General features: G+C 47.9%; 3 protein-coding genes across 11 annotated transcripts; 1 reads left to right on the top strand and 2 right to left on the bottom strand.

Annotated features, from left to right (window-relative positions):
* Positions 1 to 61263: 61263 nt before the first annotated feature.
* Tox2 (TOX high mobility group box family member 2) lies at positions 61264 to 196987 on the top strand. Of its 9 annotated transcripts, none has more exons than XM_036183765.1 (9): positions 61264 to 61451; positions 108336 to 108401; positions 138511 to 138756; positions 177902 to 178141; positions 181101 to 181328; positions 183577 to 183657; positions 184407 to 184799; positions 185533 to 185660; positions 196689 to 196987. In XM_036183765.1, exons 1-9 carry the CDS (start codon positions 61353 to 61355, stop codon positions 196774 to 196776), a joined length of 1569 nt encoding a protein of 522 aa, XP_036039658.1. In that variant the 5' UTR covers positions 61264 to 61352; the 3' UTR covers positions 196777 to 196987. The 9 variants fall into 9 exon arrangements, with proteins under 9 accessions (XP_036039658.1, XP_036039661.1, XP_036039659.1 ...); XM_036183766.1 differs by lacking the exon at positions 196689 to 196987 and adding an exon at positions 187339 to 187908 and having other exon boundaries at positions 61269 to 61451; XM_036183767.1 differs by lacking the exon at positions 196689 to 196987 and adding an exon at positions 187140 to 187908 and having other exon boundaries at positions 61270 to 61451.
* A 7085-nt stretch (positions 196988 to 204072) lies between these two features.
* Jph2 (junctophilin 2) lies at positions 204073 to 265044 on the bottom strand. Its single transcript, XM_036185278.1, has 6 exons — positions 264666 to 265044; positions 242860 to 243631; positions 208909 to 209027; positions 206134 to 206849; positions 205463 to 205557; positions 204073 to 204727 (listed from the first exon to the last, which is right to left on the bottom strand). Exons 1-5 carry the CDS (start codon positions 265042 to 265044, stop codon positions 205477 to 205479), a joined length of 2067 nt encoding a protein of 688 aa, XP_036041171.1. The 3' UTR covers positions 204073 to 204727; positions 205463 to 205476.
* Positions 265045 to 272310: 7266 nt separating this feature from the next.
* On the bottom strand, positions 272311 to 286023 carry Oser1 (oxidative stress responsive serine rich 1). Its single transcript, XM_036186596.1, has 4 exons — positions 285895 to 286023; positions 282090 to 282206; positions 277909 to 278022; positions 272311 to 273573 (listed from the first exon to the last, which is right to left on the bottom strand). The coding sequence occupies exons 2-4, from the start codon at positions 282164 to 282166 to the stop codon at positions 272892 to 272894; spliced, it is 873 nt and encodes a 290-aa protein (XP_036042489.1). The 5' UTR covers positions 282167 to 282206; positions 285895 to 286023; the 3' UTR covers positions 272311 to 272891.
* Positions 286024 to 288358: the final 2335 nt, after the last annotated feature.

The following is a 288358-nucleotide window of genomic DNA, read 5'->3' as shown; positions in this document are numbered from 1 at the left end:
TTAATTTTGTTGGTATCCATAGCTTTTTTTCTCCTGTGGAAACAAAAGCAAAACCCCTTGTTGTTATATTTTTAAAGTCCCTTGTAGTGGATAGGCATCCCAGCATTGGCCTGGAAGTTCCAACCCCCACTGAGGCTTCGGTAATGGTCACACCCACAAGGCGGGGCAGAGGAGGAAGCGGAAGACGAAGGATCGGAAAAAACTCTGCTCGGCCCTAGGTCTGGCTTGCTTTCTGTATCCTAGACTTGACTCACCATGGCTTCTTCATCTTCACGTCAGCCTCTCAAATGTGAAAATCCAATTCTATGTAGGTGGGTTTCCCCAGGCAGTCTCTGGGGTGGCTCTCAGTAAAGTCCAGTAGGCAGTTGTGCCTGGGTACCTCTCTCTGGCCCTCTCTCTCTCTCTGTGTGAGGGTCTTAAAATGGAGCCCAAGCTGCACTGGTGCTCATGAGCCTTCCTTGGAGAATTCAGTCCTGCTTCAGCCTCTGCATGTGGGGGTTTCAGGAGTGTGTCCCCATGCTGGCTTAGGGCCCTCACCCCGTTCCCTCCTCATCCTCCTTCTCCTCCCTCCTGTGATATAACCCCCTGTCTTTTAGGGCTCCTTGCCCTCTGATACGACTGGGGTTGCTCAGGGCCCCACCCCAACCTTTGCCTGCAATGGCTCTGCTTGGGCAGTCTTCCATTCCAAACAGTTCACCTTCTATATCTGATACCTGGATGGGAAGGTGGACCTCAGACTTATTTGCAAATACTCTTTGCTGATGTGACACAGACTGAGGTCACATGGCCATCCACTGGGCCCTAATCAAGCAATTGCTGTTCCTCTAACAGAGAGGGCCACATGAGCCCCAGAGGGAAGAAGACCCCAACTGGGACCGAAGCAGAGATTGGGGTACCATGCTGCAAGTCTAGTGGTTAGGATTCGGCGCTCTCACCGCCGCGGCCCGGGTTCGATTCCCGGTCAGGGAACCAAGGATCGGAAAGGACTCGCGCTCTTGGTTCCGGGACGCGGGACGTGAGAGGTGGACCGAGCAGAGTTCTTTCCGATCCTTCGTCTTCCGCTTCCTCCTCTGCCCCGCCTTGTGGGTGTGACCATTACCGAAGCCTCAGTGGGGGTTGGAACTTCCAGGCCAATGCTGGGATGCCTATCCACTACAGTCCCTTGTTGAAATTGGTTGTAATGTATATGTCGTATATGGCTCGGGGTGTGTGTCATCTGCTGGCTTCTCCTGGATGATAACAGGATAAGCCATTGTATGAGAGCCATTTGGAGATGTTACAACCTGTATGGTCTTGCCCTTCTGCTTATTAGGTCCCTTGTCATGTTTATTGAGAGTTTCCTCCAGGGCTTGTAAACGAGCTCCTAGGGTCTGTTCCAGGGAGTAAACCTCCTCTCTTGTAAGGGATTCCAGATTTTTCATGGAATAATGGAAGTTTTTATGTTCTTCTGAAACATATGATTCCATGGACCTTATCTTATCAAGTAATGATAATTTTTTTTCCTTATATAGTGTCTGAGTAGCTACAACTTCACTCTGGAGAGTTAGTGTTCTATCCATTAAATACTGATATTTATTATCAATAAAAGCAATTTTGGGTACAAGCTTGTTTTGTAAATTCTGGTTAGCAGGTTCCAGAGAGAGAATCTTTTTATGTAAGTCCTGGTCAGCAGATTCCATAGACAGAATCTTTTTCTGTAAGCCTTCATTGGTAACTTTTAAAACCTGCAATTCCTGGTTAGCAGATTCCAGAAAAAGAATCTTTTTCTGTAAGTCTTCATTGCTATCTTTTAAAACCTGTAAATCTTGGTTAGCAGATTCCAGAAAGAGAATCTTTTTATGTAAGTCCTGGTCAGCAGATTCCATAGACAGAATCTTTTTCTGTAAGCCTTCACTGCTAACTTTTAAAGCCTGTATCAGTCCCAATAATGACTCATCTTTGTTCTTACTATTAAACCAGTGTTTGAACACTGTGTGAATTATTACAATGAATGTCAAAATGGTACAAGCCAGATATGTCTTAGGGAGGTCGTATATTTCCAGGAAAATGTCATTCATCATACAGGCAAAAAGGTTTTTAAAGTCTTGTGAGGTAATGTTGTCAGCCATATTACAAGAATTACTCAAAATTTGTTAGTCAGTTTTAAGGTGTAAAATTATCAAGTACTTTTACTTGAAAGAAGCTTACCTTTCCATGGTTTTGGGGGGTGCAGTAGCACTTTTCAGCCAGCAGGAGGTGTTGGTATAGCTCCAAAACAAGTCCTGCTAGCGACCTTGGCTGGCGGCAGCTGAAGGCAGGAGCCAAGATGGCGGGGAGCCGGCACTCAGGGAGGAGTGGGAACGCCTCACTCAGTGGTTTTCGCTGGTCTAGGGGCTAAGCTAGGGAACTGAGAGCGGACTAGCTGTTCCCTTTTTTGGGAATGGGAGTGTGTAGGCGTCCCCTGGTTAAATGGAACTTTGCAGGCGGGTTTAGGTGCCCGCCACCCGGGAGGAGGCTGAGGGAGGGAGCCGCCTGGGCCTTTGGAATTTGCCCCACGTTGGGCGCCAGATATTGGTGAAATTATAAAGGCCACTCCACGTAGTTAAAAGGGAGGTTTATTTTGTGGGGTAACTTACAAATGAAGGGGTAGGTTGCAGGGTCTGGCAAAGGTATAGGGCAGTCCGGCGGTGTTCTCTGGAGAACTCTGCTCGGTCTACCTCCAGCGTCCAGCGTCCCGGAACCAAGAGAGCCACCTCCTCCTGCTCCTCGGTCTTCCACTCCCTCCTCTGCCCCACCTTGTGGGCGTGATCATTACTGAAGCCTCAGTGGGGGTTGGAACTTCCAGGCCAAGGCTGGGATGGCTATCCACTACATACACCTGCATACCATCACTCAAATCTAGATACAGCAGATTTCCAGCTTTATCCAGGAAGAGTATAGAATCTTCCTAGATCTCCACGTCTCCCTCCCCATCCAGGCTCTGCCTTTGCTGCAGAAAGCTGCTGTGTACACTTATGCAGCTGTGAATGGCCTTGATTGTGGATGAGCCTCGTGTGCGGGGAATCATACACATGCCCTCTCGCTCACCTGATCTTTCTGTTGTCTTACCTTTGGAACAGCAGAGTGCTTTTGAGACACACCCCAGTGCTGATGGACATTTGGGGAGGCACAGCCCTGTCAGGACTGTTGTGGTTGGAGCTGTCGGATAGATTCTTGGGCCGCCTTCTCTGGAGACGTTCCGTGCTTTGGTTTGGAGAGCTCGCGGGTGGGGGGGTTGGGGGGGACTTTCACCTCCTCTCTTCAGCTCTCGCTCCTGAAGACTTTCTAAAAATACCTGTATTCACTCTTCCTGCAAATGGATGAGGAAAGAATAAAAGCCTTTAAGATGAGCAGAGGAAAAAGCTCTTGCTTGGAGCTGAACATTTTGTGCATCAGCAAATCTCAGCTCAGGCCCCTGGATAGTTCTCAAAGTGCCCACTTGCCTCTGTCTAGCTCCCTGTGTCCATTTCGTCCCTCCTCACTGGTCTGATGAGCCCCTCCATTCTGTACCCTGTGACCACCCCCAGCCCCTTCACCATGCTGTGGCAAGAGAGGCCTTGGAGAAACAGTAGCTGAGCCCCAACTGGTCATCCACCATTAAGGCCCTACAAATCTTGCTTCTCTCTTAGAAGAAACCTCTAAACCCTCACTGTGGATCTGCCCACCTGCCCACCTCATCTGCCACACCCCCAAACCCTCACTGTGGGTCTGCCCACCTCACCCTCCACACCCCCAAACCCTCACTGTGGGTCTGCCCACCTCACCCTCCACACCCCTAAACCCTCACTATGGGTCTGTCCACTTCATCCTCCACACCCCAGACTCTTTCCAACTCTAGTCTCTGTGCCAACTTTACTCTGCCAGGAAAGTCTGTGTGGCACACCCTGGTTCTTTAGGATTATTCAGTTGTCCCTCTGTGGAGGCCTTCCCCAACCACAGTCCCTCACCCCTCTCCTCTTCCCCTCCCCCTCTCCTCTTCCCCTCCCCCCTCTCCTCTTCCCCTCTCCCTCCCCACCAGGCTGCTTCTGTCCTTATGGGTATGGCTTTTCTGAACATTTCAGATAAGTGGTATTGTAAAATGTGTGGATTTGTCTCTGACTTGCTCCTCTGCCTCCTTCCATCCTTTATCCTTTATTCCTTCCATCTATCTATCTGTCTGTCTATTTATCCTATCGTTTCTCAGGGGGCAGGGCTAGGACTGGAACCTGTGGCCTTGCACATGCTCTGCAAGGGCCCCACCACCAAATTCCATCCTCGGTGCTCTGCCTGGCTACTTTCATGTGCCAAAATGCTTTCAGAGTCCACCTGAGGCACAGCACACTAGTGCCCATTTTTTTCTGTGGTTGGTAGTGTTCCCTTGTGCACCTGCACCACACTCCACTCATTAACAAATAGCTCTACTCTGTGACTCTCGTGAGCTTGCTGCTTTGGGTATTTTCATGTTTGTTTTCAATTCTCTCGGCTGTGTACATAGGATGAAACTACTTAGGCTCACAGCAGTTCTATGTTTAGCTTTTTGAGCAACTGCCAAAGTGCCTTCCAAAGCAGCTGCACAATTCTACATTCTGACCACCAATATATGTGTTCCCATTGCCACATCCTTGTCAATACGTATTATTCTCCCTGTTGTTTTTAGCCACTTCAGTAGGTGAAGCCATTTCTCACTGAGGTACTGGTTGTATGTGCCCATAAAGGCCGGAGGAAGGCTCCGGCTCCTCTGTAGCTGGAGTTAGAGGTGGTTGTGAACTCCTGGTATAGAACTTAGGTCTTCTGGAAGATCAGTACCTGCTTCTAACTGCTTTGATGTTGTTTTTAAGAAACTGTTTTCTAGTTCAAAGTCACCCAGACTTTTGCCTAACTTTCTTCTAAGAGCTTTAATCCACAGCTTGCATCTGTTTCAAATTAGTTTTGTCCACATAGAAAAGTAGGGGTGTAGCATCATCCTTTTGTTGGTGGGTATCAAATGACCTTAGCTTCTGAAAGATGATTTTCAGGCCAGTAGGATGGCTCAGGACGGGAAGGCTCTTGCTACCAAGCCTGAGCACCTGAGATGGATACACAGGACCCATGTGATGAAAAAGAGAATCGACTCCTACTAGTTGGTTGTCCTTTGATTTCCAAATGTGCATTGTGACTTCCCTCCCTCCCTCCCTCCCTCTCTCTCTCTCTCTCTCTCTCTCTCTCTCTCTCTCTCTCTCTCTCTCTCACACACACACACACACACACACACACACACACACACACACACAAATGCACGCATGCATGTATACATACAACAAGCATCCCAGCACTGATATTGGGTGGCTCATAACCATCTATAACTCCAGTTCCAGGGGATCTGATGCCCTATTCAGGTGTACACACACACACACACACACACACACACACACAATTGTAAATAAATAAATGAAGACATCTTAAAGGTTGGTCTTGTGGTAACTTTACAGGGATCAGCAGATAGGTCAGGTCATGACAGTTCTCTAAGAACAGAACCTCATGAACACACCAGTCTGCTCCAGCTCTTCCAGTGTCCTGCTCTTCTCGAAACTCAGCTTTTTAAAAGATAACTATAAGGACTGGGGAGGTGGCTCAGTTGCAAGCAGGAGGACCTGAGTTCAAATCCCCCAGCATCCACATAAAAAGCCAGACATGGAGGCGAGAGCACCTGTAACTCCAGCTCTCAGTGTCAGAGAGGGCAACAGAGACAGGCGGATCCATGGAGCACTATGGCCAGCCAAACTTGCTAAGTAGCAAGCTTCAGGTTCAGTGAGAGACCCTGTCTCAAACAAGCAAACAAACAAACAACACAAAGGAACAGTGGAGGGAGAAACTCATTGACTTCTGGACTCCATATCCACATATGCATACATATCTGCACAGTCATGTACACTGTACACAGGAATGCACACATGAATATGTATACACACACACACAGGCTCACACATGTGCACACATACCTGCACAGACATGAACATGTACACACACACACACACACACACACACACACACACGTTGCATGCCACAGCAAGTCTGTGGAGATCAGAGGACAATTCTCAGGTGTTGATTGTCTCTTTTTACCATGTGGCTTCTGTAGACTGAACTCGGGTAACTCACTGGGCCAAAAAGACGGCCCCGACTTACTGTCTCTAGTTCCCCTCAAGCTGGTGTGTGTGCACAGGATTTAGGGAGCATGTCCCCTCTCCCACTCACTGTTTTGATGAAGAGAAAGCGCTGGCCCTTTAGTGCCAACCCTCCAGATATATCCTTTATATCTGGAGTCTGGGCAGCGAGAGTAGAGCGCAAAAGGAAGTGTCCTGAGCTGTGCAGCCAGGCTCTGCCCGGCCTGTTTGGGTAAGAGCAGCTTGGGATCAATTATGGATGAGGCACTGTGAGGGAGGAGGAAGTGGGCTGTTGTCTACTTTGAAAAATTAATGGGAGCTGATTAATACGGAGCACGGACCCTTCTTCAGCACAGAGAAGCTGCTGTCTCTTCAGGAGCTGCGGTGGGGGATAGCACCCCGCATGTCTGTGTTCTGTGGGGCTCCACTCCAGACTTCTCTGGAAGAATCTGCTCCGCTGACCCACAAGGATGCTGAAGCCCATCACATCTGAGCAGCCCAGACAGGGATAAAAGGGAGAATAGCCACCTATGACTATTTTTAATTTTTAATTTAAAACTTTTAACATGGAAAATTGAATCATTTATGCAAGTTGATATATAAATATAATGTAATTTTTCATTGAAAATATTTTTTTTTCCTTGAGACAAAGTCTCATGCAAACCAGGCTGGCCTCAGATTTGCTATTTATCCGAGTCTAGCTTTGACTGCCTCATCCCCCTGAGTGCTGAGACTGTAGGCATGCACCATCACATCCAACTTTGGATCACTTCTTTGTGCAAGAGTTAAGAACTCTCCAGTCTGGGCCCAGCCCTGGCTATGGAGATCGATAGCTGAGAGACCCAGGTGGCTGGGGATTTGCATGATGTGACTTGAGATGAGGTGGTGACATCTCTGGTTGCTGCAGGATCATGACATTCATCCAAGAGCCAGTTCCCAGTCCATCTAGTTCTGACTTCCTGTCAAGAAACCCTCAGAAATACTTCATCCAGTCACCTGGCCTTTCTTGCATGTTTCCAGGGCCGGAGAACTCACTACCACAGCAACAGGCAACCCATAGTGGGAGCCTCCTTTGCTTGGAAGCTCTGTTAAACTGAATGACACTGGGGAGGCTCCTGCTGACAAGGGCTCAGGCTGCAGTGAGATCTCTGGGACCCGGTTGCTGTGGTTAAGCCCAGTCCCTCCATTCCCAGTAGGTAGGGCTGTTCCGGGTTTCTCTCTGTGTATATGTATATGTGGTATATGTTTGTGGATGTGTGTGCTTATATGCAAGCAGATAATTCCCCCATCTGTGTGTGTGTGTGTGTGCACATGCGCGCACTTGTGGAGGTCATAGGTCAACATCAGGAGTCTTCTTCGGTTGCTCTCCACTTTGGTTTCTATGGTAGGGTCTCACACTGATCCTGGAACTTGCTAATTTGACTAGAATGGCCAACCTGTGATCCCCAGGGACCTTCCTGTCTCCTCTTTGTCAATGCTGGCTTTTTACACGGGGTGCTGGGGAACCAAACTCAGGTCTTCATGATTGTGTGGCAAGCATTTTACCACCTGAGCCATCTCCCCAGAACTGCTTCCTTTTGACATACCATTCTAAGTTTTTTGACCTTCTGGGGATCAAATCTATGACCTTGCCCATGTTAGGCAAGTACTTTACTGCCGAGTCCATACTACACAAGTACTCTACTACCGAGCTCATACAATTAAGTACTCTCCTACTGAGCCAATGCTAGGTAACTAACTACTCTACTGCTGATCCACATGCCAATTTTCAGATTTTTTTTCTAACATGGCCCTTCTCTCTAGGGACATGCTTCAAGGCCTTGGAGAAACTGAGGTCTTATTCAAGTGTGAATGTCTGTGGTGGTATTGTGTTCCCCAAAATATTGTGCACCCTAATAAACTTATCTGGGGTCAGAGAACAGAACAGCCACTAGATATAGAGTCCAGAAAATGGTGGCACACACACTTTAATCCTAGCATTCCAGAGGCAGAGATACTTCTGGATCTCTGTGAGTTCAAGGCCTCACTGGAAACAGCTAGGTATGGTAACAAGAGCCTTTAATCCCAGGAAGTGATTGTGAGAAGCAGAAAGGTATTTAAGGTGTTAGGATGAGGAACTAGAGCCTGGTTAAGCTTTTAGGCTTTTGAGCAGCACAGTTCAGCTGAGATTCATTCTGGATGAGGACTCAGAGGCTTCCAGTCTGAGGAAACAGGATCAGCTGAGGAACTGGCGAGGTGAGGAAGCTGTGGCTTGTTCTGCTTCTCTGATCTTCCAGCATTCACCCCAATACCTGGCTTCAGGTTTGATTTTATTAAGAAGACCCTTTAGGGATTCAAACATCACCATCTCTTGTGGAGCTCACTTCAGCTTCCCAGCTGGCTGGCTCCCTCTGAAGTGCCCCTTTGGATCTGGCTTTTTCCACAGAGCCTGACCCCAGCACCCACCTCCAAAGCAGTCCTGGATCCACAGGCTGTTGCAGTCGGGTTATTATGCTGGATCCTCCCATTCTATGATATCAACCTATCTGACACAGGCTGCTACTGTCCTCTGACTTTATGAAGAATTTGACACTGTGCAATCCTTTAGGCTTTGTCTCATGTCTCAGTCAACTTTCAAATAGAGGGGCCTCATGACAGGAAGAGCATGAAAGGAAGAGGTAGGACCCTTCCCCTCAACCTCAGCTGGGTGATTGGGGGCAGCTGGGGCTCAGGCAGTCTTTTTGGTTTGGAGATGACTAATCTGGCTCTGGCCTGAGAATAATTCCAGGCTGGCTGGCTGGACGGGCTGTTTCCATGGCAACGGTTGTTATTGGTAACTGAATAAGCATCTCGGAGAACAGCTCTAGAGTTGATGGTTTTCCCTTCTTGTTGGAATTGAGAGGAGCCAGGCTTGTGCTGCCAATCCTCAGCATGGACTCGCTGCTGTAGTGTGATGTCTGGCAAGCTGAAGGCACCTTCATTTCCCCTCTCAATTCTGCCTCCACAGAAGGAGGCACAGACTAACTTGCTCTCTACTTTCTGGTGTCTTCAGAGATGCTGAGGAACATGGTCAGGAACAGCCAGCTAGCGAGTCCCAGAACTTGAACCCTGACTTGTCTGATCCTGGATTGCTTGCCGTATTGCTGTCCTTTGCCCCTGAGCACACACAGGAGCCTTGTCACACACTGGTGACACCATCAGCCTGCCTAATTATGTGTGGGGACAGTTAGCATCCCGCAGTGACTCCCAGGCAGAGGCAATGCTAGAAATGGTCAGTCAGGGAGACTTCCTCAGATGCTGTGGCCCCATAATCATCAGGAAAGCAAGGGTTCAGAGAGCTTCCGAGGCCTACCAACCAGGTACTGTTTCAAACTCCTTGTGGGCCCTCTGCATGCTCCCTCCCAGGGAACTGACCTGTGTGCTAGAGTGGAATCCAGACTATGCCTGCAGAATGCTCTGGCCATGGTGCTTCCTCCCTCCCTCCGTCTCCCCATCCAATTTCCCTCCCTCCCCCCTCCCTTCCTCCCTCCCTCCCTCCTTCCTTTACTCCTTCCCTCTTTCCCTCCCTTTCTCCCTCCCTCCTTTATTCCTTCCCTCTTCCTTCCCTCCTTCCCTTCCTCCCTCCCTCCCTCCCTCCCTTCCTCCTTCCCTCCTTCCCTCCCTCCCTCCCTTTCTCCCTCCCTCCTTCCCTCCCTTCCTCCTTCCCTCCCTTTCTATCTCCCTCCCTCCCTTCCTCCCTCCCTCCCTCCCTCCTTCCCTCCCTCCCTCCTTCCCTCCCTTTCTATCTTCCTCCCTCCCTCCTTCCCTCCCTCCCTCCTTCCCTCCCTTTCTATCTTCCTCCCTCCCTCCTTCCCTCCCTTTCTATCTTCCTCCCTCCCTCCTTCCCTCCCTTTCTATCTCCCTCCCTCCCTCCCTCCCTCCCTCTCTCCCTCCCTCCCTCCTTCCCTCCCTCCCTCCCTCCCTCCCTCCCTCATCTTCCTTTTCTTCTTCCCTCTCCTCTTGCTCTGCAAGATCACCTCGGTCCGTTTCCCTGGTTGCTTTCCCTGTCTCAGACCCGTTCCCTTATTAAGCTTTCCTTGGGTGACCCTTGCTGAATGCTGATGCTTCTGCTAAGTTCAGAAGCCATGCTGCTGGCTTTGGAGTGTCGCTGCAGAAAGATGACACTTCAGCCCTTGAAAGTCCTGTGACAGAAACAAAGAAGCTATGTGGTGGTGGCTGGCCACCTACGTTCAACGTGTAGTGCCCTTCTTAGGATGGGCAGTCATCTGGACCTCTCTCAGTGGTCTCTAGTGGACCTCTGATGGTGAAACTGTGGACCTCCATGTGAAACTGCCTGTCCTGGGCTCAGGGACGCCATGGGGTTCTCCTGTCTTTTGGCTGCTCCTTCATGTCCCTGTTTTGTTTCCTCCTCTCCTTGCCTGCGATTGTTGGGGTGTCTCAAAGTTTGATCCCAAGTGACAGCGTCCACTGCACCTTGCTTCCATTCCCACCTACTCTGTAGCAACTCAGGGAACTTGCCAGCTCATGCCTCTGCTCCCGGCTGTGGACCTGTGTCACTTGGGACCATGCCTCTGCACCTGGATGACCCCAAGGTGTCTAGAGCCCATTTATAATTAAACACAGCTCTTCCTCATGACTCCACAGACTCCTGTGTTCAAGCATTGCTCCTCAGTGCAGTGCTAGTAGGTGTGAAGGGACCTTTACAAGCCTGGCCTGCTGGGAGGTCTTTAAATCTCTGTAGGCATTGACTTGAAGGGGATCATGGGACTCTGGCCCTGCTCTTTGTCTCTCATATTGGCCCTGGGTTCAGTGGTTTTGCACCACCACATTAATGATGGTGATTTGCTCTACTGTAGACCGCAGGGCAATGGGACCAACTGATCATGGCCTGGAGCTCTCAAAACTGAGAGTGGAAATTACCTGGTGTTTGGTTATAATGACAGAAAGCTGACTCACCAAAACTCTCCCCATTCTCTCTCCTTTCCACCTCAGGGCAGAGCAGCCTTCACAGTGGGCTCATCTTCACACTTCCTCTTACTCACCCCTACATCCTCGCCAATACCTGCCAGTTCTCTCCTGAAAGGCCTTCAATCTTCCCAAATGCTCACCTCTTCACACCCATTGCCTTAATCAGCAAACAATTGGGTGTTTGCCTGGAATGGCCATACGCCTTTCAAGGTTTCCTTGCCTCCATTCTGCCCACGACTGTCGCTACTTTAGTTAGAATGTTTTTAAAATCCAAAAGAAACCCATCTACTCTCCTGCTTGCCACCTCTCACATCCCCCTACTCCCACAGGAAAGGACTGTGGTGGTTTTCAGATATGTCCATTGCTTTGAATTAGACAGTAACTATTTCAATTCTGGTAGCAGGGCAGCAGTGACCCCATGTGACACCTGGGTGACACCTGGGGCTGAGTCAGCCAAGCTTTCCCTTGGTTTCACTTCTCACAAGGTTTTCCTGACTAAACTCCCTCTTGTTCCTGCTGATCACATGTAAGGGGGGGCCCTGGCTGTGTGGGTTTCCAATGTGGTAGTATCTAGATAGAAGCAGAGTCTTTTTGGGTAAGGGGTGTAGTGTGAGGGTAGGCGCCCTTGGTGGGTAGGGATCACCAGTCCCCTCTGTTTTTATACAGGTGTTGAATAGGTGCCCCATTAAAGTCTGCCTACCTCTGTGGGTCTATATGTAACAGCAGCTGAAGGTCAGCAGGGCCCTCCCAGATGTAAAACAGGGGGCTCTGTAATCCAGAGAAACACTGGAGAAAGGGATGTGATTGAAAAGTTAAATTAACAGATGACAACCTCCACACATTCAATCCCTAACCCCCTTAAAAGGATCTTTAGGCATCTAATTGACACATTTCAAGAGACACACTGACTAGTTAGACATCAATTGACACCCTTATTAAATATCAATTAACACATTCCCTAACTTGATATTTAATTAGCTTACCGGAGCTGTTCTTTTAAGAGCCAATTAAATGCCTGGAATATTCTTACATGCTGATTCCTCTGCTAAGCAGTCATCCATGAATCTATGTCACAAGTCTTTCTGAGCAGGTTTCCAAATACACGCCAGAACCAACAGAAGTTTAAGATCAATCACAACACTTACAACAAAACCATCTTCTCACCCATGCTTAAGAATAAAAGGTACAAACAGTTCTTGGACTGTGGCTAACTCTATTTCCTGACTGTAGAAACTGTTAAGTCAAACAATCCAGACCTCCTTCCAGGCAGAGTTGTGATTCACTAATTGTGTTGAAATGCATATAAACTAAAATGCACAGTAGAGGACACCATGGGGTCACTGGGACAGAGCCTAGAAACTGATTATGATGGCCCATGGGTCATGGCTAAATGAAGTGGGGTAATTCATCAAAGAGGAACCTTACACAGGAGTGCATTGTTTTCTGTTGTCCAAGGTATCTTGTGGACTAGCCTAGATGAACTTCAGACCATAGGTAAGGCTATTCTGTGGATACTGTAGGGTTCATAATGATAAATAATTTTGACTTCCTAAAGCCTCAGGCATGGGGAGCAGTTACTGGGGGTGGACAGTTCCTTGTCACCAAAAGGATGAAAACTCAAAGACTGGGCCACTCCCCTGAGGAACAGACTCAGGCTCACAGAAGATTCATGCCTAGGGCTTGTGTTGTAGAATATTTGTATGCTGTGTGAAGAGATATTGCTGTGACTGTGAATGAGTCAGACATAGAGAATGGGAGAGAGGTAAAAGCCATGTGGTAAAACAGATTAATAAAAATATGGGTTAATTGAAGTTATAAGAGTTAGTGGGACAAGCCTAAGCAAATGGCCAAGCTTTCATAATTAATAAATCTCCATGTCGATATTTGTGAGCTGGCGGCTAATGGAAAGGCTTGCTACAGGCTTTCACTCACTCTTTCTTCTGACTGGAAGGTTTTGCTATGTCCTCATCCACTGTGGGGTTTCACCATTGCCATCACACCTCAGAGAAGACTCCCTCAATCACTTACTCCTCAGGGTAAGGTCCATTATACCCCACCCACTAGGCTCAGATTTGGAGAGCCAGTGAAGCCCTTCCTAGAATTAGTCTCAATGATTTGGAATTACTTAGTTACTTTTTGGATGCCTGTATTCCTCAAAAGACTGTAGACACAGGAGGTTAGAGGGCAAGCTCCATGCTCTATGTCTGTGGCTCTGGCTCATAGCACATAGTGTGTCTTGGATTAACAGATGAATGGATAGAACAGATGAATGAGAGACTAGATAGATGGATGAATGGGTAGATAATTGAGTGGTGGATGAATGAGTAAATGGATGAATTGGATGGTTGAAGGACAGATGGTGTTTTAGATTCTCAGGAGAAACAGGACCAATAAAGTGAATATATATTAAAGAAGTTTTATGAGACTGGCTGACATGCTGTGGTCTGGGTAGTCCAACAATGACTGCCTCACATTTAAGAGGCCAAGAACCAGAAAAACTGCTCAGTGCATAGACTGGGTTCTAAGCTGTGTGAATCTTCCACTGAAGGCTTGGAGGATTCCTGGAGAACCCTGGTCTTCAGTCCTTGTTGGAAACCTGAAGAAGCTGGGTTCTGGTAACTGTGAAGGAATCCAGCGGTGGTGGTAATGACCGGGCAGATTTGCCAACAACAGTGAAGGCAAGCAAGACAACTTCCTTCTTTTCCAGACTGTTACCCGGGCTGCCCACAATTGGTGCAGATTTTCCCACTTGTATTTGTTTGTTTGATTTATTTGAGACAGGTCTCACCTTGTACCCCTGGCTGGTCTAGAACTTGCTATGTAGAGAAGGCTGGCCTCAAATTCACAGAGGCCTGCCTGCCTCAACCTCTTGAGTGCTGGAATTGAAGGCGTGAACCACCAGGCCTGACTCTTCCCACTTTTCAACCCAGTCAAGGAATTCCTCACAGGTGTGTCCAGCAGATTGCCCTTCAGTTGATTCCAGATCCAGTCAAGTTGGAAACCAAGATTAACCACTGCAGATGGACAGACAGACAGAAAGATGGAGATATGTGATGGATGGATAGAGAGATGACAGATGAGAGAAATGGTGGGCTAGATGGCTCACATGCAGATGCTGGGCAGAGCACGGAGCTGTTTCTTCTCCGGTGTCTGAGGACAGGGCTATGAATGCTCCTCAGGGAGTCACAGTCCTAAATGATTAGGAGCTAAACATGAGAGCAGCACTTAAATGTTTAACACCAGAATCAGCTATATAAACCTTGATGAAGAGGAACCCTAAGGGGTGAGAGAAGTTCACTTGAATGTACCCTTTCAGCACATGATTAGTCAATGGAAAGGGACTTTTTGTATACAAATGTACTCTGAAGGGTCCTCAGTCGATGTCAGAGGATCATAGCCAGCTTTCTTTGGACTAAGGTCCAAAGTCCTCTGAGACAGACTTCGAAACTTTATTAACATGTGGATTCTGGCCCCCATCCCAGACCCTCTGCATAAGAACCTGAGAAATGAAACCCAGGATGGGACATTTCTGAATTCTCTTGTTGAAAACCATCTAACAGACACTAAGGGATGATAAACCTGAGGCCAGGCAAGTAGCAACACCACAGCAGAGCTCAGACTAGAGTGCAGTCTGCTTTCTGCAGGACCAGCAGCACAGCCCTGAGGACATATGCTGGAGAAGAGGCTTTGGGGTTAAAATACCCACAGTGCTCCCAATCCTAACCTATATTTAACAGTCCTAATTTTGTATGAATAGTGTCCATTAAATAATTAATGTTCCTGAAAATAGTAAGGGCTCTTTTATGCCTTTTTATTCCTGGAACATCAAACCCATTCAGATCATAATTAATTAAGACTCTTGATGTCCCCAAGAGGTAAACCAGACACCTGCAGAAACTTGGTAATTGGTTCTGAATCCTGAGATGGTCTGCATTTCAGAGTCTGCATGGTTCCAGGACTGCTGTGGCAGTGGGAAGGGGGCACAGCAGGAGAGATCACAGGCATAGGTCCCCACGATTGCTGGCACCAGCCACGTGCCACCCACGTGCACACTACTCTTTCCATTATCACAGCTCTGCCACCTGACCTTGAGGGGGGATAGAATTTTCTCCCTGTACATGTGGGGAAACATTGCTGGCTCATGGTAGCTCAGACCCCCAGCTGTCCCTTCAGACCTGAACCAACTGTGGTAGACCCTTGACATAATACTCCTCGTGTTCCCATCCACTGTGGTCAGGATGATTCCTAGGCTTATTTTATGAGAAAGAGTCTCACTATATAACCTAGGCTGCTCTGAAACCAGTGATAACCTTGCTTCACCTCCCAAGGGCTGAAGTTCTAGGTGTGTGTCACTACTTACAGCTCTGGATTGCTTTAAAAACACATTTTTCTTGTGCTTTGTTCAGTCCTTAACCAATGTGGCTGACGTGTTGGAGCCAGTTTGGCTGGGGTGTGCCAGGAAGGGATCGGGGGGTCTGCTGACCCGGCATCTGAGGTATGACTGAGGCCAAACTCCAGAGGTTTCCTCAAGGTCTCCAGTTGCTATAGGGTTTTTTGGTTTTGGATTTTTTGCTAACAGGGACTATGGGGGCTCAGCCCCTTATAGTCCCCTCCCAGGGTCTGAGAAGAATCTGCAACCAGCTGATAATTAATCTTTGATGAAAAGAAATGAATCCATGTACACGAAACTCCTTAGTCTGTACACTTTATTATTCTGTGTCGGTTCTCTCTCTACAAGCTTATACTCTGCTCTCATTTTTAGCTCCTTTCTTGCCCAATTTCTCCTTACATTTATCTGTTGTCCCCTCCAGGTTCTATTTTAATTCCTTCATCCAGTTCTGTCCCTTCTAGGTTCTCATCCATCTAGTTCTTTCCCATATCAGCTCCTCTCCCATCTCCTTCTCTCTCATCTTGTTCTTCCCCATCTGGCTCTTCCTCATCTTCCATCTCGTTCCTCTAGTCCTCTCTTCTAGCCCTTCAGTCTAGTTCTTCCCCATCTCAGTTTGTTCCTCTCAAGTTCTTACCCATCTAGTTCCTCCATTCTCTTTTCTCTTCTCTGTCTTCCAGTGTCCTGGAAGTCCCGGTATATACACTTACAAGCAGTATTCCCTTGGCAGTGCAAAGCCAGGCTTCTAGGGTCAAATGGAGGGGTGATAAGAATCACACAGAGGGGCAATAACCATTAATTATCATTTTGCAACCCCAAAGGGAAGTGACTAATGGGGAAATGAATTAAGTAAAGGCTAAATTCAGGTAATAACTAAGAAGAGGGATCTTATGTCCTCAACTATAATCTTAAACATGATTAAAAATAAAACTGCCTTCTTTTTTCCTGTGGCTCCTATCTGTCCAAGCTATCTGTGGTTTCTCAGCGGGGGGGGGGGGGGGAGGTATGCTCAGTCGCTAGGCAACCTGTGCACAGCTAGATGCCTCTGGTGATAGTTAAAGGGAGATCTGGAACTAGAGGAAAGATTTGGGAAAGGTGGTAGTTAAGCTTAATTGGCACATCTGCCAGGCCTTCTCAAACAGGTCTGGACACTTAAGTATGTTCTTAGAGAGTACAGAGGTATCTCTGATAAGGTACTTTCCTCAGTCTGGGGATGGACCTGGCCGGATGCTGCCAGTGAGGATAATTACAGGGAGGCTTGAACTGGGGTTCTGGTTGTGCATAGCTGTCAGCACACAAGGTTATCTAAATATTCGTAGAAGTGGTTAGGTGAGGAGTTAGAGGTCTATAAAGTTAGTAAGGCTATAAGAAAGGACTGTCCCGAGCTAAATTGTGTAAAACTACTACTTAAGGTTCACCTGACCTAGGCAGTGTCTCCTTGTGGAATTTATCTTAAATCAGGAGACTTGTTATTACTGTTAGTTCTTGAGAGTGGCTAAGAGAGATATCTGATTCCAGAGAAAGTCTTTCCTGAGGCTGTTCTCCAAATACCTGGAATGTCCAGAGAGTAATCAGTCCACACTGTTAGCCCTTCTTAGGGAAAAGTCAATTGGGAAAACTATGAAGGTACACATGATTTTCATAACAGAATACAACTGATATATAACAAGCCAAGTAACACCAAAAGATCCTTGGAATTTGGCTTCCTCTGAAGGAATTCCTTGATCCCTCCAGGTAGTGACTTTGCCATAACCAGCTGAGTTCTTATGATATATTCCAGCGGCCTGCAGCATTTTGCTGTTATTTTTATTTTGAATTATGTTTTATCTCCCCCCCCCCCCGTGTGTGTGTGTGTGTGTGTGTGTGTGTGTGTGTGTGTCCGCCATGCTGCACATATAGAGGTCAAAGGACAATTTTCACAGTCCTCTCCTTCTACCACATGGGTCCCAGGGTTCAAACTGTGGTCATCACCCTTGGTGGCAATTTCCTTTACCCACCGAGACATCTTTCTGGCCCCTATTATTTTGTTTTGTCTTAATATGGAGCCTGGCTGCTCTAGCACCTGTGATCCTCCTGCCTCAGCATGCTGAGCACTAGGATTACATTGTGTGCTGTGTACCACCACACCTGGCAGTGAGCCTATTTAATGCTATTTAGAAGTAAATATCCTTCACATCCCTCAAGGCCTTCAGGACAATCCTCTCAACTACCCCTGTCATTTGTTAATTCAACAAATATTCACTGAGCACCTACTATGTGCATGTGGGGTCTAAAGCACTGGAACCTTGTCACTGACAAAGACAATCAGAAACAGGTTCATCAGTGAGTGGCCTCCTGTCACTCCTGTGATGTGACCCCAGGTTTTTTTGGTAGGACTCTTTAGGCAAGGGTGGCCAGTTAAGGCTCTGGGGGTGGGGTGACATCTAGGCTGTTTGAATGTGAGAAAGGCATGTACTAAGGTCCGGAGGGGAGAAAGGCTTGCTGTGCACATGGACCTGAAGGCCTGTGTTCATGGTTGAGTGTGGAGAGAGCGTGGGGTACTAGCGCCAAAGGGAGGCCAGCCAGCTGAAGCTAGGAGATCATAGCCTAAGGGAAAGACATGAGTTCCACTGGCAGGTGAGAAAGGCAGGGTTGGGGGTGAGGCTGCTCCAGGGCCTGAGGTGAGTGTGTATTCACTACCAACATGTTAGCTACTTTTGTATGTCTGTGACAAAATGTCCCAATAAAACTAAGAAGGAAGGAAACGTTTCTTTTGGTTTATGGTTTCAGAGGGCTCCATCTGTCACGGGAGGGAGGGTTTGGTAGACCCGCTCACATGGTGGCAGGAAGTAGATAAGGAGACAGGAAATCGCTAGAGCTAGTTTACCCCAGCAGCCCACCCCGATTACCCCCTTTCTCAAGCTGGACCCCACCTTCTAAGTTTACAGGGCCTCGACACTGAGCTGGTATATGTCTTCAGATCAACAGACTCTTAAAGGTTACGTTTCAAAGTTTGCATATCACAGGGATGCTTTTTATTCTGTGCCTTAAAAAGGAGCTATGTGATTAACTTATTTTGAATTAATCATCTAACACATCCCAGAGTTTGTTGACAAACACCAGTGAAAGACTCTGATCTGGAGAAGGGAACACATGGGGAAATGTGGATTGGCATTCAGTGTTCACCACCGAAGCCGAGAAAGCCTGCATCTGGTGCTTGACATCAGGGACTTTTGTGTGTTTTATGCCTAAAATAGAGTCTTTGGTTTATTGATTAATTGTGAGGGCTCGCTCCAACTCAACCTTAGATAGGAGCCCACCAGCTGGTGTTGGATTGAAAGGTTTGTTTAAGGAGCGCACCGTGAGGCAAGTGGCCCTTGGCTCCTCCCGCAGGTGAAATGCCAGGCTGTGTCATGTCCCTCGCTATCTCTTCTCTTGCAGTCAGGTTTTGAGGGGCTAGGGAATCGGGAATGCTTTCTAAGGACTCTGATTAGAGGGCTCCAACAAAAGGCAGGCACAGTGAGTCATCCTTCCAGCGGGGCTCATTAGCACATGCTCCCATGTCCCAGTGCTCAGGTTCCTGTCCTCAACCAGCACTGTGCTGCAGGTGTAAATGAAGCAGGGAACAGGTACAGATTGGAGCACGCTGAGCTGTCACAGTCACTGCCCTACAAACAATGGCAGAATCACAGCCACAACAAGGGCTGTTCTGTGGTCTAGAAAGAGCCAGTGTCAGCTGTGGTGAGAGTGAGGATGACGGCCACAGAGAAGCGCAAGTGCCAGGTGTGCATGAGAGTTGGCCCAGAGGGAGGGCTTTGCACGTAAACTGCTGTGTGGCCACGAGCTAACTGCTGGGTGTGATGGCATATAGTTAGAGTGCCAGGAAGGCAGAGACAGGAGGATCTCTGGGTTTGCTGGCCAGCGAGCCTAGCCTAACCGGACACACACACACACACACACACACACACACACACACACACACACAGAGTTTATCACCACCACCATCACTATTGTCATGGCAAGTTATGGAAACTGAGGAAACAGCTTTGTGGTGAACTTTGAGGGAAGACAGGCAGTTAGGGAGAGCATCCATCACACGGCTTCTTCCTCTAAGCTTGGCTGTGGCAGCTGCCCCTCTGCTGTTGAGTGTGTTGGCAGAGCAGAAAGCAGTCTTCACCCATGCACACATCTCTGCACCTTGTTTTCCTTATTAAGACTAGAACCTGCAGGCCGCAGGTTCTTGTGATCCAGCAAGATGACAAAGTAAGGAGCTATATGGGGGATCAGGCAGACCTGAGTGTAGGGCCATTTCTTCTTCCCACTTCGTCCTGTCTGCAACATGCCCTAACATGTACATCCATGTGCATGCAACATACATGTACGCATTCCTGTCAATGTCATGCCCCAACACATATGTACTTACAAAGATTCCTGCTTTTTTGATGAGCACTCTTAATTTAATGTTTACTTTTTCTTCAAGTAAGCTAAGCTGTTGGGGGCCTACCCAATTTGACTCTTGGACTGACAGCTGTCAGGTCCCTCACTTGTACCTGGCTGCCTTAAGCAAGAAGCTGTCGCCAACTTAGACGTGCTTCTGTTGATGGCTGAGTAGGCGGTTACGCTTTGAACGAACGCTTCATGGACACACTGAGAAGATGCCTCCTCGGTACCCTGTGGGACACAGCTGCCTCAGCTGCTGGTGAAGTCACAGCAGCTGCTTTGGGAGACTTGGCTCCCTTCGGTCATGACTGCTCTAGGCAAGTCTAGCCTGGAGATCTGGATAATGCCGGCTGGCCCATCATGTCACACTGGCAGTCTGGAAGCAGGGAGAGACTAGAAAACGGAGCCAGGATATAAGACTTCAAAGACTGCCTATGAGTAACATATTTCCTCTGGCAGAGCTCTGTTTTCTAATTTTTAAAGGAGAATTATTTTACTTTTAATTATATATAAATGTGTGTGTGGGAGGGTTGAGTATATCCACATGTGAGTGCAGGCGTGGCAGAGGTCAGAAGTGGGCATCAGATCCCCTGGAGCTAGAGTCCCAGGCAGTTGTGAGCAGTTCCACATGGGTGCTGGTAACCAAACTTGGGTCCTCTGCAAGAGCAGTGCCTGCTGTTAACTGCGGAAGGCTCCTCTTTCTAAAGTTTCCATACTCTTCTGAAAGAGAGCCATGGCTAGGGACTGGATATTCAAGTGTGTGAGCCTCTGAGGGGTATTTCACTTTTAAACCACAAGGTCAAGGACTTTGATGGATGCACACATAAGGCTTGTGATTGGTAGAATCAGAAGCTGTGTGCATGTCGGCTGTGATCAGTGGGATTAGAACCTGTGCCCCAGAATGCCTCATTCCTCTTCCCGCTACTGGGGTTAGTCTGGAAGCATCTTTCCTATGTAGAACCCCCATGCTGTAACATTAGGTCCAATAAACTTGAAGAATCTAGAATCATCAGGACATGAATGGGTACACCTGTGAGGGGTTATCTAGAATGGGCCCCTGGGTACACCTGTGAGGGGTTATCTAGAATGGCCCTCTGGGTACACCTGTGAGGGGTTATCTAGAATGGCCCTCTGGGTACACCTGTGAGGGGTTATCTAGAATGGGCCCCTGGGTACACCTGTGAGGGGTTATCTGGATTAAGGCTACAGGCTGGGAATGTCTGTGAGGGATTATCTTGATTACTTTAATTGCTGTGGAAAGGCCCATCTTAATTCTGAGTGGGGCCATTTTCTGGACAGGGGATCCTGGACTGTCTGAAGTAGAGAAAGCAAGCTGAACACACATTCTTCTCTTTCTGCTTTCTGACTGTGGACATCATAAGGCCAGATGTCTCAAGCTCCCTGTGTGACTTCCTCACCACAAGGGACCCAGTTGTCATAGCTACCTTTCTGTTGCTGTGATAACCACCCCAACCAAGCAACACATACAAGAAAGTGTTGAATTTGGGGCTCACAGTTTCAGAGGGTCTGAGACCAAGACCATCAGAGGAAAGATGGCAGCAGGCAGCAGGCATGGTGCTGGAGCCGGAGCTGAGAGCTCACAGCTTCATCTACAAGCATGAAGCAGAGAGAGCTAACTGGGAACAAGGTGAGTCTTTTGAAACTTCAAAAGCCCAGTGACACATCTCCTCCAACAAGGCCACACCTCCTAATCCTTCCCAAACATCTCTGTGGGCCATTCTCTCTCAAACTACCATGGCAGCCCTGAGGTCTACACTAGGAGACAGCTGAAGAATCCCAAAGAGAAGACAGGACAGTGGTGGAGTGAGGATTGTAAGCCCTAGGCACTGGGGGAGTCTAAAGAGTCCCCATGGGCTGAAGCACCACAGTCCTGACATCAACACTCCTAACCCTCTGAAGCCCTCAGTGGAGTTGCCAGGTGTTGGCACTCAGTCCAGAAGAATAAACCCCTGCCTGAGCAGCCTGGGCAGAAACGGCAGCTGTGAACGCTGGAGCTGCCAGTCTCTAGTTCTCAAGGCTTAGAGCTAGAAGCATCTGGGTCTGGAAGCTCAGCTTGTCAGTCACTGGAACCCCAGGGCCATCAACACGAAGGGGCTTCCTTCCCCTTTGCCCACCTGTGATTCCTATCTGGGCAGAACGGAAAGACCTTCCAGCTAACCATCTGTGAGACACGAGAAACTCCAGCTCGGACAGTGTCTAGGGCAGAGTTTGGTGTTTATTGAAGCCAGATGCTAACCACAAAGCAGAACTTTACAACCTCAGTAGCTCTATTAAAAAAAAAAATGCAAGGAAATGTGAAATGAATTTTAGCATCACATTCTATTTATTGCAACACGTTTAAAATATTAACATTTCAGCACGCACTCAAAGTAGAAATGTATTAATGAGATCTTTTCTGCTTTTGTATTTTGAGTGTCTTAGAAATGTCCTGTGCATTTTATCCCGGTGCTCCCCACAGTTCAAGTGTTCAGACACGAGTGGTCATCGCATTTGACACCACAGCTGGGGAATGTGGGGTCCAAACCTGGATTTAATGGGGAACTAAGATCCAGTGACATGATGGGGGAGGGAGAGTGCATCCTATTGACAATGGTTGGCCTCTCCCCCATCACTTAGGTATGTGAGGTGTGTAGGTCCTTGCGATCTGCAGAGTGGCCCCAGGTAGTCTCCTAGAAGAGGTCCAGCTCAGTCATTCAGGCAGGGATGGCTGTACAGATTCTAACCTAGTCTAAGAGTGTCCATGAGCATCACCGGGCTCATGGCAGGGAGTGTTGACAATCGATCGCTTTTCTTCCATCCCACATAGTTGGCTGAAATCACTCAGAAGCCACGGCAGGCTGAGATGGGGGTAACATTCCGTTTCCCTAGGGAATACAGGAGAGGCGGACATGGTAATGGGGTCAGTGAATTCTTTCTGCCTGATTCTGGCATCAGTTGCTGAGGTCGGAATTTGCTGGCAGTGGGCAGATGACTCAGATCCCACCCCGCCTCAGCTGTGACAGCTTCCTGCTAATCAGCTGCCACCATCTTCTCTTCAAGGCTAATGATGAGGTAATGAGTCTGCTAGAAAAATGGGTCAGAGGCCCATTAACTCGAGCTCACCTGTAGCTGAAAGCCTGCTTCACCAGAATAGGGAAGAGCTGGAAGGTGGGACCCTTTGAGAAATGGGTTGGAAGACCCAGCCATACAATTCTGGAGAGTCTGGGGTTTAGGGGTGAATCCTGAGTGCCCCCCAACTTCCTCGTACCCTATCTCTTGCTCTGCTGCCAGGTGGATAGGACCCCAGATGTTGCTTGTATAGTTGTTGGTGCACTAGATATGACTTCATTTAATTTTCTCAGCATGATGGAAGCTGTGCTGCTCCATTTTACAGATAAGGACACTGAGGCTTGGCAAGGACAAGGAGCCCACTCAGAGGGCTTCTTATATTTGCATCTTGCAGACTGTAGCCCCTTTGTAAAGGTGGTTGTCACTATCCCCTCCAGCTTTTATTTGCATGGGTAGGAGTCAGGTTGAGGGGTTAGAGGTCACGTCATTTAAAATGTCATACATACTGCTGGGCAGTCACTTCTCTGACGGTGGCAAATCCCTTTCCCTCTCTTCATAGATAGATACAACTGTGGTCCAGGGCTGGATAGGAGGTAAAGGGATACTTAGGAGGAGCTGAGGTGTTCTGTTTTGCACACAAGAATTCTGGGGCTGAAGACATACATAAAAACAGCACATCTGAGTAACAGAGTAGGTGACATTCTTTCTCACACAACCCAACTTTGTTCCCATTTTGCTCCCTGGCCTCACTGCATCTCTAGACAGGAGGGGATGCTCAGGTAAGACCAGTCAGTGTCCCCGTAAGTTGTTCACCTTGATCCAGACCTGTAACATCATTCCCATTTTACAGATAGGGGAACTAAAACTCAGGGTTGTGCCAGGATCATCTGAACTCCACAGAAGTGGACAGAGATCTGGAGGTCCATTATCTCTGAGGTCTCCTGGGGCATGTAATTCAGGCAGGCTATGTGCTCACAGAAGAGCAACCTGGCCAGGAAGCTTGGGATTCTGGGATGCTACTAACTGACTTCCTGGCTCCCGGACCATCAGGCCAATTATGGCATCTGTGAAATCTACATTGGTCAGAGGTTGCAAAAGCAAATGCCCACAAGGGATCCAGGAAGCAAAATATAGACATGGCCTCTTTCTAGAGATGACATGTTGTGAACAGCAGGGCCTGTCCCAGCTAAGGATCGACTGATGTCAGGTGTAGTGGTTATGTCTGGTGTCATCGTGAGCACAGCCCCACATATAACTTCAGGGAGGAATGTTTATCTTGGCTCCTGTTTTCAGAGGGTGCAGTCCATCATGACAGAGCAAGTATGGTGGAGAAGCTTGCTTCATGGCAGCAGGATTGTGTGCAGGAGCCAAGGGAGGGAGACATGGATGGAGGAAGGGAGGAAGAAGAAGAAGAAAAGGGAGAAGAGGAGGAGGGGAAGAGGGAAAAGAAAGAAAAGAGAGATCCAGAGAAAGAGGCAGAAAGACGCAGACGCGCGGTGATGTATTGTGTACCCTAATAAAGCTTGCCTGAGGACCAGAGGACAGAGCAGCCACCAGATCAAACATAGAGGCCAGGCAGTGGGGGCACACACATTTAATCCTAGCACTTGGGAGGCAGAGATCCATCTGGATCTCTGTAAGTTCAAGGCCACACTAGGCTACATGAGATTGACTCAGTCTAGCAGAGAAAACAGAGCCAGGCAGTGGTGGCACACACCTTTAATCCCAGCACTTGAGATCTCATGCTTTTGCTTGGGAAGCACACACAATTTTAATTCCAGGAAGTAATATGGCAGGGTGGAAAAAGGTATATAAGGTGCGAGGAGATAGAAACTAAAGGCTCTTTTTGGCGAGGCCTTTCAGGTGAGGACTCAGAGGCTTTCAGTCTGAGAATTCATGGAAACAGAATTGGCTGAGGAGTTGGTGAGGTGAGGTTGGCTGTGGCTTGCTCTGCTTCTCTGATCTTTCAGCTTTTAACCTAATATCTGGGACAGTTTTTTTTTTTAATTAATAAGATCATTGAGCATTTGAACAACACACATGTGTACACACACACACACACACACACACACACACACACACACACAGAAACACAGAGAGACAGAGAGACAGGGAGAATGAGACAGACAGACAGACAGACAGACAGAAGGGGCTGTGTATCACCCTCGGAGGGCCACCCCTAGAGATCTGCTTCCACCAGCCCAGGCCCTGCCTTCTAAAGCCCCAGCCCCCACAGTTAGTGCCTCCAGCTGGGAACAAGCATTCAAAACATGAGCATTCGGGCCGATCTCAGATCCAAACCCGACATCAGAGCCAGATCCCAGGAGCAGAGGCAGAGGCGGCATTGGCAGTAGTTCCCAGGAGAACGTGGACATCCAGATTTCCATGTAGAAGGTGTCAGATGGTAGAGGTTGGGATGAGGAGTTTTTAGACCTCCCTGGACTCTGGATCTTTCGCAGTCTTCAAGATCAAAGATTCCTGTCTGAGCTCAGGACTTCTTCTATGAGAAAAATCTGTTGAATTCTTTTTCTTTTTCTTTTCTTTATTATAATTTATAGTGTGTGAGGTATGTGTGTGATTGTGGAAATGTGTTCAATAACATGTATGAAGGTCATAGGATAGTTTTAGGAGTTGATTCTCTCCTTCCACTTTGTTTGGTATACAGACTTACATGTTGACAAAACACCCATACACATAAAACAAACAAAATAAATAAATAAAAGTTAAAAAATCTGGGCTGAGTGGCTTGTACCTGTTATCCCAGTGCTGGGAAGATACAGACAGGTGGATCCCAGGGCATGCCGGCCGTCAGCCTGGCCAATCAGTGAGCTCCAGGCTCAGTGAGACACTCTGTCCCAAAAGATAAGGTGAAGAGTGACTGGGGAAGACGAGGTAGGTCATTACTTAGGTTTATACACACACACAAATACACACATGCATGAATACACAATGCATACTCATGCATGAAAACACATATGCATATACAAACACAAGCACACAGATATTAAAAACGGTTTGACTGAGTAATTGATCTTCGTGCTTATTAACATACCAAGCAACAGGCTAGGAGCAGGTCAGATTCATCTCAGTGATGAGTGATGAGTGTGTGCACGATCTCTTTGGAGTGCCAGCGGTGACCATTCTGTCCTGTTCTGGGGTGTGAAAACATCTAGTCTCCTGTGGTGATGAAATCAAGGGCCCGCTGGTGGGAGCACTGTAGACATCCGCAGCGAAGGGTGTGATTGGCAGTTAGACATTGGTGAAGCGACAGTGGGTTCTTTCCTCCTTCAAGTTCACCAGCCTCTCCTGTAAGGTGAATGCAGTGGATGAGTTAGGGGTGAGCCAGGAAGCGGGTAACCCCTGGGGTTTCGGAGCAAAGAGAGGTGCTGATGACCTGCTATCCTCTGTGATTAGGACGGGGCATTTCTAGCTGATCCTTAACCCAGGCCTTGGCTGTAGAAAATGAAAATTGTGAGGACTGCCCTCTCCCCAACGCACTGGAGAGTCACCAAACATCCTTTCTCAGGGAGACCAAATATAAACAGTGAGGGATTATCTTGAGAACAAGATGTTTGTTTGCTTTTTAAAATTGCAGACACGGCAAAGTGCTGAGGCCCACAACAGCAATTAATAATAATTTTGGTCCATTTCTTGGGGGATGAAACTTCAGCTCAGTATTAAAGACCTATCTTTTCCTTGTTTCGTGTGTTCGGGTAACTTCATGTCATTATTTATTTCACCTTGAGTCATAGGAATTTGTATGACTTTATCCCCTAGGATCTAGGAGCAATATATGCTTAATGTAAAAAATAGCAAATTGTCCAGAAAGAACTGTCGGTAAGGAAAGAGCCTGTGAGTCTGTTGCTCCCAAGTACACGCTGACATGCATAATCACCCACATTCTTCTTCTCTAAAGGACATTTGGTGAAAACCATTCTACAGGGTCTAGGCATGTGGCTCAGTTGATAGAGCACTTGCCTAGCAGGTATGAGGTCCCAGGTTCAGTTCCCAGCACTGCAAAAACCAGGTGTGGTGCTGCATGCCGGTAATCCCAGGAGGATCCAGCATTCAAGGTCATTGTCACTATATAGCGAGTTTAAGGACAGCTTGGGAAACAAGAGATCCTGTCTCAAAAAAAAAAAAAAAAAAAAAAAATCATTCCTCTGCTTGCACCTTTCACTTAAGATGGCAAAACTATTGTGCACAAGTCTGCATCATCTGCAACTAAGATTTGCATTTCAGGAAGAGCGGTGCTGGGCTACACTAATCCTCATGCACCTAATACCTTGCAATAATTTATACATAGTCAAATACTGCTGATCAAATAAATGCATATGTGAATTTGTTTTCAAAAATGTGCCATAAGCACCCTTGTAGAGTCCCTGAACAACACACCCTGTTTCTGGGTGGTTCAGAGCAGAACTGTGAAGGATTTTTCAATGGACATTTGGTTGTTTCCAGTGTTCCAATCTCAGTTTTGTTTTAGACCAATCAGCTTAATTTTCCTTTGTCTCACACATTTTTAAGCCCCAAATACGATATATTTTGAATGGCAATTGTCATGTTGTCCTTTATATCAAATTTAATCTCTCAGCAAAAAAGATCTTCTCCATTCTTTCACTAACATTGAATATTTTATTTGTTCATTTGGCCGACTTAAGCACACTTTAGTCAACAAAAATCAAATCCATTTGAAATACGTCAATGGAGCTTCTACAATTCTTTCTACCAACATTTCTGACAAGATGTACACCTTTGGGATATTTTATTTTATTTGTATGTGTTGTGTGCATTTGTATGTAATGTATGCATGTGAACATGCAGGTGCACCCTCCCATGTGTACACATGTGAACATGTGGGCACATCCTCCTCTGTGTATGTCTGTGAACATATGAGTGCATCCTCCCATGTGTACACACGTGAACGTGCGGGTGCACCCTCCTGTGTGTGTGCCTGGAACATGAGAGTACATCCTCCCATATATATACATGTGAACATGTGGGCACACCCTCCCACATGTATGCATGTGAATGTGCAGGTGCACCCTCTCATGTGCACACATGTGAACATGCAGGTGCACCCTCCAATGTGCATACATGTGAACATGCAGGTGTACCCTCTAATATGCACACATGTGAAAATGCAGATGCACCTTATATATACTGCAGAGGCCAGAACAGGATGTCAGGTATCTTCCTCTACCCCTCTTTGCCTTAGTGCCTTGAAGTGGGATCTCTAGCTGAACTGGAAGCTTGCCATTTTGGGTAGGCTGACTGGCCAACTCTTGGGATCTGCCTGTCTCTGATAACCTCCCTGCATGCTCCCCAATGCTGGAGTTTTAGGCACATGTAGCCACACTGGGCTTTTTTTTTTTTTTTTTTTAATGGGGATTGAATTCAGGGTCTTAAGCTTGCAGAATAAGCATTTTTGTCAACCAAGCCACCTCTCCAGACTTGTGGGAGATATTTTAAAAGATAGTGTGCCCTAAAATAATTTCAATCTTACAGAAAAGTTTCTAGAATAAAAAGAACTTCCATATATCTCATATTTCCAGTTGTTAACCTTTCTCATCCCTCTGCCCAATTCCATGATTCCCTTTCTGAATCTTTTGAGGGGAAACTGCAGACATAAGACGCCAGCCCCATCAGCTCTACACACAGCTCTGTACATTTCCTCAAACAAAGCCCATTCTCCACAGAAACACCACACCTCCCTCCAAACCAGACCAACATCCACACAGGCATCTCAACTGGGCGTTTTCTTCCTCACGTACAGAAACGTCCTGGAGGATGCACATGGTGTGACTTGCACATTCTCACATTGGGAATTTTCTCCACTGTCTTGTGAATCCTCCACTGTCTTGACAGTGTGGGTCTCCCATTCTCAAGCGTGGCCCTCTGCCCAGGTCTCTCTGATGCTTCCTTCCACCCAGATCCACGCTGCACTTCCTGGATGCCATGGCCATGGGTCCTGTGAGCTCCTTCAGGCATTGTCTCAGGAGGCACGGGATGGTGGCCCACCTTGCCTGGAGGTGTTAGCCCTGGTGATGGTGGCCATGCTGTTGTCTGCCTGCCTTCCCCACCTTAGACTCTCTGTTTCCCTTTTGTGATCAACACATTGTTGCAGGCAGGTGCCCGGAGATGATGCCGACTTTCTGTCCTGGTTAAGCCTCCTCCAGGGATGCTCTTGCACATGAGCCATTTTTGAGATTGTGCCAAATGCTGACTCCTTGTTTCTGTCATTCCTTCTATCTGTTGTTTACTAGTCTACTGCACAGCAAAGCGTTTCGTGTGTGTGTGTGTGTGTGTGTGTGTGTGTGTGTGTTTGTGTGTGTATGTGTGTGTGTGTTTGTTTGTGTGTGTATGTGTGTGTGTTGTGTGTGTATGTGTGTGTGTATGTGTGTGTATATGTGTGTGTGTATGTGTGTGTGTGTGTGTGTGTGCACGCAGGTGTACATGTATGTCAGTGGGAGTTCATGCAGCATGCCTACTTTATCGGTTTGATGCACACGACTCCTAGATTTGACCATTCCAGAACACAGTGGCCCCGTGTCCTGACAGAACTCGTCATATTTTCCAGCCATTGTCTCATCTTGTGTTTTCTGCCTTAGCCTTGGAATCAGCCATTCCTTTGAGGAAACTTAGTTTATTTTCATAATATTTAAAACTAAGATCTGGGCACCTAGTCTGCTCGTCAGAGCTGAGGGATTAGCACATCTAGGCTTATGTGTGCCCACAGACATGTGCTTACATATAGCCATCCATAAACTATCTCTGTGTTGATTGACATGTAGAACTCTAGTACACACCAATGTCTCCTATACTGATCCAGAAGCTCAAATTATTAATCAGTTCACCTCACTTTTGCTAGTAAATCTCTTCTCAGGCCCATGGACCTGCGAGTATGAATAGTTTACTTTTTGAATCTTCCATTTAACATTTTTGGAATAATATTTTGATGGAAACTAAAAGTGCAGCAAATAAACCTCAGATGAGGAGAAATATTGTGAGATAAATTTGTTTATTATTTTGGAGATAGAGTCTCACTCTGTAGTTCAGGTTGTCATTATTTCTGTGGCAATCCTCCTGCCTCAGCCTCCTAAGTGCTGAGATTACAAACGTGAGACACCACACTCCACTGAGATTCTTTAGTAATTGGTGGCAAACTTGTATCGCTTCATGTGGGTTCTTATTTCAGTGGCCTCATCACATAGTTCATACACTGTTTTCTAAGTAGTTAGCCATTTTCTTATTGTATGGAAACAATCTTTGTTGTATGCTGTCATTGTCTTTAATTTTGACTATACTATTTGTTACCATTTTAGTATCTGCTTAGCATGTCTAAGGCCCTGAGTTCAACTTCCAGCAATGCCTCCCCAAACTCACACAATAAAATAAAACATTTTTAGAGTTTTATAATTCTACCTTTTAAAAGATTTGTTTTTATTTTATATGTATGAGCATTTTGTCTGCATATATGTCTGAGCAGGACGTGGGTGCCTGCCACCTGTAGAGCTCGGAAGAGGAAATTGGCTCCCCTGGAAATGGAGTTACAGATGGTTTGGGGCTGCTCTGTGAGTTCTGGGACTTGAACCTGGGTCCTCTGGAAGAGCATTCTGTGTCCTTAACTGTGTATCCATCTCTCTAATTCCATTTCAGGTAATTTAAAAAAGAACCTCTCAGAATAATTTGCTCATTTGATTTCACATTTCAGAAGTGGCTGTAATGAATATTTGGGGTGCATTTGTGAATCACGCCTTCCTGGGCTTTGTCTCATTTAATTGTCTGACAGCTCACTGAAACAGGTGTTATTATGCCCATTTGCTCATGGCTGTCACTCTTCTGTGGCGGGTGAGATGCTGTGGACCAGATCTGTTGACTCTAAATTCTGTATCCTTTCCCACTGTACCACATTCTCTTTCAACAAATGAAATAATAACCTCCTTGTATGCCAGAGAGTGTGTTTGTCAAGAAAATTGGATTCTACAAGACACTTCTTGCCATATCTACTCTACCTAAGGGCATAGTTAATTGAACTTAATTGTAACAACTACCCAGGGTCTTTAAATTTTATGATTATTTTTTCTCATCTCACTGTTAAAGAACTGAAAAAAAAAACCTCAACAGCATTAAAAGCAGGTGCTATTAGAAGTGTAATTATGAACAAACAGGGTTCCCTCCCCTGCTTGCTGCAAATGGAAAAAAAAAAAAAATCTAACGAAACTGTCACCTGCTCATGGTTTGAGTTTTCAGCCTGTTTTCACCCTTTCCTTTCCCACTGTGGGGTGAGACCGCTTCATTCGAGACATACAGAGGAAATAAGGCAATGATTCGAGCTCAGCTATGTGACCAATAGCAAGGTGACCAACTTCTCTGGGCTTCCCCTCCCTCGGCAGAGAATGAAAAGAATAGAGTTGTAGACTTTCCTTGTTCTCCAGCTTTCAAGTTCAGGAAATCAAGATCTGGGAACGGATCCCAGACTGTAGCTCAGACCTAGGCTTTGTTCTATGGTTAGGTGGCGCTGGGCAAGTTACTTCCTTTCTCAGTTTGTCCAAAGAACTTTGTTAAGTAAACTTAGGTTTTATCCCTATGCTGGGAACTGTGGGAGGGAAGCTGAAATGCCAAGCTGAGCCTTCCATGGTGGAACTCTGGGGAAAGGTTAGGTTTGTAGAAATTGTTTTATTGTCAATAATTTTCTGAGATATCCCTTCCCATACAGCTTCTAGGAGATTCCCAATGAACATTGTTAGAAACAGAAACATATGCCTTTTAGCATCTTTTAGGCTTGATATAAAATGGAAATCACACACATAAACAACATGCCTCAGTGTACAGTATTGGGTAACTTTAGTCCAAAGGAGATATTACTATGAATACCAGCAGGGTTGTAAGAATACTGTGGGGTGGGGACGGCCTTCGGCCCCTTTGCTGATGACCCTCATGTGAGCATGGCTCTTCAGGCTGAACATTTGCCTTCTGTGACCCCTTGCCCTAGTTCTCATGCCCAGTGTCCTTGCTTCCCTTGCATTGAGGGCCCATACAAGACTGAGAAAAGTCTAAAGCATGGTGAGACTCACCTTCAGAGAGTGTCCTAATTTGCTTTCTGTCGCTGTAAGAAAAGCCATGACTAAAGGCATCTTGTGGAAGAAAGGGTTTATTTCACATCACACTTCCAGGTCACACTCCACTACTCAGGGAAGTGAGAGCAGAGAATCAAGGAGGAAGAGCAGAAAGCACAAGGAGCGCCGCTTAGTTGCTCTCTCTCTCTCTCTCTCTCTCTCTCTCTCTCTCTCTCTTTCTCTCTCTCTCTCTCCTCTCTCTCTCTTTCTCTCTCTCTCTCTCTCTGTCTGTCTTTCTGTCTCTCCATCTCTGTCTATCTCTGTCTGTCTCTGTCTCTCTTTCTCTCTCAACTTTCTTATACATTCCAGACAAACATGGCTAGAGATGGTATTCCTCGAAGTGAGCTGGACTCTCCTTACATCAATTAGCCATCAGGATGAGCCCCACAGACCAAACTGATCTAAGCAATTCTTCAATTGAGATTTCTTCTTCTCAAGTGATTCTTAGTTGTGTCAAGTTGACAGTCACAACTAAGCAGGACAATGCACACTTTTCAGTTTGACAGACAAACACATCACCATTAAACCTTTCCTTTCTTGTTTGCCCCCAAGACGTTATCTATCATGACGTTAATATATGATATGACATTAATATCATGATATAAAATACAGTGCGACTTTAAAAGCCCCACACTCTTTAAAAATTCCAACATCTAAAAGCTTCAATGTATCTTTAAAAGTCCAGCTCACTCAACTGTGAGTTTATGTCAAAGCAAAAACAAACTATGGACTTCTTATTCCAAAAGGGAAGAACCAGGGCATAGGAGCATTAAAGCATAATCACATTAAAGCAAACCCCCCAATCTAGCAGTGTAAAAAGCTCAATATCTGATATCTGAGACTCACTATTATTGCTCCCAAAGGCTTAGCATTTCCACTTCCTCAGATCTACCATTCACACACAGTATGTCTCGTAGGCTCAGGCTGGTTCCACTCCATACCTGCTGCTGCCCTTGGTGGATATAACAGGGACCTGGCATCCCCAAATAACCCGAAGTCCCTCCTGCAAATGAGGCTGCACGTTCACTAATGGCCTCTCTTCAGGGACTCCAGCCCTGTCACGTGATACCAAGCCTCAGCTGCTCTCCATGCAGCTTTCATGCACTAAAAGAAGCGCAGCATGGACGATGCTCACACATCACCAAGTCAGGTGTCAGCTTGAGAGGCACCTTTGTCCAGCTCCTGGACCACCGCTTCTCTGTGCCGAGAAACTACTTCCCAGACCATTTCACTTCAGCGGTGCTGATCTCTTTTTAATCACACCTGGTTCTTCAGCCCCAGATGACCAGTGTCCATTGCTCTAGTGATACATGGGTTTCACTTTCACAGTTCGTAACCCAAAATACCACACAAAAGACCCTGACCGAGTCTTTGCTTCCTCTGAAACTTCACAAGCCAAGCTTCCATTTTCTGTGTTTCTCTCGGTATTTTATCTTTCAAGCTCCTCCTAGAACAGCCCACAAAGTGCTGAGCACCAAACTGCCTTTTCAGCCCAAAGTCCCAAAAGATTTTCATGATGCTCCCACCAAAACAACTTGGTCAGGCTCATTCCAACTGGGACCCCACTCCTGGTTCCAGTTTCTCTTCTAGTTTGCATACCGTCGCTGTCATCAACACCACAACCAAAAGCGACTTGGAGTAAAAAGTGTTTCCTTCAGCTTACACTTCCAGGGCATAGCATATCACTGAGGGAAATCAGAGAGTAAGCCTGTAAGCAGTTCCTTCATGATTCTCCTTCAGTGCCTGCTTGTGACATCTCTTAGTGATAGACAGTGCCCCAGAAGGATAAGCTGAAATAAACCCTTGCCTTCCCCAAGCTGCTTTGGATTGTTGTGTTTATCACAGCAACAGAAAGCAGGTACTAACTCACCAGCAGTAACTCCTTTTCCCATGATGCTCCTTGTCTCCACAATGGCACCCAGGACACCAACACTCCACAAATTCTGATCCACCCATCTTCCTCAGTGTCTCCATTCCATTCTGCCTGGTCCTGGCTCTACCCCACAAATGGTCCAACACACTTTAGCATGTCCCTGAACCTCTCCTGGACTCAGTTTCCCCAGGAAGAAAGAAATAGAAGGGTCAGAAAGTTAAAATGAAGCAAATATTGCCTGGGCCTCTTGTCTTGGATTTAAGGATATGTCAGGATCAGGAATTCCACATCAACCATTTGGGGTTAGCTCCAATTCTGTTTTTCAACAACAATTCTCAGTGTTCTTGGTAGAGGGGCATATCCCCGTTCTGAGTGCGTCTTCAGCTCTAAAATGGGTACCACTCTTCAGAGGATGGAGGGAGACCACAGCCTCTTTCTTACAAAGCAAGTGACCCATGTTAGCCAGCGAGCTTTCCTCCCTTCCTTCCTCCTTCCCTCCTCACCTTGTCCAGTGCTCCCCACCCAGCTGTATTTTTCCACCCTGGCAGCTGCTCCTCCTCCACACATGCACATTGTTTGGGAATCCAGGCTGCAAGGTGCGAGCTGAGGGCTGCAAACCCATCAGCTCCCCCAGCTTCCCTCGCTGGCCTACAAATGTCACGTTCATCCAAATAACAATTTCAGGGTAAGCTTCTTCTCTGATTTGTTGGTGCCTCTGAAAAATTAAATGGAGAGAACATTGAGGTGCCAAAGAACACAATGAGCTCATCACAGGAGCAGTCAGCTCTTTCCCATCCCCCAGCTCTCTTAAACGAGACTCTGCACAATCCTTGTTCTTTCTCCCACAGCAGAGGTGGTCCCTCCTGCTTTGAGGACCTGGGAAACCTGCAGCCACCAGATTTAGGGAGAGCCTCAAGTGTGGCCCAGAGTCTATGGTCTCTGTCTGGTCTTCACTTCTGTTGGAACCAGGTGCCACAAGAGAGGCTGAGGACTGACCAGGCAGTGTCTCACTTGATTGCTCTCTTTCGAGGGCCTAAAGAGACAGCTCAGCCAGCAAAGCATCTGGTGGGCAAGTGTGAGGACCAGGGTTCATTACCCAGCCTTCATATAAAAAGCTGGGTGTGGTAGTGCACACCAGCAATCCCAGGGCTAGGGAGACAGAGATAGGGTATCCCTGAGGCTTACTGGCTAGACTCTATTTCAAAATATAGGTGGACACCTCCAGATGGATACTCAAGGCTGACCTCAAGCCTCCACATACATACACATGCATGTACACATACCTGCACACCCACTGTCACATATGAACACACACTCACAATCAACTGGACTATAATTTCTAAGTGACAGTTCAACAAACCTTAGCCAAGTCCACATTCGTAGAGTGACCACCACAAAAAAGGTGAAGAAGCATTTCCAGGTGCCTCTCCCGGGATGATTTATCTTTCCATTCAGAAACATGCCAGCCACCCAGAAAAACAGAAAGTGACATTAGAAAATAACACTGACAAGATGGAGCAAATGTCACAGTTTGGCTGTGTTTTCGTTGGTCGGTCCTCATCATTCTCCTCCCCTCACTTCCTTCTCATTCTGAGGAAACAGAGTAAGAGTCCTTTGAAGGGATGAAACGTAATGGGTACAGTTGGAGCAGCCTTCATCCCAGTCCCTGAAGGTAGCCACCACCATGTGTGAAAGGAAGCATGCCCTCCCTTCCCCCATATTTGAAGACTTACTGCATTCTGTATGGTTGGGACTAGAGTGCAGTGATGCTGGGCAGGTTCTGGACATTTGCATAAAATAATGCACAGACTGTGCGTCTCTTTGCAAAATAGCTTTAGTCAATGTGCACTTTTTTTCCCCCAAGACAGGCTTTCTCTGTAGCTTTGGAGGCTGTCCTGGAACTCACTTTGTAGATCAGGCTGGCCTCGAACTCACAGAGATCCACCTGCCTCTGCCTCCCGAGTGCTGGGATTACAGGCGTGCACCACCACCGCCCCGCTCAATGTGCACTTTTAAGATTGATTCACCTTCTTACAAGTGGATACAGTTCATTTACCTTCAGATACCATCCTAAAGTAAGGATGTTTTAACATGTTCTTATCCACTCTCTTGTTGAGAAGTATTTCCATTGTTTCCTTTCCTTGCTATGGCCTGAACACAAACTGCCCCCATCCAAGCGGTGGTGCTATTTTTGGAGAGTATGGAAACTTTAGGAAGTGAGGTCTTAACAGGTCATTAGGAGTGTGCCTTTAAAGGGGATGCCAGAGATTGGAGAGATGACTCAGCAGTTAAGAGCATTTACACTCTTCAGAGGACCCTAGTTCAGTTCCCAGCATCCATATTGGTGCCTTACAACTGCCTGGAACTCCAACTCCAAGGAGACCTGACTCTTCACATGTCTGCATGTACATGCACATACTCACCCGCGTGTGTGCACACGCGTGCACGCGCACGCACACACACATGCACGCATGCATGGAGGTAAAAATTCTACATCTTTTTTTGAAAAGAATGCAAAGGTTATACAAATCCCTGGTTCCTTCCTTCCTTCCTTCTTCTCTGCTTCACATTCACTGTGAAATGAGGAAGCTTCCCTGCTGCCTGCTCCCACCACCACAATGTTTTGACCGAGTGCAGGGGACAAAGCATGCATAGGCTAGACCCTCTGAACCCACGAACAACACAAAACATCCTTCCTGAAGTTACTCTTTCTAGTCACAGTGATAAACACGCTAGCTAGTGCATGTCTAGTGCTGAATAGCCTTGACTTCCACAAAATATAGCAGAGGGCAGACTGCTCCAGGATGGTAACTAACAGCGAGGCCACAAAACCACAGGATGTGCACATCTCCATCTTCACTAGGTGATACTGTTCTAGGATTTCACCTTTCCCCGTCTTTTTGCTTATGTCTCTTTTTTTGTTTGTTTGTTTTTACATCTTTGGATGGGATTTTTATTTGCCTCTGACTAGCATGGCACAATGTTCAGAGTTGCCTGCTTGACTCAATCTAGAATCTGCTAGAAAGAGAGCCCGAGGGACTGTCCCCACCAGGTTGGCCTGTGGGCGTGTCTGTAAGGGATTGCCTTACTTAAGTTAATTTATATGGGAAGCCCACAGTGGGTGGCACCACTCCCTGCAAAGGGATGGGGTAGAGTGATGGTGTCCTGAACTGTATAAGAGTAGAGAAACAGAGCTGAGCAACTGAGCATGCATGCATTCTTTCTGCTCTTGACTGCGGGTGTGATGTAACCAGCTACCTCAAGCTCTTGCCCCTGTGCCTTCCACAAGGTGATGGACTGTAGTGTGGCATTGCAGTAAAAATAGCTTCTTTCTCCTCTAAGTTGCCCTTGCCACCCCTCAGGCTATTTTACAGCAACAGAAATGAAACTCTAACATTTGAAGAGACCTCCTTGGGTATCCCCACACTTCTGCCCTTGAGTCTTGTAGCTTTGCAGCCTTCATAGTAGAATTTACTAGAACCCAGAAAGTGTATACGTGTTCAGATGACTTAGAGGAAGACTTAGAAACCTACCAAACCTGTAGAACTGTTGGGCAAGAGACTTTAACTTTTTAATAAAATCCTCTTTTTAAAAATGTGTAAACATTGGGGCTGGAGAGATGATGGCTCAGTGGTTGAGAGCTCTGGCTGCTCTTCCAGAGGACTCAAGTTCAATTCCCAGCATCCACATGGCAGCTCACAACTGTCTGTAACTCTATTCCAGAACTTCCAACCCCCTCACACAGATATACATGCAGGCAAGACACCAATGAACACAAAATAAAAATAAATTATATATTTTTTTAAAAATGGGCAAGCATACTGTAAGTGACTAAATTACCAGGTAAAAAGATACTTGACCTTGGCAAATCCAATGAATGCAAATTAAAACAACACTCAGATGTTATCCCTTGCGTATCGCACTAGAAAAAAAATTACAATTTTGTAATACCTGTTACAGTAAAGGTGTCAAGAAAGATGCACTATTTCAAGAAACACTTACAAAGAAAACTAGAAGGCAAGCTTACATGCCTTAAATGCTAATTCAATGGCTATTTTCAACCCAGATTGAAACAGACTGAGTGATGTTTGTTAGTCTGTTTTGTTTTCATAGCAGAAATGGTTTATATACTTTTTAGAATACTTACAGGCAAATTCAAGATCAGGGTTTGTTTTGCACTAGGATTATCTTCAGTGTTTTCATACTGTTATGTTTTGCCCAAAATTCTGATTTCTCTACCACTTTATCAGAAACTAGACTCAACTGCTGTGGAATAATCCTTTTGTACACTATAAAGATTCGTCACTCAAATTGATTTAATAAAACACTGATTGACCAGTAGCCAGGAAGGAAGTATAGGTGGGGCAACCAAACTAAGGATGATGGGAAGGAGAAGGGCAGAGTCAGGAGTCACCAGCCAGATGGAGAATGAGTTAGACACACAAAATGGGATAGAGGTAAAGGCCATAAGCCTTGGGGCAGTATAGGAATTAATAGAAATGGGTTAAGTTGTAAGAGTGAGTTAGTAACAAGCCTGAGCTATTGACTGAGCAGTTATAATTCATATTCAGCCTCTGAGTTGGTTATTTGGGATCAAGCAGTCGGGACAAGAAATGTCGATTTACACTCAACCAAATATATCAACACTTTAAAATAAGTATGCAGTGCTCAAGAGCTTTGAGGTGCTGCTGTGGAGACCTTGCACTCTGTGTTGATGGCTCTAGTCCTCAGACTCCACTCTGGAGAAACCACAGAAATGGGAGGAACTGGGGATTTCAGGGACCAAAAGCTTTTATGACCCCCTGAGAGCAGTTTGGAGTTGGAGTGTGTGTTTGTCTATCTGTCTATGTGTCTGTCTGTGTGTACCTGTATATGAACACTCAGGTAAGCTAGAGGATAAAGGCTAGGTAAACTCAAGGCATTGGTGGGAAGGTGAGAGAGATGATTTTCAACCCTGCTATACATTAAATGTCAGCTTTAGAAGTTTTAAAAAAATATTTGTAGCCAATGACATGAGGGAGAAAGTCCTCCCTTCTGGAACATTCGTGCTGAAATGCTAGATGCTTGCAACATACTCTTTTGTTTGTTTGCTCTATTTTGAGAGAGTTTCACAGTGTAGTCCAGGTTAGATGGAAACTCATTATGTAGCTCAGGCTGGCCCACTGTCCCAAACAATGGGGCTAGAGGTATGTGCTGTCACACCTGGCTGCAATTTACTTTCAAATGTTTTAGGGAAAGAACATAATTTATAATTTACGTAATGGTGTGTGTGTGTGTGCTAACAAGTGTAATTTTTGATGAATCTAGGGAGAGCTCATTGCACTATTTCAAATTGTGCTTGTGGATTCCTCTCTTTCTTTTCTCCCCAAATCCAAAACTGAGTAGATCAGCACCCTAGGCCTCCCAGGCAATCTGATTTATTTTGGTGATGGAAGTTTTACACATGATTGCAGCAGAATCAGGTGGAAACCCACTGTGTTGATGGGAAGTTTTTGAAAGTTTTGCCTTTACCACTTCTTCTAACATGCCTTGGTATGGTGTGGTCTCTGGCTTCCCACTTGACCACAGAACTTGGGTACAGTAGCCCAGATCTCCACTGTCAGTAGGCTGCCCAAATGTGTTGAAATGGGAGTCAGACTACAGCAAGGCATTTCTGAAGTGGCAGCATGAGAGAGGAGCTGACTGTTGTTCTGTGGCATGCCAGCTCCTCTACCTCCATGCCCATTCCTCTACTTTACTGACATCAGACTGAAGGGATTCAGGCACAGCCTGGACCCTGGAGTCCTTCACCAGACCAGCTGATGCTCATGGAAACATAAACTCACAGGTCAAAATGCCTAGACACCAGAACGGAATGTCACTTATGTGGAAAGACAATAAGTAGAAGACATCCCTTTAGAGGCAAATTGTTAAGAAATGGATCTGGAATTTGAGACAGACATGTAAATGATGAGTGAAATAAGAATAATTTTAAACATATAAAGAAAAATGGGAAGTCATTGAAAAGGCCAAGTGGAAATGTTAGTTATGAGAAGTGTAATAGTTAAAGTATGTAAGACATGGATTGCTAGCAGAAAGGAAACAGCTAAAGGACAGATTAATGAAATGGAAGATCAGGTTAAGGAATTCTCCCAAGAGGCCACAGGAAATGATGAAAAGGAAGAAAAATTCATTAATGTTTTGAAATATGAAAGATAGAAGTTGAAGTTGCAATATTTAAAAAATAAGATCAAGATGGACGAAGTAATGCTCAGTTGTAATCCCAGGAGACTGAGACAGGAGGATTGCTAGTCTGAGACCAATTTGGACCACACACTGAGGTTGTCTCCAAATCAGAATGAAACCTTATAAGAAACAGATAAAGAAACAGTGAAGATTCAACTTTCAACAATTAAAGGCTGGAGTCCCTGGTTTGAAAAGGAATGTTACCTACAAATTAAAGGAGACCTACACCAACATTAAGGGCAGAACAGACAAATTCTAAATGGTTTTTGGATAGGAAGTAGATTGCCAACAACAATAACCACAATATTAAGATGTCTCTACAAGTAACATGGAAAATAGAAGAGACCTATATGGATATTGTCAAGTAATATAGGTAAATAAAGGTAAATAAACTTGAGTATGGATCAGTTTAAAACTTATTATTATTATTGTTGTTGTTGTTTTGATGTGTGCCCACTTGCCACAGTGCATGTGTAGAGGTTAGAGGACAACTTTGCAGAGTCAGTTCTCTCCTATTTTCTTATAGGTTCTGAAGGTCAAACCGTTATAAGTATAAAAGTTGAGACATATTCTAATATAACATTAATTACAACACATGCAAATGAATTAAAGTCACTAGTAAAAGACACAAATGTCTCAGTTTAAAATTTTTGTTTGCCTTGCCTTTAGTTTGAGATAACCTCTCACAAAGAGTAAATTGCTTTGTGGCCTTGGCCATCTTCAAATTCATAATCTTCCTGTCTCAGCTTGCTGGACATTGGCCTAGCTTCAGATTAAAATTTTAGAGGGAGACAGTAACACAATTTTAAGGTAAGACACAGAAAGGCAGAGAACCTTATAAAAATCAAAGACTAGATTCCAGGCAAATATCAAAAGATATCTAAGCTGGGTAGTTGTGGTGATACATTGTGTATCAAATAAAGCTTGCCTGAAGATCAGAGAACATAATAAGACACTAGATTAAACATAGATTCCAGGCAGTGGTGGCACACACCTTTAATCCTAGCACTCAGGAGACAGAGATTCATCTGGATCTCTTTGAGTTCAAAGCCACCCTGGACTACATGAGATTGATTCAGTCTAGGAGAGAAACAGAGCCAGGCAGTGGTGGCACACACCTTTAATCCCAGTACTTGGGAATCACACACCTTTTATCCCAGCATTTGAGATCTCATGCCTTTGCTTGGGAAACACACACACACACACACACACACACACACACACACACACACACACGCCTTTAATCCCAGGAAGTGATGCCTGGGTGAAGAAAGTTATATAAGGCACAAGGACACAGGAACTAAAGGCTTTAGGGATTGTTCAGCTGGAGGCCTATGGGCTGGAGCTCTTTGAAGCTGAGGAGTTGGTGAGGTAAGAGGTGGTGGCTGTGGTTTGCTCTGCTTCTCTGATCTTTCAGCTTTCACACCAATATCAGGCTCCAGGCTTTTTATTAAAAGACCATTTAGCAATTCATGTTGTAGCATACAGCAAGGTACCATTTAGTGTGAAACTCAGTAAACACATTAGTGCAGTGACAACAGGGACAGCTGCAGAAAATGTCACCAACATAGACATATGTGCATTTAAAAACACACACTAAATACGTATGAGGCAATAACAGGGATACAGAGGGAGGGTCATAATTCCTTATTTGTGCTTGAATCTTTATTACATTCCTCTATTATTATATCAATGAGGTAGTCTAAAAAGATCCAAAATATTTTTTAAATACATCATTGCTCCCAATGTCCTCAAATTTTATACTTCAGCCTGGGCCTGTGTTTATCACAGGACCCTGTGCCTGCTTTGTTGATTCCTATCCTTTGGTACAGGTTTTAGCATTGTTTTATGGCTGGTAGACTATTCTCTCTGGAACTCCTTTTCTTTGGGTGGCTTCTAATGGATGGGTTTTCTACTTATCTTCTCTTGCCTGGATTCTAGATCCTTGTCTTTTTAATCCACTTTCTGGGAGATTTCCTCTTCTATATTTTCCAAGCCAGCTGCCAACTTTTAAAAAATTCCTCCTATCATATTTTTAACTTGAAGAGTACTTTCTTCTCAGATCTCAGAATATTGCTTTTCTTAAAATAGAACCCTGTTCTTATTCAGTGTTTGCAATACTTCCTCCCTCTGAGGAAACGAACACATTAAAAAAGAGAGTGCCTTCCCTAAGCATATCTGTTCTCTGAACATGCCTGGGTCAGCCCTAAATGCCAGTGTAAAACATACACAGCCTAGATGTATCACTCCACAGTTGTCTAGATTAGAAATTCAGTGATTACAGCTACGGATGAATGGTAATCACTGAGTTGGAAGGACATTTGCTTCTGGAATTTCTAGAGATTTCATTTCTTACTTTTTCTAGCTTTTAGAGGCTGCCTGCATTCCTGATCTCATCACCCCTTATCTCTGTCACCAAGGCCAACAATGCAACTCTGTCTCTTCTCTGGTTGTCCCACCTCTCCAGAGCATAGCAAAGGGAGGGGTCATGGGTAGATTGGGTCATATTGCACAATTCATCTCAAAGGCAACTCATGAATGACTTGTGTTTGTAGGCATAAGCCCATGAAAGTGCCACGTGTCATTACACACTGGATTTTGGGATTAGGGCACAGACAGTTGTGAAGGGGCACTATTCTATCCGCCATACACACCTTTGTTTTGTTCTGCTGTTCTCTAGTCTTCATGTGAGAGGTTATCCTCAAATCCCAGGTCATTTTGAGTCAGCTGCATGTATCAGAGAAGGTTCTTAGAAGCCCTGCACACAAGCAGGAAGACAGTCACCTGTGTTATTGGAGGTGCAAGGACTGGCCTTTTTTTCATGTACCCCACCCCACATCTGAAGCTTAGGATCTTGCCTGGGAATGAGAGATCCCCTGAAGACTTTTATAACCTTCTGCCCAGAGAAGAAGATCTGACTGCCAAGAAGGTACAAACTGGATGGGAAAGAAACATGGACATCTAAAGACCCATAATGTTTACCCAGCATTCTCGGGTCTATCGACTATGCCTGCTGTCCTTTGTGCAGAGACCAAACATTCTGTCTTCTACAAGGCTGTGAAAACTTGGAGTGGAAGGGAGGGGACAACTATTTCTTAAACAGATCTTCAGTCAATCCTTGAACGTTTAGTCAAATCTTCATGATTCCCAGAGATACTGGATTGCAAAGAACAAGACAGCTGAGGATCTTTTTTTTTTTTTTTTTTTTTTTTTTAGCTGAGGATCGAACCCAGGGCCTTGTGCTTGCTAGGCAAGCTCTCTACCACTGAGCTAAATCCCCAACCCCAGCTGAGGATCTTTAGTGCAAACTATCCTCCTTCAGGTTAAAACTCAATTCCCTTCGTTCTCCCCAATCCTTACTTGTCTCCATTTCCATTTGAGGAACCTGAGATGTGTTCCTGTTTGAATCTATATTTTGACTCTCAGACATTTTAATCTCAATAAGCCATTATGTCAGGTCATGTTTTTGGTTGTTTAATTTGTCCTGATAGTGAATGTGCTTGGTTTCCACAGACAACCATTTCCTGTATTGATTTGAAAGTGAGCTTGAACAGGCTTGTTTACAAAGGCACCTGACACTTGCAATTGAGAAGTGATACCTTCAGCAATAATTACTAAATCTGTGTCAAATGTCTTTGCCTTCCTCCTTCACTGGCTCTGTCAGCTGGCATCTCTAATCACCGCAAAGCAGCATCAATTGAGGCCACTTTGGGCTGATGTTTATTCGTCAAAGAAGACTTTTGTTTGAAATAAAGAAACTGAGAGTGCATTTCCATACTATGAAAGATTATTTCAAGGATATTCTTTCTGAAAATTCTGGAGATATGTAATGCTTGGAGTGAATTCCGTAATGGTTAATTTTCATTGTCCATTTTCTCTATGATCGTCTGCACTCTGGGTACCACACTTAAGTCTGATAGCCATGGGCTTTAAGTGCTATGATTTATTTATTTATTATTTATTATTTTTGCATATGTGCATGGTGTGTATGTTTGTATGAGTGTGGTTTTGCATGTGTGAGGGTGCACATTAATGTTGTATACATGTGGATCTGAAGATGATTCGGGAGTTTTTCTTGATCACTCCCCACTTTGTTTATCGAGGCAGGGTCTCTCTCTGGACCCAGAGCTAGCCAACTCCAGTCAATCTAGCTAGCCAACTTGCCCTGAGGATCTTCGGCCTCTGCCTTCTGAGCCCTAGGATTACAGGGAGCTGCCACACCTTCCCAGTTTTTAAATTGGTTCTGGGGATATGAACCCCAGTTCTCATGTTTCCTATCACTCTTACCATGGATAAGGTACTAACCTACTAATCACTCTCTCTCTCCATCCCTCTCCCCCCTCTTGCTCTGTTGCTCTCTCAAAAGCCTTAAAACTAATCTCCCTTCATTCACCCTTGATCCTATACAGCCCATTCTCTTCACAGCATTAGCTATAAGGATCCTTTTTAAAACCTAAATTCTTCACTCAAATCCTTCCAACAGGTTCCTTCCTATGTAGGATAAAATCCAAAGTCCTCATGTGGCCTGCCTGAAACATTGTCCTTCAGTCTTTAGTGGGTATTTCAGTCATCGAGGGATTTGCTAAACATGTATCCCAAGCCCACAAGTGTAGGTGGAGTTTTCCTGTCCTGACAATCTGCTCCCAAATAACCAGCAGCCACTTCCCAAATAACTGTCTCAGAGACTTAATATAAATTATAAACGCTTAGTCAATAGCTTAGGCTTGTTACTACCTAATTCTTATATTTAAATTAACCCATATTTCTTATCTATGCTTTGCCACAAGGCTCATGGCTTGTTACCTCATTTTCTACACATCCCGCTTCCTGGGCAACTGGCTGGCATCTCCAGACTCTGTCCTTCTTCCTCCCAGCAGTCTCCTAGTCTGGGTCTCCTGCCTAACCTTATTCTGTTCAGTCATTGGCCAGTTAGCTTTTTTTTTTTTATTAAACCAATCATAGAGACAAATCTTCACAGTGTACAGAGGGCTTATTCCACAGCACACAAGTCAGGCCAGGTGACTTCCAATGCTGCTGGCCCCAACTGACTTTCAGTAGCAGCGACATTAGAACTAGTCACCATCTGGCGCTGCCTCTCACCCAGCTCATGCCACCCCTTCTGGCTTCTCTTTCCTTGGAAAGGCTGAGCACACTCTTTTCACAGAGCACTGCCACATGTGTCTTTCTATCCCTCTGGCTGTCCTCAGGACTGTCTCCATCATTTCATTTCCATGTCTCATCAGATGTCATAGTTCCAACCTTAATCTCCCACCATGCACAGCCATCTCATGAGGGTGTGTTTGGTGTAACTTACACATTTTATTTTTATCTTATTCTTGCTTTTCTGTTTGTACTCCCACTGGAATATAGGCTTAATGAAGGCAGAAACCCTTCTGTCCACACTTCCTCCTCAGCGCTCTATGATCCATCACATTTTGTTAAATACCGGATGGACACATGCTCTTTAGTAGGGTGGACCATGTGTTTGACTCTCTGCCTCCTCTCTTGTAACTTCCATTTCTTTCCCGATGCCTCCCTGACATCTTCTCAACACTGACAGTTGGATGTACTCGTACTTCACTTCAGTGCTTTGTTAATTCCGGCTCTGTTGAAAATCTGCAACTACTTTATTCATTTTTTTTTTCTGGAGACAGGGTTTCTCTGTGTAGCTTTGCACTTTTCCTGGATCTCGCTCTGTAGACCAGGCTGGCCTCGAACTCACAGAGATCTGCCTGGCTCTGCCTCCCAAGTGCTGGGATTAAAGGCATGCACCACAACTGACCAGCTACTTTATTCATTTTTAATATTAGTTTTTTGCAATACAATTTCAATAATTATCATTTCTTCTTTAATCTCATGTTTCATAGGTTTCATAATTTTTTTCAGACTTGGAACTTAAAGTATTCTTTCAGTAAATTTGTTTTTTTTCCAGATGATGATGATGATGATAATGATGAAGATAATAATGGTGATGATGATGATGATGATGTGGGGTGGGGTGGGGGTGAGGCAGAAGTGTTGAAGTTGTGCCAATAGCTATGCAGGGCCCCAAAGCAAAGGATGGGAGGGTTGTTAGTCAGGAGCAATATTGTTATTCTTTTAATGGGAAATCTCTGCCCAGTCATTACTGGCTAAGGTAACCAAGCAGAGATTCCAGAGATGACATGGAACAAGAATTACAAACCCTATGACATACTGTGGCTCCCGTGTACCATCCAAATGTCACGTGTGGGGAACTTAATCCCCAAGTTTATGTGCTAATGGCATTTAAGGGAAATGATTAGAGTCAGATGAGACCATGATGGAGCCCTGACAGAATTAGAAAAAGGGCAGGGACCTGGCCTATCATGAGGACACAGCATGAAGCTGTCCCCAGATGCCACAACGTGCTCCCGGTGCCCAGCTCCAGAACTGGAAGAGAGAAACCTTTGTTTTTTATAAACTACCCAATTTCCCTTCTGTTGCCGTGATAAACACTTTGACCAAAAGCAATTAACTGAGAAAAGGCTTTGTTTGGCTTCGGCTTCCAGTACACAGTCTTTCATTAAAGGACATCAAACATGACCCAAGTTCATTTCCTGGGACCATATGGAAGAAGAAGAGAACAGTCACCTGCAATTTGACCACTGTGGCATCCATTCCCCCAATAAATAAATGTAAGAAAAATAATTTAAAACTGAAATGTTCATGTTCAGATCACAGATACCACCATGAGGGTGGACTGTAGGAGCGAGAGGGTCGGATCAGCTGATACAGTGCTTTCTAGGTGACCAGGAGATCTGAGTCAGAACCCCAGCAACCATGTGAAAACACAGTACACGCTTGTCACCTCACTGCTGAGAGTGGAGAGGGAAGACAGGAGACCCAGGGGTCTCCTAGCCAACCCAACAAGCTGATACAGGCAGCAAGTTCCAGGTCCAGTAAGAGAAAAAAGATGAACATGACAAAGGAATAGATCAATGTTGACCTCTGGCCTCATATGTGCATGCATGGGGGCACATACGCATTTATACACCACACACACACACACACACACACACACAGAGAGAGAGAATTAAAAGATAAGGTGGAAATGTACAGAGTGGGAGAAAATATATCTGATAAGGAACTTGTAACTAGAATATATAACTAGGCCTCAGTCCAACTTCAGGTGATGGATATTGATATTCATTTTAATATTGATATAGGTTTACAGAGAGGTAGAAATGTCAGCCCCCAATCCTCCCTGTCACTCTGTGTGTCCTTTGAGAGTTCAGATTTTGCTCTTTCCACTCCAGATTTCTCTTCCTGCTTTCTCATTTCCCATCAGATCTGAGACTTGGTGTGGCCAGGGATGTGCTCCTGCAGGTCAATGGCTATGGGGTCAAATTAATGTCAGAGAATGGATTGATTAACCTGCAAGGTTCAAGCAACATGAGCAGGGCATTGAGAACCTTCCAAACAGAGTGAGGACTTAGGAAATGTCCCTTGCAGCTGCTGGGCATCTGCTGGCTTCTATGTGCACTAGGCAGTCTCTGACTCAACAGCTAAACACACACACACCTTGTTTTCACACACACCGGCCAAATCAAATCCAAGAGCCCAGATTTACATTTTTCAAGCATCTGGGTAATTCTAGTGTGACCCACACAGGAATCTCTGGGCTGCCTCTTATGAGTTAACAGTTCTTCCTCCTCACACTCTCCAGCAGTTCAGCCTGGGGAAAGTTAGAACCAGAGAGGCAGATGAGCCCCTTAGGTTCTCATGCTAACAGTCACAAAGACCTCACAATCAGAGAAGACACAGTGTCCTATAATTAGAGTCCCCGGCCTGTTCCTGGGGCTCACTTGTTCTATAACAATGGCCTTGCTCAGCCCTGGACCACCAGCCCAACTCCGCTCAGCCCCTCCACATTCCAATCTCCTGAGAGAAGACTCTCCAGTTCTCACAGCTTTAACCCTCTCCTGCCAAGACCCCAAGGGCTGGTGCTCAGGCCAGGAGGTTCAGGATCAGAGGCTGGGGAGCCAGAAAGAAGTCGGAACAGACTTTGGGAGTGACTGGCTATTTGGGGCAGCCTGCACTTTGCACTTCAGTTTGTTAGGACCTAACGGAGCATAATTGATGGGGCCAGGCACAGCCATCCCCCTGGGGATCCTGGGTGGACCAAGGTTTGAGAGGCACTGAACAATCAATCCTTCCTTCCTTCACAGAGTTGGCTGGAAGGGCAGAGGGCTTCTTCCTGAGCATATCTGTCCCTCAGCCCACCACAGTAGCTTCCTGCCTCATGAGTGATCCAGTCCCAGGAGGTGGTGACGAGAATTTACATGGCATTCTAAAGCCCACGTCAGATAGATCCCTGCTGACCACCCCACCCCACTTTCTAAATCTTAATGGCAGCTTCCGCACAATGGGAACTCAGTTCTGAATATTCCCAGGATTCTTTGGAGATACCTGGGGCCCTGCTCCTGCTCTCACACTCACACCTTTGCACTGTAACCCGCCACCCTGATACCTGCCACACAGCACCTGAGTGAGGCCCCTGGGCCTGGCGCTGGCCTGCTACAGCCAAACGTTACTGTAACAGAGTAACAGAGTCCTTCCCCTGAATGCGGTACCTTCTCCGTGTTGGCCCACTTCTCATAGACTATTCCATTTCCCTGCCTCATTTTCCTCGGCAGTTTTCATTAGCACTTGTAAAGCACGGTTTCTGTTTTGTTGGTGCTGGGCCTTCTGTCTAAAATGGTGCTAAATGTGTGAACACACCACACACACACACACACACACACACACACACACTAACAGACACATCTGTGCACACACATTTACACTCTTTCACATTGCTGCCTGAGTGAAGGAAATCTCCCCAACATCTGATCATTATTTTTGCGTTTTGCAGACCTGGAAATGAAGGGGCAGAGATTCCTTCCTCAAGGTCACAATTCAGCAAAAGTGAGTGTTGAACCCAGGACTGAACTACTCCTGGGGTCGCTCTGCCAAGGGCAGGAGAGGCCACTTTCTGAAGTCTACTGAGTTCTTGCTAGATGTTGCTGCTGCATTTGTGTTACAGATTGTCACAGGTCAACATGGAGGCCCCACTTTTCAACTTTTTTTTTTTTTAAACAGAGTCTCACTGTGCTACCCAAGCTGGCTTCAATTTTCCAGGCTCAGGTGATCCCCTGTTTCTGACTCCTGAATAACTGCTGATATGTTCAGCCTGATTTTAAGGCCAGAGGTCATCGTAACCAATGTCTTCAGAAGTCAGGAGGAGGAAATGGGAGATTGGTGCAGGATTGGCCTGAGGAGAAAGAAGAAACAGGAATGTGTGGTGTCCTGAGGGTCAAGAGCTCTTCAATGACATTTCCAGAAAAAAGACCACAGATTGGTCTTTATGAAGAAATAAGGGATCTCCACACAAAATGTCTTAGTCAGGGTTTCTATTGTTATGATAAAATGCTGTGACCAAAAGCAGTTTGGGGAGGAGAGGGCTTATTTGAGTTTACACTTTCATGTCAGAGTCCATCATTGAAGGAAGTCAGGGCAGGAACTTGGAGGATGAAATTAAAACATCCATACTACTTAGGAAGAAAAAAAAAGATTTCAACTATAGGTGAGCAAGTTAAATTGAAGCAAAGACCATGGAGGGGTGCTGCTTGCCAGCTTGCTCTCATAGCTTGCTCAGCTGCATTTCTTATAAAACCCAGGACCACCTGCCAAGAGGTAGCCCCACCTACCTCCCACATCAATCATTAATCAAGAAAATGGCGGACTTACAGGTTACTTACAGGCCAGTCTTAGGCCTTTTCTCAGTTGAGAGCTCCTCTTCCCAAATAACTCTAGCTTGTGTCAAGTTGAAAACACACACACACACACACACACACACACACAGAGAGAGAGAGAGAGAGAGAGAGAGAGAGAGAGAGAGAGAGAGAGAGAGGTCAGATTTTGCCAAACAGCCACATCCTAAATGGGAAGATGTAGTGTAGTGAGGGTACGCAGTCCCCTGCCACGCTGGGGACTCTGTCCATGCTAAGCAATGTCCTCCCACTGAGCTACAGTACAGTCTGAAGTAAGAACAGTCTGTGTGGATCTGTGGGAACTTAACAACTTGATTATGAATCTGAAAGAATGGGGAAGAAAGAACAGAACAGAGTTGCCTGAAACATGACCTTGAGTGACCTTTGCCTGACCTACTTAGATGGTTATGTGGTATAGGAAGAGTAAACAAATGAAAGGGGTGGGGGATGGGCGCTAGGCGAGGCCCGTCCTGAGTCCTGACCCGGCGCTGGTGAAAGTGGAGCATACATCTGGGGAGGAAACAAAAGTTGATCACTAATTTGTATTCAGAATTTAAATGGGCTAGCCATTTGAATTTAAAAAAAGGGGGAGCTACTTTATCTTCCCCCCCAATAAACTTCAAATAGATCAAAGATGAAAAGAAAACAAGCAATCCATACGATGTAGAAGAAACAAAGGAGAATATTTCAACAATCTCCAGAAAAACAAAAGGAAAAGATTGACAGATCACACTGCATAAAAAGGGAAAACTTCTATACGGAAAAGAAGCCATGAAGTTAAAAGATCCATACTACTTTGGAAGAAAAAAGGATTTCAAATACATATGAGCAGATTAATGGCACTGACATTAATTTTGGATTTGGAGGTTGGAATAAAAGTCGAGGGCTAATTAAAAGACACAAGTGTCCTCTGACCTCCACATGCGTGCCGTGACAAACCTCTGACACACAAAATAAATAAATATGGTATAATTAAAAAAAGAAAGAACCTAGATTCTGTCCTCCTCTCTAGCTATCTACCCTGCAAGTGTTAACCTCCTTCTAACCCTCCCCTGACTAGGTCAGTCTTGCTTCCTAAGTACTAAGCATGGAGTCCCCCATATATCTCCCCTACTCACACCCCCAACACACATTCCCCACTGTACGTGCATGTGCACACACACACACACACACACACACACACACACACACACAAACACACAAACACACCACACAATACCCATCTATTCAGATGGTCTTCCTTGGGCAGCACACACACACACACACACACACACACACACACACCACAATCCCCATCTATTCAGATGGTCATCTGTGGACCTGCTTTCCCGTTCTGGCACAAGCAGGAATAACCAGACTGGAGAAGCTACTGGAGCCCTTCCTTTCCACCTACACTGGGCTTCTGATCTGGAAGGAAGGGCCAGGACTAATGAACAGGAGGAGGAAGTGGGGAGTCCAGTTAGGGGGTGGAGCTGAGAGCAGCAGCAGGTGTGTGGGGACTGGAGGAAATGGGGGTGGCAGCCACAGAGAGTTAGAGTACAGAGTGGGAGGAGCAGCTAAGCAGAGCTGGGACACCCGGAGGGATACTTACTTCTAGATGCTCCCAATTGCCAAATACGAGGTGAGTTCTCTTTGCTACAGGAAGGGTGCCTCAGGCCCTGGAGACAGCTCAGTGGGGGAAAGGTACTTGCTGCAAACCTGATGACCTTATTTCAACCCCAGCATGCAGATTAGAGAACTGGTTTCAGCAAGTTATCCTTGGATCTCCATGCGTTGACACACATATGCTTATGTGGGTACACAATGAAAAACGTGCCAGCAAAAGGAAGTGCCCCTCATGTCTTTATTTTCAAGATATCATGTGACACACAAAGCCCATCGTGAGACGTCATTTCTTGTCCGTTTCGTTCATTTATTAATAACAGTGACTTTCTGGCAATTCATTCTGAGCTCATCACTTGCTCTCGGCACCGGGGATCCTGTTCTAGCCACGTGTGTTCGTGGGTTTTACCACAATGGGAGAAAAGCTTGGATTTAGAACAGAAAACCACAAATAACAGGCTTCTCTGCCAACTCTAATCTGCTGCCTTTCTAAGAGGTCACAGGAACCCAGGGTGTGGGTTTCTTAGATTTATGGAGCCCCATGTGGGCCAGGCACTGTGCCAAACATCAGTAACAGGAGCCTGATCACTGCCATGCCTTTATTAATTTAATATAAGACCCAAACATGGGGCCACGGAGCATCCAAAATGAAACTGCCTTTGGATCAACCTAGCCTATTTCAAAGCTGTTGAAATCTACTGCCGTTTTGGAATTTTATTTTTATTTTTGGTACTCAGCAAAACAATAACAAAAACCACAAAGGGGTCAGGGTGGAGTCTTACTATAAATGTGGCTATTAAATCTACTGCAACTTTGTAGAAATTCCAGTGAGTGAGTGTGTGTGTGTGTGTGTTTGTGTGTGCAGAGAGGGTTGCGGGAGGGAAGGAAGGAGATGGAGAGTTTTTCTGGTCCTAGCTTCTGAACAAGTGAAAATGTAAGGAGCAGAGATGATAAACATTTAAAACAATGTTAACAAATCTACACTTAGTTACAGAGTTGCTGAGCAATAAACGAAGCATTCCTGACCCAGGCTGGCCAACTTGGTTGAGCCCCAAGCCTAGAGAATAATGGTCCCTCCTCCAAGAAGTCATTGAAAGAAAGCCAGAAGTCTAGCCTGATGCCCACATCATATGCTCTCTCTGTGTGCTTGAGAACAAGCCTGTGCTGGGCCATGCTGTCGGTCTTCCCAGAGGATACAGAAGTCTCCGTGCATTCCGGAGAACTAGTTTCCACGTCCAGGACTAGATGAGCTAGCTCTGGACTAAGGAACAAACATGCCTTGAGGGCTAGGCCTGAGTGCTCCCTTTGAAGGAAATTAGATGAAATGAAGAGAATGGTTTCAGTCAGAGTGCTTGATAAGATAAACTGAATCCATTCCCGGAGATGCATTCATTCATGATGCAAAGGCTCAATGTGCCAGGCGCTGGACTGGCCCTTAGCTGCAGTGCATGGGTTCAGCATTATTTCTGACTATGCCAGAGATGGCTGTCTTAGCTTCTACTACCTCACTAGATCAGAGAGGGGAACTTGTAGGTGAGCGTGATGATGGAGCAAAGGGCAAAGGGCTCCTCTTGCCTCATTCTGCAGGCAGTAGGCATGGAAGCCCATGGTTCTGGGAGTGGAACAGAGGGTACAGGCTGTAGCTAAGACCTGGGGCTATTCTTCACCTGTTAATTTGAAGAACCTAAGACCAGAAGTCAGGATGCTGGCCTCCCAGACTTGTGTTCATGAGGCTATATATACCTGCTTGCCCTGGGTTTCAACCATGAAGATAGGGGTGGGGACTGGACCAAGGCTAGATGAAATATGAGCTCTCAGATCTTGTTCAGGAAGTCTGTCTTTAGCAAAACCCCTTTGGTGTTGGGTCCCGAGGCTACTGAGATCCAGCTGCAGCCAAGACCCATTTTCACGGTAGGGCCAGCCTGCTTGTTAAAACTGAAACTGTTTTCTCACTCGTGGCTGCTAGACCATCCATTTTTAATAAGAACCTTTAGGAGATTTGATTAAGATTGGGGTCCTCATGCCTCTTCCAGAGAGACCTCACAATGGGTGTTTTTCTTTTCGAAAGCACGAGTGGGCCTTTTGAGGTGTGGGGGGGGTTGTATGGCAAGTAACACAAAGAGAAAGAGAGGGGGGAAAGAAAGAAAAAGAAAAGCAACTTTGGTTCAAAGAGGCCAATCATAGGGGAAAGTCTCCCCACGGAAGGCTGTCAACAGCTGAGGCACCACCAGGCCAGTGGCTGGCCTGTTCAGACAGGGGGGACCGGAGCTCCTTTGTTAGAATGGGCTGAATAGGATGTCCCTGCACCCAGACCTGGCCTCCCGGCTAACAAAGGGCCTCTTTGTCACCCTGGGCAAAGAGTGCGGCTGAGGTTGCCACAGCAACTCGGGGACACAGACTTAATGTGTGAGTGACATTTCAGATGGGAAGCAGGCATTCAAAAATTCAAATTTCTTTATGTAGAGTGGCCTCCTTCTCCGGGTGTTTTAAAGGGGCTACTGAGCAAACAGAAGCAGAAATAAGGCAACACATAACACACCAGCCAAGACGAACACGGAACATTGCATCTTCTTGCTGTATTCTCCTTTCCAAACAAGAAAATTGAGTGAAAGTTTTGTTGCAGACATCGTTGGGGGCCTTGGTGACCTGTTGGTTTCCTTATCCAAAGGGTAACTAGACACCATTAAAGTGAATTTGAAAAGCACATCGTGTAGAGTTCCAGCCTGTGGACACAGGATATGCTTTCACTCTCTCACTGCCAGACTACCAGTTAGTATCCTCCTTAATGGCTAAGAGGTGGAATGGAAGATGGTGTGCTCATCCAAGCAGTGACTAGACAAGGGTACCCAATGTAACTAGTTCCAGTTAACATAGACTCTAGAGGTGCTGGACAATGCAATAAGAAAAGATAAAGACTAATTACAATGTGTGGCTTGCTTGGAAGCTGCTAAGATTAGTTCTAAAATGTTCTCACTAAAAAACAAGTGCTCCAAAGGTAAGATAGATATAACATACATATCCTGTACATTACAAATATGTACAAACATATATGTATATATCTGTTTTATAGGGGAAAACAAAGACAAAGGGAAGAAATAATTAGAAAAGAGAGAAGAGCCGCTATTTTCTTTCTTCTTTCTTTCTGAGGTTACCATATTTCATATAGAAAATAAGAGAGAAATGGCAGGAAAAAGGACTAGAATGCATAGAGCTTGGAAAGTTTCCTGGATACGAGGCAATCACCCAACACTTCAATAATATTCTTCTATATTAATATAGATAGACAAATTAAAAGATATTTATGTTTTGAACATTTCAAGCCCCGAGTTCATTTAATAATGAGACATGGTTTTGTCTGAAACACGGACAATTTTCTTTCTCTCTTGAGCTGAAATGTATAAGATTAGATACACAGTGAGTCCTTGGGCTCCATGAGGAAGCCTAGAAGTCAACTCAACTAGTCACACTTCCTAGGACACCATGAACTAGGTAAGTTGGACACTCTGTGCTTCGGTTCTGCATTTGAAGATGTAATGGAAGTAGTGCTTACTTCCTGGGGTGATTGACAAGATTGACAGAGGACGTGGCCCACAGTGCTCCTCAGAGTGCCTGGCACAGTTCTTTTAGCTGTCAATTCTGCCTTGTATTTCTCTATAATATGTGGTCATTTCTAATGATTTTTTTAGTGTGGTTCATTTACATTTAGCTTTGCTGATTTCTCTCCCACTAGTCAGGTATTAACACCTGATGTTGCAGGAGTGAAAGCCGAGGCTCCCAGAGGCTCAGAGGCTTGGCTGAAGTCAAACAGGGAGCTGAGATGAGATCAGGATTTGAACCCAGCACTCCAGTGTCTTTGTCTTGTACTGGGCCAAGGAAGTGACCTTGTGCTGAAGTCTCTGCCACATTCATTTGATCTTTTGCCTAGTAGACATAGTTGGCAGGAGCTGCAGGCTGGTTTGGCCACTTGTCAGAAATAAGGAACAGATTGAAGTGTTGTTGGCCCACTGACGGGAGTACAGTAGCCAGGTTCTAGCAATGCCCAACTGCTGCCCTCAGACAATTAATACCCACTTCTAGTAAGTTCCTGAGGGGATGTGTGTTTATGCATGGGCACAGAGTGAAGTGTGGAAGGAAAGCAGAGTTCTACTTCCTGGTTGCACAGACCTGAGCTCTGTGGTAGACCCTGCTGATCCTAACCCTGTCTCTATGACCACTACATCAGCATTCCAGCGTGCCACCCAACCTCTGCCTGTTGAGTCCTGCATCCGTTTACCCACAGGACATCTCTGCTGCAAGTTCTTCACATCTAATTGCCAGGACAAACTGCCTGGGAAAGAATTTTGTCTCAGCATGGCTTAATCCTAGCTGTTAGGGCTCGCTAAGTGAAGACCCCAGCTCCTTGACCCTTGGATGAGATAACTCTGCAGTATATTTGTGCTGCCCTGCATTCCAGAATCCCTGGATGGAGCTCAGTCCCATTATCCACAGCAATGCACCTTCTCTTGACAGTTACTCTTTCCTGGCTCGCCTCTTCATTCCTCCATCTGTGTGTCCTAGGTCACCTCAGTCAGCTCCTGGCACTGGAATCTGTGGTTCAGATGATTCTTATCTCTTGGCATTTGGAAGACTTCCCATAGGACAGGTGAACCTTTCTGATGGAGCCCCATTTTCTGATGCCCAGGTCGGCATATGTCCCACCATACTTATGTTGGGGTTAGACTTTATGTATGTTATGTTTGCTCCTGGGAAGAAAGATGGGACAAGTGCTCACATGTGACTTCGTTTACTGCCTTCTGTCTCCTGGAATTTGTACGAAGCAGGAGTTGTGTGTGTGTGTGTGGGTGTGTGTCCTCAAAGGCTCTATCCCAAGGTAGGAACCAATTATCTCTGCTGTGTCAGCCCCTGTATTAACTACAGTCACCAAAATGGGGGAACCACTGTCCCTCTGCCAGAGAAACTCATAAGGCACAAGGCTTGTCATGTTTTGGCAAAGTGGGCGCTGTTGGCTCTGTGTAAAAACAGTTCCTAGAACAGTTGAAGCCTTGAGTTAGCACCTCAGAATCTTCACCCAGCAAGCAAGTTAAACTGGGTCATAAAAAATGAGTGAAGTTTTGCTACTGTTTTTATGGACGAAGGAAAAGAGAACAGTAGGAGGGACAAGGAGGAGGAGAATTGTGGGAAGTGGAAGGCTGGGTGGAGAGACACCGACAGCCTCTGCCATGACAAGAAAGATGTAAGGTACTGGTAAGCCACGAGCCATGTGGCAAAGTATAGATTAATAGAAATGGGCTAAATATAAGAGTAAGAGCTAGACAATGGTAGGCCTGAGCTAATGGCCAAGCAGTTTAAATAATATAAATGTCTGTGTGTTTATTTTATATGTGGGTTGTGGGCCCGCGGGGGCTTGGTTACACCTGGAGAGAAGATCTCCAGCTACAGAACAGGGTTAAATAAACCCCCTCCCACCTCCACTACATGCCGCCTTTTTAAGACAGGCTCTCAATATACAGCTCTGGCTGTCCTAGAATTCACTGTGTAGACCAGGCTGGCTTCAAATCCACAGGGATCCACTTGCCTGCCTCTGTCTCCTAAGTACTGGGATTAAAGGCGTGTGCCACCAAATCCAGCTAAGTAACCAGTCTCTTCAAGCTCCCCAGAAGCGATACATATCACTTTGATTTATGTCCCCTTAGGTATAGTGAGTCACGTGGTCATACTCGAATTCAAAAGGGAAGAAAGGTGCAATCCTACCACGTGCCCGAAAGCAGGAAGATTCTGTGGCGTACCTTAAGCCTTCTACAGTTGAGTGAACAGATCCCCTGACACTGTTGCTTTTTCAGATGTCGGCCATTTTGAAGGAAAGTCCTAACATTCCCTGGGTGAAGGAGATTTGGGTGGGGTAGGACCCATTGCCATTTGGGATCCCATGGGTATTAGCCATGTCTATTGTTTTCTGTAATCTGATGCTTTGACAATGGGGTTCTCGCAAACCCTGAGGGGACAGTCCCTTTCTAGGATTAGCCAATCCCTACCCCCAACAGAATGGGGTTTGCCGGTGAGCATACTTTTCAAAAGAAAACTGACAATCTGGAGTCGTTGCTTCCAACCTCCCCTTTCATTGGTTACCTGTACTCTGGGTCTTTACTTGCCTGCTCAAATTACCCAGGGGCCAGGTACCAGCCAACCAGGAACCGTCTCCATTCCCAGACCCACTGACAGTATTCAAACCAGTCAAGCTGTAGAAGCTATGATAGAAGTCCTTATGGAAAGTTCTACTCTCTTCTTCTGCCCCAACTGACACTCCTGCTTCCCTGAAGGTCCACCATGTATCCCCCAACACAGTGTGCCCCCATCTCAGGAACTATTTTAGGTTCTCCTCTTTTAATAACAACCCCCTCCTACTGCCACGACCATGTCTGGATAATAATAAAAGCATACTCAAGCACATCTGCATGTTGACTGTTAGCTACTTATGGCCAAAGAAGCCAAAAGCTGGAAGATGCATAAGCAGACTCCCCCAGCCGGGAGCTGTTGCAGGCAAGGAAGAGCCCAGCGGCTCTGCTCTGAACCAGCAGGTCCGTTCTCTCTCAGCTTCCCATTGAGAAAGAGAGGAGGGCTCAAGGCCCACTCCTGTCCCAAAGCCAACAGACATGGCTGTAATGAGGCACCAGAATAAGATAAAGCCAAGCTCTGGGATCTGTATGTCTTCCCTGGTGGCTGTCACAGCCGACTTCTATGTGTGCTCCTGGTATCCTTCTTCTCAGGGAAGGGCTGACAGTGGTGGCAGCGGCTGCTGGCAGGCTCCAGAGAACCCCATGGCAGTTTCACTCACATGAGCCTGCAGTCCGTGGTGGGCTTTGCTGACAGCTTTGGTTTGAGTTGGTGAGACCAAGACTGCAGAAGTATGGGCAGTGGGAAATGTGACAGGGAGACTTGGACTCTATGATCAGCCCTGGGGTGTTCTGCATTCCTTGATGACCTCATATAGTGCTTTTCACTCCTGAACTCAAAAGGCTTTGTCAAGATCCTCTGTCTGTCTGTCTGTCTGTCTGTCTGTCTCTCTCTCTCTCTCTCTCTCACACACACACACACACACACACACACACACACACTCACTCACTCACTCTCACTCTAGAGGTATCCATAAAACACAAAGCAAAGCAAAATGAGAAGACACAAGCCCAGCAGGCACACAGTTCATAATGAGTATTGACATTCCTCTGTGCTCAGAAGGAAGGCAAGGCTGGCTGCTGGCAGCTCCTCTCAAACGTTCTATTACTGATACTGGCCAGTGAGACAAGGCAAGAAAAAGCAACAAAATGTACGGGGTTGAAAGTTAAGAGCAAACTTTCATTTTTACAGATGAGACAGGAAATAGCTCTATGGTTTTTAAAAGCCAAAGAATCTGTGAACAAATGATTAGAAAATAAATGAGTTTGGCAATGTTAGTTATAAGGACATTATGTAAAACTTTATTTCTAGTATATTCCAGGTCTGTATGGTTGAGAAACAACCTCAAAGTTTTGTAGCTTAAAACAATAGCAAGCATTTATTACCTGTCATGGCAACTGAATATTTTATTTATTTATTTTTGAGACAAAGTCTTCCCAAGTGGCCTTGGTGGGCCTAGAACTTGCCACGTAGATGAGACCGGCCTTGAACTCATGAAGATCCCACCTGTCTCTTTGTCCCAAGTAGTTCACATTTTGGATCAGAGGAAAACTCAACCGTGACTTTTCAGGGCTTCTTTTGTAGTTCCAGACCTCTTACTCAATGGCTTACAGCTCCAGGCACTGAAGCCCCCAAAGAAGAAGCCACACCGGTGGGACTGGGTTAGCTTTTATGCACTAGCCTCAGAAGGCACTCTCTTTACTAAGAACCATTCAATAAGACCAGGCTTTTTCAAGAGGGAGGGTATTAGACTACTCCTCCTCCTTGGGAGGAGTGTCAAAGGATTTATGGAGTTGTTAGAAAGTCTTGACCATCGTACTAGCAACAAACAAAATAAATAATCAATAATAGCATAAAACAATAACAACCACAACAAAAACCCAGTTGTAAATCTAATAAAAGATGAGCCAGGTTTTTACATACAAAACGTTGCTGAGAGAACTTGTAAAGAAACCTTCAACAAGTGGATATACCATGTTCATGGATAAAAATAATTCACATAGAAAATACCCACTTCATTCAAATTGACATAAAGATTTAATATGGGAACAATGAAAATCCCAGCTGATTTTTATTAAAGTCCGAAGGTTGATAGCCAAGGAAGTCTTAAAAACATAAAGAGTAGGTGGGCTTATTCTGTGGGATATTAAGATGTGTTACAAAGCTGGAGTAATCCAGTGAGCTAATGGCACAAGGAGAGAAAAGTAAACAGAACAGAGACCACAGAAGCAAGCCATGTGCATGTGAAATACTTGATTTACGATAAAGTAACATGAAGAAGTAGAGTGTGTGTGTGTGTGTGTGTGTGTGTGTGTGTGTGTGTGTGTGTGTTTCTTTCTGTGAATATTGCCAGGCTAATGGGGGAGGGAAAAAAAAAAAGAAACGGAGAGAGAGGCCAGTGGGAAATTCCTTTTTGATAAGACTGAGCCTGGTATTTCCAGAAACAATGACTGAAGTTTGTTTAGAAGCGCTTTCCTTTCTGGGCTTATATTTCCTCGGTTGTTCTCGCACCTTCACTGAAAGACCAGTTCCCACACTCATCTCGCCATGTCTAGATTCCATGGTTACAGAGGTTCTTGCTCCTGGCCAGAAGCAGCCAAATCCAAGCCACGGTTGAGAGCTGTTAGTTCCATGCTGTCCTCTGTGTGGGCAAGAGGCTCAAGCTGTTTTCTCCAGTTGTCCTTTCCAGACAGACCCAGGAACTGGATGGGGGTTGGGGACGAATGGAAGTAAATGAGAACACCCTGACAGTTCTTGCAGCCAGCAAGTGTCTGAGGAATGAATTTTGGTGCTTTGACAGAGAGCAAGGGAGGCAGATACACACTGCTTCTCTGGTGTCCAGAAGGCCTTGGATAATGTCCAACTGTACTAGGCTTATGAGCTTTCCGGTCCTTACACTAAAGTGGGTGGGGACTTTCCAGTGTCTCTATCCAAGTGCTTTCAATTCTGGATGCTCTCCATTACTGATGCTGCAAGTCCCTGCCTCGATTTCCCTCATATATAAAATTAACATTTATGCACTTTGGTCCCCTGTCTCTTTCTGAGTAACTCAGATCAGCTTGAGGTGTGTGTGTGTGTGTGTGTGTGTGTGTGTGTGTGTGTGTGTGTTGGGGGCGGGCGGGGAGACTATTCTAAGATCCGTGTGAACCAAGGGGGCCCAGTTCCACAGGTAAGACAGCATCCATCTCCAGCTGAGTGTTGCTACCACCACTTCCTACGGCCGGGTGGGGAACTGACACTGCCCCCAAAATTTAGGGCGGGCAATGTCCGGTTTCTGGACAGGTGTGGCCTAGGGGCTTTTCTCTTTCCTCTCGCTCTTGGTGACAAAAGGCGGGACAGGAAAGGTCCACTTGGAACGGCAAGTCACATTAGGGGTCGAGGGCTGGGCGGGGACCCGGGGGACTGCCCAACCCAGGCGAGTTCCAGGGCCCCCTTGCCCTCGGCGGCGCCCGAGGCCGGAACAATAGCGCTCGCGGGCGGGGCGGGAGAGGGCGTGGCGGGAGGGCGTAGCTCCCCTCCGGGCGCCGCCCCCGGCCCGCCCCCCGCGCTTGCACACCGGCTCGCCTAGTGCTCCCACCGCCGCCCGCCCAGGCACTGCCCGCGGGAGCCGCCGCCGCCGCCGCGCCCGCCATGGACGTCCGCCTGTATCCCTCGGCGCCCGCGGTAGGTGCGCGGCCCGGGGCCGAGCCGGCCGGCCTGGCGCACCTGGACTACTACCACTGCGGCAAGGTAGGCGGCAAGGAGGCAGGGGCCGAGTGTCCCGGGCTCGAGTGTGGGGCAGGAGTCACCTCGCGGCTGCGGACGCGGCCACTTTGGGGGGCTCACTCGGGGGGACACGCACACAAGAGCCCCGTCGATGGGCACGTGCCGCTCACACCGCTACCCTCGCGGTCACACACACACACACACACTCCGAGTTGTAGATCACAGGCAGAAGTCAGCCCGACAGCCACCCGCACGACGACACGGTGACACACTCACCCACACTTCGCATTCATTCACGAGCCGACGCGCAGCGACTCTCTGTCACCCAGCCAGGCGGCACCACACACAGCCTTCACCGTCCCACGTAAGTCACCGTGCCAGTCATCTGTCGTCAACCACACTCAGCCTCTCGCCCACGTACACGGCTACACTAACACACACACACAAGTCACTTCACCTATCCGCACACACAACGCTGCTGCACATGTTCCTATCCGCTGTCACAGCCAGTGACAAACCGGGGACAGTCACACAAAGAAGTAGCTCCGACAGTCCCAGCTCACACTCACAATGACCCACGAGTACACACGGTCACACAGATCCATCCCCTGGACGAGAAGCCTCAGCTACAAATCGCCCTGACGACCACGCAGTCATAGCCGGGCACACCCAGGGACAGTCACAGGCTCCAGCACCCTTCACTCCCCGCCCCCACCCCTCGGTCGTCCATACTCGCGCGTCGGGGTTTTAACTTGTCGGTGCAGTGCACTAATTGGGCCGTTTACTAATTGGCCGTCATTTCCCCACGGCGCCTCGGATTCTATGATGGTGGCGTCCAATCAAGACCTGTCCGTTCTCCGATCGGGGAGCTAGCGTCCCTTCAGGCTTGGGCTGCAGCAAGGAGGCACCTCTAGTCCCCCCATTTTTCCGAGATCTCTGTCCCCAACGCCAGCCAAGTCCCCGTACCGCGGCGCCGTCTGGAGGCTGTGCGGGGATCCTGGGACCTAAGGCGTCGGACCTCAGCTCCTCTTCGAGCCCATCGGGCAGGGGCAGGGGCCGAGCTGCCGGAGTCCTCTTCCCTCGCAGCGAAGGGAACTTTGAAACTTAGTTAGAAAGCCAGACGGTCGGTCGGTGCGTCCCCAGGTCTGTGCGTCGGTCCGGGTCAGGTTGGAGCCGAGCGCGGCTTTTCGTCACTCGGAGCCCGGATTGAGCAGCGCGCGTGGGTCTCCGGGCGGTCGGGGCGCAGACGCGCGGGCTCTGCGGTGCTGCGTGGTGAGTGCGCGTCGGATGGCACGATCCGCGTCCTTCTGGGGTCTGTCCCCTTCCCCACAGGCTATCTGCCCAGCTCCTGGCTGCGGGGGTGCTCCCGGGATACTGAGGGAGCAGAGCGTCCGGCGCGATCGCTGGGCCTCCCAGGCTGGGCCTCTGCAAGTGCGTCCTCAGGCCCTAAGGGAGCGGCTGCCGCCAAGAGCCCTCTGCAGTTCACCCTGGCCCGGGCGACTCGGGCTGCGCAGGCCGGGGGCGTCCCGGGGCGGAGGAGGGCGGCACGCATCTCTCGGAGGGGAGAGCAGATTATCTTTTGTGCGCTGATCCGCAAAGTTGGAAGCCTGAGAGGGGGGATGGTGCCTTAGAGAGAAGGCGGGTTCTGGAGCCGCTTCCACTGTGGTGGTGGGAAAATAGATTAAAAACAGCAAGTGGAGTTTTACAAGGAACTGAAGGATGGGCAGAGGGTCATCTGCCCTTGGCTTTGTTACGTTTAAAATACCAAATGGGCAAGCAGGGTTCACCTTCTGGTTTGGAGACCGTGGTGGAGACTAGGCATTTGTGTCTTAAAGTCCCGGTACCCAGGCTGGGGCGGAGGTAGAGATTAGCTGGAAGAGGTCTTTTGGAGGTGAGGTATCTGCAAACCCCACCAAAGTGGGGACAGACTGTCTCCCACTGCCGTCTTTGGGAAGCAGGACTCCCCCTCCATCCTACCCCCTCCCCCCACCCCGCGTATTTTTTTTTTTTTTTTTTTTTTTTTTTTTTTTTTTTTTTTTTTTTTTTTTTTTAATTCGGAAGCTCTAGAAAGCTCTGACTCAGCACCAGAACCTCTGAGGTCGCAACCCGCAGGGGAGGCCTCAGAAGTGGAAAGTGGAGATTTTGGTTTTTATCTGTGCTCTAGGACCCTGACCCATAGCTGGAGAAGTTTTGAGCATTTGGCGTGGGACAAGCTACCAGAATGCTTGAAAGGAAGGTGTGCTGATGTGCTTAGATGTGAGATCTGCTGTTCGGACCTTCATGCTGGGGTGATGGAGCACCTGGCTCAGCTTGAACCAGAGTCTTGTTGGCAGATTCCTCAGTGGGCTGTGGCCTTCTGTGGTGGTTCAATGTGACCACGAATCCCATTTTTTTCAGACTCCAGAAACTGATGGTGAAAGGCTGTGGAAAAGAAATTGTCCAAGCTTCAGGCTTCCTTACAGCAGCTCACTATCAGAGTTGAAGAGTAAACTGAGATCTAAGGTGTGGTAATAGCCACACTGGGGCGGTGAGTCCATGTTAGGAGGTGGTGTTAGGGGTTGCAGAGCCAGGACACAGCCCACACACTGGGGACTCCGTTGTTGGGGCCAGGACAAGAGGCTTGTCTCTCAAGCATTTGCCCAAACGATGTCAGACAACCGTGGGGCAGTTGACCTGGAAGGGCCCTTGGCGACGGTCCCCTTGGTGACCATCCCCTTGGTGACTGTCCCCTTAGCAATCCTCTGCATAGAGATTCCTAGCCCCTTTAAATCTAAAGTCATGAGCACTAGCTGTTCTTTTGGTGGTTTTTTTTTTTGTTGTTGTTTGTTTGAGAAAACACACAATAATGAAAAGCCTTGGTGGCTTTATTTTGGCTTCAAAACACTTGAGTAATTTATTAATCATGGTAATATTAGAAAAATCACTTACCAGATATAAAGGAAGCATGTTACTTTTAAAAATGTAGTGACAGTGCTTGGTAAGCACAGGGACTCCTGGCCTCTGGCATGGAGGATCTGGGATCTCGTGAAGGGATCTATTGATCTTCTCTTTGCTTCATATAGGAGAAAACGAGTCATGGAGAAGTATACCCTTGGGTTACTAAGCAGGTGAAAGGCACAATTGATGTTGAATCTAAGTTTCTTAATTCACAGCAGGACAGTCGTCTGGCCTCCGTGTGAGACTCTATTATGGTTTGGGGGCTAGGGACCTGTGATTTCCATTCACAGAGACTTGAATCCCTTTAATTCAGATTTTGGAAGGCATTACCAGGCAGGGAGCTCCCAGCTCAGCTAGGCAGATTGGTGCCAATTAGCCACTGGGACAGGGTGAGCCTAGCTTTGTAGCTCCATATGTGGCTTTGTGAACTAGAGGAAATGATTTCTAGCTCCTTAAAAAAGTTTAAAATATATGTATTTATGTATGTGTGTGGGAGTCAGAGGAGACTCTCTCCTTCTACTGTGTGCGTGTCCCAGCAGTCAAAGTTAAGTTATTAGGTATGGCAACAGGTGCCTTTACCAACTTTGCCACCTCTGGGCTCTCTAAATCTTTGTTTTTACTGAGTCTGACTTAATTTAATAAACTGTAAATGAGATTGACAGATATAAACACCCAGGTACCCACTAATCTGGTCTAGGTAGATAATATTTCCATCACCCTAGAAAGCTCCGTTCGTGCCCTTCCCAGTCAGCACCCCACCCACTGTCCCAGGGATGGCTTCTTTCCTGATTTCTAGTCCACGCAGTTTGTTTCGGTTTAATTCAGGACTATTAACTCCATGTAAGCCCCAGAATTTCATTTGCAAAGAGGAATTCTGAGTATGGCTTCTTTTTTGCTCAGCTTGTCTTTCAGATTCTTTGCAGTATGTGTGTGTGTGTGTGTGTGTGTGTGTGTGTGTGTGTGTGTGTGTTCCACTTTGTTGTTGAGTGGTATTGCTTTCTGTAAATACAGCACACTTGATTACTTCATTCACCTGATGATGGACATTTGGGTTCACTTTCAGTCTGGGGAAATTGTAAATAAAGCTGAGGCAAATGTTCTTTTACAAGTCTCTTTGTGGGGAGAGCAAATTACTTAATATCACGGAGCCTAAGTACCCTCTTTAAAGTTTTTTCTTTAAGATTTATTTATTTTTGTTTTATGTGCATGGGTATTTTGCCTACATGTATGTATATGTAGGATGAGCATGCAATGCCCCTGGAGGCCAGAAGAGGGCCTCAGATCCCCTTTGGAACGGGTGTCACAGATGGTTCTGAGTCACCCTGTGGGTGTTAGGAATCAAACCTGGGTCCTTGAGAAGAGCAGTCATGCGCCAGCCCCACCCTCTGGAACATTGCCTACTTCTGAGATTCAGGATACAGGAGTGAGGGATGCAGGCTAGGACAGTTGTTGGCACAAACCAGGTATTGATTAGTTGATGGTGTTATCGACCCCCTGTCATCTATTCCAGTAAAAAGTTTAACCTCTCTGTTCCAAGCATCCTTTATCTCCGTTTGATACCCCCTAAAAGCCGACCTGGGTGCCACTCTCTTGGAGCACTCTGTGGCCAGCAATCTTGTCTCTTTCTCCAGCCTCTCCCAATGACTAGTATTAGATGGGATGTGGCATGTTCTATCATCTGTCATTTAATCAACAAATATTTATTGATCACTGCTTTGTGCTAGAACTTTGCTAGGTAACCAGTGCTATGACAATGAACAAAACAAGCCCAAATTGTTGCTCTCAAAGCTTAGCTATCTATCTATGGATAAAATATAAAGTAGTATGATCAATAGGTCTCTGGATATGAGGTAAGAAAGAGGGTTAAGGTGAGCCAAGGAGGTGGAGGCAGAGGTTGACACTGAGTGTTGTCATAGAGTTAGTTGTTATCAGCATTACACAAACCTAACCTGAGAAGAAGGAATCTCAGTTGAGGAACTGAGTCTACAGGATTGGCCAGTGGGCATATCTACTGGGCATTGTTTTGATTGCTGGTTGACTTGGGAGGGCCCAGCCCACTGTGGAAGGTGCCATCCCTGAGCAGGTGAATCTGGGCTGTGTATAACAAGCTGAGCAAGTCAGTTCCTGACTCCAGATTCCTGCCTCGACTTTCCTCAGTGATGGACTGCAACCTGTAAGCTAAATAAACTCTTCCCTCCTCAAGTTGTTTTTGATCATGGTGTTTACCATAGCAACAGAAAATAAACCAGAACAGATATCTTCCCTTATATATTTTTAAGACCAGTGTCTCACTGAACCTGGAACTCAACATTTTGGCTAGAGTCTTGTAGAGTCTACTGGTCTTCACCCCGACAGCACAGGATTATAAACGTGTGCCTCCACACCTGACTTTTACTGGGTTCTGGGGATCCAAACCTGGGCTATCAGCTCAGTCCCTGTTTTGTGATTTTAAGGTGAGAGGTTGATGACAGACTCTTGAAATTTTGAAAATGTATGTATATAATGAGAATCACTTGGTAAGTTTTTTCAAAGTTTTATTTATGTGTACAACTGGACATGTGTATGCACACATGTGTACAGATGCCTGTGGAGGCCAAGAGAGGGTGTTGGATCATTTGGAGCCAGAGTTGCAGGCAGTTGTGAGCGTGTGGGTGGTGGAAAGCGAATTCTGGCTCTCTGCAAGATCAGCTAGATCTTAACCACAGAGACAGACTCCAGCCTCTGATGGGTAAGTTTTTAAAAGCAGATTCCTGGGCCACACTTTCAGGGATTTCAACTCATTTGGTCCTGGGGAATGGACCCTTGGAATTTGCACAACTAGTGAGGTCCCATGTGATGCTATAGCTGGTTACATGTTAAAGGCCACAGTTTATGTAGTGGTGGCTTGGTTGTTTGTGTAGTTTTGTGTGGGCTCCTGGAAGGCAGGAACCATGCCCAGGACTTGGCACAGTGCCTTCTTATAATGGCTCAGTAAGTAAGTGGTGGTGGGTGAGTTATTTTGCTTTCCACCCACACAATTCTGGGCACAGCATCATGTAAGGATGGGAACGAGGAAAGCGTGATTACTGAATGACCAGAGGCCACGTTTGACAAAATCCATGAAGTGGAGGTAGCTCTTACTGCCTATCCTGGATTTGGGGTATCTGAGGACTTTACAGCATCTGTGGGGGTGAGATTTGCACAATTTCCTTCTGCAGGGGGCAGGGGCTGGTCCTGTGGGAGGAGCCCTGGGGTGGCTGGAATTAAGGGGCTCTGCCAGGAGGCCAGCATCTCTGCAGGAAGCTCTTTACTTTCATCTAGTCCTGCATCCTCCTGCCCAGAGGGTCCTCCCAGGATCACGCTTTTGTATGTGAGGAACAGCCGCCCAGGCCCACCACTGCTCCCTCCAGTCTCCTCAGAGACTTTGAACATGTCATTAGCTTTCCCTGGCTTTCTGCTTCCCTGTGCACTAAGGAGAAGTGACCATCACCCTTTCACGACAGTGTGGTGTGCAAATACAATGAAATGAAAGGCCCACCAGGGTGTGAGGGTGTGTGTGTGTGTGTGTGTGTGTGTGTGTGTGTGTGTGTGTGTGTATGTGTTACTTTTTGAAGAGTGAATAAGCCTACTTTGCATTGCTATAACAAATACCTGAAGCAGGCTGACTTTATAAGAGAGAGTTTATCACGAGTTTCAGGCTAGCCTCAGCTACATAAAGAAACTGTCTCACTGGGCAGTGGTGGCACACACCTTTAATCCCAGTACTCAGAAGGCAGAGCCAGGCAGATCTCTGTAAGTTTGAGGCCAGCCTGGTCTACAGAGCCAGATCCAGGACAAGCACCAGAAACTACACAGAGAAACCCTGTCTCAAAAAAACAAAAACAAAAACAAAAAGGAAAGAAAGAAAGAGAAAAAGGAAAGAAAGGAGGTAATTTAGCCTGTAGCTTGGAGGCCGAGAGTCGAGAGAACTCAGCATGGGCCTCCTGAACACTGCCTCTCGGCTGCCTCACCTAGTGGCAAAGACACTAATGGCAGGAACAGGTGTGGAAAACAATGATTGAATCTGTTTCAAACCAGAACCATCGAGTTGGGAGAGGCAGGGTTTGCGGCTGTAAAAACATCCCCGTCCTAGAGACCAGCTTCTCAGCTAGTGAGCAACTCCCACTGGGCCTTTTGAAGGGGTCTTGAGATGTTGTCCCTGTGTCAAGGGAGGACTCTTGTGTTCCCAGAGTGGGCCTGGTAGATAAGTGCTCAGAAGACTTCTGCTCACCGCCTGAGTGAACGCGTGAATGCAGGGCTGCCCGGTTGTTACTATGCTGGAGGAGCTCAGCCTCTGCTTGCCTCAAAATCTGAAGATTGTGGGAGTGCCTGGCATCTAGGGCAGGGCAGGGGCCAAGAGTCTTTGAGTGATGGGGTCCAGAGCTGTCCCTGAGCCAGCCCAGAGGGCAGTGCCTAGTGGGCAGAGCAGCCAGCAGTGATGGAGCACCCGGGTCTGGGCACACTGCACAGGTTCTCACAGACGCTCTGGCATGTGGCTGCCTGTAATTTCTTTGGGTTATCTCTTTGCTTCCTTGGTTTCTTAGAGTCCCAGGACTGATGTTCAGTGTGGGTTGGCTGTGGAATGCAGCAGACCCGGGATAACATATTGCCTCAAGCATCAGGAACACAGGTAAGTTATTCAGAGGTCTAGTCTCTTCTCTATCTAATGGCAAATCAGCAACTAACATCGGAGGGTTGGAGATCACAGTACTCACTACAGCAAGACATGCTTTCATTTCCATGCACTAGAACAGAGCACCAGAGTTCAAACATTAAGAGTCAGCTCTTGTGCCCTGTGAAGGGAGGAGTCTGGCTTTCCTAAGCACTCATGCCCTTCTTTAGGTGTTCGGGAAAACAAGGGGATGCTTAGAACATTTATCGGCTTGGGCTGGTGACCTGGGCACACAGTTTAGCTGCTCTAGGCCTTTTTTTTTTTTTTTTTTTTGGATGCACAAGGGCTGTGGTATGAGGTGTTCAACCCCAAGATGTATCACCTTGAAACAGACACTGATGCCACCCATCCCCGAGCTGAAGTGTCAGGTCTGGGCTCACTTGCTGCTTCACCAGGAACAACTCTCCAGTAGGGACAGCTGTAGCTCCAGAGCTGGATGGCTGTCATCATTCCCATCTCTGACCAACTTCTTCCTCTGCCCACGTATGTGTCCCTCTCCTTCTGGGTGTCCTTGATGTCCCCAATCTTCCCTCAACATAAACCCTCCCTGGGTATCTCTCCAGTTCGGATTATGTTTTCATGAAACCTAAGTAAAACCCAAGGTGAAGGGAACCCCCTCAGAACCTATTGAGGAGGCTCCCTGACTGTCTAGGTCCAAGCTATGTACCCCAGGCCTATGAGACATCCCCATATCCAGAAAGACGTTCTCTTCTCAAGGCTCTAGGTTAGAACTGAGTGGTCTAGTTCTCTGACCAGCAAGATTGGTGCCACCCTCTTGTCAAAACTGCTAGCTGCCCGGTTGCCTCTTAGGTTTACTATCTCAGAAATTTGAGATAGAGCCCGGTGGCCTGGATACCTGTACTCTCCCACCACTGAGCCAGGCCAGCGTTTGAGACACAGAGTGCTCCTGGCAAGCGTGTGGGGCCACATACAGGCTGTTGAACTTTCTCTTCAGCAGAAGACCAAGAAGCCATCTTGGAGACCAGTGTGAATTTGGGAAAGTGAAGCCTCTGTCCCTCTATACCTACCCCCACTCCAAACCACACAGGCAGAATTGTAGCCTGTAGGTGTCCTTGTTTCCCATGGTGGACAGATCTCTCAAGGTGCTTTTCCCTCCTCCTGGAACACCCTCCCACCTCTGTATGTGCCCCTCCCACAGCTCCCCTCCCTTTTAAGACTCAGCTGTGTGACATCTTCCCTAAGGTCAAGCACGGTCACTGCCCCTGGTGATTTTATATGTGCTTGTTAGTCTATATTTTGAGTCAGTAGATCGCAGACCCACAGCCTTCTATCTGGTAAACACAAACTTTCTTGTTGAGTGGCTGAGGATCAAGGATTGGGCTGAATTCTCAACACCAAGCACACAGTAGACACTATAAAAACCCATCGTGTAGCTGAGAAACCCGGCAATAGGCACCATAAAACCACGATCTTCCCGCTCACTCCAGAAGGCATCAGAAATCCCAATTGCACCGTAGCAAGTTTTAAGCATCAAGGTAATTGATCAAAATTTATCACCCTGTGTTACACAACATCTTCTCTCTAAGATATAAAATTACCATTTACCATGACTCATTAAGTTAATAATTACCGACCATATGTTTTTATTGCTTCTCCCAAGCTGAGGTGATAAATCACCCTGTAGGTTTGGGTCTGTGTAAATACAATGACTGCCAACTGTGCAGATACGGGCTTTACCGACAGGAAACATGGGACTGAAGTACTGGGCTGAAAACAGCCCCGCCATCCTGCCAGGCCCTGCAATGATGTCTTTGAGTCTGCAGGTCAAAGCTTCTCTACCAGGGCAGTTTGTCATAGCTTGTGGGGAGGGGGTTCTTCTGCCATCTACCAAGTGGGGGCCAGGGATACACAGGAAAACCTCCATCACAGTGTATGATTGGGTCCAACTTGTGCTGTGGCAGGGAAATGATGTTCTAGACCAGCAGTGCCTTCCACCATGCCTGTTATTTTCATCTGTGGTGACTCCTACCATGTATGCTGTTTCCATCTGAGCTTCACGCAAAAACGTAAGCTAGTGCTGTTCTTCAGCTGTAGGTTGGGGCCACGTCAGTGATCAAAGCCTTTGGGCAATGCATAGTTCTCTTCATTTGCCCTGTTTCCAGCCTCAGCTGACTCTCTGGGGACTTTACAGGGTTTGGTTAAGAGAGCTTTTCCAGGGACTGTGGGTTGGGGTGCACGTTCCTTAGGGCTCCCAGGCTGTGTTGTCAGTCTGTCCTTCAGCTTCTTTATTTCCAGTGGTATCTCAAAGTTTCTGATTGCCCTCTGGGCTCTTATGGACCAATTGCATTCTCCCCTATACAGATCTGTATCTGAACTGTGAATATATATGCATTAGTAGGTATAGATAGTTATCTCTACTGTGTCTATGATAGACTGAGGTAGGTAGCTTTTTATTTTTGTCATTCTGTTGGGATTTAGAAGCAAGGGGAGAAGGTAAAAGTATGTTTGCCAGCTGCCTGAAGCACCTAGTTCCTGCAGAGTGAGTTTTCTTTGAAATTTTGTGGTATTTCTGTGGGGGAAAGTTCGGTAGAAATAAGCACAAATCATTTACCGACACATTACCATTTGTAGGCGGGGAACTGACCCAAATAGCTGAAGTACCACAGGTGGTCGAGAAACTGGGGTTTGGTCTTGTCTCTGTGGGTGGCCTCCACATGAAGCTCCCTCCTGAGAGGTGTATGCATGTGTGTTCCTGTTCGTGTGTATGTGTATGTGCATGCAAGTGTGTGTGCAGCCACACTATGTGCATGCATCAGTGTGCACACATGCAGGGGGACCTGTGTGCTGCTTTTTTTTCCTGTTGTAGAACTTTCTCTTTTAGGGGTCTAGTAGCTCCAGATGGGCCTCCTGCCTTACTTAGGTCTCAACTTCAGGCCTCATTTGCCAATAGGTCGCTTCCACATTACAGCTAATTAAAGCGTGCTTATCTCGAAGTTGGGCCTCATTTTCAGAATGATTTAGAACCTTGTTGGAAATGAATCTGATTCCATAGTTAACCCCAGGTCAATCTCATGCATAAATTTCATTGTTGCACCGTGCTGTGTTGAGGATGGACCTGGACTTTCCTGAGAGGAAGGTAGACCCTGGGCTTCAGGGCTTGCTTGTTTATTCTGCAAATATTTGCTGATAGCTCCATGGGTGATTTCAGGAGTCCCCCTCCACCCCCCACGCTTTCTCTGTTTGCTGTACCCACCTGACAGTTAAGTTAACTTTTAATGTGAAGCCAGGTGGTAGATCACACGTGACTGTGAGTCTGATGAAGTACTTGGGTTTGTATACTGGGACTTAGATGCTGGGTAACCTTGAACCTTCTTCTCAGCCTCCTGAACCCCATTTTCCTAATACTATACTCTCACCTCATGTTGGTGTCCAGATCTCTGGGAGATCAGAGCAGTTGTTTTCTAGCTCATTCCTGCTGCTTGGGGCTGCTCAGGTCAGATGCCCCTTGGGAGAGCAGCGAGTATCACCTCTGTCCAGGAGTTTACATCTTCAATAGAGAATGTGAGAAGCCTGCTTTTCACTGGAGCTCCCCCAGGAAGCCTCTTGAAGTCAATGACACATTCAGACCTAACTCACAAGACTAACCCAGGTGAGGCACTTGGCACTGGTGTCCTGGAGGCATTTGTAAGGGGAGCCACAGCTTGCTCCTCTCCGCGGGAGGCATTCTTGTAGCTGTCTGTCCCTTTGGGGTTCCAGAGATAGTGGGACCAGAAAACCTTCTCTGTGCTGTCCTCTCCTCTGGATTTTAGTCTGGGCAGAACAGGGACAAGTGCATCGTGGCAGGTGGTTTGAGAGCCACCTTGCCCTCATAGCCTGCTCTCCACAGCAGCCACGTCTCTTTAGCTGTCAGGGTCCCCACAAGGGGCATAGCACTACAAATGTCACTGTGCTCAGGAAGTCCCACACTATGGCTACTCTATTAGATGTGTGTCATCTGTAGGTAGTTTCTCCTTGACTGGGTGCTAGTCAGCAGCCAGGGGCATTTTTTACTGTAGAGCACACTGACTGAGCATGTGCCAGTAACATTTTGCCCCCAGCAGGTTTGCACCCAGTTCCCAGGATGGGATTTTCTTGCAGCAGGGGGTGGAGTGGTTGATCTTAAACTGTATTTGCTGTCTCATTCATCCAGGGTGGGGTGTGTGTGTGTGTGTGTGTGTGTGTGTGTGTGTGTGTGTAAGCATGTGCATTCAAGAGCATGTATATATGCATATGTATGTAGTTTACAGATACATATGGGTGTGTGGAAGCCAGAGAATGGCATTGGGTGTCTTCCTCAATTGTTCTCCACCTTATCTTTTGAGACAGGGTCTCTCATTGAACCTGGGTCTAGACAAGCTGTCCAAAAAGTCTTGGGGATCCCCCACTCTGTCTCCCGCTCCCCTGTGCTGGGATTACAGGCACACCCAGCTCTTTATATGGTGCTGGGGATCAAACTCAGGTCCACATGCATGGCGGGTGCTTAACCACTGAACCTCAGTCTCCTTTGGAGGGATAAATGAAAGTCCTCAGGATGTGCTGCACATTTTCTGGTTGAGCTCTGTAAGACATACATACATGCACAAAACACATACCCATGAACATACCACACACACATGAATAACACATACACATGAACAAGCATATGCACAAATATACCACACTCATGAGAACCCAGCATACATACATGAACAGCACATACACATGAACACATACCACGCACATATTCACATATTTGTGTACATACATTGATCAAGAAATATGCTTTATCATACTCTCCTGGAGTCATGCCTGGATGGCACACTTGGTAAGAGCTGTGCACTTCTTACTTTTTCCTCATCCATTCACTCCACCGTCCAAACACCGCATCCAGTCCACTGTGTCCACGGCTTTGTGGCAGGTGCAGGTACAGACGGATGAGTCACTTGTGGCCCCTACCCTGTAGGAGCTTCTGTCTTATTGGATATATGACAAGAGTGATTTCAAATGTGCATGCTAAGTTATAATACACTAGGTATGATAACTCAGGATACCATGCGATCACCAGGCCAGGCCATAGACAGATCAGCTTCTCAGACAAGAGGATGTGTGCCTACTCCTGCAAGTGACCAGAGCCTGGGTGGTCACTCCAGGTAGAAGGAAGCAGATGTAAAGGCTGTGAAGGCACAGAGGTGATGGATATAGGCCATGGCGGGGGTGGGGGGGAGCATTTGGAAAGCTATTCATTATTTCCAGGCCTCAGTTTCCCCATCTCCAAAATGGAAGTAGCCGTGTTTGTCTGTTTATGAATTCAATAAGGTAAGAACTCGTGTTTAAGCACCTGGCAGCGTTAACTCGAGTTCCCTTTCCAAATCTCGCTGCAGATGCCCAAGTGCTAGACTGATTTTAAACAAGGTAAGAACCGAATAATAGTCTCAGCATTGTCGTCACACTTCTGGAAGTCACTTTCTGCCCTTTCAGATGGAGACTTAGACAGTGGTGAAAGGCCCTGGGTCCTGTCTTCCAGGATCAGGGTGGCTGTCCTGGAACTCACTATGTAGACCAAGCTGGTCTTGAACTCACAGAGGTCTGCCTGCCTTGATGTTAACAATAAGCCACCATTGTACGGGTCCAGGTGTCTCTAGGATGGTTTTCTGTAGTTAGAGTTTTTTTGTCTGGCCCAGTCAGGACAAATCTCTCTTACCCGTCAGTCCCACAGTCAGTCAGACCCAACTAAAAAGGGAGACACCGCCAGCCGCCGCCATGAAAAGCAACATGTAAAGACATTGGTAAGCCACAAGCCATGTGGCAAAGTATAGACTAACAGAAATGGGTTAATTTAAGATAAAAAAGGTAGATAACAAGCAGCCTGTCATGGCCATACAGTTTGTAAACAATATAAGTCTCTATATGTTTTCTTAGTTGGGTCTGACCGACTGTGGGACTGACGGGTAAGAGAGATTTGTCCTGACTGGGCCAGACAAAAAAACTCTAACTACAGTTTTCTCTCTGGCACCCTGCTTTGTCTTCTACCCATTCACCCCATCGCTCATCTCCTGTTTTTCTGGCTGCCTCCTGCTTTCCAGCCCAGGACCTTCAGCTCTCAAAGCAGTTTAGAGACATTTTCTGTCTAGTGACTGAGTGTTGCATGCTGGGAAGGCTATGGAGCCTTTGTGGAAATCTTTCCTCTGCAGAATCAGATCCATCTATTCTGTGTGCAGAAATGAGTTAGGGCTCAGAGCCACACAACCCCAAAGTGTGTCCTCTTAGAGCTCTGTTTAAACCTCCCTGTGCAGCATCCTCACAGGGTCTAGACACGACCTGCTTTTCAAACCTCACTCCCAGCTACTTTGCATTGAGGCCCAGGCTCCAGGCTCCGTTCTGGGGACACAGTCAGCTCTGCTATTGCCTTCTTTTCATCCCTGCTGAGTGCCTGGCTGTTCTACACCACTGTGCCTGCTGACCTCGCCTGGCATGTTCCAACCTGCATCCTCTTATGGAGATTGGCATTGTCCCCACCCTTCAATCTCAGCTCTAGCCTCTTATTGTACTCTGGTTCCTGACATGGTCACCCTCTTCTCCATCCTGGCCTCTAGTACTTTCCTTTGCTTGACTGTTTCCCTCCGGAGAGTAAATTGTAAGGACCAGTGATTTGGCTCGTGTGTACAGAAACATCTAGCACCTGCACTGTTGTTTGCTACTTAATAAGTGCTCAGTGATATGCTGTGGAAGGAAGAAAGGAGGGAACGAGGCAGATGTTTTCTAGAACTATCCCTATAATGCATCCAGGCTGTGTTTCACCCTCTCTGGGCCTTCCTTACCTCCTTGCCAGGAGAAGCTATGCCTAGAACTCACAAGTATCAACGACAAGTACTGATCTCCTGGCCGTGTCCCACCAGGGACATCTCCAGCTGAGCCAGGGGGAAAGTAGGAATGCCAGTCAGATGGATTTAAGGTAGAAATCCTTGGGTTTAAGGTGGAAATCCTTGGCCTCTGGCTTTGAATTTATGCTTGGCCTCTAAGGCAAGGACCATCAGACCCAGACCCATCTCCCTGTCAAGGTGACCTTGGCTTTGCCAGGAGGGACAAACCCCTCCTTGTTGCTTGGACTGGAGAATCTGGGGCATAGTCAGCCTGGCCTTCAGAGATAAGGATATTTCTCTCTGGTGTGGAAACATTTCTGGTGAGCAAGCAATACTTGTGGGTGGTCTCTGTCCTGAAAAGATGGTCCCCCCTCTTTATTAAACTGTGAATCATGAACATGATATTTTCTACCTAAAATCCTAGCCCACTGAAGATTCCAGAACACTGTTCATGTTGGCCCTTTGCCTTTTTAGGATTCAGTGCTGCCCCATCCTGGTCTATCAGAGATGTCCTGTTCTTGTTTTTCCCTCTGGAAACAGTGTGTCATTTACCGTGTCACTGTATCTATCAGTGGACTCTGTCCCTCCCTTCCCACCCCTCTTGAGTAACAGCTTCATAGAGGACTCTGAAGGAGCTGTCTGTGTCAGTTGATAGAATGTCTAGCACTATAAAGTCTTAGACTCCATGCCCAGCACCATATAAACCAGCTGAGGTGGTGCATACTTTGAGTCCCAGAACTTGGGGTGTGGAAGCAGGAGGGTCAAAAGTTCATGGTTATCCTAGGCTAAACAGTGAGTTTGATGCCAGCCTGGGCTACATGAGACTGTCTTTAAAAAAAAAATAGAAGAGTGTGTGGCATATTTACAGCTCCTGATTTTTGTTAGCATGTTATTTTTCTGTGTGTATGCCATGTATGCACGTGTGTGGGCATGTGGATTGTCTGTCCTCACCTTCCACTTTGTTTGATACTGGATCTTTGTGTTGCTTGCTACTGCTGGCCCACAGACTTCTAGGGATTCTCTTATCTGTCTTCCCTCTCACACCCTAGGAGCACAGGAGTTGCAGACACACACTACTGTGCCCACCTTTACATAGATTCTGGGGACTCAAACTCAGGTCTTTTGGCTTGCTCAGCAAGCATTTATATATATGGAGCCATCTCCCCAGCCCCTGGCATGCTATTTCCAAAAGGGTTGACTATATTCACCAGCAGCAGAGGAAAGTGCCCATTTTATTGTGCCCTCTGCACACAGCTCATTATCTTCTGACAAACCTTCAATTGTGCAGACACCTCCTGCCTGGTCTGCCTAACATGCAGACCCCAGGTCTTTGTGGTGTGGAATTATACAGATTTCAGTGAAAGAGCTAGGTTTGCCATTGTGGTCTGATCTGTTTTTTTTTTTTTTTTTTTTTTTTTTTTTTAATGCCTGGGGTAATATCCTCAATCAGAGGGCAAATAGAAGCAGGGAAAATCGGTAATAAAAAATGAATTAGGGTGATTAGCAAAGGTGAGTGCTTCCCTCCTCAGGCGACAGGCAGAGTTGACGGAGCTTTGCAAGGTGGCTCCTGTCCAAACACACAGCTGGATTACTGCAACCTCTAGGCCGGCCCTGGGGTCTGTTCCGCACATAGGAGTCTGGTATTGCATTTAGTTTGCAAAGGTCACGGGTACCCCTCGGAGGGGGATCAACCCCTGGTGGGTTGGATTGGGGTCTCCAAAGAGGGGTTACTTTCCCTTTCCCCCATTTTCATTTCAAGCCAAGATGAGGACCTCTTCCCTTGGAGCAGACTCCTGTGGGCCTGGTCTCTTCAAAAGGCTTTAATTGACTAATGCAAACATCCGGTCTCCACAGCACTGTGGGTTTCCTGAGAGCCAGGGTGCTTGGTGTCCTCAAATGGGACTTTGGTGGGACTGTGCCTCAAGGATTATGCATTGAATTTTAGAAGACACCAGCACTAGCTGGGCTAGTTCCTCTATGGCTGAAAAGAGGCAGAGTTTTGGGGAGTGAGGAAGGTGTACAGGAAAGACGTGAAACTTTCATCTGGGTAGTGGTGGGATTTGCATCCACACAGGGTAAGAGGAACCCTGAACATCACACAGCAGGCTGATCTTACATCAGCTCACGGTTCCCTACAGTGGGATGATGGTGATGAGCCCCACGGTGGAGAGCCTATTAAAATGCAGGTTCTGAGGCAGCAGGTGGGGTGGGGCAGCCTAGGACTCTGCATTGCTAAGGTCTGGAGCAGCTGGTCTCAAGCTCACTGACCCTTCAACCCTTTAACACAGTTCCTCATGTTGTGGTGACCCCAACGATAAGATGACTTCCATTGCTACTTCATAACTCTAATTTTGCTGCTGTTATGAATTGTAATATACACGTCTGATGTGCAAGATATCTGATATGTGACTTCAAAGGGATCTCAACCCACCGGTTGAGAACTGCTGGTCTGGAGGCTGCTGGAGGTGTGTGTGTGTGTGAAATGTTGTAATTCCTGGAATCAGAGTCCAACCCAGGAGCTCTGGGAGATGCCACTGATGAGGAGAGCTCTCAGGAGAAGGGGTGTGGCCTCAGTTTGAGCCATACTTTGGCTTGGTCCTCCTGTGCTCTGGATCTGCTCTGGATTGGCCAGTGTCCACATCACTAGTGCTGAGATTACAGGTATGCACCACCATGTGCTCAGCTTTTTGTGTGGGTGCTTAGGTTTGAACTCAGGTTTTCATGGCTGCACACACTTGACATTCACTGACCTTTGCTATTTCCCAAGCCCCTCTACTAATGGGTTTTGCTCAGATATGCAGAGCTTTTCGTCCATGTAAAGGATCAGTTGAACCAATAGGAAACGAGGCTGGAGAACCTGTTTACCTGGACAGTACAAGCCAGGGCTGCAAGGGGCTGGCGCCCTGGAACTGAGTTGCAGGGCAGTGAGGCTGAGTGTGGTTAGAGTTCCATCTGGAGAAATGATAGGCTCTGGCCTTGAAGACAAGTGGGCCTCGTCCATGCTTTTAAATGGGAACAGTGGGTGTTGAGTCCCTTTCGTTATTTCCTTTGCAAGAGAACTGATTGGCCGTAAATCAAGAGGGTCTTTTGAGGATGCACACCAGCATGAGGAGGACCAGATATAGGACAAGGATGAGGGGGCCAACAAAGGGTGATGGTGAGTGCCTGCAGTGTGTGGTGCACCTGAGGTATAGGCTTTGGAGGAGAGTCATCCAGGACTCAGCAGCCACAGTATCCCTGTGGGCCTGGGCTCTAGACAGAGCCCCAGAAGCTCAAAGGGGTTTCAGTCACTTCCCCCACGTGTACTCTGTTCAATGGAAGCTCACAGCTTCTCAGCTCTTACAGGTGCTGACAGAGACATCACAATATTGTGAAATTAGACGCTCGAAGCTGACTTCATTACCAGCTTACCTGGCGACGTAGCAGCCGCCTTAGCACGACAGTTGGGTGTGACAGAGCTAAAATTGAACTTGGCAATTACCGTTCCTGCGAGGTTCTCAGTGCTCTGAAAAGAAGGTTCCATGGAAATCAGCCTTAGTAATCACAGGGTTTAAAATTAGTTCGTTACTATTAAGGGTGCACCGTCAGCAGAGGAGGCTTCGTGTGGCAAGGGACAGGGGCGGGGCCAGGTTTGGGCAGCCTGAGGTACTGTGGACACACCTGCTCTGGTGCGTTCCTTCTCAATTAGTTCCAGTGTTGATGCTCAGGGCCGCTGTAGTCTCTTGCCTGAACTGTCCCTTCTCCTGCCTCTGCTTCCTCAGCCCTGGTGTTTTCTTTAAACCTTCAAGGGGCTTTCCTGAGTCTCTCCATGGGACATGATCCAGGGAGAGCTCCATTCTGGATTCCTGATCAGAGGAAAAAGCCATGAGACATGGTTGAAGGTTCCTTACTCTTCTATGGGATTTCTTTTCTGAAGCTCTGTCTCTTTGTCTCTGTCTGTCTCTGTCTCTGTCTCTGTCTCTGTCTCTGTCTCTCTCTCTCTCTGTGTGTGTGTGTGTGTGTGTGTGTGTGTGTGTGTGTGTTCTGGGGAATCCCAGTCTAACTCAGGTCCTCATGTTTGCAAAGTAAACAGTTTAGTGACTGAGCCATCTCCCCAGTGCCTTTCCTGAAGTTTTTGTGGATTGTCTCATCATGTCCCGATTTCTGTAGATGAAAACAGTGCAGGGCCCAGGTATGCTCATAGTGGGTCATGGGAAATCTCTGCAGAGTGGCCTGGCTGCATGCTGGATCCTTGTGAAAGGGGAGACAGAAATTCAAATCTGTGATGGGCCTCATCTTCCTCACCTGTACAAGACAGAGACTTGCGCGGTGCAGGTGTCAGGGTGAGCCTCGTGGGGGCTGTCATTCTTAAGTGGTATTTACAAACCACCTATTTTGTACCAGGCACCAGACCAGACTCTTCCCATGGGTAATACCTGCACACTAACCCCAGGAAGGGGTGATTATTCCTGTCTTCACATTAGGGAATGAAGGCTCAGAGAGGTTTCTGAACAAGGAAGTGTAGGGCCAAAAATTCGAACCCAGGAGAACTGGCCCCCGCACCAGGCCATGGTCCCCTCCCCTTACTGTGGAAATGAACCCCACCACCACCACCACACTCCCCCACACACTTACACATTGTAAGATGTCGCTAGGGTTCTAGAGAGGAAGGCAGATATGGAAATGTCTTCCCAGCAGGCCACAGCCCCTCCACAGGAAGCTGAGTCATCTCTCTCTGTGACTCTGTTTTGAACCATTACCATGCAGCAGCCTAGTAATCTGAAAACCAAGTGTCTAAAACAAAAACGCTTGGGGCCTGCAGGTGTGAGGCACCTCCTGGTTCCATGCCAGCTGCTCCTCTAGCCAGCCCTGGGTGCCTTGGCCATGTTTTCAATGCTATGAGAGCAATGGACCTGGAATGGAGTTGACCCACACTGACAAAGTGCACCTTGTCAGGGAAGCCTCAGCATCCAGCCTGCTGTGGTAGGAGGATACCCTCCCCAACCATGTCCGGCCCTGTTGCTGGCACATTCGAGGTGTGTAAATCATGGCTGGGAAGCTCACTATCATCTTTGCACTGTGTGGAACTGTACCCAGAATCCTGCCTCCCAGCAAGCGTGGTAGAACCCAGTCCAGAGACCTCATCATGGCCTCAGCCCTGCAGAATGATGCCATTCCCTGCAGATGGAGTGTCAGGAGGGAATTTTAAGACTGGGAGAAGAGTGTAGCAAGAACTTCCCGGAATTATCCCAGGCCAACTCACCTCAGCCTCTTCAAATACATCCACTTTCTTTAACCATATTGTCCCGGGCAGTTAGACCTAAGATTTCTTTTGTTTACAATCCTGCAAAAGCAACCAGGTTTGGTGGCCCCTGTCTATAAGGGAAGCAGGTAGGAGAATTGTGAGTTTGAGGCCAGCCTGGGCTACAAAGTGAGGCTCTGTCTCAATACAAACCAATACCTAAACCAAAACAAAACAGAGCAAGTGATGTAAAAGCAGTATGTGCTGAGAGGCTGGGGACCCATCCTAATGACTACTTTCAGCCCAGCAGCCAATCTGTCACCTGAGATACTCGACCCTAGTGCCTGGAAGTGTACTGAACTGTTGAAGGCAGCCTGGGCTAAGCTGTGGCATCTGCAGTAGGGTTTTGATTTAGGATATTTTCAGTTTACTGTGGACTTAGCAAGATGTATTTCTGTAAGTCAAGCCTGTGTACCCCGACTCTGCTCCTTGTTCAAATCCCTCCGAGTGTGCATGCATGTATGTGCATGTGTACTTAGAGGACAACTTGAGTGTTGTTCCCAGGTGCTATCCACTTTTTTTTTTTTTTTAGACAGGATCTCTCATTAGCCTGAAGCTCACTGATTAGACTAATCTAATTGGCCGATGAGCCCCAGGGATCTGCTTGTCTCTGCTTCTCCAGTGAGGGGGATGGAACTTTTTACCATGTAGGCCTGCACCCAGTTGTGCCAGGCAGTTTCTAGGGATTGAATTCACATACTCATGCTTTCTTAGCACACTCGTCACCAGCTAAGCTGTCTCCAGAGCCCTGTATCCCATCTTGAATGACAGCTGAAGCCCTCATTCCCTGGATTACCCCAAGGCCTTAGTTTGAGGAGTCGAGATTTTGTACCTACATGTGTGAGCAAGAATGCCTTGGAGGGTGGAGACAGGATCCTGTTCACTTTCTGCCTCAGCCTGGGAATGCTGATCTCCACAGCACGGTGGGTGGACAGAGAGAGCAGAAGAGGTATTGAGTGGCCCAGTGATGACTGCTGAAGAATGATGGCTGACTTTTACCCTCACCCTTTCACTGTGACAGTTACACATCACACTTAGCAGAGCCTGGCTGCTGAAGAGCAAGTTCACTGCTATTTGGTAAGAAACATGTGCTCCTTTCCACTTCAACAAATGCTGTTTATTTTTTCCTGACTGCATAACATTTTACTGAACGGAAAGCCATGCTTTAAAAAACTCATCCTGTATCTGAGGACTACGCGATCATTTCCATCTTATTATAAATAATGATACAATGACTATCCTAATTCACATGAACTTGGGCCTGGACAGTTCTTCACCACCTCAAGTTTATGTAAATATTTGTGGATGGCTTCTTTTTTATTTTTCATATGTATGGGTGTTTTGGCTGTGTGTACGTCTGCACCATGCATGTGCAGTGCCCATGGAGGCCAGAAGAGGGCACCAAATTGCCTGGAACTAGAGTTAAAGATGATTGTGAGCCACTGTGGAGGTGCTGGGACTAGAACCTGGGTCCTCTGGAAGAGCAGCCAGTGCTCTTAACCACTGAGCCATCTCTCCAGCCCCAACAAATAGTTTCTTGTACCGTTAAGCCTTAATATGCTTTAACACGCTCAGTGCATCTATGCAATTTTTATTGGTCTTTATATCGTAGTACAAATTTCTCACCTCCTTTTCCTTCAGATGGGCCCCATGTGCTTGGCTTTGACCTTAGAGGGATGGTTGTGTGTTCTCGGTTTTGAGTGCTTGCTAGGTATCAGGCCTTGTCTAGGAGCCGGACCTACAGGTGACTAAGACAGATAGTCCCAAGCAGCTTGGAGATCAGAGTCACGTGGGGGAAGACAGTCAGTAAATACAGAAATGTAACTGCCAGAATTAAGGAAGCGTGCTATGGGAGTGCAGCTCCGTGCTGGAGAGAGCAGAGCGGCTCCCTCAGGAAGGAGGTTCTCGGAGTGGATTTGGAAGGGTGGGCAGGGCTGGGGAAGAGCATTGTGGCCAAGGGAACAGCAGGAGAGAGGTGCAAAGTCACAGAAGCTGGACCCTGCTCATCCCTTCTCCCTGCAGCTCCCTCCTGCTCACTCTGGACGCTGGCCCCTGTATCACCTGGCTCTGCTGTGCCCTGGCCCTTGTCTGTCACTTAGCTGATGGTTGTTACCAGTGTCGTGGATCCCCATTGCTCTTCTTTCTCGGGCCTGGGAACATAGCTCTGACAGCACTGTTGCTGCTGAACTGCTGTGCCCCCCAAACAGCCCACCGGTGTTAACAGCACCAAGCACACTTCATGGCACCTAGTAAATACCACTCTCCCCCATTCTATAGGTAGAGAAACTGAGGCCCAGGGAAGTCGGCTGTCCCAGGCAGCAGAGCTAGAATTCAAACCCAGCTCCCTTCTAGAGTCCATATTCTTCATGGAGCCCTAATTGAGCTGTGTTTACATGAAAGCTAATGAGATTAGGAGGCAGTCCAGAGGGCCTACCCCCATCCAAGCCTCATTTCGGTGTAATGGGTAACACTGGCCCCTTGGCCTCACTTCAGCAAGGATGATTAACCAGGGAGATTTCCATGTTTGTATTTTGTTACATATGTAACAATTGCCTGTGCAAAAGAAAAAAAAAAAGACAGAAGCAGCATCTGAGTCCTTTCCTCCTGCTCTGCGGGTAACCACAGCTAACAGCCTGTACTCTGACAAATGTCAATTCAAGTGCAAGTTCCTCCACCCTGACGAGTGCATGCACACATGTACACATGCCACACACATAAACATGCACACACCCGCAAACACACATGTGCACACACACCTGCCCATACAGAGTTCGTATTTTTTATAAAAACAGGACCATGCCCTTCACTTTCTCTCTCAACCAGTTCCAAATTGGCACCCGCAGACAAGCCCGTTCACCCTAGTCCATAGAAGGATGTGTCTCGTGTATTCAACCAGCTCTGGCTTCAGACGTTCATCCTGTCTCAGGTTTGCGTAATGAGCATCCTCCGGCATGCCTGTGTGTGGGATGCAGGTATTGCCACAGCGTGGATGCTCAGGAGTCTAATTGCTGAATGAAAGGTGTGCAGATTTTGCACCTTGACAGGTGCTGCCAATTTGCCTTCTGAAGGGCCTTCCGGTGCAGCGACTTCTCCCAAGCAGCACGCCTCTGAAGCCAGGGCTGCCTGCTCTTCTGCTCCCGGAGCCCTGGCGTGGTGCTCCAAACATGTGGGCCCAAATTGGGATAGAAGATGGATCTGGATCAAAGAGGTTAAATAACAGGTTTTTCCGTTTCACCTTGTAGGACCGGGATGGGGGGCGGGGGTGCCGGGCCTCCAGCCAATAGAGGACCAAGAGTCGTCGGGAGGGCTTATAAAGCTGCTATTTCTGGCATTTTTTTTTCTCTTTCTCTGCTGATTATGCAGCAGCATCTCGCAGAGGCTGTCACGGGCGCGTTCTCTCGCTGCCTGGGCTTCTGTGGAATGAGGCTCAGGCTCCTTCTCTCAAGACCCTGGTGCATTGCAGGTGCGTGTCTCTGCAGAAGGTAAGCAGCGCTGTCCGCTGCTTCAGGGGTAGAGGTGCTCAGGCAGGCTCTGTAGGGTCAAGATGGGTGATGCTGGATCCTGGGTGGGGCCAGGCAGGAACTGGTGCCTGCCACGTTCTGCAGTGAGTTGCTGTGCAGGGTCCAGGGGCCTGGCGATGACTCTTCCTCTCTGATAAGAAATTCTGCGGGCAGCTGGCATTGGCTCTGCTGAATAGGATTAGCCATGAGTCTTGATGCCCAGGACACTCAGGGAGCATTCGCTCCTTCATGTATTCCTTCATGCATTCATACATATATTTATGTATTTATTCATCTTGCGTTCAGCTCACATATAGCCGGCCTAGCCAGATGTAGGTGTTTGTTGGGGTTGGGGGGGGACTGGATTGGGAAGGGGTCTTGCTGACTTGGACAAGAAACAGTGAGAGTGGTGGTGACGTCCCCGTGCCATGTAAGGACCTAGAAGACACTGCGCTGGGAGGTAGGAGGGGATTTTCTGAGAAAGGGATGTGGTGCAGCTAAACATGGTACCAGGAATCAGATTTTGGAGATGGAGACACAATCAAAATTCTCCCCTCATTTAGTAAAGGCCACCTTTCCTCTTGTCAAGAAAGGGTCTAGGAAACCAGCCCCTGGGATCTCCATGGCCTCCCTTTCGGAGAAGAGAAGCGGTGATGAGGAAAGGGATCCATCACGGCCCCCAGGGTGAATGCACAATGTAGCAGGTGAAAGAGGCTCCTATCAGTGGCATTTCCCAGCAGCCCCTAGGGAGGAGGCTGTGGGGGGGGGGGGGGGGTGCTCATTGCTATTAACAGTGCTATACCTAGATCATAGGCCTGATCCTTCTGGCACTCTCATTTCCACGGTCATTGTTGGGGATCTGGTTTCATGCATGTGCATCCTAGAAATGGAAGGTGACAGCTCAGGCCCATGTCCCCTCATGTGGAACATTAGGGGAGCATAGAGAGACCAGGAATCGGCATCCCTCATGCCTCCTGAGAGCATCCTTCCTAATCCCCATAGAGTCACCAAGAATTTTCTGAGACACTGGGCCCGGCACTGCCTGGGGAAGGTTGCACAGCCAGCTGGCCAGGGCAGGAATAGCCATGGGTGTCTGCCAAGCAATGGGGCCTGGGTTAGTGACCACATTCAAATCCTAGCTCCAACTTAAGTAGTCTGTGACATGGCATGGGCTCCTCAAGCAGCCTGAGTCTCAGTGTCCACACCTGCAAAATGGGCATTGGCATTTTCCCTGTGATGGTATGTCCATATATGTGTGCTGCAGATAGCCATGCACACATTGCTCATACTTGGCCCAGCAGCTATAAGGGCCTCCATCCATGTTGGAGGGATGGATGGTCCAGGATGACTCAGCTGGGGAAGAGGCCAGGGTGCCTGGTCAGGCACGTGCTCTGGTGCATGTACATATGACCAGAGAGTCTCTTTGTGTGTCTAGAGTGTCTATTGTGTTCTGTGTGGGGCTGGCTGAGAGAAATTGCTCTGGTCATCCCCATAGCTTCCCCTATGGGGAAGGGAGGGCACTATGAGACTTGTTGCCCCCTGGAACCAGCATTGGCCCTTCGCTGAACTCTTCTTACACAGCTTTCTGAAGACTGGTAGGCAACCTAATGTTGGGATCTTATAGGGACAGGCAACCAAGTCACCAGCTGCTGGTTGTCACCTGTGTGTTGGGAGTCTGGGCTGGATATAGAAAATGGCATAGGAAGCAAGAGTGTTCAGTCCATGCAGACTTCCTGTCAGGAACAGAAACTGAGCATAGATCTAGGACCTGGCTTGGAACAGGTCTCCTTTCCATGGGATCACTGTGTGACCTCAGGCAGGTCACTTTGCCTCTCTGATCCTACAGAATGCCAGGTTAAGAGGATGACAAGGGACAAGAGATGCAGAGCCTAGTGTGGTGCTTTATGAATAGAAATGCCACCACTTCCTAGGGAAGGGACCCAGGGAGCTTTGCACAGGGCTCAATGTCCGTTGCAGACTGGCATTGAGGCTGGCTCCCTCTTATATGAAGAAGGAAGGTGGCCGGAGCATGGATTCTAGCCTTTATGTCATCCCCAGGTGAGCTCCTCAGAGAAATAATCCCAGCAGCTCCCACCAACTGCTCCTGTTTGCCACACTGGCAGTCACTGGTGTGAGGGTATTGTTCGGGTGGGCTTGCTACTAGAGATTAACTTCCTGTCTGAGACCCATAGGGTCCCCAGTGCCCTTCTCAGCTGCCTTCTTTAGGGACCAACCTATCATTACTGAGATCAGGTACTGAGGTGGGGTACCATTGGAGGAGGCAGCTCAGGCCCAGCTGTGGCTGCCTCTGTGACCCCACAGGGGCCTGAAAAAAAAAAAAAATCACAGGTGGATGGATTCCTGCCTCTCTTGGGCACTGGGAGGCATTTTCTAGGGAGGCCACCATATTTTCTAGCTAGGAGATCCATGCCACTCCCTTACCTCTGAGGAGCCCCTGAGGCCGCTCATGAAGGGTATGAGCATGGACTGTGAGCCAACACCCTATAGGGCTCATCCTGGAGGAGACAAGGCTAGGGGCAGCCCTCTCTTGATTCACCCCTACTATGCCCTCCATCTCACCCATCGTAGTGACTATCACTGCCCGCTGGAAACTTGGGCACAGACCTGGACACAGCATGACCCATTTTCTACCCTGCTGTAGCCCACATGTCCATGTTGCTGGCTGTCCCTTCAAAGCTCCATCATCTGCTGCCTGGGTGACTTCAGGAGCCTCCTGTCCTGTACTTTCCCATTAGAATCTGCCCTCCCTGCAGCCAGCTCAGTGAACTGCTTAATGTGTCCGTCCCTCCCATGGACTCTTGGCAGCTGCCAGCTGCCCCTCCACACCACGGTGTCTACCTCAAAACCTCACCTGCCTGCCTGGGCCTCATCCGCTTCCACACTCATGGGTTTCTGCCTCCTCCAGGATCCTGTCTGACGGTCCCTATCCTCCTTCCCCAGCCAGGCTGCTCTGCCTCCTACTTCTTAAATCTTCAGGCTCCTGTGTCCGTGGTAGGTTTCCTTTAGACCTCCAACTCCCGCTAATCTGCAGAGCTGACCAGGACATCAAGGCTTTGCCAAAGCCTTCTCTGATTGTCCCTCTGTGCAAGTTGTAGTTCCCCAAGGATCACTGTGGGGCTCTGGAGGACCTCATCCATGGCTAATGCACATTTATTTTCCTACCTGCTGTACGTTTCTGCTTAGGATGCACTCACATAGGCAGGGCATGCAAAGAATGCCCTGCAATAGTAAGTCAGGCCCCATAGACAGACCCCTTGAAAATCACTAGTCTGTGGTTGATGTGGCTGTGTGGCCTCACCTCTCTGAGCTTACAGTGTCATGAGGATCAATAAGATGTCATGTCTCTTCTGCTTGCTGGGCCTAATTATTCCCCTAGGACACTTGGAACATCCCAATGACCCTTTCCATTTGCTCCAAGCAGAGAAAACTTGAAGAGGGGTCAGGCACATTAGCCCTCAGTGTCCCACACAGAAGCATGTGCCAAAGGACCCTAAACAGGGGCAAAAATAGCAGCCACCAGGGTACCCTGTGATGCGGAAGCCACAGAGGAAGCCGCAGGCCAGGCGGATGCCAGCTGCCTCGAGGGGATGAGGTTCCTCGGATGTGCTAGCGAAGCATCCTCATGCCTGCCCTTGCCTGCTCCTTCAACCACAGCATCAGATAAGCCTGTGGACAGCTGTTGGCTTCCTCCCTGGGGAGGGTAATCGCAGTGCCATCTGTGGGCGTGCTTTGCCTCCTATCATCTTTCTGGCCTCTACCCGCTTCCCCTGCCTTTTCTGCCCACCGTGACGTCCCTTTGCTGACCAAAGCGACACTTGCCCACTCCCATGTGAAGGCCTTGTTCTGGCTGCTGAGCAGCGTGGATGCCCTAGGCTGCTACCATCTTGGCTTCCTCCCACCCCTCCAACCACCGTCCATCTTTCTGTAACTTCATCCTAAAAGTCCAGTTTGACTGGCTTAAATGGAATTCTCCTGATCCCCTCACTTGCTCACTGCCTTCCTTCTGTGTGTACAGCCTTCCAATGTGTTGTGTGAGCCACTTGTCATTTCTGAGGATGATGGATGGTTTCCCCAGCCCAGGACAGTAAGCCCCAGTGGCCTTTGTTCACTACTAATCCCTAGATGCTCATATATTCTTTCAGTTCATGGACACACATGGGTATGAAGAACCATGGGGAGAGGCCCAAGCTGGGTCTGGTGTGTTTTCAGGGGCTTTAGGACTGAGGGCTGGACTCATTGTCTTTGGGGACTCTGGCATCAGGATTTTATTAGCCTTGAACAGAAGTCCCTGATGCCCCTGAAGTGACAGATGTCTGGGTCCGGAGACGGTTCTGGAATCTACATGGTACCTTGCAAGAATTGTGACCCTTAGAGTTGTGAGTTTGGCTTTGTCCACTTGCTTTTGAGAGAGGGTCTTGCTATGTAGTCCAGGTTGACTTCAAACTCTCCATTCTCCTGCCTCAGCCCTCCATGTGCTGGAATCACAGGAGTAACACTGTGCCCGACCCATGGGTTTGGTTTTGGGACCACACTACTCTGGTTCAAATCCCAGCTCTCCCACTTCTAGCTGTGTGACAGTCACCTCTACCTCTGCATGTCAGTTTTCGTGCCTGTTCAGTGAGCAATGATTCTGACCTTGATTAATTTGCAGGATTATGTATCAGCTCTGTGAAGTCCTTGCCTTGTAGTAGATGGTCAGTAAGAGGCAGTTTGTTAAACTCAGAGTGTCTTAGGCTGAGTTATGCCTTAGTAACAGAGCCCCCAAACCTTAGTCATTTATCACAAGGATAATTTATTGATATTTTTGGTGTTTCATTCACCCCCATTTCCTCTTTGATCACACCCACTCCTTCGTCTCAATGAGTAGTATGGTATATTTTTGCATCTCCCACATGTCCATGGCAATCAGCAGAGAAGCAGGTCTTGGGTTCTGCTCCACAGTCACTCAGAGTGAAGGTTAGTCTCATCTCCCTTGAGAGTCCTGCAGCTCCTGCAGAGCCAGCCTGGAGTTCCCATGTTTGCTGTTCTGCAAATCCACAAGAAGAGACCATTTTTTTCTGCTTCTAGACCATTGGTCTAAACCAGCACCATCATAACGGGAACCTAAACCCAGGGTCCCCATGCTGAAGGGAGAGGAAAGAAAGACACTGAAGCGCCATGACAACATCTGTCATGGTGGGCACATCCTGCCTGGCTGTCTCCGGTCAGAGGCACAGTTAATCCGCAGCCCAAGGGAACTTTCCCAGTGCTGCTGGCTGAAAATGTACACCCTTGTTACTTCCATGTCCTAATCTTCGAAGCCTGTCACCTTTTGGCAAGGGGGTCTTTGCAGATATAATAAGGATCTTAAGTTGAGGGGATTGTCCTGGCTTTCCTGGTGGCCCACAGTCATTTTAGGTAGCTCCTAAGAGGGATGCAGCAGGAGTCTGAGACAGTAGGTGACGCTAGGTGAGCCAATGTGCTTTGGAGGCAAAGAAAGGGGTCACAGGACAGGGAACATCAAAAGCTGAGGGTACAAGAAACGTGTTTTCCCCTGGACCCTCTGGAGTTGCCTGCCCTGCCCTGGTCTGAAGCCCTAAGAGACGAACTTGGGACTGTTGGCATTCAGAACTATGAGAGAATAGTTTGTATGTTGTTACTTACTTTGTTTTGCTTTGGTCCGTTGGTGGTTTGGCTGGGCATAGAACTCAGGCCTTGTACATGCCAGGCAAGCACCCCACCTCTGAGCCCCAGCCAGTCTGTGTGGTTTTGCACTACTCAGTTTATCGTGATTTGTCTGGGCAGCTATGGAAGTACTAGCAAAACCCAATGCCCAGAAGCCTCCATCTGCTCTGACCGAACAGACCCACCCTGTGCTCTCTCTCATAGTGTGCTGGGATTACAGGCGTGCGCCACCACTGCCCGGCTTCTCATAGTGTTCTATGTCCCCTGCTCTGCCTGGTATTTCAGCCTCTTGGGGGAATACATGAGGGTATGGGGAAAGATGGCAGCCAGATCACGGTCAGAGCCCAGGTCAGTCACTTAGAGACTGTGAGCAGGTTTTTCTGTATCTCAGTCTCCAGCTGTACAGTGAGCATTCGGGCGGATGGTCCCCTACAAGGGGCTGGGAGCAGCAAGGGACAAACGCAAATAGAATGGTACTTAGGTTCAGCTCAAAACTCCTTTATGGGAAACCTCAGACGGGCAGAGGGAGCAATGAGCCTCTGTGCTCAAACCTTATTCTGTAAATATGCTGCCAGCTCCTTTGGACCTCAAACCCGGCCTGGCTGCTTCAAGACTGCGAACGTAATACCAACTCGCCTGTGTAAATACTCACCTCCAGATTTGTGAATGTAAATGCATTTGGCTGCATGTGCCACCCTCTTGCCATAGCTCTTCTGGAAGCCAACCAAGCGAATTCTGAATTCTGGAATGGCATGAGTTCTGGCTGGCACAGGGCCCCGTGTCCTGCTCCTCTCCAGCCCTGCAGGGCCCGGAGCCTCACCTGTTTCTTAGCTTCCCAGTGGCCCACATCCTCTCTGTCATTTGGGGCTAAGTTGGGTTCTGCTGGTTCAGGGCAGAGGTTAAAACCTAGGGCAGGAAGAGCCCACACATGCAAACATTACTGCTATGAATTGAAAAGGAAAATGTCCTTTTATTTTGAATTGTCAGAAAAAGAAATGAAAAGGAAGTGTGACCAAAGAAAGGAAATTAGGGTTTGCCACCAGCATGAGTCACCCCCTTTATGTCTTCTGAGTGGGTCTTTGCCCTGATTCATTCACCCCTGAGCCTCTCAGCTCTGTGAAATACTGGGGCCATGGTGATTTTATTCTGGCTACAGACTTCCTGTTCTAGTCATCAGTGTGTGCTTCTCCTTTGGGGTCATGGTTCTACTGTTCCATTTGCTGCTGCTGCTGCTGCTGCTGCTGATGATGATGGTGGTGGTGGTGGTGGTGGTGGTGGTGGTGGTGGTGTGTGTGTGTGTGTGTGTGTGTGTGTGTGTGGTCAGTCAGTGGTCCAGATTTCAAGTGTCCTCTTCAAATGCTCCCCATCTTATCTTTTGAGACAGGGTCTCTCACTGAACTAGCATTTACCAGTTTGGAAAAACTGGCCAGGGAGCTCTAGAGATCTGCCTGTATTCACTTCAGCAGAACCGGGTTTACAGACATGTGCTGCCATGCCCAGCTTTTTATGTGGGTTCTGGGGATGAAACTCAGGTCCTTATGCTTGTAAGCACGTTACTGAGCAGCTGGGCCATCTTCCCAGCCTCTGCTTAGTGATGCCTTATCCTGGGTTTCTTCTGTGTGCAAACCAGATGCAGAATCTTGTCCTGGCCCCACCCCAGGACCATGGCTACTTCTTCAGCTCTTTCATAGACAGGCTCATCTCCTCCCCAGACCATTCACAGCTACTGTTTGAACCATGGCTCAAGTTTTGGCCCTCTGCGTCCATTCCCTAGTTGTAGCCCTGCTGTCTGTCCTTCTCGCCCAGCTTTTCTGTCTCCATGTCTCTTCTGCTCTCCTGCTGCTGCTCTCCAATCCTAAATGGGCCCTTCTTTCCAGCTCCCAGACCTGGGGACAGCTTATCCCCCCCCCCCCCCCTCACCTGGCTCATTCGGCTTACAGCTCCCTCCTCTCCAGTCTTTCTGCATGACCCCAGGGAGCCTGCCACTCACCCTGCTCTCAACTCCCGCTCCTGCCCCCATCATTGGACCATAAGCTTCAGGAGGACAAAGGTTGCCCCGTACCTCACAGATACTGGGTGTCCTCGAGGCAGTCAGGCAGTGTGAGGAGGGAATGGCTTCTGATATAGGCAAGAGTCTTGGGTACTTTCCTCGTCACCGAAAGATATTTGTGTGTACTGTAAAATATGCTAGCTCCACAATTGCTGGTTTGGGTCATGTGCGCTTCTCCATTGCCGTGGAATCGAGCATACATTCCCCCATGCATTTATTTCTTGGAATGTTGCCTCTCAGTGACTTTCCTGTTTAAATCTCATGTCTTTTTGTCTCACAGCATCTTGCTTTCTGTCGAAGTTGACGGAGCCATTTCTACATCGTATATATTAACTGTCTCGTCGTTGGTGCTGATATTTTCTTAGTCTGATGTCCTTTTCATTTCAGTTTTATTACGTTTCCTTCCACAGAAGATATTAATGCGTGTATATTTGAACCTGTCAATCTCTTCCTCCATGATTGCTTCAAGGGCTGAGGAAGTCGCCGTGCCTCTGCGGATCTGATAAACACTGTGTTCTCTCCTCTGATTGTTTCCCTCCAGCGTGGCTTCGTGTACTTAACTCTTACCCTTTCTGCAGTGCTTGAGGCTGGGGACTTGCTGTGGTTATCTACTTCAACGTTCCCAAACAGGACGAGCCTGTTGTCTTGTATTTATTAAATAATTGGTCTTGATCTCTTTGTTTCCAAAAGGAAAGACTAAATAACGTAGTTGTTATGAGCGTGACTTTGGCAGAGTTATGAGTTGGCTTGCCACTGTCCAGTTGTGTGACCCTGCAGCCTGCAGATGGCACTGCACTTGTCCTCTCCTCTGTAGACTGGGATGTTGCCATCCCCCCCACCCAGGCTGTCACAAAGGTCAAATGATCCTGTTGTACAAAGGCTGTCCCATGGATCCTGGTGCAGAGGGTTTGGTGTTCCCTTAACTGATTGGGGCTAACTTTCCAAATTTGCTCTTCTGTTTTATTGTTCCAAAGTCCTTATTTTGGGGCTGGGAAATGGCTCAGTTGACAAAGTGCTTAAGTGCTCACCCTGAAATCATGAGGACCTGAGTTCAGATCCCTATCACTCATGTTAAAAAAAAAAAAATTAGATGTGTTGGTACACACCTGTAACCCCAGCACTGAGGAGACTGGGACATGGGTCCCTGGGGCTTGCTGGCTACCTAGCTGAGACATGGCTTCAGTGAGAGTCTCTGTCTCAAAGTCAAGGTAGAAAGCAACTAAGAAAGGTACCCACCATTAGCATTCACCCTTACCGTCCCCCCACATGTTCTCTTTTCAGTCTTTCAAGATTTATTTTATTTTATGTGTATGAGAGTGTTGCCTATATGAACATATGTGCATCACATGTGTGCCGGTGCCTGAAGAGGTCAGAAAATGGCATTGGATCCACACATGTTCTCATTTTGGGTCACTGCCACCTTGCTTTGCTAGCTGCTCTGCGGAATGTCTCACCCTTTCACTAAAGCAAGCTCCCTGTCACTGTTCTGTGAACATTGTTGCAAGCTTTCCTCACGATTTTCTTTGGTGCTTGTTCATCCCATCTCTGCCATTCTGCACTGGAAACAACCTCGGTGACTTGGAGACAGTTAATCATCCCCTAACACACACACACACACACACACACACACACAAAGTTTCTTACCCTACCCCCAAGTGGTCTGTCTGCCTTTGGCTCACTCCGTCTCTCTGTGTGACAGGTGTATGTCGCTTGCATTTGTGTGACCAGTCACCTTCATAATGCCTCCTTGTTTCTGAGGGTCAGGATGTCCTGTGAGCCCTGGGCTTCCCTGGAGATCTGTTCCATATTTCAGGTCCCATCTTAGAGTGGCACCTGGCTTACAATGCCACAAGTGCTCAAGTCAAGGCTTGGAAAAGGCCTTTGAGCTCTGATAGCAACTGGGCCATATCTAGAACATTCTGGAGGCACACAGGCTCAGGGGATTCAACAGTGTGGTGGTGGTAACTCCTGATATGATATTGCCAGTAGCTGAGGGACCACCTACCACCTTGTCCTTGGTTTCCCTAGTGGAATGCAGAGAAGTTTGGAGTGTGACTAGCCTTGACACCTTGTGATTTGTCTTAAGCAAGGTGGCACAGTTGTGGAGAGAGATTAGAGTAACTCCCAGGTATAGGCTGTGCTATAGAGGACAGTTTACATCTCTGTTTTCTGAGGGAGTAAAAGCCCGTTAAGACAGCCCCTACCCACACTGCTTCCTTGGGCTCCAGGAGAGAGCTGAGATCTTGGGCATCAGGGTTCAGTGGGCAAGAACAGAGGGGTGCCCCTCAGCCTGGAAAGTTATCTGTTTAGGGCTTTGTATTAAGCTGCTCACTGCCAGGTGTATCCCCCCTCCCCCGTTTTGTTTCCATCGGTTTGCTTGTGGCTGGGTCTCACTATGTAACCCTGGCTGTCCTTGAACTCAGCATCCTCTTGCCTCAGGCTTCCCAGTGCCAGGACTGCAGCTGCATGCTGCTGTACCTGCTTCCATCCCTACTTTGCAGAGGAGGAATCTGAGGTTGAGAGAGCCTAGATCCTTGCTCATAGCTGCACAGCAGCCAAGGGCAGAGACTGGACTTGAACCCTGGTCTGCAGGCTTCGAGAGATGCAGCTGGTACCCTCCCCACCCACTGGCAGTCCAAAGACAGACTGTGTGTGACACAGCGCTTACATATCCACCAGCAATGTTTACAAACATGCTCTCTGTGGGTGCTGCATGGAGGGGAGTAAGCCTGGCATCTTGTCTTTGTTGGCTTTGGGGTTAGACGCACAAGTGGCAGGTTCAGGTGACCTAGAAAAGCCTTTCTAGGTCAAATTACAATTTCAAAGGACTTTCTCTCTCCCTCTCTCTCCTTTTAAAACCACACCACGGTCCAAACACTGAGCATTGTCATTGACATATTTCCCATCCGACAATGCCAGCCCTTTGTGGCATGATTAAGGGGCTTGTTTTTGCAGCACTGGGTAGAAAATATCTTCCAGATGATCTGCTGCTCATTGTTTCAGCCCCCCCCCCCCCCCATCCCCACAGTGTCCCACCCTACACAGGGCTCTTGTGGCTTTTAGTTAATTGTCTCTGGCAAGAGTCTGTTCTGGGACTTGTTCCCAACCGCACAGAAGATGGATCATTGTCAGGCACAAATATTGGCAGTTCTTGGCAGCCAAGGGCTGTAGGCTGCTAACCACAGCCTGTCTCCAGGGAAGGACAGGCAAGAGCGCAAAAGGGCCTTAGCCTGGTCGTTGGCGCATGGGCTCCCAGTTCAAACCATGTATCTCCTGTGGTTTGTTGTTGTTGTTGTTATTGTTGTTGTTGGTTTTTTTGGCTGTGTGGTCTTGGGTAAGCCGCTTCACCTCATTGGACCCTAGTCTCTCCCCTGTCGAACAGCAGCCTGGATCATGGTAACTTACCTTATGAGTTTCAGAGGATCCAAGGAGGTAATGGGGGCACGTCAATGAGGCAAGCTCTACGTCGTTGTTGTGCAAGTTACTTAATGTGAGGGTGTGATCCGTCCAGTTCTCCAGGCCTCAGACCCTCTTCCTACCTGCTCCTGGTACCTCACAGTCCAGCATCAATCACCCTGGCGATGGCTTCCGGTGAAAAAGGAAGTCTAGATCTGATGGCTCGCCCATTTGTGAACACAGCATTTGGCTCCCTGCTCTGATTTGGGACATTTCCTCAGGGGCATCTCGGCTCCAGAGTTCCCTTGGGACAGGCTGCACATGCTCCACTATTCGTCCTCCTGGCTCCCCTGCAGCTCTCCCCAGTGAGCCTCCTCAGACACAGACAAAGACTTGTCTGTAGCCACTGGCTGAGCTGGTGACTCCCTTTCTTCCTTGGAGGAAGTTACCCGATAGTTTGCCTTATAAATGTCCCCGGCATGTGGGGAGTTGGCGTGGGGCAGCCAGTCCAGCCTAGGCGTGGCTTCTGGAGGTGACATCGTAGAAGATGCCTAGGGACCAGCTGTGTGGACAGGGATGAGAAGGGAGCTGCTGCAGAGATTCAGTCCCGGTATGCAGAGAGCTGGGTGCATGCTGGAGCCTGAGCAGCCCTATAGCAGAAGAGAGCTATGGACGTGTTTGTTCATAGTGTGAGCCCAGGCTAGATGGTTGTTGGTCTTGTCAGGGCAGACTGTCAAGTGCTTTGAGTACGACTTCAAGGATGTTGCTTCTTAGTGGACGTGGTGGTGGGTGGTACATGCCTATAGTCCCAGCACTTGGAATGTTGAGGCAGAAGGACTGCCATGAGTTCAAGGCCAGCATGGGCTGTATCACCAGACCCTGTCTAGAAACCAAGAAACAAGAAAACCTTGGAGTCTTCCTCGGTGGAAGGTGGGATTTGGCTGAAAGTGGTGTGAGTAGTCATATCGGGGGTCTGGAGTAAAGGGTAGGGATGGTGCCGGAGAACAAGGGTACCAGCTGCACTGTGGGGGTTGGGAGACTCTAGCTTCCCCTCTCCCCATCCTCAGAGAGGCTCACGGGCATTGCTTGGATGGTATGAATACAGCTGGGAGCAGCTGAGCACACATATGTTAGGATTCCCATGGAGGAACCAGGTGGAAGGCCACCAAGCCACAAGCCCAATCTGATGGGTTCCCAGCCCTGCCCCTTGGGCAACCTCATCTGGCCACACCCTGACCTACTTCCCAACCTTGGCCCCCTGCAGCCACAGCCAGGCCAGCAGCCCCCTTGGCACCATTCCCCCTCACAGCGGCCAAATGAAAATGTTTGTTGAAAACAACATGTGCATAATTAAAGCTTAATGAGCGCTTGTCTGTTTGGAATGTGCAATTAGATTTATAATCGGGGACGGGAGCGAGCTCCAAATGGCTTTAAATGGAGCTGAGAGAGAGGATAATTTTTGCCATAAATCTGTGGTAATGTACTTGATATGTGAGTTACCAAGGCGGCACCAGGCCACCATGCTATACCCGTTGGGCAGCTGCAGCTGAATAAGGTGCTGCGGTGGGACCCACCAGTGGCTTTGAAGGAGGGGGCTTCTCTGGGTTAGATATGGAGTGCCCACCTGCAGGCTGAGAGATCTGTAACTGAGCCAACTGTGGGAGGCGGGAGCCTCTGCTGTGTCTACTGCTCTGGCCCCAGGATGACTTGGCCAGGCAAGACTCTGCAGGCAAAATCACCCCATCCTGTAAAATGGCAGCAAGGCAGAGCCCTGGATTGCAGCATGGTCCTCGACTTTGTTTCCTGCTGCATCCTAGAACTCAGAGCACATCATAAGGCTTCAGTTCACATTTGTTGAATGAATGAGTGACTCTTGCCTTGTACAGGTCTCTCTCTGTGAGCCTCAGTTTCCCCATATTGGCACAGAGAATTGGATTCGGTTACTGCTGATGCTGACAGTCTCCTCTGTCGGTAGCTCTGGGTCTGGAGCGGATGACGGATGGGCATGGTCAAGTAGGAAAGGAATGCAAATGGAACTGGGTTGTAACTTAGTGGCAAAGCATGTGGGCAGTGTTGGGCGGCCCTGGGTTCCATTCCCAATGCTAGGAAAGAAGACACAAATCAGGTTAAGATAAACCACAGAATATGATTTTTGAGTATCTTTGTAGTCACATAAAAGGAAGTGAAAAGAGATGGGCAAAGTTAACTTTAATGGTATCTTCTGGTTGACCCAGGTCAGCTAAAGGATTGTTTCTATGTGTAATTAATATAACAATATTGATGAAGTATTGGAGATTCTTTCTCTCCTTATGGCTTTGAGATCCAGTGTATATTTAATACTCAAACACGTTGGTGTGGACAAACCACATTTCTAGGATGCTGGTGAACAGTGCCAGGTAGGAGTGCCAGGTGTCCCCATGTATGAGGTGGAGGTGGGGTCCACTTTCCAAAGGAGGCTGGCACCTGGCAGCACTCATCGGCCATTACCATGGTGACCGTAGCCATCACACTACCTCTTGATGGTTTTTATTGACTAAAACAAATGTCTTCCCAACTTCTGTGGGCAGTGGGAAGAAGGGTCCTCCAGTGGCCCAGAGCTGTGGACTTTCCCACGAGGCCATTCCCAGACCCTTGTTCCCAGGCTATAGCCAAGCTTTGCCTCTCCTTATACATCAAGCAAACTCTAGGCAGAGGGTGATGAGGTCCACCTGCTTTGGTCCACATAGCTTGCATGAAGTGGAGGTGGGAAACCAGTATGACTTTTTTTTTTCATTTTTTTAATAGCATGTATTAATGATACATAATAATGAGTTACAATATGACATTTTCATAAATGTACATGTTCCCTCCCCATTACTCTTTCATAGCCTCCTTCCACACCTGTAAACCCCTTCCTCTTTCCCCTCTACTTCCATGCCTTTTTTCCTTTCTGGTGAACTGATTAGTTTAATTGGGGTCACTTACAGGAATGTGGGAATTTACCAGGGGCCACACTACTGAAGAATGTGAGCTTTTGGGGGTCCTGCACCAGCCTAGACGTCAGACTCAGCCTGGGTATCATGGCTGTGTAATGTTAAGCAAAACCCCTGATCTCTCTGGGCCCCAGACAGAGCGTTGGATTTCCAGGGTGGATACCATAAGCACGAACACCCAGCACTGTGCCCCCAGAGCAGAGACACCCATCAGGAGACAGATATCATTGGAGGGGAATCAACGATTGTATTTAAGAAGCAAAACATAAGTTATTATGGAGGGAAAAAAAATCACCTCCTAGCCAGACTTTTGTATAGGTTTTATGTCAGGTTGTATGCTTGTAGGCAGACATGTTTAAAACCTCAGAACTTGGAGGCCCCTCTACAGAGTTCAACCATGCTGTTTAGCTAGAGGTGGCGGATAGCTCTCTCTGAACTGCAAAACAAGGTTCCAAACACTTTTCATGATTTTCCCTGTTTAATCCCAGTGGTCGTCACACCCATTTTTCAGATGAGGAACACGAGACACAGCCGTCAGTTAGAAGTAAACATCACATGTGGGTGGAGAATGCAGCCTGCCCAGCATGTGAACTCTGGCAGCCTGGCAGCTGTGCCTGGATAAACTGTAATTGTGCTTCTTCATGTGTTGGTGGGTCTGGATTTGCTCAAGCCTCAGGGTTCCCTTAGTTAGGCCAATTCTGATCCTCGTCTGTCTGCAGAGGTCTTTCTCCCCATGTGTCTCCTGAGACTTCCGTGTGAAACCACGCTCTCAGCAGAGCCCAGATCACAGCTGCCACGCTCTTGTCACTGTCTATTGAGCTCAACCTCGGCTGTGCAGACTGAGCCTTGTCACAGGCTGCATCAAGCCTGGCGGGAGCAGCAAGCGGCTTTGATCATTTCTCTTCAGATCACCACAGGCACGTCGCCTGGTGCCTTGCAACTGGTTGGGCAGAGGGCTGTGCATCCTTTATCTTTGACCCGTGTCTCTGTGCAGAGCAGAGGATCAGCAGTTTCTTCACAGTTGCTGCTTTGGTACCCGGGGTCAAGGCCAGGTTTAAAAGCACTGGCTGGTTCTGGGCAAGCTCCCAACTACCCTGAATCTCATCTTGTTCATCTCTACAGTGGGACTGGTCATAGCAGCTTTGCGATTTCTTAGGGGGTTCTAACAAGATGCCTAGGCGTAACTCTGGGTCTGGAAATGTGTTCACTGGCACACACTCACACAACCTAGATGTCATGTTCCTGATCTTTGCCTTGTCATTTCCTATCATGACCCCTGCCTCAGCACCTCTATTGAAAAGCCCTCCTCCCTTCTTCTCTTCCTCTGCTAACCTAGTCCTGGCCCCTGTCACAGGTGTCAAAGAATACACCATTGCTTAAGTGTGCAATGAGAATGTTCTCTTCTTTGCTACAAGTCAAGCTGAGGCTGGTATTTGTATGGCTTGGGGAAGCATGGGGGCCGAGACTAAGATACTCAGGAAGAGGACGTGTTTGGTCTGGCAACATGACCCTGTTGTATCCATGAGGCTGTTGAAGTAGGGCTGTTATTGGCCATTTGGCTTTCAGAGGCTAGCCAATGCAGGTTGGGATGGGCTGTCAACTGGTCTGTGGTCATCTGTTATGGCTTAGAGCTGGGGCTAGAAAACAGCCTGTCTGTCATCTGCAAAGCTGGAGCAAGGTGGGAGGTGAAGAGGCATCACTTATCCACTGGACTGGTGGCTTAAGGCAAGGCCGTGCCTGATCACCACCAGCCACCTGATATCTAGAGCACTGTCTGCACATGGCAGGCAAACCATGATTTCCAGTTTCTTGTGCCAGGGGGATTGTCAGCTCCTAGCACTTGGGGGCTGTTCAGAAGCACGTAGGAGGGACTCGTTGTTGGGACCTGATACAACAATGGCCTGGCTGGGCTCACTTGGCTTCAACCACTTAAATCAGATTTTAGACTAGGACCAAGAGCAGAGGAAGGGTGGTTGTAGGAGCATGGGGTCAAAGAGAAGAGGCTGACCATGAACTGGAGGGAAGTGCTGAGCCTCTCCAGATGGAAGAAAAGGAACCAGAATGGGCGAGACGTAAATATGTAGGGAAGGTTGGGAGAGTCAGGGACATGCCTGATGGCCTCAGTTTTTCAGTGACATGGGAGACAAGGTCATCAGTGAGATGAGAGGATTGGGACTGGTAAAAGGATATGAGTGAGCATACAATTACAAGTAATTAAGCAACTGTCAGAAATAATTAACATTTTAAAACACTGTATTACTGTATTACAGATAGCAACTGCTATTGGATATCTGATAACACATATCATAATTGTCTTGAGGTAGGAATAATAGCTTTTTTTAGTGTGTGCATGTGCCCATGCATGCTTAAATACATGTGGGCACACATATTTGTATGGGTGCACAGGCACATGTGTGTGTGTGTGTGTGTGTGTGTGTGTGTGTGTGTGTGTGTGTGCATTTGGAGTCTTCCTCCATTGCTCTCCATCTTATCATTTGAGGCAGGGTCTTTTGAGCCCAGAGCTCACCAACTTGGCCAGTCTCACTAGCCAGCTTTCTCTGGAGATCCCTTGACTCCACCTTCCAAACACTGGAATTATGGGTGGGCCTCCTCACCAGCTCAGTATTTATGGCATTTAAATTGGTCCTGTGGATCTGACCTCTGGTCCTTACACTCTCACGAAAAGTGCCTCATCCTCTTGGATCTCCCCAGTCCCTCGATGCTGTTTTATAGGTTAGGGAAATGAGAGCAAGAGACATGAGGTCCAAGGTCACCCAGCTGGTACACAGAAGGAGCGACACTCAGATTCCAACATCCATGCTATCACCAAAGCATTCACAGCCCGACACTGATCTTACTGGGATGGAGACTATCAGGTTGGACTCAAAAGCGTGAACTTTTAGTGCAACACCATAGGGTGATACATAGCCAGATCCTCTTAAAATAAAAACAAAAACAAAAACAAAAACAGAGCTCAGAAAGAGCTGGGATCCAGGGAGCAGAGAAATGACGAAGAGGGTGTTCTGGGCTTGTGATGAGGTAAGAGCAAGGAGACAGACAGCAGAGGTCCCACAGCATCCAGAACAGTGTGTTACAAGGCTCAGGGCTATTGTAGAGACCAAGCAGGGCTTGGTCTGAGGCATAAAGGGATTGCCTGATGATGTCATGGCAATGGAGGAGCTGAGCAGAAAGCTTTGTGGGTGATCAGACTCGGGACCAGAAGTTCAGAGTCACCTAGGGATATTGAGTCAGGCCTGTGTGGCAGTAACATCTGTCATGATTAGAGAGTGCTGGAAAAAGAGTCAGCCCAGGCCCATATGTCAGTGGTGGAGGTGTTTTACCAGAATTAAGTATGGGCCAAATGGGAATGTGGCCAGGGAGAAACTGTCAATTGGAATTCGGGGTGACTTGGCTAGAGATGTAGAGTACCTGAGAGGTGGTGACATCCTGCGACTGTGAACACACAGTCTTGTTCAGGGACAGTATGGAGTGGGGCAGAAATACCAGACTCACTTGCCAACCCTCTGCTAATTTACTTGTGCAGTTATCCATTTCCTCCCAGGCCCCACCCACCTACCCATGCACCCCAGACTCTCACACCCACCACCCAGTGGTTGATCTTATCTGCCTTCCAATCTTTTTCTCATACACCTGTCTTTTCACACTCAGCCATTTTATCTCATCCACTCGTTCATCCATGCCTCCCTCTTTTTTTTTAACATAATTTTTTATTGATTCTTTGGGAATTTCACAGCATGCACCCCAATCCCACTCATTTTCCCAGTCCTTCCATATCTACCCTCCACCCTTGTAACCTCCCCCACAAAAGAAAATTTTTTTAAATTAAATTTAAATTTAAAAAGCAAGAAAGAAAAATCTTGCCAACCCCTCTGGGCAATGACTTGCTCCTCCATCAGTCACAGCCTTCTCTCATAGGAGTCACAGCTAGTGTGTCTCCAGTTCTGCCGTGCATGTACCACCCTGCTCCTCTGCCTTTCTCTCTTCTCCATCACATATCTATTCGTCATAGTGGTATTGGAAACTGTGGTGTGTCACACAGTATACCCTTTTGCTCAAACAGCATTATCTGCAAATGTTCATTGCAATGACGGCCTCTGGCTTCTGCTACACCATTGATTCTGGACCATCCCTGAAAGTCCTTTTCGATATCCTGCTGTTGCCCAGAGTCATGGAGATCCTGAGGCTGTGGTTTTGTAGGGCCAGCCTCTACATGTGCTCTAACAGCTCATAGATGGGGTGGACCAACACAAGGCCCTGGATCTAGGCTCTGCCAGGCCGTCCCACCCCAGAGGGGTGAGGCCAGCTCTCCCACACCCACACCATGGGAATGGGACCAGCTCTCCCGTGTCCACATCACTGCTGATGCTGCAGGTCAACAAAGGGTGTGGCCAGCTCTCCTGCAGCCAGCGTGGGGCAGAGCCAGCTCAGACAGGGGTAGGACATCAACAGAGCCTCAGATGGCAGCCCAGACCACAGACATCAACACAGACCCTGGCTGTAATAGGACCACAGACCCAGACATGGCCCTTGGCCACAGTCCAGGCAGGCCCAGACATCGCCATGGACTCAGGTGGCTGTGCAGGCTCCTCATACTGGCCTGCTCCTCACCACTGTGTCTCCAGTCTCACCTCTCTCCATAGCATGTGGAATGCTCTGCTTCTCTTCCTCTACCATCTCTCCACCCCATACTCTATCTTTCTCAACTCTCCATCACATATTTGCATCACAGTAGTGCATGCTGGGGTGGGTGCTTGAGTGTCTCCCAGCCACCCAGGGCCTCTGGGGCCAGAGTGGGGTTCCATGTCTCCCTCTTGACTCAACCATCCCATCCATAAATCCCAGCCTCATCTACCCATCCATTCATCACACAAGGATCAATGAATGAACAGGCATCTCTTCATTCCTTCACCTCACTAATTAACCATCTCATCAACAATTAATAGGTAAATATTAATTGTATGTTGAAATCATATTATAAATATACAAGGATAAATAGAATGCATCATTAAAATGAGTTTCCCCTGTTCTTAAATTGCAACTACTAGAAAAATGTAAATTACATACTTGGCTCATATTTATGACTTGCATTTTATTTCTATTGGACAGTGAGAATTTATACTATCCACCATCCATCTACGTATCCTCCATGTATCCACTTATCAACCCATAATTCATCTATCTACCCATCTAGCCATCAACCCATCATTCTCCTGACAATCATTCATTCATTGGTCCTTGTATTAACTGATCAATTAATTGATGCATCTATTATCTATCTATCCATATATCTATGTATTAATACATTCATCCATCTATTCATCATTCTTTGGTTTCTGCCTCTATCTGTCTATCCATTCACAATCCATCCATCCACATATACATAGGTACATCATTCATTCATTTATCCCTTTTCTATTTAGCCATCCATCCATCCACCCACCCATCCATCCATCCATCATCATTATCTGTCATCCATCAGTCCCTGCCTCAACTGATCCATCATTTATCAGCCCTATATCTACTGACCCACCTGCCTATCCCTTATCCATCCCTCATTTATTGGTACCTGCATCAATCTGCCTATTGTTTTTCCTCCTTCTTTCCCACTTCCTGTGTGTCTCCATCTCATAACATGTATCTGTGAGAGATAGATAGTTTTATCTCTCATGAATCAGAGACTGTAGGTCAGAAGAACGGGGAAACCAAGGCTTCTATGTAAAGAACTTGCCTACAGTGGGACAGATGGAGCTAGGCTCTGTCTCTGTCAGATCAGGGCTCCTCATTTTTCACTTAGGCTGCTTATTAGTTAGGTATCTTTTAAGATTTAAAAAAAAAAAAAAAAAAAAACACTCCTTGGGGGAACATGACGAACTTAGGTTGGGCAGTGGCTGTTGGAATAGAGGCCTTGGAGCTTCTGTCCCTGAGGCGACCACACAGTGTGGAGAGAGACAGGCCCTTTAGAAGCCTCTGTGAGCCTATCCCTGGTGGCTGACATGAAAGGGTTATCCCTACACATTCGCTATTTGCAAAAAATGTGGGTTCTTTCAGATTCCAAAACTCATTTCCATGACAAAACTCTTGGGGAGAGAAGATGAAGGCCTGGCTTTTGCAGAACAATCTTCCAGCTGTAATGAGGGCTGAAGATGGCAGTGGGAAAGGAATTATAATTAGAATATGAAATAGGGAAAATTAATCTATTCCAGGCAATGGGAAGAGGATGTCCTGACGTTTCATAGCAATTCTTAGGCTGTTGACCCCCTGTGTTTCTTCTGCACGTTTTAAAGTACACAGAAGGTTGTGTAGTGTGAAAAAATGACTTTTGGCAGAGGGATGGATAAATTGTGAGATGTACACAGGATTTCCACCCATATGTCATCATTTAATCTGTCTCTCTGGGAACACGAAATGTGTGTTTGCGTTCACACTTACGTGAATCCCAGCAAACAGTTGCAGGTGTGTGTGTCTTTCTACATCTGCCCCCTCCTTTCCTGTGTGTGTTCTGGGGATTGTGTGCCAGTTTTCACAGTCTGATAATGTGCCCTGTACTTGTGCTGTGTGCACACTGGTTGTGTCATTTATGGATACAAGGTTTGTGGAACTAAGTTGTACATGACATGGATCCACACAAACCTGAGCTTGTGATATATGGGGTGCTCACACTCTCTGTTTACCTTAGCATGTCTTGGGTAGTGGTGCGTGAGTGTTTTCCATAGGGTCTGAGTATACGTGGAGGAAGGTGGCCCTGCTCTGTCTAGGGAAGGGTAGCTCTGTGACCCTTTCCTTAGCTTACTTGTCCTTTTTCCTTGAAGAGTCCTCCATGAGGAGGGGAGCAAGGGAGAAACCTCAGGCCTTTGTTTCTGGAGGCCAATGAGGTGGAAGCTGCCAAGCCCTTAGGGACCATCTACCTCACTTTGTAGATCCAAGTTCTCTGCCTAATATGGCTTTGACAAAGTGTGCAGACAGCTGATCTCCCTCTGCCCTAGCCTCAGTTCACAGCTGTTAAGCCCAGCATACTTCAGGACACTGTGCGGGGCACCCAAGACTCCCCAAATTGAGGCACACCAAGACTCTACAGCAACAGTCTGCCAACGAAGTCCCTCCTCTAAGCCAAAGCAAGCTTCACTCTAGCATGTGACAGCTCTTTCTTAGACATTGCTTGAACTGATGGATGTGTGAATGAATGAATGAGCCTATTTGTAAGATTCTCTGATGACCTCATAGGAGTCCACTGCCCCACCCCTCAGCTGCCCCAAAACCTCTTGCAAAACTCCAAGAGGGCTTCCTGTCCAAATCCATAGTCCACTGCTCACTCTGAGTGACTCTTCTCTCTCCTGAGTCTCCAACACACTTATGGAGCATCTGTTGAACATTGACGACATGGACGGATCTAGAAAAGCCTTGGTCTCTGCTTACAGGGAGCTTGCAGCATGACTGGGAAGAAACTTGGCAAAGCAAACAAAGGTACTTATGTGGTCTCTTCCCTATTGAGCAGCTCCCCCTCTCTGTGTTCCCTTGGTTTTTAATGGGGGAAGGAATGCTGTCTTCAGTGGACATTGGAATCCTCCATAGAAAGCATGTCACTCAGAGCCAGGTAGAGACTGTTCATTCATCACATTTTTTTTTTTTTTGTTTTTGGTCACTTGCCCATTGTATATGAAAAAGATGGACTTTTTCCTTCCTGTTAGCTGTCTTCTAGCCAGCGTTTAATAATTGCTGGCCATTACACAGGGTTTAGGGGGACATCTTCCAGTCTGTTTTCTTGTTATATATTGTTATGTATTACTAACTTACACCATCCTGTCTAGTTGCTATTGCTTTAGAAAATGTCTCAGCTCCCTGGTTAAGCTTCTCCCCCATGCAGAGCATGAAGTCCTGGATCCCTGGGAACATGGGGTGTGGTAGGAGGATGCAGTCTGAGCAGCAAACACAGTAGTAGATGTTGGAGAGCGATAGAGAAGTGATAGGTTATGGCACCGAGAGGAGGTGGTAGCAGGGGAGACTGGCTCGCTGGGCCCACAGGGGTGGGGCCGGCCTCCCGGCAGGTTGATAAACACATGTCTAAGGGAAGGGCTTGGGCAGACATCTACATGGCTGACGGAGTGTAGAGCTCTACATCCTGAGTCAGCACAATTGTACTCACGCTAATCCGTCATAGAGAAACTCTTGTGCAGCGACTAACGCAGCCATGGTGAAATGCAAAAGAGAGAAAGTTCATTGGGCCACAAGTTCAGCTAAGTTGTCTATGCCGCCTTCTTCCTGTGGAACTCTGGGGACTGGCAAAAGCAATTATGTTTTGATATAGATCGCATTCCAAGATGTGTTTCCATCAGAAAGATGAGTCACAAAACAGTACACAGACTGTTATAATTTGGAGGACGAAGTAACTATAAACATGTAGCCTTTGGCGGATATAACCCTGCAGATTCTTGTCTCTGGCCCAGTGGAGGCCATCTTGCTCAGAAGGTTATGCCTCCTTGTGTCAAGGGCAGGCCACAGCATTGGTTGGTTGTTGTAGACTGTGAAAGGCCATTGTCCCTTGCCTCATGCCAAGACTGACCCTATGTGTGTGCGTATAGTTCATGCCTCAGAACCACCTTGGAATGAAGTGAGTGTCCTCATTTAGCTCCAGCCAATCAGTGTCCATAAATGGTTAGCCTCCTGCCCCTCCCCTCGCCCGCCTGCCAATCATTTGCTCAGAAGTGCATGCCTCAGTCTCAACCTCTGCCTCTGGGGGACTCTAAAATGATGCCACTCTCCAGGAAAAGGGGCTCCCTGGAATTGAGTGAAACCTGATAGGTAGTGGCATGTGGCAAAGCTGCTCTAAACTGTCCTATGAAGAGAGGACCACCATCCTATCCCCATTTGGCAGACGAGGAACTTCAGAAGTTGGGACACCAGCTGAAGCTCATACATCAGTAGCTGCTGATGGGGTCCGTGTTTCTTCCCCTGCACCTGTTCCCCCGTGATGGGCAGTTCTTCCCAAATCCAGGAGTGGCAGATTCTCTAACACATTGTGTTTCCTCATAAGTTTCCACCACAGTCCTCACACCTATGGCCATGTGGCTAAAAGCAGACAGAGGTGGGGACAAAGCCACGTAAGGTAGAAAGATGTAGTGGGCATCTCTGAGGCAGGCTGTCAGTGACTCCAAGGCAATGCACTTCAAATCCCTTCCCTGGCACATGGAACTCTGGCTTTAGCTGATTGCCTCGGTCATTTTGGCCAGAAGAGTCATTTGTATACTTGTGGAGGCGGGTAGCTCAGGGCCTGACGAGGCAGCCTGCTGTGTCGGTAGACAAAGCCCCAACAGCAGAAGGCACTCACGGCCTGTCTTTGTCCTCTGTGTGATTGATGGTCCTGACCGGGGCCTTCAAGGGCCATAGAACAGGACAGGGGCCAGTGGACCTGCTGGAATGGGGCCGTAGGCATCCTGGGCCATACACTGCTTTCTCTAAGCACAATTGCTTACCTCCTCAGGGCACAAGTCCTGTCTCCCTCTAGGGACATTTTAATGAGAGACACTTTTGTCTTTGTTCTAGTCTGATGGTGACAGTACCTACGTGGGGATGAGTGACGGGAATCCAGAGCTCCTGCCAACCAGCCAGGTGAGTGCCCCTCCTCCCCAGGGGGTCTGAGCCTTGGGCTGGTGGAGCCAAGCAGCTGCTGGTGTTGAGGTAGGAGGCTACAGTCGCCAGAGCTGTAGGACATGGCCTGATGCTCTTCTCTCAGTGTTCAAATGATCAGTTGAGTCCTTCTGAGGGGCAGTCAAAGCAGGACTGCAGTGTTGCTCTGAATGACGTCCTTGAATACCATTGGCATACAGTGAGCATCACCGAGACCTTAACACTCCAAATGTTTTGCCCACATTTCCTGAGTGAGGGACAGATATTTCACAATAGTGGTTTTAGGTGTCCCATGCTCTCGGCCACTGCCCTTCTCCTACATAACATCTCTAGGGACATATGGACTGTGCGTGTGTGTGTACACATAGGCAAACAGCTTCTACCCATCACACAGAATCAGTTGTCTGAGGCCACTGAGGAGACTTACGGATGCGGCATAAAGGGCAGAGGGCAGGTTTCCTGAAAAGTCATCCCTGATGATCCAGACCTCTGGAGCCATAGGCGGAATCAGGTTCTCAATAGAAAGTTAGTGTTTCTCAGCTGTGAGCATCTGCACTATGGACTGCGACCAGGGAGGGGGTCCTTGCTGCTGTCTGTGACAATATGGAGAATGGCATTCTGAGGCAGGAGAGTCTGTAAGATGGCAGAAGCTAAAAATGTTGGGTGGAGCCAAGGAGTTTCCCAGCTACTAAGAACTTTAGGGAGCTGGAGGACAATCCTGGACCTGCTCCTGACGTCTACTGAAGTTGGCTGGCCTCTCAGTCATCATGATTGGTTCACATTCTCGGGCTGGGGAAAACAAAAGCCTATTAATTCATGGGCATAATGTACCTTATTCTGTGACAGGTCCCATGGGGTCATAAATAAGATGTGAGTCTGTGGTCAATGGAAAGCTCTCCTAACAAAGAACATAACACAGTTCAAGTAGCATGGATGCTGATACTGGGGTGCCACACCTACCCCTTCTCTGGCCTGCCCCATGTGAGCACTGTGTTGCCAAAGCTGCCTTTATGTTGCTATCCTATGTGCTGCAGGAATGGTGAGCGATAATTCCAAGGCCTGGAGATGTCACACTGCAATGCCTGGTTGTCCAGAATCAGCTTAGAAACGTGGTCATCCTAGATGACCAGGGCTTACTCTGGACCTCTGAGTCACACCCAAGTCCCCAAGAGCGTGCTGTGCTCTGACTTCAAAACCTACCTATCACCTCCTCAGAGGGCTGTTTGTGGACTCACGTTCCAATCTGGGACCAGGAGTGTCCATCATGACACCAGTTTGTTTTAATTCCTGGCTTTTTGTTACTGTCTGTGGTCATCTACCATATGTGTGTGATGACTTAGCTTTTGTCTGTTTCTATTGAAGACTGTGACCTCCATGGCAGAAAGATAGAGTCCCATAACCGCTGTGTACTCCATGAGGCTGCTGCTGTCACTCAGAAAGTGCTCCAGGAACACTGGTGGAATGTGCGAAGGTGGCCTTTTCCATCTGTCTTTTGAGTCCCACCTTCCCTAACAGGAGAACAGGATAGTCGGACTTCTCAAGAAGTCTTCTAGATCTTTTTTGCTGTCATCAGATGGTCTGCCTAACTTAAAAGAAGACATTAGGAGCTGGGTGTAGTAATGCACACCTGGATTCCCAGTGCTTGGGAGGCTGAGGCAGGAAGATAGTAAGTCTGAGACCTGTCTTGGCTACCTAGTGCATATACCTAGTAGAGCAATACTCGTCTAATAATAACAATCATAGTAATAATAATAATTAGAATTCTGTAAGATTAAGTCCAGCCAGTTGCACAAGTCAAATTTAATAGCAGCAACTTTGCAAATGCAGCCTAGACTTCTCATAGTATACTAATTTTTTTTTTTTTTTTGCTGCAAAACAAGTACTTCACAACAGTGGCTAAAACTGCAAACGTGTAGGTAGTCTGTGGTTGTATTGGTTGGCAGCTTGGCTGGGCTCAGCTGAGAGGCTTTTCCCGAGCCGGCATCAGTAAGATCTGGAAAAGCTTCCTGCTGGCTGATGTGGCAGTCGCTTCCCCTCCCCCAGACAGCCAGTCCGAGGCTGTTCACAAAGTGGGGGACATGTTTCCCAGAGCAGCAAGTCCGTCCAGCTCCATCCATTGGTCAAAGCCAGACACAGGGCAAGTGCACATTTGAGCAGTGGGAAATAGATGCTGGCTCTTGAACAGAGGAACTGTAAAATACTGGAGACTTCTTGCAAATGGCCACATGAGAAACAGAGGATATGGAGTTCCTACTGACCTTGCTGATGAATTAACTCAGGCTCTTCTAGCACACGATGGCTCAGAGGGAGTCTACCGGCCTCTGGTCTTTAATGGCAAAAAATGGCCAGGTATTCTCTGTTTTCCCAAGAGTCTGTATTTGAACACACACACACACACACACACACACACACACACACACACACACACACACAGAGCCATTTTACAGAGTGTTGTCTTATCAACTGCAGGAATTGTGTTGTCCCAGTCACTATAGGGCCCATATGAGCACGGAGAAAATGAAGGTCTCAGAGGCCAGATGTTATATTTCTTGTAGGTCCATTTACATCCCAGGTTCACCCAAGCGGCAAGGCTCATTGGGCACCTTATGATTCAAAGGACTTGGATCTGAGCAGGATCCAATTTCTAGCAAGCACTAGCTTCTAGGATGTTCCAAGCAGCCGCTTTAGGAGTCAACCTGATAGAGATCAATTCTCTCCCGGATGAGAGCAGACTCAGAGCTGCTGGGATCTGTATGTCCAGGTTGCATGATCCAGGAAGAAGGGAGTCTACCTGGGAAGGGCTTGAGCTCCCACAGACCTGGACTCACATTCCTAGCTCTTCTGTGCCTGGTATGAGCCAGATGTCTTTCGGCAAATGATGGCAGCTTCCCACTAACAGGAGAAGTGACACCCGCCTCTTGGGGTCCTGGGAGAGGTAAATGGGGCAGGACTGAAGGGTCTGTTGGCACCACGTCAGAGTCTTTTCAACCGCCTAAGGCACCCAGGTCCAGCTTCTGTGAGTTTTGACTGCTAACTTACCTAGAGAATGGCCTCTGACAAATGGAAACCAGGTCCTGGGAGGACGTGGGACAATCAGAAAGCCAAACTCATTTTTTCCAAAGGACCATTTGCTCTACAGATCCTCCATGTAGCCCCCATGGAGGATGCATCCTGCCCTCTTTTCTTATTCCCTGCATTCCTTGTTCCTCCCTGCAGTGAGTCTCCTTAGAGGAAGTCTCATCTCAAGCTTACTTTGAGGGAATCTAAACTAAGAGCCTGTGTAAAACACCAGTGTTCAGAGAAACCATTGATGACTTATTTCTATTGTTTTATTCCCATAAATAATGTTCTGGTTACACAAGATGAGCATCTGGTCACCTCCATGTCCATACAAACACTGCTTCCTCTATGGGAATCCCCTAGACATTTTCCCAACACATGTCTGTCCTTCCAGGTACCGCAAATGTTAGTGTCTCACGACGCCTTCCTGGCTGTGGGTGGTTTTCCAATTTTATGGCTGTAAATAAGATCTATATGAAAGTTGTCAGGATTTTTCCTAAGAACGTGTGCGCATGTGTGTGTGTGTGTGTGTGTGTGAGAGAGAGAGAGAGAGAGAGAGAGAGAGAGAGAGAGAGAGAGAGAGGTGGGAAGGAGGAAGGGGAAAATGGATTGAGATGGATGACATGAGGTTTGCCAAATCTCCCAAGGGAGGGTCTGGTTTAGGCAGGTGAAGGATCCTAGATTAGAGCAGAGGCAGAGGAGATGGGGGACAAGTGGATGATCTGAGATGTGATTTTGGAAATCAGACTAGCAGATTTTGAAGATGACAGATGTAGAGAAAGAAGGGAGGAAAGAGACAAGGGACCGCTCTGTCACCACTTCCAGCTCCAATCCCTGGTCAAAGGCTCCATCAAGGCTGCACCATCTGACGTGGGGAAGAGCAGCTTGATGGGATCAGACGTGGACATTCGACATTCGAGAGGCTCATTTAAATGGAGACCTCCAAGTAGTCTGAGTCTGGAGCCATCACATAAACTGAATTCTCAGCCCAGGGATCAAGCTCTGGGGGTAAACAAAACTTAGGAAAAGCAAGATAAATAGGGAGAGCAGATTACTGAATGACGACCCCACCCCTTTAAAAAATGGAGACTTTCTGTGTCCTTCCATGGAGCCTTAAAAGCCATAGGCAGAGTATTTCAAGGTGGAAGGGAGGGTTAGGGAAAGATGGTGTCAGATCCACAGTCCCTTTCCTGTCCAGAATGATAAAATTAAAACCAGGCATAGCAGCACAGAACTCTGGAGGTAGAGGCAAGAGGATCACAAGTTCAAAGTCACCTTCAGCAACATAGCAAGTTCAATGTCAGCCTAGGCTACACAAAAATGTCCCCAAAATTTAAAGGCAAATTTTAAATCAATTAAAGATTTAAATGGATTGAGGGAAATCGTAAGTAAACCAATAAAACCACCTGAATGTGCTCTGCTGTTTGGAGCAGGAAGACACTTCCACTGGAAGCTTCAGAAGTAAAAGATTTAAAAACTAGGACCACAAACTAACACAAAATGACTTTTGTAATACAAGAACACCAGAGTGAAGATGCAGGTGGGGAACTGGGCAAGAATACTTGCAGCTCACAACACAGATGAAGGACCAGCTTCCTTAATATATGAAGACTTACAAGAAACCAATTCAAAACCTCAGTGGAGAGAAGAGAAGGAGATCCGAGCCAGTAGTTTACCGGAAAGGAAATGCAGAAAGGAAACGCAGAAAGGAAACGCAGAAAGGAAACATTAAAGTTATCATTTTCACCTATCAGGCTGACAACAAATCCCAAGGCTTGATGGATGACACATTCCCTCAGAGTTCTTGAAGGAAAACATTTTACACATTGTTGCAGGGCATACACACCAGTCCTTGTAGCTGTGTATTGGAAGCCTCCTTCCAGTAGGGGGCAGTGTAGGATGCCCAGAAAGGGAAACAGGAAGAAACTATCTTGAGTTTTGGCCTCATTCAGTTCCTTTTGCCTATATTGTTGTCTTGCTGAGCCTCAGTTTCCCCATTAATAATCAGGAAAAGGTGTTGAGTTTGCAACCCCCCCCCCAAACACACACACAAATGGACTAGAGAAATGGCTCAGCAGTTATGAGGACTTATTGCTCTTGCAGAAGACCGCTGGTTCAAGTCCCAGTACCCACAGGGTGGCTCACAATCATCTGTAACTCCAGTTCCAGGCTCTGATGTCCTTGCCTTCTTATGACAAGGGCAACAAGCATGCATGTGGTGTAAAGACATGCATAAAGGCAAAATATTCACACACACAAAATCATTTTTTAAAAATTGATGGTGATAATATTTAACATTTGCTATGCACTTCCCTGGGCTTAGACATTGGAGTCAAAGATCTCCTTTACTCCACACACAACCTTTGTTCCTTAGGCACAGTTCTCCTCCATCTAACAGGTGAGAAAGAGCCTAGGTGGTTGAGGTTTCATGAAGCAAAACCATTTCCTGGTAAACACATGGATAAACAGGAGACCCTCCCAGCAGGGTTGAAAGCCAGGGCTCTCCACTTAGTCACTCTGGCTTCCAAGTCTGTGTACATTGTAAAGGGCAAAGATGACATGGCTTTTATTGCTTTAATTAAAACTGGGGTGAAGACTTGCAATTCAGATTCAAATAAAATTGTGTTTCGCCTGCTGTGGTGCAGAGAAGGCTAAGGCAGCGATTACGCCCGAGATTACAAACAATCAAAGAAAAAAGGCCTTTTGCAACCATTTCCTGTCAAAGCCACAAACATCACACTTTAAAAATAATTATGGCTATGTTATTGGAACATGATTCATGAATTCTGAATAAATATGAGGGGCTCAGAAGGAAAAGGCTTCCAGACTATAGATTTGCTTCGGATCTGATGAAATTTAATGTCATTTCCCAGCTGGAGAGTAAAATGCAGGGAAGGAATAGAGCCCCACCCTACGTACAGGGAGAAAATGGAGTGTATGTCACGGGGAGCTGATGTGCACACATCTTTCTGAAGCACAGGCTCAGAAAAATGCATGACTCTCTGGGATTCGTTGAAGAAAACTGCTGAGAGAGAGAGAGAGAGAAAGAGAGAGAGAGAGAGAGAGAGAGAGAGAGAGAGAGAGAAAGAGAGAGAGAGAGAGAGAGAGAGAGCTGCTCCTTACATCTCTCCCGTCTTCAGTTTGCATTCGAATGGCTAAAGATGCATTGATTTTAAAGCTCTAGGTCCCTGCCTGTGAGATATTTGGGTAGAAGACATCAGAGGATGGGTTTAGGGCAGGAACTTGTGCTGTATTCACCGTGGCTCCCAGTCATAAAGATATTTCTCACCCGCTGCAGTCAGTGTTTACAGTCTATAGCTTGTTTCCTTCCAACTATTATGAGCGAAATTGAACCCAGGCAACATTCACTCTTTCAAAATGTGATGGGAAAGTGGAGGATGGGGGGAATATGGGAGGGGGAGTTAGGGAGGGGCTGGCAGTGGGTTAGAAATGTAATTTCAAGAGTTTTCATAAAAATGGAGCCCTCCTCTTCTCCCAGCCCATCTCAAAATTACCATTCCCTTGAGGGCCTAGCTTTTCCTGGGGGAGAGTCAAAGACTCTCTGGTTTGACACACCTGTTCATTGCTGTGTGTGAGCTTACCTCATGAGCAAGAGAAACATGGCGACATGTAGGGACCACCTAGAATAGCATTGGGCTCTTAGCTTCTGGAGGGTCAGGAGCCTGAGTCTGGCCTCCATGTGGCCTCTCTCACGCTGTTCCCTAGGGCAGGTCGTTAGCCCTCTCTGGGCCCTAATCTTCAACATCTGGAATTGGGCACTGATAGACATCCCTGAGGAACCTTCCAGGTTATCTCTCGTCACCTGGAGATTTTCCTCCTCTACCACTTGTCCAGAAATGCTCAGGAGGGACAATGTCTGTCCACAAGGCTAGTGAGTGTCCTTCTCTACTTGACCAATTCAGAAGGGACCCGGAGATGAGGTCAGTCACATTGAGACTATTGTCAATCAACCAAGGCTCCAATAAGGACATTTTGTTGGTGAGATGGACTTATCATGGTGCCAACAGGAAAACTGTGGTTTTGGACAAATTAACCAGCTTTCCCAAGACACCACTACATCTTTGGAAGTCCCTCAGCGGGGTGTGGCAAGAGTAAATAAGATGCGTTGATACCCACCCAGAGAGTATATTCCAGCATCTGGCGTACGGCAAGCAGTGATTAGTGGAAAGTGTTAGTAAAGGTTCCTATGCCCGTGGACGGAAAAACTGAGGTTGCACCTGCCTCTGCCCCAAATGTGGCCAGCTCAGGAGTGAGATGCAGCATCAGAAAGATGAGCCAAGGGAATCTAATCAGCTCGCTTAGTCAGTGAAAATCAGATTAGGGGAGGCATTGAAATCAGAAGGATTCTAGTGAAACTATCTTGTTTGCAAATGTGCCAAGAAAGTGCCTAGGAAAATCACAGAACTAGTAAAAGATCTTTTCTGGTCCCTTGGAGAGAAGCAGTCTTTCCCCAGCCAGCAAGCCCTGCCATGTGAGTGCCTGGTCTGCCCAGGTCTCTGGCTCACAACTCACAAGGGCCTTTGACAGCTGCTCTGCCTTTCACACTCTCTAAGCTTGAGGCTCAAACGGGAAGAAAGGTCCAGGAGTGGACTTGTGCCTCAGCTAGGCCTGGCATTTCCCCACTGGCGATTCCTCAGGAAGGTGGAGTCTGATCTGCAGTCTAGCCCTTGCTCCCCGAGGCTTCCCTATTCTGCCCTTGTGATATTGACCAGATTCCTGACCTCCCTTAGTCTCACTTTCCACCTCTATAAAATGTAAGTGTCAATACCAGCTTTTAGAGGAGTTAAGAGACCCACGAAGCAATGCAGGGTAACTGACTTTCATGTGCCGGTCTGAGCCCTCTCCTTGGATAAAGCTGATTTACAATTTAGAAGCAAGAAGCAGTGGAGGAGGTAGGAGAAAGTTTGTTCCATTTTCTACAGATGTTTTCGCTAGGACTGGGGCACAGCCACGATGAAGAGGTTGAAGCTTATGTTTGGGGTAAACAGAAGATCGACTTAGAGACTCTCAAGCCAGGATAGTGCCTCGGGCTGCAGAAATGCATCTTTTTGATCATGTCAGAGTCTATGCTTGTAAACACCTAGGGGCATCTGGATTGATGAAGAGAAGGCGGCTCATAGGACTGGAGAATTGGGGACCTAGGGAGCTAGGGAAATGGGGTGTGAGTCCTATAGAGGAGGTTAGACCAAGCTGGGAAGGATGGGGGTGCCTCCTAAACAGGGAAGGGTGAAACAGGAAGCCTGAGAGGTGGGTCTACTTTACACCACGAGATGGGCTTGTCCCATAAGAAAATATACCATGAAGTACCTGGAGAGGCTCAGGGGGTTAGACTTGATTCTGTGTTACTCTCAACTCTCCACTGTGTGGAGACCAAGGTAGGCTGCGGCTAGTGGTCACATTTGTGTCTTGAGTGGTCACTGAGTTTTATCTTGCTGACACCCCCATTAAGCAGTTACCTGAGGGGGGCAATAGAGGCATAACCAGGAAAGGCTGAGGAGCCATTTTAAAGTTGATGAAATACTGCTCCCCAAATGGAGAAAGAGCAGAAAGCCCCATATTAACAGGAATCTGGAGGACCTGGCATGCTCATCCAGTGCTGTGTCAATTGGTACAACCACTTTAGAAAACTATTTCTCAGTATCAGTAGCTGAGCCTATAGCCTCGTGGCCAGGAGTTCAGCTGTGCATCCATAAGTTCACCAAAAGACGCGTCAAGAAGCATCCATAGCAGCACTTTTTAAATAAGAGCATAAAGTTGGTTAGACTCGGTGGCATGGCCTGAAATCCCAGCTACTTAAGTGGCTCAGGCAGGAGGATTGAAAGTTCAAGGCCAGTCCGGGCAATTTAAAGAGGAGATGGGGCTGAGAAGGACAAAGGTGTCGTTGTCAGTGGCCGCCACTCAGGAAGTGGGAGAAGCAAGGGACAATGAGGAAGTTGCTTTGTGCCATGAAGTGACTCTTCCAAAATACCCTCCAAGAAAATGTGACTGAAGGTCCTGTCCTCTCAAAACCAGAAGTGAAGAAAGGGCGGAGGAATGCTGCATAGAGACAGAGCGTCTAGCTCGCAGGAGACCCTGGGCTCAGTCCCAAGCAGTGCAGAGAAACAAACAAACATTAAGAAGCACAAAGCTGGCAACAATCCAAACATCTATCAAGGGTAGACTGGATGAAAGACGGGATTAATCTTGCCCGGGGCCTACTGTACAGCAACGGCAATGAATGGCTAAGGTAATGTGCAATAATTCGGATGACTCACAAACACATCGAGCCAAAGGAGCCAGGTAGCAAAACAGGTCACCCTGTCTGATGCCACTGACACAGATCACATGAACTTATCCAGGGTGATGGAAAGGGGAACTCTGGTTCCCCTGAGAGCAGTGGTTCTCAGCCTTTCTCGCTGTCATCCTTTAATACGGTTCCTCATGTTGTGGTGACCCCAAGCATAAAATTATTCCATTGCTACTTCATAACTGTGATTTTGTTACTGTTATGAATAGTAATATAAAAATTTTTGGAGATAGAGGTTTGCCCAAGGGGTCGAAACCCACAGGTTGAGAACTCCTGCCTTTGAGGTAAGGACAGAGGGGCTTTGAAGGTCTGAGGCAGGGATGGCATGAGGTTTTCTTTCTTTCCTTGAGCTGATTATACATATACATGCACTCTGTGAAGTTTTCTTGAGCTGTTTGCTGGTGATTTCTTCACTTTTCTGTTGGTCTTCTGCGTGTCAATAAAAAGGAAATACACAATAAAGACATTGTATTCGTATAGGTGTCTCTTTTAGATGGGGGCATTTATATGATTTTACTAGATGGTATGTTAGTAAATACACCAAATGACATTTTCTTGATTAGCAAGTGAAACACTGGGTAGCATTCTTCTTGGGTTCTCCTGAGAGCCTCATTTTCAATCATTTATCTTTCGGATGTTCCCATGGTCCTGTCCACAAGGGTGCCAGGGATGGCTGGTGGTAAAGAACACATTGCTGTGTTGTTCTGTCATGGGTTTTTGTTCAAGGTGTTTGCCTTTGTAGTGTGTGTGTGTGTGTGTGTGTGTGTGTGTGTGTGTGTGTGTGTGTGTGTGTGTGTGTGTGTGTGTGTGTGTGTGTGTGTGTGTGTGTGAATGTGTGTGTTTATCTGTGTGTGAGGGGGCATGTGAGTGTCATGGTGCATTTGTGGAGATCAGAGGATACCCTTTGTCTTTCCATGTTTTTTCACCTTGTGTGAGACAGACAGGGTCTCTTTGCCGCTGTGTAAACCAGGCTCACCAGCCTTCAAGCCTTTGCAGTTTCTGCTTCCCATCTCCCTAAGAGCACTTGCTGGGATGACAGGTAGACATGTGTGCATTCACATGGGGTCTAGGGATCCAAACGCAAGTTGTCAGACTTGTGTGGCAGGAGCTTTTACCCATAGAGCCATTTCCACAGCCTTGACTGTCCGATCTGGTTTTCCACACTTGGTCACATGTCCCTGTGATTAGGCACAGAATCGGCTTGTGATGTACGTTTTTGGGGGGTCATTCGTATGGAATGTCCACAGAGGGGGTCACACACTGCTTTCCTACCATCAGGTGTCAGTGAAGTTCACTTTGCAATCATGGTCTTCCAGAAGAGAGGAACATGTGGATTTAAGACATGGTAAAGCTATTTGTGGTAGGAAAGGAACGATTCAGTGTAGCTCTCTTCAGTAGTACCCAGCTCACAGCCACACCACCAAGGTGCTTCAGGGTCCTTATCAAGAGGTGCGGAAAGAGATGCTTCGAAGAGAAAGTGCCCTTCAAGACGAGTTTCATTCAGGTGTCTCTGTGTGTAGAGCCTGGCCATGACTGGGAAGGGAAAGGCCAGGCTTGGTCATTTATGTCTTGGACAGTATGTTCCCAGCAGGAGCCAGGCTGGACTCGCCTTGTGCTGTTTGCTTAACTTCCTGGTAGGGAAAATTTCCTTTAGCCGCTGACAGACTGTGAGGTCTGACCTGGCCCCAGCAATGGCTTGCCCCAGGGAATCAGACACATGGGCTTCCCCAGATCTGCTTGGCAGTGAGGGCTGTGGCCTGTCTACCTCATGAACAGAGTTTTAGGGAGTGTTCAGATCACAGATGTCTCTAAGTTTGTACATGCGCCCGTGATGGGGTTTGGTGATGATATGATACTATAGACCTGGGAGATCTGGCTGATAGGATGTTTGAAATTTTCTGTGGAAGTTTCTCCAGGCCAGGTATTCTCTCTCTCTCTCTCTCTCTCTCTCTCTCTCTCTCTCTCTCTCTCTCTCTCTCTCTCTCACACACACACACACACACACACACACACACACACACACACACCTGCATACAGACTGATTCAACTGCTTCCACCTCCCAAGTGCTAGGATTGCAGGTATGCACTGCCACACCCAACTTAGTTCTAAGTTGCAGTGATTTATTCTGTGACTCCAAGAAAGTGTCTCTTCCTTTGTGACACCAAGGACTCTCCAGCCAGGATGTGACAGAGCTAGACTTTGAACCATTGTCTATGTACAGCAAAGTCAATGCTGTTGATGCCTTTGGCCATGGTGCCCAAGTGTCCTGGACAAGCAGCATCATGGAGCCTGTCAGCTCCACCCACCTCTGGAGTCAGGGTGCATTGCAAGGCCTCTGTTGTGTGTGCAGTACAGACCAAAAAGCATGGTGTGGGGAGCACTGCCTGCCTAATGTGTTAGGAGGTAGAGCGCCTGTGCTTAGGGGTGTCTAGGCTGGGTTGGAACAGGCCCACACTACAGAGCAGTCAAAAATAGAAGAGAAGGAGCTGCATGTGAAGACACAACATAGAAACACAGGAGCAGGACTGGAGAAATGGCTCAGGGGTTAAGAGCATGGGTTGTTCTTCCAGAGGACCTGGGTTCAATTCCCAACACTCACATGGCAGCTCACAACTATCTGTAACTCCAGTTCCAGGGGATTCAACACACTCACATAGACATGCAGGCAAAAACACCAATGCACATAAAAATAAATAAATCTTAAAACACACACACACAGGAGCATACATGAGGAAGCCCAAGTCCTCTGTTTATAAAGAGGCAGAACTACATGGTCATGGAGAATACAAACTCTAGACTAATGTGGGCAATTAAATGAGACCTTGTCTCAAGATACAAAAGGAAAAAGGGGGCTGCAACTATGGCCAGCTGGCCAGCTGGTAGAGCACTTGCCAAGTGTCAGGCGTAAGGCCCTGGGTTCAACCACCAGTACCACACACTCTCATCTCACAAACAGACCTGAGGAGATGGCTCAGTGGTTGACATACAAGTAAGACGACCAGAGTTTAAGTCCCTAGAACCCACATAAAGGCTGGGTGGGCATGGTGTCCTATCTATAATAACAGCCCCAAAAGGTGGAACCTGGAGATCCCCAAAGCAAGCTGCCTAGTGAAACAAGTCATATTGGTGAGCTCTGGTTTTGATTGAGAGACCCTGGCTCACTGAATAAGGTGAAAAAATGGATTAAAGATGATTCACTGGCACCACACAGGGATGCTCCTGTGCACATGTGAATGCAGATACATGTGTGTGTGCACACACAGAGATGCAAAAGAAAAATATGTTAAACAGAATTTAAAAGAGGATGCAAGTTCACACGCCAGACTCTCATTTTTAAAGCCAACACAAATCTCTCCCTGGCAGATGAGGATTTGGGAGTGGCTTAGCTGGATGCCTCTGACTCAAGGTCTCTCGAGAAGTTTAATATGGCAGTTGGGACTGTAGGCTAGTGAGGGGGTGCTGCTTAAGGGAGAATCATCTCCAAATCCCTTTGATGGCCGTTCCCACAGCAGGTTCCCCCAACCTAGACTGTCAGGTGGGTCCCTGGCTTCGTCTGTTTGCCTTTGGATCCAGTTTCTCACCTCAGGGTCGCTCTGCCTATGCAATGGCTAAGATGACAGCACCTGGGCACATGGGCAATAACATTCTCAGATGAAACTCACACAGAGCAAGGTCCCCCTGCACACACGGTAAATGCTGTATAAATGCTTACTGTGACCATCATATTTTGAATGAAGATGTAGAAAATTAGGGTGAGCCGGGCAGTGGTGGTGCACACCTTTAATCCCAGAACTCGGGAGGCAGAGGCAGGTGGATCTCTGAGTTCAAGGCCAGCCTGGTCTACAGAGTGAGTTCCAGGACAGCCATGGTTACACAGAGAAACCCTGTCTAGAAAAAAGCAAACAAAAAGAAAAGTAGGACAAACCTGGGGGCTGAGTCACCTCTTCAGTAGTAACTCGACAGGTCCCAGCACCAGGCTCAGGGTGGATACTCAGTACATCTCAAGGGAGTGGATGAGCTTCAGACTACAATCCCATAGAGAGAACCACATAGCAGGAGCATGGGGTCCAGACTACGGGAGGAACAGGCCTTTATTCATTCTGTTCAGAGTAGACCTGGTGTGCTGCTCACAATCTGGCAAAGCAAAGGAGTGTTGTGAGAGCCCTGTCAATGAGCAAGCATCACCTGGGCAGGAGTGGGAAGAGGGGACAGGCTAGTGGCCTGAGCAGAGGAGCCGCCGGCACATCCAGGGGTACACCTTGTCGGGGGCCCTGTGGCTGGTGTCAGGGGTGGTGATGTTGTCTGGTCTAAGCACTCTCAATGCTAAGACAGTGCTGGGGTCTTGTAGAGTCTAAGCAGTCCTGAGATAAACTGGAGTTTGCATCTGTCCTGCTCGGCCTCTCTCAGGTATATGCAAAGGCTATGCTCTGAGAACTCCTACAGCTTTGTTCAGCTGCTGGCTCCGCACATATTTTTTTTTTTTTTTTTAAGGATAAAGCTACTTCTGTGGTTTCCAAAAGGCAGGGAAGGAAAAGAGGAAAAAAAAAAAAAACAAACCTGCGAAGAGACATAAAAGACATTTTTCCAGAAGCTATTTTAGCACAGAAAGGACCAGAAAGCACACTCATCAGTTTAAAAATGCTTTCAAAAGCAGCTCTGCCCAGGTCTGCCTGCCTACCTGCAAACCAGGCCCAGGGGCAGTCTGTGTTTAAAACCCCTGGCCAGTTCCCTCTTTTTACCTGAGTGTTTGAGGCCCAGAGAGGCAGTGACTTGGCCAAGGTCACACAGCCTGTTGGGACCACAGTTGTGACTCAATACTTCATGAAAAAATGATGTCTAAGATGACCAGGGACAAGAGGACTCCCAGCCCACCACATCCCCAGGGTCCAAATTAGAATTCCCTGCAGCTACTCTCAGGGAAAAGCTGTTTCTGAGCTTGGCTGGCTTCTGAGAACCTGTTCAGAAGGGAGCACAGAGCTGGGCCCGCAAGTGCGGGTCACCAGTCCTCATTCATACATGCCTCCATTCAAAGACATGCTGATGCTGGGCAGGCTGCCACACACCTTTAATCTTACCTGGCACTCGGGAGGCAGAGGCAGGCAGATCTCTGTGAGTTCAAGGCTAACCTGATCTACATAATGAGTTCAGGCCAGCCAGAGCTAAGTAGTGAGACCCTGTCTCAGCAAAACAAAAGCAGGCTGATTAAGTGCCTACGGTGTGGTGGGACAGTGGAGCAGTTGCTGAGATGTAGCCCTGAGCAAAGCCCTCAGGCACTCCTTCCTCACTCAGTCAGTCAACCACAGCCAGCCTGGAGCACACAGTGGCTAACAAGAGACATCTCTTTAAAAAGGTGGAAGACAGAGATTGACACCTGAGGCTGTCCTCTGATCCACACACAGCACACACAAGACCTTCTGTGCAGTGAAGGGTTTTGTAGGAGGTGGAGATAGAAGACCAGTTCACTTGGGGTTTGTAGGTAAATCTATTGTTCGGGCTGCTAGATGGGGCATAGACAGAAAGGAACAAGGGTAGAAGGTAGAAGGCCATTGAGGAGGTGATTAGAGATGTCTGGGAAAATGCTGAACCAGGGGGTCACCCGGCAGATGGATCATAGTGGGAGGGCTTGAGATAAAGTGACGTGTAGAGCCAGCAGGACTTTGAAGCTCATTGGAGTATCAGGAGGGGAAGGAGAGGGAGGGAGGGACTGAGGCTCACCCTCGGGTTTCTGTGGTGAGCCATCAAGTAGAGGAACAGTGAGAGAGGAAAAGGAGATGGGAAGGACCTCAGTTGTGAATCTGTTGGCTTTCCTGATTGCTTAGGACACGGGTCAGGAAAGCATGACCTGTGGGGCAGATCCAGCCCTCCATTTGCCTTCTGTAAACAAAGTTCTATTGGAACACAGCCCCACTCATTACTTTCAATATCATCTATGGCTGTTTCCATGCTACAATAACAACGCTGAATAGTTGTTTCAAATATTTATTAGCGGGACCTTTGCAGAGAAAGTTTATTGAGCCTTCATCTAGTACGCCCAAGGAAAAGTGCCAAGAGATAGGTGAATATATGGTTATAAAAAGTGTTATTCAAACAGATAGGAGCTGGAGAGATGGTTCAGCAGTGAGGAGCACTGGCCGCCCTGCCAGAGAACCCAGGTTCAGTTCCCAGCTCCCAAAATTGTCTGTAATTCTAGTTCCAGAGAATCTAATGCCCTCTTCTGATCTCCACAGGCACCGAACACATGTGGTGCACATAAGTACGTACAAGCAGAACAGTTCACAAATTTCAAGTATTATTTAAACAAACAAATGAACAAAGGAATTCTCTCCCTATCCATGGCAGTGAGAGTCCTTCTCTGCAGAATGGTGGCTTCCTCTTCAGACTGCTATGCCAAATTCCCATGCTGGGGCCCCCAGATTACCCGAGCCATCTGAGTTCCCCTAGGACTAGGTCTTCCTAACAAAGAAAGCCCTAAACCTAACCAACAGCCACCCATCTTTCCAGAGCCCTTGGTAAAACACCCGGGAAGCCCTGTGAACCTTTGAGTCTAATAATTTCTTGAGCCAGAACTCAAGGTATTATCACACTCATTCCCATATACAGCATCACTAAGCAAAGCTCAAGTCTCATATCTGTCTGTGCCAACCCAAGCACATCAGGGCCAGGGACAGTCGTGAATCATCTGAGGCTGGCAATATCTGAGAGTGTTGGACATACTCCTCTGGATGGCCCTGCCAAACTCTGAGTGAGGTTCTGCCAGTGAACAAAGGGTTAACAGATGCCATGTCCCTCCCCCACATCATACAGAGTCCGTATTTGATTTGCATAGTACAGCTTTCCTGCTCTCATTTGGTTAATGTATAATACAGGCTTTGCTTTTTATTTTTTTTATCAAGAAGCATTTTGAGTGCAGGAAGGCAGCAGGCCAGCCAGCAGGCATAATTGCCCCGACTCTGTATCTGATGTGCTTGTAAGACGCGGATCAGAGAGATTCTATTAAGTACCTCTGAGGTGGGTGACACAGGGGTATTATCTTGACTTGGGCATTATGGACATAGACAAGCTTGACAAAACCATGTTTCATTCCCTGCAGAATTTTTAAAACCCCTGCAGGCACAATAAGATGGTTAAGGGTTGGGATATCTACTCTAGTTGATGGAGTTTGGATAAGCTAACATTTTCCTTGTTGGGAAAACAGATCTGGGCAATGGTGAATTGGGCTACAGTCCTTCAGCTGAGATGCACCCCCTAGGGTGCAGGGTTTTCTTGGTAAAGTGGTGGGTGGCAGGTGGTCACATAACCTAATGTCCCATCCAGGACACATTTAGAAAGAAAGAGAACAGCATTAAAGGTTACTCTGTTGCCTGGGTTAGCTTTACCTCTCAACTTGACACAGCCTAGAGTCGCCTAAGAAGGAAATCTCAGTTAAGGATGGCCCAGATCAGATTGGTCCATGGACATGTCTGTAGAGAAGTGCCTTCATTGTTAATTGATGTTGAAAGGTCCAGCTCACTGTAGAAGGTCCCATTCCCTGAACAGGTGGTCCTGGGCTGTTTAAGCAAGTTAAGCTGAACCTGAACCTGAGTGAGCCAACAAACAGTATCCCTATATGGTTTCTGCTTCAAGTTCCTGCTTAAGTTCTTGTCTTGACTTCCCTCCATGATGGGTTGTAACTTGCAAGCTGAAATAAACTCTTCTTTTCCCCTAAGATGCTTTGTTTGATGTGTCTCACACTGCAACAGAAAAGAAACTAAAAGATATGTGTACCTGAAGTCAGCGTCCCACAGAGATCCCTGCACATCAGTATCACCAGGACCCAGTTTGCAATAGCCAAGATGTTGATTCAGTCTAGGTGTTCATCAGCAGATGAATGGGTGTACAGTGTTTCATTCAGCAGTCCTGTCTTCACTGACCCCAGCGCAGGGTCGCATAGCCACGCCCAGCATTTTACAAGGGTGCTGTGGGCCCAAACTCGGGCACTCATGTTTGTGCAGCGACCACCTCAGACACTGAGCCGTAGCTCCAGCCCCTTGTTGATTTGTTGTTAGTTTCTCTCAGGAAACTAACTCTGTCTTTTATTTCTTATCTAAGATGTGTTTTCTTTTTTATTTCATTTTTCTTTCATCTATTGACAGTTGCTTTATTTAGTTTTTTTTTCTTCTGTTTTTCCCTTCTTCAATTCAGTGTTGAATCCATTTGTTTTGCCTTTTTTACCTTCTAATACAGTGGTTAAGTAAACGGTATCAATTTCCCATAGTTCACTTCTCAGATTTCATTAAGGAAATGGTTTTATAATTTCAGTCAAAAGAGGGGGTTGGATCCCTAGAAACCAATGGTTAGAGATGGTTGTGACCTAGAAACCTAACCTGAGTCTTCTGTAAGATCAGCAAGTGCTCTTAACCACTGAGCCCTCTTTCCATTCCCTTAACTCATTTCTTTCTGGTCGACTTGTCCAAGAGACATATTAAAGTGTCTCACTTGTTTATGGTTTTAGCCAGGGTTTTTGTTGTTGTTATTTACTTGTGTTGTTTGATTAAATGGGGTCTGTCATAACCCAGGCTAGCCTGGAATTCACAATGCTCCTGCCTCAGCCTTCTGAGTGCTAGGATTTTAAATGTGTGTCATCAATGCCGGTTCGGTTTTATACTTTCAATGGCTTTTAACACTTTACACTCCTTTAGTTGATCCATGTTCATAAAAGCTTATGTCTGTCACTTCTTCATAGACTATATCATTGCTCAGCAGAAGTATTCCTCCAGGTCTCTTTAATATGCTTCACTCTGAATTTGTCTTAATTTGCTATTAATTTTGTCACATTACTTTTTATTTGCCTGATAACATCTGTTTATTTTTAACTGTTCCTGCCATTTTATTTGGGGCATGCCTGTTATAAACGTTATCTGCTAGACTCATTTGTTTGAAATCAGAATATCGAGTTTTATCTCTCAAGAAGTCAGTTGGGTTTCTGAGGACTCTGTGGCTGCTCTTCACTGTCCAGCTGCCATTCCTAAGAAGGTTCTTTCTGAGCACCATCGTATTTAATTCTTGGACCTTTTCAGACTGTAGTTTAATCAAGTTCTCTCTCTCTCTCTCTCTCTCTCTCTCTCTCTCTCTCTCTCTCTCTCTCTCTTTTTGTTCCTTCAGTGGTATGAACTTTCTGCTTTCCCTTAAAATTATAAAATATAGTTAATAAATGAACTTGGCAAAGTGTCAAGGTATAAAATAAGTATGGGAATATCAATTATGTTTCTATAAACCAACAATAAACAGCTCAAAAAAAGAGACTAAGAAGAACTCTCCTCAGGCAACAGCACCAGAATAAAAAGACGAGAAGAAATAACTTTAACCAAGTGAAAGATTCATAAACAGGGAGTTATAAAACACCACTGAAAGGCGCTAAAGGCATGTACAGTGAAGGGGACGCTGCCCTGTGAGTGGCCACTGGAAGATATCATGGATGCCCAAGACGCCTACCTGTTCAATGCAGGTCCTGTCAGACGTCCACTGACCCTCGCTTCTAGCTCACTTTTCTGTCACTGTGATAAACACCAGCACCAAAAGCAACTCGGGGAAGAAGGGGGTTATTTGGCGCACACTTTCAGATTACAATCTAAAACCAGGGTGGGATTCCCGCAGGAACTGAAGTAGAAAATGTGGAGTGCTGTTTGCCAGCTTACTCCCTCTGGCTCATGCTTAGCTTGCTTTCTCATAGAACCCAGAATCACCTGCCTAGGGGTGACACTGCTCACAGTGGGCTGGTTCTTTCCACATCAGTCACCAAGACAACCCACCACAGACATCTGGGTAATCCCTCAGCTGAGACCCCTCTTCCTGAGTGACTGTTGATTGTGTCATGGTGATGATAAAACTAACCAGGACACTTTTATTTCAGAAATGAAAAAAATCTGAAAATTCATGTGGCATTTCAAAGACTCACAGTGGCAAATTTCTCTAAGCACAAGTAACATGATCTTTGGATAAGAACATGTCGATCAATGGAATAAACTTCATAGTCCAAGGTTCAACTCATATATCCATGGGTTATTGAGTTTTGGCAGAGGTGCCTGGACCATTTATAAGGAAAGAACAGTCTCTTCACCAAATGACATTGGAACAAGTGAGCATTCACATGCAAAATAATGCCACACTCAATGATGCAACTATCAGGGCTGTGAATTTCTGAATATGACATCAGAACTATGGACAACAAGAAAGGGATAGGTTTTACATCATCAAAAATTAAATTGGAATGACTGTATTTCAGTGCTCTGTCCCAACCTAAAACAGGGACAAAGGGCTGGGAAAGACATTTCTTTAAAGATTCAGATAGCCAAGAAACACATGCAAAGATAGTCAATGTCATTAGTCTTTAGGAAAACACAAATTAAAGCCACAAGAAGTTGTTACTTCATACCACTAAGATGGTTATCACAAAACTATTAAAAATCTTGGTGCTGTAGCTGTGGGGACATTGAAACTTTCACATGTTGTTAGCAGAACTATAAAAATGTGCAGGCACCGTGGAAAAGTCCTTGGACTATTTCTTAAATGTCAAACAGAATTACCACATGACCTAGCAATTCCACTCCTACATATATATGTACATGTGAAAAAAATCTGAAAAATATACTCAAACAGTGTTATAAAGACACTTATTCATGGCTATCTGTTGTTTGAATCTGAGATGGTCTTTTAATAAAAAAACTCAGAGCCAGATATCAGGGTAAAAGCTGAAAGACCAGAGAAGCAGAACAGCCAGCCACTAATTCTTACCTCTACGAAATATTCAGTCTAAAGAGAGTGAGTTCCAGCCAGGCAGTGGTGACACAGGCCTTTAATCCCAGCATTTGGGAGGCAGAGCCAGATGGATATCTGTGAGTTCAAGGCCAGCCTGGTCTACAGAGCAAGATCCAGGACAGGCACCAAAACTACACGGAGAAACCCTGTCTCGAAGAAAAAAAAAGAGAGAGAGAGAGAGCTCCTATTTCCTCATGCCTTATATACCTTTCTCTGCCCTGCCACATTACTTCCTGGGATTAAAGGAGTGTGTGCTTCCCAAGCAAAGGCATGAGCTCTCAAGTGCTGGGATTAAAGGTGTGTGCCACTACTGCCTGACCTCTATGTCTAATCTAGTGGCTAGCTCTGTCCTCTGATCCTCTGGCAAGCTTTATTAGGGTACACAATGTATCACCACAGCTACCCAACTCACAGTAGCCAAAGATAGAAAGAGATTTAATGCCTATCAGTGGATTAATAAACAAATTGTAGCAAATCCATATAGTAGAATATTTTATAACCACGAAAAGAAAAAGGCTCTGATATGCATTATAAATCTCAAAACACTTCTTTGCTAAATGAACATTATCCTAAGTAGAATGTAGGTGAACTTCAAAGACATAATAATGCAAAGTAAAAGAAGCCAGATTCTATTTACTTAAAAACAGCCAGAATAGGTAAATTCTTAGAGGTGGAGTGAAAATAGGTGAACACCAATGGTTGAGGGGTCAAGGGAAGCAGGGAGAGAATGCCTATAGGAATGGAATCTTATTTTGAGGTGATAAAAACATTTAAGAACCAGATAGAGCAGGCATTGTACCACATTGTGAACGTACCTGTGACTGCTGAACATTATCTGGTGCCTCAATAAATTTTAGACATTGTAACAAATATATTTAAACTTCAACTTTCCTTGCAGTCTAAATGATGCCTTGATGTCAATGACCCCTTCCATAAAGTATGGATTACTCCTGTGGGTCTGACTTAATCTAAAGCTACACTTCCATCTCAGCAACCCTTACTGGATAGCCATCAAGTTAGACTGACAGACTGGGCAACCATCAAGTTTGATTGACAGACTGGACAGCCATCAAGTTAGATTGACAGACATTGTGGTGGTTTTCAGCCTGATGCTGTGTCTAGTATCTCTTGGGTTCATGTTTCATCCTGAGGCTCTCACTTTGAGGACCTTTCCATAAAGGTTGGCTTAAGACAGTGCTTCAGAACTTGTCATTTCATTTTATGGTGAGGCCTGAGCTTAGTCTAAGAATTTGGTGGAATTATTAGCTGATTGCTGATAGGCTTCGGATTTAGTCCCTCCTCTGGTAGCTTCGGCACAGCCAGAAGCTGTCCTTCATGCCCTCCACACCTCCAGCCTGTGGTACTTTAAGTCCAGGCTCCTGAGAGTTTTCTGTTCATGACCCATTGCACTTAAGAACATTTCCCATAATCCCAGTTATATATGTATATAAAATGTGTTGTACAAATCAAAGTTACTGATAGTAAATCACTAAGCAATTTATTTAAACAATCTATTTAATAGTATCATTTATTAAAGACAAAGGAAAATTTGCATACTAATGAGATGGGTGAGTGTATTTATTTTTACATGAAGAATTGGATCCTGACTAAATGGTTGATACTGCAGGATACAGACCATCTTCAGTGTTTGTTGGAGTGGATGGTTGTTTTGAGGAGCATACACTTCACATAAACGCAAAGTACACAACAGCAGAAATATATTTAGGGCTATTTCAGAAGTTGTTGGGAACTAATACATGGAAGATGTACTTGAAGAGGATGTTGGGACCTCACCCCTTTCCTTGGTCTCTGTTTCTTGGCCACCATGAAGTTAGAACTGTCCCTTTACCAAGCATTCTCCACGATGAGCCCTCACCACCAGCCCAAAGCAACAAGGCCCAGTGAACATGAACTGAAATCAACCAAAATATAATCTTGCCTTCTTAAAAGGAAAAAAGGAAGAAGAGAAATTGTTGGAAATTCTTCCCTAATTCCAAGCCAAATTCATTGAACATTTTTTTTTTAATTTAAGTGAGTAACTCAAATAGTAAATTTTTAAAATCAAACTTTCCAACACAATATAATCCAAAGTATACTAGTTTGATGCTTACATGCTGAGGAACTAGGGTGGAAAAACACTAACATTCTTGTTTTCCAGAAACGGTCATGTTTCTGTGGGAGCAGAAGACTGTAGAATAAGAATGTCATAATTCAAAGCACACAGTAGTCCTGGATTTGGTCTGGGGTGCTTTAAGCAGACTTCATTGGTGTTGCTGGTTTGCAAACAGTACAAAGTGCACGGGTTGTGTGCTCAGAACCAAGGCTGCAGTGAAGTCATGCAATGCAACACAGGTACCAGCTGCTGGGAGCGTCTAAGATCTGTCATGCGTTTGATTCCGAGTTCAGTTTTGGTTTTGTGTGGTCAGAGTCCTTTTACTGTTGTCGAGTGTTTTATAGATAAACCTTTGTGACCCACAATTTAAAAATCTAGGCTTTGGGGCTGGGGGTCTAGGTCAGTTGATAGAATGTTTGCTGGGTGTGCCTGAATCTCTGGGTTCCACTCCCAGTCCTACATAAACATGACCTGTTTATGTAGGAGCACATCTATAATCCCAGCACACTGGGAAATGGAGGTAGGAGGATCAGAAGTCCAATGTTACCCTTAGCTATATGGTAAAGTCAAGAATACATGAGATTCTTATAAAATAAAACAAAATATATGCTAGGCTTCAAGACCCCTCCTCCCAGGGATTCCAGGGGTGATCTGCTCTCCTCTGACCTTATAGCCAGCCCCAGGTCACTCAAATGGGCCCACACTCTACCTTCCCTTGATCTGGGACATGAAAAATACATCTGATGCTGTTTTTTTGTGTGTACCAGATCTCCTGGGACTCTTTGGCACCTTGATGCCCGCTCTCTGGATTTTCATATGGCCCCCATAGTGAGAGGCAGAGCAGGCATGGTAAGGGGCAGATCTCTTGCACAGCAGGACCTGGAATTGGGTCTGCAAGAGGCGTTTGACCCTGTGTGGGGAATGAGTCGGACTCACCAGGCTCAAGTCAGACAGACTCTGGCTACAAGATACCTTCTTTAAGCTCTGCGCTCTGCCCTCCCTGTCTGAAAACAAAGGCTGTAGTCACATCTTTTCAGAACAGTCATGTTTAAAGGGAGAGTGTATGGAAATGCCAGGAACTGAGACAGGCCCACAGTGGGGACTCGGTGTAGATTAGCCCCAGGATAGGCAGGTTTGTGCTCAGGCACTGGGGATCTGACTACACCCTGAGGAGACAAATGTCTGTTTGCATGCTTATTTTTAAGTGTGCTAATTTCTCCTCCAGAGGAATTGTCATGATTGTGTTATTTCAATATTTTGATACAACACATGCTTAGTTTTCTAAAAGACTTCTGGTTGATTGGGTGTGTTCCAGAGCCTTGGGGTTTTGGCTTGGATTTAAAAGAATGGACTTTTGTGGTCATTTGGCATTCTTTGGCATCCTGCCCTGTGTCAGTACCTGTTCTGGATGCTGGAGGACAGGAAGGAAGTAGCATTCAGTAGTACAAGACACAGATAGCCAAGGGACAGCAGTCTGCTGGGAGGGACCGATACGGAAACACCTGGGTGAGGCTTGAACCTAGAGTCTGAGGTGAACCATTCTGTGAGTTCATTCACTACATTGTAACCAAGTTTTTTCTAGGTGCCAATCACTGTACTAGGTACTGAGAACAAAAGAGATTTAACTCCAGCATTCATGGAGCCTGGGGCTTTGGGGGAGGAACATACACGCTGAAGGTGAAGCCGAGCCACAAACAGCTGTAGGAGGTGTTGAGTACTATGTGAGACTTGCAAAAGTGCCATGGTGTGGGCCTTGGAGGTGTCTTTCCAGAGGATGGGCTGGACAGTTGAGAAGGAGTCTCAGAGGAGGTGAGTCTGAACAGAAAGGCAGGCAGGGGGACTTTGCATTCTGGAATGATGTGATACCCGTGGTTGGTTCTATCTAGACACTTGGCCCTCATCCCGTCTTGGTGGGGAGGCCAAAGACAAGCACCAGTTCACAGGACATGGACCTGTGGCACAGACGTTAAGGATACACCAGTGAGACTGCTGAACCAGTGATCAGCTGACACCTGTTCTGTGTCCTTGGAAAGGTCCCTTAAGGCACTGGCATTCTGCCAAGGGCAGCAAGGGTGGCAGCCCTAAGCCGGCAACAGCCAGGCCCATGGGAGGACTTACAGAGTCACGTTTGAGACTAAGGTCTAGAAACCAAAGACAGTGCTAACAATGGAAAAGATATTGGACCAGCCTAGATGGCGGGTAAGGAAAGTGTGGTATGGGCAGAGTTACTCAGCCATGAAGAATGAAGTGATGTCATCCACAGGGAAAAGATAGGAACTGGAGCATCTTGTGTTAAATATCCAGAGTCAGACAGATAGCCCTTATTTTCTCTCATATATGAAATTTAAATTTAATTATACATACATGTGCATATATATGTAACATGGTGGTAGAAGCAGGGGCTAAACTGGGAGAGGAAAGGAACCAGAAAGGTCCAATGACAGAGACAGCCGACCCGAGCTAGTGGGAGCTCACAGACTCTGGACTGACAGCTGGGGAGCCTGCATGGGGCTGAACTAGGCCCTCGGAATGTGGGTGACAGTTGTGTGGCTTGGTCTGTTTGTGGGGCTCCTGGCAGTGGTACCAGGACTGGCTCTTTGGAGCCCATTCTCTATGGAGGGATACCTAGCTCAGCCTTGATGCAGGGGGTAGGGGCTTGGTTCTGCCTCACTTGATATGCCAGCCTGTGTTGACTCCCCAAGGGAGGCCTTACTCTCTCTGAGAAGTGGATGGGGGGGGGGGGGAAAATGGGGGAGGGGAGTGGGAGGAGGAGAGGGAATGTGGTTGGTATGTAAAATGGAAAAAATTTAAATAAAAAAAAGAAATATGCAATGATACATCTCTGTGCCAATGTCATAACTGAACGGTGATTTTGTGCAGTAAAATGTTAGCAACAGTGATAGAGACGGGGCAGCTGTCAGAGCATCTGCAGTGTGAGTGACTCAGTGGGATGATTTCCTCTCTCTTTTTATTTATTCTTTGTGTCTTTCACATCATGTCTCCCGATCCCACTTATCTCCCACCCCAAAATAAAATAAAATTTAAGAGAAAAAGAGGGGGGGCAGGAAGGAAGAAAGGAAGGAAGGAAGGAAGGAAGGAAGGAAGGAAGGAAGGAAGAAGGAAGAAGGAAGAAGGAAGAAAGGAAGGGAAAATCTCCTATGACACAGTGAATCACACAGTGAACTCCTTTATCCATGCATTTTTGCATGCAGGCATTTATTGAAAAGAATCATTGGTCTGGTTCAAGGCCTCTGGTCTCTGCTGCACTATTGGCACTGGGCCCTTACTGGATTCTTCCTGGGCATCCCATTGGGCCCTGTGTCTTAGAGATCCTGTAGCCCTGAGTCCACAGGACTGCCCCCTCTCCCCTGTGTAGCATGAATCTTAACAGGTCTTATTAATAAAAACAAACCTGGGGCCAGGTATTGGGGTGAATGCTGAATGATCAGAGAAGTAGAACAAGCCACAGCCTCACCTGCCAATTCCTCAGCTGATCCTGTTTCTTCAGAGTGGAAGCCTCTCAGTCCTCATCTGAATGGCTCTCAGCTGAACTGCTGCTCAAAAGCCTAAAAGCTTAACCAGCCAAAAGTTTCTAGTTTCTTCACGCCTTATATACCTTTTTGCTTTCTGCTGTCACTTCCTGGGATTAAAAGCTCACTCCTCTGGATTAAAGGTGTGTGTCACCATGCCTGGCTGTTTCCAGTGTGGCCTTGAACTCACAGAGATCCTGGTGGATCTCTGCCTCTGGAATGCTAGGAATAAAGGTGTATGTGCCATCATTTCCTGGCCTCTATATCTAGTGGCTGTTCTGTTCTCTGACCCCAGATAAGTTTATTAGGGTGCACAATATTTTGGGGAACACAATACCACCACACCCCTGTGCTCCAGCAGATCTTAGATGGGATAGATGTAGCCCTGGGTCCACAGGACTGCCCCCTCCCCTGTGCTCCAGCAGATCTTAGATGGGGCGGATGTTGGGGTGGGCCAATAGATAACCCTGGTTCTGGGTAGTTGCAGGGTTGGTCAGCTCACTAGCTCTCCCTTGGTCACCAGGATGGGCTCTCCAACATTGCTCTGGCTAGTTTACCCCTTACAGTGATGAGCAAGGGGCAGGGTCAGTTCTCCTGCTTTCACATCCTCAGGCTTCCCACATCTACACCTTCAGGGCCAGCTCTACTGTGTTGCCCAGGTGAAGTATAGGGGCCACTCTCCTGAGTGCTGCAGCTGATGGGGACCAAGGACATCTCTCCCACCTGCCTCAGGCATTGATGGGGGGGTATCTCTTCCTCACCCATGTCACAAGACTGATGAGTAATGGGGAAAGCTCTCCCATGGGCACAGTTTCGGAGCTGGCTCACCCACACCTCTACCAACAAAGTCAGCTCTACCTTGCTTCCCAGGTGAGATACAAAGCCTGCTCTCCTGAGTGTTGCAGCTGGTGGGGGGCAGGGACAGCTCTCATGCTCTCATGACCTCAGGGCCAGCTGTCCCATCTGCCTCAAGTGTTGATTGGCAGCATGGGAGGAGGGCATCTCTCCTGCGACCAAGCTGCCACAAGACAGATGAGTAATGGGGATAGCACTCCCATAGCCACAACTTAGGGGCTGACTCACCCATACCTCCACCAACAGGGTTGGCTTTATTGTGCTGCCCAGATGAGGTGCAGGGCCTGTTCTCCCAAGTGCTGCAGATGGTGAGGGGCTGGGTCAGGCCCTCCACCTGCTGAAGGTGGTGAGGAGTGAGGGGAAGAGGGAATCTCTCCCTCATCTATACCACCCCATGGCATACGAGAGGGGTTGTAACCTGCTCTCCCATTGTCATGACCTCAGGGCCAGTTTGCCCATGCCCATGTGAACAGGGTCAGCTCTATTGTGCAGCCCAGGGGAGGCATAGGATCCTCTCCCCTGAGTGCAGCCGGTGAGGACCAGTTCTCCTTTGCATTAGTCAGTGAGGGGTGGGGCCAACTCTGTACAGCCCTATCCCCTCTGCCTTTGGTGGTATCAGCAGCATGGACATCTACAGAGACCGCAGCTGCATCAGAGCCTTAACTCAGCCATGGGCCCCAGCAGAAGCCCAGGCCCAGACATCACCATAGCCCTGGGTGTCAGTGAAGCCACCCACCTCAGCCCGCTCCTCACATCTCTTTCACCTCTTCAGAAATCCCTCTGTCCACAGGACATGAACCATTTTGTCTCTCTCTCTCCCTTATCACTCCATACACTTGCCCACCATAGTAGTGCCCGTCTGCCGGTCACCACAAGGTGCCGCCAAGTAGGCCTGTGTTTTCTTCTTGGAGCCTGGGGCAAAACTCCCCAGACCTGAGTGAGGGCGTGGGACAGGATGTTTCTCTTTAGACATCATTCTGGTTACAGGGGGGAGTAGAGGGATAAGAGAGGGCTGTGGAGGACCAGGAGGAGGTTGTCATCACTGTCCACTGGTGGGAAGAGAGGTGGTAGTGGACTACGTAGGGTTTGAAGGTATTTGGGAGTAGTTTTGTTGGAGTTGGGAGGTGAATGAGAGGGAGTGTCAGGTTTGTGGATGGACAGTGACATCATCTAGTGCAGTCAGAGAACTAGGTGCAAGGTAGAGGAAGGGATTGTTGAGATGTCCAGCTGTGGTGCTCGGCAACCAAAATTGGAGGATGAATGTGACATCTAGAGGATTTTGAACACCTGGTTCTTGAGGCCATTCTGGAAGGGAGTGTAAGGGAGAAGGAGAGGAGACCCAGGGTTAACCAGGACATACTCCAACTGGAGAAGAAAGCTAAGGGAAGCCAGCAGGTAGGCGTGGCCCCCTCTTCCAGACCAGACCAGTTTGTCCACCTGTGTGGTAACTCCACAATAGCCCTACAGAGGGAGCCAGTGAGCAAGAGGCGATGTTAGCGTCTCTGGCTGTAAAGAGGAACATGCCATGTGTCCCTGCTCTGTCATAGCTCTATCCAGACCTCCCTAAACTCATGGCTTCATCATCAGTCCATGTGAGCAGCACAGCGCTAGACTTCGGGGGATGGCTGGCTGATGAATCTGCATGCTAGATTCACAGAGCAATACAAACAACAAACCATGTCCTTCCTCCCTCTGGGGATAGAGCCCAGGACCTCACAAGTGCTGAGCAAGCACTCTGCCTCTGAGCCACCTCTTCAGTCCCACGTGCTCCTGTGACTCAGGCCTTTCTTTCCTTCTCTGCACATACACGGTATGAAGGTTTTCTCCTACCCACTAATACCTTTGGTATTCTTCACTGCTTCTGGAATACCCTCAACTACCACCTCGTCTGGTATTCCTCTGGCCCATTAAAACAGAGTCCATGAGACATCTGCCTTCGTGTCCGTGACTTCTCTTTGTCTGTCTCTGGCGGACCATGGGTAGTTTCTTCAGCTCTGTCTTCCAGTTCACATAGCTGTCATCTGTTGGGTCTAATATCCAGAGCATGACGAGGGAAGACCGACTCCCCAGGCTGATAACGACACCAGGCATGGGCAGTATCGGACAGGGAGACTGAAGCTAATCCCGCACATGAACCTGATTCGAAGGTCCTAACCAGCCAAGTCCAACACTGCAAAACTGAGTGGCAGATCAGGGCCAAGCAGGGTTTGTTCTAGGGATGCAGGATGTTCAACATTCCTATGACCCCAGCACTCAGGGGGCTAAGAGTTCAAGGCCAGCATGGGCTACAGAGTAAACCGTTTCTCGATTTAAAAAAAAAAAAAGAAAGAAAGAAAGAAAGAAAGAAAGAAAGAAAGAAAGAAAAGGATGGAGGAAAGAAGTGAGATAAAAAGAAAAAAGGCAAATTTGTTATGATATTAACTACATGAAAATGAGAAGGGAAGCTGAGCCCTTTAGCAGATTAGGGGGGAAATAATTAGATAAAATTAAAATAAAAAATCCGAGGCCACCAAGATGGCTCAGAGGTTAAAGGCACTTGCCACCAAGTCTGACCTGAGACTGATACCCAGAACCCACACAGTGGAAAGACCCCAACAAAGTTGTCTTCTGACCTCCACATGTGCACCATGGTACACACACACACACACATACACACACACACACACACACACACACACACACACACACATTCAAATAAATATAATTGAAAATTTAAAACCCATGCACAATTTTTAAAATTTCACTCACAGTGACCAATGGGAGTCCCTCCACCTACTGAAGCATACTCAGAACCTGTGTCACAAAGTCAGGGCCCAGAGTATATGCTCATCATGATCTACGGTGAAACCTGAGACAGTTACGACAAGAAGAAAGCTAAATGTGGCGCTCACTGTGTCTACTAGCCTTGTCTTGGGCCTGTTCAATGGGGTGTGAAAATGACACCATGAGACTGGCCTAGAGGGGACGCTAACTGCTAGTCTGCACCGACATCTGTACCCCTCACCAAGATAAGGACCAAGAGAGGGCTGGGGATGCCTAGGAGACTCTTACTGCCTGAAACTCCAGTCCCCAGCTCCTCTGCTAACTTACATGACCATTCCCCTTGGGACCAAGTCCTCCGCTGTAAAGCGGGTGGCTGAGGGAGGGTGGTTCTCAGGTGGCCGTGGGCTGGATCTGCTGGGCAATCAGGAACAGGTTCAGGGGAACCCTCTCCCTAGGAGTCCAGACTCTTGTTTGCAGACTCTCAGTGGAAGATTCAGGGAGCAGTGGAGCAGGAGTCTGAGTCAGGAGGTCACTAGGCCTTCTGCCTTGTACTGGGGTCATCTCTTTGCCAAGGGCACTGTTCCCATTGCTGCTGTTACTGATGCTATGGAATATGTTCTGTGGTTTTGAGGCGCTGACCCCGCCCCCTGCCCCTCTGATGTTTTCAGACCTACAACAGCCAGAGCGAGAGCAATGAAGACTATGAGATTCCTCCTATAACGCCTCCCAACCTCCCTGAGCCATCCCTCCTGCACCTGGGGGACCACGAAGCCGGCTACCACTCGCTGTGTCACGGCCTTGCGCCCAACGGTCTGCTCCCTGCCTACTCATACCAAGCTATGGATCTCCCAGCCATCATGGTGTCCAACATGCTGGCCCAGGATAGCCACCTGCTGTCTGGCCAGCTGCCAACGGTGAGTCCATCTCCCATGTGGGCCCCATAGCTCCAGCCAGGAGGGCTTGAGAGGAGCAAGTGGCAGGGCTGAACTGAGGAGCCCTGATCCTGTGCATGATCTGAGTTCCACTGGTTGATTTGGGGGGACACTGCAGAGTATGGGGGTGGCATGGAGGAAAATGTTATTTCTGCAGCTCTGTTTGTGGCCACTTGGGACTGAGTTTTATTGGTTGTTGATAGTGTAACCTCAGTTTTATTTCTAGCAGATTTATTAAGATATATGCTTGCCATCAAGTCACACACACTGAGTGGGTAACTGTACAATCCATTTGAAAATGTTTTCATCCCCCTTCACTGGAAGAGGCTTCAGTCTTATTAGGAATGTCAGTAGTCACCTTATGGTACCACTCCCAGCTGTTGTGCTCAACCCTTGGCCCAAGACAACCTCCCTTCCGTTCCCTTATTTTGCTTTGTTTTGTTTTGAGACACTCTATAGTCCTAGCTAGCTGGCAACTCACTATGTCTCCCAGGCTGGCCCACTGGCTGTTTCCTGAGTCCTGGGATTGCAGGTGTGTACCACCACACCCACTTACCACAGGTTACCTTCTGCCTCGCCTGTTGGCCTGCTGTGGGTGTTTCACATAAGGAGCCAGGGAGGAGGGTGACCGAGAGTAGGTGAACCACAGCAGGCAGACAGAGGCAGGGAAGGATGCTTCAGGATACAGACAGCAAAGGGAAGAGGCAAGGGGCTAGTGAGCTGGTGCCGCCATCAGCAAGGGGTTCCCTTTGCTATGGGGCTGGAGAGTGAGAACTTGCAGCCAGGAGAGGTGAAAGAACTCAGGGGAGCCTGCAGTCAGGTCCTGAATCCCATGCTGAGCTGGGGGGTCAGGGCGGGAGTCTCTGTTGTTAGCATGACAGCTTGTCTGAACTATCAAGTCCCACCGGAAGTCGGTAGAATAGGCACTTTAAGGGACTTCTAACATTCTTAAACTTTGCTTCACGTTTCTCTTTCCTCCCGTCACTTCACAGTTAATATTAGAGTTATAACTCTTACAGTCATGTTTAGGGTAATGGTGATATAAGCAATAAAGGCCTCAGGGTGCTTCTCCACAGGCGCTGTGCTGGTGGGTGTCATTTTGTGGCCCCACCCCACCGCCATTTCCACACACACAGCAGGCCTATGGCCGCTGGCAGCTAACACACTTGTGGCAAAGTGACTGTTTAGGTCTTCTGAGGAAAACCATGGCTGAGCACTGACCGGCTGGACCAACCATGAATCCAAGATGAAGTAGCCCAGCCCCCAGGGTGTCTGACTGGGTCACAAGCGCTCCTGAGGCTGAAGGACAGGGTGCTCAGCTGACTTCCCTGTCAGAGTCACATGCTTTGGGATGGATTGCATTTGCTACCACAACAGTTGCTGAGAAACCACAGTCTAGTTTGTAGCCCAATATAAGCAGAGGCAAGAAGATCATGAGTTCAAGGCCAGACTGAACCTCATAGTGAGACATTATAAATAATTAACTAATAAGTCAACGGAAATGTATGCTCCGCTCTCCAGTTACCCCCCTCAACAAGGCAGTAGCCCCGTTTTCTCTTCTAAGTGGTTGACTGGTTCAGACTCCACAGTCACATGACCTCAATCCCACCTTGGCAGATCTGTTCTGACCATGCCATTTTCTTAGTTCATTTCCTAACAAATTCGCACTACACTGGGTGCCTTTGCTAGGGATTTTCCATAACGTATGGCAGGGCAGAGCCAGATGGCTGCCTTGGGGAGTTGAAGATAGGTCACAACCCAGCCTACAAGGAAAGTTCCAGGCTCGTGAGAGACCCTGTCAAAAAAACAAAGTAAGAGGTACCTGTGGTTGTCTCCTGGCCTTCACACATACATACACCCCAGTGCCCTTCCCAAGCTTCCTGATCACAACAGCTCTGATCATTAAAAGGCTTGCTGTCAGCTGATCACAGACCACCCCTAGCTCCCCTGGGAAACAAACGATGGCTTACATGAGCTCTATGCAAACCAGTCCTTTGCAGATTCCTTTACAACTGGTATGTATCTAGGATGCTTCTCAAATTCACAGTTTTAGCTCTCCATTAGTCTAGAATTGCAGGGGTTCATTCAATTTTATGTTCCCTCCTTACTTAATGAAAGATAAGCCTGACCCCTTGTTACCAGTGCAGAGGTCCCCACCAAATGGGAAATCCAGATAAGAACATGTGCTGGATGATTAGGAGGCAAGGGGCCTTGAATTTATGGGAACTGCAAGGAGAAAGTGTGTGTGTGTGTGTGTGTGTGTGTGTGTGTGTGTGTGTGTGTGAAGCAGGGATTGTGGAAACACCTGCTGGGTGTCAAGCAGCATGCAGAGGGATTTGTAAATGCTTTCTCACACCATGCTCCTCTCAACTGAGAGAGGCAGGGAGGTGATGTGGAGGGGCTAGAGGCTTCCTTTCCGCAGCTGTTCTAGCAAATGGCCGCAAACCTGTGGCTCAGAAGCAGCAGAGATCCATCCACTCACAACCCCAAAGGTCCCAAATCAGTACCTCACATTGAAATCAAGGTTCTGGGTAGCCATGCTTCCCCAGGATGCTCTGGGGTGTCCATCCTTACCTCTTCTAGTTTCTAGAGTGGCGGTTCTCAACCTTCCTAATGCTGCGACCCTTTAATACAGTTCCTCATGTTGAGGTGACCCCCCGCCATAAAGTTATTTCATTGCTACTTCATGACTGTAATTTTGCTGTTATGAACTGTAATTTAAATATCTGACATGTGACTGGGGTCGTGACCCACAGGTTGAGAACCATTGTTCTAGATGCTCCCCTGGCTTGTGGCTGTGTCTCTCCCTGGGCTCTGGCTTCTTTTTTATTAGTGGTAGCTCCCCTGCCCTTATTGTAGGGACATTTATGATGGCCTTTAAGGCTAATCTAGAATGATCTCCCAGTGTTGTGCTCCTGAGCTTGGATTTTGTCTGCAAAGACCACTTCCTCCTGTTACATTTACAGGTTCCAAGGATTATGGCTTAATATCTTTTTTTTTTTAAGTGTGTGATGTATATGCGTGCTTGTGTCATGGCACACCTGTGAAGGCCAGAGGACTCTCCTTCCTCCATGTGGGTCCCAGGGATCAAAATCCAGTTGTCAGACTTAGCAGCAAGTGGCTTTACCCTCTGAGCCCTCTCGCTGGCCCATGACTTGATACCTTTAGCAGAGTGTGGCATTTCCCCACCTGCCCCGCCATGCTTGAACACCCTCTAGGTGCCAGACATTGCTACAGGCTTTGTGATCTCTGAGACTCCTCGACATTCAAACAGATGCAAACACACACTCTTTGAGATGCAAACAGAGAGAAGATCAAGAGTCTGTGGTATCGTTCAGATGTCATAATGTCCCCCAAAGCTTATATGAAAAACTCAGACCCCAGAGTGGTGGCATTGTGAGGTGCTGTGGGCCTTTAAGAGGCGGAGCCTAGTGGAAGGCCCTTAGGGACAAAGGGATCACAAAGGGATCACCAGTATCCTGGTCTCTTTTCTCTCTGGCTCCAGATGTGGCCCTTCCTATCATGCTGTGCTACCCTCAAAAGAGGACCAAAGCCATGTGTGCCCTCAACTGAGCCAAAATAATCCTTGGCTAACTGTGTGAGCAGACTTGGGGATGTTGTCACAGTGCTATAAAGCCGGCAGATGAAGCCTACTTCTAAAAAATGCTGTAGATGTGCAGCTAGTGGGTGGGGGGGTCTGTGTGCCTGGAAGAGACCTCTGGCTGGGATAGAGGAGGCAATAGCTTCATATCTGGGGACATTGGCCTTTGTGGAGTAGGAATATGATAAAAGAAACACAATTTCTACAGAGTACAAAGACACCAGTGCCTCATTGATCTCATCTGCCCAAGGGCATCACTAGCCATATTGACTGGGGCTTGGCCAGTGTTGGTGGAGACTTGGCATAGCACCGGATAGCAGATGATTCTTGAAAACTGCCTCATCTCTCCTGTGAGAAGTGACAATTGGGCAGGAGGCAGGCATGTATCCTACTCTTAGTGAGTGAAAATGCCACCTAGTTCTCAAGAACTCACACCCTACCAAGTCCCTCCTCCATCTACCTCCTAGTTAAACTGGGGGTGAAGGATTGCACAGCCAGGCTCAGGGAGCACAGAGGATGCCTGGATGCCAGGTGTTGTCCCCACAGACCTAGACACCCCCCAAGATGCCATCTCCACAGAATAGGCGAGACTTTGATCTTTGGTAGCCATTCTATCAATGCCAAGGCCCCCCATAGCTCTGACCCCAGAGCCCACCAATCCCTTCTGGTCCCTGCTTGATACCTAAGTCTCTTAGACTGCTCCTCTCCTGATGCTGCCAGTGGGGATTCCATCTGATACTGGAACCAGACCCCATTGCAGAATTAAATACACTCACGGCTTTCCCCACAACGTCCATGTCTTAACTGATTAAACATTCATTTCCAAGACAAAAAGAGTCAATTTGGTATGAAAGATATATTTTGTCGGTTTAATTTAAAGCACTGCACCTCCATCTGACCTCTATTTTCATAACTCAATAATTTTATCCTATGTTGATTGTTTCATTTTGAGAGAGATATTGTATTTATAAATCAGCCTCTAAAATGCTCAAAGAAACTTGGAGAGTGGAATTTATTGAGCTGCTTGTGGAGCCCAAGATCACTTCTGGAATCCTCTGGGAAACAGAGTTTAGAGTTGCTGAGTACTGGGGGGGCGGGCATGCCAGGAAGGGGTGATGCTCAATCTTCTACCACAAGGGAAACCCTACCTTCAGGGAACCAGAGATACCCCAAGGAGGAAAGGGAAGCCTTGGACAGGTGGAAGCAGAATCACAATGGCTTCTGGTGGCCAGGAACCTGGGATTCTGAGAGCTTTGGTCACTGGAATGGTATGGTCCCATCCCAGTCCTCAATGCAAGAGCAGGACATAGGTCACTCAAACATTCTCCTTCCATCTTTGAGGCGCGCGTGCGTGCGTGCGTGCGTGCGTGCGTGTGTGTGTGTGTGTGTGTGTGTGTGTGTGTGTTTGATTGTACAGAGGCCAAAGGTTGATGTTTGGTTTGGTTTGGTTTTAATCACTTTCCATCTAGACTTTAAGTTACTTATTTATTTTTTGTTTGTCTATGTGTATGAATGTTTGTTTGCATATGTCTGCATGTATGTGCAGTGCTCTCAGAGGCCAGAAAAGGATGTCAGATCCCCTGGAACTAGAGTTAGAGATGATTGTGAGTTGCCATGTAGGTGCTGAGAATCAAACCAAGGTCCTCTGGAAGGGCAGCCAGTGCTCTTAACTGCTGGGCCATCTCTCCAGCCCCTCCACCTCGTGTCTTGAGACAAGGTCTCTCCTGAACCTCATTGGCTAATGGTCTGGTCAGAGTACCCAGAATCCTCTCTTCCCTGCCTTCTAACACTGAGATTACAGGCACAGACACCCCCAGTTTTTTATGTGGGTGTTGGGAATACAAATTCAGACCTTCATCCTTGTGCAGCAAGTGCTTTGCCCCCAACCATCTTTCCAAACCCCACTTTGAATCTCATTGGATTTCTTGGGACTTTAGGCAAGCCCATCCTTCCTCAGCCTCAGTTTTCCTATCAGTGAACTGGGTTAGGATCCCAGCTTTGGTAAAATAGCACAATTGCTTTGCCAGCTTCACTCTACTAAGCAAGGATATGATTGGAGGTGGGTAGACTCCCCAGTGCCACCACTACATATGTCAGCTTGTTGGGGACCTACAAACACTAAGCTCAAAGTCCCCAGTGTTGAGTTTTAGACCCTTTGTGCTCTGGTACCTATTCCAAAGTGCTCACAGAGTAGGGTTGTTCTCCTAGCCCACAAGGCCTAGGGGCCAGACCTGGGGACTCGCAACCCAAGTGAAGGAGGGCCTTTGCCGTCTAGTGTCCTGGGGTAGTTGTTAGAGGCAGAAATGCAGTTTGCTTGCACTTGACCAGCTTGCTTTAGAGATAGTTCTCATGGGTGAATGCACAGCCTTGGTTTGGGACTAGAGCCTGGGAGTGGAAAGTCTGCCCTGTGAATTACCTCTGAAGGTCTTTAACAGCCCTAACATTCTTCTGCACTTATTGCTCTGTGCTGTTCCCTTCCAATGTTCCTTCCTGCTCATTGCTCCCCCACCCCCGCAGGCTCATTCTACCCTGTTTGACAAGCATGGGTTGAGACACAAGAAATCTCCAAAGTCTGAGGCACAAAGAGCAAAGACCTACAACTCAAACCTTTGTCCACCAGACTTCTTAATGACCTGGGCAGTAGACAACCCTCCACCACAAGGCCAACCAATTGTTTTTATTATTCTTAATGTGTGAATGTTTTTGTCTTGTGATTATATAGTTAGCTTTGCCTTGTAACAAATCACTACAACCCTTAATAGCATAAAACAATCCATTTTAATTATCTCTCATGATTCGTGAGTCAGCTGAGCTATCTATCTCTTATGATTTCTGGGGTCAGTTCGCCATTGCCTGGGCTCAGTGTCTAGGAGAGTCTAACTCAGCATCTGGCTCGTGTCTGCTGGAACCAGTTGAGGTATCTCAGCTCTGAGTCTCTCATCACCAGGAGCCTAGAGAAAGGCTGGGCCCTAGGATGTAAGTTTCCAAACTTCTTATTGGTTGATAGTCCTTTGGCCCAAGTCCAACCCAGAGAGCCAAGCAATAGAGCGCCAAACCCACCTCACGGAGGGAGAAATGGAAGAGCCATGCAGAAGAAAAGGACTCAAGAGACAGGATGGTGGCCATTTCTGTAATCCAATATGATGATTAGCTTTAACTGTTAACTTGGCCCAACCTGGAAGAGTTTTGATTGGAAAACAGTCTCAATCAGACTGGACTGTGCATGACTATAGGGGTTGTCTTGATGGTTAATTGATGTAAGAAGACCCAACCCAAGCCAGGCAGTGGTGGCTCATGCCTGTAATCCCAGCCCCGGGGAGGCAGAGGCAGGTGGATCTCTGTGAGTTCGAGGCCAGCCTGGTCTACAGAGCTAGTCCAGGACAGGCTCCAAAGCTACAGAGAAACCCTGTCTTGAAAAACAAAACAAAACAGAAAAAAAAAAAAAAAAAAAAGAAGACAACCCAACCCACTGTAGGTGACACCACCCCCTGGTGAGCAAGCAGGCAGCGTGTGTGCATTCATTTCTCCCTGGTTTGGGCTGTGGATGTGGTGGGAGTAGCTGCTTCAGCCCCTGCCTTAACTTCCCCAAATGATAGACTGCCACCCAGAATAGTAAGCCAAATAAGCTCCTTTCCTCCCTAACTTATTTTTTTTTTTAAAGCATTGTCCTGGTTAGCTTTTTGTCACCTTGATACAAGATTGAGTCATTTGGGAAGAGGAAACCTCCTCCACTGAGAAAAAGGCACCACCAGATTGGCCCGTGGGGAAGCCAATGGGGCATTTTCTTGATTAATGATTGATGTAGGTGGGCCCAGCCCACTGTGGGTGGTGCCATCCCTGAGCAGATGGTCCTGGACATTATTATAAGAAAGCAGATTAGTGAGCTATAAGGAGTAAGCCAGCAAGCAGCACCCCTCCATGGCCTCTGCTTTAGTCCCTGCCTCCAAGTTCCTGCCTTGAGTTCCTGCCCCTGATTTTCCTAGATGACAGACTATAAGATGAGAGATGAAACAAACCCTTTCCTCACCAAGTTGCTTTTGGTCATGAAGTTTTATCACAGCAGTAGAAACTCTTAGACAAATTATCTATCTATCTATCTGTCTGTCTGTCTGTCTGTCTTTCTTTCTATCTATCTAACTATCTGTCTGTCTTTCTATTTTCTTTCTTTCTAGTTTAGTGTGTGTGTGTTTGTGTGTGTGTGTGTGTCTGTCTGTCTGTCTGTCCCTCAGAGGACAACCTGAGGGAGTCAGTCCCCTGTCCTTCCACCATATGGAACCGGGGAATCAAATTCAGGTCATAAAGCTTGGCAGCAAGCTCCTGTAGCCACTGAGCCATCTTGCCAGCCCCACCCCCAGAGGTGCTTTTTGTTGGGATATTTTTATCCCAGCAGCAGGAATGAAAGTAGAACACTTACTGTTTTGCTTCTCTGGACGGTTTGTGCTTATTTGTTTTGTTTTCTTGACTTTCAGCACCTTCCAAAAATCACAGTCATAGGCCCTGTGATCAGGCTGACCTCAGATCAAAACCCAGCTCCCACACTTGTTTCCAGCACTGTGTGACCCAGAGCAAGGGGTTCACAGTCCTGTGCCTCAGTTTCTTCATTTGTACTTGCCCTGTAGGAAGAACGTCTGTAATTGGAGGGAATCTAAGTGGCACACAGTAGGTCCAACCAATATAAGCTACTGTGCTTAGTAAAGCATTCTACTCATTGACTGGGTTTGAATAGACCTTGTCTGCTGAAAGTTCAGCCAGCCTGACCTACTGGGTGTAGGTTTTGCTGTGGCATGTTTCCGGTCTGTTTATCAATGCAAGTCTTCAAGATGGGTGGTTGGAAAAGCAAGTGGGAAGCCCTGAGGCTGGAGATGGGGTGGGAGTAGCAGGGGTTGTGGGAGCGAGCACATCTATTATGGCAGGATGTCATGATGTCATCCGGGCTGTGGCATTTAAAACCAACATCAGTGACAGCTCTATTTCTAGTTAAAAGATCGAGGGCCCAAGAAACAGCCTGTCCCAGCCCCGTGACCGGGGGTGCCCATCACAGGAAAACAAAGGTAGTCATGCTTTTTGTCTCCTGGAGGGCAGGAGCTGGAGAAAGACAAATTTCCAAAATGGACCCTGGAAAGACCGAAAGGGCAGTGCTCAGAGGCCCTGAGTTTTCTTGGTATGCACTGGAGTCTGGGTGCAACTCTTTCCTCCATTTTTCAGAAGCTGGTAGCCAAAGAAATGTGTCTTTTTATATTTTATAAAACTCAGGGAAAAAATGGCTTTAAACAGCTTTTACTCCCCTGCTATAATTATTTATTTTCAAACACTCCTGCAGGGGACTGCTCCGTCTTCTTATCCCGGACTCCTTTTGCTCATAAATGAACCATCACTTCAATAAATCATTATGAAAACAGAGACTAACACCGGCTCTGAGAGGTTGAAAGATTTATGTAACACATTTATGTCTCCCATTTTCTCATTCTGGTACTCCGCTGCAAAAGCTAAGCTAATAAAAGCTGCTATTAATATTTCTTGTTGCCTAGCAACCCTAGAGCGGGAGTAATAGCTTGGGCTAGAAAAATAGATGACCGATAAGGAAAAATTCAATTCTTTTATTATCTCAGGGGAAATGCCCTTTTACTGGAACATTATGATGTACGAGTGTGAAGTTGAACACAAAAGATTGGTGTGTGAGTGTGTGTGAGTGTGTTTCTATTTTTAATGAACATCATTTTACCCCCACTAACTCTTCCTGAGCACTTCTGTTTTCGTTTGCATCCTCCACCATCCCATCCCTCATGCTTAATTTAGCAACTAGAGTAGTTAAGAATCTGTCAGCGTTTCTTTTTTTAGTTTAAAAATGGTTTCTGCAAAGGTTTACAACTCAGTCATAAAAATTCACTCCCTGTTAGGACTCAGGGCAGTGATAAGCCAGCACGCAGCCGGGTTCTCCACGAATGGATCACATTTGTTGAGAGATAAGATTCACGGATTTTTTCCTCCCCCAAGAAGGAAGGTTGGAGCAGAATAAAGCATGTTTATTTCGGTGTCGAAGTTTTCCTTGGGATCCAGGGACGTTGTCTCTCCTAAGAACAGTTTTCTCTGATGTCTGGGGGAGTGTTAGATGAGGGCAAGATCAGGAGCCAGTCATTTATTGAGCACCTGCTTTGTGAAGCTTGGGCCCATTGCCTCCCCCAGCGCTTATCTGTTGTAGAAAAGGAGACGTAGAAAGGTTGAGGGCCGCATAAAGTAAGAATGTGTGCCATGAGGTCCTCATCCATGTCCTAAGTGCAGGATTTCTCAACCTTGATCCCGCTGACATGTTGGGCAAGGCATTTCTCCACTGTGGAGGGCTGTCCTGTGTACTGCCACTCACTATTCCCAGCATCCAGTACCTCCCTCCTCCTCAAAAGTGAAATTGGGCAGTCTCTCCAGGACCAGGGAGATAGCTCAGTCAGAAAAACTGTAAAGAACTTGCCTCACAAGTGTGAGAACGTGAGTTTGATTCTGAGAGCCCACACTTTGGAAAGTCAGGTGTGGTGGCATGCACTTGTAATCCCAGTGCTGGGGCTCTTTGGCCAGGCAGACTAGTCTGCTTAGTGAGCTTTAGGTTAGGAGGAAACTCTGTCTCAAAAATCAGACGTGGTTGGCACTTGAAGAATGCTTCATGAGATTATCCTCCAACCTCCATTCATTCATGTTTGTATGTCAATGACTGCATATCTGTTGAGACATGCACACACCCACAGACAGACAGACAGACAGACAGACAGACACACACACACACACACACACACACACACACACACACACACACACACTGTTTCTTCACATTGCCAAATGCCCCTTGAGGGACAAAGATCATTTCTAACTGAAAACCATTATGCATAGTTCCTTCTGCTCAGAAGGCTTCCCTATGGTCTATGAGTGGGGAAAGTGTATCAATCACGCAATAAAAGGGAATGCCAAAAAGCTCAGACGTTGGGACAAGTAATATTTTGATGCAGTCTTTTTTTAAATTTGTATTCTATTTATTAAGTGGGAGTGAGGGTCATGCACATATGCCATGGCATGCAGGAGGTAGTCAGAGCATAACTCACAGGAGCTGGCTGTTATTACCCACCATGTGGATCTCAGATATCAAACTTAGGTTGTCAGACATGGGAGCAGGCATCATTGCGCCACTCCAATAATTTTAAAGCTCAGAGTCCACACAACAACATTGACAGTGTACCAGGCATCCTCATAAAGGTGGGAGCAGGCTGAACTCACGCACGGAAAGATGCACTGTGTTTCTAGGCTACAGGGGACAACCGGAGCCTGTGTTGTGCCTTCTCCAACAGCTGGAAGGGGCCAGCTAGCCGTTGGTGTCTGGTTAACACTGGGTGAATGAGAAAGGAGAGTTAATTGCCCAATGTTGCCTAGCTAGAAAAAGAACAGAGCCAGAACATAGGGCCAGGCTTGAGACGCCAAGCCCAGTGCTTTGGTACCCTTTAAACTGGATGGACTGGCTTGTCATTACTTAGAGTTGTACTCAAGCTGTGAAAGGTATAAAGACACTGTGGGATGCTCCAGGTCTGGGGATGGGGCACAAACAGCAATCCCTGACTTCAGCTGGTATCCAATCGGCCCACGCTGTGGCTGGCTCACTTTACCTTCACAACCTCCATGCCAGGCAAGAGCTAGCGAGGACCAGGCACCCCACCATCCTCAGGAATAGAACCACCATAGCTGGCCTTCAAACTCGGATTACTTGGGAGAACAGCAGGTGTTCTTAACACTGGAGGTATCTCTCCAGCCCCCAGCCCCTCCCCCGTCCAATTCTTTATTCTAGGACACAAAAACCTGGAGTTCTCAGCACATTCCTCTAGACTCCCATCCATGCCTGTAACACCACTGCTGGTCTCAGAGCACCAGAGAACCTCTAGCTTTGAGGACTTCACACTTCATGGAGGGTGCAAGAGCCTGAAAGCCTCCTATCAGAGCTAAACACATAGGGCAGGTCTCAGTCCTGACTCACTCACTCTCCAGCCGCTCACCAAGAGGTTGCATGGAACAGAGGCCAGGGATTCAGCCTTCTCCAATTCAGACCTTGACATCACACAGCTGTGTGACCCAGTCATTTCTGTCTCCACGCTTTGTCATCTCAGAAAACAAATCAAGTCAGGTGGTGGTGGCGCATGCCTTTAATCCCAGCACTCGGGAGGCAGAGCTAGGAGGAACTCTATGAGTTCGAGACCACCCTGGTCTACAGAGCGAGTTCCAGGTCAGGCACCAAAACTACACAGAGAAACTCTGTCTCAAAAAACAAAACAAAACAAACAAACAAAAAAGCAACAAAACAAAAGCCCCAGTACTTCCTCTTCAGAGTGGAAGATTAAAGGAAATATCAAATATGAAAGGCTAAGAGTGTCAGGCACATAGTAAGGGGTAAACAAAGTTAGCACTTGGGGAAGGTTCACAAGAAGATACACGGTCAAACAAAGTGTGCTCTGTGTGCCCCAAATACCAGGATACACATGAACACATGTTCATGAGCAGTGCCCCAAGGGCTAGCACGCAATTCCATCTGGGGGAGAGGAGTATCCAACTTCCTTTGCTTGCCTCCGCCATAGCCCATCACCCCCCCCCACACACACACACATGACATACACTTACAAGACACATACACACACACAAATAATAAAATAAAATATATATACCAAGTGTGGTGATCCACACCTTTAACCCTGCCACTGGGGAGGCAGAGGCATGTGGGTCTCTGTGCGTTCAAGGCCGGTCTAGTCTATGTAGCAAGTTCCAAGACAGCCAGAGCTATATAATGAGACCCTGTCTCAAAACAAAACAAAAATAAAAAATTCTGGACCAGGGACACAGGGATTGTGGCAGAATCAGAGAATATTCCTGATTGTGGAAGAGGACCAGAAGCCAGGAAAAGTTAGGAGCTCAAATGGCACTGGGCATGAGAATCTCAACCTTTTATGGGTCTTGTCCACAGCCAGCCTCTCACCTTCTCCTACATTAGTATGCTTCCTATTTTTCTCGGGCCTACTCTGTCCCTTCTGTGTAGCCCTAGGGGGGAGGTTTCTAGACATTTTACCCACTGCTCTCCTTGTTAATCTCCCCACCCTCTTCGGCCACAGTGGTGGGGAGGGCTTCCTGGATGTGGTCACTTTAGGACAGACAAGAAGACAGCAGCAAAAGCCAGAGAAAAAACTTGACCCTGTTGCGATCTCTCTGTTCAGTCCCAATCGCCATCCTTCTTGCTGTGACTCAGCAAACAGTTTGTGATGTTTTATGGTTGCTTAGGCGCACTCTGGAACCGACCCCTCCACCCCCTGCCAGGCTGCTAATCGGAACTGTGACCCCCTGGCCTTGGAGTGCGCAGGGGCCAGGTGTTTAACAGTCTTCCAGGCAAGATGCCAAGCTCAGCAGCCGAGTGTGAGCTGAGCGAATTCGGGGGAAACCACAGTGACATCCGTCAGCCGCAGCTCCAATATTACTGTGTATAATGGCTCTCTCTCCTCCGAGTGCATATTCAGTACCGTGTTCGAGAAAATGAGGTTTTAATGTACCATCGGCATAGCTGAGAAACCATCGAGGGCTCCGCAGTGTCAGGAGCGCATAAAACTTGAGATTTATGGGAGTCGTTTCGCCGCCCCCACCCCATCCCCCACCCCACGCCCCCATCCCACTCCCCCCACCCCACTCCCCCATCCCACTCCCTGCCGGCTGAATAATAAAAAGTCTGTCTCCTGTGCTCTTTCTCTGAGCTGTGGCTTTGACCATACAGAACTTTGAGAGTCTTTATAAAAGACAGCTAGACAGGTACAAACCCATCTAAATATTAAAGCTCTAGGAGGGCACATGTGCTTCCCGGAAGACTCCAGATACACGTTTCTAGAAAATTCTTCTTGTTGGAGACTGAGGCATACCACAGAGGTGCTGTGGCCAGGCTGTGGTGGTGGCAGTGTCATGTCCTTTCCTGGAAGCCCAGTGCTTTGCAGTCCTTGCTTTTCCTGGAGAGTGATCTTAGGCATGTCTTCTCCAACCCCCCAGCCTTGAGTGAAATGGAACTGATGTGTCTGAAACTGTATCACATGGGCAGTGGAGGCAAGAGGATCCAGGGTAGAAACGTGGGCCACATGAGACCCTGTTTAAAAGGGGGGGGGGGCAAGGGGTGTGTCTCCATTGGTAGAGTGCTGGCCTAACATCCATGAAATCTTGGGTTCAATCTCTAACACCACATAAACTGGGCATGGTGGTACACACCTGTAACCACTGCACTTTGGAGGTGGAGACAGGAATATCGGAAGTTCAGGGTCATCCTTGGCTACATAGTGAATTCCAGACCAGCCTGGGCTACATGAGACCTATGTTAAAACAAACAAGATGGAGCTGCTGTTGCATACTCCATGGGTGGCAGTGAGAGAATCCAGGGTGCTGAAGAATGTCCCTGATGCCTAGTTTGGAGGGTGGAGTGTTGCAGGTGTCTCAGGAAGGTTTGTAGGATGAGTGGATGGAGGATGGATGGATGGATGGATGGATGGATGGATGGATGGATGGGTGGGTGGGTGGATGGATGGATGGATGGATAGATGGATGGATAAATGGATGGATGGGTGGATGGATGGATGGATGGATGGATGGATGGATGGATGGATGGATGCATGTATGCATGGATGGATGGATGGGTGGGTGGGTGGATGGATGGATGGATGGATGGATGGATGGATGGATGGATGGATGGAATGTACAAACATCCCTGAAACTGTAGCTCTGCCTACATCAGTGCTTTGGAGTAAGCCAGATAATGATCCTGGTGCCTATGTGATCTGTAATAGGGAAATCCCTCACATCAGCCAGAGGGAGAGAAAATGATCCCCTTTTTTCAGATGTGCACCTGAGATTCAGAATGGTGGGTAGCTGGTCTAAAGACACAGTCAAGAAGTGATGGGTATATGATGGGACCTTCATCCCCTTGACCCCAAAAGTTTTGTGCCCTCTATGCCATCCTTGGGCCCAGGCCCTGAAATAGGGGGTGAGACTCTTGCTCAAACTGTCCTATCCTGTGTGGGGGTAACTGATGCAGCTAATGCAGACAAGAAGGATGAAAACTGACCTGTGATGACCCCACACAGGAAGGGAAGGGATGTTGGTTGGCCAGTGAGAGTCCGTTGCTGCTGGGAGACTGCATCTGGGATGCTGGACCCCTCAGTAGGTTCTCTCCTAGGAGGGGTCATTAGTTGTGTCTGCATGCTAGAAATAGGTACCAAGGCCAGGGTTCAGGGAACCTGTGCCTGCTGACACTAAGGGACGCTTTGAGGCAGGTCACTTCCCCACTGGCCACACTTTATTCCAATGCTGAATGGACACAAACCATGTGACTTTAGGCAGGCGTGAGGTAGCTGAATGGACTTTGTAGATGCTGTTGTCCCCAGGGTTGTGACCCCAAGCCACGGGTCAGGAGAGTCCCAAAGGGCTAGAGTAGATGGTGTCAGGAGTTTGTGTCACCCAACTATGTGACCTCAGCCAATGTTTAACCTCTCTGAGCCAGTTTCTTCATAGAGTTATGAGATGTTCTAGGTGGTGTCTAGGTCCAGACTGAAGGATTCTGCCTGGTCCCTCATGAAATTCTGGAGTATGAACTAGACCATGGCTGGCTTCTACACTCCCATGGTAAGTGTGAGTCAGTCTCGATGACAGGCTGGTAGGAGATGAGCTTATGTGGATCGCCTGGGCTAGCAATCCCTGTAGGTGAGAGTTGATTGCAATTTCATTATATCCACAAATTAAGACAGAGGAGACTTTGTGCCATCATACTGAGTGGCACCGTTCAGACACACAATCTGAATGTCCGTCTATTTAAATGCCTTTGTCCCTCCTTGTAGCTTTGTATGTGCTGGTGTGCCCATGTGCATGCACACAGGAGCCGAGTCTTCACACGCGTCCATTTCTAGGACAATCCAATCCTCTTCTAAGTGTTTTACCTGCCACTAGGAAATCAGTATGGTGGGAAAAGCAAGACCTCGACACCTGGCCAGGGGTTTTCCTGTCCCCCTAAGGATACCACAAAAGTGACAGGAATCTGAGTCTTCAAATGCTCTGTGCTATATTTACGTCTGTTGGGGTGTCTCAGATTCAAGCTTCCTAAAACCTGAGGTTTGGAGGCTCTGAGATAAGCTCTTGTCATCAACAGGGAAGACTCCAAGGTGAAGCTGCACTCCCTTTGTGTCTCAGTACAGCAGATGTAGTTCACTCCACAGGGATGCTGCCAGTGGTGGTAGGTTTGACTTCCCGCTTGACTAATCTGTGATTTGCCCTTGGCGTGAAGCTGACTGGCATATTTTTAGAAACACTTCATTTTTTAGCCTACTTGTGATTTTTGTGGAGATCAACCCAGAGCATATTCACTGTGCCTTGAGATGATCAGAGGGAGTTCCTTCCTTGGTGTAGGGAGTTGATGGACTTGTAGATTGCCAGTATTTACACATTCTACTTTGTTACGGTGTGCTATATACACGTGTAAACATACTTACAAACACACATGTGCTTTTGAGTATGGGCTGGATTTTATTTAGGATCGTTAACATTTTATGGTAAAATGAACATATAGATAAGGAAAACAGTGTGTGTGTGTGTGTGTGTGTGTGTGTGTGTGTGTGTGTGTGTGTACATGTGCAGAGAGGCCATAGGTTAACACTGGCTCTTTTAAATTGCTCTTCAACTTTTTAAAACATTTATTATATTTTTGTTTATTTATTTTGTGTGCAGGAAAGGGGCATGGAGGATACCTGCATGCACAGCATACCTGTGCAGGTTAGAGGACAGCTTGCAGGAGTATATCCTCTTAATTCCCAGAAACCATGTTTAAAATGGGGTCAAGAGCCAGGTGGTGGTGCACACCTTTTTTCCCAGCACTTGGGAGGCAGAGGCAGGCAGATCTCTAAGTTTGAGGCCAGCCTGGTCTACAGCTCAAGTTCTAGGACAGCCAGGGCTACACAGAGAAACTCTCTCAAGAAAGAAAAAAATGGGGTTGGGGGGCTGGAGAGAGGGATCAATGATCTTGCAGAGGGCCTAGGTTCAATTCCCAGTACCTACATGTAGCTCACAATCACCTGTAACTCAAAAAAAAAAAAAAAAAAAAAAAAAAAAGAATATGTTCTCTTCTTCTACCTGTGGGTCTTGAGGATTAAACTTGGGTCATCACACTTGGTGGGGAGTGCCTTTACCTGATGAGCCATCTCACTGGCCTCCACCTTATTTTTTGAGGCAGGGGTCTCTCACTGATTCAGGGAGAATGTCTCCTGTCTCTGCCTCCACAACATTGGGATTAAGGCATGCCTGGCTTTTCCTGTGCATGCTGGGGACTGAGCTCAGCACCTCCATCTAGCAAGTTGTCAGTGTTGAACAGTCAGCTCTCTCCTACTTCTGCAGTAGGCTTATACCAACATCACAAACAGGCGTGTTCGGCGCTGGCTCCCCAGCTGTCAGCACTGGTTGTGGGTAGCAGCACTGGTTGGTTGTGGGTAGCAGCACTGGTTGTGGGTAGCAGCACTGGTTGTGGGTAGCAGCACTGGTTGGTTGTGGGTAGCAGCACTGGTTGGTTGTGGGTAGCAGCACTGGTTGTGGGTAGCAGCACTGGTTGTGGGTAGCAGCACTGGTTGGTTGTGGGTAGCAGCACTGGTTGGTTGTGGGTAGCAGCACTGGTTGTGGGTAGCAGCACTGGTTGTGGGTAGCAGCACTGGTTGTGGGTAGTGCTGTTTCATCATTTGCTGCTCTTATAACTCTTCCAACCCAGCCACGTCCGGAAGATGGTATGTTTCTGATTTCTTCTCTACCAGAGAGCTCCCCATTGTGAGTTTTCCTTTGTTTTATCTATCTACTTATTTCTTTATTGGAGTTGGCCATCAGAGTTATGTTTGATTTCTATTATTTTTCGTTCTCTTAATTTATTCATTTTCCCCTTTGTGTTTATTAATCTCACCCTCCTTCTGTAGTGGTTTAAATTTTTCATATTTGAACCTCACATCCCTTTGTTCATTTACTTTTATTGTTTATTGTTTAATAATAAAGGTTACGGCAGTCCATTTTTTTTCTGAGTATGGCATTGGCTGTACCCTATAAATTCTGCAATGAAGTATTCTTACATCTTTTTCTTCTTTCTTCCCCAGACATAGCTTTGTGGATTTTATTAAAATGCTGTGTTTTCATTGTTTTAAATATTAAAGAAGAAAGAAAATCTATTAAAACTATGCCACTACCCACAAATAATTTTTCAACCTGGCCACTTGCTAAGTATCTTTTTAATCATTTTCACATTTTAGATTCATAGGGGACCAACAAATGGCACCTTTTCTATAATTCCTGGTCCGTCCTGTCAGAGCTGTTCTGTGTCCTGCATGATGGATGTGTCTCCATGGGTATGGTTACAGATGGTGCCTGTCTTTGTCTCTGTTCTATGGCTGTGAAGAGACACTGTGATGGCATCAACTCTTATTTAAAAAAAAAATCATCTAACCGGAGCTTGCTTACAGTTTCAGAGGGTTAGCTCATGATCATCTTGGTGAGAAACAGACAGGCATGGCACTGGAGCAGTAGCTGAGAGCTTTACAACCTGATCCATAGACAGCAGGGAAGGGGGGGGAGAGGGAGGGAGAGATTACGTCTGGTGTGGGCTTTTGAAACCTTAAAACTCACTTCTAGTGACACACCTCCTCCAACAAGGCCACACCTCCTCATCCTTCTCAAACAGTTCCACTCACGTATATGCCCAAATAGAGGCCATTCTCATTCACACCACCACAGTGCCCTCTCATTTGTAGGGTGCATAATATTTCACTGTTTGAAGTTCCCTCACGAACTTGACTTAAACAAATCTTTGTATGTATGATGTGTGCATGTGCGTGTGCATGTGTGTGTGTGTGTGTGTTTGTGTATGTGTGTGTGTGTATGTGTGTGTGTGTGTGTAAGCGTGCATGTGCCAGAGTTGTATACAAAGGTCAAGTGAGGTGTCCATCACTGCCTTCCATCTTGTTTGCCACTGCAGACATCATGCTAGCTGACCTGCAGGCTTCTGGAGATTTCCCTTCTCTACCTCCTATCTCTCCATAGGAGCAGACATGGCTACCACATCTGCTTTACGTAGATTCTGGAGATTCAAACTCAGGTCCTCATGCTTGCACACCAGGCACATTACTCACTGAGTTGTGTACCCAGCCTGTGAATTTGACACTTTGATCTATTGTCTCTGTATAAGCTCAAGATGGGCTCCATAGATGTGAAAGCAGCTTTGGAGACTGGAGTCCTGGGAGAAGGGTGTCAGATCAAGAGAAGAAGTTCCTTTTAGCCAGAGTCAAGCTGTCCCTTGACCTATGCACATGGAGATCTGAAGCATGGTGACATCATGGAGTCCATCTTATCTTGGGCATGGGGGTCAGCTGTTCCTATCCCGTGCCAGCCTGGCCATAGGCTGGGGAATGAATAATGTTCTGAGGTCAGCACCAGGTGGTGGCTGAAAGGTGCTCTCTAGAGAAGGAATAGCTTGAACCCGACTAGCCAGCCTTCCAAGTAGCTGGAGCTGGGATCTTGGCCTCATCTAGACAGGGTCACAGGAGTGTCTGCTACCTCAGTGACTCCTCACTGGAGCAGTTTATATACCAGGGACATTTGGCAATGATTATAGATTTTTTTTTATTGTACTTAGTGTGTGTGTGTGTGTGTGTGTGTGTGTGTGCCTATGTGTGTATGTGCATACATTCCCACATATGTGGAGATCAGAGGACAACTTCTAGTAGTCAGTTCTCTCCTTCCACCATGTGAGACCTGGGTATTGACCTTGGACTGTCAGGCATGGTAGTGAGTGCCTTTACCCTCTGAGCCATCTCACTGGCCCTGCAGATATTTTTAATCAGTGCAGAGCCTCACACTAGCTAAGCAGTGTTCCACCACTGAGCTCTACTCTGCTTTCTACTTTTTATATTGAGACAGGATCTGGTCAAGTTTTCCAGGCTGGCTTTGAACTTGCTAAACTCCTACCTCATCTTTCCAAGTAGCTGGAGTTCTAGGTCTGTACCACGAGGCCCAACATAGAGATATATATTTTTTATTTGCCATAACTGGAGTTGGTAGAGGCCATGGGTGATACTAACCATCTTACGTCTTACTCACACTAAGCAAGTGCTCCGCCATTGAACTATGTGGCCAGCCCAGCTTACCAGTTCGTGTGTGTGTGTGTGTGTGTGTGTGTGTGTGTGTGTGTGTGTGTGTGAAGGGGTGGGAGGCTTGGAACTTCAAAGTGCCTTGCAATAACTGTCTGGCTTTTCTCAAATTCTGCCCCCCCCCCCCCCCCCCGTTTTCATTCAAGTTCCTCCTGAAACTGCCCTCGTCTGGTTTTTAATGGCTCCATGTTACTAAGCTCTGCAATAAGTTCTTAGCCTTCATCCCACGTGCCCGGTCATCAACCTTTGACACAATTAATTACTTTCTCATCCTTGTTCAAACACTTCATTAGCTCCCAGGACCAACTCTTCTGTTTGGCTCTGCTTCTCCTGTCATGGTCTGTGGGGTCCATGCTGGGGACAGGAGGCCCCCAGGCTCAGACCTTAGGCTCCTCACCTCTTATCTACACGTGGGCACAGCATCATCTCATCTGGGTTTATGGTTCTCAATGTCCTGCATGTGCCAATAACTTGTTTTATCCCTGAATATCTCTCTGAGTGTCTAAATGTTCATGGCTGAAACCCTGGCAGTTCCCCTGTCCTGCTCATCCATTTCCCCTGTCCTGCTGCCATCTTCCCCAAGGCTCCTTCCCATGCCAGCGTGCTGATGCAGGCTCTTTGCTCATCTGTTCCCTCTGTCTGCAGCCTTGTCCTCACTGTCTGCATGCCTGTTATTCCCGCACATCTTAGAGGGACCCCAAATTTCCCTTTCTATACAAGGCCTTGTCTGGCCACCCTTTCCAAAATTGCCCCCACCCCCACCTGGTACTTACCATTCATCTCCCCTGCCTTATTTTCTTCTGTGGCATTTAGCGCTATCTAAAATACACTTGCAGGTGGGTCTTGGGTGGCTTTGGTCTTCCTCATGGGAATGCAGGCACCCTGGGAGCAAGAAGAGATCTCTCCTGTTCGCTGCCACAGTGCACAGTTCAGGAGAGGCACACCATACCCGTTTGTAACAAATCGGAGTGGATAGCAGACTAGAAGGCTTTTTGTAATTACACCTTTTGTAAACATTGCCAAGTAACTCGTTAGGAGGGCTGGTGGGGATGACCAGGAAAGCTAAAGTATCTAAGGATTGCTTTACATACTGTTTACCACATACTACGTTATCGGCACTGTTTGATTCCTTACACAACCATCTGAGATTATTCCATTTTACAGGGAAGGCAACTGAGGGTTTGGGAAGCCCTGAGGAAATGCCTCCTTTAAACCTGCTCTACTATGCTGATTTCCCAAGAACAGGGTGTCTCAGTTATACCTTATCTCTACTAACGGTGCTGGGATGCCACTGTTCCCCTCCTGTCACTGGGATTTGTAGATTAATATTCTTTTCAGATTAATATGATGATTGGAATGTTTTTGTTTTGTCCCATTTCTGAGTGCAAAGAGGAGTGAGGGGCTCTCACTACAGTGAGAAGAGGGGGGACTGTAGGGCTAGCAGGCCCCAAGCCAGGCCAGCACATCACAGACAACTTTGTGACCCTCTGCACCTTCACCTGCCCCTGTGAAAGACATGGGGATAAGTGAGGAGCCTCCTGGGGAGCCATCCAAGGTGTTCATGCTTGGGAGACCCTGAAGCATGTGATGGGAGAAGGGACATGGCAATGGAGGAGTGGGAACTCAGAATTTGAAGGACTAAAGGTAGCCTGTTGACCTGGCAACATCTGGCCACTGACCTTGGAGGCCTGAGCAGGTAATGTCCTCCACCTGCCTTCTGAGCATTGTCCCAAGGGCCAGGTCTCCCCAGATCTCCTCTGCTGATAAATTTGTGGCCAATTAGGCAGCAGGAATCACCCCAGAACATGGAGTCCTGCCTGTGCCTGGGACGCACTATGTGCCTTCAGGACAGACTTAACCCTCTGTGGGCCTGGGCCTCCCTCCATCCTCTTTGGGGGTGAAGCCACTGAGCCCCATCCCTGAACCTCTCTTCTGAGAGAGGTTTTCAGGACTCCCCTCTCTCCTGCCTCTCTCCCACTCCCAGCTCTTCAGGCGCAGCTTAACCAGGCAGTGCGCTCCTCTTTCCTCGAGAGTTCATAAAAACAAGTAAACATAGGCGAGGATACAAAATATTGAGCGGCGAGGCAGTAAAACACGGCAGTGTTTGTTGTGTTGATTGAATATTCATGAGCTGACTGTTTAAATTACAGTTCACAACTGTTGCCGGGGCCTGATGAATAATTTAAACAAGGGTGGCCAAAGAGATTTCAACACTGCATTAGCAGACTGCTCAGGATCAGCCACAGAGAATTTATAATTAGCTCAGAATACCCGGTAATAAATTCTTTGGAAAGATGGTTTTAATTAGCACATATGCTAATTTAGAATATAGACTGTTCAGTGTGAAGGTGGAAGGGATGGATCACCCTAGTCTTTCCTTTGGCTTCCCTCTCACATAAGGGTCTCACCCCTGCCAGGGAGCACTGCGTAGGGCAGAGCCTACCCTGAGCCCACCACCCAGCTCTGTTGACCCATTCCTCCATTCCTGCCCTGCTCCACTATCCTGCATTTCAGATCAGACATCTGTGAGGGACCAGCAGGTGCAGTGGCCTTTACGCTGGGTTTCTGACTCAGTATCTTTTGCTCCCATTCATGCCCTCGGAGCAGCCAGTGGAACCTCCCTAAGGACGGATCTGGTCCCATCTCTGCCCTTGATTGAGGGAGCCCAGAGATGTGAAGTCAGAGGACACTGCTGGCTGATGTGGGTCAATGGCTAGGTAGATTGGAGTGAGTGAGGTGTCCCTGGTGGCGAGAACCACACAGACCATGGTGAGGAGGCACATGTGTTCACTGAGGAGCTCCCAGGGAGAAGGGAGGCAAGGACAGGATCCAGTTGTGACATCCCCGGGTCTGACTTAGGAGCTGGGGGAAGCTGCCACACTGAGCTCAGAGTTCCCAGCCTACCAGACTCACCCTGCCACCTTCAGTGAGTGTCTGTTGTATGCCAGGCCTGGGCTAAGCCCAAAGTAAAGCAGCCGTCCTTCCCCATTCCCAGCTGAGCATGCATGCACACACTCAAATGAAGGTACAATGACAGCTGTGACAAATTGTCTGCAAAGCTTGATTGTGTACATGAGGGTGATCATGGAGCCTGGGTTTAGGTGGTAGAGTTGGGGGGCTTCCTGGAGGCAAGAGCATTTGAGTAGAGCCTTAGAAACTAAGGAGGAAGCTGGAGGGATGGCTCAGCTGTTAAGAGCACTGGCTGCTCTTCCAGAGGACTTGGGTTCAAATCCCAGCACCCACATGGTGGCTCACACCCATCTATAACTCCAGTCTGGCGATCCAGTGCCCTATTCTGTACTCTCATCTGGTCTCTATGGGTACTCTTTGCATATAGTGCACAGACATACATGACATACACACAGACAGACAGACATGCAGACAAAAAACCCACATGCACAAAATAATAAAATCACTTTAAAAGATGTTTTTTCAGTTTTCTGAGACAGGGTTTCTCTGTGTAGCCCTGGCTGTCCTATAACTCATTCTATAGACCAGACTGGCCTCAAACTCAGAGATCCTCCTGCCTATGCCTCTCAAGTGCTGGCATTAAAGGTATGTGCCACCATGCCTGGCATTTAATTTTTTCACATGATTATGGGTTAGAAAGGTAAACTGAGCCTGCACTGGTACTGCCTATTCCACAGGGAAGTGCTGGAGATGGGGTGCTGATGGGATGTGGCTAGAGGAGCCTCTCGGAGAAACCTAATTGGGTAAGGGAAAGGGAGAGCTTAGCTCTAGGTGGAGAGCTGGTCCTCTGCTTCCTGGTGTCAGCCCTGGGTAGAGTACTTGCTGCAGCACAATCCTGACCAGGACCTGTGGGGTTTCTGCGCCCTGCTGTATTAGGATTTACTCTGGCATTTATTCTCCCATTCTACAGATGCATACTGAGTCCCTGCTATGTCCCGGGCACTCTCCCAAACCCCAGGCAGTGAATAAAGCAAGCAACCCTCCCTGACCTGTGGGACTCATGTTCTAATGGGACAGACTGACAGACAAGGTAAAGGAGTAAGATGTACCCATTGCTCAGATGGGAAAGCAAAAGGTTCCTGCTGTGTACACGGGTACATCCTTCCAGAAGTCCTCCATCCTTACAGCCCCAGGTTGAAGGTGGAGGTACCAGCTCTCGGATTTAGAAACATGGAAGAGTCATAGCATAGACAGGCCGTTTTCGATTATCAACCCCTTCCTACCACCTCACGTGGCCAAGGCCGGCTGGTTCCACTTCCTCAGCTCATCCCTGCCCATCAAGTCTGTCCCTCAAGTCTCTTGACCCTACCTCTCACTTATGAAGCTGAGCACAGGAGGCCCCTGGGCCATTCTTGGCTCACATACCTCCCAGGTTCCCTGTGCCCCCAGGATGGAGTTCTGTTCCTTAGTGATTTATCCCTTCTACTCCCCCAGCTTTATTCCTGCTGTAACCCCAGAGAGCAACAGAGTCCTCACAGCTCCTGTGCCTCTTGAAATGCCTCTGAACATCACACACACACACACACACACACACACACACACACACACACACACACACGCTCATACATCTTCTGTGATCATAGAAGTTCTGAGGCAGTTAGTCACTGACTGCTCAACTGTTCCCTCCCATTCTTCAAAGACACAGAAAGATAAGTCACAAAGATTAATAAAAGCAAGACAGGTAACTGGGCTGGCTCCCTGTAGTGTGAGGAGAAGACCCAGACCCTTGGGGACAACACTGTAACCACAGGCCAGGAGACACGGTCAAGCCAGCCAACACAGCCAGCCCCTCTGCTCTCAGGAGTGAGGAGCTGACATAAGGCTCAGGTTCAGAGGCTGGTCCTGCCCCATACAGGCTACCTAGGGAGCAGAGGACTTCACATGCCCGAGCAAAGTGCCCTTGCCTATCTGCCATTCCTAAGCCACAGCAGCACTGGGTCTGGGGTCATTAAAAGGACCTGCCTGAGAACGCAGATGGCCCAGAGAGTCAAGGCCACAGTGCCACCTCCCCACTTCCCTTTAGCAAAGTCAGTCAGCCTTGACAACTTCCAGAAGCCCCAGACCAGCCTCGTAGACCATGCTGGACCTTCACTCCAAGTCACTTGGGCTTCTGTTTTCCCGTGGCTATAGAGCTGCCTGATTAAGGACCCTGGTGGCCTCTGCTTTGTCAAATCCACTGAAAGGTGCCATCTTTCTCATGCTTGACAGACAGGCTGGCCTCTCCCTTCTTCCAGAAACTCCCTCTTCTGCTCCTCCATGTGACACACTGATGGTGTCCTTCCTGCCACCACCCAGGCCCCCTTTGCATGTCTCCACCCTGCTTCCCTCCCTCTGGCTCTCAGACACACCCCTTCCAGCTGAGTCTCAGGTCTCCTCACCTCACTGTTGTTACTATTCCTGGCAGCCAAGCTGGTCTACGCACACGTGCAGTTCCTCAGCACTCAGGCGCAGATCCCACCAGTCCTGTCTTGCCTGACCCTCTGGCTCTTCCTTCCCCCATCCCTGCTCCTCCCTCCCAGCATCCACCACTCAGTGCAGGACCCTATTCCACCTTACCACCTCTGGGTGTGTCCCAGCAGGGAGTGGAGTTAACTGCAGGAGGCAGGTGTCACCGTTCTTGTCACAATGGCTCCACACAGTGCCTGGTACAGAGCGCATGATACATATAGACGAAACGACTGTCATGTGTGCAACCGCTCACTGCCAAAGAGCTGCCAACCCCCCACCCACCCAAAGAACAGTTTATTGCAACAATAAGGCTGGAGCAAGCCCTCTGGGTGTGAGCAGACAGAAAAGCAGGGCCGTCCTCAGGCACATACCTCTGGAAAACAGAGGTCCTCACTGATCCTCACACCCTGCTGGGTGCTGGCCAGCAGTCAGGGAACAAAGCAAAGGTTTTTACCACGTGCAGATTATATGGGGGCAACAAGGAAGTAATAAACAGGTCACACACTGTTAGCAGGTACTTTAAAAGACAACAGCAGCCCAAGGAGCTAGGAGTTTCTGCCGCTGTCCAGTGTGTTGGGAGATGGGTTGCAGCACTATGTTTCTTGGTCAGGAAAAGGCTCCTGGGGAGGTTGAGGCTTGAAGCAAGTCTCCCCAGAGTAAGGGAGTATATGCAGGGGGGTAAGGGCTCCCCATCATGGGAAAGAACAGTTCATTCGCAGGGCTGTCCACGCCAGCGTGAGTGACTCTGGGGTAGGCTGTTCTGTATTCTAAGTCTCCCTGTTATTAGAGCTGCTGTCTTCCAACAACCAAAAATGTCAACCCAAGTCCCAGGGGGCAAAAATGAGCCCAATCTAAACCAGTCCAGAAGCAAGGGGCTACTTGAATATTCAAGGATCGGTAGTGGAGGTGTGGGTGGGTGAGTGGGGGGAGAGCAGTGAGGGAGGAGACCGGAGAGGTGCCAGGCATTGGGATTTAAGGCTGTGGTGTGGGGGCTGTAGCTTAGGAAGGACTCTGCCTCTTGGCTGTGATCAAGTAGAGAGCTAGAGTCGGCTCTACAAGGAGGGCCTGCATCCCAGAGGAGGAAGCTGGGGCCAGGCAGGCCCTCATTTCCAAGCACAACGGAAACCTCCCCTCCTTGGTGGAGCCTGCCAAGCGGCTCAGCTGCCTGTTTGCAAACCTTTCTTCAAAGACAAAAACAGCCCTGAAGGGGACAAATGGCTGTCGATTCACACCCTCCCTGCTGGGTCCCTTCATATTCATAACAAGATGATCAGTCTAACTGGGAATGGGCTGTTGCTTTAAAGGATAAATTAGTAAGACTCTTAACTCAATAATTAAAACTATGATGGCGCTTGGCCTGCAGGGATAATGTCCTATTATTATAGTCGTTTGTTTCAATTAAATGCTTGCTGGTTTTACAATAGCAGCTGGGCACCTGTGCACTGGGGTAATAACTCTGAACAAGACGTCTACATTTCAGGAGGAATTTGTCAGCCTGCAAAGGATCTCCCGCCAAGCATGAAAGTTTATTAGAAATACTTGCCAAGCAAGCTTGCCGGAGAGGGGCAGGCACTGGAGAATGTTTACTATTGGCTTTCTTTTCTTCTGCTGCTAGGTGTGTGTGTGTGTGTGTGTGTGTGTGTGTGTGTGTGTGTGTGTGTGTGTGTATGGTGTGTGTGTGTGTGTATGGTGTGTGTGTGTGTGTATGGTGTGTGTGTGTGTGTGAGTGTATGAGTGTATGTGAAAGTATATGTGTGTGAGAGTGTGTATGTGTGTGTGAGTGAGTGTGTGTGAAATTGTGTATGTGTGAGTGTATGTGTGTGTGTGAATGTGTGAGTATGTGTGTGTGTATGAGTGTATGTGAAAGTATATGTGTGTGTGAGAGTGTGTGTGTGTGTGAGTGAGTGTGTGAAAGTGTGTATGTGTGAGTATGTGTGTGAGTGTGTGTGTGTGAGTGTATGTGTGTGTGAGTGTATGTGAAAGTATATGTGTGTGAGAGTGTGTGTGTGTGAAAGTGTGTATGTGTGAGTGTATGTGTGTGTGTATGTGTGTGTGAATGTGTATGAGTGTGTGTGAAAGTATATGTGTGTGAGAGTGTGTATGTGTGTGTGAGTGAGTGTGTGTGAAAGTGTGTATGTGTGAGTGTGAGTGTGTGTGTGTGTGTGTGTGTGTGTGTGTGTGTGTGTGTGTTAAAGGGGACTAAATTTCAAACTTTTGTCTCCTAAAGCCTCCAGATATTTCAGAGTGGAATGCACCTGGGAAAGGTGATATGGGTGACTTGTGGGTTTAGTTGTGACATCCCATAATCCTGATCCAAGGGATGGTAGACTAAGACTTCCTTACCCCTTTATATCAACATCTAAAAATACTAGGTATCTGTGAGTATGTCACTTTAGACAGCTCAAGTGTCCTCATAGATGCAGTTAAGCTGAGGAGATCTTGGCTAGCAGGGGGCTATGGGCAGTAAGGCCCTCCTGGATGGACTCATCAAGGAACTTTGAACCCCACTTGACTTCGAACCTCCTTGGGAAGGGATGTAGCCATGGGATGGGGCAGTTCTAGAGATGAATACAGTAAGCTGTTAGAAGCCAGCAAGCCTGGGAACAGAGTCTCAAGGTCCCAAAGTAGCATTGGCCACATGCCAAAGCATCCCCTCCAAGAGCCACAGTGGTTGTGTCAGAGACTGTAGCCTGAGGTCAGACTAGACCCCAGCAGTGGCCAGGGCAAGGTTTAGCACAGGGAGATTATACAATAGGTGTTTGCTCTGCTGTGAGGAGCAGGAGAATGCACTTCCAGTTACATCTAAAGATACGGGCCTAGGAGCCACCCAGACTTAGAAGTGACTCTCAGCACTAAGTGACCTTGAACAATGACAGTTCTGTGACTGTACTGCCACATTGGTAAAGTCCAAGATAAAACAAACTCTTTCCAGGACTGGATGAGAATTCAGCCTGCAAGTGGAGGCTGCAAGTGAAGGGTGGGTAAAGGTACCACCTTTATTTTTGTCAATGGCATCCAATTAATAAGGAAGTTGACAGCGTATAGCCAGGAGTTAAAGGCCCTTTCGGTCTTCTTGTGAATAAAGCTTTATTGGCACATGGCCCCCAGCCATGCATTAGCCTGTCACCTATAGCTGCCTTTCTGCCACAGCAGCTGAGTTAGGCAGTTACAACAGACTCTCATCTGAAGCCTAAAATATTTAATATTTGACCACTCAGCTCCTGGTAAAAACCAATGTGATCAATCTATTTGTCAAGCGCCAGCCCTGAGCCAGGCTTCATACTGTTATGTATATCATCAAGATTGTCTCCCTCCTGGCTATTCACCCCTATTTCCAGAACCTCATCTTAGTTCAGGTAACATCCTGTTCAAACTCACACTATGAGCAAGTTCACGGGAGAGGAGGAGGGAAACCTCAGGGTTGGATACGCTATGATTTGCTCTGTAGAACAGTACCTCTTTTTGGTCCACACAGCTCCCTACCATGAAGGGCAGGCTCATGGGTCACCCTGCTGCCCTGTCAAAGCTGCTGGGATTTCTGTGGGCACAGAGGATCCCAAGCCACAGACAGATGGAATTCTGAATTCCCCTTTTCCTAGACGAGTGGTTCTGAGACAGTAGTTTGATTACAGTAGTCCTCCGTCCCAAGTTTCAGTAGCTTCATCGAAAGTTGGGAGGTGAATGTGTTTGCACCAAAGAGTTATTCACAAGCTCTCAACACACAGTTCCTGCACATAGATGGTGTGCATATGCCCACACTTGCACAATGGGCCACACACATAGTGAGTGCACACTAATGTAGCAGTAAACATGGCAAAGTACCTATTGTGACTGCGCTCTAGGCTAATGTCTGTTGCTACAAGCTCCCCGGGACTGTCAAAGGATTATAAAATAAAATGCTGGCCAGTGGCTTCTAGCCTCATTTTGGTTTCTGATGATATTCAGAATTTAAGGAACTTTTGGACTTGGTGCTTTTCGTGACAGAATATAACAGAAAGGGAATGTCTGTAGCTTACATGGAAAAAATAAAAATATTCCAATGTCCCAGTCTGTTGAGGACAGCTCAGTCCCTTGGTCTCCTCTGCAGAGGCAGGATGGGATTCAGTTCTGTGGACTGGCAGAAGCTGAGGAGAGGTGTGATTTCTCGCTGTCCCTTGTGGGGCTGCTCTCAGCACCGAGCATACTCCGCGGAGACTACGGCCATGTGTGAAAAGCTCCTGGCATTCTACAACCCTGAGAATCTATTAAGTCTAATTATGTTTGCAAGGCTGCCACCTCCCTCTTGCTCCTCTGCCTGGGCCTGAAGGAGAGGGCGCAGGTGTGGCTCCTGCTGGGCCATATGTTTGCCTGTGGGAACAGAAGAGTACTTCATGCCGTTTCTAGGCATCTCTTGAGCAAGGTTGGGAAAGCCAGGCCCTCACCCTGATAAAGGTCTCTGCACACGGAGCCACCAAGGACCCAGGGTAGGATCTTGGAAAGGGGCAAGAGAGGAGGGATGGGGGTTGCTTTGGGGGAGGGGTAATAGTTGATGGAGGCTGGTGACAGTTGAAAGTTCATGTCTAGAACCTGAGAAGCCTTCAGGACCCCAGGGAGTTGTGCCATCAGTCAATCCACAGTGGGGTCTGCTGCTGGGCAGGTGTAGAGATTGGTGGGCAGTTTCCATCTGGCCAGTGACGCCTTTCTAGTTAAGGAGACAGGTGCCAGTGTCCCCAGCACATGAGAGATGAGGACATCAGCATGAGTTGGGGCTCAGGTCTGACCACTACAGAGCCCTTGGCATCAGACAGCCTCCAGCGACAGGCCTCTAAGTGAGGGCATCTTTTTCACTTTGGGGAGTTAGGACAGAGTCATGAAGTGCCCTAGAAAGTCTGGGATGCTTGGTGGCCACACCCACGTCTTAGTGGTTTGTAGCTGCGTTTTGTCCCTGTGGAAAGGCCTGTGGCCCTGACTGACTGAAAGGCCTGCAGGACTCTCTTCTCTAGGGTTTAGCACTCAGTCCATGCCAACACAGAAGTCCTGAAAGGCCTACCAGCATTTGTGGAGAACGCTTCTGTGAGCAGAGCAGGAACGAGCTCCACAGTGAGCTTAAAATCGTCCCAGAAGGCATCCAGATGTGCTGTTTGACTTCCATTTTTTTTAATCAAGTGTTCCATTGAGTCTCTACTGGAGGAATGAAGAATGTGAGGAAAACCCCTGAATGACTGTAGAAATCTCTAGGTCTAAAGAGGATGCCTCCTGAGGACCACACTTGGGAAAATGGAAGGCAGGAGGATTCTTCCTAACAAACCATCCAAAAGTGACAGAAAATTCAGAATCAGGGGAGATGTGTTCAGGTAAACTGAGTGACACTTCAATTTTAAAATCTAGTGAAATCACTGCACAATACAGCAATAAATAACCACCTATGCAAAGGCCAACAGCTCAGGGTTTTCCTCCGGTCTCCAACCTCAACATGCAGGCAAGGATGAAAGAACCTAATGATTGAGCATGTGTGTAATGGAAGGGTCAGAGAAAAATAAAAGCAACCATCAGATAAAGTGTGATAGAAATGTCACTCATCTGAAGAAGTAGAAAGTGCTCGGCTCAAAGGAATCTATGAAGTACCAGTAAAATTAAGAATATTGCCTCCATAAATATAGATCATAGGGAATTTTTTTTAAATCTCAAAGAAGCTTTCAAGTTTAAAAAGTCATTATTGGAGCTGGGGCAATAGTCCAATTGGTGCAGAGCTTGTCTTCCAGGCATGAGGACCTGAGTTCTATCCCCAGGACCCATATTAAAAAAAAAAAAAAAAAGCTGGGATGTGGTAATGACTCACTCATGCTTATAGTCCCAGAGCTGGGGAGGTGGAGATAGGTGAGTCTTGGCCACCTAGCCTCATTAGCCAGTGAGAGACACACAAGATGGACAGCATCTGAGAAGTGGCCTCTAAAGTTATCCTCTACTCTCTATACCTCCTCCCAACATGCACATACACATGCATGCACATGGATCTGTATACCATGCACATGTATGTACACCAAACCATTATTTACTGTCAGATTATTTGCAGAGGGCAATGGGAGTATACAGCAGGTGATAACTAGTATTCAACATGTCAACCTACCAGATAAATAACTCTCTGTAGGGGAGCCCCACTTGGCCAAGTCCATGAGGTCACTGGCTGTGGAAACCAGTTGTTTTCTGTCTGTAACTTTCTCATGTGCCACCACTTACCTCCCTAAAAAGAGCAGCTGTGGGGTTCTTTCCACAGCCCACTGGTAGTGTGCTTCATATCTTTGGGCACACTGCTGTGGATGGTCAGGAAGATGATTTCTGCTTAAGCTGTATAATTCTGATGAATAGAAAATATACTAGAATATGTTTCATAGCAGGAAAAATAACAGTATTCTCCGTCTCAAAAACAGCTATTTTTAGACTTCAGAACAAATTCCAAACAGACTAAGCTGCCCGTGCAGAAAATACACAAAGAGTAGTTCCCAGGTTTTATTTAAATCAAGGTCAAAACTGAAACAGCTTTGGTAGACAAAACTCCCTGCAGTAATTCTCTTTCTATACAATACTCCAGTCGCTCAAGTTTCAGCCAACTGTTACTTTCTGTCTGGGAACTCTCACCAGCTTAGAGCTACGTGCATGGCCAAGCGTTACTTACCCACTGGCCAGTCAGCACTACCTTCCTAGCCTGAGAAAAACTGTGACTCACCGCGTGTTCCGAGAAAGGGCCGGACCCTGAAAATGGAGCATCTAATTGTCCAGAGTCTGGCTGTGAGAGGGGCCGCAGTGTAGAGCAAGGGGCTGTGCAGAGCAATGTGAAGGAACTGTGGAGAGAGCCGGGCAGAGGTGTGTGTGTGTGCTGAGTGAGAGATGTAGCAGTGTGGAGACAGAGGTTTTCAGAGCAGGAGATTTTTTTAAGATGAAGTAAAAGAGAAAGTTACCATCAGAAATCATGTGTGTTTCCCTATTTTCCCCCAGATGGAAAAAAGTCTAGCCCTCAGATAAGGAATCTTCCTGATCCCTCGCTACTCTGAGGTCTAATATTCACAACCTGGAGCAGTTCTGGGGAGCTGCCCCCCCCCCCAGACTGCGTTCATTGTTAGACAATTTAGATCCACCTAAGGAGGCAAATGAAAACTTGTTTGTTTCTGTGTTTTGAGGTGAGGGTCTCCCCATGTAGCCCTGGCTGGCCTGGAACTCTCTAGAGGACCAGACTGGCTTGAACTCACAGGTCAGCCTGCTTCTGCTTCCCAAGTGCTAAAGGGCAGTGGGCAGTTTTAAAGTAAAGGGTAGAGGGACCTGGATCACGTCTTAGGAGGGTGAAATGTCCCTGTTCTGGGAAGGAGTGTGTAAGAGACTTCGGACTCGCTGTGGGAGAAGGCCCAACAGTGCTCGTGCATCAGGGCCACGCAAGGGGTGTTTGGGAAGGACGAGACGGAAGCTAGTTCCCCTGTCTGTGGTCTGGGTAACTGCAGAAATGATGATGTCATGTGCTGTGTTGGTAGAACTGGGGACAACTTAGGGGAAACAGGGCTTTCTTTCCCTCGTACTCAATCTGATGTATCTCTAGGAAAAGGGTCCAGTCAGGCACCTGAAATGTAGAGCCTGGAGCTAGCCTGGAGAGTCGGGCCCCAGTCTTTGACATCACCTTATGTGAAATGTTTCATGATGTGTAATATGGCCAATTCAGCCGTGGGGATGCCAGCCACTTCTGCGTCCCAGACTTCCCAGAACCCATTATCCTTGAGTTGGACACTCTGCTTTGACAAGCCTCTGTGATCACCCTTCTGCATCAGCTCTGCTTTGACAGAATAAATGCTGCTGCAGGAGCCAGTTCAGCTCTCTCTCCACCTCCACTCTGCTGCCTTTACTCTCCCACATCACAGCCATGCTGCACATCTTCCGTGCGGACTTGAAGGTCTGGGCTGCCTGTGTCCTCTGAGCCCCACCTTGTTCCTTGCTCACTCTTTTCCATTCTCCCACACTGCTGAGTGTGGCTCTAGTCATTCACTTTGAGAAGAATTCTATTATGTGAATAAGCCATTTTCACGTTCTTCAGCTGCTAAGCCTTTACATTAGTTCCAGATTTTTCTAGAATTTAATAGGCCTGTATTACCTTTATTGTGGAATTTTCTAAGGGTAAAACTATGACTCTCACACAAATAAAACATGTAAACATATCAAAACTGTATTTAACTGATTATTAGTGAGGAAGTCAGTAAGATATTACAATGGTTAGAATTATCTTTTCTATAGTGTAGGATCAATTATATCTCTACCAGAAAAATTCATTTGTGTTTTTATGGACAAGAATTAGTTACCTTCTACCTGATACTCATTCACTGTTGATAAAGACCAGAGGTGACATCAGATCGAATCAGATAACCCTGAGGTCCAGGAGACAATGCTCAGTAGAACATCAAAAGGACTGTCCATGTCAAAGTCTAATCACAATTTTTCCTACACATTGTATGTTTCATGCGTGTGGGAGAATGAGAATCTCTAGGTTACACGATGTGTACAACTGTTTTATGCTGGATATCGTGAACTCATTAAGTAAGGATTGAGTTTTGTTGATTTTGTTTTAGGATGGGTTTGCTTCTGAGAGTTTCTAGCCCAGGCGGGCATTAACTCCATATATAGCAGAGGATGACCTTGAACTTCTGGTCCTTCTGCCACCATCTCCCAAGTGCTGGGGTTACAGACAAGCATCACTAAACCCAGTTTATGAGGTACTGGGGATCGAACCCAGGACTTGGTGTGACATCCCAGCCTTCCTAAGAGCTGAGCTCTGCTACTGTCCACACCCACTAGTTCAGACTCAAGTGGCCTAACCGACTTATGAACAGCATTCTGTCTCACCAGTGATCAGACTTAGAATGTTTCCCATGTGGGGTATTTGCAAATAATAATAATAATAATAATAATAATAATAATAATAATAATAAATTTAAATGCCTTTAAATTGATCAAATATCAGCGAGATACTACATCACAAAGTCAGGAATATGGGCTTGAAGAATTCTGCCACAGGTAGCTGGGAAGGAAAATATAGTGTGCCCTTACAAGCTGTAGCCAGATTGCCCTGGAGGAAATCACATCAATTTCTTATTTAAAACTTAAAAGCTGGGCACAGTGGTGCACACCTATAATTCCAGCACTTGAGAGGCTGAGGAGGGAGGAAAGAGAGTTTAGAGCCTCCTAGACTGTATAGTAAGACCCTGCCTAAGAGAAACGAGAAACACACATTCTCTCTCTCTCTCTCTCTCTCTCTCTCTCTCTCTCTCTCTCTCTCTCACACACACACACACACACACACACACACACACACACACACATACACACACAGAAAAGAGAGCATGTACATATTGGTGGTAGAAAGGGTGGGGGGATGTTTTGATACTTAATCATAAAACCTACACGTTAAGGAAGTTCGCTTGCTAAGCCTACTTTTCAGGTTTTGGCAATGAATGTACTAAGACGGAGCACAATATATTGAGAGCTGGGTTGCAGATCGGCATTCACCCATATGCTGTTAGCATGATGCACATCTGAAACGATGCAGGATGAGAAGAAAACAGTAAGGAAACCATGACAACTGCTGATAGAGTAGGGTGGAAGGCAGAAACATTCGTTTTCATTAGAGCAAAAGATGCTTCTGTGAATAAGAAGCCTTCATGAAGTCAGAGCATTCTGGGACATCTGGATGACTTCCCATCAGCACACCTGAAGAAAACTCGTTCATCCCAAATGCTCTGGAGAACCGGTGGAGCACAGGAGGGGTGGTAGACTTCAGCTCAGTTTTCTCAGTTTCACAGCTGATGTCAAAACAGTACTTTAATAGACACTGAGAGATTTTTTTTAAAAAATGTGCCAGAATGAACATGATTTCAATTACTTTTTTTTTTTTTTTTTTTTAATTTCACAGTGATAGAACCGAATCCTGGGCCTCACACATGCAGGGCAAGCACTGTACCCCCCCAGAGCTACACTCTCAATCCTGAGTCTACATTATTTTAATTTTACATGAAAATTTTGCAAGGCGTGGTCCTGTCCCCAGGCATAATGGAAGCCTCGGCATAGTCAGAAGGCAAAATTCTAGGATCCGTGTCGCCCGACCACAATGATAACAAAACACTCTTCCAAACAGCCTGAGAGTAGAAGAGAAAGGAAAGTCTTCAGGTCTGAGAAACATGCACAGGGCACAGCTGAGATTTTCCTCAGGGAAAACATCCCCTGTGGAAAGTAGAGTTGCTCAACCTCAACACATGTGCATTTGGGGACGCAGAAGTCTTTGTTTGGGGGGCAAGGGTAGAGGGCAGCCATCCTACATGCTGTAGAGAGTTTAACAGCATCCTTTGCCACTACCCACCAGGTATCAGGAGCAGGCCCCCAGTTGTGAGAATGGAAAATGCCTTTAGACACATTCAGATGTTTCCTCCTGATGAATTTGCTCCTGCCTGAACCCTTGACATAGATCTAGGTGGTCCTATACCAAAGAAAGAAAGCATGTCATAAATTGCTTAATTTGAAAAGTCTGTATCAAAAATAACCTGTGACACATACAGTGAATGTTAAGGGACAGGAGGTCAGGGTTCAGTAAGGATCAGGGAAGCTGCTGAATTGAATTTCTAAGAATTGCTTCTTCTGAAGTCCTTCTGGGCCTCCACGGGCCCTGAACACACATGATAAACAGACACACATGAAGGCAGGACACCCATACATATAAACATGTCAAATCTCAAAATAAAAACAGTAGATAAAAGGCCCTTCCTTCAAGCTTGATAACCCAGGACCAGAGTTGTTCTCTGACCTCTGTAGGCATGCGCGCGCACGCGCGCACACACACACACACACACAAAAGATGTAAAAAGAAATCATGGTTTTGTTGTGGAAAAAAAAGATTTAATATTTTCCCACCATCTTCCTCATCATCTAAGTATAAATTAGTACATCTTTGGATTCTACTTTTATAGAATGTTTGATTTTTTTTAATTGCTATTTGAGTTGCTGACCTGTTTCATAAGAAGTTGTTTGGTGATTTTTGGCTTAGGGTTAGGGCAGAATCTCCAACTGTGTCTGAAATGGTACTAAACATACTCTACCTTTCTGTGCTATGCATTTATGCGAAGCAGTTTCAGCATTGATGATTATAAAAATCAAAATACCAATCAACTCTGAAAAATGTTGAAGATGTTCTCCATCCTGAAGCACCAGAGTTCAGCCAAGATTCAATTCTTCATGTAAAAGTAAATAAACACATTCAGCTCATTAGTATGCAAGTTTGCCTCCATCTTTAAATGTGTGCCAAAGACTTGTTTCAAATAAATCCCGTCACAATTTCTCAGCAGTTAAGTGTTTGGTTTGTAGGCCTGTTTTATTCTGTTGTATACCCAGGATCATATAAATGTTTCTTGGATGAATAAGGAGTCACAAGTGGGAAAAAAGTTTTAAAAGCCCTGACCTAGACAAGCTCATGTGAGATTAGAGACACAAATTTAAGAATAGAAGCTAAGCAATACAATCGATGCTAGTGAATTGATGGTACCCTACTGCATCATGGCCACAGCCCACCATTTGCCTGGAAGCACTTTGGAAGAGGCAATAATTTAATTATATTTGTGTTCCAAAGAAAACCTTAACAAATTCTCAGAAGGACAATGGTACACTGTGCAAACATTTACCACTTCTGTGATTAGAAACCCAAGACAAAGTGACAAGAAGCAAAATGAACCACTTAGAAATTGCTGGAGTCATCTTTAGAACTCTAGGTCAAAGAAAAAATTAAGGAATGAAATACCTATATATAAAAGAGATCAATAACAAAAGTCTTACACAATATTCTTTGGGGCTGGAGAGATGGCTCAGCAGTTGAGAGCACTTATTGCTCTTTGCCATGGGCCCAAGTTCAGTTCCCAGCACTCACGTGGCAGCTCATCCACAACTCCAGTCCCAGGGAATCTGACACCGTCTTCTGGCCTCCGAAGGCACCAGGCCCACGGGCGGTGCACTGACACAAATGCAGGCCAAACACCCACGCACATAAAATAGATCCAAAAAATTCCTACACAGTAAAGTCTATGAGAAACACTCGAGGACATTTTTAGCATTAAAATATTATTTTTAATTACAGGGAGAGTGGGTTGAAGGCTTCCGTGCATAGTGAGTCTGTGGAAGCCAGAGGTCAGCATCGGGTTCTCTACTCCTCTCATTTGTGTTTCTTTTTCCATTTTCATGTGTGTGAGTGTGTGTATGCATGTTTACATGTATGTGGGCACTTGCGTGTGACTGGGAGTGTACACGTTTGAGTGTTCATATTGAAGTCTGAATTTGATGGCAGGAATTATCCTCCATTTTCCTTCTACTTTATTCACTGAGGACAGGTCTCTCAGTCACACCCATTGCTCAGTGACGTAGCTAATCTCGCTAGCCAGCTTGCTCTGAAGCCCTCAAGGCTGGAATTACAGGTGGGCCACCACGTCCACCTGTCATTTACAGGTGCCACCAAGCCCTCTCCCTAGCCTTGCTCTCATTTTTAAGATGGGGTCTCTCACTGAACCTGGACCTTGCAATTTCAGCCAAGACCCCAGGATTGATTCAACTGTCTCCACTTCCTCTTTTCCCCCAGACTTCCCCTTTCCCCACCTCCCAGCTCTGATGCCAGGGTTACAGAGGAGCCCCTGGATGCTCCCTTTTGACATGCATGCTAGGGACCTGAACAGGGTCCTCATGCTCTCACAACACGCACGTCACCCAATGAGCAGTTTCCCGGGTCCCTAAACACTATTAACAATAAAACAAAGGGAAATATAACTCAAAATTGGGGGGGGGGGGAGATTCAACAGTAATCTTTATAAGGAGAGGTTAACAAAGATGAAATGAGATATTAAATCGAGAACAGAGAAGGAGCAAGGATCAACTTGAGATCTTATTTGTCTGTAACAGGATCTCGCTGTGTGATTCCGGCTTTTCTGGCATGGCAAGCATGTGCCACCATGCCTACAAAGGTCTGATTCTTGTTGTTTTATTGTTATTGCTGTTTTCTAGACAGGGTTTCTCTGTGCAGCTCTGGCTGTCCTAGAACTCACTCTGTAAACCAGGCTGGCCTCGAACTCACAGATATCCCCCTGACTCTGCTCCCGCCCCAACCCCCACCACCACTGGGATTAAAATGTGACACCACCACCCAGCGAGATCTGATTCTTTTAAAGAGGTTTTAAAACCCCACATAAAATAGAAAGCCTGTTCGCTTCCTTAATGAAGAAAAAGTTGAGAACATGCGGGCGCTTAGCCTTAGAAATCAGAGTCAATAACAAATGTAGAGGAAATAAAAATAATTCTAAGAATGTTCACATAAGCCTCGATGAACCATGCATGTACACTGTGTTTGTTTGGGTCAAGAGTTCACACTATTCTAAATCCTGGAAAGTAGTCTGGTTATACATCTTACAGATGAAGAAAGAGTCCCAGTGAGGTCACACTTGGCCAGTGTCACCCACCTGGCAAGGGATTGGGCCAGGATTCAGAAGTGGGCTTCCAGCATCTGTACTCTTGGCTGCTCATTGCAGCACAGGGAACAAGGCTGAGCCATGCCCAGCATTGAGCTTGTGTCATGAGATGATCCATTCACAGCTGGACTGACCTCCTGTGTGAACAGCATGCTGACCATCTGCCTAGGGCGGATGCCAACTGAGTGGCAAAATGCAGGTGCTCGGCATCATGCAGAGGTTGGGGAGAACGGAACTCCACCTTGAGATTCTCCTGTGGAGATCCCTGTGGGAAGCACAGCCCAGCATGGAAATGGCCTCTTGCCACCTCTCACCCACAAGTTCCTCCTCTGAGCCTGAGAGGCAGATGCAGCGTTTGGCAAGGCATAGCCTTCTAACACAACCATCCTGTCCTCTCTCAGATCCAGGAGATGGTCCACTCTGAGGTAGCTGCTTATGACTCAGGCCGGCCAGGGCCCCTGCTGGGCCGCCCAGCGATGCTGGCCAGCCACATGAGTGCCCTCAGCCAGTCCCAGCTCATCTCCCAGATGGGCATCCGGAGTGGCATTGCCCACAGCTCCCCATCACCCCCAGGGAGCAAGTCAGCGACCCCCTCTCCATCCAGTTCCACGCAGGAGGAGGAGTCAGATGCCCATTTCAAGGTGCGTGAGATGGAAGGGTATAGCTACAAGGTACCTCCCCAGTGGAGAAGGGCTCTGCCAGGTCATGCCATTATGTCTCTCTGGAAAAGACCAGAAAGGCTTAGTCCTTTGTTGGAAACCAAGAGTCAGCATGGACCCCTGGTCAGAGGGATGGCACTAGGCCTTGGGACATCAGGCTGTGGCTGCTGAATCTACTGGAGACCCTCTCCTTCAGGCACATGCTGGCCCAGAAGAGGCCCAGTGCCCCGCCACAGTGTCCATGACAGGAGGCCCTGAACTGATCGGGTTCTGTGCACTTCTCCTCATCCTGGTCCAGCATCATTCTCAGGATAACTTGGCCTACATCACAGGCCAGCTGGGGATATTTTCTTCTTCCTCACCCCTCTCCCTCATGTCTTCCTTCCTCCCTCCCTCTCCCCGCCCCCATTTTACCTCCCTTTGTTTCTACACATCCTGGGGACTTAATGTAAACCCTTGCCTGTGCTAGGCAAGTGCTCTATTGCCAGACTCCATCTCCAGCCTCACGGGTGGTTTCTGTTTTATTTTTTACTTTCAGTGTCTAGATATAGCTCAACTGGTGAAGTGTTTTCCTAGCAGGCACAAAGCTCTGGATTCACTCCCCACATCACATAAACTAGATGTGGTGGTACAGGACCGGAATCTCAGCACTCAGGGAGTAGAGGTGAGGGATCAGAAGTTCAAGGTCACCTTTAAGTCCAATGTTGTTCTTAACTACATAGAAAAGCTGGCTTGGGCCATGTAAGATCTTATCTCACAAAAACCAAGCAAATAACAACAACAATAAAAACCCTCTGTAGCCCACAGATCAGACTTTTTTTGGGGGGGGGGGCGGCTGAGGATCGAATCCAGGGCCTTGCTCTACCACTAAGCTAAATCCCCAACCCCAGATCAGATGTTTTTATAAGCTCACAATAAACACTCTTCCTCTAGTTCTCATAACAATCCTACATGGTAGGTAATATTTATTCACTATCCCCATTTAGCAGATGGAGAAACTGAGGCATGGAGTAGTTAATTAACATATTGGTGCTGTACAGCCAGAGTTCATACCCAGATGGCTGCAATGCGACCTGGCATATGCACCCTTACCACTGCCCTGTCATATCCAATGGCCTCTGTCAATCAAGTGACCTGCCTTCAGAACCCAGGCAATGGGAAAGTTCTTGCTGTACAAGCATAAGGACATGAGCACTGGGGACACAGAGATTCCTGGGGCTTGCTGGTCAGCCAGCCTAGCTGAATGGGACACTCCAGGCCAATAGGAGACCTTGTATCAAATAAATAAATAAGTAAATAAATAAACAAACAAACAAATGGTAGACAGTACCTTAGTAACCACACTTGAGATGAACTACTGTCTTCCACACCCACATGTATGCACATGCATGTACACTCACACACACATACACAAAGAGACTTGTTTTCAGTCCTCACCCCAGGGACACTTGGAATATAATAGCACCTGCATTGCCACAGGCCCTGCCAGATACCCGGCCTCTCGGGCATGAGGTCTGAGTCTATCCACTGGCCCAGAACTTGCTATTTGCTGATCATGCTGCCTTCATCTTGTTGGCATGCAGAAACACAGACCTCACTTAGGATCCAGGCCTTGGTTCAAAGGCCACAGTACCTCGTCAGCCTAAGAGTCCCCAGAGAGAACAGCTGGGGTCTATGAAAGAAATCCCAACGCCTCCTCATCCTGGAAACCCTAAGTCAAGTGTGTTTGAGACTATGGCCCTAGAGTCTGTTCAGGGGAGTCCTCTGACTGGGCAGCAGCCATGTTACCCTCGCCCTTCCCAACACCAGAGTCCTAGGGGGAAACCATTGTCTATAATCATAGCTGAAGTGCAGTGAAGGTGGCCAACCCTTTATAATCAGAGGCATTAGTTGGATATTACTTATGATCATGATGAGGAGGGGCAGAATAACTGAGAAAAACATGGAGTTAGACCCTGGAAACAGGCCCCCAGCGGCTGGACCTCATTCTTGCAGATACAAGGGTCTAACAGGTACACAGAAGACCACTTCATTGTCTAGGAGAATGGACCCTTGGTTTCTTATTTTCATTTTGTGAGATGGGAGGTCCTTTATGCTGCCCTTCCTGGCCTTAATCTCTCAATCCTCCTGCCTCAGCCTCCTGACTACAAAGATTACAGGCATTCACCACCGTGCCTAGCTTTGGGCCTCTCTCATTATTCAGTGTTGGTCAGGAGACTCTGAAAGTCTGCAAAGATAAATGTTAACACGGCAGGGAACAGAAAAGGGCTTTGTTTAGATTTCGAAGTGATAGAATGATAAATGGCTTCTGTCCATAGGGGGAGTAGAAAGTCCTTGAGTGCTGATTTTATGGCCGTCTCGGGCACTGGCCAGCCTCACCGCCAAGTTAGTGTTCTTGGCTCGACGGTCTCCAGGGACTTTCAAGGTTCTCTGAATGGACACACATGCTGGTTCTCCCTAAAAAGTTAAACCTACACCTCAGGCTGCTACCAAGGGTGCATGGGCATCTGTCTGTCTTTCTATCTCTGTATGCCTGTGGGTTCCTCTGTCCTGAGATCTGTGTCTGTATGTGTAGTTGTGTGCTATTCTGTTTGTCTGTGTCTGTTTCCCTGTATCTCTACATCTATGTGCATGTGTCTGTTTCCATCTATGTGTATATATGTATGTACCCATCTATCTGTTGTCTGGTCCATGTGTTCATGTATGTCTACCTGTGTGTATGCGTCTGTTGCCACCCTCCTCCAAATGCATGACAGTGTTGGCCAAGCTGCCTGGGTATGGATCTCTGGTGGGGAAGCCCTTTCTGTGCTTGAGAGAGAACAGGGCTGGGTGGGTCTGAGGTAAGCTGCTGAGAAAGCCTAGCTTGACCTGAGGTTAGCTAGAGTTCTTGGACTAGGAGGCCCTTGACTCCTTCAATTTACTGACTCCTCTCATCTGGCAGGTCTCGGGCGAGAAGAGACCCTCAGCAGACCCAGGTAAAAAGGCGAAGAACCCAAAGAAGAAGAAGAAGAAAGACCCCAATGAGCCACAGAAGCCTGTGTCGGCCTACGCTCTCTTCTTCAGAGACACCCAAGCCGCCATCAAGGGGCAAAATCCCAGTGCCACTTTTGGGGATGTCTCCAAAATAGTGGCCTCCATGTGGGATAGCCTGGGAGAAGAACAGAAACAGGTGAGCCTCGATCCCCTTCCAAACTGTCCCTGAGACTCTGGGCACTGGCACCAAGATATCAGGCTTGGCCTCTGGGACTAGAGGTTCCTGCAAGGGACTTGTCTGTAAGCTGGGAAGCAATGTCCCTTCCACCCCCGATGACCTCCAGCTCTGTGCACTACTGCCTTCGCTGGGCCCCTGCCTCCCCATCCGTAAACCAGGGTGCATCTCCATCCACATCTAGCAGACCCCTCAACTCAGGCCTTTCTGCTCCACTGTCCATGTGGTCTCTCCGAAGGCCTCCAGGTGGAAGGGATCAGAGCTGGCTCATACAATCGGAAATGCACGACCAGCTAGTCACCTCAGACTGACTACCTAACCTCTTTGATCCCTGGCTTCCCTACCTACTGACTACCATGCTTGGAGCATGCCTAGGCTAAGCCCCACAGGGATTCCCACTCCATCACCTCATTACATCTATCTTTAAAACACCCCGGGGAGTCACCATCCATTGACTGTTTTGGAAGTGGAGGTTGTGGGGGGAACTCAGGATCCTGTCTCGCACAGCGGGGAGTGGAGATGCTGTCCCTGGGCACGTGAGAAGCACAGAACAGTGGCAAGCTGGGGGTACAGACATGGATCACAGGTGTGAGTTAGGTGTGTCCTTTGTCGTATTTGGCAATGTAGGGATTTTGTGGAACAGTCTAGAGCCGGTAGTTTAAGAGATAGTCTAAGACCTGCTGGAAAGAAGTAGACACAAGAGACATGGGGAGGCAGAGGACATGGCCAGAGAATCCCCACTGTGGACAAGAGGAGCTCTGGAGCCAACAGAGACCCCTTGTCTTTGTTAACCCACCTGAGCTGCGAGGGTGCTGGGTGAACCCCGGCTTTGTCAGCCATTGGTTGAGAGCCACTCCAGGGGAGAGTAACCCTCCCACATTTCTGATCTCACTCATGTGGCAGGCCGGGGTCTTGCTCCTAGGAAGAGGTCTCTGATGGAGATTTTGCTGTTGGCCTAGGATGCTTTGTGTGCTGCTGCTGCTGCAGGAAGAGCCAGGGAGGCTGCCAGCTTCCGCTCTGAGACCTTTGTCATTTTCTCATGTTGAGGGTTGTGCTGGGCTCGGTAGGGTGGTTCATCTGCCGCCTTTGATGAGAGCTGACTATGCTTCTGCAACCAGCTGAAACACACAAGGCAGCTCTTCTTCAAGAAGGTAGATGGCCGCGTCTTGTGGATCTCATGGGTGTCTTAATCATGTTCTATTGCCATGAAGAGACTCCATGACCAAGGTAACTCTTGTAGAAGAAAGTATCTAATTGAGGGCTTGCTTACAGTTTCAGGGACTTAGTCCCCTATCATCATGGCAGCAATCATGGTGGCAGGCAGGCAGAGTGCTGGAAAAGTTACCGAGAGTGATGCTCTGATTTACAAGTAGAAAGAGAGAGACAAAGAAGGACAGAGAGAGAGAGAGAGAGAGAGAGAGAGAGAGAGAGAGAGAGAGAGAGAAGAGAGAAGAGAGAAGAGAGAAGAGAGAAGAGAGATATCCTGGGCCTGGCATGGGCTTTGAAAAGTTCAAAGCCTACCCCTAGTGACACACTTTCTCCAACAAGGCCACACCTCCTCATCCTTCTCAAATAGTGCCACTCCCTGGTGACTATGCATTCAAGAATATGAGCCTACAGGGGCCAGTTTTATTCAAATCACCACACCAGGCTAGTTCCCAGGCCAGCCAAGGGCCATTCCAGAGTCTAAGCACTTTTCAAGTCTTCCACATCAGTTTATTCTTATGCCACTGGCCAAATAGTCTCAAGGCTGAGCCCCAAATCATTATGGAAGAGTTCTACTTAAAAGACATGGCCAGAGTGAATGTGGAACACACGAGGGCCATTCCCACAGTAACATCTAAACCTAGGTCTAAGGCTAATAGTGGCAATTGTAGCAAATATGAATAAGAGCAGGGTTCCTGAATACAAAGATAGTGCAGCCTTAGGATTTGGTATTATCCTGGGTCCAAAGAGAGGCTTCCGGGTGACTGTCCTTCTGGAGGCACTTGTGCCAACACCATGGCTGAGGAACTGGCGTGGAGCCTGGCATCTACTCTCCTTGTGGGATACTCCAATAGAGAGGGACCAGCGGGCGACTGACCCAGCTTATGACCCCTCAACCTTCATCCATGCACGGCCCGGGAATCGCCACTTGGCATCCCAGCCTCTGCACTGTGGCTCCTCTGTGACGTTTTCTCCAGAGTTGCCCATGTCTCGGATCTTTCAGGCGTATAAGAGGAAGACGGAAGCTGCCAAGAAGGAGTACCTGAAAGCCTTGGCGGCCTACAGAGCTAGCCTCGTCTCCAAGGTAACTTCATCCCTAGGTGAAGTCCCGATGGGAGTGCACCACGGGAGGGATAGAGCGAAGGCTGGGGCTCCTAGGAACAGCAGGCACCACAGACCTCAGAGAGGAGTGGCACCTGCGGGTCACAGCTTGGGAGCTCCTGCAGTGTGGCCGCTTCACGTGAAGCCGTCATTTCATTGACTTCCTTCAGCAAGAGGGGCTAGCACTCAGAGGGCCCAGCAATGAGCCTGGCATTGACCACCTGAGTGGCTGTTGTAGGTTCAAACCCAGCTTTGCTGTCTTAACTCCTTCCTGACCATGGCCTCTACCTCTCTGTCCACACCAGAGTCCAGGAGCAAGGTGTGGGTCTGGGGCCCAAAAGGAGGCGGAGTGTCGTCCTGGAGGTTGTTGCAAAGGAAATGCCGCCTGGGTTGGGCTGTAAAGGGCCAAGCAGAGGGTGCTTACAGAGTTGAGAGCCCTGCATGAGTGAAGGGGGAGGCTGAGGGTGGCAGAGCATGGCTCGTTGCTGGCATTGGTGAGAATAGCGGGACCATGCTGGCAGGGGAGCCCACCTGAGGGTAGAGGTGGGGCTGACTGGCTGATCAAAGCCATGTGCTTGAAGGCCCCTGAATAGTTATGGCTTATTCGTTCACACCCCACCACTTAGCACAACACAGAGCTGTCCAGAGGCCTTGCAGCCTGCAGACCTGTCTGGTCAACAGCCCAGGGTCTGCCTTATCCCTGCTTTATCCCTGGCTTCCATCTTCCTCCAGAGCCCTCCGGACCAAGGCGAGGTCAAGAATGCTCAGGCAAACCCACCAGCCAAAATGCTCCCACCCAAGCAGCCCATGTATGCCATGCCCGGCCTGGCGTCCTTCCTGACGCCCTCCGACCTGCAAGCCTTCCGCAGTGGAGCCTCCCCTGCCAGCCTGGCCAGAACGCTGGGCTCCAAGGCCCTGCTGCCCGGCCTCAGCACGTCTCCCCCACCGCCCTCCTTCCCTCTCAGCTCCTCATTGCACCAGCAGCTGCCACTGCCCCCCCACGCGCAGGGCACCCTTCTCAGCCCACCTCTCAGCATGTCCCCAGCCCCTCAGCCTCCTGTTCTGCCTGCCTCCATGGCACTCCAGGTGCAGCTGGCGATGAGCCCCTCGCCTCCAGGGCCACAGGTAAGCAGGACCAAGCAACAGCCTCCTGTGACTCTCACTAAAAGGGAAGGCAGCTGAGGGGGGAGGTCGTATACTGGCCAGGCCACTCACCAGCTATGCAACCTCAGCCATGGCATTGTACCTTTCTGAGCCTCAGTTTCCAATTCTCTGAAATGGGTCTAGAACACCCACCCTGAGAGAAACTGGCTACCTCAGGCAGTGGACTAGTTGCTGGCTAAGCCTTGTTCCAGAACCTTCTCTTAGACTGTTGTGACCTCTGCCAGATTGTCCCAGCTCCTAGTGATCTCGAAAGCCCTAGTCTCCAGTGATGGTTCCACCAATGGTTCCAAAAGACGCATGCAGCACAGTAAACCCATTTTACAGATTGGGAAACTGAAGCCTGGTAAAGGAAAAACTCAGAAGTAAAATCACCACACCGACTCAGCTGGGATAGGGATTGGGTTTTCTTTTTCACTTTCTTTTCTTTTTTTCTTTGTCGTGCTGGGGGTAGAAGCCAGAGCCTCACACACACTAGGCGGGTGCTGTAACACTGAGCCACACAGTCACCTCAGGTTGAATTTTCCCAAAGATCTTCCACTAGGCAGAAGGAGGAAGAGGCAGAATAGTCATTCTGTGTAGACCAGGACATGTCTCTGGAGTGCAGGCACCCTCAAACACACAAAGATGACGCTAGCTGCCAGAGAGGCCCCCCCTTCCTCTCTCCTCTGCTCACCGCCCCCTCCTTTCCCTGTAGGACTTCCCACATATCTCTGAGTTCCCCAGTGGCTCTGGCTCCCGCTCACCTGGCCCATCCAACCCTTCCAGCAGCGGGGACTGGGATGGGAGTTACCCCAGCGGGGAACGCGGCCTCGGCACCTGCAGGTCAGTCCTCCCCAGACCCCTTCGCTGTCCATTCCTGATAGGGGTAGGGGTGGCCAGGAGGACAGGGAGACATTTGGGGGAATGTGAAGTAGGCACTGTCACCCCAAGTGGTGGATGATTAGAGTTCGGGAAACAACACAGAGCAAAGCAAAGCTCCAGGGGGCACAGCTGAATGGGTACCAAGGTCATTTGGGAAACTGAGGCTGGCCTTGGTTCATGCCTTTCTTTCGTCCCACATTTTCACAAATGGAGAGAGAGGTATGAGTATCTAGTGGACAGTGGCCATCTCCATCATGAGGCAGTGTGTCCCCCATCCCTGGCCACTAGCCTTTCATCATGGGCTTCTTGCTTTGCCTGGCCTACGAGTGCTCGCGGCACCTCATGAGCCTCGCTCGCCCTTGCTTCCACTTCTAGGGAGAGCCTGTGCAGGTGTGCAGGCTCAGGCGGGCAGGGATTCATAGCCCCAGCAGGCGCAGACTCTCCTCCAGCCCTTTTCCTTCTGTTTCCTTCCCAAAGTCAGGGCCAAGGAGGAGGAAGTACTTTGTGTCTGAACTTCCTAAGGCTGTCCCTTCTCCCCTGAGTGAGAATGTCTGATCTACAACAGCCAATTCTTGTCTTTCTTATTAAATGTGGAGTCTTTCTATGTAGCCCAGGCTGGCTCTGAACTCGTGAGCCTCCTGCCTCCCACAGGCATGGGACAGTGTATCTGGCTCACCCTGTGCTGTATTCTAAAGACAGAAAGGTGTCTACCTTCCTGTAATTCTGTTGAAATATGCAAATGATGATGTTGTGATTAAAAGCAGACATGGTGGGGTGCCTGAGGCATATCTCAGTTGGTAGAGTGTTTGCTTAGAATGCATGAAGCCCTGGGTTTGGTCCCCAGTACTGCCTAAGCCTGGTGTGGTGATGCATACCTAGAATTCCCAGGACTCAGGTTGGAGGTTGGGATGAAAGCCTGAGAATCAAAAGTTCTAGGTCATCCTCAACTGCACTGAGAGTTCAAGGCCAGCCTGGAATACATAAGATCCTAAGATCCTATCCAAAAAAAAAAACCAAAAAAAACCCAAACAAACAAACAAACCAAAAAAAAAAAAAAAAAAAAACCAGACATGAAGAGCAAATTAAAAAACAAGCTGGGCGGTGGTGGCACACGCCTTTAATCCAAGCAGAGGCAGGCGGATCTCTGTGAGTTCGAGACCAACCTGGTCTACAGAGCTACTCCAGGACAGGCTCCAAAGCTACAGAGAAACCCTATCTCGAAAAACCAGGAAAAGAATACAAAAAATACACACAAAAAAAATTAAACAAAACAAAACAAAAACCTAGATGGTCCCTGGTAGGATACCAGGAGGAATTCTTGGTTCTGCTTGATGGGCAGCCCCTTCTTCCACCTTGGGGACAGCTGATCAGAGTGAGGGACACAGGGCCAGGGCACCAGGGTGGGCTCTGGTAGCTGACAGCCCCTACTCTCTCCTGCAGCTTGCTCCCCAGGGATAAATCGCTCTACCTCACCTAATCCCGCCTCCCCTCCCTCCCTGAGGCTCTCCGGAGGGCACTGCTCCGAGCCAGAAGGGCTGACCACAAGAGAGAGGCCGGGCAGCAGGCAGGGTGACCAGCCAGCAAGAGCAGTGATACACCCATGCCCCAGGGCTGAGCCTCTCCCTCGACCTCCCACCAGACTCTGCAGAGGCAGTCCACCGCCCACCACCAGCCCAAAGAACCTACAGGAACCTTCTGCCCGCTGACCTGCTTGCTCCAGGGTAGCTGTGGACCCCACTCCTTGGCCTGCACACAGTCCCCTGCGTCTGGATTTCTGGCCCCAGCCCAAGCTCACCGGGCTGCCCCCTCCAGGTTGCTTAGCAACAGACACCCACCCCAGATGCTGGGCCAGCCACAGGTGTGCTCTCGTGTACACAAAAGATGCTGAAACCCACACGCTGTGGGTTCCGTGTAAGTAGTTCACTGTCTTAGAACCGTGCTGAAGACATCTGTGAGATTATTTTGTGGGGAGAAAGAAAGTTTCCTTTAAGGTTAAAAAAAAAGAAAAAAGAAGAGAAAAAGAAAAAAAAACATTTTATAAGACCTTTAGCACATTTTTTTTAAGTTTTATCTTAAGGGAGACATGTGCACAGAAACTGTCAAACTGATTCTTATCTGCACACAGAGAGAATGGGAGCTTTTAAGCCACACCCAGGGGCATCCTCCTCCTCCTTCTTCTTCTCCTTCTTCTTCCTCCTCTTCCATCTCTTCTTTCTCTTCTTCATGTTCTTTTCTCCTTCCTCTTCTTTTTCTTTCTTTCTTTTTTTTCCCCCACATATCCACCTTTTTAAAATCGCCAGCAACAGTTTGGGTCATCTATTTATGAAGACAAGTTGAAAACAACGTTGCGGTTTCTCCTAACGCGTGTGTGGTTTGGGGTCTGGGTTTGGTTTAGGCTTTGGTTTGTGTTGTTCGCAGCTGTCTCCTGGCCCTTGCAATGTCTGCCCCGGTACCCCAGTGCTTCGCTCAGACCTCTTTGTAATAAAACTTCTGAAAAGTGGCAAGCAACCCTGTGTCTTCCCACACTTTTTCCCGGCCTGGTTAGCCTCTCCCCAAAGCCAGATAAGGATCAACAAATAAAGGAACGGTACACCGTGTCCCTGATGACATAGATACAAAAACTCACAATAACGTTTTTGCAAATAGAATCTGAGAACCCATTAAGGGCCTGCCACCAACTTGACAATCCCAGGACCCACATGGCGGATGGGAAGAACTGATTCCTAGTTGTCCTCTGACTTCTACACACAAATAAATAATGTAACTATAACTTGTTAAGGAGATTTAAGAACACATTAAGAAGATCATACATCATGACCAAGTTGTTTTCATTCCATGGCTGGAAGATTGGTCCTGCATCTGAGCCAGGCCCAGACTCCTGAAGTGGCAAGTGGTGGTGGGTTCACTAGGTCAGAGTCTCTTCTGAGGGCAGAATCAGAGCAGAGTCCTGCCTGCCACTCACCAGCATGAGGGCCTGTGTATGGGCAAAACACATCCCTGACCTCAGCTATGGTGTGCAAGAAGGAGACACAAACCTCTCTCAGTTTTGTGGCACAGAGTTAATGCTCTGTGTGTGAAGACACATGAGAGGGTCAACCTTGGGCTTTCCAGGTGAGACCTAGCTCTCCAGCCACTGAAAAGCATTGGTAAAATCCCAGTGCTAAAGAGTATCCCCAAATGTCAGCACATTCTGGAAACACTGGTGTTTTAACATGCACAGTCAGATTTTGTATGATTTCACTGTGGGGCTGGGATGTATCTCTATGTTTCCCTAGCATTCCAAACACCCAAGGTTCCATTGATAGTACCACATAAAGAGAAATAACTTTTTGAAAAGATGTGGGTGTGAAATAGAGCTGACTGCACAATGTAGACATGAACATAACGTCTGGGAGAAAACAGTAACGGGACAGAGCCACAGGCTCCTGGCAGTGATGAGTGGGGTTCTGTGCATGGGGTCCCCTTCATAAACACAGGTAAGCTAGTGACAGTCGGAGCCCAAGGGACAGGAGAGTTTCCTACAAACCTTCCTTCAGGAAGCATCCTGGACCAGAGACGCCTTAACCCAGGCTCCCCAGCAGCTGTTAGGTGGTGACACTTCAAGGTAATAATTGTCACAAGCTGAACTCTGGAGAATAATAGTGGTCTGGCGGGGGAGTGGGGGGGTGGGGGGGAGGGGGGGGGGGGGTGTTAGAGGCTGCTGTCACACCCTGTGACACAACAACCCTTGGTTTGGTTTCCCAGTATTTGACCCAGCTCTTTGAGACAGGGACAGGTGTCTTGCTCTAGACAGAGCAGCCCCACATTCACATCATCTAGGAACCTCTCATTCTCCCCACGGGCCACAGCCTTCATTCAGAGCATGCCTAGATGTAAGCTCAGGCTTGCTGAGAGCAGTTTCCTCTCAAGGGCATGTTGTAATCCTCCAGGGAAATCGACAGAAGAAAATTCCAAGCAAAGTCAATCACCTCTCATCAGCACAGCCCAGCAATGTGGAACACAAACCTTCAATGAAGCTACAGTTTCCTTTCTGTGTGGAACCCGTTAGTGCCATGGTGATGGCTTCCATAGTTGAATAGCCATCTCTCGCTTTTACAAGACACCATTAGACCAACAAAGAGAGTCCCAAATCAGCAGAACCTGAGGCCACGAGGGTCCAGCAAGGTGTGCCCCACTTCATTGTCATGTCAGGCTGTTGGGGTCATTTGCAAGCACTTTGCATGCCTAGGTTGGCCTCCTGGGTGCTGAAGCGAATGCCAACTCTCTTCTTCCATTTGAGCTACCATAACAGAGTACGTAGGTGGGCTCACCACCAAAGACATCTTTGCTCACAGCTCTGGAGGCTGGTAAGGCCTAGATGCTGGTGAGGGCCGAATTCCCAACCATAGTCACCTGTTGTGCCCTCACATGGCAGAGGTCCAGGCAAATGTTTGGGGTCTATTAGGGCACAAATCCCCATAATGAGGGCTTCATCTCTAGACCTAATGGTCTTCCACAACCCCCTCCTCCACATCCTATGACACTGAGGGCTAAGGTTCCAACGTATGACTCTGGGAGGCAGAGAGGTGAGGGGCAGACATGCAGCATTTGCATCAAATACAGTGGGTGTTGTCGATGTCCCCCAAGTCTCTTTTACTGGCAGCTGTTCCCACTCACAGTGACAGAGAAAGGGAAGGGGACAAAGAACCTCCAGAGCTGCCCTTAACTAATGCCTCAGCGATGGAGAAGCCTCACTGTGGAGGCAACCTGAGCAGGGTCCTAGGAGCCTGGTCCTCCCTTAGCTGCCGGCCTGCTGCCCCAATGCCTCCCTCCGCTCTGAGAGCCCTGCTCAACCAGACTCTGCATCTAAGGTCCTGTGTGTTTCTACAGATAAAGACTCCAGATGCCAGCTGAGTTCACGGCCACAGTAGGGCCACATCCATGATGCCCACAACAGTCATTTCTGCACATACAAATTTCAGCCTGTGAACACCAGCCCAAACCTAACCCCTGGGAGGTGGAGTCCACTCCTGTCCACTCCATTCTACAGTGATCACAGCTGCACCCCATGGGGCACCCAATCCAACATTGTGGGCTCTCCCTATGTTCTGGATCCCACAGCTGTGGCATGGGCCAGGGACTCCCACAGCGGCAGCACCCTCCACTGCCAGGGCCAGTCTGTGGTCTGGACCTAAGAGCCATAGCCTGTCATTGAGAAAACCTTGAACTGCTGCAGCAGCCTGTCTCCCCTGTCTCAGGGGCCTCCCCTCCTTTCCTAAAGCTGGGCTCCTGCTCAAGCCCATTTGTCCATCCTTCCCCACAGCCAGGAGGAGACCCCAGCAGGAGATGATTATTCCTACTGTCTTCCTTCCCCACAGGAAAGCATGGTTGGCCCAGTGACCTCTTCCTTCAGAAGGGACCCAGAAGATTTTCCGTATTAGATAGAGTGTGGGCAACATGCAGGAGAATTTTAAGTGTTCTCGACACTCAAACACAACTGCTCGTTCATCAAGAATGAAACTCAGCTACCCCGCCTGTCCCCACTGGACCCCAGGGACACCAGTCAGAAAGGGGCACAGATTTTGCCTCTAGTGGCTTCAGGAACACTAATGTTAGCTAATAATAAAGTTGTAACCTTATATACTAAGTCACATATACAGAAATTTAAAAATACCAACTATGCACCTAGTGCCAACAGGGAAGCAAGGAAAGGGCCAGACGTTCAGTCCATCTGAGATCTTGACGATTTCCTTGGGGAGGTGGCATCTGAGGTGTGCCTGAACTAGAGATTAGGGTGTAGGTAGCAATGGGATTTGCTTAGGGTTGGGTTTGGACTGGGATTAGAGTTGAGAGTTGGGGTAGGATTTGGGGCTGGGCTAGGGTTAAAGGTTGAAGTTGAGGTTCAATTGGAGTTAAAGCTGGGGTTTTGATTGGATTAGGGTTGGGGCGGGATGCATTGAGGTTGGTGTTGGGTCACAAGTGGGGTTGTGGGGTTGGTGTCAGAGTTAGTGCTTAGGCTTAATTAGCTTAGGACTGTCCTTGGGGCCAAGGTTAAGGTTCCATCTAAGGTACCATTAAGACAGACACTTGGCTCTAGTATGTTGAGCTTCCCATTCTCAGAACCCCCAGCCTGCCTGGCTCCGTGTCAAAGGGTCCCATCAAGGATTGTGGAGCCCACATTGTGTGAGAGGCTCTTTCATCTGGAGCAGGCCAGGAAACCTCTGTTGAGATATGTCCTTATACTCTGTCCTGCACCTCTGCACCTCTCTTCTGGGGCCCAAGCCTTCACTAACTGCACAGTGATGGTGGTGGACTGTGACATCTGTGTGTGGTGTAAGAACAGAGATGGTAGGAGGTGAATAAAGCCCCTATGTATTTCCCATGTGAGGTAAGATGCACGCAGCTGGTATGTGTGCATTTGTATGTAACTCTGTATTGTGATGTCCATATGCACTTGGGGGTACACATTAGTATATGCATGCTGTGCATGGTTGTATGCGGTGTGTCAGAGTTACCTTTGGGCCATCAGCTTAAAAATAATGACGCAGAGACTTCTTATTAATTATGAAAGCTCGACCTTGGCATAGACTTGTTCTCAGCTAGCTCTTATAACTTAAATTAACCCATTTATATTAATCTATGTTCTGCCACGTGGTGTTACCTTTCTTCACACTGCCCATCCTGCTTCCTCCTCACCTAGCTGGTGACTCTGCCTCCCCCCACCCCAGAGTTCTCTGCCTGGAAGTCCTGCCTATACTTTCTACCTAGCTATTGACCATTCAGCTTTTTATTACAGCAATTATAGCAATACATCTTCACACAGTGTACAAATATCCCACAACAATGTGGTGAGTGCAGGAATATGTGTATATGGTACTCATAAAGGTACATATGTATGGCTAGTGTTCATGTGTGATAACATACAAAGCACTCAAATACTGCAAAAGTACATACCTTCCACATGCATACCAAACCCACACATGGATGCGTCAGACACACTACACGGAGTTCATGGATGTATAACACATACCAAATGCACACACGGCACACGTACACATCTTCCACATGCACAGACACCATGTGAAAGCAAAGTAAACACTCTTAAACATGTATACATACACAGTATATATACACATACTGCATACATAAACATACCGCCCACAAATAGCTCCTATACACACACACACACACACACACACACACACACACACACACACCAGACACAGAAGTGTATCTTGCACACATTTTCCCATCACGTTCATACAACACACACCACACAGCCATGCATCCTGGGTAACATTCCAGAGGGCCTTCCAGAGGGAATTTTGAGACTGTTTCAGAAACCATGAGGAGAGGTGTGGGGCAGTGGAGGGAAACAGAAAGATGGTGACAAGGTGATTGGGGGAAAGATGGTGGCCTAGGGACACCTTGTACACTGCCAGGATGTCCTACACACAGTAGGACACACACACAGGCTTCCATGGACTTCCATTTGTATTGGTATTGGTGGGATTCAGATAGCTTTGGGGAAGAAATCCAGAGAAATACACATTAAACTAGGAGTCCCAGAGACACTCTGAAGTCTTGGGTGGTGATGATGCGCAGAAGAGCCAAACACAAGAACGGCAAACAGGCCTGCTGTCCATCTGGAGGTGAGGAAAGGGCCCTCAAAAATTAACAGAAGCTGTGTGGTGGTGCACGCCTTTAATCCCAGCACCCGAGAGGCAGAGGCAGGAAGATCTCTGTGAGTTCAAGGTCAGTTTGGTCTACATAGCAAGTTCCAACCTAGCCAAAACTTTTTTTAAAACTTATGTGTGGATTGTATGAGTACAGACGTGTGAATATAGCCGTCTGGGTGCTTGGAATCATACTTCTAATGCACGCTCTGCAAGAACAGCAAGAGCACCATGCCCCCACCCTGAGCCGTTTCTCCAGCCCCTTGCTTTTCTTCACCTTGCCCATGATGTTTGACTTCTTACAGTGAACGTGTACACATACAGCAGAGAATCTTGTTGGTTTAGGGGTTTTTGTTTTACATTTTTTAGATTTTTTTTATTTTTATGTGTTTGAGTGTTTTGCCTTCATGTATGTCTGTGGGCCACGTGCATGCTTGGTGCCTCAGAGGTCAGAAGAGGGCATTGGCTCCCCTGGAACTGGAGTGACAGACAGTTGTGAGCCTCCGTGTGGTTGCTGAGAATAGAACCTGGGTCCTTTGTAAGAACAAGTGTTCCTAACCTCTGGGCCATCTCTCCAGCCCCAGTTTTGGGATTGTTGTTTGAGACGGGGTCTCACTATGTAGCCATTGCTGGTCTAGAACTCAGTGTGTAGACTAGGCTGGCATCAAACTCACAGATTTCCACCTGCCTCTGCCTCCCTAGTACCAGGATTATAGTATGCCCCACCATACCCAGTGGGTCTGTGTTTTAATCAATTAATTTGTATTTCCATCCACAGATATGTTGAGCTTGTTCCTCCTTGATCCTCCCCCTCCCTCCCCTTCCCTTCCCTCTCTTCTCCTCTCCCTCCCATCAGGCCCCTCTGTCCCCCTAAAGAGTTTCGCTTCCACTTTCACATCCTGTGTCATACATGAGTTTATGTAGCTATGTGAACTATAGGAGCTGCAGAGGAGAGAAAACATCTGTTTGTCATCCTGAGATTGGCTTCATTCACTTAACACGATTGTCTCCATCCTTCTGGCCCCCTGCACCCCCATCCTCCTGACCCCCTGCACCCCCATCCTCCCACCCCCTGCACCCCCATCCTCCTGACCCCCTGCACCTCCATCCTCCTGACCCCCTGTACCTCCATCCTCCTGACCCCCTGTACTTCCATCCTCCTGACCCCCTGTACCTCCATCCTCCCGACCCCTCTGCACCCCCATCCTCCCAGCCCCCTGTACCTCCATCCTCCTGACCCCCTGCACCCTCATCCTCCTGACCCCCTGCACCTCCATCCTCCTGACCCCTGCACCTCCATCCTCCTGAGCCCCTGAACCTCCATCCTCCTGACCCCTGCACCTCCATCCTCCTGACCCCCTGCACCTCCATCCTCCCGGCCCTCTGTACCTCTGTCTTCGAATCTCACCCCTGGAGTCTCTCTGTATGTACAAGTCTCATCTCATGAGGAAATCAGACGGACTGAGTCCAGGCCCACACTAACAGCCTCGTCTAACTTAACCACTCTTTGAAGCCCCATCCCTTAAGGCTCCACATTCTGAGTCTTTGGGCACCAGGACTTCAGCGTGTAAATTTGGAGACATTCAATCCCTTCCATAACAGTGTGAGGCTTAACAATGACAGATGTGAACACTGCATGACAAGGCCACCTCCCCACATCTCCAGCATGACAGCTAGCCATGGTTATCTTTTCTACTTGCCCCCCAAACTCCGCCCTCAGGTTCTGACGCTGGTCCACAAAATGTCGTTATAACTGTGCCAGTAAACTATGTGATCATAAGTGGAATTATGAATTCAGGTGCCTTGGGATTGGGAACAGAAAGAAAGCAGAGTACCATGCAAGAGAGCTTAGTGAAGAGTGTGGCTAAGTGGAAACAGTGCTCCGCCAAAGAGGGATTTCCATCCCGGGTACTTTAAACCATCTGCTAGCCACACACCAAAAGGCAGCTCCCGAGCTGGCCATCCCCATGCAGCCATGAGCACCTCTTCTCCTCCCCTCCCTTGAGGATGTGACTCAAGGTGGGTTTTGAAGTCAGATGCACATGCCTGATTTTGAATCTTGGATTTAAAAAAAAACCCAAACATTTAGTTATTTTAATTTTATGTGCATTGACATTTTGTCTGCATGTATGTCTGTGTGAGGGTGTCAGATCCTCTGGACCTGGATTTACAGACAGTTCTGGGTTCTGGGACTTGAACCTGGGTCCTCTGGAAGAGCAGGCAGTGCTCTTAACCTCTGAGCCATCTCTCCAGCCTCTTTTTAATTATTGGTTTATTTTATGTGTTTGGGTATTTTGCCTGTGTATGTATCTGTGCACCATGTGTATGCCTGGTGACCTTGGAGGCTAGGGAGAGGGTATGGAACTGGGGCTACAGAAAGTTGTGAGCTACCATGTGGGTACTAGGAATTGAACCTGTGTCCTCTGGAAGAGCAAATCTTGGATTCTTATCTGCATAACACAGTACTGGCTTAAATCTCAGAACTGATGTGAGGGATATATAGAATAAAGCAAGTAATTACTATGTCAGTTTTATTTTTAAATGCGTAGCTTTTAGAGTGAGTTTGAGCTCGTGTGTGGAGCAGTTGCGCCTCTTGGTGGTAAAAATTGAGAACTGCACCTGAAATAAATAACCCTGAAGCTAAATTGCACTCTTCTGGAAACAAAGTTTTGGGAATCCACTTCTGACATAAGCAAAGTTGCATAGGTCATTGCCCTTCATGCTAAGTCTCCATATCCAAGTCCCCAACACTTACAGCCACCCTGAAGTGACTATGACAACGGTATAATACCACTTGGTGCTCAGTGACCCTTACGAGGCAGTTGGCCAAGACAAATTTAGCCAGACTTCTGGGCTCGCACAGGATACCCTTCCATCCGGTGCAGATGAGACAGAGGGGTGCCCGCTGGTATTGTTTGGTTGGCTGGTTGGTTGGTTTGGGGGTCTTTGGTTTCGGGGCTTCTTGCCTCGTTTTTGTTTTCCCTTCACTGGTGGCAGGAGGGAGGGGTGAGCCTGGCCGGGTGACCCTAACCAAAAGAAGAGCAGATCTTTGCAAACTCCCGAGATTTCACAGGAGCCCAATGTCCTTTGGATGGTATGAAGTGCCACTCAGATCCCGCTCTTAAGCAGAAAGTGCCCCCTGAAAGTATGACTGTGCAGTGGCCGCACTCCCTGGTGGTCAGGGTTTAAAATGTCATCCCAGAAATCACACCAAGAAAGGCTGAATTTACCATAGATTTTCCTCCCAGAAAGGAGGAGTTTGGGTCACTGGGTGTGTGTGTGGCGGAGGGGGTTGCCGCGATCCTTTCATTGTTTCCGTTGCCTCCTGCTGCGGCTGCCTGCGGAATTCACTTCCCAAGGGACAGAGGGAGAACTCACATATAAGGCCTGCTCTGGAGTTGGCGACACCTCCCAGGAGATGAAGTGCCAGAGGCCAGACTGCAGGGGCCTGGAGAAGCCTCCCTCACCAGCCCCGCACCACACCGCCCCGCCCCGCCCCGCACCACACCGCCCAGCCCCGCCCAGCCCAGCCCCTCCTTCCACTCTCTTCACAAGACCCAAGGCTGCTGTTTTAACTTGCACGATGCTGTTTGCTGGCGCACTATTCACAATCGCTACCTTATGGAAACAACCTGTGAAGTCACCGTTTGTGGTTTTGTTTTATGGCCCACTGAGTTTAACCAGGGCTGTCTGTATGACCATGGGTTCAGAACTGTTCGGTAGAGCCTGGTTTGTGTGTGTGTGTGTGTGTGTGTGTGTGTGTGTGTGTGTGTGTGTGTGTGTGTGTGTGTGTGTGTCACCTGTGTGGACACATTTGAAGATATGATTCCTTCCTTCCCAGGATCCGTCAGTAGCCAATAGCTCAGCACAGAAGAGTGGAGCCCGTGTGCCTGGTTGTTTGAGACAGGTCTTCCGGTGTAACCCAGGCTAGCCTTCGTCTCACAAAATCCAGGAAATCACGAGTGTGCTCCCATGCCCAACTTTCTCCAGGCTCTTTTTCCAGCCAACAGAAACATAATCTGCATGGAAGGCTGAGGAGAGGGACCTCTGCTTGTTCCCAGAGCAGCCTTTCCTGGTGCCAAATGGAAAAGAGCTTGCCTGCAGGCTGGTGTTGACAGAGTCCGATGGGCTGGGGTTCCCACTGAATACCAATCATCTCATTGTCTTCCATCAACTTGTGCAATAGCTGAGGGTCTGAACTTCACAGAGAAAAGTGATGATGTCCAGAGGTGTCAGAGACCGGCCCCGGGTCACAGAGCTAGAACACAGTGGTGCCTCAGTGAGCACCAGTCAGTGTGGTGCCCGATTCTTCTCCCCAGTTTGGTGTCTGCTCCATAAAAGGCCACTCTTTCCACCTGAAAGCCAGGGACCCACAGCCATCTTTCCGTTGTTCCTGTGAACTAAGAGTGAGTCCATGAACCCCATTCCTAGGCTGATCGTGAGTGAACAAAAGCCAGCCGTCCCACTGACTCTCTAACCCATCCGAATGAACGGAACTAGTGAATGTGGGGTTGACCGCGACGGGCGTGGGCTGGACCAGCTCACCTTGGCTTTGAATGTCTTCATTTTCTGAGCTAAGGAGATAGCTCCCCAAAGTGCTTTCATGCAAGTGTGAAGACCTGTATTCAGATCCCCAGAACCCCTGTAAAGCTGGACAGGGTAGGCCCACCTGCTATCCCAGCACTCTGTGGACACAGTAAGCCCACCTGCTATCCCAGCACTCTGTGGACACAGTAGGACCATTAGCAATCCCAGCACTTTGTGGACACAGTAGGCCCACCTGCTATCCCAGCATTCTGTGGACACAGTAGGTCCACCTGCTATCCCAGCACTCTGTGGACACAGTAGGGCCACCTGCTATCCCAGCACTCTGTGGACACAGTAGGGCCATCAGCAATCCCAGAACTCTGTGGCAAGATAGGAAGTAGAACCAGAACCCTGAGAAGCTTGTGAGCTGGCCAGCCTGGCTCTTCAGGAGCTAACAAGCCCGGACTTACAAGAAACAGATGCTAAGGACTGTCATCCTAAGTTGTCTTCTGATCTCCACACATGTGCATGGCACAAGGCACACATATCCCTGCATTCATCTACAATGTAGATTCCACATGAACATCCATACACACACACACACACACACACACACACACACACACACACATTTGAAGGCTCTTAATTTCTAGTTCAAACTTGTTCAAGAAAATAAAGACAAACCTGAGGTCTAAATTATCTACTCTGTTTAGATTTTAGGAATACAAACTGGTAGATTTGGGCCAATGAATGTGTTATCACCATTCCAGACCAGATGCATGACTTCCCATGCCCCCAGAAACTCACCTACACCTCTTCCTAGCCAATCCCTACCTGCTCGACCACCACCACCACCACCAGCACCAGCACCAACACCAACACCAGCACCATCACCAGCACCAGCACCAGCCCCTTCCAGGCAATCTTAGTGCTGACTCTGCCACTCCAGCCTGGCTTTGCCTTTCAGAGAATTTCACATCACCATCCACACTGTTTACATGTCTCCTCTCACCTAGTACAGTGGCTTTAAATGGGGCCCCGTCATCTGTCACTGCTCCTCTATTCCGGAACGCGGTCCCCTGGTTATGGACAGAGCCATTTGTTTGCCGCTTCGCCTGTTGACAGTCACGTGTTTCTAGTTTTTGGCAGTGATACCAGAGCCACTGTGAACACTCTTGTTCATGTCTTCTTGGACATATGTTTCCATTTATTTTGGGTAAATATGTGGGAGTGAGAATCCAGGATCATAGGGTAGATGCATGTTTAACTTCAGCGGAAGCTGCCAAACTGTCTTCCCAGGCAGGCAGACAATCTGGCCAACTGATTTCAACAACCCATCTCATCAGCCAGCGTGAGCCACCAACTGCCCTCCTTCCCAGAGACTACACAACTAGTCTGTGAGCTTCTGGAGACTGGAGTGGCTTCAGGAGCCACGCAGGCAGGCTCTGGCCAGAAGCAGATGAGGAGATGTGAAAAGATACCCACATGACTTCTTACCTGGCATCTTCCCAGCTCCCCCTGCAGACCTCCAGGGCCTGTATGCAGAGACATTCTGAGATGTCCCAAATGTCTTTATGGAAGCTGGAGTGCAGGTGGGACAGAAGGAGAGGTCCTTAGTAACTGCTGAGGAAGCCAACAGAAAACCCTGCTTCCATTCCTGAACACCAATGCCTTGGAGGTGGATTAGTGGGCCACCACTGACTTCATAAAACCTTTCCGACAGCTAACACCCTGGAGCCAGAAGTGACGGTTATGGTCAGCCCTCTATCTCAAGGCTTTCCCTGCCTGAATTTCCTTCCCTTTATCTACAGCCAGTGTGGGTTCAATGTCAACTGCTACAGTTTTCCAAAGTTGTAGAAAACTGTCTTTAATGTAAAAGGATGTAGAGGCCACTTTCACTCAGGCACTGGCTCTTCACTTGGGCCTGCAAACTTCCAATGGGCAGCTAGAGGGGGATGAAAACCTGGCCTCTCACACAGGGGTGTCTTTCAATTGGTAGAACACTTGCCTAACATGCACAAAAACCCCTGGTACAGTCCCCAGCACTGCAAATACCGAGTGTGGAGGCTCACGCTTGTAATCACAGCACTGAGGAAGTAGAAGCTAAAAGATCAGAAGTTCCATGTCATTGGTGGCTACAAAGCCCTCCTAAGATACCTGAGATCCCAGCTTTAAAAAAAAAAAAAAAAGAAAGAAAGAAAAGAAAAGAAAACCAAGGAGAAGAATCCGTAGGTAAGGGTGCTACCATGAAGCCTGATGACCTGGGTCGGGTTCCGGCCTACATATGGTAGGGGAGAAAAAATGGACTCCCAGAGGTTGTGTGTTCTGGCCTCAGGGTGCACACCACAGCATGCATGTCAAGTACACGGAGAGAGATAGCGACAGACAGACAGACAGACACACACACACACACATGAGAGAGACAGACACACACACACACACACACACACACACGAGAGAGAGACAGACAGACAGACACACACACACACACGAGAGAGAGACAGACAGACAGACACACACACACACACACACACACACACACACGAGAGAGAGAGAGAGAGACAGACAGACAGACACACACACACACACACACACGAGAGAGAGACAGACAGACAGACAGACACACACACACACACACACACACACACACACGAGAGAGAGAGAGAGAGAGAGAGAGAGAGAGAGAGAGAGAGAGAGAGAGAAGAGGAGAGAGGAGGAGAGGAGGAGGGGAGAGAAAGGAAGGGAAGAGAGAGACTAATTTCTAACCCCATTTTGCATCTGTCTGTCACTCTGTTCTGCATCCCCCTGGGGCTGACTGTGTGGCAATCGTCTTGCCACATCTAAACCCCAGGTAACTGGTGCTGGCCAGGGCTGGGCTGCTGTGGACCGTCTTGTCTACATCCGACAGGCTGGAGAACTTGTCTGCAACCTGGCTGCTTCCTGGTGTTGTCCAGTCCCTCACCTGAGCCAGACCAACCAGTCTGAGGCGAGAGTAGCCCCAGGACCTCCAGACGTGTGACCCGTGTCTGATTTGAAGGCAGCCTGGGGATTTGTCCTCTCGTCTTCACTGAACCCCAGCTTCAGGACACAAAGAGCTTGTTTACTTTTCTGTCCTTTTTGTTTTTGTTTTATTAAAAAAATTTATTCATTTTACATACCAATCACAGATCTCCCGCTTCCCTCCTCCCGCCCCTCCAGCCTCCCCTCCCCCAGCCCACAGTCGGGATTTAACCCACTTCAGCATGCATTCAAGGGCTGTGTTTTACCACTCAGATGTTGTTGTTGTTTATTTACACAGGGCAAGACAGGTTTCCATATGAGTCTGTCAAGCTTGGTGCCTCCAACGGTATCACTGGGCAGGTGTCTCTCAACACAGCCAGGTTCTCTGTCAGTCCCTCAAGAGTGATGAAATTGCTTGCTACAAATCCCAAGTGTGACTTGCAGAGTTCCCAGACCTTCCCTTCTTTGCCCCCAAGGCCATGGTCAATTATCACATTATTATCCACCTTATAATAGACCTTAAATGACTCCAGGGCCGCGCATCAGGGGATGGGCCAGGAACTAAGACTATAAAGACGCCAGGCTGTGCGCTGCACATCACATGAGCCACCAGGGGGCGCCCTTCTGGCCTACCTACCTACCTGACTCAGTCTCCAAGATTCCAGCAATCTTCCAGCATCCCAGAAACCCAGCCAGTATGCAGACCAAATGGCCCCTAGCGGGGTACCCATTCCCTTCCCTTCTGTGGATTTTATAAAAACCTTTGCAGGTTAAACCAATTTTGTCCCTATTCTCACTTTCACTGACCCTCCTGGGGTACCCCACAGCCACCCTCCTTCCTGGGAAATATGGGGGCATAGAGTTTTCGCATCCTCTTCACCAACCAGAGTCTACCTATGTGGTTCAAAGCAGCTCTCCTGGGAGGAAGGCTGCAGGGCAGGAACCTTTCTCGGTGAAGTGGAACCAAGACAGAGCAGAACCAATGAAAGCAGCATTGGGGATACATCGCCAGTCGGCAGCAGTCCTAGACAATCAGAACTCCTGATGACATATGGCACAACTTGGGTGGTGACAGACTGTCCTCCTGAGGTCTCCCTGGCCACGAGCTGTGAGGAAACCTTAATGGACATTGCTTGTTCCCAACCAGAACACCTTGTCCCTCCAAGAACCTGCCATGGGCAAGCCAGTGTACGCCCACCTCTTTCCTCAGCTTCTGTGGAGGGTAAGAGAGCCCTGGGTCCTCCCAGTGAGGCAGTCTGTGACTGCTTAGCTGATGCTCAAGTCATCTCCACTGCCTTTGGGCTCCTGGGGACCCTACATCAAAATGCAAGAGGGTGTTACCACATATAACACTGTGAGAACAATTTCTCCACTGCTTTCTATGGCTGGACTCTATATAAACTTTGGCTGGTGTGTGTGTATGTGTGTGTGTGTGTGTGTGTGTGTGTGTGTGTGTGTGTGTGTGTGTGTAAGAGACAGAGAGACAGAGACAGAGAGACAGACAGAGACAGAAACAGAGACACACAGAGAGAAAATGTGTGTATGTGGTGCACTTGTCTTGTGGGTACACATGGGTGCCAGGGGTTGACATCAAGATGTCTACCTCAATTACCTCTCCACCATATTTTTTGAGAGAGTTGCTCATTCAACCTGGAGTGTACCATTTCAGCTAAGCTGGCTGACCAGCAACCCCAAGAGATGGAGTCACAGGCATACATTGCTGTCCTCTGCTCTGTGTAGATTCTGTTGCTCCAAACTCAGATCCTCATGCTTGCACAGCACTTTACTCACGGAGCCAACCCTCTGGACCCTTTCAGTCCTTAATGTGATGCTCATGGTAACCCCAGGAGGCAGGCAGGGTTACCCCACTTTACAGATGGGACAATACAAATGGAGGCTCCTGACATAACACATCTAAGCCAGGCCTGGAGTGCAGAGAGCCTCCGTCTCAAAGGCTACCCAGAGCAGCTTTTGGAAAAAGATGACAAGCGATGCATGGTCCTGAGCCTCTTCTCCAAACTGGAGGCCCCTCGGCTACCCTTCAGTGCTTTGTAGGAGCATCTTCAGAAAGAGGATGTGATGTAGTAGGACCTGCCATCTCCCAGCCTCTCCCTCTCTCCTTCACCCAGCAGCCCCCACCTCTCATCCTGGACCCACAAGCAGACACCACAGCATAGCTGGAGCTGTGAGAAGATGCAGATTTATTTTTGGCACAGGCTTGGCATCCTGAACCCTAACCCCTCATCCCAAACCTCCTAAAACAACCCTGATACCTCCGACAGTCACAAGCATGTCCCCAGGGCTGGAACAATGACCTCAGAGCCAAGGCCTGAAGCCTGTCACCCCTAAGTAACCTCCACCCTCCCCATTCCCTAGAGTCCAGGAAAAACCAACCAGGGGCAAATTCCTGCCCACACTGGTTGGTACAGCAACATCTGCAGGCTCCTCTCTGTAGAAAAGCGATTCCAATCAAGTCACCAGGGCCCAGCAGTACTGGGAACAGCCAGCATGATGCTCAAGGAGAAGATGCCCATGGACTGAGAAGAAAAGGAAGCTTCCCTCCAATATCCATGTTCAAGGATGCTCTAGGGGGAGGCCTGGCTTCCATGCCCAACTCCAAGAGGTCCAAAGAAATGAAGCCAGAGAGTATCAGCAGCTTCCTCCAACTCAGCCTGGATACCATTGCCTCCTCTTCCCTAAGCTTGAGGGGCCTGGAAACTATTTCCTTCCAAGCTCCTGGAAATAGGGAACCACAGGTCCTGGGCTGCCATGCTGCACCCAGCAAGCCCAGGGCCCAAACACGCAGTGTGGTGCAAATGTCTTTAAGTGAGGTGCATGCAAGTAAGCCTTCTGCCAAGCACAATTCGCTACTGCACAGGCTGCCCCCAGCTGGAGTCCAGACTGACTCCTGTCCTCCTGGATAACGCTTGTCTCCAGCTCTCTCTGCCAGAGAATATGCACCCGGGATATAGCCCTTGACTTCCACAGGCTTCCATGCCATAGCAAATAAGCCAATTCATAGGACATCACAGTAGCTGCAGCTCTCAGGCCTAGGGCTCCTACATGACGACCCAGGGCACATCAGTGACCCTAAATGAACTCCAGCCTCGGATTCAGACACACTCAAAATCAGGAGCCATTAACAACGTACTTTGCCTTCTTCCCACCCTCCCCCAGACCCCTGTAGGTGACTTCCCAGACAAAAGCTCAGATGCTCAGGTCTCCCCTGCGACCGGTCCTAGGGATGCCAACTGGACTGGCCGATGGGAGGATTCAGGCCATTACATGCTGGTATATTGAACTGGGCTTCTCCATTTTCTGCACTGCCCTCCAGAACTCTGTGAACTCTGGAGCAGCATGGACTGGGCAGGACTGTGCTACCCCAGGGTCTTCACACCTTCACTACCCAAGGGACTTCTTCACCCCTCATCTTCCTGAGTGGCCTCAAGCCATCAACCAGAGTACTAGATTGATGGTGCGCAGGAGGAAGAGATTTGTATTAATATCTTGCTTTGGTGACGTCTCTCAAAACACACAAAAGCCCAGGGAAGGGTGACAGAGCAAGGTGAGGTAGGGCCGAGAATAGATGGGGGAGCTGGTCAAGGGGCTCGGGGCGGCCAGGGCTCTTCCCTCAGGGCATCCTTTGCCCTGGAAGGTACCTAGACATGCTCTTCCTCGGCCATCCTGGCACCCAACGGGCTCATCCCAAATGGGCTCACGGGAGGCCTCCTTAAACATCCATGGAGTGGGTGGAGCAAGGCTTCAGTCCACAGTCCAGTCCTCCTGGGACACCTGCTTGGGATTGCAGAAAGACAGGTCCTGGCATCCTCAGTGCAACTCCTGGCTCTGAAGGGAGACAACACCAGTCAGCAGGGGGAGATGGCACCCAAGGCTGAGCCACACGCTGGGCAGGGAACAGGCCTCTGCTTTGCAAGGGAATCAGAGTCAGGCCCTTGGGCCTCCCTCCTGCCCCCTGTTGGCCCACTGATGCCCCTTCCCTGCTACCTCAGGGGTCACTTCTCCTGTTCTTTGAACCCCAAAGCCATCAGTGCCTGAAGAAAGGGCTCCCTGGTGTCCAGTGACACAGAGAAACTCCCGAGCTCAGCATTAGACCCCAGAGCTATAGGCGCAAGGCCTACGCTGCCAGTGGTCACTGCTGCCAGTGGTCATTACACAGTGACGGAGCAAGGCCTTCCTCTCTCCCGGGCTGTCTAGAAACCTCCCATCCACACTAAGCCAGGATCGAAGCAGGGGGTCTCTTGGGGGAGCAGGGCAGGATGTAGTATGGCCAAGCTCCAGACTCGGGCTGTAAGGTTTGTCCCAGCAGGAGGAAGGGTCTCACACCAGTGGCCTTTAGCCTAGGCCTAAGTTCTACCCTAGGCGAAACAGAACCAGCTAAGGGCATGTCGCAGGGCAGAAACCTGAAGATGGTGGGGCCAAGTGCAGAGAGGGGGCAGTCGAGGTGAGTGTGTGTGAGCCCACGAATGTGGGGAGTGCAAGGCATATCACACCTGTACACTAAGGGATGGGCTTTACCTAGCGCTGCCACCCTGGCTTCCAGGCTTCAGTCTCTAGCCATACCTGGTAGATGAGGGTCAAGTCAGGAGGTGAACAAATAAGATAGCCAGGCCAATGTTCAGCAGGATCACCATACAGATGAGGACAGTGTTGGGTACCTGAAGGCATGAAGAAAGACCGCCTTAGTCCTCGGGACCTCCAGACACCCCCACATCCCCAACCAAGTCACAAGGCTGGGCAGAGAAACGGGAGCTTCTGGAAGGATCTACCTAAAAGCATTCTGGTTTGTTCACAATTGGACCCTGCGCCCTGGTCTGCACCAGACCGTGAGAGTTGGGAGAATTCTTGGAACTAATCAACCCAGTCCTCCAGGGCCTCGAAAGGACATAGGGCCAAGCCACATGGAGGGCGGTCTGGGACTCCCACTACTCCCCTCCCCAGCTATTAACTTTGCTCTCTGCTGCTGTGTTTGGTTCCTGGACTCCAACAGAGGCCCATAATTCAAGCCCTGTAGGGATCTTCCTCCACCCACAGGAAGCCTCCCTGATGTGTCCTGAACGGAGAGGTGGTTGGTACCGTGGGCCAAACGCCACAGACTCAGCAGACGCACTCTATTGCTCAGGCTCCCGCCGCAGCAGGCTCCCGCCTGCGGCCGCTCCTCTACCTAGTGTCCCATTACCGCTGGAGTGCTGGAGTTGGCCCCTCTCCTGTCCTGCCTCCTTCCGCATCCTCACCTCCTCCACCTCCACCTCGGCCTCTGCTGCCAGCGTCACCTCCTTACGACCCTTCTTCTTGCCCTTGCTCAGCCCCCGAGCCTCCGTCCTGCGCGCCTTGGCCTTGGGCTCGGCTTTAGGGACGATGGGCTTGGGCTCCAGAGTAGCAGGCGATGCGGGCACCGGACTTCGCCGCGCAGGGGGCTGCTCCTCCGGGGCGTTGGCGGAGGCGGGGGACGGGGGCGCCGAGTTGGATCCGGAGACCTCGGGCTCGGGCTCGTCCTCCAAGGGCGGGGGCTCGGGAGGCCCGGTGCGCACGGCATAGCTGTGGTAGCCGCGGTACATCGCCACCTCCGGCTCCCTCGAGGGCGCGGGCGGCGGCTGCAGCGCCTCGATGGCCATGTGCTCTGAGGGTGGGCGCGCGGGGCTGCGACGGCCGACGCCATCGGATGGCGTGGCGGGCCTGCTGCCCTCCCCGCCGGGCTCGCCGTTCCAGACGCCCGGACTCAGCAGGCCGTCCTTGGACGAGCCGGGTCGGGGCCTCTTGGGTTGTGGGGGCGTCCCGGCCGGAGATGGGGGTCCGCCCTCGGGCTGCGGGGTCTCACGCTCGTGCAGCTGCGGGCTCTCCCGGGGCCGCTCCGGGAGGCCAGCACCCGCTCCCCGCTCCGGGGGCTCCAGCAGGCTCTCAGAGTTCTCCAGGATCTCCTGGAGCAACCGACGCTTCTGATACTCCGGACCTGCCAGGGACACCAGAAAGAGGTAGGCTTCGAACCCACGGCCTGCTGGGCCGTCCTGGGCCAGACTGGCAACCTCTGTGAGCCAGGTTCATTTACTAGGCCGCCACTCACTGCACTGAGGATCAGGCTGTGGTGGAAAGACAACTTTAACTCTGTGAGGTAGGTGAGATTGTGAACTCGGTCGCACAGAGGAAAAGGAGACCCAGAGACGTTAAGTCCTTTGTTCAGCATCACACAGCAAAGGGCCGAGATGATGCGCTTGACAGGTCTCTTTCCATTCATTTGTCTGGAAAAGGGGCCTAATCACCCCTGTTCTTTTGGAAAGTTTACTTGCTAAAGCCACTAAGACAATGGTCGTCCAACGCAGGCTAGTGCTATGCTTCCTATGACCAGCAGGGGGAACACTGTGACCAGAAAGAAGTCGCGCCCCCTGCATCACAGACAGCGAGCTGCAGCCAGAATGATGTTTCCAATGCACTAAGCATGTTGCTCACGCAAAACCCCTTCGATGCAGAGGACCCCAATCTCCGCGCTCAGCAGCCGGCGCAGCTCTGCCAAGATCAGTCTGTGCCCCTCCCCGACTCCTTCACTCAGCCTCACCCCCACTGCCTCTTGTATCATTTAGCTTTCTGAGTACCACTCTATTCCATTTCTGTGCCTTTGGACCTTTAGCCGCCCTCTTCTTGCTCCATCTGCCAGAGCACCCAGTAGGTCTACCTGTGCAGTGGTTCTCAAAGGATGGTTCTAGATGCTCCATCACCTGCTCTGGATCTCATTAAGCGTGTCACTCACTAGCTCCACCCAGATTCACTGAATCAGGAACTCAAGAAAGAGCCCAGTCAGTGTCAAGTCAGACCCACAGACCTGGTCAGGGCCCAGAGTCCTGGTCTGAGCACTCAGTCAGCCCTTGATCTCTATGTGAGATGCAGTAGACAGGAGCCGTGGCCACGGCAAGCTCACTGCAGCCTTTACATGCATTTAATTCATGCCCAGAAAGTAGGCACTATTCTTGTACCTAAGTCACAGCTCAGGAGCTGAGTGTGACCATTCACCTTTCACAACATCCCAAAGCTGGTGAGTAGCAGGCAAGGATTTAAACATATGAGCCTGTGTTAACCAATGAAAAGCTGCCTGTGTGACTCTTTCTGATTCTGGGGCCTAGCTGCATGTCCCCAGAGCCCAGCATGTTGCACACAGGCAGTGCCTGATCAATGCCCCACTGTTGTGGAATGTTTGTTTAACCATGTAAAGATGTGTTGCATCTGATTAACTATGCAAAAGTGTGTTGCATTTGTTTAACTATGTAAAGATGTGTTGCTGTTTTACCTTGCCTGCCTAAGGTACCTGATTGGTCTAATAAAAATCTGAACAGCCAATAGCAATGAAGGAGGTATAGGTGGAACTTCCAGGAAAGCAGAGTAAGTAGGAGGAGGAATTTAGGCTCAAAAAAAAAAGAAGAAAGAAAGATGACAGGGAGATGCCAGGGGCAGCCAGACATGGAGAAAGCAGGAAAGTAGGACATACAGAATGAAAGAAAGGTTAAAAAGCCCCGAGGCAAAACATAGATGAACAGAAACAGGTTAAATTAAGTTATAAGAGCTAGTGGGACAAGCCTAAGCTAAGGCCGAGCATTCATAATTAATAGTAAGCCTCTCTGTGTCTCTATTTGGAACCTGGTTTGTGGCCCAAAGAAAATTCCAACCACACCCCACACACTTTTGAAAGGAACAGAGAGCCCTTTAACACCCCCCCACCCATGCACCAGAGACCTGTTCACAGCAGCAGCACCAGTTCCCTCATCTGTCTTGCCAAGAGGGGGGACAAGAGACAAGCTGGAGTGGGTCTCAGCTACCCTATCCTACCCCAGTCTTATATAGAGGCAGAGATGTGTGCCCCCCATGAGCCCCTGTGTCATCTCATCTCCCATTTGTACCACACCCACAGGTTCCAAAACTCACAGGCATTCAGAGCTCCACTTAGGCATCTCTGCCTTATAGCAAATGAGGAAGAGTGACCACCATCAGACTCCCCTGACCACTCCGCCCATGGCTGGCCCTACCTGGCTGGTAGAAGTCTGGGGCCAGCTCCTTGGCCAATGTGCGGGCAATGTTGGATTCCTGGTTGGCAGCCAGAGCAGCCTGTTCTGCTGCCTCAGCCTTGGCTTTGGCGTGGCTTGTCCTGAGGAGACAATATGATGGGAGATTTAGAATCTAGCCCTCTGTGCATCCTCTCCAAGACCAAGCAAGTCATCCTGGACAGAGGTCCTCATTTGGGATGTCAATGATTATTACAGCCCCCTGGCCCAGACTACTGGGCATTCCCTAGCCCAGTCCTCCAGTTTCTGGGTATGCATAGACTGTATTCCCCCAGCCTTCCCTATAGTTAGGTATGGTCAGATGACTGCATTCTTCCCAATGCATTCTGGGAAGACCTGATGTATGTTATTTCCAGGTCTGATCACTAAAGCCCCTTTCCCTGTGGCTGGTTGAATACAGCAGAGGCTATCACCCCAGGACAGGGTGTTTAGCCCCTCTCATGTCACAGATTCTCTCTCCCTCCTTTGGCCAACTGATGAAGGCTGTGGATTCCTTCTCCAGACAATACTACTGAGACAGGGTCTCACCGGGTAACCCTGGGTGGCCTAGAGCTCGCTGTGTAAATCAGGCTGGCCTTGAACTCCTAGAGATCTGCCTGCCTCTGCCCTTCAAGTGCTGAAATTAAAACCATGCACCATGACATCTGGCAGAACAGAGTTTTTGTTTGTTTGTTTTTTTGTTTTGTTTTGTTTGTTTTTGTGGAGCTGAGGATAGAACCCAGGGCCTTGTGCTTGCTAGGCAAGCGCTCTACCACTGAGCTAAAGCCCCAACCCCCAGAACAGTGTTTTTAATTACATAAGAGACAGGCAAGCCTCAGCAGGTGAAGGTGCTTGCCAAGCAAGTCTGAAGACTGGAGTTCAGTCTTGTGAACCCAAGTAAAGGTAGGAGAAAACCAACTCCCACAGAGTTGTCCTGTGACCTCCATGCAAACATACACACACCAGAAACACACAATGATAATAATATCAACAAGACAATGTCTGGAGCTGTGAAGAGCTGCAGTTGAATTGGTACACTTAATTAAATATTTAAGAACAACTCTGTGGGGCTCAGTGGCTAAAAGCACATATAGCTCTTCCAGATGACCCAAGCACGGTTCCTAGTACCTACATCAGGTGACTCACAACTGCTTGTAACTCTGGCTCCAGGGATACAACACCCTTTTTGAGCTATTGAGCACCTGCATTCACATGCATATACCCATATATAGATGCACACTAAACAATAAATAAAAGAACAGATTCATAATGTGATAACGCATGTCCTTTTTCACCAACACTACAAATGTCTGCCAGGCCTACTAACCACCACAATTTAAAAGTATAAATGAGCATAGCTAGATGTGGTGGCTCACATCTATAATCCTAGCACTTGTGATTTCTGCTAGAGACCAAGTCACAGGTACAGCTAATATTCCTAGGTTTATTGCCTATTCCCAGAACTGAAGGAAATGCCAAACTTCAGTTCACATATGCATGGACACTTTGGGTACCTGACCTAGCCCCTTCACAGAACAAATGCACCTGCATGTGCCTGCCCTAGCTGCTGTGAATGCCAGCTTCCCGTGACTCCATGCCACCCCAGAGAATCGCAACCAGCAAAGCTACCGTGTTCAAAGTAAAAGTGCCACTTCCCCAACCCTAGAGAGCCTCCAACAGACTGGATGACTGACACCAGCCCACTCCCTCTGTGACCATCAAACCCACAAGGTACAGTTCCCACCCCACATCCCCCTGTGCTCAGACCAAACACATTTGAAACTGAGATCAGTCCTTGCTCAGCCCTTTCCTTTCCCATCTAGCTGCTTTTCACTGCCCCTCTCCTGAAAGCATTCTCTCAGCATCACTAGGTCGGGAATCACCACCTCAGACCATGTTTCTAGGGATATGGACCCCCTAAATTCTGCCCACAGAATCCCTGGTGACCTGCAAGAAATGCAGTAGAGGAGCTGGAGAGATGGCTTATTGGTTAGGAGCACTGGTGCTGGGAATTGATCTAAGTTCAATTCCCACACCCTCATGGCAGCTCGTAACCATCTATAACTTCAGTCCTAGGGGATCCGATGCCCTCTTCTGGCCTCTGTGGGCAATGCACACACGTAGTGCACATACATTCAGACAAAACACCCAAACACATAAAAATAATTTTTTAACTAAAAAAAAAAAAGTATTAAAGAGTGGAGGACCTGAACCTGTCAGTCAGTGTGTAGAAGGAAGAGTCCCCTGCAGTCCCTCACTGGAGTGCTACGGGAACAAACTTTAAACATCTGTCGTAGCACATGCTTGACACTGAAGAGATATTTGTATCAGCTGTTGGCACAGTCTAACATGACTAACTGGAGAACAATGCTTACCTCAGTAAAGCCCTGTTTACAAACAGGCCAGGCACTGTTCTGAAGGCGTTTCAAAGGATAGCTCATTAGTCGTCAGAATGCCTTAGGAAGTCAGTGCTCCCACTCTCCCCATTTTACATAGGAGGAAACTGAGGCACAGATAGGTTAATTAGCCTGCTGAAGGGCAGTCAAGGAATGTGGAAGTTGGCACTTTTGACCCTAACTCCAAATTCTGTGTACTTGATGACTGCTTTGGAGCGACATATGTGGCCAGAGCTGACCACCCTGACTGGGTAAGGCAGCTCAGCCTCAGCACCTGACAGCAGAAGTCTGGTCACAGCTGTGAGGTGTGCCCCGAAGGAGCAAGAAACCACACAAGAAGACTTCTGATAGAGTGTCAGCGGGGGTTGGCTGCTGGGAGGGGTCCAGTCAGGCATAGGGCTGGAGACTTGAAGAAACCACCTGAGGCACACAGTGAAGAAATGATGGCATTTTGGAACTCGAGTCCAGGATCTACGCATAGGCTTGCCTTCCACACAGTGAGAAATAGTGGAGTCTGATCTCCAAGTCACACAGGTCAGATTCCTAGACCCTGCCTTCTCCACCAGGCCGTACTGTCATACTGCTGTTTGCTTCAGAGGAAAGAATCAGTCCATGAACATACACACAGGCACCTGTGTGCACACACGATCCAGGAGCTTCCCAGGTCATGGTGTATACCCATGTGCATACATGACCCAGGAGCTTCCCAGGTGATGCTGTATACCCATGTGCATACATGCTCCAGGAGCTTCACGGTGAAGGGCAAGGCTGTTCTGCATGTGTGTAGGCACATGTGTGTGAGTTCATATGTGTGCTCACGCATGTGGAATCCTGAGGTCGATGTTGGGAATCGTTCTCAATAGCTCTTCCATCTTACTCATTGAGACAGGGTCTCTCAAGCAAGCCCAGAGTCTTGCTAGCCAGTTTGTTCTGGGGTCCTGTCTTCACACTCTAATGGTGGAATTACAGGAGTGCTGCCATGCCCACTTGACATTTATGTGGATTCTGAAGACTGAGCCTCCAGCCCACATAATTTTGCAGCATTTTAACCACTGAGACACCTAGCTCCCCTAAATCATATTTTAGTGCAGTATTTTACAGTAAAATTAGTGCAAAAATAAAAAGCCAGATGAACAAACTAGGAAGAATATTTGAAATAAAGACTAACTTGGTGTCTGTACCTCACGTTACCCCAGTTCAACCTCACAAGGACTCCAGAGCCTCTGGCATGTGGCTTTCTCTTTGTGCCTCAGTTTCCCCATCTATAGTGTGGAGACGATAATCCTCCCCTTGGAGAGTTCTGAGAAATAAAATGTTTTCCACATTGTGATGACAATTTGGACAGGTGATGACGGTGGTGGTTAGGGCCAGAAGACATTTTTTACATCGGAACCTGTGTGTGGGTTTGTGTGAGAAAAAGCCCTGTGTTTGGGGAGCCACTTCCCTGGGAACCTGAAACCTCAGGTGGAGAAAAGAAAAACTAGGCCAACCTTCCTGCTGAGAAGATGCCCTTTTTTGGTCATGTGAGCTGAAGGAGTCCTCTTTTCTGCAGACTTGGGAAGCTGGCAGCCAGCACAGGCGTGGAGATGGAGGCGGCCACACTGACCCAGGCATGAGGGCTGAGGGGGTGGCAGGAAGCACATGCCTCTGTCCACCCCACAGACTGGCTGACCCCTTATCAGCCTTTCTCCCTTCACCCACTGGTCTGGACTCTCTGGCTCCCCAAGCCAGCCATACCCCCATCCCCTGTCCTTCTGTTTCCACCCTGCCTGCATCCTCCTCCATACTTGCCCTGTACGTGTGTCCAGAGAATTTGTTCATCCCTATACCTAAGGGCCTCACCTTGCAAGAGCTTCCAACATGCTCTAACTGTAGCCCGGCTCTGCTACATAGCATGCTTTCAGGCCCCTCCACTAGAGGTGATCTTTCAGAGTGGGAATTACCACACCCAGCTCAAGGTAGCCTTCATTGGATGCATCAGGCAACCCTAGAGTGAAGGGCTGGTGGCACCGCTGTCACCCAGAGGCCACAGCTTTTAGTCAGGTGCCACTCAGCATGTGGCCACTACACAGGCAGGCCCCAGCATCATCACCACCTGGGGCTCATCAGAAACCTAGTGATTCAGAATGAGAGTGACCGATACCCTGCAAGCGGGCCAGCCCCTCTGTGGCTGACCCCAGTTTGAAAAGCAAGTATCCACAGTGCTGAGACCACCAGCTCTGTCCTCGGCTGTCCCCCGCCTGCTGCTGGGGGTGGGGGCTCAGAGCCTTGGATGGATGACTTTAAGCACCTGTGGCCCTCCCTAGCCCAGGCTGTAGTAGGAGACATGGGGCACGTCCTTCCCTCTGACCACCCCATACATGGGTGTGGCCTCTGGGTGAGGGTCTCCTAGGGTGGCGCTGTACCTGCTGGGGGGAGGGAAGGGAGCAGTAAGTGGGGCAAGGGGAGGGGCAGACAGACAGATGAGCTCTTCTTGGTGGCTTTTGGATTATCTTTCAGCAGCTGGGTTAAAAATAAGGTTGGTAGTTCTGGAACGGTACAGGGCCATCACTCAGCACAGCCACTTTGGGGAACATTTACCCCCGCACTCCCCACACCTCTTTTTCCCATCCCCAGGCTCCTGGCTGCTTGATTAGAGCCAGTATTTTTCCCTGTTGTCCACATCACATATTAGTAGCTTCTTCGAACCAAAGCCAATACACGCTGTCTCCAGGACTTAGCTTAGTCTGTTCCCAGCATGGAAGGCCCTTCCCCTCCCTCTATGCTCAAGACCCACGTCAATGCACTGGTTCATTCACTTACTACAACTTTTTGGAGTGTCTGTCATGAGTCAGGCACTATTCTGGGCCTCCTCAAACACAACTGCTAGCAGAATACCTTAAACCCCTCTTAAAGTTGGTGCAGGGCTTGGCCCAATTCAGCCCCTGGTCCAGCCCCTGCCTGTTTTTGTACCACCCTGGCTAAAAATGGTTATTTTATTAGGTGGTTGGAGAAAAAAATACAGGAGTAATGTTTTCTAACACATGAAACTGGTCTGGGATTCAAATGTCGTCGTCTGTATAAAGTTTTAGTGGAGTTCAGCCACACTCACTCATTTGTGTACTGTCTGGAGTTAGGCGGTTGTCATAGAGACAGTATGATGAGCAGAGTCAGAAGTATTTCCCTTCTGGTCTGTTACAGAAAAGTCCGCAGCCCTCTGTTCTAACGCAGAAGCAAACATTTCTTCTCCTGAGATCACTAATCTTCATTTGGCTTTCTATTGAGCACTCTGTACTCGGTGTGTGGCATGAACATCATGGGGTACAGTCATGTTCTAGGGATCCAACCATCCTGCCCACCCGGTGACCCTGGCACACATCCTAAACACTACAGCAGGAAACAAGTCATTAAGGTAGCTGCAGAGAGGGCTCGCTTGGTAGAGGGCTTGCTGTGCAGTTTGGATCCCCAGTACCCACGTTAAAAACTAGGCTCAGTGGTATATATCTGTAACCCAGAACTGGAAGGGCAGAGTCAAATGGTGCTATGGAGCTCACTGGCCGGCCACTCTAGCCAAATTGGTGAGTCCCAAGTTCAGTGAGAGGCCCTTCCTCAAAAAATAAAAAATAAGCCGGCCGGTGGTGATCCCAGCACTCGGGAGGCAGAGGCAGGTGGATCTCTGAGTTCAAGGCCAGCCTGGGCTACCAAGTGAGTTCCAGGAAAGGGGCAAAGCTACACAGGGAAACCCTGTCTCGAAAAACCAAAATAATAATAATAATAATAATAATAATAATAATAATAATAATAATAACAAACTAGAGTGGATTTCCCCCTTCCACCTTTCCCAGGTTCCGGGGATGAACCCGGCCCCGGCTTCACCACAAGCACCTTTACTGTCGGAGCCTTCTAGGCAGCGTTTACTCTCTTTATGGCACTCTCTGAAGCACAAAGGCCCTAAGCCGAAACGAGGTTCAGTCACCTTTTTCTTTTGCTACCTGGACTTTAGGCATCATTTCTAAAAAGGTGTTCACCTAAACCAAGGTCACAAAGATTTCCGCCTATGTTTTCTCCTATATGTTTTACAGTCTTCACTTTCCTACTTAGGGATGTGAGGGTTGCTTCTAATAAGAAAAAAAAATGACAGAGCGATTAAGGGTTCACCACTTCTAAGATAGATCCTGCCACCATTTTGCAGGTGAGAAAACTGAGGAGGAGAGAAGTCAGTCACTTACCCGTTGATTATATAAGTGAAAGCTGAGCCATACATGGCCCCTGCTCTGGAGAGAGGAAGAGTCTGGGGGAGAGATAAGACAGAGTGAAAGTCTTCAGAGGGAGTGAATGGAAGGCTGTTGGGAGGAGAAAGCCCACTGGTCAGGTTACGCGGCCAGAGCTGGTATTTTATTATTGCTATCTTATAATATGTAAACACATATATAAGTTTATTTTCTTAGTTCCACATTCTATATTTTAAAGGTATATTTTATAAATATTATGCCACAAAACAATACTAATTCTCTGTAGAAAAATATTGGGAAGCAAGTAGTTTTATAAAGGAAAAATTGCCACTCATATTTTAGTGTTTGGAAGTATTAGGAGCGTAGGTGTAAGAATTAGTGGCTTAAAGTTCCTGTGCCTTGATTTTTTTTTTCATCTGTAAAATGGTGATATAACAGCCCTAGAGTCATAGCATGGAGCTGCTGAATTATACAGCAATAAACAGAAACTTCTTGGCATGGGCAGGCCCTGGTATGATGATCAATAGCAGTTATCAGCTTGATGAGATCCAGGACATGTAGGAGACAAACCTCTGAGCACACTTGTGGGCAATTATCTCGACTAAGTTGATGGAGGCGGGAAAGCCTGCCCACTATAGGTGGCACCATTCCTTGGGCATTGGTTCCAGCCCACATAAAAAGGAGGATGTGAGCTGAGCACAAGCATACATCATTCTCTGTCTCCTGACTATGGATGTGGCATGGCCAGCCACTTCAAGCTCCTGCTGCCTGGCCTCCCAACCCCCTACCCCATGATGGACTGTACCCCCAAATTGAGAGCCAAAACAAACCTTTTTTCCTTCGATTTGCATTTATCAGAATATTGTATTACAGTAACTGGAAAAGTACCTAAGACACCAGTACAGAGCGGATCTCATGTAAGTGTTTGCAGCCTTTGAATGTGGATGTAATCCATTTAAAGTGAGCATCAGAGGTGGCACTGGGGGTGTGGGTTCCAAGTCTATGTGATACCTGACCCCTCAGGTCCTAGGCAGAACCTCCCCACTTCGAAGCTTATCCTAAATCCCCCGGGATGGAGGGGAGGGTGCCTCCAGATCGTGTTTTATGTGATGATAGTCTGCTTCCAAGAGGAACCTCCTGTACAGAATCTGCTCCAGAGATGGAGAGACAGTCCTTCCAACCTTAGACTAAGAGTTGGCTCGCTGGGTGTTAACTGCATCCCAGCCATTTGTCCTATTCAGGTGGCTGAAAAAAATAGTCCCAAAGATCCATCCTCTGATCACAGACACCTGTGAGTGTCCCCTTATATGGCAAACAGATAAATATGAGATAGGAGCTATGATGGGTTAGGTAGGTCCTACATGTAATCACAAGTACAATAAGGCACTCTAGGATGAACTTATAAGAGGGGAGGAGTTGATGTATGGGGACCAGAGATGTGCCCGGGGGATGCAGAATGGGCCATGAGCCAAGGGTCAGGGTGCTGACCACTTGAAGCTGGAAGACAACAACTGGGCTTTCCTTCCAGAGCACACAGTAGGAACCAGCCCTGCTAACACTCAGCTTCAGCCCAGAGCACACAGTAGGAACCACCCTGCTAACACTGGATTTCAGCCCAGAGCACACAGTAGGAACCACCCTGCTAACACTGGGCTTCAGCCCAGAGCACACAGTAGGAACCACCCTGCTAACACTGGACTTCAGCCCAGAGCACACAGTAGGAACCACCCTGCTAACACTGGATTTCAGCCCAGAGCACACAGTAGGAACCACCCTGCTAACACTGGGCTTCAGCCCAGAGCACACAGTAGGAACCACCCTGCTAACACTGGACTTCAGCCCAGAGCACACAGTAGGAACCAGCCCTGCTAACACTGGACTTCAGCCCAGAGCACACAGTAGGAACCACCCTGCTAACACTGGGCTTCAGCCCAGAGCACACAGTAGGAACCACCCTGCTAACACTCAGCTTCAGCCCAGAGCACACAGTAGGAACCACCCTGCTAACACTCAGCTTCAGCCCAGAGCACACAGTAGGAACCACCCTGCTAACACTGGGCTTCAGCCCAGAGCACACAGTAGGAACCACCCTGCTAACACTCAGCTTCAGCCCAGAGCACACAGTAGGAACCAGCCTGCTAACACTGGGCTTCAGCCCAGAGCACACAGTAGGAACCACCCTGCTAACACTCAGCTTCAGCCCAGAGCACACAGTAGGAACCAGCCTGCTAACACTGGGCTTCAGCCCAGAGCACACAGTAGGAACCACCCTGCTAACACTGGACTTCAGCCCAGAGCACACAGTAGGAACCAGCCTGCTAACACTCAGCTTCAGCCCAGAGCACACAGTAGGAACCAGCCTGCTAACACTCAGCTTCAGCCCAGCCCCAGAACTCAAGGAAAGAATCTTTAGTGCCAAGTTTGCTGTCATTGGTTGTAGCGGCAACAGGAAGCTATGACTCCTGTGGTCACATTCATTTTTTGAGACACCTCAGCTCGCTGGAGAAGAAATGCTGGCACAGAAAATCATTCACCTAAAGCTCAGAGCTAGAGAGGATCAGAGTTGAGCGGAACTGAGCCCAGAATCCTAGCACCAAAGCCTTCAAGTGGGTTGTCCGTTGCCAATACTTCACCTCCTGTCACAATCCACAACAGCCAGCAACTGAAAATGGCCTTCAGCCAATCTCTCCCTTCAGGAGCATTGTGAGGACCCTATATCCCTGCAGCCTGTCTGAGGAGCCCCAGAACTGGTGGTCACCAGCAGGGTCCCTCACTTCCCTGAGGAGGCTGATCTAGTTCCTGGCAGACTGTGAGACTGGGGTTGAGCCGCACTTGGGCAACCGGAGAAGCCACAGAAGGGGATCATGGGCCTGTAGGCCCTCCAGAGCTTACAGTGCAAAGCACAGAGGTCTTCAGAGTCACTCAGGGAACTTCCAAAGCAATTCATTCATGGGCTAAGGTATAGTAGCAGGACGCTCGCCCAGCACGTGCCAAGCCTCAGGTTCCAGCACAAGCAGAAAATGGAAAAACAAAACAAACAAAACAGTGTACTTATTTTGTTTTGTTTTTTTTGAGGCAGGGTCTCTCTATGTAGTCCTGGCTGTCCTGTAACTTACTATGTAGATCAAGCTGACCTTGAACACTCAGAGGTCCTCCTGCCTCTGCTTCTTGAGTGACTCACCACATTTGGCCCACACTACAAAAAAAATTTTTTTTCTTTCCAAGACAGGGTTTCTCTGTGTAACAGTCCTGGCTGTCCTGGAACTTGCTTTGCAGACTAGGCTGGCCTTGAACTCACTGAGCTCCACCTTCCTCTGCCTCCTGAGTGCTGAGATTGAAGGGGTGCGCTACCTTCACACTTCCAATTTTTAAATGACCTTTTATAAATGCCTGGAAGAGTAACCCTTGAAGCAGCAGCATCGATGTATTTGTTTTGAAATCTGTCTTCCTAGTGTGTGCATACCTACACTGGTTTGCTAACAGGGCTATGAACGCAAAGACTCAACCGAGCCATCAAGGTTAAGATCCTGGACTCCAGCTATGATCACGTGATCTGGATTTGAATCCCAGGTGCCCACCCTTCCCAGCTGTGTGAGCTACACCAGTCGCTTAAAATTCTCTACATTCCTCTTCTGAAAAATGGGCAGAGTTCTCAGATGGCTCCTAAAAAGTCACACCCTGGTGTAATCTCCTCCCTTTGAATGTGTGCTAAATCTAGTGACCTGCTCTAACAAAGTGATGGACGCCCCTTGGATATAAATTTATAAAAGACTGTCACTCCTCTCTGGCTTGCAATCTTCACTAACAGGTGGGTAGGCTGGGCAGCCAGCCCCCACACACCAACAGGAAAGGGGCAAGCCTGGAATTCCATTGTGACTCCCACCAAAATCAGATGGAAGGGGTAGGGCCATAGCTCAGAGGACCAGTGCTTACTTCACACGTGCAGCACATGAGTAGGAGCGCCCCCTCAGGCTTACAGCTGCCACAAAAGGCCTCCCACAAATGGTGGCTGCTGGTTTTTGCTGACAAGGTGCTTTGTCTCTCCAAGGGTTGAACTTGCCACCCTTGGCTGTCTGAGTCTGTTGGGATCGTCCACCCCAGAGCTTGCTGACTTAGCTCTGATTGTGCTCAGCCTGCCCCACCCACCTGGAGAGAGTGAGTCGTCCGGCCATGGCATCCCGCAGACCCAAGTTAGCAGACATCTGCCTAAATAAGGACAAGGCACCCAGGAGCATTCTCCCTCAGGAATGTGACAGCTGATCCCTCCCGCTCGGCACCGGCCCCCGCCTCCGGCCCCTCCCCAGGTGGAGCTCAGCTGTGGCATTCCAGCTTTCTCCAGAGTGCAGCCCCCAGTGGCACCAACACCTCCCCCAAGCCCCACCCCAGAGTGAATGGAAACGATAAGGACTCTGGGAGGAATTCCAAGCAGCTCCCATTTGCTCCTGGGACCTGGCAGCTCATATCCCCAGCACCTCCCCTGAGACCCCGCAGGAAGAAGCCCCCTGAGGGATCCCTCCCACCCACCCACAAGCAGAAATCACACTCCTGGTTCCAAAGGCTGTTCCAGTGACTAAACAGTGCAGGCCATGCCAGGCACCAGGCTTGAGAAGAGATGTCCACCATCACTGCCTCACAGAACCAGTCAACAGCTGTAATAATGAAGTGTGTCCTTGTATCCTGGGATGTGGGAAAGCCTACATCCACTATGAGCACACTGTCAGGGGATCAAGGAACCTATCCCAGAGGTTCCTGCTGAGGGAGGGTTTGAACCACAGGGCCTCTGGTACCACGTGGCCTGGGTACAGCCTCTCCCCCCCTTTTTTTAAACTTTCTTTTAATTACAGTTGTTTACTAATTGATTGGCTTTCTTTTTCTTGTGTGTGTGTGTGTGTGTGTGTGTGTGTGTGTGTGTGTGTGTGTGTGTGTGATATAAAAGCCTCATTTTAAGGAAAACCCCTTCTCTCTCTCTCTCTCTCTCTCTCTCTCTCTCTCTCTTCCCTTGAGGTGAGCACACCTCTGCTTTCTCTCCCTTCTCTTTCTTCCCTGTGTCCCTCTTTCCTATCTTTCTCTTCATCTTTCTGTTATAATAATCTTATTTCCTCTCAGATGCAGTGTCTGGGTTGTGAATGTCCACCTGCCACCACTACTGCCATGCCCGCATGGCATGTCTGGCCTGCCACCGCATTCACTGCAGCATGCCAGCATGTTTTCCCTGCACATGCAGGATACCCTCGGGGTCCCCCATACAATATGTCATAACATTTGTTATCTGGGAAACCAAAGACTTTATAATTCTTTCTTTTTTGTTTTTTTTTGTTTGTTTGTTTGTTTTTTTGTTTTGTTTTGTTTTGTTTTTCAAGACAGGGTTTCTCTGTGTAGCTTTGTGCCTTTCCTGGAACTCACTCTGTAAACCAGGCTGGCCTCGAACTCACAGAGATCCACCTGCCTCTGCCTCCTGAGTGGCATGTGCCACCACCGCTGGGCTGACTTTATAATTCTAAGCAGCTGTAAGTGTGTACACCTGGAGACAACCAGGACTGCCTCAGGCCTAGGGACTACACCATACCAGAAAGCCTACTAAGGCCAGAGATTACCCTGTCTCTCTCACAGGGTGATGCACACAGTAGGTCTACAGTTACATCAGTAAGCATTATACCCAACACATAATAGGTGTGCATGGGTTGAGGTTTTGCTTGCTGTAACAGATTTGACTCTCAGGTTTCCTAGGAAGAACAACCCACACAATGAAGGCATTTAAAACCAATAACATTAAGAAACTTGATACAGTAGTTTAGAAACATTTGCTGAGCCCTTCAAGAGGTTATGGGCCTAGGCCTGGAGTGGTTGAAAGAAGGAGCAAGAGGTATCCTAATGGGAAAAGACAAAGAAACAACAGGCTCCATTTCTGATGACCGACCATGGCTGGTTAAATAATGAGGAAGGGTGTGGAGGGTCTGAGATGTTATCAGCCAGCTGTGGGGCCTTGGCTAGGGGTAGGGATATATTCTTAGGAACAAGTCAGAAGAGAGTGAGCACTCAGGGGAAGGGGGAAAACAAACCAAACAAGATCTGAGGGGTGGACTAGGACACGGCATGCTGGGTCCATGGGGGACAATGGCTAAGGACATAGGTCTGGGGCCCAAAGCGAATCCTTGCTCCACCCCAGTCGCTGAATTTGACTGGATTTGTGATTCTGCTTCCCACAGCAGGAAGCTGGATTGCCCCAAACCCAACAAGACAAACTCTCTAAGAGTTTGCTCAATGGCTGGGGAGATAGCTCCCTCAGCAAAGGGCTTGCCTCAGAGGCCTGGCAAATCCCCAGCACCCATGGAAAAATGCCAGGCATAGTAGTTCATCAAGTTCATCAAATGGCTGAGGAAGGTGAGCAGTTCACCAACCAGCCTCCACTTCTTCCTGGGCACACATCTAGATGGTCTTCCAGCATCCCTTACAGGCCCTGTGACTATCTCTGGCTAATAGAATGTGAGAGGAGATAATTTAGCTTCTTCCTGGCCTAGCCAATAAAATCCTTCCATGGGTATCCTGGAGTGTGTGGAGTGTGTTTTCTCTTTTTACCAGCAGAAGAGAATGTGACTTTAGAAGCCATATGTAGAAGACAGCAGAGACACAAGGTAGATGGATCCTGGTCCCTGAATTGTCAAATGGAAGAAGGGCTCTTCATGAGACAGAAAAAACTTGTGCTGATTTGTTGGACATTTGGGCTTGTTTCTTGTCTAGCACAAGCAAGGAGGTGTAAAAAAACGAGGACTGAGTGGTCCTGCATCCCTCCCATCCACTCTGGAGACTCTAGTTCTGGTGTTCAGAGCAGGCCTTGGCCATGGGATGAACTGCCCAAGGGACAGAGTGAGAGAACAGCTGCTGTCTTCAGTTGAGATTCTAGTGGACATCATTTGCCTGACTATCTGTCCTTCATAACAATGTCGAAGACCCGCTAAGAACTGGTGACTGTGTGCCTGCTGTATGCTGGGGCTCCTCTTGTCCAAAGCCCCCAAAAGTCTAGTTCCCGGAGGACAGGCCCTTGTAAATCTAACGCTTATAGGACAGGCCCCTTATGAAGACTGATACCCACCCCCTCCTCACTCTGGTCCTTAGAGAGAAAGAGGACCAGGAGAAATCTGTTAGCCAGTGTTTCATGTGTGTGTGTGTGTGTGTGTGTGTGTGTGTGTGTGTGTGTGTGTGTGTGGTGGGGTATGTGTGCATGTGCAAGTCAGTGCGTGTGTCCTCGCGTGGACATAGGTAGTGCAGGGGAGGACATCCGGTGTCCTCTGTCACTCTCCAGCTTCTTTCCATCCAATAGAGTCCCTTGCTGAGCCTGGAGCTAGGCTGACACTCATGGAGCCCCAGAGGGCCTGCTGTTTCCTCTTCCCTCACAGTGCTAGGTTCCAGTTACCCACGCAGCCGTGTCCAGTGCTGGGGATTCCAACCCAGGCCCTCATGCTTGTGTGGCAAGAGCATTCACCCACTGAACATTTCTCAAGCTCCTCAGGATACTCCTGGTGGGGCCAAGAATGATTGATAAGTTCAAGGCCATTCATTAAGCAGAATTTCTAAAATTCCATTTCTTTCTTTCTGATTGTTTATTTTTGAAAACAGAGTCCTGTGTAGCCCAGGCTGGCCTTAACTTGACTGTGCCCTGCCTGCACTCCCGGTACTCAGGCTTCCACATCTCAAGTGCTGGGATTATCCGGATCTGCCATCAGGCTTGGCTTAAAAATCAGTGGAGCCTGTCATGGCACCTCACTAATCCCAACACTGCAGATGCTGAGACAAGATCATTACAAATTCAAGGCCAGCCTGAACTATATATTGAGTTCCAAGCCAGCCTGGTCTACAAAGTGAGACTATGTCTCAAAAACCAAAAGTAAAAAGAAATACAATTTCAATCATCCTAATCATATCAGTAAGAAGTCTCTTTTGGTGCTTTTATTCTCTCTCTCTCTCTCTCTCTCTCTCTCTCTCTCTCTCTCCTGTCTGTCTTGTTATTGGGGATACAGCCTTCCCATTAATTCTGTGGGTGCTCCTCAGCAAGTTTTCTTTCCAAAAGCCCCCAGAGCCCACACTCTACCTCTGAGCTACATCCCTAACTTCCAAGGAATGGAAAAGGCCGCAGCCAACCCCCTGAAGCGGGAGCTTTGACTAAGCCAGTGAAGGGTGGCTTTGTGGTATCTTGCCTTATTGTATTTTTTTCCTTTTAGCTAACTTCTTTAATCTGCTACTAGATTTCTACTTATAGTTTGATAAAGTTCTTTTTATCACAACTAATTTGTGTTTAAGAAATTCAAAATAGCCGGGCAGCAGTGGTGCATGCCTTTAATCTCAGCACTCAGGAGGCAGAGCCAAGCAGATCTCTGTGAGTTCAAGGTCAGCCTGGTCTACAGAGCGAGATCCAGGGCAGACATCAAAACTACACAGAGAAACCTTTTCTCAAAAAAGAAATTCAAAATACTTTTAAATAGTAAAGAACAACCCATCCAGATGGTAGGTGGATACAACATCATTTGGGAAGGTACCTTGGTAGCCAGCCTCTGGAAACCTTGCCTTAGCTTGTTGTCACAGGGATGGTCCCTTGGAGTCTATCTGGGCTGAAGTCATGTTCCAGGGAAACCAAGGTAACAGTGGCTGAGCAAGGCTGGGATGTGGCAAAAGCCAAGCAAGGGACTCTGAGAAACAGAATCCCAACAAGAGTCACAAAGCCACCCAAAGTCCACATGCAAACAATGGTAGAGGCCTCCCACTGGAACATGACTCGGAATGAAGATAAAATGGGACCACCCCTACAGAGAGCCTGCATCCAGCAACTGTGCTTAGAAGAGATTTATTCTAGACATTTACCGGTCTATGGGAGAAGTGATGTGTCCACTGCATGACGTGACTCAGCAAAGCAAGACTCAACATATTTAACAGATGCCTGAGAAATAATGAATTACATGAGAGTTTAAGATAACCTGGGAGCCTTTATTCATAGAAACACAAACATGTCTCTAATATGTGCCGTGCAAAGAAGAAACATCCCCAAGTTTAAAACAGTACATATAATATGCACCTTTTGTGTAAGAAAGAAAAATTATGGGGCTGGAGAAATGGCTCAGATCTTCCAGGGTCCAGGAATTCGGTTCCCAGCACCCACATCAGGAGGCTCACAACTGCTTGTAAACATCTGTCTGCAAGGCTAGGTCCAGGGGTTCAGAAGCCATCTATAGGCTTGAGTTCCTCTTCTGGGCCCCTACATACGTGAAGGACACACACACATACACATAAATAAAAAACAGCAAAGAAGAAAGTAGGTCTATAACTAAACATGTGCTTACAGCTGGTTGAACAAGGTGAACGAGCTCCGTGTTCCACCTTCATCCTTGCAGACAGGAACCCGGGAGAATATAAACAACAGCAGAGGTAGGGCAGGGAGAGGTAGACGATGTTTGGAACCAAATGAATCAATCTCTCTCTCTCTCTCTCTCTCTCTCTCTCTCACACACACACACACACACACACACACACACACACACACACAGCCTCACTTGTACTAGGGAAGTACTCTACTATTGAGCTATAGCCCCAGTTCTATGAGTTTTGGGGTTTCTTGGGGGGAGCTGGTAGTTTTTTGTTTTTGTTTGGGGGGTTGTCTTCTTTTTTGTTGTTTTATTTTTTTGTTTTTGGTTTTTTGAGACAAGGTTTCTCTGGGTAGCCCTGGCTGTCCTGTAACTTGCTTTTCAAGCCAGCCTCAAACACACAGAAATCGCCTGCCTCTGCCTCCCAAGTACTGGGACTAAAGGTGTGCACCACTACCGCCCATGTCTATGGGGTTTTTTTTTGGGGGGGGGGGGGCTTTGGTTTTGTTTTTAATAAAGGAGGAAATCCTGAGGGCCACTTAGTGTGTCTTCCTGTAAGATACACATCTCTACCTGCTCTAACTACTCTTCAAAGGAGAACTGAACTAGGGTAGAGACATCAAGTGAGCCTCTAACAAATTCTTCTCCAGGTGACCCACTCTGTGGCATCTGCTCTCCCCCGAGGGATCAGAGTCCCCTGCACCCTGCTCACCCCTGACCAGACTCATGCAGGGCCACAGCAAGCCCTGTGGGGTTACAAGTCACAGTTTAGACACTGGGCTGCCATGACCTTGTGCTAATCCCCTTCCCAGACAGGAATTCGTGAAGCCTGATTGATGGGGGGGGGGGGGGGGGGGGCGCTTTAGCAGTTAGGCAACAAGCCAGTGTGAGGGATATGGTTTGCCCATGGGTGGCTTTGGAGATGGGGTCCCATGCAGCCCCTCCTATCTGTGGTCCCACAGCACACCCTCCTCAAGGAAGCAGGAGACAGGTTCTCCCAGAGGTGACTGTTGGGAATGTGGGACTCTGAGGTTTGCACAGAGAGCTTGTCCTGTTCTAGACTCTCTGACGCTGCAGTCAGTACCATCAGGAGGGAGATAAGGGTTATAAAAATAAAAACGACAGTTGCTGCTGTCTGTGTGCCAGGCATGGTAGACAGCACTTCATAAACACTTGCACAGCTTATCTCGATGTACCCTTACAGGACCCTAGGCACTAGATCACTCTCTCCTGCCTTCCACAGTTGGGGACACCAAGGCTCAGGAAAAGAGCTCGCCTAGGGAGGGAGTGTTAGCCAAGCCCAAAGCCTGCGCTCCTGAGCATAAACGCTGTGCCTCTACCCATAGGTGGGGAATGTAAGGGAATTTGAAGCCGGGGACATTGGGAAGGCACAGAAGACAGATGAGTGCAGCAGACTGGAGACAAAAGACCTCAGGTTACGTCTAGGTCTCTGCAGGAGTGTTGAGGCAGATATTAGTGGCTCATCCAGGCTCCTTTTCTTCCCCACAAGCAGAAGCTGTTATACTCAGGGAAGTGTTGCATCTACCTGAAAAACAACTTTGCATCCAGCTTTAAAAAAACAAAAAAACAACAACAACAAAAAAAAACACAGGCTCCTGGGTTGGGGCAACCCCAAGGTTGGGGGTGCTCTCTTTACCCAAGAACAGAAGCTGTGGCATCTGACCTTTGCCCTTCCTCTCTTCTCAACAACAAGGGTGCCATCTTTCAGTATGAAGCTAAAGCTACTCTCTAAGGACAGCAGGAAAGAAGGATGATGAAATGGGTCCCTGAGGATGTACTGGAGGGGCCACAAGGGCCCTGGGAAGGCACTACCCACCAGCCGCCTCCAGGGCCCACCTGGCTGATCCAAGTCTCAGGGGCAGAACCAAGACCTTTAGGTAGAAGCCACCGGAGCTCAGAAAACCTAGGCTAGCCGGTCTGGGGCCAAGGGGCCCAAAGTTGGTCTCAGCCACCTCCAGCAGTGCTGAGCTCCCGTGCCTGCAGAGGCAGAGGCAGCGAGTGAACAGCCACTTGGCAGGGTTGGCAGGAAAGACATTCTGATTTTGGCTGGGGCTGCACTTAATGGCCTTGCACGCTTCAGTCACACACACCTTTGGAGGTGAGGAAAGGACCCTGTGGTGTGTGCCCAGTTCTGCACGGCATCCAGTGATGGCCTACAGTGACCTGTAAGGCCACACAAAAGCACTGCCCAACAAAATTTGCAGCAGTTAGAATGCTTTGTACCTGTGCTGTCCAAAGTAGCAGCTATCAAGCACTTGAAATGCGGCTACTACAGCTAGGGAGTGGAACTTTTAATCAATTTAATTAAAATAGCTACATGTGAGGGCTAAAGAGATGGGTGGCTTAATTGGTAAAATGCTTGCCTAGCAAGCGTGAGGACCTGACTTCAACCCTCAAAAGCTACGTAAACAAGCCAGGTGTGGTGCAAATGCCCGTGATTCCAGCAATGGGTAAGCAGAGCCAGGTGGATCCTGGGGCTCAGGGGTCTGCCAGCCTAGCCTATGCAGCAAGCTTCAAACCAACAAATGACTATTTCAAAAAAAGAAGGTGGACGGTGCCTGAGGAACTAGACCCAAGGTGACTTCTGGCTTCCACATGCACACCCCCACACACATGGGCACCCACATGAACATGCATTTGCTTGTACACACACACACACACACACACACACACACACACACACATACATACACACACACTCACTCACTCACTACATGTGGCCAGGGGACAAGGCCACCATCTCTTTCCACCCACACCCCCAACTCTCTCTGGCCTCTGCTTCTGCTAGTCCAGCCTTTCACTGCAGCCACACAGTGTCTCCCTGCCTGCCTCATTTCCAAGAGCGCACTCTGTTCCAGCCACACACCGTAACACATCGATGACATCACTTTGCCCTTCCCTCTGCACACAGCCTGCTCTTCCTAGACTGTCGCTGACTGACTCACTCGGTCTGATGTCTCTACTTAGCGGCTTTCTCAGTGAGGGCCTCCCTGGTCACTACATTTCTGTAACGAAGAAGGACGTCTTAGATCTTCAGGCTTTCATCCCCAAGCCTGGCACACAGTGCCATAAACATGCACTGAATGTGTCTGATGTCTTAAGTGGGTGCACAGAGAGCGCCTCTGCCCTGGAGGACTTTTCCATCACTTGATGCTTGAGGACTGCATAGTCAACCCGCTCTTTGAGGCTTCTGCATGCTCTGGGTGCTATGCCAGGAGCCAGTGTGCACAGCACAGTGAGTTCAGATGGGACAGGAGCTCAGGACCTCCCCGGAGCTAAGTGAGATGGATGGACAGGCTGTTAGTAAGGTATACTGTGGGGGGAAGGCATTTCAGGCAAACGGAAGCACACATGTGAAGAACCGCAGTCAGGAGAGAAGGCCATCCTTGGAGGAACCGTGGTTGAACACAAGTGATGGGACATTAGTGTGAGATGGGGCTGATGGGGTGACCTGGAGCCACAAAGGATGGCTGTGGAAATTCTAGAACTCAATGCTTTCTCCTAAAGTGACCTCTCTGGTATCCACATAGTGTCTCCTCTAATTAGTCCGAATGTCACCCACAGCAGTGAAGGACGGGGTCTATCTGAGGTCAGACTCACCAGGTACTGTCACTGTCTCCTGAGCTCAGCTGCCCACTGTCCACCCAGAGCTTGCCTGAATGCAGTAGATGCTGTAGGTGGTCCTGTCACACACACCCAAGTCCAAACCCAAATCAGAAGTGGGGTGATTTCTAATCCATGGAAGACTTAGTAAGTGAGGGATGGAGAATCGGGGTCCACCGGTCAAGAGGAGAATCCTGGGGGTTCTGGTGTTTCGGTCAAGTCTAGCACCTTAGGTCGCAGCAATGACGCAGTCACACAGCTTGGGCTGGCTGGTCCCTCTTCCCTATCTCTCTCCCCCCACTCCCTCTCATCCCCTCCCTCAAATTATCTCCCCAATAAACGACATGCACCAAACCCTTGCCTCAGGCTCTGCCTTTTACAGCACACAGATTAAGGCCCCGTGAATGTCGTGCTCACTGGAGTGGGCAGGCTGATACTGGCAAGGACTTGCTCTGGCTGCACCCAGCAGCAAGAGTTGTGAAGAGCCAAAAGGGACCTTTAGGGGACAGGGGTTGACAATGGTGGTAACAGAAAGAATGGGCTAGGGTGGGCTTGGCACGCCAGGGCGCTGCTGAGGCCTGGCTGGGAGAGCCAGTCTTGCCCCATGCCAGCCCTCTATCCCAGCCTGGCCCTGGAGACCTGTTGCAAAGACTATTTTTAGAGAGCTGGGTGTTTGCTTGAAGGATTTGAGGCCTGGCTTTATTTTTAACTTCTTTCCTGTGGCAGGGCATGACTGCTCCGAACTAAGGAAGGGAAGTGGAAGTTAGACCCACCTTTGGAAACCCAGGATGGTAAACGGCAAAATGACTTGTGGGGCCGAAGGAAGCCCGAAGTTGGAGCCGGCTGGTTTCATCTACTCCACTGCCTTGGGGTCAGAGAGGGAGGAGGGTGAGAAAACTGCTTTGGCCTCTACTCACTGAGCACCCACAGGGCTCCATGGCCACACTGAGAAACCCACAGCACCCCCACCTCGTGTCATCTTGCCATAACCACCGGAGCAGGGCTGGGATTGCCCCCATTCTACAGATGAAGCCGAGGAGGTTGAGGGGGCGGGATAGGAACCTGGTTCCTCCAGGTTCCTGGCTTACGCTGCCATCGGTTCCGCCAGACTGAAGCACAGCCAGGCAGTCAATATCTGCCCACAACTACAGGGTACTCCTGACACCTAAAAGCAAAGAGGCTGTCTCCTCTGAAGGGTGAGAGGGCTGAGATGGGGGAGTGAACTTGAGGCCTCAATGCGTGCTGTCTTGTGGGTTTCCACTACTTTCATCGTCTGTGGAAGACGTTTGACTAAGGTCTCCCCTTGAAAATGAAGTAGATGAAGGCTCTCGGCTTGCCGCCTGACTGTGGACTCCCCCACTATGATGGGTAGTGTCCTGGACTGGTCCCATGGCTGACTAGCCACTCCTCTCCTGACCTCTAGCTTATAGAGGACACAGCGGGGAAGGTTACAGAGAGGCCATGTAATCAGTACGTAGGACTGGGGCCAAGCCTCCAGACCCCGACTATGACCTTGAGTTCTCAGGCTCTCCTCCTAATTCCACACTCTGGCATCTGGCCCCTTCCAGTGCTGACCCCTAAATCCCTGGAACTCAGCTAAGGCGCCAGGGTCAGGCCAAGCACTGGCCTCCCCCGGAAGTGGGGATACCTGGACATGCACAGCAAAGGGTACTTTTCTCCTGAAGTTGTAGATTGCCAGCCTGTCCATTTACTGACTTCTCTAGTCAGGCTAAAAAAATAAGGTAGAGAGACCCTTTGGCTGTCTAGAAGGCCAGTTCACAGGGATGGGGGTAGGGAGGTAAAGCCCCTCTTTCCGCCACACAGGCCCCTGTCCTTTGTCCATTAGATCCATTTATGTGCCCAGAAGCCAACTGAAGCTTTGCAAGGCCATCTACCATCTGCTCACACCACACACCCTGCTGGGCCCCTCCCCCTCCCCAGGTCTCAGTTTCTCCATTATGAATCCAGCACACGGGGCTTCATTTCTCTGAAGACACCTTCAAACTGGATGTTTGCCTGGGTTCTCTGCTCGCCAAACTTGGAAGGTCTCCCTAACACACTCTCTGCCTTGAAGCCACAGCTGCCTCATGTATACCACGAGAGTCCCACCCTGACAACTCAGGAAATTCCATCCACCACAGTCTTCAGTCTCTCTGGGCAGCAGAGGGATTTCATCCATCTGGTGAGTCACAAAAGAAGGACTCGAGAAATGGCAAGACTCTGAGCTGGAAACTCTCTGCCATCTCAATCCATTTCTGGGGAGGTTAACACACTCGATGACAGAATCTTCTACCAGGAATGTCAGGAGACAAGTCACAGGGAAGACACCATGCAGCTGTCTGTGGGACTGTTGAAAGTGGTCCCAAGAGCATGACACATGTGGTCATGTCCTCAAATAATTGACAAAGAAGCAAAAGGCGAAATGCATGGTGTTGGCAATGAGGTTGGGCGGAGTGTCCATCTGGTGAGAGCCCCTTGGAGATGATGGGGGGGGGTCTGAGGGCAAGCACACACTGCTTAGCCCCAGAAAGTTCCCCTTCAGCCACATAACTCACCCCTGTGAGGTGTACAGGAGTGGTGTGGCCACTGGAGATGGTTCAGGAGTGTGTTTGTTTGTGTTAAGCTACTCCACGGTACTATGGACCTCACCAGAAGAGCTGGATGAGGTGGCTATCAAGACTCCTTGCAGAGACTTGGTCCACCATGGATTTCTTTTCTTTTTTAAGACAGAGTCTCACATAGCCAAGGCTGGCCTCCAACTCACTCTGTAGCTGAGGATGACTTTGAACTTCCTTATCCTCCTGCTCTGACTCCCAAATGCTGCGATTGTAGGCGTGTGCCACCATGCCTGGCATATGTGGTGCTGGGGACCAAACCGGGGGCTTCATGCATGATAGACAAGCACTCTATCAACTGAACTACTCCATAGCTCAGATCCAAAGATGCTAACTAAATGGAAATTCCTGAACCGACAGATTCATGTGCACATGTTTAACTAACTTCTGTTACAGTCTCGGATTATAAGTGCTCTGTTGTATCTCTAACGGTTATTGAAAAATCTCCTACAGAACTTAATTTAGAAATTAACCTTTACAGTGGATTATTACAGAGGAAAAATATCAGTGTATAAGGATTCAGTACTACGAATGCTTATTGTTATGTGTTAGAGCATCTCCCATGAATAAGTGGGACTTACATGGTTCCAATGAGCCCTAATGATGCTTGAATGTCTCTGAGAAGTTTCCTGGCTGGACCATTCCCTGAACCAGCTGCTGTGAGCAAGGAGAGGGGCCCTGCAGTGTTCACTACAGCCTCGCTTGTGGTCATGAAGACATTAAATGTTTTCAGGCACCATAAAGAGAGATCTGGTTAACTAAATCATGGTACCAGCAAATTATGGGGGGAGGGGTATTGTACAGCTCCTGAAAAGCACTCAGAACATTATGAAGGCATCTGTAGTTATGAAAAATAGAACCAAGCAAGAGCAGAGAGGCAAATGGTAGAATTTTCCCAAATGATCTCCTAACAGTGGTGCCTTCAGAAGCAGCTAGGGCAGGAGGGGGTTTATTTTATTTATTTTTTTATTATTATGCCCTTCCTTGAATTTTAATGAGTGTGCTGTAGAACAGTGTTTAAGATGGGAAGAGTGCTGGAGAGACACCCTCGTCAGTAAAGGGCCTGCGGTGTAGACAAAAGGACCTGAGTGGGCTTTGCAGCACCCACATAAAAGCCAGCCACGGTGGTACCCAGGGCAGGCAGATCCCCAGACCTCCCCCACTTGGATGTGAGCACTGAGGCTTAGTTGAAGATGTGTTGTGTGTCTCCCTGCTGCTTCAGCTGCTCTTCTCTCACACCTCCTTCAGGGCCTCTCCTCTCCTCTCCCCTCCACCCCTCCCCTCTTCTAGGACTAAGTTCTCTGATCTATCATGCAAAGAACTTGAGAAGATTTTGTTATGTGACTTCATGGGAAACAATACGAAGTGTATAGACCCACTTAGTAAGGCTTCATGCTGGAGAAGTGTCTCCTGAGTCTATTTGAGATAAAAGTTACCAGAAAGGTAGAAAGTAGAAGAAAAAACATACAGGAAACAAAAGTAGCATAAGAAATCCAGCTGACCCTGGCGTAGTGGTACACACCTTTAATCCCAGCACTGGGGAGGCAAAGACAGGTGGATCTCTGTGAGTTCGAGGCCAGCCTGGTCTACATAATGAGTTCCAGGACAGCCAGGGCTACATAGTGAGACCCTGTCTCAAGAAACAGAGTTTTGGATTAGACAATGTTTTCTCAGGCAGCAAAAGAAAAAAAAGGTCGACACAAAGTTAAAACCTGAGTGCTTTCGAAGGGTGCTGTCACTAAAGTGAGAACTCTGTACCAATTTTAAAAATCAATAAAAAAATAAAAACAAAGCAGAAATAGACGAGCCTAGTGGCACACACTGGTGACACCCAGAGACTGAAGTAGGAGGGTGTTACAAATTCAAGGCCACCCTGGGCAACTAGTGAGGTCTCATTACAAAATCAAATAAAGAAAGGGCTCAGGGTGTAGCTCAGTGGCAGAACATTTGCCTGGCATGGGCCACGCCCTGGGTTCAGTCCTCACTACAAGGACAGGGTCAGGGAACAATCCACAGAATGGAGGAAATACTTGCAAATTACAAAAATTGTGTCTGATAAAGGGCTTACATTCAGACTCTATAAAGACCCTTTACAGCTTAATTAAAAAGAAAAATACAGACAGGTGTGATGACACAAGTCTGTAATGGCAGCACCCTGGAGACTCAGGTGGGACTCAGGTTTACAAGTTCAAGGCCAGCCTGGGAGCTGTAGAGCAGGATCCTATCTCAAAAAGTCGGGGGTGGGGAGAGAACCCAGTTAAAAATGGAGAAATGACATTTCTTTTGAAGAAAATACACAAAGAGCCAACGAGCTCAAAATAGTTGACTAACATCCCCAGTCATCCCAGAAAAGCTAATCACAACCGTGCTGAGAAATATCATGTGAGCAAACCAGATACGAAATGCATCTGTTCAAACTAGAAAAGGGCCCACACAGAATCGAGGTTGAGCTATTAAGCACACCAACAGCATTGGAGTTATGTAGGCAATGCGCTTACATTTTCAATTTTCTCATGTTTACTTATTTGTTTTCTATGCATGTGTGCAGGGTGGGGGCATGTATGCTACAGAGTATGTGTGGAGGTCAGAGAACGACTTGAAGGAGTTGGCTCTCTCCTTCCATCATGTAGGTCTCAGGGATCCAACTCAAGTCATCAGGCTTGGGGACATGTACCTTTGTGTGCTGAGCCATCTCAACTGCCCAAATGCCATTGCTTTTCAGAGGTGCATTTTCAAGTATTTTGAGATGAATTATCTCATGACATGTAGATTGTAGACTATTTCAGAAAAACAAAAAAACTACATGTATAAAAGATGAAGCAACATGGCAGTGCCGCTAATGATTGGCAAGTCTAGTTAAAGAAGAAATGGTTCCTCAATACACTAGACTGTCTTATAATTTTTCACAATAAAAAAATCTAAACAGGTGAGCCAAGTGGTGGTGGCACACACCTTTAATCCCAGCACTCAGGAGGCAGAGGCAGGTGGATTTCTGTGTGTTTGAGGCCAGCCTGATCTACAGAATTAGTTCCAGGACAGGCTCCAAAGCTACACAGAGAAACCTTGTCTCGGAAAAAAAAAAAAAAAAAAGGATAAAAAGTCTAAATAGGAAAAATCTTATGTGAAAATACATACTTCCAGTTATTCTTGGGGGAAAAAAAAACAAGAACTAGGCTGGGTGTGGCTCAGTTGGTACAATGCTTGCCTAATGTGGTGTTTTGAAAGCAAGTGGCCCCCAAAGGGAGTAGGAAGTATGGCCTTGTTGGAGGAAGTGTGTCACTGTGGGGATGGGCACTGAGATCTCCTATGCTCAAGCTATACCCTGTAGAGACAGTTCACTTCCTGTTGCCTTCAGATCAAGATGTAGGACTCTCAGCTCCTTCTCCAGCATGATGTCTGCCTGCATGCCACCATGACCCACCATGAGGATAATAACTAAGCCTCTGAACTGTAAGTGAGCCACTCCAATTAAATGTTTTCCTTTATAAGAGCTGCCATGGTCACAGAGTCTCTTCACAGCAATAAAAACCCTTAAGATACCTGCTGAGCCATCTCACCAGCCCAAATGCCACTGATTTTTAGAAGTGTATTTTGAAGTACTTTGAGATGAATTATCTTGTGATACCTAAAGTATAGATTATTTCAGAAAAAAAGATACATGTATAAAAGGTGAAGCAACATGGTAATGTGGCTAACAATTGGCAAGTCTAGCTAGAGAAGAAATAGTTCTACACTATAGAAATTCACTACAGTAGATGATTTTATATGTTTTTTTTTCATAATAGAAAATCTAAAGAGGAAAGATTTTATGTCAAAATACAAACTTCTAGTTTCTCTTGAAAAAAAAAAAATCAAGAGCTGGGCTAGAGTGTAGCTCAGCTGGTGGGATGCCTGCCTAGCATGCACAAAGCCCTGGTACCAAATAAACTGGGCATGACAGCAGATACTTGTAGTTCCAGAAGGAGACAGGAGGATCAAATTTTCAAGATCATCCTCAGCTACATAATTTGAGGCCAGCCTGGGCTACATGAGACCTTGTCTCAGAAAAATAATCATAATCAAAATCTGCTAAATTTTCAATGAGCCTACAGACTGAGCTAGGCAATGTCAGACCTCATAAGGGGACTTTAAGAGGGCAGGTCCCTATGTCCTAGCCAGTCAGACACAAGCCTGTTACCTGTCAGTAAAACGTACGATGCATGCACACTGCTGCTGTCCCCCCTGTTTCTGGTATTCCACACCCATCCTAACCTGGCAGGCCTTGATCTCCAGCCCCTCAGGGACTCACCATTTCCTGCATTCTCATTCCTTGGGGTACACCTCAAGTCCCTCTCTGTACCTAGAATGATATTTGTCTTTTCATCTGAGAACTCCCAGCCAGATGTGACCACCTGCAGGGTCTCCTGTGCAGTGCTCCCCCTCACCACCCACCAGCAGCTGCTCCAGCCTTTGCTACCCAACACCCCACCTGCCCCCCCCCCCCCCCCCCCCCCCCCATCCCCCACCCCCACTCCAGCTCCTTGTCAGCTCCTTCCTTCTCTGGTCCAGCACCAATCACACCAAACCCCGGCTTCAGCTGTACACTGTGAATCCCTGGAGGATGCTGGCCTTGACAGTTCACTGTTGCCCATTGATGCAGCACAAACCCTGCTCGGAACAGAGGCTAATCAAATGCTGTGACAGGAAACCCATCAAGGTGACATCACACAAATAGGCGCATTCTCGCAGCAGGTCCTGTAAGCTTGGACTCCCAGTGTGACTGGGATGCTTAGTCTCAAAACCGGGCCGACTAATGCCACAACCCTGACTCCTAACACAGCGCACAGAAATCCAGTCTCTAACAACTGAAGCTAGCACCCAACATACGATCCCCCAGAAGGCCATTTGAGGAAGCGCTGGAGGCAGGGAGTGGGTCAAGAGACAGAACCGGTTCAGGGATATCACTCCACTATAAAGTCTGAGCTGTTGGGGACTTCCTCACGGGGCAGCCGAGAACTCTCCAGCTGTGTCCCTTGCCTGCACCTGGGGACACAGGAGAAAACTAGACAACAGCAGGGATGGGACGTGCCTGGAGCCCTGGGCAGTGCCCAGCAAACAGTCTCCACTGTGACCCTTGTAAAAGCTTCGAAGTGGAGGTCAGCCCTCAGTGAGAAAGGAGGGAAGTGGGAGCTGGAAGGAAGCCAGCAGCAGGCCGCAGGGTCCCTCCCTCAGCCGCTGCCATTAATTGGGGTGGGGTGGGTGTGACAACAAGAGAAGCTAAGCCATCTCCTAGCTTCTCCGTCACCCAGATCCACGACCTTAAAAGGAGTTACCGCAAGAGCTCTTGGCCACAAAACCCAAAGGCCTGGATCCCTGGGTGGCTGTGGGCATGACGTCATATTTTCTGTGCCTCAGTTTCCCCAGGTGGTCAGAGAACCAGCTAGGTTATCTAAGGGTCTGAATGGCTCTAAGACTCAGAGCAACACCACCCAATAAAAATGTAATGTAAACAAGCCACATACATAATTATGTTTTTTTTTTTCTAGGAACTACCTTTTAAAAAGTAAAAGGAAACAGGTAAAATTAATATCAAAAGTTTATTTTCCCCTAACACAGTATATATCTAAAATACGCCCATTTCAACATGTAACCGTATTATGTATATGCAAATGTGTGCATCATATACATGAGTGCACATGCGTGTGGACACCTTGGTCAATCTCAGATTTAGTCCCTCAGGAGCTGTCCACCATGGTTTTAGAAGTAAGGATCTCTCACTGGGATCTTAAGCTTAGCTGGCTGGCTGATCAGGAGAGCCCCAGGGATCAGTCTGTCTCTACCTCCCCAGTGCTGGGATTACAAGTTCATGCAAACATGGAGTGTGTGTGCATATGTGTGTGCGTCTGTATGTGTCTGTGTGTCTGTGTCTGTGCATATATGTGTGTATGTGTGTGTCTGTGTGTGCATTTTATATGTGTGTGTGTCTGTGTGTGCATGTTTTACATATGTGTGTCTATGTGTGTTTTATGTGTGTCTGTGTATTTTATGTGTGTTCTAGAGGAGCTCAAAGTCAGCTCTTCATGCGTGCACTGTGAGTACTCAATCAACTGAACTACATCCCCAGTCTTTTATAATATTAAGAGCTTTGCCTTCTTTTTGTAGTAAGTTTCTAGAATCCAGTGTACATTTCCCGCTCGTCAGTTGGGACTAAATACATCTCATGGCCCCCAGCCCACGTGACAGGAGGCTGGGACAATGAACATCAAGAGTCTAGAATCTTCTTCTGTCCATTGCTCATCTTAAAGGGGTGACATGTGTGGGTTCCCTTCCTTGGCCTGGGAGAGATGTCCTGATTATGGATGCTGAGCTGAGGGTATAACCAAGCCCAGAGCTAAGAGCTAGAGGCTACAGAGGACAGAAGCGCTGCCCTCCTGAGCCCCAGGAGGCTGCTGGTTGCAGGGGCTGCTTCCTGTCCTTCTGTCCAGCTTACTCACCAAAGCCCCAGGGAAGGGGGAGCCTTCAGGGAAGATGCTGCAATCCTGTGTTTCCTCCTAACCCAAAGACTCCCTTAATTGGAAATTCTGCTGGGCTTGAATTGGAGCCCGAGCCACTCCCATCAGGGTCTTGCCTGCCTCCAGCTCTTCCCAGAGCTTCCTGCACATGGCCAGCAGAGCTGTATGTAGGAGAGGCTAGGTACCAGTTTCTCATTCCTCTGCAGGGCCTGGGGACCTTCTTGGTGTCAGTGCCACACATTCAGATGCATGGGTGCTTGCAAGGACAAGGGCAGGGAAAGTCAGAGAGCAGACAGGGGTGTCTCTGTGCCCCACAGGGAGAGTTTAGGGGAAGCACTCCTCACCCAGCATCCATTGCTTTGTCTTTAAAACTGAACGTGTGGACTGACGGTGATCTCCACTGCTGCTGCTCTGCACCAATCAGTAGCTCATTTCCTCCTGCCCTCCTCTCTGCCCTATAAGGCATGAGGATCCCACAGTCAGAGTTGGGGAGCAACTTGGGCCAGGTCACACAGCTGGTATAAGAGGCATCATATCATCTCAAGGGCTTCTGAACCTGTTTGTATTCTGACCATGGGTGACCCAAGACAGCCCCGGGGCCCCGCTTGTCACAACCATTGGAAGGACTGAGAAATGACCGGAAATGGGGTGCATGATGTGAAATTTCCAAAAAATCAATTAAAAAATTATGTTAAAAATAATAAAGAAGCTAGGCAGTGGTGGTGCACGCCTTTAATCCCAGCACTCGGGAGGCAGAGGCAGGCGGGTCTTTGTGAGTTTGAGGCCAGCCTGGTCTACAGAGCAAGATCCAGGACAGGCTCCAAAACTACACGGAGAAACCTTGTCTTGAAAAACAAAATAATAATAATAATAATAATAATAATAATAATAAGAAGAAGAAGAAGAAGAAGAAGAAGAAGAAGAAGAAAGAGAGAGAAAGAAAGAAAGAAAGAAAGAAAGAAAGGAAGGAAGGAAGGAAGGAAGGAAGGAAGGAAGGAAGGAAGGAAGGAAGAGAAAGAATATGGGCATTTGTAGAAAAACTAGCAGAATTCAAATGAATTCTGGAGTTTAGTGGATGGTAATGTGCTGATGTTGTATGTCTGTGTGTGTTCATGCAGGTACACACATGTCTGCTGACACATGTACCCATGTGTGCATGTTTGTGGAAGTCAGCAGACATCAGATGTTTCTTCAGCCACCAGCTGCCTGGCTGGCCAACAAACCCCCAGAATGCACCTGTCTGTACCTCCCCACCAGTGAGATTGCAAGCCATCATATCTGGCTTGTTTGTTTGTGTTTGTGTTTTGTTTTGTTATGCTTCCCAGTTAAGCTCGAATGCATGTCCTTATGCCTCCCAAGTCAGCACTTTCCTGGCTGAGCTAACTCTGCACCTCTCATTTGATACATGTATTGTGAGCATCTAAGAAAGCAGCATTAGAGACTTGGGGAAGGATATGGGGGCCCTTTGTATCTCCTCACAACTTTCTTTTTTCTTTTCCTTTTTTTTTTTTTTTTTTTTTTTTTACCGGAGCTGAGGACCAAACCCAAGGCCTTCACGCTTGCTAGGCAAGCACTCTACCACTGAGCTAAATCCCCAACCCCAACAACTTTCATTTTTTAAGACTTATTTTATTTTTAATTATGGTGGGGCGTGGGTATGCGTATGTCTGCTGACTTGAAGAGAGGACATGAGATTCCCTGGGGCTGGAGTTACTGGAAGTTGTGTACTGCCTGATTTGGGTGCTGGGAATCAGACATGGGTGCTGGGAACTGAACTCTGGTCCCTAGCAAGAACAGTATTCACTTCCAACCACTGATCCACCTCTTCAGCCCCTCCTTACAACTTTTCTATAAGCCTACAATTATTCCAATGTAAAAGTTAGGTTTTCCAAAAGTGTGCCCTTTACTCCATAAAAGTGTTTACGGTTGGACAATAATGCAGTCACCTGCTCATAGGCCTGGTCTGCCTCAGTCCATTGGTGCCACTATATCAGAATACCTCAGACTGCACAGTTTGTAGCCACAGGAAGTTATTGCTCACCATCTGAAGACTGACCAGTCAAAGCAAGTTCAGTATTATATAAGGCCATTCTCTTCCATAATGGCAGCTTGCACACTCTAGCGTTTGAAGGACATAAAAGCTAGATTATGTGATGTCAGAGGCACATGAGGGGTGGAGAGCTCATTCAGTCAGTAAAGTGCTTGTCACATAAGCGTGAGGGTCTGAGTGTGAACTCCATAAAAAGCCAGGCATGGTGGTTCATGTTTACGATCCTAACACTAGGCAGGCAAAATCAGGAGGATCCCTGGGGTTCTCTAGACAACCGGAAAGCTCTGGGGCCTAGTGGGAAATCCTGTTTTAAAAGGCAAAGTGCACAATTTTAATCTCAGCACTTGTGAGGTAGAAGCGGGCAGATCTCAGTGAGTTCAAGGCCTGCCTGGTCTACAAAGTGAGTTCCAGGACAGTCAAGACTGATGCACAGAGAAATCCTGTCTTGAAAGACCAATAAAAATAAATAAATAGCAAGGTGGATGGATAGCTCCTGGGAAATGACACACAAGGTTGATCTTTGACTTGCACATGTCCTCTGTACACATGTTTATGTACATGCCACACATAGTGCGGGGTTGGGTCATAGTGCGGGGTTAGGGGAGCCAAACTCACCCTTTTCTAACAGCATTAGTCCCACTCATGACAGCAGAGCCCTCGTGACTCAACCACGTCTCAAAACTCCCACCCCTTGAGACTGTTGGTACAGCGATTACATTTCCCCACGAGCTCAGACCAGAGAGACATTATAACCTTAGCAGCCCTTAACCAAGAAGTCTTAAGAAAACCACCCTTAATTTCTTTCCTACTTTGCAGTACTAGCTGTTACACTCACAACAATCTGAAGTCTAAGGCTATGCAGGTTAGACAGAGCTTTGGAATCAGAAGGCTCGGATTCAAGACTTCTCCTGCTTGCTTTCTTCGTGGTGTTGACACTGTTATGGTTTGAAATGGGAATGTCCTCATAGGCCCATGTTTTAAAGATTTATTATTTATTATCCTATGTGTCTGTACATGCACCTGAGTATATATGTACACCACATTCATCCATGAGCCTGCAGAGTCAGATCCCCTGGAACTAGTGCTGGGAACCAACGCCAGGTCTTCTGCAAGAGCAGTGAACACTCTAAACGGCCAAGCCGTCTCTACAGCCCCACGCTCTTTAAATGCCTGGTCCCCCGCTGGTGGCACTAGAGTGAGGCCTAGCTGTTAAAAGGTCACTAGGTGCACTTCCTGTCTCACTCTCTGCTTCTAGGTCCATGCATGAACAGCCGATGCCTCTACCACACTCTTTGGTCACCATGAACTGAGTTGCTGTGGTATGCCTTCCTTTCCAACAGCAGACTGAAACCCTCAAAACTAGGTGAAAACAAACAAACAAAAAACACAAGTCTTCTCTGTCTCTGTCAGATAACAGCATCACCATGACATAAAAAGTAAGGAATATAGGTATATTGTATTCTTTGAGCTCAGTTTCACATCTGTCAAATAAATCTGCTGAATGCCAGTGACTATTGGCATTATTGTGGCTATATTTAGTGTTCAGCACTATAGTGTGTACTACAGATTCTGCATCAGGACCCAAGGACTTCCTTCCCCGACCCTAGCCACTTAGAGAACCACAGACTATCAGCCCCTTCTAAGAATTGACCTGGGCTGAAGGGAGCTGTCCAGCCCCCAGACCTTGCTCCTTTCTGGGGAGGAGTCTACATTCCTCAGAGAGGGTTTGGTCCAACTCCCTCATCCCAAATAGGAATAACATCCTTCTGCAGAGCACCCCACGTGGTTGATGGAAGCCTTTGTGGAGACTGCACTACTGCTCAGCCTCTCCGCCAGCCCCTTCCTGCTTCTTCCCTTCTCCAGGGTGTTGATCCTAAGAGTGCTCCCCATAAACATCCTCCTGCTCTCGGATCTCCATCTGAGAGTCTGCTTCTAGGGGACTCGCCAGGAGCACTTGGCTTGCACTGGCTTTCTCAACCCCCAGAACAGCCCTGTTTGTACAGAGAGGCACTGAGCTTTGAGAAGGAAACACAACTGGCCAAAGATGGACAACTAAGAAACGGTGACACCGTGTGGGGAAACATAAACCTTCTGGGCTAGAGACTAGACAAAGCTCCTTGCTACTCTGAGCTTCTTTTAGCTCATCTAAAGTAGTACAAGAAACCTTGTAAGGTGGCTAAAGGCATGGGAGGGGTCGATATTGATTAACACATACTGGAGGACAAGGTTAGAGCTCTGTCTGCTTTACAATGAGAAGACATCAGGGATAGAATGTAGATGATAGGGTGGGTGGTGAGCTGGTCAAAGGGCAAGCGGATGTGTAGGAGGCAGGCCGGATAGGTGAGCAGGGTTGAGTGAATGGAAGTGTGGCCAATGGTTGGATAGAAGTATGGTTAGCTGTGGGGCTGGCTATTTGGCTGGATGATGGAGGGGTCACTGAGTGAGTGCCAGTAGATATTTGTATAAGTAAAAGTGTGGCTGGGTGGCCAAATAAATGGAAGCAGCTGTAAGCAATGTGGTGGATGAATGGATGGATTCATTATTGGTTTTCACAACGGTGAAGTAGTTGAATGAATAGAGATGACTGGTGGATGGGGGAGGGGTAAGTGGTTAAACAGATGTGTGAGCAGTTGGGTCAGTGGTTGGGTAGATGATTAGACAGCCAGGGAAGTGAAAAGGGCTGGGAAGTTGGCTGTGTGAATGAAGGTGGGTGTGGTTGTAAGGATGGATGGTTGGTTGGGTAGATACTAAAGAGATTGAGTGACCGGAAGTTGTTGGATGGATAAAAGGGTTAGGAGGATGGAGGGGCTGAGTGTTAGAGAAGTTGTGAAGGGATTAGAGGGATGTCTGTCTGGGCGGGCTACTGTTAGGTTTGGTGAATAGGTAGATGGATGATGGATGGATGGATGGATGGATGGATGGATGGATGGATGGGTGGATGAGCGCATGGTGGTGTAGGTGGGCATGCATTAATTGGAGTGGATAAGTGGATGACTGCTGAGAGGCACATGGCTATTAGATGGGTCATGTGAGAATAAGATATGCCAAGGGTTGAGACTGGATGGGTGGTAGCCGCTAAGTGGATGGCTGAGGCACGATCTGAAGATAACTAGATGCATGGGTGACTGGCACAGTAAAGAAATGCATGACCAGGCTTGGCCTGGGCCCGCTAGGCTGCAGGTTCCCACCAGGCTCTTACCTGGAGGCGGCGATCTCAGCCTTCTGGCGAGCGATGGCTGCTGCACGCTGCGCGCCCTCGACGCCATGCTCCACTTTCTGGCGGACCTTGCTGCTCTTGAGCGGCAGCACGCGGCGCTTGGTGCCCTTGACCAGCACGTTGTGGCGGTACTTGCCCTCCTCACGGTGGCCATCGGGCAACGTGGTGCGGCCGTAGCCGTGGCGCAGGTTGTCCAGCCACTCTCCCTCGTAGCGCAAGCCGCTGGAGCGCTCGCTCACGCCAAAGCCCGAGCGCCTGTCGTTCTTCCACTCGCCCATGTAGGTCTCGGTGGTGGTGGCATCGATGTCGGCGTCGAAGGGCGCGGACGCGTCGTCGGGGCCCTCGGCGCCCTCGGCCAAGCTGCCGGTGGACGCGGCGTCGCTGGCGCCCGAGCTCAGCTCGCTCTTGAGGAAGCTCAAGCGGCTGCGCTGGCTGCCCAGCGACGTGCGCGACTCGGAGCGTCGCAGCCGACCCAGTAACGCGCCGCGTGTGAACAGCCCCTGGGGACGCGCAGCCTCGGCGGTGGCTAGCAGGCTGAGCGCGAAGCCACCGCGCGGCACCGGGGGCGAGGGCAGCGCGGGCCCGTCCGCCGCCGGCGAGTCCGGAGCCACCGTGCCATTGCTGTGCTCGCTGCGCAGGGAGGACAGCGACGTGCGCAGCGGGGAGCGCACCACCACCGCCATCCCGTAGGGCACACTTTGGCGCACGCCGTAGCCATGCCGCATGCCGTTGGTGAACTGGCCTTGGTAGGTCCCTGCGGGGTGAAGAGAGCTGTGTCTGTTAGGCGGCAGGGGCTCGGTGACCGACCCCTCCCCCACATGGACAAGACAGGATGGAGCCCAGAGAGAGAAGAGATCATAGGAGGGACAAGGTTGTGCATGCTGCTGTGCCTACCCGGAGGGTGGTCGCAGTAAGATACAGGTAGGGACCCTAGCATGCTGTGACCTGGATCATGGGCAAGGCAGGGGCCCAGAGGATAGTTTGACCACGGAAGGAAGAAACATGCTGTTGTGTGTACCTGGAGGGTGGCCTCAGTAGGCTCCAGGCAGGGCCAGATGTGGGCAAGGCAGTAGGGCACCATGACAGAGCTGGGCCATCAGAGGGACAGAGTGCATGTTGCTGTGTGAACCTGAGAATACAAGTATGCCTGAGCACATACTTGGGCAAGCCAAAGGGGGAGGTGTGGCTATCAACACTGGTGGGTGATGTGAGTCAGAGATTAAGTGTGAATTGGTGTGATTGATTAGTTGAGGTCTTGGTACTGGGTGATATTAAACGAGCGTGCCAGTTCAGGAGCGAACATACCAGAAGGAATTGGTGGTATGGTATAAACACTTCTACTGTGGGAACATGCTAAGGTCACAGGTGTACAACAGAGTGTGAGGTGTGGGAATCAGCGTGTTACAGTGTAGTTATCTGAGCAGGGTAGGCTGTGAACTCTATTTGAATGAGTGGCCAGATTTTGGATTACACGGGGAGATGGTAGCTCTGTGTAGTGCTGTGGTTGATGTGGAGGGCTGGTGCAAGAGAGTGTGCACACAGCCTGTCTGAGGATTTGTGAGAACAGCACCATCGGGAGAACTGAAGTCTGTGGATACAGTCCTGGGTCGGAGCTTCAAGGAAAGGTGGGATGGCGTGGTCATGCAAGGCCATCAGGGGGCGGAAGAGGGAGAGAGGTGTGAACAGGCAAGACCCCATTGGTACACAGAAAGAATGCACAGCTATCCTATTGTCCAAGGTGATGTGACTAGTGAGGGTCATAAACAGCTAAGACAGCAAGTTTCAAGCAGAGTGAATGTTGAGAAGTGTGTGTGTGTGTGTAAGAGCCTTGTGTGTAGGCATGTGTCTTTTGACTACATGAGATCACAGGTGTGACAGACAGTGTACACACAGGAAGCCAAGTGCCCATAGTCCCATGGAAGTGACATTATGAATGTGCATGGAGTTTTGAGTGTGCAAGGCCACCTGAGTATTGCAGTACAGGGCTAGGGCACTGAAACAGTGAGTGTGTGGGCTTGTAGGCATCAGTCAAGATGAAACTGTGGAAGTACACAGATTAGTGATATGTTCAGGAGCTGCCAGCTAGCTCCCGGGAATGAGTGTATGTCAGCAGGGTACTCAAGTCTTGCACAAGTGGAGAGGCATATAGACTCCAAGGACTGCCTCCACCCTTGCTGTGTGACCTTAGGCAACTAACCTGACCTCTCTGTGTCTCAGCTTCCCTATCTGTCAGAAAGAACGATCGATCATCTCTTAATTCATAGGGTTCAGGCTTCAACGATTCTCTAACTCTGAAAAACTGAAAGAAAGGCTATATGCTTGATGTGGTGGCTCGAGAAAGTTGTGCAGATACAAAAGGTCACCTGAGCTCTGTGAGGAAGCTGACGCCACTCCCATCCTACCCCCAGGGCGCCACCCCACACTGGTTTCATGTCCATGACGTCATCTAGTGCTTTATCACCACTGTGTATGTCCCGCTGACCTCCAAAAGTATTCCTGGCCCCAGTTCCAGATGTAAGCTTGGAGACAGATGTCCCCTAGATCTCACACACACACACACACACACACACACACACACACACACACACACACACACACACACCACCTTCTTAGTCTTTCTCACAGTAGCACTGAAAGCCAGTCAGAGCTCTACCTCTCGAGCTGCCATGCATGCCGGTACTGTGGCATCATGTCCCCCGCCCTGAAGTGGCCAGTTAGAGCCTTTGCCGCATCTGAAGAGTCCCTCACGCATCTGTGTGGCAAAGGCTTGGTCTCCAGCGTGGCTCTATTCAGAGGAGGAGCCTAAGAGGCGGGGCCTAGTCAGAGGTCATGGGGGTGTAGCCTTCTTCCTCTCACTTCCTCAAGGGGGCAGCCTTACTCTCCCACCCTGATGAGCTTATCGCAGTGTAGACCTCCAAGCAAAAGCGCCACCAGACCATGGACAGGAGCATCCCCAAACCAGAACCTTTCAAACCTGCTGCAGGCTTTAGGATGTGAAAGAAAGGAAGGATCCTCCCCTGTGACCTAAAAACCTCCTGCTAGGCCCCGCCTCTTAAAGGCTCCATTATCAAAGTTAATGGCTTTCATTTAATAAATAAATAAAACAAGAAAAAAACCAAGCGTTGGGGATTTAGCTCAGTGGTAGAGAGCAAGGCCCTGGGTCCGATCCTCAGCTCAAAAAAGAAAAAGAGAAAGAATAAATCAGAAAACAAACAACCACATCTGGTAGTCTTTCTGCAACCCCCCACCAGGAAGCATGCAAATGGACCCAGAATCTGTCCCTTCTCAGCATCCTCACTTGGACTGGGTGGTGGTCAGAGCCACTGTTCTCCATCCTCTGCCAGCAGCTGGCTAGCCAATCAGAAGGGCTCTATCCATTCTGCCCCTCTCACTCCAAGGAGTGAGGCTGAAGCCCCGAGCGACCCACCTAACTCCCCCTGATTTCATCCCTGCCACTTCTCTGTTCTCTTTGACTTCCACTCGAGGCTTAGCGGCCTCTTGGGTGTTCCTCGCCCATACCAGCAGCGGTCCTGCCTCAGGAGCATCTGCGTGGGTCCTGACCAGAATGTTCTTCCCTCAGTTCACTCCCCCGGTGCCTTCAAGCCTCTGCTGCTGGCATCAGTCCTGACTTCCCCCATGAGGTTTCTGACCGTCCTTGCTTCAGTCTTTCCTGCTCGTTATGCACACTAGCAACAGACCATCTTTTTCTTTTGTGCTCCGCCTTCACAGGTGGGCAGCTCAACAAGAGCATGGACCCCAGTCTGCATCGTTTATTGTGGAGTCCTCGGGGCATAGAAGAATGAGGACTGGGGACTTAATACAAATATTTTGCACGACTGAATGGGACGCGTCCGTTCTACAACTTTTATTCTCTTTCTGCTTTAGCGGTGGAAGAAAAGCCTGGAGACAAGTTAAGGCTCGGCAAGGATGGAAGACCCGCAAGAGGACATAGCTCATGTGACCAGAGCCACAGCTCCACACCTAGCTACACTCCCTCTGTTTCTCCAAAGAGGATGGGGGATGGGAAGCAGGGAAAGGAGTGTGAACAGGGCAGAGAAGCTGGGAAATGGGGCAGAGAGGATATCTAATCCTCCGGCTGGAGAAGTTTGTGAAATTGAATCCAGCTACCTACCTGTAGCTAAAATTTGGCCTGAGACGGGCTGACAGGGTCCCTTTAAGCCCAAGAAAACCTGAGACTGCAACAGAGAGCCACTCTTGGCCACCCGTTGGAAATGAAACAGTATGGCTATATTAGGAAACTTACAGACATGTAGCAAGAGTCCCCAACACCCAGGGGAGATGGATAGAGACAGGGCCCTGGGAAGGGGGATAAGGCTATGGAAGGGCCATCTCTCTGAGTGTCTAAGACAGGGCGGTCCTCCCTGGGGACAGGAGACCCACATCTGCAGATAGAAGCTTCCCTACAGTCATGTGACTGAAGGTGCAGTGGGTAGGCACACTTCCTCAGCTGCCTAGCCGATCCGTTGTTCTAGCCAGCCCACCAAGGTCCACAGCAGCTACACAGCCTGGCTCGGCCACCTCAGTTTGTCCTGTTCCCTAGTCACTTTCCTGCCTACCTCAGGACCTTTGCATGCAGTTTTTATTTTTCTTTGGGTTTGTTGTTGTCATTGTTTGCTACAGGGTCTTACAATACAGACCAGGTTGGCCTTGAACTCACAGAGATCCACCTCCCTAGTGTTGAGATTAAAGGCATGTGGCACCATGCCCAGCAATTTTGGGTTGTTTTATTTTTGGTTTTGTTTGTTTGTTTTCATTTTTTGAGATAGGGTTTCTCTGTGTAGTTTTGTGCCTTTCCTGGATCTCACTCTGTAGACCAGGCTGGCCTCGAACTCACAGAGATCTGCCTGGCTCCGCCTCCCGAGTGCTGGGATTAAAGGCATGTGTCACCGCTGCCCGGCTAGGGTTGTTTTTTTTTTTTTTGTTTTTGTTTTTGTTTTTTTTTTATGTTTTATGCATTTGAGTTTATTGCCTGCATGTATGTCCGTGCACTGTGGGCATGCTGTGCCCACAGAGACCAGAAGAGGGCATCAAATCCCCCATGGCTGGAGTTACAGAGGGTTGTGAGCCACCATGTAGGTTCAAGGAATCAAACACTGGTTCTCTGGAAAAGCAACAGTGCACTTAACTGCCGAGCCAGCTCTCCAGCCTCCTTTTGTTTTTTGAGACAGGCTCTTGCACTATAGCCTCAGCTGGCTTGCAGCTCATTATACAGCCCAGACTAGCTTCAGACTCCTGGCAATCCTCCTGCCTCAGCCCCGAATTGCTGAGGTTGCAAGACATAAGCCACCCTTTTTCACCCCAGATCTTTTTTTTTTTTTTTTTTTTTGCCTGCTCTTCTCCTTCATCTCCAATGGCCATCTTTGACATTTCCAACTTGAGCTTACATGTGAAGTCATCCAGGGAGAGTCCTGGAACCCCTTTCTCAAGTGCTACCCAAGACAGTCTCATCACCTTCTTAATGCTTTCCCTAAGGACTGTGAAATAATCGTGGGATTGGGTCTCTGTAAGCCTTTCCTCCCCTGTAGAACTGCAGCCTCCAGTCAGAAAGGAGTGCTGTCTAGCTCATTCACACTACAGACCCAGCATCTGCACAGTAACCAGGCCCAAAAAGGCAAACAGCTGGTGAACAGCTATGTTTTCCTGACCACACTGTTAGGTTGGCCTAGGAACAGGACCCACATTCCACTTCTTTTCTCAACCCAGGATGGAAGAGGCACTAAAAGCAGGTGGTATTCAGCTCTAGATTCAGCAGTATAAACCCTGGGAATGATGGGCCACCTGGGAAATATGGTCACAGCCATAACTGTGGTACGTGCTCTCAGACAGACAGCCTGCATACAGCCCTCTCCCTGCAGCGGCTCTTCTCTTTGGTTTGGAATAATATGGATTCCAGCTTACCCCTGACCTTGAGTGGTTCTGAACCCACATTAGTTATTTAAGCCTGCAGAGTCTGGTTTCTGCCACTCTGTAAAGTGAAGGGTGATGAGACTTGCTTCATTGGCTGCCCCTAGTACGTGCATTATCAGTCTAGGTGCCCGAGATACAGCAGTGATGGGAATGGACACTGTCTCTGCCCACAAGGTGTGGGCTCCAGTGTCAGGAGTGAACCATAAACCTTCTGGCCTGGGACTCGCTGGTCACACACACACACACACACACACACACACACACACACACACAGCAGACACAGCAGTGGTCCAGAGGAGAGGCAAGAGTCCAAGTCTAGAGCACTCAAGAGTGGGGAAGGCAGTTGGCTGAAAATTAAAGAAGGCACATGGGAGGCGGTTGGCAGAGCTGGCACACAGGGAGTGGTCTGTAGGGCTGGTGGACAGGAAGTGTCCCTTGAAGGCCAGCTCTTTTTGCCCACTATGCTGGAGATGGAACTCCATGTGTGTTGCTGGCCACGTGCTCTATCACTGAGCTACCCCTACCCCTCAAAGGCCAGCTTTTTGGCAGGTCGGAGTCTTTGCTCAGAAATGCTGGCCCAGAAAGGATTAACTGTAAAGATGAACCAGAGCCAGGAAGGACAGAGAGAACCCGGGGAGAGATGGAGGCCAGCTTCGGTTTTCTGCCCCTCCCGTGGTTTCACATAAGAAAGCACGCTTATGCTCCATTCCCACCACCAGGTCATGGCGCTCACTGTTCCCTCCCTCTGCCAGACGCAGCATGGCGCCCTTGTCTGGCTAGCCTCTCTTCTTCCGGTCTGACATCTACACAAACTACACTTTCCAGGGACCCTTCTCCAGTCACTAGGCCAGCCCATGTCCTTCTACTTTCCCTTAAGTTATTTCTCACTCTGTGACACAGCTGCTGTTGAACTCAGATCTATTTAGAACCCATGTTCTTACAGGCAAGGCCACATCTGCATTCCCACATCCATGCCCAGCACACAACACGATGATTACATATAGGAGGCACACGACAGACACTGCGGGAAAAATTGAAGGGCACATGGCCTTAGATGAAATTCTGAGAGTCTCTTATCAAGAAGGTAGACGTGACAGACCTTCCCAGGGCTCCATGAGCCTTACAAAGGTCATTGTAGAGAACTCCATCTCTCAACAAATGTGGGCCACCCTCACTCCATAGAAAATACATGATTTGAATCTGAAGTGTCCCCTGCAGGCTTGTGTTTGGGGCCTTTGGTCCCCAGACAGTGGTGCTGATGGGGGGTGGGGAGCCTTTAGGACATGGGTAGGGCCCAGTTGGCAGACCTATGTCACTAGCGACAGGGCTTGGAGTTTATACCAGGTCCCCTAGTTCCTGCTTTCTGCTTCCTGGCCCACTGAGAAGTTAGGCATCTCTGCCACTCTGAACTCCATCATGCCTTGTCCACAATGATGGGTGGAGCCCTCTAAGACAGTGAGCCAAAGCAAGCCATCCATCCTTAAGCTTTCTCTCGAGTATTTTCTCATAGCAACGAGGCAAGTAACTGAAAGAGAAGATGACTGACACAGAAGGATCCCTCAGAGGCAACACATCCTGCTAACGCTAGGACAGTTCCCAGCAAACCGAGAGGGCTGGTGACCCTAACTCGGGGTGACAAGGGCACCGATTTGATACGCTTGTGAGCCAACACTTTAGGAAAAACAAACAAACTTCGATTTGCACCATTCATCAGTTCCTGAGGTGTAAATACTCCCTCCTTGGCTGCTCAGGCTATCTAGGGTTGAACAGTTACTTTGAAAATTTCCTAAAACCCTGACCACAGGCTCTCCCAAGCCAGTGAAAGCTGGCTCAGTGCCCATATTTAATATGGGACCTTGGGTACCTGGTTTCTACAAACATGCCACCCGCACAGCTACCGACAACCTGGTGGGTATGAGAATCTCTAAAAGTCATGACTGGAGTGAAACTTGAAGTGCAGACCATCTTGTCTAAGGAAGCAAGTTAGCTGGCCACTTCTGTCCCATCCCATGTCCATCACCGGCATTGTTCATCAGCCATGATGCTGAAACAGGACCTCACTGTGTCCCTTGCCACATCTGTACATTGCTGGTAAGTGTTATATGGAATGAATCTGCCTTTAAGGAGAAGTGTGGCCACTGGGCATGGTGATGCATGCCTTTAATCCCAGCACTGAGGAGGCAGAGGCAGGCAGATCTCTAAGTTCAAGGCCAGGCTGGTCTATAGATGAGTTCTAGGACAGCCAGGGATACACAGAGAAACCCTGTCTCAAAAACAAAACAAAACAAAACAAAAGGTAAGTGTAATTATGTTCTCCTTGCAAAGGGATAATCTCAAAATCTCAAAAAGGCTCTAACAGTGAGTGACCTGCACGAGGCCACACAGCCAGGCAGGAGTTTAGCTGAGACTAGAAAAACAGATTTCCAGCTTAGCTCTCTCCCATCCTGTTGACTCTGGAAAGCTGAGTAACACAGAATGGGAAGAAACGAGGAGAATCCTTTGGGACCCTGAGTCTAGATTCTGGGAAATGTTAAGTCTCAAACACCCCTACAGATCCGCTTGTTTGAACACCTGGTCCCTGTAAGAATGCAATGTTAGAACCCAGCTGCAGCTCAGGCCACAACACCTGGAATAACCCTTCACTCCCCTGTTGAAGCTCCTGACCGGCACCTTGCTGAGACAGTGTCTGATGATCCCCAGCTAACAGACTTCCTGCTGTCAGTAACTCTCACCAGAGAAGTGAGTTACTCACATCAAAGAGGATGCTGGTGGCCACAGTGTGGCTCCTCAGGCCCTTCCCTGCCTCCTGCCTGGGAATCAGAGTCAGTGTAGGCTCCTTGTGAAACTCCTCCATCCTCAGAAAGGGATGAAAGGCTCCCATTTCTACCATGTGCTCCTGGACTTCCTCTCTTTAAGCTCTCTGTCTGCGGTGCTCAGAGTCTCTGACATGCTGTTGTCTGTCTGCCTGTCCATAGCATTAATAACTTTTCTAATAAGCTCCCTCTCCCCACTAATTTATCTCAGTGGCCCTCTTGACCACATCCCCCTATCCCAAACCTTTCAGCCCTCAACTGGCAGTGCCGTCTTAGGTTTGGGGGCTCAGCCAGCAGAGACGGGTGGCTTGAGACAGGCCTTGCTTCTGGACCCCCTGCTTCCTTCCCATCCCCCACTCCTTGATTTGCCAAGATGTGAACAAGCCACCTGACAAACTCCCACTTCCACCGCCAAGCCAGTCCAGCTGCTGTGCCATCTCCACCATGTGGACTATGCCCTCTCAAACTGTGATTCTTCCCTCCTTGCCCCAACAAAAACCCTGTCTCAGGGCTGGAGAGATGGCTCAGCGGTCAAGAGCACTGACTGCTCTTCCTGAGGACCCTGGTCCAGTTCCCAGCAACCACAGGGCAGCTCACAACTGTCTGTAACTCCAGTTCCTGAAGACTCAACACCCATGGTAAAACACCCATGTACATTAAAAAAAAAAAAAAAAAAAATTTTTTTAAAAAAGAATTCCATTCCCTCAGGCACTGGTCCCATAGGATGCTGCTAAAGGTAGTCTTAACTAAATCTCTGTCATTTTATTAAAAAACAAACAAACAAACAAACCTCTCTCCCCTTCCTTAAGTGGCTTCTATCAGGTGTTTGACTGTTTGGCCACGGTGACAGAAAAGTAACTCATACACCAGCACCACCCCTGACCTCTTTTTGCACCTCGGAGATGTCTTCCCATATCTACACAGACACACCTTCTGTGTGTTGCAGAGGGAGCACACACATTTGTTGCAAAATATCCAAACAAATGAGCACTATGGACAGAACCTTTGGTCTCCCCAGGGGAGACAGCTGTAACAACACAGGTCTTTCCCAGCCATTTGCTACACACAGTGTTTGCCCACAACAGGTGGAGCAAACGATTCGCAGTTCGCCACTAGGCCAGTGCTCCTGTCCCTGAGAATGGACACAGAGTAGGGTAGGCATTCGATAACTGCTTGCCGGATGGCTTTTGTGCACTTAGCACGCCTTTGATTCCTTTCCAAGTGAATGTCGGTGGTCGACATCGACCTCTGTAGGCTGTGTCCTATGGCTCATGCATTTCATTCAACAATCCCTTGCTGAGCGTCTGGCCAGCATGCTGTTTTCTCCTTGACAAGTCCCGAGGGAGGCCTTGCTTTCTGCCTCACCTGCAAGTCCCTTTCATGGTTTCCAAATGCCACCATCCATCAAAGCCCCACAGTCTCTGGTTTCCCGGGATCACCAACAGGCAGCCCCGAGGAGAAGAGCAGTTTTGTGACAGCTCCCAGGAGCAGGGTCAGGTTGCAGCCGTAGATGCCAAGTCTCCGTAGCCCTCAGAGCTCTGCCACCCCCACATGCGGGGCTGCTGCCCCGGATGACACCCTACAGCTCACACAAGAAGCTGAGGATTAACTGGGTAACACTGGCTGGGTGCTGACACACCGAGGGCTGTAGACTAGAGATGACTGGGTACACAGGGAGAATGGGGGCCAAGGGAGAGGCTCTGCGTTCAGAGACAGCCCACTACTGTCATCCCATGAGAATGTCTACCAGGCAGGCATCTCTCACCCATGTGCCGGACACTGAGCCCCTCACCGGCTGACTCATGGCCAGTTCTTCACGGCTCACACAAAACCTAGAACTGTCATTTCTGCCTCTCTCACTCCCCCCAGCCACTGAGTCATCAAAAACTCTGCCTGTCTTCCTATCACAGCGCCACATCTTGGTGATGGTGGCCCAAGCCTCTGTTCCTCTCTCACCATTACTACCGAATTAAACACAATAATGGCTCTCAACACTGCCCTGGCTCCAGATGGCCTGGTCCTAAAGGCATCCCATGAAACTAAATCGGATCCTGTCACTCTTCAGCTTTGGGAGGCCAGCAAGACAGCTCGGTGGATAAAGCTGCTCCCCGCCAAGACCGATGACCCGAGTCCAATCGCTGGGACCCACATGGTAGGAGAGAAGTGACCCCTACAACTCCATCCTCTGACCTCCACACAGGCACCTTGGTGGATGCACACCCACACAAAATAAGTGCGTAAAATAGAATAAGAAAAAAGTTTAGCCGGGCGGTGGAGGCGCACGCATTTTATCCCAGCACTTGGGAGATAGAGCAAGGCAGATCTCTGTGAGTTCAAGGCCAGCCTGGTCTACAGAGCGAGATCCAGGACAGGCACCAAAATTACACAAAGAAACCCTGTCTCGAGGAAAAAAAAAAAAGTATATTTATTTATTCTTGTGATGCTGACAGTGGAATCCTAGCCACTGAACAACTCACCAACCTGCACTTTCAATGTTCCCATTTTTCTAAGACTAAAAGCCAAATTCTTACAATGGCCCATGTAACCCTACACAAAATACCCCTACCCATTGCTTTCCTGACAGGTACATTATATGGACACCATGCCCTTCTATGTATGTCCCATCAAGGGGAGGCACTGTTCACCCTCCCTGCCATTGGGTGAGGTTACACCTGGATGCTTGGTGAAGAAGGGTTGGTAAGGACTCCACCTCAACTGAAATAAACAGTAGGAACACAGTGCCTTCCAAACAGCATGTCCTGTAACTGCATACACCTCGGACCTGACTGTGTCCTACACTCCACTCACATGTCTCCCAAAGTGGTCAGCCAGCTCCCTCAGACACTAGGTGCTCATCATTGCTGACAGGGAGAGCCCAGGAGACTCTAGTACCCTTGGATGGCTTTGCGAACTGTTCCCCATGCACACCTGGGGCCTCGGCCCTCGGCGAATGCCCCTTACATAGGAAATGGAAGTCACGCTGGAGGGAGGGAGGCCAGGCCTCACTGCCTTCCCACTCTGCGGCCCTGGCTAGGGGAGGGGTAGGGGGAACAAGGACAGCCCTCTGGCCTGTGGTAGGAAGCACCTGCCCCCTTCACCCCACACTCAGCAGGAGCCCTCAGAAAATGAGACTGGACATTCCTTACACGGGCGTGACCGTGATGGAGAACCGGTCTAGGGAACAGCTGCTGGGGGCACAGAATTAGCAACCCCTGGAAACCAGCAAGCTGAGTGAATCCCCAAGGCCTGCCTTGGACGGGGCACATCTGCCAAGAGGGGGCCAATCGGATGCATGAGTCACGAAAGCAAAGCACAGAGAGGAAAGATTGTGTCCGATTTCTCATCTCTTTGAGGTGGCTCTCCCGCCCCGGAGGACCCAGATAATACCAAGAAGCTGCCCAGACAGCAACTTATCCCACTGTCACGCTGATCCCTGGCTGTGAACTGTGACATGAGATTCTCGAATTATGCTGATTCTACATTTGAAATGGAGTCACACCTGGTTAGGTCCCTGTCTACACTGACAGGTCACAGGGCAGAACTCAGCCAATCACTGTCTTAGTTTATTAAGTCTTCAAAAGTCAAAGGCACAGTTTTTGTCTTCAAAAACATTGTCCCAAAGACAAGAACAACTATGATTCAAGCTATCTGAATTAATTCACTCTGAGGGATATGTAGGGCAACACAAGGAGAAGGGATATTCTGCATTTTCCTGTGTTGGGCATTACACTAAGGGCTCTACATTGGTTATCTTATTCCATTGACTCAACCATATGTTCAGAGAAATGTTAACACTCATGGCGGGAAAGAGAAATGGAAGGTAAGAGAGGTTGCTTGATGTCCACACAGTCAGCCAACGGCATCCATCTGGATACATTGAGCCCTTGTCCCCAAGAGCCTAAGCACCATATGCCTCTATCAGATTCTCTTAGGATTTCTACACTTCATTTTCAATAGCAATCAAGATATTTTAAAAATTAAAGGTACTACTTGTAAATCTGAAAAGCAAAAATTCCACTAGAATTGAGAAATTTGTTGAATAAGGTAAGAGGAATCAAGGTCAACATGAAATAATTATATTGGAACTGGAGAGCTAGTTCAGCAGGTCAGAGCACTGGCTGTTCTTTCAGAGGACCAGAGTTGAGTTCCCAACACCTACGTCTGATGGTTTACAACCGCTGTAGTCCAATTTTAAAGGATCCAACGCATCTGTCCTCTTCGGGAACTTGTGCTCTTGCACATACCCACATACTGAAATTATGGTATAGGTGTGTACATAATTAACAAAATAAATCTTTTTTTTTTTTTTTGGTTTTTCGAGACAGGGTTTCTCTGTAGCTTTGGAGCCTGTCCTGGACTAGCTCTGTAGACCAGGCTGGCCTCGAACTCACAGAACCACTGCCTGGCCAAAATAAAATCTTTTAAAAAATAAAAGGGGGGCTATAGTGGCACACACCTTTAATCCCAGCATGTGGGAGGCAGAGGCAGGCGGATCTCTGAGAGTTCAAGGCCAGCCTAAGCTACAGAGTGAGCTCCAGGACAGGCTCCAAAACTATACAGAGAAACCTTGTCTCAAAGAAAAAAAAAAGTGAGTAAATAAATAAATTAAAGAAGGTAATTATGTTTCCATAAACTAGCACTGAATGGTTGGAAAAAATAAAATTTAAGGTGTCATTTATAGTGACCTCCCCCAAAAAAAGAAAGAAAAGAAATACAGCATCAGCAAGAGGCTCAGCAGCTTTGGGAACTTTCTATGAAGTCTGACAATCTATGTCTAATCCTGGAGACCCCCATGGTGGAAGGAGAGAATTGACTCCAAGTTGTACCTCCACATGTACATGGTGGCATGTATATGCCCCCCATCCCAGTAAATCTAAAAATGCAATAACATTTTTGTAAAACGAATGCATAGATATAACATTTTTTGAAAAATGTTGGCACTGGAAAGCTCAAAGCATTGCTGAGTGAAATTGAATAATGGGGATACATACCATGTCCATGGATTAGAAAACTCAGAGTTACCAGAATGTCTATTTTCTCCAGCTGATCTGTAGATATAATACATTTGCAATCAAAACCCAGCTGCCTTTTGTTTTAAGAAATTGACAAGCTGATTTTATAATGAATGTGGAAATAGCAGTGACCTACAACAGCAGAATATTGAATAGGAAGGGCAAAGTTGGCAGGTTTACAGTAATTTTGAGGCTCACTATAGGTGTGTGCAGCAACATGCACCTGTGATCCCAGCATTTGGGAAGCTAATAGCCTGAGCTACATATTGAGTTCCCAGACAGCTGGGGCTACATGGTAAGACCCTGTTTTAAAAGAAAAAGAAAAAAAAAAAAAAAGACTTATTACAAAGGTACCATAATAAAAGCAGGTTAGCATTGTTAGGAATATAGACAAATAACAATTGAGAAATACTCTTTTGGGGCCACAAATGGGTAAATAAGGAAGTTAAGTTCCTTTCAAGCTTCACTCTGGGAGAACACACACTCCAGGCTCAGAAAATGTGACGTCCGGTCCTGCTCAGTCCTCTGTTCTGACAGGTTCATTGAGTCTGCATGTTCAGAATCCATTGGAGGGGTTGGGGATTTAGCTCAGTGGTAGAGCACTTGCCTAGCAAGCGCAAGGCTCTGGGTCGGTCCTCAGCTCCAAAACAAAACAAACCATCAAACAAACAAAAAACCAGAATCCATTGGACTAAATGAGTTTAAGTCACTAACTTTGAGTAAGGGAAAAAAAGATAAATAAATAATAGCAAACTGGGTCCTGAGTGCAGTAGTTTGGGTTCAGGATTCAGTTGTCAAAGAAAGACAGTCCCATCTTTTCAGAGTACAATAATAATAAGAGTACATGGCAAGCTGTCCTGAGAGCTTTACATAAGCCAGAGCATCACCAAATTCCCCAACAATGTAAAACGAAAAAGCAGCTGACATGCCACACAGAGAGAGAAATGGTATAGAGTGTCGGTTCCCGCTCTCCATTTTTGTCGATGTGCACAGGTAGAGAACTGCAGTGTAAAATACATAGCTTACTGTGGAGTTGCAATCATAAAAATTCAAAAGGCATAGGGTAGCAAGATGTTTAAATCCTAAATGATGCATGTAAGATTCTTAGCACAGAGCCTAGTAAGGAGAGCCTGCAGTCAAGGTGGTCAAGGTGAACTTGACAAGCATTTGACCTTGCAGGTGCATAGGGAACCTAATTGAAAGTTCTACTGTGAACATTTTGAAATCTGTAGGTGATTTTGGAGAGGTCTAGGAAATGCTACAATTGGTAAAGTACTTGCTGTATAAACACAAAATCTTGAGTTTGGATCTCCAGCACATAAAAAGCCAGGCGTGGAGACACATGCCTGTAACCCTGGCTAGTCGTGCCGAATTGTGAACTCTGAGGTCAGATACAGACTGTCTCAAAAAGCAAGATGGATGGTGACAGAGGAAGATGCTTACCATTAACCTATGGCTCCCATAAGTGCACATATACACGCACACACACAATCACACACACACACACACACACACACACACACACACACACACATACACACACACAAAATGATCTTGAAGGAGCTGAGGATGGTTAAGCCTCGCTGATGTTTTGACTGGGTTTAGAATCCCCCAGGAGACTGAGGTTCGACTCTGGATGTATGTCAGAGCATTTCTAGAGGATTAGCTGAACAGGGAAGGTCCACCCTGAATGTAGGTGGCACAGTAAACCACTTCTCGATTAAGCTGTTTCTATTAGATATTGTGCACCAAAACATGAAAGTGGGTAACATGGAGCTCCACATTTTTCATGGGGTACAGAAGCCAATGTCAGTGGTCCTGTCTGTTCTGTGTCATTGTCTATCATCTATTAAAATGTTTTTAATGACTCTTCATTCTCTAAAAGAAAGTGCATTTCATTTATTATTTATTTATTTTATGTGCACATCACAGTGTGTGCATGGAGGGCAGAGGACAACTAGCAGGAGTCAGTTCTCCCCTCCCCCATGTGAGTTTAGAGGATCAAATTCAGGCCAGCAAGCTTGGGAGAAGTCAGCTCTACTCACTTTATCACACTGGCCCAGAATCTATCTATCTCTCTCTCTCTCTCTCTCTCTCTCTCTCTTTTGAGACAGGGTTTCTCTGTAGCTTTGGAGCCTGTCCTGGACTAGCTCTGTAGACCAGACTGGTCTCGAACTCACAGAGATCCACCTGCCTCTGCCTCCTGAGTGCTGGGATTACAGGCATGCACCACCACTGCCCAGCGAATCTCTCATTTTTACTTGCTGTGATTAAGCCCCATCCCTACTTCTCATTAACCAGAGGTCCTGGACCTTTCTCAGTCTCCTCATCTGCAAAATGGAGTGATGACAATACTTCTTACAAAGTAATGTGGCCACGTCAAGTGCCCAGGACAGTACCTGGCACATGGTCAACACTGTAGAATTGCTATTATTACTGTCATTTTATGGAAAACGATGAACCTTGGGCCCTGTCTTTCCACTGCGTACTTTGCTTGTTTGAGATAGGGTCTCATGTAGCCCAGGCTGGCCTCTAACTAATTATATAGCCAAGGATGACCTTGAACTCCTGATCCTTCTGCCTCTTCCTCTTGAGTCTGGCATTACAGACATGTACCACCTCACCTGGCTCTAATGCACATTTTGATTACTGAATTTATTTGTGCATGAGATTACTTTCAGGATCTGATGATTATCTGAGAAAACCTCTCCCAGAGAAAGTACAGGTTGTCTATTTGACTGTGCACACACCCTCTCAGTGCAGGGTGTTTATGGACCTCTGAGACCAAGGCAGTGGCCCCAGGTCAAGAGTTCCAGAAAGCTATGATCACAGCCCAGTGGGTGGCTTTCATCTGTAATCAGCACTTGGGAAGCTAAGGAATTCAGAGTGAGACTCTGTCTCCAAAGCAGAGACAGGAACGAGATGGAGAAAGGTGAGGAGGAGAAGGAAGAAGAAGAGGAGGAGGAGGAGGAGGAAGATGAGGAGAAGGAGGAGGAGGAAAATAGGGAGGAGGAGAAAGAGGAAAAGGAAAAGGGAAAGCCAGGGTCCCTCAAAGACCAGAGTCTGTGGGGGCCCTGGTGGGAACAGTCAGGTAGTCAAGCAGTGAGCACTTCTTCAGGGCTGGGGTATGTGCACCGGCTTTAAATCAGCAGCTATTTTTAGCTTTGCTTTATATGGCCAGGGATGGAATGAGGGCTATAGCAGGGGGAGGATGCCAAGAGGCTCCAGTCCAGGGGCCTTCCCCACCCCCATCCCCTCCCATGCCAGAGCTGAAGAACTTAACCCTCCATCAAAGCAAGGCTGCAGAGAGATGGCAGCTGGGTGGAGGTGGGCAGGGCCTTCAAAGAAGGTGCTGGGCAAGTTGCTTCAGAACAGTGCCTCTCAACCTTTTTGGCCATGGCCTGCAGTAACAAATACTTTCCCAACACAACACAAATAAACACTGATTTTTAAGACATACAGTGATATATGTGTGTATGCATTACACTTACACACATACATGTGTACATATATAACATTAACTGAACTAATGCTTCAGTTTGTTCTCTGTGAAAGACTCCAATAGTTTCTCTTCTGTACCTACCATTCTTTCAACCTGAAAAATGTAGTTCTGACCCACTAAATTCATCTGTCTACCAACAAACCAACAAACTGTCACCTCCAGTCTGGAAAGCTGATGTTTGCTTTGGTTCAGTCACAGTTAATTGCAAGGCAAGGAAGCTTCTCAGTATCCCAGACAAGATGCAAGCTCCAACTCTCTGTGGAGACTGAGGAGCAAGCTTCGGGCTTCCTGACATTTGTGGACTCTATCCTTTCAACCAAGAGTGGTCCAGCTTACTCATGAACCTGCAACGGGCTTAGCTCGTCACTTACTCCAGAAGGTCCTCCTGAATTCTGAAGTCCCAGCCTCTTGCTCTGGCCCCTCGCCTGGCCCGGCCTAGCACTGGCCACTGTGGGCAGTGGCTCCTGTTACATTTCTGGCTTGATCATTCTATCCTTTCTACACTTCCCAGTAAAATGTAGTGCTGGCTTCGCAAAATCCAATCTATGCTTATTGAGTGAATTGATAATCTTAGCAGCAATGAGAGAACTACCATTTACTGAGCTCTGTCATTTTCTCATGTGACATAGATCAGAGGGCTGGCTCGTTGGCTCAGCGGGTAAAGGCACTTGCCTTGAGCCTGTCAGGGGGGCTTCAGGTCACACACCATGGAGAGAGAAAATCAACTCTCACAAGTTGTCCTCTGACCCACACACATGCTGTAGTGGTCACATATGCCTTGCTGCCCCCCACCCGAATAAATGTGATAATATTTTAAATCATATGAGAGATTAGGAGTGGTTCATTCATGGATGAGAAAACAAAGGCTCAGAAATAATCCATCGGGGCAGGGTCATAACCTGGGATTTGTCCTGCCTGCCCCCACCTGCTCCTAATCTTAGGATCTTATCTGTCCTCATTCCTCTTGGTGCCACCCAGGAGAGGGCAAGGGGCAAGTCCTTAGCAAACCCTCAGGGGACTGATGACAGGTTGATTAAAGACATTTTCCGAAGCAGTGGCCACATCTAAATTTGGAGGGTTACGCCTTGTGTGTGGCTTGGGAGAGAGAATCCAAGGTTTCCCAAGTCCCTGGATGTGGGGCCATCTCCCTGGGAAGGAAAAGGCTGAACAAAGCAGAGCAGCTGGCCTTTGGACCACCTGGCCTTGACTCCAGGACACACCTGGGCCCAAACCTAGGACCCACAAACCCAGGCCACCTAGCTCATGTGTGCCATTTCAACCTGTAGTCCTGCCTCATCTTCCCTGTTCTTCAGACACGCTGAGCCTGCCTGGTCCCACTTCAGGGCCTTTGCATCTCCACTCTCTGCTTGAAAACTCCCCTCTTCTAGTCCTCCTCCACCTACACCTGAGACCACTTCTGCAACCACCCTCTTCCTTCTCTAGTGGTAACCTTGAGAAATTGTATATATATATATATGGAGAGAGAGAGAGAGAGAGAGAGAGAGAGAGAGAGAGAGAGAGAATGCCTGGTTTCCTTCTGTCTCCTTCACTAAACAGGGGCTTTGGAGGATCTTGTCTGCTCCCTGCTCCAGTCCCCAGCACTAGGTATGGCACAATGGCAGGTGGTCAGTGCTGTCGGCTGCAGGAATGAATAGGTCTCCTCCTTTTAGACATGCTGGCAGATCAGCCCATCATATCCTGTGTGCACCTCACCCCAGCAATGTGTATCCCTGTGATTCATATCCAGATCTCCAAGTCCTTGGAAAGAGAGAAAAGATATAGGAAGGGATATTCTGCACATACTTGCCATGCACCTTTTTGCCCAAGAGATAAAGGAAGGGGTATTTGGTATATACCTGTGATATGTGCCCAGATGACTGATACTCTATACACATGCAAGGACCGTACCCATTTGATAGCTGGAGAAACTGACACGTGCTCTCTACCTAGCCTCTGGTACCTAGTACCATGCCCAACACAAACATCTGCTGAGTTGAACTGCACTGAGTTGACTCAAGGTCATCAGAATTTGTCCTCAGTTCAATCCAGTTCCATCCAGTTCTACAGAGCTGTTCTGTGAAGCTGGGGGACAGAGTTGAAGCAGCTCATACCCAGGTATAGATCTATGCCACACCTCACGCTGCTCTCCAACTACTCTCAATGTGTCTCAGCTTGAGCAAACTCACCCAGGGCACCTCTGTTCCCCAGCCGGCCCTGCCTCCCTGTTCCACACTCAGAGTGCTTTTTTCCCATAAAGGACTAAATCATAACTACAACGTCCTACAAGTGGCTTCTCATGCCAAGTATAATTATGTTCTAAAGGGCCACAGCGTTGAGTCACAGCCCAGCAGGAAAGGGTCATGAAAATACCTCAGTCAGAAGAACCTCAGGGCATGGGGGTGCATGTCTATAATCCCAGCACTCTGCGGGCTGAGGAGGGAGGATTACAAATTCAAAGTCAGACTGAACTACAAAGCAAGATTCTGTCTCAGCAGAAAGGATTGCAGGAGTCGATAACTGTTTTCTGAGAGCTAACAGGTGAATGCTTTATGTTTTGTGAGCCAATGGACAAAGGTGAAAATGTCATATGGGGGCTTTCATCTATTTTTCATGTGTTACCGAATATTTTTCTTCAGTTTTTTTTTTACATTATTTTTTTTCTTTTTTTGAGCTGAGGATCGAACCCAGGGCCTTGTGCTTGCTAGACAAGCGCTCTGCCACTGAGCTAAATCCCCAACCCCACATTATTATTAATGTAAAACACTCTCATTTCAGAATACATACAAAACAGGCAGTGATCTCTATAGTTTGCTCATCCCTGATTCCTTCCCTTCCTCCCTTCCTCCCTTCCTTCCTTGCCAAGGTCTTACTATGTTGCCAGGCTGTTATAAAATGACCCTCCTGCCTCAGCCTTCCAAGTAACCAGACTACCACATGGTATCAGTAAAGCATACTTTCAGATCTCTAATGTGCTTCAAGTCTTCCTTGTGAGCATGTTAAAACAGCCTTTGTTGCTCACAAAAGGTCTTGAGAGCCCTGAACTTGCACCATCACCTGACGGTAGAAGCTGGTGCTGTCTGTTCACTACCCACATTTTGAGTACCTATGTCCTGAGTGCTCCATTATGTGGAAAACGTAACTAAGAGTCGGGTAAGTGTCATGTCCACGTCACACCCTGCAGGTGAAGTAAGGTATCTGTACTGCCATTTCCCAGTGCTCTTTTGCCTCAGAAAACTCCTCTATATTTTCTTTAACCATTATTCCCTCTGAGCCCCTTTAAGTCCCCTCTCTGATGGCACAGTCCCCAACTCCAACTCTCATGATCACAGAGACTAGCTCAGGAACTGTGTCCTGAAAGCCTTCCCCTCACCACTGTTACCTGCTGCTACTCTCTAACATGTTTGTGTATAATGCTTGCCTGCCTGCTTGCCTGCCTATCTTTGAAGCCAGAGTCTGTGTCCTGGTCCTTTTTGTATCTAACCATTTATGTAATAACTGACAAATAGGAGGTCCCACTGAAATCTGATAGAGTAAGGTGGGGATATAGAGTGTTTGTCTAGAAATATGTGTTGGATGAAAGAATATATCGAGTGGATGGATGGATGGATGGATGGATGGATGGATGGATGGACAGGCGAATAGCTGCTGGATGAATGGATGGAGGAATGGAATAGTTGGTGGATGGATGGGTGAATGGAAAGTGTGAGTGGCTGGATATGTGGGTGGATAGATGGGTGAATAGATGGCAGATGGCTAGATGTGTGGGTTGGTGGATGGATGAGTGGATGGATAGGAGCATAAGTTGGTGGATAGACAGGTATTGTTAGGTGAATAGTTGCTGGGTGGATGGGTGGGTGGATGGATGGATGGATGGATGGGTGGGTGGGTGGGTGGGTGGGTGAATGGGAGATGGACAGATGTGTGGATGGAGATGAGTGAATGAATGGTAGGTGATTAGATATGTGGGTTGGTGGATGAATGGATGGAGAAATGAATGAATAAACAGTCATGATACATCCTGTGAACATAATTTTCATAGCAAAGTTGAGGCCAGCCCCTAGTTCTGCTAAAACACAAGCTAAAATCTAGCTGTTTACATACCTAGAAAGTAAACAGAAATGATTGCATCTTATCAAGTGTCTGATGAGTGTGTTTTTATGTGACAGCCTTGCACTAATTTCTGCCAGTCCCCTCAATAACCCTTTTATCTCACCTTTACTGACAAGAAAATAGATGCAGACAGGTGTGGTAGTGCAAGGCTTTAATCCCAGCACTCAGGAGGCAGAGGCAGGCGGATCTCTGTGAGTTCGAGGCCAGCCTGAGCTACAGAGTGAGTTCCAGGACAGCCAGAGCTGTTTCACAGAGAAACTCTTGTCTCGGGGGAGGGAGGAGGATACAGAGAGGCAGAGTAGCTTATCCAAAGCCACACAGCAAATATTACCCTAGACCATCTATTTCTTTGCCAACTACCCTGTCCATTTCCGCGGTCCCTTCTGGACCCCCCTCAAGCTTTGCGGGCTGAACTGGACTCACCTCCATCTGCGTAGGTCTCAGTGCCGTAGCCATCCTGTAGACCATTGTTCCAAGTGCCCTCGTACTTGGCACCACTGCCTGTGCTCTGCCGGATTCCGTAGCGCCCCTTGAAGCCATGCGTCCACTCCCCCTTGTAGAGCCAGCGCCCCTTGGTCTCTATGCCAAGCCCATGCCGTTTGCCCTGGCTCCAGTAACCCTCAAAGGTATTGCCACTGGGCCAGGTGTAGACGCCCGCCACTTCAAAGCCAAAATTCCAGGAGCCCGAGTATTCACCCTGTCCCTTGGGGCCAGTGCACAGTCCATGCCCATGTGCCTTCCCCCCTTCCCAGCCCCCACAGTACGCTCCACCATCATCAAAGTCAAAGCGGCCCCCGCTCATCTCATCCTCCTCACTCCTGACAACGGCCCGGTCCGCCAGCTTGGGCCGTTGGGGTACCCGACGCTCTCCAGGCACCTTCAGGCTGAGCCTCTAGACTCACCACCGACCTCCAGGAGGGGGAAAAAAGCAAGATGCCGGCAGAGGCTGAAAGAGACCAAAGGCCAAGTCAGCAGTGGGGGCGCTGGTCAGTGCCATGGCTGGGAGGCCCCCTCGGTCAGCCCAGCAAGGCTGCAACTTGCAAAGGAAGTGGACAGAAGAGACTCCAAGTTCCCACAGAGCGTCCCAGGTCCAGCTTCCATCGAATCCGGTGTGCCCTCTTTAAAAAGAGCTGTGAAAGGAGTACGGGGGTCCTGTCTTTTCAAAGAGGGGCAATCCCCGCGTTAGCAGCCTAGCCAGGGCTGAATTCCCGCTGCCCACCCTGAAGCAGCCGCTGGCCCCCTTCTCATCCACCCCAGTGGGCGTGCGGCTCAGATCTCCCGGCTGCCCCGCCCCTTCTCCAGCCCTGCCTTCCTCCCAGGATAGAAAGGTCAGTGTTGCCCTAACAAGGCCATTGGATCTCAGAAGCTGCTCCCAAAATAACCCCCTGGCTGGCCCAGCCTCCTTCAGAGCCGGAGGGAGGGGGGCTTCCAATCCACTGGGCCTGCAGACCCAGGCAGTGGCCCGAGGACTGAACAGGAAATCTGAGAACCAAGTGTGATAGCCCCGCCACTTGGTGGCTTGCCTTCTTGTGGGTCTGAGCTGTGTCCCATCTGGAAGTCCCCAGGGTCCACAGGCAGGGAGAAGAGCATGAGACCAGCAGACTACCCGACCCCGGATCACTTCATATCTGCTAGCTAGCAAAGGGTGACAGACATGGGGCCCTACTACTTCTAGCATGCCGAGACAGGACCTGGGGCTTCAGGGCCACTGCCAACGCCACTGAAAAATCCAGTGACCTACAGAGAAAGGAATGGGGGAACGGTTGCATACATGCCTTTGGAAGCAGAGTGGAACTCAGAGAGGAGAGGGTCTAGCCACAGTTTGAAACATGAGCAAGTCAGAGTCCTGTGCTCACATCCCCACCTGACCCCACACCCAGCCCAGGTGCCTAGGGAGAACCATGATAGAAGCAATCAGTTCAGGAGGCTGGGGAGATGGCTCGGTGGGTAAAGTTCCTGCCGTGCAGGCATGAGGACTTGAGTTGGTACCCAAAACTCATTATAAAAAAAAAAAAAAAAAAAAAAAAAAAAAGCCAGGTGTGGTGGCATAAATTTGTAATCCCAGAACTGGGGAGGTGGAGACTTGGCAGGTCCCTGGGGCTCACTAGCTGGACAATGTAGCCTAATTGGTTAACTCCAGGCTAATGAGAGACACTGTTTAAAAAAATGGGGGGGGGGTTCTAAGGAATAACACCCAAAATTGACCTTTAGCCTCTACACACACACACACACACACACACACACACACACACACACACAGAGTGAGGGAGGGAGTGTGTGTATATCAGTTCATCCCTTTTCCATCTCTCGGGAACACACACACTTCCATGAGCAGGGAGGAGAATGTCCTCCCCTCTGTTCACCTGACACCACAGGCTGTGAGCTGTGGTGAAATAAGATTCACTTAGAAATACTCAAGATCATTATTTTTGCAATATTTCCTTTCCATCCTGGAAGTTTGCTTTTGCTCCAGTTTTATAAGACTCTTGGGGCAGGACAAAGGATGGGTTTCCAGCACCCAGGTTCCACCAGCCTCCAGTAAGAAGGAATAAGAACAAGGAAGACACTGTAAGCCTAACTGGGTTCAGGGTGAACAGGAATGATTCTGGGGAAGGTGAACACCAAGAATTTGAAGCTTGTGTGTGTGTGTGTGTGTGTGTGTGTGTGTGTGTGTGTGTGTGTGTATAGGATGGCTGGAATGGAGAAAGGTTAGAAATAAAAAAAACCTGAGGCCCTCCTCAGTTTAAAAAAAAAAAAATCAGAAGCGAACTTCTGCCCTCCAGGGTTCTCCCATTGTGCTGTAAGCCTGTATTTAAGACCTTCCTCCTTCAATAAATGACATTTGGCGTTCAAAAAAGAAGAAGAAGAAGAAGAAGAAGAAGAAGAAGAAGAAGAAGAAGAAGAGGTCAAGATCATGATAGGGAAACCCACAGACAGTTGACCTGGTACTAGTTGGAGCTCACTGACTCTGGACTGACAGCCCGGGAACCTGCATGGGACCAAACTAGACACGCTGAATGTGGGTAACAGTTGTGTGGCTTGATCTGTTGGTGGGGTCCCCGGCAGCAGGGCCAGGACTTATCCCAGTTGCATGAACTGACTTTGTGGAACCCATTCACTGAGGTGGGATACCTTGCTCAGCCTTGATACAATGGAGAGGAGCTAGGCTCTCCTTCAACTTGGTATGCCAGACTTTGTTGATTACCATGGGAGGCCTTGCCCACTCTGAGGAGTGGATGGGGGTAGAGTGGGAGGGAGGTGAGGAGGCCGGAGAAGGGGAGGGAGGGGGAACTGGAGTTGGTATGTAAAATGAAAAAAAAATTAATAAATAATATATTTTAAAAAAAAAACCTGAGGCCCAAGAGAACATTAGACTGTTGCCTGACGTCAACCACATTTATCTGACGTATTTCCAGGTCCCATGATGACTTTGGCCACTGAACATCACTGCAGACATTTCCTGCAGTGTTCTCTGGGCAGAATGTGTTCTCTACCTTCCTCTCTACTGATAACCAGTTCTTATGACTTGTTCCTGCTGACTACTGGTTCTCATGATCATATGCATAGCCACTGACCTTACAGAGTCCCATTGGTGTCCACACAAACTTTGGCCAGGTGGCTGGCATCCTGTCCAGGTGGACCTTTAGCCTGCTCAGGCAGATCCCCCCTAAGAACACTTTTCCAATTTCTCTCCCAAATTCTTTCCAGCTTGGAAGTCACAGAAAGAGGAATGAGCATTCCAATGGAAAGGATTATGGGTGCCTCTAAATGTCCATTAGTCACTGTAATGATAGTCTAAAGTTAGGTGTATTCCAGGAGGTGTTCCATCCACATACATTTAGCCCTGTTCACCCCTAGTAGCTCCCTGTGATGGATTTGTCACCTACAACCTAAATACTAACTACTTTGACTTTTCAGCACTCTATTCCTTCAGGATCACCCTGTGGTTTTGATCCTGATAGACCACATCACTAGTAAAGGAACACTTTGATCTTATAAAAAACAAAATTCAGATTGCAGAATTTGGCACTGGCCTTATTTGGCACCCAGCTATGGATGATCTTTGAGGCAAGCTGTGGCTCTTCCCCCTCCCCCCTGGGAAAAAAAAATTAATCCTGTGAATTTTGGGGAAAGCATGCCCTCTTGTGGTTATGTGTGTATTATAACAGACTCCTTAGATAAAACTGTATGGGGTTGGAGATGGGTCAGCAGTTCAAAGCAACCATTGCTCTTGCAAAGGGCCTAGTTTCAAGTCCTAGAGCCCACCTAGCTCACAACCATCCCTATAATGCCAGTTCCAGGCAGTCACTCCCTTCCTCACTTCCTTTTGTTTTTCACATTGGGCTGCCTCCCGGGGAGCCCAGGATGGAGGGAACCTAAGAAGAGGCAGAGTTGAATTCTGAAAAGGGGGGGGGGGGGGCACAGGCACCATGTTCCCATGGAACCTTTTGGCATAGTGGCTGGGTCAGCACCTCCCCCCAATGTCTGGCTCCTCCCAGACCCTGTGCAAAGCAAGGATTCCTTGTTCTACTATATAAATACTTGCTGTTTGTGTCCCACATCCCTCACACTTGCAGTGGCTGCCACTTGTCTCCTTTCATGTTTGCAGCTGAGGCATCCCTGTTAAACTTTTTCAGTTGACTAAGTAACCTTTGGTTAGCCCACTGCCTCAATACGCTCCTGCCCGTTCCCTGACCATTGTACCTGGAACTTTTCTTTTTTGAGACAAGGTTTCACAATGTTGGCCTGGCTGGCCCTAGATATCCTGGACTCAAACTATCCTCCTGCCTCAGCCTCCTCAGAAGAGACTACAGTTGTCTATTACTGTGCCTAGCACTTACTTGACTGTATGTGTGTGCACTCACATGTGTGTGTGCTTTATGCTTAGCTAAGTCCCTGAGCCCACTTTTGTCAATTTTTAAATTACATCTACTTCTTTGTTTGTGTACATGTGTGCTTGGCACAGTGCATGTAGAGGCCAGAGGATAACTTTGAGGAGATGGTTTTCTCCTTCCACTACATGGGTGGAACTTAACTCAGGCCATCAGCTGTGGTGGCATGGGCCTTTACCCCAAGCCATCTTGCCTGGGCCTCTGATACTCACTGCCTAGGTGTTCTCTTCTTCTGTCTTTAAAAAACTTTTGTTGCTGGTGGTGTTTTGAGATAGGCTTTCTGTTTAGCCTTGGCTATCCTAGAACTCAATCTATAGACCAGGTTGGCCTCACATTCAGAGATCCACTTACCTCTGCCTCTGGAATACTGGGACTAAAGGTGTGTGCCATCACTACCTGGCAAAATCTTTTTTTTTTCTTCTTAAATTGTTTACTTCAAATAGGTCTTTCTAGCAGTTTCAGCCCCCCAACCCCCAAAATAAGCAGAAAGTACAGCATTCACAAACTACCCCTATTTTCTTCTTTAAAATCTTATACTAGCATCATTTTCAAAATTCCATATACTGGTAGCTCCTAAATTTGGCTCTCCAGCTGTGCCTCTCCTGATTTCCGTAGTTAGGCAAGCACCCACTCAACTGTTCTATATAGCTAATAAACATCAGACAAGAACAAAACCCAATTCCCCCTCCCAAAGCTGTACCAGCTCTTAACTTCTTAAAAGCTGCTATTCTAGCATCTCATTTCCTATCTTCCTCACACCCTTGAATTAGGTCTCTCTTCTACTCTACCTTAATTCCAGAATGTTCTCCCACACTGTCAGCTATCCAGCCACCAGAAGCTACAAACTTCCCAATAATCTATTCCGTAGCCAGTGTTCGGGTCCCCAAGCTGCATGTCTGCAACCCCAAAACTTGAAGGCTGAAAGTGGGAGTCTAAGCCATCAGGCCTACAGTGAGACCCTGTCTTCAAACTTCTCTTCCTGTCTCCTTCCTTTACAGTCCCCGCTCCCCCAAATGGCTACCTCACTCACTAGGAGCCAAAGCTACTCAAACTACCCACCACTGGTTATCCACAAATTGACCCCACCCCACCCCTCTGACCTCACTTGCTCAAGCAAGTGAGCAACCGTCAGATTCTAGTGGTTCTGTCTGTCCTGAGTACTCTTCCTCAACCGCCCATAGGGATCACTTTGTTTCCTTCAGGGCTAACACCACTTTAGCATAAATACTCTTGAGGCCTGAAATGCAACAGAAATCCCACCTCCCTACTCCAATCCTTCCTGTCTCCTAATCCTTTCCCAATCCACAACCACTTACATTCATTCACCTCTCCCCACATGGGAATACAGCCTATTGCTGTATTCCCAGCCTGGAACAATGTGCACTGCCTGTGCTAAAATACCCACACTGACTGCTTAGAGTGCCAAAATCAAAGCCCACAGAAACTAGGTTCTAGTTTCTCAGTCATCACAGAATCCTCTTCTCAGGACATACCAAATTAGTTTGGTAAACCACACCCACATGGCCCCGAGGCCCTTTGGCAAAGATCCAGTGTGATGAGTCACATCCACAAAGGTCAAATGCTCTCATGAAGGACACTAAATTGAAATTTGCCCAATTGCATGAGCGGGGTAATTTTTAACCTCAGGATTCATGTTCGTACTTGTTAAGACAGGGTCTTGGTTTGTAGCCCAGGCTGGCCCTGAACTCTGAGTCCTCCCCAGTTGTAATTACAAGTGTGTGAGATGACACCCCAGGAAATAACTGTTGACTTATTCCCACAAATCTGAATTTCTAAGCTCTGATCTGACCCTTTCAGGAAGTGACTAGGTCAACGGGACTCTTCCTTTATAAAACAAAAGGAAGACTTGGGAACTCGTCTGAATTCATTTTAAGTAACTTACTAACTACAAACACTTCCCCCACAGAGAAAAACGCTACTTGTTGGCTGGAATCTTTACACTCAATACCCTCTGTAAGTGGCTCTCTGTGGTCTGGACCTTTCGAGGAAAGGTCAGTTTTCATGGTGCTGAGACATTCACTCTTAGAGGTGCCCAGGTTACTGATCACCTCATTTACTGTCTCCTGAGAGAATACAGGCAGCAGATGTCCTGGAATCCCAACATTATAGAGATGTGCAAAACCAACTGTCCTGTCCTGGGAAAGCTGCCTGAAGATGTACAAAACAGTACACTGTCACCACCAGTGCCACTTAGAGGGTTTAGTGCTACAGTGGGATCGGCTCCGTGCTCTACTGACAGCCTTTTCTTTACTAGATGTACATACACTAAGCTAGCAGCTGTCTTCCAAAGACTAGACTTTCCTAGTGCGTTTCTTCTCCCAAGTGCAAATTTGTGAAGTAAAGATCCTCTATCCTGAGTCAACCCTAGGGCCAATGAGGTACTTCAGTGAACAGCAAAGGCTTACCCTGCAATCCAAATGAAACAAACTTCCTATTATCTTCCTATGACTGGACATTTTCACAATTGGCAAGTATGCATAATACGAATTAAAATAGAAGCTACAAGGCACATATAAAATGTGAAATCAGGCCAGTATGGTGGAGCACACCTTTGATTCCAGCACTCAGGAGACAGAGGCCAGTCTGGTTTACAGAGGAAGTACCGAGACAGCCAGAACTACATAGAAAAACACTATGTTGGGGAAGGAAAAAGAAGAGAAACCACCGGGCGGTAGTGGCGCACACCTTTAATCCCAGCACTTGGGAGGCAGAGCCAGGCAGATCTTTGTGAGTTCGAAGCCAGCCTGAGCAACCAAGTGAGTTCCAGGAAAGGCACAAAGCTACACAGAGAAACCCGGTCTCGAAAAACAAAAAACAAAAAACAAAAAAAAAGGAAACCAAATCACCTGAAAAAGGTAAGGATTCACCCTCCCAGTTACAGTGAACTCGGGCCCTTTAACCAAACTTTGGAGGGGATTTTTACAGTGACTCATCCACCAGAGTGTTATCAGGATAAGTATGAAATCCTCTTCAGGGATTGTGAGGAGGAGATGACAAACATCTAGAACATGAGAGGCACAAGACTTGTATTAGAATTGGCTGCAAGATACACATCACAAACACCAGCGAGGGAGACGACACACTTTCACACATACCTCAAATACTTAGCAGCAGCACTTTAAACAGCTTGAGAAACAACACACCATACCTCTGGATAACAGCACCAGCAGGGGTTTATTTAGTGATAGTAAGGTTAATGACTCCCTCAAACAATATGGGACAGGCCACCTGGTTTATTCAAACTGAATCTAAACCTTAGATCTGACTCAACAGTAACATAAGAAATCTTTAATGACACAAACCCGTGTTAAACCAAAGACAGTTTAAATGAGTCTTAAAAAGCTCTACTACTGGTGGGCTGGCATCTACAACATGAGTGTTCAGTTCAGTTACAAAAGCACATTGGAGTTTCTTGGCTGCCACATCTTAAGCAGGTCTGAAATATGCTGTTTACAAGAATTTCATACATCCCCACTGCTGCCAGTCTCCAGTCATGGTTTCTTCAGCCCTCAGAGCATTTTTTAGGAGAGATTTTCTTTGACCTGCTTGCCTTAATGGGTACATAAGAACTCAGTACACTGACATAATGAAGATTAACTGAGATGCCAAGAGTTTTTATTGCAAGCACAGTGAGCAGAAAGAGAGGTCTTCTCACAGAGTGGCCACCAGGTCTGCCGTTAACTAAACCTCTGACAACCTTTCATTGGTTTAAAGCACACGAATCCGCTTCTCGTTATCAGGTGTACATCATCTCTGCCATGTGGGACATTTTCTTAGGGATATACAAGTAATACTCCATGTAGCCTGATAGGTCCTCAATGGTCACATCATCCACATAGACACGAGCTTGCTCGGAACAGGATCGAGGGGAGCCAGAAAGAGTTCTGGTGTGCAGTGATGGAGAGTAGTCCTCAAGCGATCTTCGTTCTGGGGCCAAAGGAGGGACATTCTGCAGACCGGAAAAGGAATACACTTCCATATCCTGCCATCTCTTGCACTGGCACTCCTTGCCTACACACGCACATGGCTTGCCCTGGCTTAGCTTGGAAACAGATCGAAAGTCAGAGAGATCACTGGTCGTAAGACTTTCTGGGGAGACTTGGGTAGCATCAGAGGGCTCTTCTGTTTTACTCTCTGATGGGAGCCTTGGAACCAAACTTCTCAGAGGCTCAATGCCTGCCCCTGTGTGATTAACATCAAGAGAAGTAGAGGTCTCTCCTGTGTTGAACTCTTTGGGGCTTGCAATTCCCAGCCCACTGCTGCCGTCAGGTGGCTCGGTCTGGCTTCTGTGCTTGAGCTGGCAGCTGGGAGATGCTGTTGTACTGCAATGTATGAACTTGGGAGGATGAAGGACAGGAGACTTAGAGCGTCGACGACGCTGGGTTCTCACTGCTCCTCGTGAAGACTTCCTTGTAGACCTACAAGAGAAAAACACTGAAGAAGATGTGGAGATACAGAGCCCTCCTGAGAGAGGTCATATGACAGCCGGAAATGACCTCTGGGTCAGAATGCCTCCATTCTCAAACTGCTTTAAGTCTGTCTCAAATGTTCAGCATCCCTCACTAGCAATCTGTAGAAACAAGTGAGATCACACAACATCTTCCATGCTCAGCTTCTGGGTGTGGGAGAAGCAGATAAAAGCAGATGCAGTTCCCTCAGGCAGAATGTGGCTGCAGCACCGAGACTAATGCTACAAAAGCCACTGTGCCAGTACTATCAAGCAGGGCATCAGCATCACAAATCACTCCTATCACTGGCAACAGCCAACAAGAACAAACAATAAAAGTAACATAGAAGTGGGGAGCTGGCTCAGTCTTTGAGGTACCTGCCACGCTAGCACCCATGTAAATAAGCCGGGTGCAGTGGCATGCACCTCTAATTCCAGTGCTAGAAGACAGGAAGATCCCCGGGACTTGCCCAGCCAGTCCAGACAAGTAGGGGAGCTCCAGATTCAGAGATTTTGCATCAAAAAAAAAAAAAAAAAAAAAAAAAAAACCAGGGGGAAAGCAATTGAGGAGACAATATGAACCTCTGCTCTTCACATGTACTGAGTGCGCAGACACACAGAAATATTCTCATTCATATTCTCTTCCTATTCCCTCTCCTTCCCTCCCTCCCAGGATCTGGTGCCCCTGAGATTTCCAGAAACTGAGAATTATTAGATGCACTATATAGCTACTTACAAAACATTTAAATACAAAACAGAACAGAAAAGGAGACTTAAAACTGCCAAGCAAAATTAGAGGGGGGGGGGGGGGAAGAGCAGGATTTATAACAGGGTTTAAAAGAAAAAAACAGGTTTATTTATTTGGGGGTACATACATGAAGGATATCTTTTGGGAGTTGGTTCTCTCCTTCCATCATGTGGATCCCAGAATTCGAACTCAGAGCTTCCAGCTTGGCTATGCTAAAGTACCTTTTTACCCACTAAGTCATCTTCATGGCCCTGATATAGAACTTTGAGAAATAAAAATCACACCAAATGTGGTGACACACACATTTAATCCCAGCACTCTGGGAAGCAGGCAGGAGGACCTCTGAATTGGAGGCCAATCTGTCTAAATAGTGAACTACAGAACAGCCAGGACTACATCTTGACCCTGTCTCAAGGGAAGTTTGGGGGGGGGGGGGGAGCGCAGAGAGAGAGAGAATAGGGATGAAAAAGATGGAGGGGGCGGGGAGATGAACTGGGCAGGAAGCACACACCTGTAACCCTAGCTCCTAGGAGCTACAGGAAGGATTGTGAGCTCGAGACCAGCTTGAGTTACAATGAGACCTTATTAAAACAGAAAGGGAAAGGAAAATAAAACTGCATTTGGAATTAAATGGAACAGGCTAAATACAATACTGCTATGAGAAGTACTGAACAGGAAGATAAATCTATTTATTACAAGGGTCAGCAAACTGCACCCTCTAGAGTAGTTTAAATCTGTCCCTCTACTTGCTTCTTGTTAGGGGTGGGACACTTGGGTCAAGCCATGAGCCTCACACATGCTCAGCATGTACTTTGCCCCCTTGTTTTTGCAGAGCATGTGATGGGGACACTGCCCACAGTGGGCTACAACTGTGAGCCATGGAGATGAGTCTGAGGTGACCCTTCACTCCTCTTCTCTCTTGCTTTCTTCTCTCCCACCTTCTGGGGCCCACCAAGCTAACATCTACAAGTTGGGACCTACTGGGCATTGAGAGGTTTAAGAATCTAACCAGGACAGGAGAGATGACTCTGGGTATAAGTGATTGTTTCATACAGGCTTCAATCCCTAGAATCCATGTAGACATAGAGAACCAACAGGATTGTCCTGTGACTTCTACATGTGTGCTATGGTATATGCCCACATCTGCATGTATACACACAAATAATAAAATAAAATAAAAAATCCAACAAGCATCACAAAATCTGAAGGCTAGAAGAGCACACTAGGAGATGTGTGTATTTCAAACAGCGTAAATGGACTCTGGAGCTGCCCTTTACCACCCACTCCAGCAGAACCCCACCAGGCTGACCACTTCATCTTGAAACTGCCTGAGCAACTGAACGAGAAGAGCCAACCAGGATGACTACAGCAGCAGTGAGCAGCTTTCTCTTCCTGTAAGCTCCTACACAATCTCCTCAGCTTTAGCCTCTTGGCCTCCAAATCCTAAAATATTTACTGGGTCTGTCTGTCCATCCATCCCTCCCTGACTCCCTACCCCCTGGTTTTTTGATACAGTGCCTCACTGTAGCTCAAGGTAGGTCTCAATCTGGAAATTCTTTCTCAGTCTCTCAAGTGCTGAGACTACAGTTGTGCTTACCAAGTCACTCTATAAAAGGCCTGCTAATCTGTGGCCTAAAAGGTACTAGATAAATGGGGGGGAGGGGGGTTTCCCACATAAAGGCTGTCAATCTCACAGAAGAGGACTAAATCGAGAGTCTGTTTTAAGATACACAAAGGACTGAACAACATGGCTTAGCCATGGAGTGCCCACATAGCCGCAGAGTACCCCAGGTCAACCCTCAGTGCCACAGAGGGACAGTCCATGGAAGAAGACCAGATTTAGAAAATCACGGCTAAGATCTTGAAAGCAAACCATTTACACTGACGGCAGACAGTCCTTTCAACAGCAGCGAGCACAGAAGACAAGAGAGCCAGGCCACAACAACCTGGAGAGTGCCAAACTCCGACCTACGTGGAGACAACCATTCTGAGACAGCCAATCCATCCTCAAAACCAGAATTAATAGCTATTCTCAGATAAAGCAAAAATATAATTGTAACCAAACTTGGGGTCATGATCTGCACCCAAGAGACCAGGTTCTATCCTTAAGAAGACAATTAAAATTAATAATATAAAACAGGAAAATGACATTTATTCAATGTGGTCACATTGGGAAGAAGGGAAAAGTATTTATCAACAGGACACAATGTTATATAATTTCAGAGGTAACCATCCATAACTATTTGCAGTGCTGGGGAATGGACAGTGCTTCTCATTCTAGGCAAACACCCCACAACTGAGCTATTGGACAGCCCAAGGGGAATCATTCAAATATACTCTACACAAAGAGCAACACAGAGCCTTATTTACCAACAGACTTTCACCAAGAAAATGAAGTTGTATGTGGCAGGGTCTAGAGTACAAGAATCATGAGCAAAGAAACTAAAAATGCAAATACAAACAAGGACAAACCCTAACCTGTGAGATTAAAAGTAGAACATGATTGGCATACTGAATGACTGCATCATGGAAGGCAAACAATCAAGTACCAACATGATTTGATAGTAAAATTTCAAAGCCAACTACTTAAAAAACAACGAACATTGTCTAATTAGTGGAGGTAAAAAACACAATTTTTTCAAATGGTTTTTAAAAGACGGAGAGGCAGAGGAAGTAGGTAAGGAGGGAAAACAGAAAGTCTAACAACGCTGCATTTGGTCCCTAATAGGCAGGGAAGGAGTACTGCCCAAGAATTCAAAGCCAGTTTGGGCTACAATGGGCATTTTAGAGTAGCCTGGGCTATAGAATGAGATTTCATGTCTCAAAAATAGAAGATTTTTGGGGCTGGAGAGATGGCTCAGTGGTTAAGAGCACTGACTACTCTTCCAGAGGACCCAGATTCAATTCCTAGCACCCACATGGCAGCTCACAACTGTCTATAATTCCAGTTCCAGGGGATCCAACACCCATAGCAAAACACATAAAATAAAAATAAATTTAAAAAAAAATTTAAGATTTTTTTAAAAATTGTAAAATAAATTAAAATGACAGACATGCAAATATACCAATTATCAGAATAAATGCACTAGACAAAGCAAAAAAAGAAAAATGCCCTGGTTAGATTGAATAAAGAACAGGATAGAATCAGCCACAGGCTATTTATGAAAGATACCAACAACTTAAAACCAGAGTGATTAAAAAGCCAGGAAAGAAATACACTGGTCGCACACTGGCAAAAAACAGGACTAGTAACACTAATTCCAGACAAAGCAGACCTCAGGACAAAAGTCACGACAATATCACATAAGGCTGGGGATATAGCTCAGTTGCTAAGTGTGCTTACCCGGCAAGCACCAGATGACACATGGGAAGCTATTGCCCAGGCCAAAGAGATGGCTTAGAACACAGGTGCTTAAAACCAACCTGAGTTTGATCCCTGAAATACATGTGGTGGAGAACCAACTCTTAGAAGTTGTCCTTTGATTTCTATACACACTCCTTGGCAGGTACCATACCCCAAATAAATAACTGTAATTTAAGGGGAGGGGGCACTCTTACCCATGCCAACTGTCTTTAGATGCACACGTGGTTTTAGGTTTGGTGTCGTCTGTTGCTGCTCTGACTGATGCTCTGACACTTGTGCCTTCTCCAACAGACAGAGACATGACGGACCTGAGGACAAGAACAAAGTTCACTAGGGTAGAAACTGTATCACGAGGGTAACTTTTCTACCTCACTAATCCTAATACAACTCTGAGTGACTTATTTTCTTTGTTTACACTTCTCAAAAGGGTTCAGCTTTTAATGTAAATTTTCCCCAAAACCAAACTGAAAAGATCCCTAAAAGCCCATGGCTGCAAAATCATAAGCAAGAGAATGATCTTTAAGAGTAGTTAGCAGTGGGCTATAAACAGACTTTGGGTTGTTTCTCTGGGGCAGATCAAGTCTTCTATGTTCAGGGAGAATGTAAGTGACACTGACCACTTCTTTTCCCTAAGAGGCACAGCCGTAAGATCAGGAGCCTATCTCTAAGAGGCAATTCAATTAGCAAATGATCCCATTTTGAAGCATTTCACAACTTTTAGAAAAATTTTCCTACTTTTGCAACTAGTCAATCTGAAATATTACTCAGTTAAATCATTAAATCTTTTAAAACTATACAAGTACTATGGGTTCCCATAACATTAAAAAAAAAAAAAAAAAGTAAAAAAGAATCATCTGTACCCAGACTACCAACACCAGTATCTTGATATAAATCTTTCCAAAACACATATAGCACAAGAACCTCAGTTTGACCCCTGGAATCAACAAAAAAGCCAGGTGCATTGGTGTGTGCTTTGTAATCACAGGGCTGGGTAGGAGAAAACAAGATCACCAGACAGTCAGCCTAAACTACTTGGCAAGCTCCAGGCTAGTGAGATATTTTGTCTTAAAAACAAACTAAAACAGATGGAATAACCCACGGAATAACATTCCACATTGTCATCTTCACATGTGCAGATGCTCGTGGAGACACTAGAGCACACACACACCTCCATATACAGCCAAGCATGGTAGTGCTTGATTATAATTCTAGAGGCAAAGGCAGGAGGATTATAGAAGTTCAAGTCCAGCCTAGGCTACGTACAAATAAAGGTGAAGGTCAGCCTAGGCTATCTAGTAAGACCCTAAAAGTACTTCTAATGACACAAGAGCATGTTTGGATTATCATAAGAGGACTACGTGTATGCCATGGTCTAAAACACTATGCCTGCAATCCCAGCATTCAGGAAGCCAAGGAAGATCACAAGCTTGAAATCAGCCTGGGCTCAACAGCCAGACCTTGTCATGTCTCAGAAAAACAACAGCAAACAAACAAAAAACCATATAGACATTTTACATAAATGGTCTAGAGATTAAAGTAAATTGTGACTCTTACAATTATTTTATAGTCATATGAAAGGGTTTATTGTTTTATAACAAATACAAAGACATTGGCCCTGGTAAGACAAATACCACTGAAAATCAAAACCTGTTGAACAGGCTCACACTAAATTCCTGGCAAAGCTTAATGCGTCAGTCCTCAGCAGTCCCTTCAGCAGGGTGTATGACAACATGGAACAATCAGAAACATACACTGCGACTCCACGAGTCTTATTCTGCTTAGTCACACTACTGACTCATCCCTTCTACTCTTGGTTTTCTCAAATATTCTGTTCCTTCTTTCCATAATTTTAATACTCTTGGTTTTCTCAAATATTCTGTTCTTTCTTTCCATAATTTTAATAAAGGCGTATCATATGCTACAAATATATAACTTCTTTAAAAGCTGTTTTATTATCTATAATTTGTATCCGTGAATGGGCATGTCCACATGAACAGGGTATGTGCTTTTGAGTGCAGCCATCTGCAGAGGCCAGAGGCATAGGATCTCCTTGGAGCTACAGTTACAAACAGCTATGTCATGGGTGCTGGGAGTTGAATTGTGGTCCTCTGAAAGAGCAGTATGTGCTTTTCACCCCTGAACCCTGTCTCCAGCCCCCAAATATGTAATTTGCAACCATGAACTGCTTGGATATTTTGTAAGACATTTTATAATGGCTTAAGTAACTTTTAGTGTCATCAACAGCTTAATTTTATTTTTAGCTTAATTTTACATTCCAGTTTCTTTTTTCTTCCTTAAAGTAGGATCTCTTTTATGTAGTCCTAGCTGTCCTAGAACTCCCTTGTAGACCAGGCCTCACTCAGTACACAGAGATCTGCCTGCCTCCTAAATGCTGGGATTAAAGTTGTATGCCACAACACTGAGCTTATATTTCAATTTCTTAAAACATCAGGGAAAAGTCTGCATATGAAGAGTTACCTATAAAGATTTATATATATATATATATATACACCAGAGGATTTGTATGCATTATATGGCTATTTCTAGAATTTTCTTAGTTTAAAAAAGTCACACCCCAAATCACAAAGAATATACTAAAATAATAATCTAGAATTATGCCTTCCTGCTTTATTTCCTTTTCTCAAAAAGGCTTACCAAGGGCTCAGTAGCACAGAACACACTTACTATGAGCAAGGCCCCAAGTTCTATCCCCAGAACAGAGCACTCACATTAAAAAACAAAAAAGACAATGATAACAACAAAAAGATTGGTATGGTAGCACACGGACATAATTCCAGCACTCATGAGACTGAGAAAGGATTATAATGGGGAGGCCAGTCTGGGATACATAGTTATGGGTTGTCTCAAAAACCCATAACAAGGCTGGAGAGATGGCTCAGAGGTTAAGAGCACCTACTGCTCTTCCAGAGAGGTCCTGAGTTCAATTCCCAGCACCCACATAGTGGCTCACAACCATCTGTAATGAGATCTGGCGCCCTCTTCTGTGTACATAATTAATAAATAAATCTTTAAAAACAAATGAACAAACAAAAACTCAAAGTGTATTTAAGTATTCATATGTCAAAAAACATGCTGGGAAAAAAAAATAGGAAAGTGATACTTTCCTGAAGTACCATGGAAGCAAATGTGAACATCTTAACATCCACTGTGAAAATCTATTAGCATAAACACTCTAAGGTGGGCCAGAAACAGTGCTAGTCACAGGCAGGCAGCTATTAGCATCTATTTAGCTTTTACTTTGTAAAGTATTTCCATGTGGTCTGCAATGGATCACATGAAAGAATGGCTAAGAGCAGATTCTGGAGCCAGACACTCTGGGTTCAAACTCTAACTGTAACTTCTACCAATAGAAAGTGACCCAATTTTGTGAGCAGTCTCTCTAAACTAAGACAACAGCAGTGCCTACCTACTACAAGACACTAGAGAAGGTTAAATGTGCTCCTAGATGTGCTCCAAGTACTTAGTACCAAGGCCAAGAGTGAAATGCTGGTGACTAGGACTATTATTACTACTACAGTGCTTAACTCCGAGCTTCCAGTGTTCAGTTTCCACTCATAACCATTAACACTTGAGATTTCATCGGGCTTTGGACCAGAAGAACTAGCGTAAGGAGAGATCTGATCAGCACACAGATGTTGAAAAGGGTGAAATACTAATACTTAAGAGAGCAGCTGGTCTGCGGCTGCTCCATTTAGTTTGGTCAAAGGCTCTAAGATAAGACTATTGGTCTTGGTAACAGACCCCTACTGAATACAGGCTTCCACTAATTCAGCAATTAGAGACTGTGAAATCAAGAATGTCTTCATAGACATTTATTGGGCCAATTCTCTTTTAGTTTACAAAATAAAATAAAATACTGTGATTCCCTTGAGGTATATGAGAAGTCCCTGGTGGAATACTACTTGATTTAAGGCTTTATTAAATTAGGGAAGAGGGACTGCCTCAGCGTTAAGAAGAAACCACAACACTCAACCTTAGAGTAAAAACCAACTACTGCTTTTCAAATTCAATCAAATATTTACAAAGAATTTGTCAAAGTCAAAGTCAAAGTATTACCATTTACTAACCCTAGGGTGAACAAAGAAGTCAGAAGAGGAACATTTTTTGTTGTTTTTGTTCTTTTATTTAAGACAGGGTTTCTCTATGTAGTTTTGGTACATGTCCTGCATCTCACTCTATAGACCAGGCTGGCCTCGAACTCACAGAGATCCTCCTGGCTCTGCCTCCCAAGCGCTGGGATTAAAGGTGTGCACTGCCACTGCCACCACCCAGCCCCAGAAGAGGAACATTTTAACCAAAAAGACTATTTAAATCCAGTAAATAATCCCAAGTCACACATTACATATTCAATTACCCTGATGCGTCCACTCTCAGTTTCTTGAAGGCAGTTTGTAGGCTCTCCTCCTCTCCATCCTTAGCTTCAGATTTCATTGTGAAAGTTTCTGCACTCCTATGGATGTTCCTGTTAGTACTAAAAAGGAAATAAGAAAAGTGAAAATTGTTAGAATCAAAAGCATATTTCCTTATATGATTACTGATAAGAGGAAAACATCTTTTTATTTCTAAGCTGCAGTTTATATAACCAGATTATAGGGCTTATTTCTTATGAAATAATATAAATATATACAAACTACCACAGAATTAGTTGATGCCAACATCTTACAGTTTTTGGAAACAAAATCTAAAAGTATGTTTCAGACTGTAAAATGAGGGGAGAGGTGCTCCCTGATTGTACATGTATAGAAATCTATCAACCAAATAAATTACCATCAGAGACAGGAGAAAGCTCAAATTGTGACACTCTGATTAATTAAAAAGCTATGAGTATTTGCCTAGTCTGACCCTAACAATTCTAATTCTGACTCTATGACACACCACAGCATCTGTACAAAGCATTTTAACCAATTATCTGAACCACCATGAAAAACAAGATGCTACTGTCATCGTCGTTCCAGCAGGAGTGGAGCCTTACTTCAGTCACCACTGGTCATCTCATACTCTGACTGTTAACTTTTTGCTACCTTGCAGTGCCACAGCCATTAAACGAGAAAATGAGAAACGAAACAAGTCAAGAAAGCAGAGCTTCTCTTTAGTTACAAGCAGGGAAAATACAAAGCACTAGTCTACAGATAGGGCTCGGTGCTCTTAACCAGCTAGTTCGACTACTTGAAACCCCCAATTTCTGCTCCTCTGACTTTCCATTTAACAAAGGAAGGAGATAAAGAATCATCAACTAAAGTAATAAGAAACATAGATAAGTCTTTTAATAAATTCTCAAATCTTCAAATTACCGAAGTATTAAATTTTGAACAAATGAACACACCAGCATCCAAAAGGGGAAAGGGAGGAAAGAAAAGACTAAAAACAATAAAGAATTCTTTAAAGCCAAGGATATACTTTACCTTTATTTCTAACCTGGTACCCCCTAGCCCCACACCCACCCCCCACCCCCAGGCACTCAGAGAGAGCAGTGCCCCTATGGATCCTTGGGTACTCTGATTCTAGATCAGCTTACTTCTCAGAAGTGAGTGATATGTTATTGTGAGACCTCTACTATTCCAAAGGCCAAGATGTCACAATGTTGGACATTTATGTTTATGTACAACCTCAAAGGACTTAGTTTTCACTTCAACATCAGAAGTCAACATAAACTCTCTCCACACATACTACTGTTTACTTAACCAGGTCATAAACAAGAGGGAGGAAACCACGTTTACATGACTGGAAGCTTCACAGGTCTCTAACTGCACTAGAGTAGGACTCCTCCAATACACAACATTCTATACACTAGATGGAGGGCTGAGTTCTGGCAGGTCTTGAGTGCCTCACATCTACAAAGGTCTATCACAGTCTATAAACAAGTTTTTGTTGTTTTTAGTTGGCTGGTTGGTTTTTGTTTTTTCAAGACGGTTTTCTGTGTAGCCCTGGCTATCCTGGAACTCCCTCTGTATATTACTCTGGCCTTGAATTCATAGAGATCAGCTTGCTTCTGCCTATTGAGTGCTGGGATTTAATAGTATGTGCCACCATTGACCAGCTATAAAATAGTTTTTTTGCTTTTCTTTCTCTTTCTCTCTCTCTCCTCTCTCTCTCTTTCATTTTTTGGTTTTTCGAGACAGGGTTTCTCTGTGTAGTTTTGGTGCCTGTCCTGGATCTCCCTCTGTAGACCAGGTTGGCCTTGAACTCACAGAGATCAGCCTGGCTCTGCCTCCAGTGCTGGGATTAAAGGTGTGTGCCACCACACCCAAGGTTTGTTGTTTTTGTTTGCTACCACAACTCCATTGAAGCTAGATTTATAAGGACTGTTGAGATGGCTCAGAGGTGGATTTATAGGGACTGGCAGGAAGATGGCTTAAAAATGGATTTATAGGGGCTGGTGAGATAGCTCAAACAGTAAGGATGCTTGCTGCTAAGCCTGACCATCTGAGTTTGTTTCCCAAAACTTAAGTAACACAAGGAAACAACTCCCTAAGTTGCCCTCTGCCCTTCATATGCAATACTCAATATACATAATGCATGTAAAAAATTTAATAAAGTGTGATTTATAGTTCTCAATCTGACTTCTGTGGCAACCACTCAGTATTTTAGATACACACCAAGCTACATGTACAATGATGAACATCACAGGCAGAAACCCAGTCCTTTCACAAGCACCTCCAGAATTCCTATCACTAAGTTGCATGCCACAACAGAGGCTGAACTGAACACAGGGGTCCTGGGAACCCCATTTCTGTAGGGATGATGTCTCACTCCTGCCCTCCAGGATCTTACACTTGGCTAAAGTTTTCCACCTAAGCCTGGAAACTTCTAATTACATGGTGCTGGCATAATAGTATGACAGATGACCACCCTAGATGTTAGTACAAACTTAGCATTTTTGTTGAGACACTAACAGATATATCATTAAAAACCAAAACATTCCCAAATAAAAGTCTGACTACAGACCAAAATTTCGAGGATAAAGTATTGCCTACACTGTTTTCAGACTTCCAGCATTGTGATTGCTCATCTTTTTCCTCAGTTACTTTAACCCAGAGCAAAGGTGAGTAGTCTTAGGCTTAATTAACCCCGGGAGCTAGAGCAGAACACGCTTGTAATTACAAAAGGTTTATTATCTCCCCTATGTTCCTAGCTTTCCATTCACAAAGCTCGGCTCAACAGCTCTATATAACAGGTGACTGGTTTGCCTATCTGCATTAACATTTTATTTGTGAGACATACTTATTACCCCTTCACTGCACTGACTTCTGGAAGAATCCCCCCAAAGGAGCTCAGACTTGAAAAAGGCCTGTATTACATAGAAGTTACTTTGCAAGGGTTTAAGTCAAATCATAACCCAGTTTCTCTTTCCACAAATAGCGTATGCACAATCTTGTTTACTCTTTTGAAGTTTTAACTAAGCCCTCCTTATGTTTCAAGTCCAATTCCTCGTTTTCAGGAGCCTGAAAGTAATCAGTAAAGGATCTGCACGCGTCCTCATAAAGTTAAAGCAAAGACAATTTCTCGGACCTCTAGGAAGCATCTAGAGATGAAGCTCTGAGAAGAAAGCCCTGTCCAGCAACCCTCCAGAACGGCCCCCATAGAATCAACCTGTCCCCAGGACAAAAACACATCCACACCTCTCGGTGCACACCCACTCAACCTCTCAAGTCGCAGGACTCTGTAGTTCCCTTTTACCGAATTTGAGTCTGTGGCGGTTCAACAGGGTCGGCGGGGGAAGGTCAGAACCCGGGGACGACCCGAGCCAGGAGCTGTCGCGGCTTTGGCCCTGCTCGCCCCGGCCAACCACGGACACGGAGAGGAGACTGGAGTGGAGCTGCGGCGCAGAGGACGCGGGAAGAGACGCGAGCCGAGCCACAGGAGGCAAAGAGGAGAGCAATGCGGCTCGCAGGGCGGGAAAAGGCGGGAAGGGGCAAAGGGCGGCAAGAAGGGCGAAAAGGGAAGCTGCGGCCGGCGCGGCCCGGGTACCGCGGGAACGCAGGAAGGCGGGAAGCCAAGGCCGCGCACTCCAGGCCGCGGCGGACGACGGCCAGGCCCGGCCAGGCAGTCGGCGCAGGGGGACGCTGCGACCGGACGGGAGGGCGGGACTCCGCCTCCCGAAGATGGGGGGCCTGGCGGACGCGACGCCCCGGCCCTGCCGGGCACGTCAGGCCACTCACCTCCTCGCAGCTGGGGTGCTCCTGGGGATCCGGCCCCGTCGGTTCTAAGCGTCTCTCCGCGACCGCCGCGCCTGACTGACCCGGATCCAAACCCCGCAGATAGGGCGGCCCGCGCCTTAAGAGTCGCACTGCGCCTGCGCCACGTAGGCTCGCGCCCCGCCCACTGCTCACGCTCCTCCCACCCCAGTGACTCGGCAGCACGGCCAGCTGCAACTGCGCAGGCGTAAAGTGGCGGCCCCGCCTCTCGAAGGCTCTGCTCCAACCCCTCTCCGAAGCACGTGCGTCTTAAGTCATTTCCTGTTATTCTTTTCGCTCCCTCCGCCCCCTGGCTTGGGTTCGCTCGCGGCAGGCTTCTGGGCGTGCCTACTTCCTCTTCTCTATCACGTGAATGAGTAAGCTGCTTGACTTGCAGCAGCTACCGAGCTACCTATTTTTGCATGGTGTCGCCTGGTTCCTTCTTAACCAGTTGAAAGTCACAGCTAGGCAACGGGATTCGGCGGGCTGCGGGAGTGTTTGCGCCAGCCGAAGCCTTCGGAGACGCTCGGCGGAGTTTCTTAGATGCTAGAATCGAGGGCTCAACCCTCGCCACGGGTAATCACTTTGGGTCCGCAGAGAAGCCAAGAAGGTATTGATTGGACGAGGCCCAGGCGGTGGATGCTAGCCCGGAACTGAAATGGAAATGTTTTAGGTTTTTTGATTGGTTTTTCGAGGCAGGGTTTCTCTGTGTAGCTTTGGTGCTTGTCCTGGATCTCGCTCTGTAGACCAGGCTGGCTCCACCTCCTGAGCTCTGGGATTAAAGGCGTGCGCCACCACCGCCGGGCTAAATAGAGGGCTTGTTTTGTTTTCTCAAGACAGGATTTCTCTGTGTAACAGTCCTGGCTGTCCTAGAACTCACTCTGTAGACCAGGCGGGCCTCAAACTCACAGAGACCCGCCTGCCTCTGCCTCCCGATTGCTGGGATTAAAGGCGTGTGCCACCACCAAGGTTTGGTTTTGTTTTGTTGTTTTTTAAACAGGATCTCATCTGTATAGGTCAGGCTAGCCTAAAACCCGCGTTGATCCCCCGCCTCAGCCTCCCATGCCTTCACTTTTGATGTATCTCTTGATAACTAGAAGCAACTGTTGCCTCTGGGCTTCGGTTACTTTGCCTGGAAATTGAACGATATCAGCCAAGGCATTTTGTTTTTGTTTTGTTTTGTTTTTTCCAAAATAGTTTGGGAGCATCTGGTGGGAAATACACATATGTTATTAAGCAATTTACCTGTCTCTGGTTTTTAGTGAACCTTTTTAAGGCTCTAACAGTTGCTCAGATGGTGTGAGCTATGTGAGACCCCCTACCGCCTTCGCCAGGATCTGTTCTATTTGGGGGGCGCTTCCCCCGACTGCCACTCCCAAGTTGCACTTCTCAAAAGTAGAGTTGGTTCTGGCACCTAAACCCTAGAGTGGGTTTTCCCCTGAACCGAAACTGGGCCCTTCTATAAATGTAATCAGTAGCTGGCCAGGCTGCTGGAAAGGATAGCTATGTCTAGCTTAACTAGAGTCAACCCATGGAGCATGGAATCTACACTTCGGGGACAGACAGCTCCCCCTCGTCCTAGGACGGTTGGCTTTGATTTGTTTGTTTGTTTTGTCTTAGCCTGGGCATGTCTTATTGCTCAGACTGGCCTGGAACTTGAGATACTTATGCTGCAGGCTCCCGAGTGCTGAAATCATGGATGTATCCATGCCCAGTTTAGGACTTTCTGCTATTTTAACTTTATAATGATGTGAAAGCCTTTTGTATTCGATGGGAACTGCATCAGATTTGGAATTTTGGTGTTTTTCCAAGCTAAAACTACCCTGTGAATAATCTGGATGCTGGACAGCATAGGGGACTGCAGCTCCCATTCACTCACCAGGATCGCAGGGCAAACTGGTGTTCCTATTGCTCTGTTGCTGAGCTCTGGTGTTGAGTATTAAGTATGTTTTGGGCTTATGATGTGTTCCTCTTGTGATCTGCTAAGTAAGATGTGTCCCCTTCATGAGTTAAGAAACATCTGTAGGCCGGTGGTGGCGCACGCCTGTAATCCCGGCACTCGGGAGGCAGAGGCAGGTGGATCTCTGTGAGTTCGAGGCCAGCATGGTCTACAGAGCTAGTCCAGGACAGGCTCCAAAGCTACAGAGAAACCCTGTCTCAAGAAAAGAAGAAAAAAGAAACATCTGTATAGGGTTGTTAAACATAAAGCATGCGATCCTTCCTGAATAAAACAGTTGAGTTCTCTCTGTAGAGTAACTGGTCCACAAAGAAGAACACAGGACAAACAAACCCTTTTGTAACTCATAACAGTAGTCACTCTTCACTGACTAGCAGTTATGTGCATTTTCTCAAACTTAATATTCCTGATTTTACACATCCTGCAGATAGGGAAGACTGGGATTGAGGGAACTAAGATAACCTACTTTACTAGCTTAACTTGTCCTGTGTT

The sequence above is a fragment of the Onychomys torridus genome, chromosome 4 (assembly GCF_903995425.1).
Source record: "Onychomys torridus chromosome 4, mOncTor1.1, whole genome shotgun sequence".
Classification (NCBI taxonomy): Eukaryota; Metazoa; Chordata; class Mammalia; order Rodentia; family Cricetidae; genus Onychomys; species Onychomys torridus.
The sequence above is the reverse complement of the archived record's forward strand: the minus strand, read 5'-3'. Positions and strand labels throughout refer to the sequence as shown.

Bases quoted from the DNA above. Each gene is read 5' to 3' on its own strand.
- Tox2 (XM_036183765.1), top strand. From the start codon at position 61,353: ATGGACGTCCGCCTGTATCCCTCGGCGCCCGCGGTAGGTGCGCGGCCC. The intron at 61,452-108,335 runs GTAGGCGGCAAG...TCTTTGTTCTAG, and splicing joins ACTACTACCACTGCGGCAAG to TCTGATGGTGACAGTACCTA. The intron at 108,402-138,510 runs GTGAGTGCCCCT...TGATGTTTTCAG, and splicing joins AGCTCCTGCCAACCAGCCAG to ACCTACAACAGCCAGAGCGA.
- Jph2 (XM_036185278.1), bottom strand. From the start codon at position 265,044: ATGAGCGGGGGCCGCTTTGACTTTGATGATGGTGGAGCGTACTGTGGG. The intron at 209,028-242,859 runs GTAAGAGCCTGG...TTGTCTCCTCAG, and splicing joins GCTGAGATCGCCGCCTCCAG to GACAAGCCACGCCAAAGCCA. The intron at 205,558-206,133 runs GTGAGGATGCGG...TCATGCCTTCAG, and splicing joins CCGAGGTGGAGGTGGAGGAG to GTACCCAACACTGTCCTCAT.
- Oser1 (XM_036186596.1), bottom strand. From the start codon at position 282,166: ATGAAATCTGAAGCTAAGGATGGAGAGGAGGAGAGCCTACAAACTGCC. The intron at 278,023-282,089 runs GTAATTGAATAT...TCTTGTCCTCAG, and splicing joins CTGAGAGTGGACGCATCAGG to GTCCGTCATGTCTCTGTCTG. The intron at 273,574-277,908 runs GTAAGAGTGCCC...TTTCTCTTGTAG, and splicing joins TCTAAAGACAGTTGGCATGG to GTCTACAAGGAAGTCTTCAC.